This window comes from Astatotilapia calliptera, chromosome 12, assembly GCF_964374335.1.
Source record: "Astatotilapia calliptera chromosome 12, fAstCal68.1, whole genome shotgun sequence".
Lineage (NCBI taxonomy): Eukaryota > Metazoa > Chordata > Actinopteri > Cichliformes > Cichlidae > Astatotilapia > Astatotilapia calliptera.
In genome coordinates this window covers 15,492,444-15,723,709 of record NC_137433.1, presented here as the reverse complement: position 1 = coordinate 15,723,709, position 231,266 = coordinate 15,492,444, and the positions used below count along the sequence as shown (strand labels likewise).

Here is a 231,266-nt window from a genome sequence, read left to right as displayed (position 1 = left end):
TGAGGATTAACAGTCTTTACATATAACACGTAATGTGTAATTCGAGTTTTGCAAATGTGCTGAGAATATTTCATCTATTCAGAGAAAATGCCAAGTTGCTAATAAAACTTTTTATGGAGTTTGTTCATAATTTGGTGGACACAGATTCTCCCAGTATGCGGACTGAACATCTGTGTAACACATTATTCTGGGAGCATCCGCTTATGTAAATGTAGTAATAGTATATTCCTCCTAGGGGTGCCACAGACTTTTGGTAACCTGGGTCAAACAGTGCCTGGTCCCTTTGATAAGGGAAGGACCTCTCGGCAAATACTTGAATGAGTCTAGAATAAATTTACAATATTTGTTTTAAAAACACAACTCAAATATGCCAATTTGTAACCATAACATGGGGCCAGATTCTGCTTTCTCTACACGCACACCTACTGCTCTCCTAAAAAACTGGTTATTCCCATTTCTGAAGCAGGGAAGGTTATTTGGACAGAGGCTGTCATGGCATGACTAATGATGGATGATTGCAGTTTAATTATACTCTAGGGGTATCACTTATCTGTGGCTGTCTGGAAATAAATGAAGCTTTTCAATATGCCACACAGTGTGTGGAATTAAGGCACTATATCTTTGTCATTTTTTTCGAAATAAAACACAGTGAAAGGACTTCACTAGCACTATGAATTCATCCCTTTGTTATCTCTCTTTAGCCTACACTCATGTCTATTGTTTTAGTAGCAGATTATATGCATTAATCTGGGGAGGGTCTCTTTAATCTCTGATGCAATCCTAAATTAAATTGTCCAGTGAGGTCGAACAAGCACAAAAAAAACAACAAAAACATCCCACAGAAAATGAATGCAAGTGGAAATCTGATTACTCAGGACTTAGATAGTGGCATCCCCCACCTCCGAATAGGCCAGAAGGAGATGCCCTGTGGAGTTGGTCCATATGGCATGACAGTTGGCACATGTATGTTTTTTGAGGTCTTGACAGGACTCTGTGTAATTTTATGGGCCACCACTCACAGTGTAATTTGTTTAGAATAATGTGTGGCAAGTTGAGTGCGCAAAAAGCAGTTATTCTTTCTACCTTCAGACTCCCAGAGCCCAGACTTTCTCCATATCTGAGAGGTGACATTTATGTTGGCAGTTCAGTGTTCAGATTAGAGTATATTTGGATTTTGTGCTTCGGGGCAGATTTACAAGCGAGTGATGTGATGTGCTGTGCACGGTTGGCTGGCGAGAGCTCCGATGCTGCCGAGGTACACTGAGTGTCTCGCTGCGGTCACACTGCAACTGGAAAAATCTTCTCTTTTTTTAAATCCCCCCTTTCCTTCTTTCAGCTTTTAATTCATCCTTTATGGGTGCAGAGGAGTCAAGTTATCATCGTGCAGCGCCCAGAGCGAAAAATGAGATTGGGAGGGGGGGGGAGAGAGGGAGGCAGGAAGTGGGAGGTGGGGGGTTAGAGTGTTTGTGTGACACAGAGAGAGAGAAACAGACGGAGAAAGAGGAAGAGAGGAGGCTGTGTGTTCGTTTCACCTCCTAATCAGTTTTCCTGGAGGATCTATCATCGGCTGAACGATAGCAGGCAATTAGAAAGCGAAATAAGACGACCTTCTACCATCTCAAATTTGAGCCTCATACAAGTAAGGAATTTTTTTACATTATTCTTCACATTACATTATTCTGAGTCCCAGAAAATGAATCAATTTATTAAACGAGTCTATTTACAAGTTGTTGACATCAAATGATCTTATCCTGGGTGTGTGTGTGTGTGTGTGTGTGTGTGTGTGTGTGTGTGTGTGTGTGTGTGTGTGTGTGTTTTCTCCAAATATATTTGACATGAAGTCAGATGAATGCAGCAGATGCTGGAGTTTTATTTACAGATTGTTATTCTTTTGGTGTCAACATGCATTTTTCCCCCCTGCCAACTTTGGGTATTTATTAAATCCCACCAATGACATTTTGCGTGCGACTGCGAGGACATTTCACATGGCAGCCCTGACTGATTCGTGTAAAGAGATTGGGCGTCATTCTGGTAAATGTCAGTGCCAACTGTGCATCGCTTCAAACTACTTTAACGAAGAGATAATATTTCCATTTTCATACCCGGCGACTGCCTTTTCAGCATCCCAGTTTAAGAACTAAAGCGAGAAGGTTGCGCCTTTTCCTCCCCTCTCGCCTAGCTATGTAAATGTCTTTTAAACTATTCTCCTCAAAGAAGAAGAAGAAGAAACGTAGCTTTGAACCAGAGAGCTGCTTTCTATGCCCTGCTCCATATGCATGATTACAGCACAACATCTGCGTGTGTGTTATGTACTTCAGCCAGAGATGTGAACTGTAGCCTAATTATGCACTTCTAGATGAATTATGAGTTATGATGTGTACTCATAATAATTATTAGTTAGACCACATTGCCTTATGTGGAGCAGCTGTCTGTTAAAGCTGGTAATGTGGTGGAGATAATTGGCTCACACTGGTGTGTTTTTTTCTAAGTGAGAGAAATGTAATTGTGTGAATGGTATAACAACCTGAATTTGAACTGTGTTCACATCTCTGCCATCCAAAAGTGGAGCATATGCAGACGCACGGGGAGCTTTGATGACTTGTCCTGAGAGAATCTTCTGTTGCCCCAGTTTCTATCTCTGAAAAAAAAGGCACACTATGGCAAGAAAAGAGAACAGCAGCTGGAAAACAGACGCGTGGAACTGCACGTGCACGGTGCGGCTCCCTGCCCCGGTTGCCCGTGTGAACGAGCCATCGCACAAATTTCACAGTTCACAGGTTTTAATGAGCTACCGCAGCCTGTCCATCACACTGACGGGTGGGGCGCACCTTAGCAGACCCGGCAATCAGACAATGACTCTAAACCAGGCAATTTGTAGGATCACAGGGAGCACAACGGGGGGAGTTATTTTTGAACACATATTTGCCACGTGCTCACTGTGCCAGGGCTAATAAGAGAAATATGCAAAATGCTGCTTTTGGTGTTGAAAATACTGCAAGAGATCAGTAAATATACTGTAGCTGTGGAGGAGACTATTGCAGTAACACTAGACTGATGAAAACTGCAAGCAAGCTGGGATAAACAGGAGCACTGTGGACACACTGAAGAGAGTTACCATCATTTAAGAGGAGGGTAGGTGACAGTTAATGGGACAAACACAGGCTGGCCAACAGATTGCTCCCAGCCTGACACTCAAGGCTATGTGCAGCAGCCTAGATCGAACTGCTGATGGGCAGCTCAGGAAATATGATCATACATCACCTGCTACAGATGCTTAAACCTCCCTGCTTTCCTTGAGCTGAAAGGAGTCGCGTCGCTTGCAGTTTTGAAAAGGAGCAGATATCAGCAAGGAGACAGAAATGTTTAGAAAGTTTTCCCTTTTACGTTTGGATGCCTGCTGACGGGTGCGGAAAGGTTTTTGTTTGTGACCCCTTCCTTGCGAATTACAGGAGAAGATTGAGGGAGGCAGCGAGACGTGTGGTTGCTGAGAGACTGCTGTAGGTGGATTATGAAATGCAGGAGGGGGGGAACAGGGGCCAGTCACTCAGCTGGGAGCGTATCGAGTTGTGCAATGATGGGAAATGTCAGTTAAGGGTGGGGGGGGGGGGGGGGGGGGGGCAGTGAAGAAGGAGCTTGGACACAGATCTCTAAATGAAAGGTTAATTTCATTCAGCTGAGGTGTTTTGTTTTGAACTGTTGTACAGTGGCACGGTTTAATCTCTTAGCAGATATCCCCCACCCCCACCCCTATCTGGGGCACCAGTATTACATCCCCTTATTACAATCTAACTCAGTGCTTTTATCTCTAATTCTAATGGCAGATTACAGACATGGATGCTCCCCTTTCGACCCCCTGTAATATCCAGATTTGTGAGGTGACCTGCGACTCCTTCCGGATCATGTGGGATATGACCCCCGAGGACACGGCCAGAGCCACACACTTCTTCATCGACTTAAGCCGCAAGGCCAACAGGGACCCCAACCGCTTCAAACACAGGGTCTGATCATTCTGTAATTCCAGCATGACCTCACATACCTTTCCCCCACCTTCTCCCCGAAGGCAGCCTGCTCCGTATTGGTGTCATCTAGACTCATGCTCCAGATTCACACCGGTCACAGTGCTCGTTTTCATCATCCGTTTACTGTGCGTCATTTCCTAATTAACAGCGGGCAGCACGAACGAGGCAGGAAATCATTTGATTTTCATCGAAGTCTGCTTTGCTGAGCAGATGACTGCCTTACACGTTGTTACTCGGAACACAGAAAACTGTGGTTGTGCCCTTTCAGTCACTTCCAATACAAGCGAAAAGGAAAATGTGTGCAGTCAACAGCTTCGGGCCAGTGACTCACTTGCACATTGTTTCTTTTATTATATATTTTTTTGAAAGTGGACAAAACCTGACAAATTCAGCTGCAGCATGGAGACGTATTTTCATGTTAATTCCTTCCCGTGTGCATGGTTAAATTCATTAATTTAAAAGATTTCATGAAACGCAGATATAATGTGACAACAAATCTTTTTTTAGTTTTATCTTTAATGTTGGTCAGAGTCACTTTAAGTTAATCTAAACATTATTCCAGCTATGCAGACTTTTCAGTGTGAGCAAGATAGATTGCTGACTTGGATGAATTTTAGAAATACTCATGCAGTGTGCAGTTCCACAGAAGCTGGTGAACTCCTTTGTGGTTACCAGAACCTCTATGTTACTCATACAGCCCGGTCTGATTTTCATTCAGCACTGACGTCCCAATTAAAGACAAACATAACATGACTCAACACAACAGCAGTTCATATCTGTACCTGAAGTGTTGAGTCACATCTTACAGTGCAAGGCGGAAAAAGTTGTGAACTCTTCACTTCATGAACTTGTTTTATCTCCTTTACCAGCGAAAACTTCATCGCTCATTTCCTGTAGCTGCTTGTGAGGCCTTTGTGGACTCTGAGATTTCATGATTGTGCATCTTCTATTCAGGTCACAGTCACATCTCAAGTGGGCTAAAGTCATGATTTGGCCATTCTGAAACCTGCAGCTTTTCTGTGGTTCATTAACTTGCTGTTGATCATCATCTTGTTAAGTCCGCTCTCATATTGACTTCTGTCCTGAAATTCAAATGGAAATTTTCTTGGTCCGCTTTCAAATTAATATTTTTTCCCTCAGTGTCTGCAAGCTGACAGGCACTGTGGTAACAAAGCAGCCCCAAATGATGATGAACTTCTACCAGCACTTCCAGCACGTTTGACCCCAGATGGCTTTTAGAGAAGTCATTATCACATAGGGTCACTTCTGTGCCCCCGCCAGCACTATGAGCTATTACTCAGACATTAAAAATAAACTGTGGCATAATTAAACTTAAACTTAATGATGAAACCCTACTAACTCCAAAGACTTCAACAGCTATGCATTCCCTCTTGCCTGCTCCACACATCCAAAGCCACCACAAGCCTTATTCTCTATTTATACATTTCAAAACGTATTTTTCCCTTCCAATCATTTTTTAAATTTTCTTCCCTTTTTTTCTCGTGTTCTTTTTAATAGTTATACTGATGGCATGCCTGTAGCCTGAAATAATGATAATGAAAAGAAACAGTTGCTATCTCCGCAGATGCAAAATGCCGACTGTAATTATGGCATATTATTGAAGCACGCATTCACAAACTAAAAAGTGCTTTTGTGAAATCAAGGCAGGCTGAGCGAGCTCTTCTTAGATGGAGGATATGATTTCTCTCTGATACACGAAGAGGCACAAACAAACTTGCATCAGAGATGTTGCTATGGATATATGGACCTCTGAGCCTGTAGTAATTAGCTGTGCTGCTTAGAGGCCTTGGTCAAAACGAAGCTGCTGTTTTGATTAGATGTATCCTAGTTACAGCAGCTGGGGCTTAAAAATGGAATCTCACACTAATAAAGGCAAAGTTTATGGAAGGAAATGCTTGACTAACAATTGCATCTGCATCGGCTTTGAAATGTAAATGATGCATGCGGCAGACCGTTAAAGGCTTGCATCCTGTACTCTGGTGTCACCTGCTTCCTGCTTCATCCTGCAGGACGTGCCGACCAAGCTGGTGGCCAAAGCCGTGCCTCTCCCCATGGCAGTGAGGGGACACTGGTTCCTCAGCCCGCGGACAGAATATTGTGTTGCTGTTCAAACTGCTGTCCGACAGCCAGATGGTGATTACTTGGTCTCAGAGTGGAGCCAGGTGGTGGAGTTTTGCACTGGGGGTAAGACATGCACTCGTGTGTTGTGACTAAAATAACAGTGATTATGCATGCAGTCACACATCAGAGATCTGACCAAAGTGATACAAGAGAGGAACAAAAAAGTGCAGCGCACAAAAATGGCAAGACAACAACCCACAATTCTGTCTCAGCACCAGATAGTCATTAACCTTTGAAAGTAGTGTAGACTTCAAGTAGTTTCACAGCTTCAAAACTTAAACTTTGCAGACTACGCAATGGAGCACCTACAGCAGCTTCTCGACAAGGCCAAGGGCTCAGCGGGGAGGCTGCTGAAATTCTCTGTCTTTTATCGCAACCAGCACCCAGACTACTTTGATTATGTCAGGTAGGCACTTCACTTTTTCTCTTTATTATACATTCCCATATGAATGGAGTGCAATAACTCATTTTCCTTTTTTAATGTATGGAATTAGAAAGGAGTGTGGAGGTCTGATGCGTCCAGCCCTCAAAGACACCAGTGGGAGTCACGGCTCACCCATCAGCGGCAAACTGCATGGAGTCTTCTTCAGCTGCAACACAGAGTTTGATACAGGGCTCCCTCCCAAAGACTCCCCATACGGACCCCTGCGGTTTCAGATCCCGGCTGGACACCTGCTGAACCCCAACATCTGCCTGTATTTTGCAGACTTCTACTGCATGTACACGGCCTACCACTATGTGGTGCTGGTGCTTGCCCCTGTTGGCTCAGAGGGAGATGCCTTCTGCCGCACCCGCCTCCCTATGCTGGACTTGGCTTCCAACCCCTTTTTGACTTACACTGCCTCTCAGAGACCCGGGGAGGAGCCCTTGTACTGCCACGCCAGCGACGTCATCCTCGAGGTGCTGTTCACCGAGCCGGTTCACTTGGATCAGGGCGGCGTGGAGCAAATCAGCGGGCACCAGCTTATGAGTCTGACCACCGCCAATGCCAAGAAAGACCCGAGCTGCAAAGTGTGCAACATCAGCGTGGGACGCTGAGGGAAGCGCTGGCGCAGAACTTGAAGTGTGCAAGTCTGCAGCCAAGACAGACGCTGTGATGCAAAAAGATGGTTGAGCCCATCATGTGTAGGTCAGAACACTGTGGAAAGAGTCACCTCTCAGGGTGCACTCGTGCTGCTTTCCCTCCTCCCTCCTGCCTGGACCAGATAGTGTATTTAAACTAGAAGACTTATAAAAGTGTGTATAGCATTACTCCATCCTAATCACAGCTGGAAATACAATGAACATGCATCCATGACAAAAAAAAAATGCACTGAAAACACAGCAGGCTTAAGAAGACTGTTTTTTCTGGCATCATCATGGTGATGTTCTTTTTGTTTTTGCCCATTTTCCCTTTGATGTGTTTTTTTCACAACTGACATTTTGACTTGTTGCAGTAGGGAAATAATAGTCAAGATGACGTTTTTCTAATATGGACACTTGCTCACTTTCATAGCTTACTCAGCCATCATCAGTCCTCCTGCTCTTTCTTTGCTGTGACAAGTCAAAGCTGGTGTGACGGCATGTAAACTTCTTCTTTTTTTTCCTGTGGAGATTATTTCAGTTTATTGTGATCACCTCTCAAACAACATACACTGCCATGTTTCTCCTACAAAATGAAGTCTAATCACTTATACTACACTGAAACATGAACGTTAGTTTCCAGCATCCTCACTGAATACTTTCCTGCTTCACTTTAAATGTAAGGTTATGACTAAGAAATTGTCATACTGCAGAACAGTAGGATACTTTGTAACAGTAAAAGCCATTAGGAGGAGGTTCAGTGTTTGAACATAAGAGAAAGGTAATGAGGAAGCTCTCAAAGCTCCCTGCAGTCGCTCTTTGGCAGCTGTGCTAAGATTAGCGGCTTCTGCTATTGGCCTCCTGTTTGTCCCTGCCCAGTAATCTCTGACCTATATGGGAATCCCAGAAATGCCTAAAGTGAAAGGGATCCCCTCCCTGTCGCACAACAATAATTCATCCTGTGGTGACGGGCCAAAATGCAGGACACAGTGTGTGATGCTTAACGTGAAAGGAACTGACACCAAAACTGATCTGTTTTAAAGACATTTTTAAAATATAGAACTGTTACTAAGCAGTATAAACATGATCAAAAATAAAAGAAGTAACATTTCACAGAAAAACACAAAAATGTACAGGAAACCTTCACCCAGGACTGATACAGTATACACGAAGGTGGGAAAAAAACAGGATCACTTCTAGGTTTAGTGAGTCATGACCTTTCACTTAGATTCTTCCCATGGCACAGATGTGAGTTCACGCTCACTGTAATGCTGTAATTCTGTCCATCGTTATTGTCCCAAAAAGGCTCGCTGTGCCCTCCTGGCAAATAACTTAAACAGAACTCAATCTTCCTTTTGGCATCTAGCACTTTAGGAATAGTAATGTCAAATTCAAAGATGTCCGTCTGAGGTCCTCCGAAGCGTTTCTGCAGGTACGTGCAGGGCACGTCTCTGTAGCTCTGCCACGAGTCAAAGGTGATGCGCACACGCACATCCTTCTGGTAGCTGACATTCTTAACCCTTACGGTACCCCGGAGGGCCTTCTCGCTGATACTGCAGTTCTCCAAGATGACCATGCTCTCTGCCAGCTTGGCACGAAAGGCCTGGAAATTTGCAGATGGCTGCGGGAAGCCCAGTTTGAGCTGTGTTCCTGGGCAGCAGGTGCTGACTGTGCAGCTGTAGCCATCCTCTGTCATGCTGCCCAGAGACTGCAGTGATGGCAGCAGGTCGAGGTCAGACTGCTCTTCTTTGTCGGAAAACACTCGCACGGCTGTTAGAGACAATCCCCGCGAGTCGGCAAAAACAACACGTTTGCTCTTGATTGGGAACAACACATCATCATCGCCGTCGTCCAAGTCATCGAGGAAAGGTGAGGAAGGATGGGGCGGAAAGACTTGGCTCAAGATGTCAGAGGATAAGTGCTCTGAAGCTGGAGGACGGATGCAGGATCGCTGGGGTTTCAGGATGGGAACCCAGACATGAGGACACAGTTGTTTACGCTGGTTTAAGCACAGCCTGACAGCAATCTCCAGCAGTCCGGCTGTCCGAGCCATCGACCCAAAGCCAACCACTGGCAGGACACTAACAAGAAACACACGTGGACCTCAGTACTGACTGGAAATGTGAATATATCTTTGTATATATCGCAGTTGTGTCATTACATGTTTATGCAGGGCTTTTAAGGAAGGCATCACAACGTGAAAGGGATCTGATAAAAAATATTATGGTAATTTTAATTTAACCCCTAAAGAAGTTGTGCAAGCTAATCTGCACAGTTTGTGTGTGTGTTGTGTCTGCTTACGATGTACTGGACATCTCCATGCTGGTATTCCTATGCTGAGTGATGGGAATATTGTCCTCAATGTTTGGAGTTCTGGAAAAAAGAAAAAAATCTGTCACAATTACAAGAAAATCTGTATTTAAAAAAGAAAAAAAAGTTGCACACAAAGATTGGTGTGTGACAACATGCAACAATCTTTGTGTGTAATTCTGACATTTAAAAATGTACTTACAATCTCCCATGAGTAGCGTGTTGCAGTTGTGTTGTCAGTTGTTCCCCACAGGAGAATCTGGCACAACACATTTATATCACCTCAGTTTAGATGTCATATTGTAAACTCCACCCTCTTCGCTGTCCTGACCAATCAGCTTGTGACTATTTTTCTCTTTATGTCTCCCTGTGGTACTGCATTTCAGTAAGTTTTATGTTTTCATAGGTTGCCATTACTTTGCATAAATAAATAATTTAATTATGGGAAAGAAACATATGAACACACCTAAATGTTAACCATGTGAAGTTAAATATTTGTATCGTCACCTTGCACATTCATTGTCCAGTGTTGACGATCTGCGTTACGTACATCAAAGTCTTCTTTGTGTAATTCCACTCTGCATTATGGAAACTATCCAGGTTATCCTGCCCTTTATTCTCACACCTGTTAGTGGACACAGATCCCACAGAGGCCTGGGCATGGCTCCAAACCTTTGCTATCTAGCGCCTGCTCTAAAGGAATCACTGCCCCACAGTCCATCAGCATGTGCAAACCTGAGGAGGGCCGGATTACAAACAACTCTCAGCAGGCTGGTCACTTAGCCGAAGAAGCTATTCAGGAATCAGTCCATGTGCGTATGCGAGTATATCAAGTTCCATACATATCCACACATGGAAGACCTATCTTTACTGAGACTGTTGCCACCAAACTACAGGACATTTTTATGACTTTACAATTAGTGTGAAATGATAAAAACTGTTACAAATGTCAAGATTTTACAAAGCCTAAAAAAATGGTGTAGTGTTTAATAAATGCAATTTTTTTTCACAATCATTTAATTTTTTTCTCCAACTCACATTTCAAACTATCTTCGATGCCTGAGGGAATATTTACTTTATTTTCCAACATTTTAATAGGAATAATAACAGGCCCGTTCCCCACACTGTATGCTATCAGACATCTAAATCAACTTGATTTGTTCCTGGTTTTACCAGGTCAAGGCCCACACTATATGACAGCAGTGTGATAATCAGAACATCAAGTAACATTTCTTCTCCAGGTCTTCTATGAATGCAGTTTAAGAGTTAGCAACAGAGAGTAATCAAGACGACTGTCTAAGCCCACTCTTTCAATCCCTTATTAGTTCTAATTACTGGTGAATTTATGTGAAGGCAAACAATAAGCACTGATTGCTCGCGCTGAAACACTTACATAACAATGTTCTCATAACATCTTTTAGGTTAAAGTTTAAAGCAAAGTCAAAAAGGAAACTTTCAACATGTGAAAAAGAGTAATGTTACGATGTACAACAGCTACGTGAGCATTAACAGGATAATCAATGACATTAAAGCATGTTAATTCAAGTGTGAATGTCCTTAAATCACAGCAAACAAACCCTGATCTTGCAAAGAGGCATGCACATGTAGCATGAGCACAGGATGGAAGGCATTATGATGCCAAGTGAACTGATGAAATTTCACCGTCGGGTCATCTGATGCATCCGGTTATGGAGCAGCTGAGAAATCATCCAATAACATGAATCATTTGGATGAAGCAACATGAAGAGTAATGAATAAACAGATTAGACAGAGCTGTCTTTATCAGTCACACGCACACCAACGTACTACACAACAAAGCATATGTCATGGCATGATTAAAAAGATCCAAAAATACAAACTCAGCGCTGCAAAAAACCTAGTTTAGTAAACAGGGTTCATCCACAGCTTTTAGTTTCCGCTGGCAGTGACCTCGATTGTGTGTCCCCCGCCCCCACAGAATTAAATTCTGGTCCCATGGTGCTGCAAACATCTCTATATTTACATCCCAAAAGTCAGTCCTTATTCTGGATGAAAGATGAAGATGAAGGGCATGCTTCCTGATGTGATCTCTGTGCAGTCTTTATTTCAGGAATGTCTCCTGGATCCAAAGTAACAAGCAACCTGCAACATATAAAAGACCACTATTAATTGCCCTTGACTGTTAACAGTAGTTTAGTTTAGAGATGGCAACTAAAATTTGTTGTAAACACATCATGGTGCTTTAAAATTTCAATGCTGTTTTTTATTATCTGTTGCCAAGAGACAATGAACACTCAAGAAGGGAAAAAAGGGAAAGAGAAAAAAGTAAGCACTAAAAATAAATCCAGATGTCAACGCAAAGCCATGGCTTATGTAAGAGCTGCAGAAATGAATTTTTAGATGCCTGTAGAAGAGGGTGTGAGGGCAGTATTGAGTTAATGACAAAGATGCCTCAGTCAAGGCTCACTGGTACTGACCTTTGCATTCATATCAACTGCACAGCTCCACTTGACACAAGTGGAGCTATAGTTCGATAACGCATTAGGTGTTGAGAGCCCTCTTCGAGATCCACGACATACTCTCTGATAGAAGAGACACAGTGGAGATTTTATCAGTTTAGTATCTATACAGAAAAAGGTTAGCGAATGCAAGAAGGCAACACTGTCACCTACTGGATGCCTAAATAATAGCACATCCAGAGAAATATTGGCAAACAAACCTCTGATCCTCCGTTTCAGGCTCTACCAGGATGTTTTCCTGTCTCTCTTTCACTCGCAGAAACACAAAGGAGTCCAGGCAGGGCTCAGGCACTAACATTAGGATACACAGTGGTGAATCCAGTGCAATGGTCAGTAAAAATGTCACAGCAAATGTCACCATTTGTCTGCATGGGCTAATAGTATCACCATTTTAGACACAGAACGACACCTTACCTGCTTTGAGCATATCCATAGTCTGTACATTGGCTGGCATGCGCTTCAGTGCTACAGCCTTCAGGTAGCTTTCTGTGTTGGCATAATACCTGCAAGCCAGATGTGTTGGCATGTGATTTAAAAAAAATTCCCAAGTGTTGCAAGAACCGCAGCGATTTAAACGACTTTATTCCAGTACACTCACTCTTTGGCAAAAGCAAACTCCTCAGGCGACAGCAGAGATGGCTCGCCCTCACCCCGAGACTTCTCTCTCTCCAAGACATGTGGGAAATACTTTTCAATCTAGACATGAACAGCACAAAAGGTCAGGCAGATGTCACCAACTTAGCGAAAACTCAGTTTTGTGGCGCCGACCCAACCGACCTTCTGCAGACGAGAGCGCAGGTAGCTGCTGAGAACGTAGCGGATCCTGTCTATTTCCATACGATGGATGCTGGCCTTTGCATCGCCTTTCTTCACCCGCTGCAAGTTGGACTCCTGTTGGTGACAAAACTGTCAGAAATTAAAGGGTCCTTTTATTCAGGGCTACTCAGAATGACCAGAAAAGCAACAGCCCTGGGATATGTTTGAATATCAGTGTTAATACCATCCTAATCATCTGAAATGAATGACTCTCCACATCTGGATGTATAGTAATGTAATCAAGGTCCTACTGACAGGCAGCAGCTTTAGTTAGTAGTTTGTCACAGAGCAAACCACATTGCCCTGAATTGTTTGAGATTTTATTTTGAAACCACCACATTACACATTTGACATTACCATCAAAGTCTTGATATCAATTGCAGGGCTTCCTATAGATCAATTTATCCATACTAATGAAACTAAATAGTAAGAAAACCAGCAATGAAGTGCTGATCTGTCAGGTGACAGAAGAAATTAAAACATTTTTGTAATAATTCAAGTAAACGAACAAAAAGAAGAAATCTCAGATATTCCTGAATTCAACTTCTATATTTTGAACATTTGATGTTTTTTGACCCACTGAAGAGGAAATTACTTTCTTTAAACTCACACTGAAAAATAAATTAATTTGTGTGTATAAAGTGGCATTTTGAGCTCTAGTGAATTGTAATGGGTCTTTTTCTACAATCTTTTGCTTCTTATGGGTTAAAAAAAAATTCACAGTTTAGAAGAGGTGGAATGCACCTATTTTTGTTTGTTAAGCCACTTAACACTGACCTATGAATCATCCGAGCACGAAAAGGCACCGAATTCGAAGGAAAAGCCAGTAACGCGTCTGCAAAAACAACAGACAACTTAACAAAGAAGCTATTTTAACGTGCTACTTTAGGCACTTTGCTATTGGGAGCCTGTAGCAAAAAACACATTCTTTCTTTTCACTCCTTTAGTTGAATCTATTAAAAATGCCAAAGAAAAAAAACATTTTACAGGTATGAAATTATATTTCTACACCAACAAGATGATTCTCACTGAGAATCAGCTTGGTATATCTCAGCATGTGTGCCATTAAATAAAATTGTGCAAACTAGACAAGTTTTTTTTTCCAAACAAGTCATTTTTAAGCATGGCAATGATCCCTAACACACTGCCAATGCAGTAAAAGCATACCTGGATGGGAAAAACAACAACAACAAAAAAAAAAACCCCAAACATAAAAAACAAAAACAAAAAAACCCCACACAGCGGAACACTATCAGTCATGGATTGGCCTCGACATTATTGAAGCAGTGTGGGATCATCTTGACAGAGAACAGAACAAAAGGCAGCTGACATCAAAGAGCTTTTAATGTCCTTTAAGAAGTCTGGAGAACAATTCCTAAAGATTACTTAAAGAAATTACAAGAAAGCTTGCCCAAGAGAGTTCAGGCTGTGTATAACATAAAGGTGGTCATACGGAATATGGACTTTCAAGCTCATTAGACTTGTACTAACTTTGCTTTTGCCTTATATTCTGCATCAATTTCACTACATAACATAAAAAACATAAAAAAGTGAGAGGTGGCTCGAGACTTTTGCACAGTACTGAATATAGTTTTCCCTCTGCTGCATTTGAATCAGTCATGCACATTGTCATAGGTTGCAGTCCTTCGCGTTTCAGTTGCTGTTTTGCAATTCAGAAACTCAACTATAACCATGCATGCCACTGAACATTAGAAACCCACAGCAGGAGGTATTCCCCGGGTAGTTTACCATATGAGTCAGCTGCTCCATCACACACTCCACCACCTCTGATTTGTTCTCCAGCAACTCCGGTGAGAACTTCTCATTTAGCCAAGCCTGTGGGCGACACACACGGACACAACAGTGAAGACGGTGCTGAATATCTAATAGAGGTGAAGAGTCTGCACGTCAGGGGAATAATCTGGCCTACTTCTTCCAGTTTAGCGATCAGCTCGGCCGGGGTCATAACATCCTCCTGGGTGTCATCCTGGTTGAAGTCGCTGCCGTCGTCAGACAAAGCGTCCGACATGGTTTTCAGTAAAAATACAAAATTTCACCAAAACGCAGAATATCTGTTGAATTAAAAATAAATTAATAATAAAAATAGAGCAATTAAAACTGAATAATATGAGAAAAAATGTACTAATGCGACTACTACTGTCACAGCAGCCACAAGTTAGCGGAAAAACTCGTTGTTTATTCGCGCCACTGGGATTCTTCTCGCGAGATTTACATTGTGCTCGTTTCCCCGAGTTTAGCTTGTCAGGCAAGCCTTCTCGTAGGCTTAGTATAGTTTTTATTAATAATTGGACGGAGCATTCAATAAAATACAGTAAATTCGTTTCTAGACATTCAGGAAGAATATTGATCGGGGATGTTGAGGATTTTCTGCTACAGGAGCGCAAACTTTAAAAGTTCAATGAGCCCGGTTTTTCCTGAAATGCACCACTGAGGGAATCTTCTCTACATAGCACGTGCTGTGAATACAAGCAATACACTCAAAATATTGCATGTTGCTGAAGATTGTTGTAAGTAATGCTAGAGTGGTAGAAAGTGGTGGGAGAAGCATTTCTATTGTGTTTTCACGGATCATAATTAGTAGTTATGTTATTGTGCTTATATTGCGAGAGATATCTTTATATATATATTTATTATATATTTTATATATTTACAGATAATTACTGCTAATACTATCAAATATATAACACAAGCATTACTTATGATCTAGAAAAACCCTCATAGAAATGCTTCCCATACCACTAATAGACATAATATAATAGACACTGTATAAAAGACAGTGACAGGACAGGGTACTGCATATTCACTCAAGAAATACCAAAAGATTGTGATTATTACAAACACACAAAGACATAACTGATGCCGTAGAAGTCAATTTGATTTCCTAAATCAGCATGTCATTGAATTTGATAAAATTTAATTGCCAGTAAACAGTAAAGGTGCTTTGTGTTGTAAAGTAAAGACTCCAAAACCAATAAAAATAAACTTCAACAATCAGATTAATCATTATGAGGAAGCGGCTCCCTTTTAATGGGAAGAAACCCCTCAGGGAGGCTGTGCCATGAGTGGTCGTGGATGAGTGGGGAGGGAGGAAGCAAAAACGACACTCTGCGGAAAAGAGCCGGAGATTAAAAATAACTAATGATTAAATACAAAGCAGCATATAAACACACAGAGTGTGAATAGAGTTGAATTAAGAAGAAATGCTCATTGCATCATGGGAAGTCCCCCAGCAGCTTGGGCCTATTGAAGTTTAACTAAGGGAGGGTTCAGTGTCACCTGATCCAGCCCTAACTATATACTTTATCAAAGGTTTTAAAGCTAATCTTAAAAGTAGAGATGGTTTCTGTCTCACAAATCCAAACTGGGAGCTAGATCTACACGTTATCTGGGCTCTTAGCCTGCAGTTTCATTCGTGTGAATTCAGAGATCATCTGCTTCGCTCGTTGCAGCTCTTTCAGACAACCTTACTGCAGTATCTCATTTGTCCTATTTGCTCCTTCTCATCACTCCTCATTGCACTTGCTTCATAGTTCTTTCATATTTTTTGCCTGCACTGCGGCCACCATAGTGATGTTCAGTGTTGCACGCTATCAGCATCCTCTGAACTTATCTGGACTACATCAGACCTGCAAGGTTGCAGCTCTCACCACATGCCTCAGACAGCTGCAGTTTCCTTAATGCACATCAGCAAACACAAATAACAGAAAAACTATATTGAGAAGAATTTGTCACTGCTCACTGACAAAAATACTTATGAGGCTCTGAATCGAGACACAGGTAGTGGTTACAGGAAAAGGGTCATAGAATGTGTCAAGCACTTAGATTAAGACAATGCTGCTGACCAGACCTCATACCACAGGCTACACCCAGGGGAAGCTACACCAAGTCTGTATGGTTTACCTAAGATACAAAAACAGGGTGTACCTTTAAGACCAATTGTCTGCATGATCAACTCAGAGTTTCTGGCTTTGATCCTCAACCCGTTAATAGGCAGCTCTAAACACTATATCCAGAACACTTTGAATTTTGTTGAGAAGCTTAGAGATGTCATAATGGAGGCAGATGAAACAATGGTCTCATATGATGTTACGTTTCTCTTCACTTGTGTTCCAGTCACTGAAGCAGTGAAGGTAGTTCATAAGAGATTACAGGATGACCCCAACCTCAGCAGCAGGACCACTCTCAGCACCGACCAAGTGTGTTTGTTTGTGGAACTGTGTCTTCATTCCACCTATTTCAAATACAAGTGTCAGTACTACAAGCAGAAACATGGGTGTGCCATAGGTTCCCCAGTTTCACCCACTGTGACCAACTTGTACATGGAAGAAGTGGAAAACGGGGCTCTGTTATCCTACCCTGGAACACCCCCAAGTCGTTGGTACAGGTATGTGGATGACACCTGGTTGAAAATCAAACCTCAGGATGTACCACAATTCACTGATCAGATTAACTTGGTGGAGAAACACATCAAGATCACCATGGAGGTTATGAAAAATGACTGCCTTCTTAGACTGTGAGATTTCCATTAGTAATGGGGGACATTTAAAAGTTGATGGGTAACGTAAAATATTGTGATCCTGTTTCTCTTTATTCTTTGATCCTTTATTATTCTACTTGCTCCGTTTCTTTGCCGCTTAACTCCTCCCTCAGTTTTCAACTGATTTTCACCATTCGAACTTTAAACTGTTCTGCTCCTTCTGCAGATGTGTGCTATATCTTTTGGTGCTCATAACTGCTATACTTTTTGAAATATTAAACTTTTTGTGCCATTTTTTGGCCCATTAAAATGAATGGACCACACTACAATTTTCTGCCAATTTATTACATATCTGCAATGTTTTTATGATTTCAGCAAATTTTCTAATATCCATTTCAGCATTTTCATGTCTTTTCAGCAAAAAGTTTTTTCACCTGTTTTGAGCACAACTTTTCAGCAGAATTTTCAGTTTCTTCATCTATTTTCAGCAGAAAGTTCAAAAAGTTCACCTCTTTTCAGCAGAATTTTCAGCTTTTCACCTCTTATAAACACAAATCTCAGCCTCTTCTGCTCAGTGAGATGAGCAGCTGCTTTGAGAGCAGTTGGCACAGGTTCAAATCTGACCTGTGGCAATTTTTGCTTTTTTACTTCTTTTCAGCTGAAACTTCTGCTTTTTCAGCTGTTTTCAGCAGATTCCACTACAAGGCATTCACACTGCATTTTCTCAGGAAATGCAACTTTTTCTAATTAAGGTTTGACTGCCATCACCCCCTGGAGCACAAACTGTGTGTCATCAGGACGCTACGAAAAAGAGCTAACAGCATCGCCGAAGATACAGCGGGCAGGAAAGCAGAAGAACATCATATCAAGAAGGCGGAGGAGAGAGCCTAGTGCTAAAGCTTTCATCTTTCACAATCTTACAGTGCTGTGATTGAACTGAACAAAAAGAACAAATATGTTTTCATGTTTTCTCTTTATTTGTTGGCTGGTTTAGTCTTTCGTTTAAATAGACTTGAATAACATGAGAACAATATAGATATTTTTTTATATCAAACACTGACCAACATTCATTCAAAATAATAATAATCTTCAGACATAACTACAGTACATCAGGGAACATTAGACAGTTTTTTGTTTCCAAAAACAAAATACTGAAACTGTGCAATTGACGATATTCAATTTTGACCTGAATTGAATATAAAATTCATTTTAATAATCATAGCAACATATCATTAAAATTTACTAGATAAAATCTAAAGAAATTAAAACTGAAAATAACTGACCTTAATCTGTTTTTCCAAAATTTATATTAGACAGATTACATTATTTGATCCTAGTGTAGCAGCTAAAGAAATATTGCATATTGTAATTTTTTTTTAAGTAGTGCACCTTTCAGGTGCACTTGGACAGCAAGTCTTCAACATGATTCACTGGCTCCTATAAATATTTGCAGCTGTCACTGCTCGGTGTTAATCCCCAGGATCCATACAGTCACTCAACTGGAATAACTTGAAAATATTTAATGTTTAAAACATGTCAGGAGGCCTCAACAATACTCAACTGGGCAACAACCCACTGTCTTGTTTTGTGATTATCATTGTGATTTTGTCACAACTTTTGAGGGTAAATGGGACTGATGGCAGGAATGGCATATGCAGTTTGGGGATTTAACAGCGGAATGGGGTAGGGGTAGGAGTAAAAAGCAGACCCGATGAGAGCAGAGGGAGGTGGACCCATTGGTACATTGCGATACATTAGCTGAGAGGGAGGTAGTCTCATTCTGCTGGGGATAAATGAAGGGGGCAGGGGAGGTTGGAGCCTGGAGTCTCTGGCTGTTTTCTCGTAGCCTGACAGGACACACGGCAACGGCATGCTGGCGGCGGAATAGGACAGGCTCTGCTGAGCGGGAGAAACTTTCTGTTGCATTGTCCTGGATTTCTCTCTCTTCTCTGTCTGACAGGGCCACAGAGACATCCTCTTTGCACAAGTCAGAGAGTCGTCCTGCTGAAGCAACCTACCCGTTTGGCCTTTGGTACTTGGCCGAACTGGAGTGGGTCGTAGAACATTGCCAGATTTTGGAATAACTCTGGTGAAGCTAGAGGTAGATGTTGGAGAAAAGCCAGGTTTCACAGAGTATGTGGTGGGTAGCTGGAAAGGATAAAGGTAATGTTTGCTTGCTCCTTTGTAGGACTTCCAGTCTTTAACTTGGTTTTTAATCGAGTCAGAGACGATTTGAGAAACATCCTTATTCTGTCCTTTAGGTTCTTTGTGTGTCTTACTAACAGTCTTGCTATCGTCACTGCGGCCCGATGGATTTTTGACAGAAGCGTTTTGGGACATTTCTGAGCTTGATGCAGTTTTATCTTCACCTCCTGCTGGACCTTCCTCTGATGAAACAGAGTAAGGGGAGGGGCTGCGGGAAGAGGAGGAGGATAAAGGGAGTGGGGAGCCATCAGAGGAGTTGCAGTTTCTGCTGGAAGAAGCCCTGGCTGGAGACTGGGAACAGTGGATGACGGAGGGCCTTTCTTTATCCTCGCTCTGAGAACTGGGCGGCAAATTGAGGCTAGCCTGAGCCATTCTCTTTTTTTTCTCCAGAGGAGAGATGACCTCTCCGGCTGCAGTCGATAACTGAGCAATCCACGAGTTGGATGCGGGGAGAAGGTAAACAGAAGGGCAGACATTATTGGTGGCTCTGTTTGGCTCAGTGTGGTGTCTGTCAGCCCAGAGAGCAGAGTGAGGATGAATTACTGCTTCACTTTGACAGGAAGATTCTGGACTTCTCTGGGTGAGTAACTGAAAGACATAGAGGAGGAGGGATTTTAGAACACAATATAAACAAACACTTCTCTTTTAGGTGTTTTGTCAGAGTTATAATTTGTTACCTCTGAATCAATGTCTCTATCTGAATGAGTTCTTTTCCTCTTCCCTTCTGCCTTAGTCATCTTGCCATCCAAATTTCTCTTGTATGGCTTTCGTGGTTTGCTTGGAGGCAGGGGTTTGTCTTCCTCTCCTTTTATATGCCTCTCAAAGGGAAGCACCAGCCTGTCACATAAGCAGCACAGTTTAAATTGAGTCTCAGCTGATCTTATAGTGTTTGAACCAAAAAAGGTTCTTGAGAAACAGAGTCATCCTCACCTCTCATAATGTCTGCGAGTGCAAGTAGCTGCACTGGTGCTACCGGGGCTTCCTCCCAGCTCATCGTAGACTTTCTTCCAAAGGCGTCGTGCTGTCACCTGTTGACAAAAATGAACGTGTACAACAGTTAAAAATCATTACACTATTTAAACAGTTCCCACTAGGATGGCAGTATCTGGTATCCTAATCTTATGCTGTTTCTATCATGAAACCATAGACTGTATATAAAAGATGGATGTAACCACCTACTGGTCCATTCAAACCACAAATCCTCAATTTTGTATTTATTTATTTTTGGAGACAAAATTAAAATCAGAATTGGGCAAGAGGATTGACAGTTAACAACGTGCTTGCAGGTATGGGTGCACTGCCACTTGTTAGTGCACAGGCAATTCATTTTCCCAAGGGGGTACATTAGAAACTGAGAAACAAGGAAATTCACCAATAAGGTGGAGTCAGTTCTGCTCGATATTAATTCTTTGAAAGGGCAGGCTAAAAATAGGACTCCGGTGAGGGTGTGGCCCTCCACGGAAGTCCCAGTTTATCATGGAGCCCCTTGGAAAAGTTAATTGTCCACCCCTGTATTAGTTCTGTGTAACATACCAAGGCAGCAACAGTGTGATTAAAAGGTCCAAGTCAGAGACTAGACCTGGACTAACACCTAGCAGACTGCGCTTGTGTGAATTAATTTATTCATTTTTGTACCTCAGGTGCTTGGACCCTAAAATATTTACTTATAGATCTATTTGTAAAAATGTTTTTGAGGAAGGGCAGTGGTTGCTTACCCTTTAAATGCCATGTCTGCTGGTTTTCGGTATTGAAATTACACTTTCAATTTTAAACCTGTGCTAACGTAGGTGGCTCATATTGGTGTATTTACAACCTGGGACAAAGCAACGGTGGTCAACACGAGCCTCGATCTAGTTCCATTTCATTATGAGTTTCACTCTCACAACTTATGCCACAGTGTCAACATCAAAGAAAACAGAGCATGGGGAGCGATGTGTTGACAGCACCGCTGTCTGCATCTCTAGCACCTAAACCTACAGCTCATTTCCACTTAAAAGCCCGCCAGCAGTGAAGCCTTTTTTTGCATCTGTTACATAAGCTAAATAAAGTACTTACTGAATCATAGCCTCCAAGTTTATCAACAGCTTTGTAGATCTTCCAGAGATTAACTGAGAGTGGGGGGGAGACACACACACATGAATAATCTACTTCTTTTTCTAATTTCATTTTACTAATGTGTTTATATAAAAGCAATAATAGAGTAAACTCACTTTGTTTAAAGCCCAGGTGAGGAATCCTTTCAATGGGTGTACCTTTCTCCTTCATAAAAGAGTGCAAACTTGAGACAAATGCCTTCTCCTCCATCTGCACCACACTGGCCCTTCCTTCATCTTCACATTCAGTTGTAGAGTCGTGAATCTCAATAACAGCAGGAGAAGCCTACAGTAAGAGGAAACAGATGCATGAAAGGACTACATTAGTATGCTTTGTAAATGTGTCACAGTCCACTGTTTTACAGCTGAAGGTACTGTGAGAGAAATGGGAAAAACGACATGCAGAGTTGTCTCATGAGACACAAATGTTGAAATGAAACGTCAAAATCAGAGAGTAGGGTTTTACCGCTACTTTCAATAGATAACCGCTATACATCCTGTCTGGAGAGAACGCAGCAGACTTGTGGGGTTTTTGGTCTGGAGCTGTCAGTCACTGGTACAAATGTCACTCAGTAAAATGAGCTTGAGCCAAGAAGAGAAGAGTCGTTGCAAGTCAGTAGGTGAATAAATATGTTGTTTTGCAAGAGCTCCAAAAATCGCATACGTTTCTGCAAAAGTAGTGTCAGTGACACTAACGAGGAATTTAAGATACCAAGAAATTTGGCGTCAAGTTCACATTACTCAGAAGTCCAGCAGAGGAAATTCACAATGTCACTATTTGTGGTTTGCAAGAAAACAGAAATGAAACAGAAAAGGCATGCAGAATTAAAACCGTCGCTTCAAAAGATTTCAAAAAGCTGAGACTCAAGAAGAGAAACTGTTGCTTAATTTTAGCTCAGATGATATTTCTATTGTTGAAGTAAAAAAAAAGAAGAACAAAAAAAAAGGGCAGCTAAAAACGAACCCTTGGGTGTGATAGTCTTCCGTTGTTCACAGTGTCGCTCACGCTGTGTAAACACTGGTTCATACATCACAAACGCTGATATAGTCACTTCTCGTAGTGAAAACAAAGAGTTTGGAATTTACAGCATCTATTTAAATGTGAGATCTCACATCACAGCTGCATTTGATCAATTTCGGTAGATTGGATGTCAAGGGATACCGCAGTGGACGCTGTCAATATTTTACTTTGAATCACCACATATAGAAGCTGCTATTTCTGTGGCACTCATTGTACAACAAAACAGCTAGAGGCGGTTTCATATTGAATCAAGTTCCTCTATGTGGTTCCTGGTTCCGAGAAGTAAACCCCTAGAGTGAGTAATAGTGAAGGTGCAGGCCTCTAACCAAGATAGCCCAACTGAGTCACAGTTCAGTGGCTTTACACTCCTGTTCCCAGCCAGCAGCAAACAGCTCTGACTTTCCACTGTTTTCTACAGGTTTTCTCATAGGCAATATTTTCTGCACCACCTAAAAGAGCACCCCGGGCGACCTGCTTTTCTCGCCACATTTGTACAAATCAGGGGATTTTGATTGAATATGCGGCAGAATGCGCGCGCGCAATGATATTCATCTAAAAATGTGAGAAAGTGGTGATTGGAATCTTGCACAGAATTCAGCTCGGCTGTTTTCAGTCATCGTATTTTAGATCTGATTCACAAAACTTTCAGGTTTACGCATCAATGATCGCCTACAGGAAATGTCTTCACTGTAAGCCACATAATGAAGCCCCTGCGCTGAAGATCGCACTCAAGACCAGAGAACAAATATCATCGTGAAACTTTCGGTTGATTTTCACAGATGAATTTTCTTTTCTTTCTCTTTTTTCTGTCTTTTTTCTTTTTTTTTTTTTTTTTTGGAAAACTGTGTGGGTGATGTTGATGTCAATGTGTTGATACACAATTCTCACAATGATTGTCAGCGGCGTTCTGGATTGATGCTATCGTCAGGCCAGAAGTCACCACATTAACCACCATGCTTTCAACTAACATCAGCTTTGGAAATTTCATGAGCTAATTTGTGTTTCTCATATTGTTCCTCTCATTTCACTTACCAGAACAGCGGCTGTGAGTGGCAGTGCTCCCGCAGTTTCTTTATGTGCAACGAAATATTGTGGCGTGTGAGGTGTGTGCGTGTGTGTGTGCGCCTTTTCGAGGCCTCTCAGAAAACAAAGCAGAATCACTTATTCCTCCTTACTCATTTCATAATCGACCATAGAGATGAAACGACTGTACGCACATAATCAGCACTTCAAAAAATCGCCACTCAAATCCACTGAAAAGGGGAAATGAAAACACAACACATAACTCATTCTGAGTAGTCATGTCTGTAGTCACTGATTAACTGTAACTGATGGAAATTGCCCAGACGGCTGCCAGAAGACCAACTGTCATTTTTTTTTTTTGTCATTTTATCAGCAGTGACAGAGTTTAGTACCTGCTTTGCGGTCCCCTTCTCTTCGTCACTGGCTGCCGTTTGTTGTGACGTTTCATTCTGGTCCTCTTGAGCTTCAAAGAGACAGAGACGGTAAACTCAACAAAAATCGAGTCATTTGGGTATGTGAATTTACCCGAGCCACCTTGGATTTTTTTTTTTTTAATTCAAGACATATCTTGGGTAGAAGTGCGCAATCTGATCAAAATTTAAAAGCATCCCTCATAAATAATATTAAAGGTGATTTTCATCACTGTTCTTGTAATTTGGTCAACAGTTATAATGTTTGATAAGTTCAGGGGGAAAAAAAGAAAAACAGTAATCTGTAGAACATATTGTCAACTGGGTGTGATATAAAACCACAGGTTGCAAAACCACTTCCTGCTCATGAACACAACCACTTGTACGCTGCACTGTATGATATTGTGACACAAGAACGACAGTATTTTGGCAAGATAATCTCAAGCAAGATGAGAATCCACTGAGGCACTTTCATTCATTTGCCTGCCCTGCATTAACGTGAACGTTAGTGGTTTGTGATATTTCGCCTGGCAACAGTTTAACTTTTACTTTAGTGCTTCCACGTTCAGGACTGCAAAATATAGGAATTTATGAATGTAGCTGGAAATAATATGAATGTTAAAAAAGCCAAACAAACAAGAAGAAAATACCAAGGCTGGGAACGAAATGCAATTCTGAGAATGACATGTCATTCTTCACAAACTGTCAGCTCAATACCATGAAGCCCTCCACCCACAGTGATATCATTTGTGTGCAAAACCAATATGCTTCTCTTTTGAGATCATTTATTTCCTGTGCTGCGGCTTGAACCTTTAATTCTGCTTTCAGTAGCCCTGAACTTCTCCATTTTGAGTGTTGGAGAAATATTTTTGACATATTGTTTTTAAAAAACGTTCCTTTGCCTCTCAGAGGTTACTTAGCTTCACATAAAACACGCGCTTGTTGTTTGAAGCAGATATCGATCGGAGTCACATTATTGTGACAGATTAACTGCGGCACTTTAAAAGCCAGCGAGAACTCCTGTGACACTTTGTGACGTTTTGGGTCTAACAGTCGCTTCTGTCACAGATGAATGTCATGAACATGAATTTACTTTTGCAAAAATCTTCAAAGTGTCTTTATAAAAAACTTCAGAAGAACTAAAATCATCCCTAAAATGATGTGTTTAACTCGTTTCTATACGTTCATAAAGCAACACATGTAAACAGCATCTACTTTTGAGTACAAAATCAAGATCGTTCTTACCCATTTCCAGATGTTGCCTTCTAGTCTCCGGCTTAACTGTGACAGTAATTCATGCAGCACTCACGTCAACTTGACACCACAAAATAGGAAGGTGTCTCCACAGGACAGTTTCATTGGTTGACTGATGTAACACCGCAAATGAGTCTGGGAAACTGAGTCCTTTTTTTCTTCTTCCATCAGCTGTGTTTGAATAGTCAGCTTAAAACTTTATTAAAATCTGCATTTGGGTATCTTACAGTCTGACAGCTGTAGCTCACAGTGTGCTGTTTCTCATCTGTTTTTTTCCTGAGGACATGCTATTGTCTATACTTGTGGTGTCATCAGCACATGAACACATATTTCTGATTTTGTAGAGATTACTACAAGTGATTCTATTGAAGATTTCTTATACAGCTTTCATTTTAAACAAACATACCGACTCACAAATACCTCCAGTCACATGTAAGTTCAAATATAGTTTAAATGGGGGCGTAACATTTCCTGAACATGTACACTAATGACTATTCTCAGGTAAACATAGGAAGCTATCACTTATTAACATCAGTGCTTAAGTAGGTAAAAAATATTTCTTTAAAGCAGACGGTGTCAAACATAGGGCCCCGGGACCAGATTCGGCCTGCCGAACACTCCAATCTGGCCCAATGGAAAATGTGAGGGAGGGCATAGATTTTGAAGTAGCTGTAAGTTCCTGCTGATAAGGGCCTCCCCCATGACCACTCATAGTGCACTAAAATAACTAGATAAACATTTAAATGACTAACAAGTTCCTGTTTTTTCATTCCATACCATAGAAATATCTATTTTTTTATAACAAAGATACAAAAATACATTTTCTGTGAATAAAAAACCTTACAAACTTTCTTTTTTAATTACTGTTCATTCTGGACAATGTGCTACCAGAACCTTTCCCGTAATTTTACACTTTTATTTCTTACTATTTAAGCCCAAAGAGTCATGCTAAAAGGTTTCCTGCATTCCCTGCAGCAGCATTTCATTGCACTTCTTATTTCATTCAGTGTGTAGCTAAATTAGACTGTTAGAAAAGCCAGTTTCAATGGTCTGGCCTGCTTAAGATTAAAGTGGGCTGTACGTGGCCAACAATGTAAACTGAATCACAGAGGAATGCTTGTTTACTTCATGAGCAAGGGAAGATATGGGGACTATTTTTCACATAGAGGTCTTATACTCTGACCACATGATGTGCGTTCTGACTCGTAAGATTTGAAGGTTTCTATAATAAAGCTAATAGGATCTTTATGCATATATATACATATATCTATAAAGACTTTTATATGTAAGCTATTGCATCTTTTGCTCGTTGCGTACTGTCCCTTAAAAAAGGTCACACCTGGCACATTTACTTCAATCAAGCTGCTGAACCACAGACTGTGTATCTTTGTGTGTAATCAATGCTTGCCCTATATATAACGGTGAGGCTAGGCTAACTGTGCAGTCAAGTTTCTTATTATTTTAAAAGGTCAGCTTTATCTGCTTGTTGCATGTACTGAATACAGGTTTTCAAATTTGCCAGCCTTACAGCAGATGTAAGGTGAATCATCATTACACCCGTAAGGCTGTCCAGCGTTAAAAAATCCCTGTCACGCATCAAGTGACAGCACACTTATTCACATGTGTGACGGAGGAAACATAGGGCCAAACAAAGTATAGGTAACATAAAACACAGCAAAGATAGGAGTCATCCAAAATCCATGCAGGCTACAGGAGTGTTATTATGCAAGTAGGAGTGTCTGTTTTATTGACATCATTCGAGTATATTCAGAATGTTCGTTTTTCAGTGCATCATGTCTAAAAGGTTAAACTTTCCACTGTTACTAGAGTGGGATGTATGCAAACCTGAAATGGCATTTTAAAATTGCACCATTTGGGTGAAGGTGTTTTAGACTGGATTCACTCATGTATGCGCCTTTGACTCATAGCAACTTATAGAAATTAAAGACATACTCTAAGTAGTAACATGTAGGTAAATGAAAGCTTTGAAATTTCCTGGCAGCTGCAGGGATTTAAGCCCGTAGGTTGTATTTTAAGGAAGTGTGAATGTTCTACTTCTTTAAAACGGTTTCTACTGACCATTGCAGAAAGATATCACGTTTAAAAATAAAATGCCAGGATATGGCAGAAACAGAATTTTCCACTAGAGATGAGTGCCCCCCCCCCCCCCAAAAAAAGGAAAAAAAAGTGCGTGAAAGAAAAACGGTCATCTGTCTCCTTATTACCAGTTATGAGTCAGAGTCTTGAGATTTCCTGCAACTCGGGATGCACTGGAGTGACTTTTCAACACAAGTTGTTTTTCTTATTTGAGTAATATATATATTTTGTTGCTCTTAATTTTTTTCACCTGAATCTCATTTTAAAAGTGTATTTTCCCCTTAATTTTCCTTTTGCTATGTCACACACAGCAAACCTATATAGATCTCGTGATAAAGCACCCGAGTCAAGAGATGCTGCACTTGACGTGATCCACATTTCCTCCGCATGTTTTTGATCTGTTTGAAAGGGGGATGCCCTATTCCTCCATCTGTTGCGGATAGAGTGTGACATTTCAAAATGATTAACACTTCAAATGTCAAAATAACCAAATATCTACAAACTGCCCAAATTTCAAAGGGCTTTTTTTTCACGACTGATAGTCATGTTCTTGTTTTGGTTTTTTGAGAACACGAGCAAAGCTGCTCAAAAAACAGTGGAAGACGTGATCGTAGCCGTTAAGACAAGCTGAGAAAAAATGAACTTAGAAATATCAGGTGTGAGAAAATGTTTGCGCCCTCCCCTTGAGGATTTATAGGAAATGTATCTTAATTCCAAGTAACTGTGACAATGAATTTTGCAGAAATCTTGTGAGCTTTTGTATCTCCTGCCGCTGAAAACAAACGCACAGACCTGATGTGCAGATGAGCAAAAACATCATTCGTAAGAATGAGAAAATCCCCAGCTTTTCATTTGTGACTTTCACTGACATAAACACTGTGAGGTTGAGAGGAGGGCAGCTCAATGTAAATGAGATGGAGAGAATATTGTGATTTCAAAACACTGATTTCCTGTCTGAAGTGACTCACTATCCTGGGAACAATCTGCAGAGTGTGTAACTGGCACATAACGATTCCAGTCACGGTGACAAATGGTTATTAAGGAGGCTGCAAAAAAATCCTGCGTTTGCTTTTTTGTTTTTGTAGATTAGGGATTTTAAAAAGATCTGCACCTCTCCCCGGTTGTTTTAGGGATCGGCACGGATCTTCAGAAGTGAACTCGCAATAATTTAAAGCAGAGGTTTAAAATTTAGTTTCTAGATTGTGTAGGCGTATGTGGAACTTGTCCTGAAACTAAACTGGCTGATTAATTTCTTGACAAGCCAATATTAATTTACATTAGAAAAAAGAGTTTCAGTTAAAATTTTGAATTTAAACAAGCTCAGACAAAATATTCATGTATTTAAAGCGAAGCAGGAGGAAGAAGCGCGCTCTTCAGACCGTTATTAAAGTGCCATCTCATTGTGGGAAGTTCTTTAACTGCATTTAAACTCAAGATACGAATGATAAAGGCTCATAAAAGGTGAGAAGATATAAGGCACTTATGTGACACATGCAACGAAGAGGCCTTGTGACAATGTGACATTGCTAAAACAACAACAGAACTGCTCTTCTCTGGAAATCAAGTTTGCAATATTATAAAGCAGGTAATTTCTTCACTTGAACACAAGATTTAACTGAAGGATGTGGGAGAAGCAAAATCTGATTTTCGTGTGAAAATGAAACCTATGCATTAGAGGTGAATTCCCCAGCTGTTGTCTCATTCCAGGAAACTGACGTTAAAGCTTGTGTATACATCTGAGTTCCTGTTACACCTCTTAAAATCCCTGAAGGTTTTCTATGTTATTTCAATGTGTTTCTAATGTACGCCTGTTTAAAAAAAAAAATAACAACATGACAACACAGATTGCCTATTTATTTTTATTATGAAGGACGTTTGTGCATTACAATAGACTCTGGAAAAAGAAACCTCAAACATGAAACATTGGAATGGATAAACAATGCCCTTTGCTATTTGCGATCAACTCATTTCTTTCCTTTTGTTAACTGACCTCAAAGTTCAAAAGAGCAAAACATTTTGTTCCATGATAAAAAATAGTGGTCTTGCATAAAATGTGCCGACAAGCTGCTTAAACGTGTCAATAAAATGTTATCACTGCATTAACGCCCCGTCATAATGGCACCATAATATCGTCACTTATCGTCAGACATCTATTATACACTCAGTCAACCTCAGTCCAGCGAGATCCAAATATAACAGAACAGAAATAATGCTGATTACGCCTTCTTCTTTTCAACTTCTCCCTGAAAAGTTCAATATGTTCAAATGGTGAAATGATGCGGCCCATATGAGGAAGGAATTGAAATGAAATGAAAGCAAAAACGTTTGCTCACAGTTAAAAAGGAACCACTTTATGCATTTCCTACTACAGAGCCTACCACTCAGAGCACAGCAAACAAGTTTTGTTTTTTTTAAATATGTAATTAACCACAGTCGTATCAGTAAAGGTTTCAAATTCACACAGGATGCAAATTCAGTCACATAACAATAATAATAATAAAAAATTATTCAGTCTGCCGGTACAGAAAGGCAAAAATCAAGGCAAAAGTTTATTCTGTAGCTGGTACCACCACCTTTGATTTTTTTTCTTTCCTGAAATGGAGAGGAGCAATTGCTACAAAGTAACGACGAAATTATACCTGAAATCAAACTGAAGCCACTTTGGAAGAAACGTGAAATAGAAATGCTCACAACAAAATTAAAGAGGCTGACACTGCATCACATTTACAGGACTTAATTTTGGAATGACAAAGGGAGGTGTTTGGTTGGCCTGTAGGTCTTCACAAATCCCTACACTATGCCATCACTTGCTTATAACATCAACGATTTAATGGAAATACTTTCTTGAAATCAAAAGCTTCAGGCCCGCGATGACCATTCATGTTATTTTTATCCAGGAAGTGGAGGCTCATTTGCTTCACTTCAGCCTGATATCTAGTGTGTGAGGACTGACGTTGCTGTGTGTCGTGTTTACTGCAGAGGTCCTACGGGCCTGCCGCTCCGATCGATGATCGGTGGGGAAAGCGGCGCGCCGGGCTTACATGACCTCCACGTAATTGGCCGGGAACATTCCAAAATGGCCATCTGGGCCGTAGCCTCGCCACCAGCCCTCGTCTATCATCTCAATCCCGGTAATGATGTCGTCGGGGTCGAAAGAGATCTCTGTGTCATCAGCTAAAAGAAAAGAAGTTTGGGTTTATTTTAAGAAATTTCTCAACACATACTTCAGTCAAACTTCCTAAACACTAAAACCATCAAAGGTGTCACTGAAAGTGCTCTGGCACTAAAATAAAACCCCATGATCTCAGATTTCAGGACTTTTCCTAAAATGGGTTTATTAATCATACAGTGAATTCTAGGGTGTGTGGGTAAAAAGAAAAAACACACCTCTACCTAGAAGCACCAAAAGAGTCATTGTGACCCTGATAGGCATCAGTATGAAATACACACATTTTAACATAAAGGCTGAATTAAAATGAGTCAGAGCCAGTGAGGTGCGCTTGACTTAGATAAAAGATGAATAGCTGAAGGGCTGAATAGGTTGGATATCTGGGATGTTGAGCCAGGGCAGCGTGGATGCTGCAACTTCTATTTTCATTCTCCCTAATCTTTGTTCACGTCCCCCTTTTCTGTCACTCTTTACTGTCTTTTACCCGTTTATTTTTTTTACAAAACATACTGCTACTTTTAGGGTGACTTTTCAGCGTCATTTTCAACTTAACTGAGATACTGAAGCTAACTGGAAACAACAAGCACAGCGAGATAAAGCAATTCTGAACTCTGCATTACTTAGTAGCTACTGTGTGAGAGCTGCTGATGACTGTCATGTGTAGTAGGGATAATTAGGTTTTCCACAAAAAAAATTAATATACACCCATATTCCTTCTATCAAGAATGTGTCCCATAGATAAATGGCCATGTGTTGGAATTTGGTCAAATATCTAAGAACTTTAACCCGAGACTGACCAGCTTGGTAGTCGTATAAAGCTCTCGCACAGATGCCTCTGTCTGATGTCTCCTCAGCAGTCACTTCATAGGTGTTAGTCTCCTCTGCCTAGGAGAGAACAGAGAAATTGGTTTTAATAGTGGCTGCTTATGTCTATCACTGTCCAGCCAAAGGTAAGTAAACACTCACTTGAGGAGGGTCTTCATAAACTGGCTCTGTGACGCACGAGTTAGCAGTCGGTGCTTCTTCTGGAATAGAGAGAGAACTGTAAGAATGAGTGTGTGGGGGGCCTGGGCTGTCAGCCTTACCAGCAGGTTTCAGGAACAGCCTTTTATCAAGATGCAAGTTTAGTTATTTTATCACAGCAAATCACGACAATGTGTTTATACTGAAGCAGATGGAAGGGTTGGGAAAATGATATAAAGGATAACACTGCCCGTGAAATGAACCCCACCTTGCTGCTCCTGAGGGGCTGCGTCCTGCTCATCATACTCACACCGGGACGGCCCATCATCATCATCATCACCACCACCATCAGGCTCTTATCACCCAAAACACCAGCACAGACATGCATGTGGAAGACATTCACAAGAGCACACAAGCTTAAATTCCACCACCAGGCTCAGACATAAGGGCGTTCTTGGTCTGCTTAACTTAAGGAGTATCAAAACAAGTCTTAAGAAAACAGAATGGAAGCATGACTCATGATGAAATGGCAGATTACAAGAAATGTGAAAGATGAGACACCAGAACAACGAGACACGAAGCGATTCGCTGTTGTTAAGTGTCAGTCTGACACCCAACTTGTTGTTTGTGTGTGTGTGCGCGTGTGTGTGTTTAAAGCTCACACCTGTGGCATGGACAGGAGAGGCAGAGCCTGCAGGTACAGGAGAAGCTTGGCGCTGAGGTGAGCTGGCTCGCTCAGATTCATACACTTGCTTAGACAGAAAGGGGCTTTGAAGACGCCCTGAGCAGAGATGCACATTGAGCCCCCAGAACCCCCCAAAAAACAAAACAAAAATTGAAGAGACAGAAAACAAAGACCAGACAGGTTGAGCAGAGGAAGAGACAGCGTTATGGCGACAGAGTTAAGTATGAACTACGAGACAACTAGACAGTCTGATGGAACATTTCAACTATGGAAAAGGACAGTGATGGGGAAATAATCACTTACAGAATTTATACCTACCACTACCTGAAAAAGATGCTGACATTCAATGATTTACATGACCAAGTCGTTGTTTACAGTGCGAAAATACCTGGCTGAGGGCTTGCAGGAGCAGCAGGAGGTACATCTGAGTCACTGGGAGTTATTCCTCTCTCTCTCTGCTTGAACATTTCTCTGGGGTTCACAGCACGCTGAGAGATGAGAGAAGCAGCCTCCTGAGAGGAAGAAAACCAATAATATGTACAAAAAGCATTAGACCGAGGTCGTCGGTAATGTGGTGGAAAGCGTTTGTCAAACGACACAAAAATAACAAATCAATCTGAAGATTGACGTCATACGAGACAGAAGCTGGAAGAGAGGTGCGTTCCCCTGAGCATCAAAGGGCTTACACTGGATTAGAGATTTTGATTTAGGCAAAAGAAAAGAGTAAATTAGCCAGAAGAAGAGCACTTGGGTGAAGGGGAACTCACATTGGCCTTCTCCACAGATTCACCTCTCTTGACTGCTCTCGTCTGGGCTGCCTGGTTCTCCTCCTGCTCCTCCTGATAATGTTAATATCAATATTGGCACTGCTGACTTTGCTACCTTCCTGACTTGCGTTTAGAAGGTGTAAGAACCACCAAAAAGTACTCAAAAATGAACACGGTTAATTAAATGTAGTCGTGTCAGTGGCCCAGTGAGGCACTCACCCAACGGGGTTTTTCCTGCTCTCTACTCTCAGCTTCCTGCTGCTGCTGGTACTTCCTAATTAATAATGAGAAAACAGAGAAAATGTCATTTGAACCTTTGTTTAAAAAAGAAAAGATAAAAAGAAACAATTGCAAACTGGCCTCATTATTAGACAAGCCTACTTTTGTTGGTCAATTTGAGAGGACCTCTCCTTGTCCCTTTTTTCCCTCATCGCTGCCTCCTTGGCCTCTCTGTCTTTCCTCTCCCTTTCCAGGTGCTTGCGCTCCTCCTCTGCCTTGCGCCGCTCCTCCAGTCGACGCTTCTCCTCTTCTTTCTAAAAGCCAATCACAGCAACAAGGTCAAACGTCACAGTCGTTGAAAAGCTTGATTTTACAATGATTAACAAAAGAAAACTGCTGGGAAATTAGCACCACCAAAAAGTTGTAACTAAGCGGTTACTCATCACAGTTACATTTGTGATGGAAAAGGCTATGTGCCATGTATTTTTTATAGAGTGAAAAATACATGGCACTAAGGAGCTTAACAGAAAAGGCAGGATGTGTAATATGTTAAAATATTTGAGGCATTTCTTGCATTTTCACAGAGATAAGAGACAAGTACATATTGTTTAATGAGTGTACCTCTGCCTGGGCCCAGAAGTTGTCTTTGTTGGTCTTTCTGATTTCTGACATGGCGTTGGTTTTCTGGTAGACTGAGCCCTGTATGACAAGGAAACAAACATCGATATGCCGTCCAGTGTTGGAAGAATTGCCAGACTAAATTAAAATACAAAAAAAGTATTTTATTTCACAGGTTACTTGTGGACAAACTTCATAAACACATCATATATGACACAAAATCTAAAAATCTGCTCAGCTTTTAATCAGTGCTGTGTCATCACTTTGTCATCATTCCCAACACAGAGCGCAGTGGAAAGGGCGAGACTGTACGCTGCTGACACCGGCGGTCAGCAGCACACAGCAGCTGAAATGCAGAATGAGGCCAGGATGTGACAGGATGCATGAAGGCCTGGCTCGCCTTTCCTCAATATGAAGCAGCTTTCACATCACATTAACAAGGCTAACTGATAAACCAAAAAAAAAAAAAAATCTGATACATCAAAGAGCGCTGAAGAAAATCAGAACAGAGGATGACTCATTTTATAATATGTGCACAAGTGACCAAGAACAATGTTGCCTTTGTTTATTTTCTGTGTGAACGTGACTGCATTTCCACACCAGGGTGGCTTGAATACACTCTTCCTTCTGCATTCTCACTTGGCACACACGCACTGTGCAAAAACAGTGAGAGATCTCACACAATCACTGCATGGCACATTTTCAATATAATGCAGATTGAGTTCACCGTGAAAATGCTCATACAGCAGTACAAGTGCCAATATTTGGATGTCTGGATCAGCAGCTTCATTTCTGTGACTGTTTATGACTGAATGCAGATGTTTGGGCAGGGAAATGATGCTGAAACATGTGTGCAGAGGTAGACTGTGATTTGTAAAAGGAATAATGACTATTTTTAATATGGATCCAATTAACTCTTATAAATCAGATTGCAGATGACCATTAAACAAAAAAAAAAAAAAAAAAAAACCATTTAAGATGTGTGCATGATCTGAGATAAAGGAGTCTAGTTAAGATCTAGTTCACTGCTTATCTTGTTCTATTGTTGACAGGCAAGTGGAAGTGCATACCACGGGACCCTGCGGACCGCTGTCCTGGAAGCGGCTGGAAGCTTCTTTGTGGAAGCTGTAGTTGGCTCCTGAGGCTTTAGCCACCTTTTGCATAATCGACTCGGGCTCCACATCCTCCTCTGCTCTAGCATTTATTGTGACATGGGCCCCCTGAAACAGCAAAGAAGAACAGTTCCTTTTAAAACACAAAGGAGGACACCCTTCTAGTTTCATCTTGGTTCCGACACACAAACCAGCCACAGCAATGAACTCCTTGCAAGTGTGGCATTAATAACACTGACATCATTCCAGCAAAGCTATTACATTAATGACAATTCTAGGAGCAGGAATGTGTATCCATTTACTGAATGTCATGCGGTAAAGTCAGCATTAAGGTGCATGCAGTTAGGCCTCCTCTGCAAACACAAGCAGACAGCAGTACAAATTCCAATGTGTATTTGAACTAGACTCAAAGGTTTCACACTACCTTCAGAAAATTGGACATGGCACTGACATGATTTGCACATATTCCCTTCCTGGCATCCTTAACTCCCTCTCCAGTCTGAAATGCAACAACATTTAGAGGGTTAGTGACCATAACAGAGACGGCAAACACATGTTTAATAGCTGAGTGTCGCTCTGACCCAGTTGATGAGGACATATTTGGGCAGGCCGGAATTTGGATCCTGGACCCGGCAGAAAGCATACATCACTTTTCCACTGTTGAGTTCTTCAACCAGCTCTTCCAGTCCTCCATCTGATGCATAAACATCGTGGAAAAGTCAAATGGTTATTGTGGTTCATTGTGTAACTGTTGGCATTTTTCCCCATTGCAAATCATGGGGTGAGAAAGCAGAGGCAAGCAGTCCTTTTGTGCTGATATTCCAGTACCGCTATGCTGACGGTGGCATTCCTGCACACATTTGCTAATATCGTGTCGAGATCATAAAAACTTGATTAAAATATCCACATGGTTACTCACCCCCTTTTTCTGCCAGTCGGATGTCATCGCTGTTTCCCTCATAGGTGAACAAGGCCCTGTATAAAGCACCAGATTACACCTAATTACACCACTGGCTGAAAACAGATCCCACAGACAGAAAAGTGGATACGCATCATTTCACAGTAAACAAGAGTTGTTTTGCAAACCTATTCAAAGTATCACTTAAGCCCCATTTACACACGATACAGGGGAAACAGGTGTAGTGTAAACACTGCTGCAGTTTCTAATCCTCATTTCTAGCAGCCTTTTGAGTAATCTTTACAGGCCGCAGGCCCAAGAAGAAAAGTTCCACTGAAATTTCTTTGCTGTGAAAATCCTAGTAAAAATAAAGACTAGCAGACCTAAACAAACAAGCTTTAGTTAATACATAGCTCCATTTTCTGTGTGTAAATACATTAAAAATGGAGGCATTTGAAGAAGCCTTTCATAGAGTCTGGTTTTTCGTGTCGGGGTCAGTCTAAACGAGTTTTTGTGGGTTATTTGTATGCAACAAAATATTTATTTAGGTGATGAATAGCAGGGGAGTTCCACATGAAGTTAACAGAGATTTGGCTGATATGAACTCATAACTGCGTCAGTTTTTAGTAAGTTGTAGGTAGGTGTATGGTGTAATTCAGGGACGTGTTGTGACATTCTTATTTCACTTGGCTTGGAGATCTCCTTCCAGAGACAACCCAGGATGCATTTATGATTTATGAACTGATCTGTTCCTCCACAGAATTCATAAAAAGCAGCCACATGTTATAATGCTAATTATAGCTCAACACAGGCTGCTAATTTAAGCCCAACAATAACGCTTACAAAGTAAAAATCCAGTGTGCTGTGGATTTTAAAGGGCATTTGCTTGTTATCAGGACACAGCACGTAGCAGTTCATATCAGAGGAACTTGCTCACTCCGAAAGTTCACTTCTTTATTCTACATTTACTTAATCCTGTTAGCAGCACCATTTAAAAAAAAAAAAAAAAGCAAATTGCTGAGCTGGTAGGCGGTGGCTGTCGACTGCTTAAAATGAGGGAAGAAAGGCAAACATTGGTTTGATGAGAGACATTTTCAGAGTCCACACAGAGCCAGTAGTCCTCTCTCTGAACACGTCCTCTCGGGGATTATCTAATTCGGGTCATCATTAAGCACGGCGGCTGAACTTCAACAGGTTTAAATTTCAAACCACAAACACTTTCTGTAACGTTGGGTAAAACAAAGAGGAAGTTCTAGTATCACTTACTGGTTATAAATTACTTCTGATATGTTACCAGGAAGTGGGCAAGGACGCTAGCGACTTACCTCACGCCCTTTCATGATTTCATTTAATTTGAGCTAAAAATACAGTCAGAGCATCTTAGTTGGCTCAGTATAGCCGTCAACTGACAACACTGTAACTAGCTATCTCGTTAGCACATCTTTAAGGTTATTAATCAACAGATCACCAATAAATGTCAGAAACTAAACTCCTACATTATACAAAGATGACTCTTAATAAACGTTATCGGTTATATAAAAACTACAAACTCTAATGTGGTTCCCAAACTACCATTATTTCTAGGTAACTGGCTAAGTTTATTTTACGATAGGTTAAGTTACTTGTCGACTCGCTCAAAGCTAGCCAACAATGTAGCTAACAACCTCCCTCGTACAAACAGCTAATACTGCTATGAAAATGTTTCTCCTTACCAGTTGGTATTGGATTTTTCATCTACCACTTCTTTATATGCAGCTGTTAATGCAGGGCCATTTTTGCTGAGGTTAACTGCCATCGTTATTCTGAGTACAGCTAGCCAGCTAGCTACCGGGATGCGCCCTTCCTATTGGGAGGAGTGGCAATGATGCTGCTGACTTTCAGCCGGAGGAGGGGGGGCTAGTTTAGCCTAGAGGCTAGATGTCAGCCATGGTAATGATAACAGTGTTGTGTGCGTTGTTTCTAATAATTTACCGGGTCGACTATAATTAGTTGCAGCGATGTTTCCGAAAAATCATGATGCAAATATCAAAGGTTTAGTGAGATCAGACGAAACTGACCTTTACGCAATCACTGCTGTCTGCACCGCAAAAATCTCCCATAATGTTACGTATCAAACGTCCACAGGACCAGTAAAGGCCTCACCTTTTACTGGGAACTCATTGAAATAAATTAGAAATTCAAAATTTTAACCCTACAGTTATTAGAGCATATTACATGATTTTTTTTTTTAACTTGTGTAACTTTAAAACAAACAAACCAACAAAAAAAATGGTGCAAAATATATGGTTTCTCTCCCGTTTAAGATATACATTTCCCCCAAAAGTGTCTATATAGGAAGTATAGGAAACAACTATAGGGATCAAATGTAAAGGAAAATTATGAACATTTGTCTTGATTCACACTGGGAATTTTGATAAATATATCACACAGGCATCTGCTTCTCAATACCTGGCAAAGCTGCTGTAATATGGTGATAATGTGCTTAAAGTTAATTCACTGAACTGTGCATGTGCCCACACCCTAAACTAGGTTGTGATACTCTATGGCAGGGTTACTTGATGTTCTGGCATCCACAAAAGAGCCGAGTAGACAGCTCCAAAAGAAAAGTAAGACACATTTTAGTCAATATCCAACCACAGTGGAAGGAATCGTAACAGTGAATAAATTTTAGCAGTAATAGGACTCACAGTAAAAATAAACACCAGTGTATGTAATTTAGGTATAATAAAACCCGCTTTAAGGCCCTAAAACAAACCAGATCACACATTTCTCTATTTCTACCCTGAAAATGTCTTCATAGCAACATTTAAAGGACTGAGACATGAATCACTGCTGTGACTATAGTACATATTTCTCTCTCTCTCTCCAGAGATGAACCTAAACTTTTATTATAAAATAAAGGAACCATTTACCATTTGTCTTTAAGAAGTATTTTTTTAAAAAAAATGTCTGCAAAATGTTAATTGAATGTCTTTTAATGTCAAGTCAATGCCAACTCAAAAAAAAAAAAATCATAAATACCCAATTTAAAATCCCCCGTGATGAGGAACAAATGCAAACAGGTGCTGCAGTGGTTGCCAAAAGCATTGTAAATGAGTCAGAGAGCACTCTGCTGGACAAGCTGTGAGGTGACACCATTTCTAAATGACCCCAAACATATTTTTTCTGATTATGTTGGGTACAGAAACATTGTGTGATACGCTGAGAAATCAGTCAGGCTCTCCATGAAATGACTGCAAACAACAAGAAATCAAGATGAACTTTATTCATGTTATAACAAGGTCATAATTATCTTGTGTAGGTTACGCGAAGACGTGACTGTTCATGATGGCAGTTCAAGCACACATATATTCCAGATTTTAAGATGCGTGAAGGCTGGTCCTGCATTCAGTAAAAGCTAAGCTGATTTTTTTTTTCTTTAAACAAAACATTGTGAACTCTTTATGCAGGCTTCCAGTTCTACTGATATAATGAATCACCCATTTTGGGAATACAGCCCTGATAGCAAATTTACAGTTTATATGACACATTCTCTCTCTCTCCATATATATATATATATATATATACACAAAAATGAGGGTTAAGGAGGGTTAAGGCTAAACTTTTAGTCAGAGGTGTTAGGCAGATGAAATTCAACGAAATCCCTGATATTCTGCAAAATGGCTGAGAAGGATCACCAGAGTGCAAAGCATGCCAAGCTGCCTATATGAAACCGTAATGAACACGTGGGTTAAAGGAAGTCAATGTAGCATTACTCATATTATGAACTGAGGCTCTTGCTGAATAGTTGGAAGATACCCAGCTTTCTAATAAATAAATAGCTAGATGAATAAACACCAATGCACACAAAGACTGGACTTGTAGTATTACAGCGGAGGTGTCGGAGCATTCGGTGGGTACATTTTCAAAACATTTTAGTATATACGGTATACTTTTAGGACAACTTGTTTTGACATGTTTTTATTTTTACAGTAGAATATTAAAAATCTATAGTCAGCATCTAAACAATGGTGTTAATTCTACAATCAAAGCTTCTTAAATAATCATGCTTAGCTATTTACCTTTCTGTATGAATCTATTAAATAATAGCTCAATAGCAGAAATTTCTTGCTCCTAATATCCAATAATTCCCTTTATACTGGCAGCGTCGACGCACTGAATTGTGATTTTTGACAACTTTTCCAACTACTTTGTCCAACAGTTACAATGGATTATCTTACTATTACATTATGACACATCAAAATCGTGCTCAATATTCATGACACAAACGAGAAAAAAAAAATCTAAACAAAACAAAAAAACCCCACACTTTCAAAGATACAATTTAAAAAGAAGAAGAAAAAAAAAAGCCAAACATTATACCCTAAAAAAAAAAAAAAAAAAAAGGAAAAAGTTTACTGTCAGTGTTGCTTATTAATGGAGGAGGAAAAAAAAAAAAAAAAAAAAGCAGAACAATGATGAAAATGAACATAAATCCTGATATTTAAAGCATACCAAACTGTAATGTTATGACTGTAAGTGACAGAGAGCTGCAAAACATCAAGTCTGTTCAAAAACAGCATCATTTGCAAGCTGTTCACAACCACACAACAAGTCGCTTTAAAAACACTGAAATAAGTGGAGAGAAATAATGAGAGTAACAGTATGTTTCGGACAGCATATATTTCTGTGCAGCACAGACCCATTGTGGTATGTCTTTGATCACACTGCAGTAAGTTGCAGTCAGTGATGGGTCGTTATTTGAACAGAACCGCAAAATTAGGCAAGTGCTATTTTTAGAAGTCGGACTGTGTTAACCCTGATCATTTTTCTCACCATGGGTCACCGCATGTAAAAGGCTGATGATCTTCTTAAAGATACCTGAGTAACTGTACTGAGGAAGTGGCGCACAGCTATGACTGCACGACAAAGAGTAGCCACATTCATAGCTACACAGCATAACATGTTAAACAGCAGTAGTTTTTGAGCACTATGGACACCAGCCGTCATTTATTATTCAAGACAGAAGAACGATGGCATGTGTGAGAAAGATGGAGGTGGACGTTAACCTACCCGCTAACTTATAAACAGCAGCTCCCCAGTGTTTTCAAAACAACTCAATACTGTTACAACTCCAATTGCAGTGGATGATGGAGACAAATCCTTCTTAACACCTTTCACATTGTTTCAGGGCAGAGACAGTTACGTGCCAACAGATCAGCTGCTGGTAATGGCACTGCACACTTTTGTGTTCAACAGGAAACATTCTGTCTAAATTGCACATCAACATAACACAGAAAGGCCACCAGAAAACATGAAATACAGTAACAAGACATCCAGTGGGGTGCAGATAGTACCTCTGAAATGAAGGGAGAAATAATCTCCTAAATCAAACATTTTGTTTCTGAGTAGCACGACGATATGACTCAATGATGGTAAAAATGATGCTTATAGAAAGCAACAATTATAATGATCATCACAATAGCAAGAGTAACAGTTTAAAGTCTGAGTACGGTGGTAGGGATTGTAAAGAGTTTTCTGGTATTCCATGTGGGAGTGCTTTAAGGAGTCCATTAGGTCCTGCTCAGCAGATCCATACAAGTCATGAAGCAGAGCACACTGTATCAGCTCAACACACACAAAGCCAAGTGGCACTGTACCTCATAGTACCGCTTCCTTCTCCAAAAAGTGGGCTGTTGTTTAGTTTACCCCCCTCCCCCAAAGTCCCCCAACTACTTTGATGCTCATTTACTTCAAGTTACAAATCATCTGTGTTTCTTTTGTTCTTGTAGTTCTGATCTCGTTCTGATCTCCTTGGTGTTCTCACATTGCATACTTCTGTGTCCATTCTCTTGCTAGTTTGTTGTACCTGTAAAACACATGCAATGTGAAAAGTTTAACTTAACCTCAAACTCAGAAGTTAATCTTGCAGCATGAGTGTACCTGGCTGTGAGCTCAACTGTGGCAAAAGCAGTCATGTTTTACACTTACTTTTCCCTGTCAGCCTTGTACGTGTGGGCGATCTCTGGTACCAGCGGATCATCTGGGTTTGGATCGCACAGAAGAGAGCAGATGGACAATAATACTGTGGAAGAAAGAATCAAAGTTAAAAATCTTTGAGAGGGGATTTATTATAGACATAACTGTGTTCTACTCCTACCATCAGCACAGCAAGATGTCATTTTAACTTCTTAAATAATCAAAATCACATCTAGAAGCACTCCAATCATTTCATATGTGCCATTACAAATAAGTTCAATAATAATTTGTTAATCAATCACTACATCGACGCACTAGCCCAAAATTAGCAGATGAATTGGACCCATCTACAGTACAATCCAAAGAAACGGAAGGTATAATTTTACGTAGAGTGTAATTTTATGTTATGGCTTTGGCATCATTTCAATTCTCTCAACAAGCAGGCAACAATCTGTTTATCATAAATCTGTTGGCTAAATCTTTTTTTCCCCAAACACTTTTTGGCTCATGTACTGGGTATATGTACACCCACACCACACATTTTAATTTATTTTTTTACCTTTCGAAACTGTAAGTGCAGGTGACCACTGTGACCTCAGAATGTCCAGACAAATACTTCCATTGCTGTTGATATTTGGGTGGTAAATTTTTGTTGTGAATGCAACCTGTTCCAAAACATAGAAAAAAAATGATGTAAGGCCAATTATATGACAGAATAAATTTAAAAAATAAGAAGCATTGTGCCTCACTGTTTTACTCACTTTTGGTGGTTTAAAGGGGTAATCCGTTGGGAAGTGAATGGTGAGGAAGAACACTCCACTCTGATATGGACTGTCACTCTGTTTAAATAGGAAGAGAAATAAAGTAAGGGGTCATGATTTTCATTTATAAGCGCACTTTAACTGTATTGGGTGTGATAAGTGTTTCACTTACTGGACCCATTATTGTTGCCTGCCAATGAAACACTGAGAGGAGGAAAAACAAAATTATGTAAATCACACATAAATCTTCAAAGATTACTCAACAACTGTTAAACTACTTACAATCCTCTCCAACTGGTCCAGCAGAGCACTGGGCAGGAGGATCCCTCTGCAGGTCCGACAGTTCCTAAAAGTCAGGGTAATTACAAAGTGAATCAGAACGTTTGAAGTTCAAAGAAAACACAAATTAACTCTTGATGTGATGCTATCACAATCCATGTACCAGCATACTGGCACCATCAACAGTTCTTGATAGACTACACAACAGTCTACAAAACACTGCAGTCTCTGTGTACATAAATAAGAGATGAATTCAATCGTTAAGCATAACCTGGAGGTCTTATGAGCCACTAACGCTGGTAAGTGAAACTGGTGTGGGAACGCTTTTAGAGTGCCTGCACTCTAAAAGGAACAATATTATAACACAAGATGCTGCACTGCAATATATATGTCATAAATATTTTGTCCCACCCATATGTTCCATCTGACAGGCTGTTTTATATAGAAATAACACATCTGTAGCAGGAGAAAATAGGCCAAAACTGAAGCCTCATCAGTAGTTTGATGAACTACATACCCACGGATTAAAAACATTTATTTTAAATTAAAATCTAATTCTCCTCCCCCCCAAGAGGCATGCTGTGATATGTAATTAACTCAAATCAAAGCTTGGTTGAACACAGAAAGATATTCAGCAGATATTCAAACAGAAATAAGGCCCGTTATTAAACATCTCTTGAATGAAAGCCTATCTATTCTGTTATATAAATATACACAGTGCCCTGCTCCAGTGCCCCATTTGCCATTCCATATATGGCAACACTGACACTAGGGTTCAATTTTGGCAACCAACAAGCAGCTGTCATTCAGCAACATCATCAGCGACAGTTACTGATACAACGATAAAGACAACTGTCCGCCCACTGATTTATCAACAGGTCATCTACATACCCAACAATAATAAAAACAAAGAGCACACACTCAATAATGTCAAAGCCGAGCTTTACGTTGCACTGTGAAACACAACTAGAAACACTAACAAGAGTGCTTAGTAACCTTTCAGGAGAAAAAGGCATAATTTCACACAAAGAAACATTTAAAATAAACAGCGTGTTTGTTAACTGCGACCGTTACTGTAGCAGTGCACCAATGGGGCCACCGGTGGGTTAGCCATTCTTTGTCTATAAATTATTTTAAACAGGAGCAGAAAAATCAAGCTAGCACTGCTAATTCGACCCAAAGAAAAGTTTAGACACAGGCAACATCGTTACAGAGGGGACTCAAGCTTAAAAAATGTATATATTGAAGATATGGCTAGCACTTGTAAGCAAATATACACTCACCTTCTGAATTCTTTTCAACGCCATTGCTTCAATGGCTATGCTAGGTAGCCTGTCAGCTAACAGTTAGCACTTCACACATAAAATTTGGCTTCTGAGGCCGCGTACTTTCAAATCTCAGTGTGCGTATAAACGACAAATGCCGTCTAAGTCTGAACGTTTGGTTTCTAGTATAAGCAATGTGACCAACAATGAGTTATATGTTGATCTTTCTTAGGAACAACTGAGCTATTTTGCTGCTGTCTCCTTCTCATTACTGCTCTTCTTTGGGTGCCTGGCAGCCAGTTTAAATATCGCGAGACTTTACTTAAAATTCACGAATTGACCGACCTACAACTTCCATTGTTGTAGTTCAAACTGTAATTTAACCAGTTTCGAGTCACGATAAAAGTAAAAAATCTGTATAAATAAAAAAGAAAACTAGAGAAAGAAATCTGATTTCGATTTGTTTAAAAACAAAAACTATTAAATTAACGTATTTACTTTTTTGTTTAAAAAATGTATTCATATTTTAATGATTTCATGATTTTTGCTTGCTTGTTTGTTTTAAAAGCACCCAGACAAAATGAAGCGTGATCCCTCAATGCGCATCCTTCAAGTTTAAATAGACAGACAGTGGCAAGCGACATGTCTTCAAGCATTATTACACACAAAGGCTTCAACAATAATTGAGCAGAGGTGTCCACAAGATGTCACTGTTTGAAAACAGCTAATGCACAAGGAAACCACATGGTCAGAATAGATTATGCTGTTCAACTTTTACTTTAAATAGTTTTTCGGGGTTTAAAGCACAATTTTTCTAACCAAACACTGCACTTCCCAGAATCAAAGGATTGTATTTTACAATGTTGTTTCAAATTATTTATTTCAAGTGCATAACAATCGATGAGTAAAGTACAATGAGGTCAAACACGTCTATTATTTACACGCACATAAAGAATAGAGAAAAAGACTAAAGAATTGTTCATTCAATACCCAATCACTGTAAAGTCATATTCATTTGAGTCAGCTGCATGCTCCAGTTTCTGCATGGCCTTGTCTTGCAAAGCCTCATGAGCTTCTCTTTATATGTCTTAAACAAGAGTGAAAAAAGAGCTCTCATTATTTTAGTGAGTATGCATGAATGGCTCGCAGTGTTCATTCTTCTTAAATGGCTGATTCAGTGTCAGGTTGAGGATCCTATCGTCAATGTGACACTGAGAGGGACCATTTTCCTTTGGAAAACTGAAGATTCCTTCAGATAATATCTTATTGTTTGCTCATCTCTGTGCTCTCAATGACCTGCCTGTCCTCGGGGCTTGCCTGTAATCAGATTCAGCAAGCAGCAGAGGTAGCTGAAGTTTTGAGTCTTGTGCAGCAGGGGCCTGAGTTTGTCTTCTTGGAGAGGCTGTTTATCAGCATGAGGTTTTCAGACAAAGCCAAGCCTACACTGTTGGCTTAAGGCCTCAGTTCACAGAGCTCGCCTTGCTGTACAGTTTCCTGTGAAATCTCAAATCACAATGATTTGTTTGCTACTGTGTCCTTCAAATCTATAGGGATTTTGTAGTTGACATAGGGATAAGTGCAATTAAAGGGGGTGGAGGGGATGCTTAGGGGATGAAGGCAATAAGTAAAATGTCTCTGTTTCAATAAGGTAACAGATCATTGACCTGTATGGGGAATTTCCCACCTATACCCAGAGGTTGAGTTTTTAGTTACATGACCGGTGCCCCAAGTTCCAGTGATGTATGACTCAAAGTGTGAATGTGTCAGAACTGGGATGATATGGGTGGGGGTAGGAGCTTAGCTGACCTGTCTCATGTGGGATATAGCCTATAGTGCTGTTATTTGAAACCACGGGCTCAGCAGACTCCAGTGATCTGTCTTTTTGGTCACATGAATCATCATTAGTCGAAGTTCAATTATATAACAGAAAGCATTCCACTTATTTTAGCAATCATGCAAAAGCTGCGTCTGTGCCCATGCTCCTTTCAATGGCCCTTTTCCCATGGCTGCTGTGACAAAGCACATATATTCCATGTCATTTTCAAAATTAACTTAAATGGGTCTTACTAATGTCTAAATTATCCAATAAAAGCGCAACCAATTAATGCTGAGCACAAGCTTTGCTCACAATCCCCAGAGGTGTTCTACCTTCAGGTCAGCCTGTTAGCTTTCTGAGGGCTCTCTTATGGAACAAAGATCTATTGTTCATGCATACTAAGAGATATTTGTTCGCCCCTTGTATCAATGGTCTAGATTTGATTATATACTCAGGCAATATGTGCAAGTAGTACTCATGTTTGCAGTGAAGTCAGCACTCTGCACAATCAAATAATTCTTGAGCTAAGAAACTGGAAAAAGGGTCATTATGTATGAAGCAATCACTGTTTCATGGTTCATTTCCTCAGCTGTGATTTGATTTTGCTTGTCAGTGTTAAGTTGGCCTTTGACCTAGAAAAATCTCCAAATTGCTCCTCAAATCTTCCTTTTTTTTTTTTTTTGCTTCTGTGGGTATCTGTGAATTTTACAGCTCGCATCAATAAGTAAACAGGCATGATAAGAGCTTTCCCTTTTGTGCTCCCTTGGACATAAAAACAAGCTGGTACATGACTGTGTGCTCCTTTGGCTCGCAGAGTTTACATGATGCAATGATGTAAACTTTTATAGCTTCGAGGATGTTATTATTAAATGACATTAAATGCTATAATTGCGGACATAGAGAGCTCTGCAGGTTTCATTTGTGGAATTTCACTTTTACAAGCAGCAGGGGGCCTAGAAGAAAAACGTTACAACATTTTAGTGTTTTTGAGAGGCCGTGCAGTGTTTACAGTCACAGGGCAACTAATGACCTGTTTTCTGAATCACAGTCTTTTGTACAATTTGTTCTATATATTATTTCCAGCAAATCTAAAAAAAAAAAAGCCCCCCGAATAACAATTGAAGAGTAGAAACACTGTTGTTTAAGAAACAAACACTGTATTAGATTTAAAGCTTTAACACATGTTTCGCAAGTATGGGAGGTTCAGTAATATTGATATTAAAACAATGTTGCTATTAAAACAGCCATATTTGCCTTTTAAGAGGCTCTGCACAATCCTTATTTGTGGATTCATATTCTTAATGGCTTTATTTCAATTGATCTCTGATTATCATGATTTAATGTCTCTCCGGAGACAGCAGATCCAGGCCTCCTGCGCCTATCCCGTCTGATCCACCCTTATCAGATGTGCATCATGTGGAGCACAGACCCAAACCACACATGTAGTCATAAAGAACCAGTAATCCATCGGGGTTTAGCACTTACAGAAGAATCCCCAGAGGCCTCTGTGACTCTGCGTTGCGCCACACTTGTGGAAAGGTGATTGACAGCTCTGGAAACCGTTTTACTGTGCTGCTCTTGAAATGACTAGTCTCCTGAGTCTTGGTAATAACTAATCTTTAGTGTTGACTATTGCATTCAGTGGTGACTCTCCCTAATCAAATGCGTTCCAGCTGTTTGAGTTCTGATGACAAATTCAGGTTTTCCCAGTTTGTTGAGCTTCCTTGAGAGACAAAGGAGGGATTTCCTCTGAAACAGACAGGCAGTGGCAGCACCAACAAATGGCCTGGTACTGTTATCAAATAGAAAGTCTCACTAAATATAAACTTATCATCTGTAGTCCAAACCAGTACAGAATTTAAAAAAAAGCAGCTGAAACACGTTTTTTGTAGGCTGCACACAGGGACACAGATTGCATATTTGTGTAACAACTGAATGATAAAAGAAGAAAAGAGTATATATGGAGTTGCAACACATGCTAATATTTTGTGACTTAGGTGAAAGGGACGTGTTCTTATCTCTGGGCTTTTGTCACTGCCAAGCACACACACACACACACACACACACACACACACACACACACACACACCCCTTTCCTCGGAAGATACGGGACGTTTGAGCATTGCTGCTGGTGCGTACATCGGCCTTTAAAGCAGCCACCTGTTGTTTGACAGGATTTTACTGTGCAGAGGTGCGTAGTGAGTGCCGCTGATTGTGTGTGAAAGTAAGTGACTGGGACATGGGGGGCTGTCCATCCTGCTGCACAATAAACAGTTTGTTTCCCAGGAGCACCCCTCATGTTCCTGTTGTTGGCTCCATCGGCGCTCACTGGGAAACGTCCCGGCCTCTATTGTCTGCAAGGTCAGAGGTCACAGGATGCTCCTAAAGGCCCCAAAAGGGAGGTAAGAGGTTGGATAGTGAGGCGCCAGCACAAACGCACACACACACACACACACACGCACACACACTTCTTAAAACAAAAAAAAATGTCAAAATCGCCTCTCTTTTGCCTCCCTCCCCTCTCTTGTCAATTCTGAGTCATTATCAAGAGTTTCAGGAAATGAAATCAGGACAATGCTCCAACTCACTATTTCATATTGAACATCCTGATTAGTTTGAGCGCAGCGCTCTCTGTTTTCTGTTTCTCATGTGCATTCTTCGCATATCTTCAATGGACAGTCAACACACCTTCTCGTGCAAAACCTGGAAATCGAATCTTAGCAGCGAACGCAGGATAGTCGTATCAAGGAAGAAAAAGAGTCCAGACAGGGATTGTTGTACTGTTTTCATTCCTTTACATACGTTAACCTCAGATGGATCTTAAACAATGGCTGTGACATGGGGCAGATGCGTGCCCCCTGATTGCATTAACCTTTTAAGCAGAACTTCATGTCAGATGCAGGTTTTTTGCTGCTCAATTAAACACGTCAGCTCAGAAAAGGAGACAGTTTTTGACAATACGATGCCCGTGAGGAAACATCTTATATGTCTCTTGACACTCGGTACTGAGCGATAGCGGAGGCTGAGGTTTGTGTCCGTTTGAGTTCCTCCATTTATGCAGCAGCGTTGCTGTAATGTCGTCTGTGAAGTTTAGTTTTAAAATGTTTTGAGCAGTAGTCTTTTATTGCACATTAACCAAAGAATTTCTGGGGCCTGTCCTGTGCCTCAGTGCACTGGTGGAGTCGATTGATTAGACATGCTATTCTCTGGACATTTATCTTCTTTATGAAGCTGAGCAAACCAGAATTTTGAGCTTTATTCCAGATGATTGTTGCAAAGCTTTTTTTTTCTTTTAAATTTGTTGTACTGTATTTATTACTTTTTCCTATTTGTGTTATTTCAGTCTCTGACATACTGACACCGTGACGTGCTGTAATGTTTGGATGGTAGGGCCAGAATTTTGCACAAAGAAAACGAAAGCGTGGATCCATCCTGCCTTGTATCAACGGTTCAGACTGCTGCTGGTGTAATCGTGCAAGGATTATTTTCTTGGCATGCTTCAGTTACCCAGATATGGGCACATTAATATTAACTGAGCAATGTTCAAATGCCACCACAGCTCAGCTTAGTACTGATGCTGACCATGTCCTTGGTGTACCCATCACCTGATGGCTGCTTCCAGTAGGGTGCACAGTGTCACAAAGCTCAGATCATCTCAAATTGGTTTCCTGAACATGAAAATGAGTTCACTGAACTCAAATGGCCTCTACAGTCATCAGATCACAATCTGATAGTGGAGCAGGAGGTTCACATCGTGGCTTTATTTAAGCTTTTGTAAAGCATCCTTGGGTTCCTTGAAAGGTGCTATTCAAATCTCAGTTATTATTATTTATTATCAGGGCTGTGCAGCCAACAAATCTGCAGCAACTGTATGATGTCATCATGTCAATATGAACCAAAATCTCTCAAGAACGTTCCAGCAACTTGTTGAGTCTAATAAAGAGGCTTGTGAGAGAATGTAGCAATATTACATTATTGTTACATCCTAACCCATGCATTGTAGAAGTAGGTCTTTATAGTTACATGATTAAATTACAGGCAATTATATACTGTGTAGCAGCTTAGTATTAAAAAAAGGAGTCATGGTGTAAGTTTCCGTTGCCCCTAAAACGTTCATCAGCAGTGCGTGTTTGTGTGTGTCAGTGTAGCATACTTAAAAGGAGCTAGCTCTGGTGTATTATCATATAATATTACAAATTTGTTCTATACGTTCTTCCTTGCCGTGTTATTGTTTGTGGGAAGGCTCGCGCTGTGTGATGTAAGATGAGAAGGTGCTAAAGGTAACATGAGAGACAACAAGCATCTTCATTTTTCAACCACGGGCAATTATGAATATAATGCTCATAGTTTGAGTTACATGTTTTGAATCTTCGTCCAAGCCCGAAGCCTGACCCTTACCTCGCCTTGCCCTGTCATATCAAGTTAGGCCTTATACTGGAGCTGGGACGTGACAGCTGGAAATGGTTTGAGGCTCTCCGGATAGTTTGTTTTCAGAGCAGACTGCGGGACTGGATGAGAGACACGTGTAGGTTAGCCTTTCCTTGTAGTTCTTTTGTATCTCAGAGATAGTGTCGCTGCAAAAAACCCGCATTGTAGCATATTTGGTTGCTAGGGGGCATATGATAAACTGATTTGCGCTGTCCCAGCATCCCAGTAACATGTCACTATAGTTAAATGACCTCTTCTGTGTTTTTTGAGCTCTTTGACCTGTTGGGGATTCATTTCCTGGTCTGTTGTTCTTCTCAGTCTGCAACTGGGGTTCTGGCATAATTTGCGTTCTCACCTCCCAATCCTTCTCAGATGGTGGGGTGCTTTTCCTTTCTTTATGACCAAATAAATCAGACTGGTGCCAAAGAAAAAAAAAAGGGATTAAAATTCCCCTTTTGCTGTCTTGAGAAGCCCAGCTGCACTGCACTGTTTGTTTTCCACAGCTCACAGTGCAGCTGCAGAGTTAAGCATTACAGAGAGGTGGGCCAAAGCAAAACAGAAATGACTTATTTTTATTGCCACGTACCTTTCCATTCACTGAGTGATAATTGTATGGTGGAATTAGAACGAAACAAGAGCAGCAGTCTGGTTGAGATAATTTTAATATGGTTAAAGTTGCTCTCTGTTTACAGGTAATAACTTCAAGGTGGTTTTGTTCACTCTGAGGACTTTTTTTTTTACAGTAGGCTTTCGCTGTGCTGCTAAACCCTCTTTTCTGACCACAGTCTATTTCAGAAGACACACTGCACCAGCCACACTTAACTGTATTATGTAAAAAGCGCAAGAAGCAAAGAACACAAATAGTCACTGTCGCCAGACACAAAGAATGACAATAACCTTGACTTTATGTAAATATGATATTAACTCTTACAGTGGTCTATTCTGGAAGGACTCAGCGAACGTACAGCAGCTATTTTAACAGCTGCAGATGAGCGCCTCACCGTTCATAATGCAGAAAGATAGCGGCGCAGATGCATCAGGAGATAACTCAGGAAGAAATGTGGTGTAGCAGGTAAGACGTGTCTGTGATTCTTTGTAAATGCTGCCTGAATCTGCCAAGCATGACTGTCCAGCAGGTTTTATAGAAGCTTGCTCTCTCAGGTGTACGTGATCGCTCAATACCCACCTTGACGTCAGAGCAAGTTTTGCCCAAAAAGATATGGGGTGGTGCTCTTTACTTACCCAGCCCACTTTGTGCAATTTCTCCCTCTCAAGCTTTTTTTTTTTTTTAAATAGTCCTATTTCAGAGTTCGGATGCATCTAATAAACATGACTCATTTCCCCTTAAACAGTACACTGCTAGAGCATCTGCTGCATTTACTAATAGCAAAACATAGCACCTATTTACCCTCTGTGTTCATAACAGCATTAAAGTACCTGAAAATTATATCCGTACTTTCCACAGATAGCATCTATCCTCCCGCAGCTCACAAACAAGAACATTTTATCCCAAATAACACAATTTAACTCTTTTTATGTCGAATTTGTGACATAACTTGTTGTTGGACACAGCATTTCTCTGGCTTGTGAATGCGACTTTATTAATTAATGTAAAATGCAAAAATTCACATCTACAAGATCCAGCAGAGGGTTGTGCAGGAATACTGTGGAAGAGAGATTCAGATGATGGTTTCCAGATCCTGTGCATTATTCTGACTGATCTTGTCCTGGATATGGTCATCCTATAAGTAGTTGAAAAAAAGGAGCCATAGAGAATACACTAATAATGAGCAATCCATGTGAAAAACAGAACTTCACGAGGACTGGGAATAACTTATCTTCTCCTCTGGATACTTGCAGACAAAAACCAGCAAGGACGCTAAAAATATGCAAAAGACTTGTGGTGCAGTTTCCCAAGGCCAGAGAAAGGAAATAGACTGACAGTTTCTCCCTGACCCCTTTACTACCCCCGTGTAACCTCCTAACAACCCCCACGGGGGATCCTGTCTCTATGTGTAAAACAGACAGTCAAAAAAGCATCCTGGAAATTCTAGAGCCACAAAAACAAGGGGACATGAGGAAGTCCAATAAGCTTGTATGTTGAGGGCTCAGTCGGGAGATAATCTCGAGGCCACACAGAGCAGGCGCCAAGTCTATAGAGCCTAAAAGCTCCACTGCGCAGCACAGCAGCGTGGTCATTGTTGTCTTTGGAAAGTAAGCAGCTCTAGTAAAGGCCGGTGGTGTGAAAGCCACCTCTCTTCTTGAGTGTCTCCTTCAGACCCTGTTGTTGACATACAGGGCAGGTGCAGCTACTCTCTACAACTGCATCGACTAGAAGCCCCCACCACACACACACACACACACACAGCGCACACAAACACTCATGCACTCACATACACATAGGGGACTTGGTATCACAAGACAGGGTTATACGGACAAAGACAAATCTACCATTTTCTTTAATATCTCTGCAACAATCAGCAAGGGGCTGCTGAGTTAACACAGGGCCCACAGAGATGAAAACAATGGCTGGATTCTTCTGGCTTGAAGATGGCTATGGGAAATGGCAGGGATGCCAAGGCTGATAAGTGACCGAGGGGCTCAAGTTACTTCCAGCTGTCTGCTGCCATGCATGCCTCTGTGGAACGTATGGTTCACACATAATGCAGACCATTTCATTTGCGTAATGCTCATAAAAATCTGGCGGATGTATTAAATAAAGTCAACAGGCTTTTACTCAGGCAGGGCTTACATCACGGGAACTATTCCCCATTCCCCCCCGAGGAGCCGTGCAGTGTGTCCCAAGCTAAGAAAACAGCGGCCTTGCATGCAGCAATGTTAACTGAATCAATAAAAGGAGGGAATATCAAGCAACCTGAATGCAGCATCTGGAAAGAATCTGACTCAGATTATAGTAGCTAGATTGTAGGACTGTACACGTAAACAGTGTATCTGTAGGCATTGTTGGATATGCGTTTGTGTAGACTAAGCAAAAAATACATAAATGTGTATCTGTCTTCAAGCTGTTAAAATTTATATATAATCAGTCGTGTAAAACAATATTATTATTTTAAATATGGGGCTATATTTTTGTGTTACACTTAAAAAAAAAGCAAAGAAGAAAAAAAAAACTAGAGCCACACTGCATTAGCATCACCTCAATACCAGTGAGGGCCTCTTCCTGTCCATTTGGAAAATATAAGTACATTTTCAAGCTGCTGCACACTCCAAAAGGAGAGTGCTTTTGGCAGGCTTTGAAGTTCTCAGAAATAATGCTCCTTAAAAGCATCCTCCACAATACAGAAAAACATGAACATGGATTTTCAGACAAGAGGTGCGAGCGAGCACTTCTTAGCAACCATGTAAATCTCAGCTGGAGGACTTGGACATGTTTGATGTTTTTTAAAGTCTGATCATCTTTTATACTTCTTGAGAATATCTCATTATAAAGTTAATTTAGTCGCACGTTTATTATCTTTGCTAGAAAAATATGTTAATTTGGCCTGCGCCTCATTGCCGTCATCTTTTATAGCTCGATCATATAGAAATGAACAGAGTCAGCAGTTGTTTCATTAGGGTAGGATTGATTGCTTTTTCTTTTTTCTTTTTTTTTGGCAGGAAACTCTGTCTCATCTTGAAAACAGGACTCTGCTTGAAAAGGATACTAAAAATGCAACAAAGCGCCAGAGAGAAGGAGAAGGGCAGGAATAAAACTTTGCAACACAGTCTTTTATTTTCCCCTCTCTGCACAGTTTAGTGTTTCAGTTACACCCTTTAGGCAGTAAAAACTGTCATCTAATCATATCCTCACACAGTCTTAAATGCCATATACGCCCATACCAGCCTGGAAAGGGGACCTTTCTCTGGATTAAAACGGATATGAGGTTATTTTTGTGAGATCCATGATTGCACGAGGCACTCCCATCTAGACTTAGCGTGATGACTGAGGAGGTGAGCTAATATAGCATAGTGGTGATGCAAAAGAGTTGTGCAAGTTCATCTGCTTTTGGATCCTGCCCTTTGAAAAAAAGGAGAAAAAAATCCTGAAGTGCTTAGTGTTTTTTTTTTGTTTTTTTTAAGTCTGTTGATCCTTCTGCAATGTGCAACTGTTGGTGCATGCTTAATTTTTGCACACTGCGGTTCGAGTGAGTGACACTCGCTGAGTGATTTGTAAGCTTTCTCTTCGTGGGTGAAAATGCTCGGCAGCAGATGGGCAGCGGCATGTTTTTACGCAGCGTAAACAAAGCATCTTCTTTGGATTTCGGAATCACAAATATTAAGATACAACATCACATCTATTATAACTGTTCCAGATTCCTGTTGGACAGTTTTCTGTGCTCCAGTTTCAATCTGTAAGAGACACACACACAGACATGGATGGAGACATTGGGGAGGGTTGAACTGATTAATGGAAGAACATGACTTGGGTACGCTTCAGAGACAATCAAATGAGCCCTAAATCTCCTGAAGTGAGATAGATAGAAGCACTGGTAGCACATTGTGTGATCTGACATGTCCTCCACACACTTTAACTGGTATTATTAAAGAACTTGACAGCGCGGGTTTGGCCTGGCAGGGCATGTTGGACACACTGCAGCAGATCAGATAGAAGACAGGGGAAATGCTTTAGCACCTCTGAAACAGTGAGGGGGGTGCGGTGGTGGTGGTGAAACAAAAACGTAATAAGGAGATGGGAATTACTGCTGAATTAAGCACCACTTTGATTGGGAACTGATTGACCGATGGTTGGCAAAACATGAAAGAATGACCTTGAATTCTCCAGCGCGAGTATGGATTGGCACACAGCATCTCTCCATCTCTCTCCCGCCTCCCCTGCTTTCCTCTCTCCACTCTCATGTCTGTCAAATACACACACACACGCACACGAACTACCACAAGTATAAGCCTACTCTGACAGAAGCGCATACATGTGTACACTACTGCTCCCTCTCGGCTTTTTCACACTCTCTTTAGTGAGAGTGGGGAGGGGGGGTTAAAAAAAATGAACACGCAGTCACGTACGACATGCCAGAGTCGAGAGAGCAACTTCAAAGTAAGGCAGATGCAGGGACAGCACCCTCTGAATAAATTTTCTGGCCACCAGTTGATCTGCCCCCGGGCTAAGATTGTGGCTGTTCGCATCTCTCCTGACCCCTCATCAGCTCTCAGTTAAAACCGATCCCGCTCCAACGAGGCAGTCGTACGGAGAAACGGGGATCCGTAGGTTAAAGTCAGAGAGATTAAATCTGCTTTCAGGTGCTGAGGGTGTGAAGAAATTAATTTTTATCAAAGCTGGATTGTTAGAATTTCGCAAAAAGGAAAAGAACAAAAAGAGAGATAGTGGTGAACAAATCAGCATGAAGGCCTTGGCACTATCACAAAACATATTAAAGATAGCTGACGTTTATCATCTTGCAAATATACTCGATGCTGTCCACAGTTTGACCGAGTGTGCTTTATTATCATGCTTGCTTCAACTATTGTGTGTGTCTGTGTGTGTGTGTGTGTGTGTGTGTGTGTGTGTGTGTGTGTGTGTGTGTGTGTGTGTGTAAGGTTGTCATTATTTAAGAGCTACTCCTGTTGGGCAACTGCTTATGCATGTCATTATTATTTTTCTGTGTTGACTTGTTTTAATATTTGATTTCTTTATTAATCATTCATAAGGCTATGGGGCACAAGTGTTGAATTATTGTAATTACACCTGCTGGGACATGCATAGTCTATTGCATCTTTGACACGTAATATCTTTAAGGGGGAGAAATCTGTATTTTTCCTCCACTTTAGGTTTTTTTTTTTGAGAAGGGGTATAGAAATATGCACACCAGAAACAAAGGGTGTGACTAAAAGGCTGCGAAACAGACTTCGGATAAACAAAATCATCAACTAACCGAAGCACAATTTGGAAAATTCACTCATACTTTTTTTCTGCATACTGTAGCCTCCTACATTTTCCACCCCTTTAAAAAAAAGCAAGGATCTGTAGCCCTGAGGGCAAATACTCACCTGTGTGTGTGTGTGTGTGTGTGTGTGTGTGTGTGTGTGTGTGTGTGTGTGTGTGTGTGTGTGTGTGTGCAAGTGCACTAGGTGCAGTATGCAACTACAGTATATGTTGCTTTTAACCGAATACAAATACACACACACACACACACACACACACACACACACACACACACACACTGACAAGCACATACACAAACACTCAGTAGGAATCTGGGGATCTAATGAGGCCCGTGGAGACAACACTGCTGAATTGTCAGTCAGCCTTCAGCTTGCTGACACACAGTCAACAACATCAGTGACTGCTTTTCACAAGCAAGCGAAGAATGTCGAATTGCATCAGAAGTCAGGAAAAGTCTGAGGTCCGCTGGACTTGGAATAAGAAATGCCAAGATAACGTGAGGCATAAAGAAAGAAAAAGCTCCTGAAGAATGAAACCACTTTCCTAAGTGTGTTGCACCTCTGGATAACTTTAGCAACTCTCCATACTTTGCGAGAAAAACAAAACAAACTCAGCTCATTTCATTTGTCGTGGATTTAAAATTCATCCCCGTGTTTAAGATTTGTGAGGAGGTTACTTCATATCTTTTAAAAAAATGTAACCACTTCCCTTGTTCTTCCAAAGCTTGCAAAACCAGGCTCCAGTCCTGTTCCTCAAATCAACAATGGGGCAATGTGCTTGAGAGAGAGAGAGAGAGAGAGAGAGGGAGAGAGAGAGAGAGAGAGAGAGAGAAGTGAGCCAGGCATGTCACAGGAGGCCTGGATGTTCAGAGCCTTGTTGCCTCACTGTCATGCCTGGTAGCTGTGCCGTAATAGGCCGTGCTTTATCCCGGGTGTTATTGCGCTTTATTGTTTCAGGGCAGCGCAGACGTGCAATTTAAATAGAAGCGTGTAATTACGAGTTTGTCACTAAAAGCTGGCCTGTTATTTCCTCCTTCCCTGATGGAGGCGGCGTGGTCTCTGCTGCTTACCTGAACAATACTGGGAATATCATCTGGTCGCGTCACACGATAGACTGCTGCTGGTGTTTACTTAAACTATTAAAAGGCGATTAGGGTGACGCGCTGTTTGTGCTTTATTCGCATGTTTAAAACAAAGCGAGTCCACCTCGTAATTTGTCTATAATAATAATAATAATAATAATAATAATAATAATAATAATAATAATAATAATATATTGGGGTGGTGATTTATTTGTGGTCACGCAGCCCTCCAGTTAAAATGCCCCCCCTCATCACTTCATGGTCTGTATGGAGACTGCGCATTGGTGGCTTTAGGGTTAAGAATAGCTGATGTAGCCTACACGGCGGTGAATGAAGTGTCGGTTTTCAGCGCAAACTCCTCCTCTACGGACGGGCTTGCGCTTTTCTTCCACTTGAACAACCAAGTAGTTTTCAGAGCGCATTCCCCGGCAGCAATGTGGAGGGAAAGGGCGAGCACGTCCAGCTGAACCTTTTGTTTTTTTATACTTTTGCACGTCTTTTGTTATTTCTCTTTTTCTAGTTATGAACTTTGTTTACGTTGGGGGCCCACATAACAAATTGTCGGTTCTCGGGGAAAGCAAGCGAGTCCGAAGTGGAGAAAACTGCAGCCCGTGTCGTTGTTGTTTTTTTCCCCTTTTCTTTCCTCATTTTTTTCTTCTTTTTAAAAAAAAACTTGAGCAGTTCTCTTACGCATGGATATTAGGAGATGAAATCGGACGTGTTGCTCGTTCTTGAATAACCTCGCTGTCGCGCGTGCTGTAGTTTATGTGGTCTCCGGACTCTTGTAGGAGGAAAGAAAGTCCCATTCCTCAGCGGCACAAAAAGTAGAGACACACAGGGACCGTAAGTTGTCCACAACCTGCGAAGGAGACGAAACTTTGCCAAGTTTGCGGCGCATCCGGCCACCGACGCCAAGCTTTCATCGATTTTTTCTGTCGCTGTTGCAAACTTTTAATTGTGGATTATTAACTCAAGGCTCGACATGGCGCACGGGATCAAGTTCAGAGGATGAAAAAGGAGTTTTAAAATATGAACATTTTCTTGTAGTTTACTGCTCCAGTGGTTCGCTTGGACTACGCTGATCAGATAAAGAAAGAAAAAAAAAAGAAGAAAAGGTCAATTGTTGCGTTTGTTTTTCGTCCTCCTTGATACTCTCCACTCGTCTGCGAAAATGCCACAGTTAAACGGAGGTGGTGGGGACGATTTGGGGGCCAACGATGAAATGATATCGTTTAAAGACGAAGGGGAGCAGGAGGAAAAGATCTCCGAAAATGTGTCAGCGGAAAGGGATTTGGATGATGTGAAATCCTCCTTAGTGAACGAGTCGGAAAACAATAGCAGCTCATCAGACTCGGAGGTAAGTGCAGAGCACATTTTAAGTGCTCTCCGCGGGGCTCAGCATTAAAAGAAATGGGATTTAATAGCGCTGAAAGTTTCACTAGTTTCCCCCCTCCTCCTCCGTCTGTGTCTAATGTCCGTTGTAGCAAGCAGAGAGGCGCCCCCAAACCAGACCCGACTCAGAAAGTTATGAGAAAACAAGAGACTACTTCAGCGAAGGTAATGATAACAGTAATAATAATAATGATGATAATAATAAAAAGGAACTCTGGGTCTTTTGCATAGTGCAACTGGTAATTGTTGTGTCTTGCTTAACCATTTTCTTTATCCCTGCAGCACTGAGAAGACAGCAAGATGGTGGCTTTTTTAAGAGTCCACACTATCCTGGCTACCCGTTTCTCATGATCCCAGACCTCACCAATCCATACCTTTCTAATGGTTCGCTGTCTCCCAGTGCAAGAACAGTAAGTGTCTCTGCGGATGTGTTTCCCTCCCCTTGCTCTCTTTTCTTTGTTCCCTCTTACTCTGCAAAAAACTTTGGCCGTGCGTAAAAGTTCCTTGTGCACAACTCAGACCGCCATATTCCCTCCGAGTGGCCTCTCAAGGAGTACTAACTACTTCTTTGTTCTTTTTGGGGATATAAAATTCTCCCTACCACCCACCCCTCGCAAAGGCTCGCATATGAGAACTTCTTATTCAGATGGAAACCTCAGACACGTTGCTCAGTCTTTTTGAAAATAAGGAGCAACTTTGACAGTCCCTTACAAAAACTGTGCTGCAGCTTCACACTGGGTCTTCATTATATACTTAATAGTGGCCTCGCCTTACTAAAGCTGATGTTATCTAAAGTGCTGTTATTCCAGGGACTTGTATTTTGCAGTGCAGAGGCTAAAATGCCATTTTAGAATCGCAAGATATTCTCGTGTTGTTTTTACTTGCACCACATTTCTTTCTAATGTTTTTAGCTTCAGTGGCATTTCTTTTGATAGGCAGGCTAACTTCTTCTGTTGGCCTGCATATTAAAAGCTACTCTGCAAAAGGGGGGAAAAGGCTGTTGGTCAGGTCATATCCTACAGTAACAACAATGTAATACCTCACTCTGACACACACGGGAGGCATTTCACTGCACTGTGTCCCCCGACAGACGCTGTCCAGAGACTTTAAATGTCCAGATAAGGTTGACAGTCTTAAGCAAGTGTTGCTGATGCAGAGTTTGGAGTGTGTCATTTAACCTGTTGCATTGAGGCATTCCCAGCTTGTGAAGTTGTAAACATTTTATAGTGTTTAATACTGATTATTGGTTTGGTTGCTGCTTTTTTGTTGTTGTTGCAATTTTTCTTTTTTTGCAGTGCTTGGCTTCAAACATGACATTTTCACACAGCAGTGGGTAGCCAGTTAGTAATGCTGTGGACACTTAAGGTCAAACAGACACACATTTTAGGTAGTTTAATATTTGGAATCGGGAGACTGTTAAATGCAATGTAATTGGTGCTGCACAAACTTCCTTGAAATAATCTCTGCTTGTGAGCTCTGTTTTTCTTGAGATTGTCCATCCCCCAAGCCATGTCACCCCCCACCCCAAAAAAAGGAAAAAAAAAACAAAACAAGTACTTTCGTTAAGGCCTGGCAGGCATCTGACTGAAAAGACCCAGCCCCCCTTCCCTCCCCCTTTATCCTTTTCACTGTTCCTTGCCCACTCCCCTTGCCTCCCTGTACCTTCCATTCAATTAGAAAGGCGTTAGTTGACCATTGTTATTCTGAGCAGTCTTGATGGCTTCATTGGAGGTCTCCATTGGGGCCCATTAACTAAATGGCTACTCTCCTCACTCCATGTGATGCACGCTATCTTGTAGTTTGTCTATGTTGTTGGTTTTGGCCACCAGACTTTCCGAGGAGTGACGTCACAACCCAAGAGATAAACGTGCTCGAATAGAAGTGCATTAGAATACGTTTATTCCCCCCAAAGGAAACTGTGGTAGATGTATTTGGTGTAATTAAGAAACAAACCTAACGGCTTCAACTCTGTTATCTCGTCCCTTGCTTTGTTTTGTCATGCGTGTCTGGTATGAATGCCTCTCTCTTCCTGGTATTTTCTCTAGGAAAACAAGAGCGGAAAATTAATACAGCTTATTGCTTGTGGCAAAGTAACAAATAATTACAGGGGATTTTAAATTCTGAGGTATAATCCTCTATATTTGAAGAAAAAAAAAGAATGGGGTCAATAGGACAAAGTGGGCTGACTGTGTCAATCATCACTGTGGCAGAAAACAAGCAGGCAGACAATAGCTGGCATACTTAGCGGTCGTCTTAAGGTCTCCATATTGTACTGGGCTTTGGACTGGCTTCGTGGCTTAAATGTCGTGAATGTGATTGGGGAAAGGCTCAACATTTTTCTTTTTTTTTCACCTCTCATCGCGAGAGTCTGATTTATTTACACCTGTGGATCAAGTTTAGTGCAGATAGGTTTACAGAATAATATTTATCACACATGATGAGCTCTGCAGTAAAGCTTATCACGAATAATCATTCTGTGGAATATGCAGATAGGCTAGTGAGATTAAATTTCTTCCTACAGGGCAAATGAATTTGTTTTGTCACCTCTCCCGTCTTGACATAAAAACCATCCTGGTGCCCGCAAATACTTTTATGATCTTGTGCAGCTTGGAACGCCCTGCTGCTGGAACTGCCACATTTGTTTTACAAGCGCCCAGCAGTACGCGGTTGTACTTGTGCTGCATGAGACGCATTAAAGTTGCGTCTCTCACACAGATCGTGTGATTAGTGCCAGGCAACAAAATCCACCGTTTCCATTTCCTGGTGCAGACTAGGCAGCTTGATACCTTTGAGCGTAATGTAAATGTTTTTTTTTTTTAGTTTTGTATGTATGCAAGACATTCATTTTCACATTTGCATGAAACTATTTATAACTCCTACTTGTGCTCTCCCAACCAGCTGCTTTTGTGTAGTAATGCTGCATGTGCATTCAGTGCATATAATAGACGTGAGGTGTTGCTCAAGAGTTGTCATGCAGTAATTTTACTCTGCAGTCTTGAAGGTTTTGAGCCCCTAACTTAAAAAAAAAAAAAAAATTGGGATGTGGCAACCCTATCATGAGCAATGAGAGACAGGCCTACATGGGATCAGCACAGAGTTCCCCTGAGGGCCAAGCATAACTGATTTAAAGCCTGCTCTGAGCTGACATTCCGCTGTAATCCACTGAGAGCTGAGGAGGAGGTTTTATGTTTGCAGAGATGTTCCACCAGACCTCTGCCTGCTGTGGGGCGCAGGACCGGAGCATTTGTTTTTTTAAATTTTTGTTTTGTTTTTTTACCCCTCTTTATCAAAGTTATCAGCACAAATCCAGCTAAATGTTTGCCAATTCACTGATTTGCATTGTGATCGAAGACTGTCAGATTTAACTTGGCGAAACACGCACTCCGCTCCACGCCACCGCCCCTTGTTGCCTTCATCAGCACTTTTAGATAACTCGGCCACTACATCACCATCATCCTCGCCGACGAGCGAAATGCCTCTTGTGTGTGAGAGGTGGCGAGAGAGTGTGAGCGAGGTTAGCCGCTCAAACATATCTTCATCAAATACACGGTGGGACACTCGAACTCCCGAGCATGATTGTTGAATAGAAAATGGTTTGAGATCGAGATATGAATGGAGAGCTTGTATAAGTCTGGACATGTCAGTGGCTACGATTGCATGCCGCATTGGCTCTCACCACCACCGCCACCCCCCCTCAATTCTTTCTGGTGCTTTTGGTGCTTAAAATGTGCAGACAAAGAAAAGTCAACACAGACATTGTCCCGCTGAATAAAAGGGCCTCTCCCTGCATAAGCAAAGCCTGTTTGTGTGGAGATGTCTTTTCATCAGGTGGCTCACTTGGCATTTCACTCACCTTGCTGCATGTGTGTGTGTGTGAATGAGCAAACATGCAACCATGCGTGCTGCACGTTTGTCTGTGCAGAGCCTGTGAGCGTCAGGAGGGTTGGGGGAGTGGGGGCGTTCAGGTGATGCTGTGTGGATATTTTGCAACAGAGGGAACAGTGTACGGGGCGCTCACATTCTCACAACGCTCAGTGTTGTATTCCTGAATGTTGGCGTGCAAATATTTTTATACCCAAGCGCTGTGTCAACACAGCTAACATTTTTGACTAGGTTTATAGTTTTTAAAGGATTTTTTTCCCTTCAAAGGCAAACACATCTACATCAATTTGGTGGCACTATCCAATTAGAAGGAGATCTCGATCGCCCGCAGAAATGCCATCACTGGCTGGGAGCTCTCGCCTGCAGTCATTTTGATAATGAACCCTCTGCTCGGACTTAAAGGAATTGAAAAACAATCATGATTTAGTTGCAGAAGAAGGGGAGAGATGTTTACATTCTCAGTTTCCACATAATGTGTGAATTGGTACATATGTCACGGCTGTATTTCTCAGCAATTAGCTTTTATATTGCACAGGGGTAATCAAGGTCAGTTCTAATTAGTGCAACACAAACCAGTGCAGCTAATAATATGTTGCAAATGTTCCAATTTACACAGAAACTAACCAACAAATCAGTAGATGTTATAACTTTATACCATCTCCAGCAGTGTCACATGCAAATCTTTTTTTTTGGGGGGGGGGATGCATGCATCTGGCATTTGATTTTCAGCCCACGGATGCTTTCTTCCTACCATCCCTCACACACAACTGTGTGAAATGGTGTCAGTCCTGGTCTCTATCCTTCTCTCTCTAATCTCTGTGGAAAGCATGAGCTGGCGTCAATTCCTCCCGCTACCCCATAGCCTGCTGGTTCACTACCTAACCCACCCACTCGCCCGCCTGACATTAGAAATTCTGTTTATAGCGTTCTCTGGCTTCTCGAGCGCGGGGCCCATCAGGAGCATCTCAGCACCCTTTGAGGAAAGGATAACCAACATCTCCCCTCTCCAGCCGCAGACTCCCCATGTTCAGTGACATCAATGAATCCCTTTGATGTGCCAAGATGAATATGTGTGCGAGTGTTTTTTTTTTTTTAAAAATCAATTTATGTGTTTTTCTCGTTTGCTGCGTTTGGCCAGAACTGCTGCTCAGTTTGGTACACTGCTTTTTCTCCTTTAAAAAGACCAAACAAAAAATGGGAGAACTTGTGTTTAAGTCGAGATACATTTGGCCAAACAGGTGAACACGTCTAGCGCTTCGGAGCGCACGCCGATGTCTCCGAAGCTCTAGTCTCGGAACACAAAACTCTTGTTGAAGAGTTAAATATAGGCGATAGGCGTTCCGGTGAACAAATAGAGAGTCATGTCTACACATGTCCTTACTTTGCGCTCAAACAATTGCAATGCTTAGCGGATAATCTCTGCATCATGAATCTATTGTGAGACTCAAATATAGTTTAGTTAGAAGCAATGGAAAACCAAAGCTTGCGTTCTTTGTCACTCATTTTTTTGGTTAAACTGTTACATATTAAAAAAAGCTGTTCTTAGTGCAAATTAAAGCTCGCATGAATCGTGTGCGTGTCTCTGTCCTCATAGAAACGGAGAAGGAGTTTTATTCTTAATACAGTTTGTCAGAGTTGGAGTCGGAGCAACTCTGTCGGATACCATTTTTAAATGACTAAATTACCTGTGCTAGACAAATGTCGGATGATATATCGGTCGGGCCTTAATTATGCCTGCATCTAACCATAATTATGTTTATGATCCAGCCAGTTGAATGAAGGTGGATTAACTGTGTAATCGCTTGTGTAATACGACAAAGAAAGGAGATGAACTTGTGATTTTTTTGTCTGGATTGGTTAAATTAGTCTTATCGGTTAACACCTCCAGTACACTGCTTCTCAGTGAAAACTGCAGATAAAATCATAATGATCCCTACCACAGCAGTCTAACTGGTAGATTAGGGTAGAGTGACTGTTTCTTTATATAAGTGTTTGTATGCCCATGCATACCCATAACCACTACTGTTTAGGTCGCATAAAGAAATGTTTTCCCTCTATAATTGTACCTTAAACTCCTCGCTAGTAAAATGTGATTGTACAGCAGGAAGACAAAAAAAAAAAGCTCTAAACAGGGTTTCATCAGTCTGGTATTCCAAGCAGCTGTTTTCAGTTTAAGCACTGCAGGCAGCAGCAGAGGGAGAGGGAGCAGGCATGAGGAGAGATTGTTGATGAGATGTGGTGGTAGAAGCATAAACTGGGGCAGATACGGGTGCTGCTATTCCTTTGCCTGTTATCCTGTGGTGGGCTGCCTTCCAGACCTTGAGGCACTCACTTATCTGAGGGATTCTGTCTCCCACAGAGCACAGCTTCTTCTTCGTAGACCACAATGCCTTACCATTACCTTACAGTCACAAGCCAGTCAACAACAGCAGGAGGATATCAGATCATGTGCATGTAGCATCAGTACTACTGAGATTTACACCAGGCCTCGCTTCGGTTCATATGCTGGGCACGGAAGTGCTCTGTGCGGCCCAATAAAGGCATGCGTATGCGTTGTACCAGTGAGGCTGTAGTGTCATACTAAATTAAGAAGTGGATGGACATCCTTCCAGAATGAGGTTAGTTGACTGCAAGCAGAGCAGCTGTTCTTCTGGTTGAGGTTATAAATCAGCAATGCCGCTTCCCACCGAGTTAAATGGTGGAGCAGGTTTAGGAGTGCTGTTGGAGCTCGTAGCCCACTGACAGATACATGTCACACATCCGCACGTTGCACCCGTACACAACCCGTGACCTGTTCCGCACTGACATTTTAAGAGTTGCTTTAACCCGTGCAGATTTTCACTTTACCCATAAAGCAAATGCATCTCTCACTTTGTCACGCATTTTAAGTTGCCGCATGATGATTTCTTGCACGTTGTTGTATTGAAATAGACCAAAACTTGCACGCGCTTGACTATAGAGCCATCGCTGTAACCGATAAGACTGACGCGCCATCTGCAAACTGAATTTAGCTCTGGTAGCTCGTAAGTAATGGATCGTATATGTAACTGTATAAATAAAGACGGAGAGCTAGTGTCACGTGTTTAATACATTTATTTAGACACACGCATATTAGCCTGGGGTAAATGTATGTCACAGAAGCATTATTTCACTCTGTTGTTTAAGCCATTATTGGAACGTGTCCGTGTAAGCGTTAGTGGTTTACATTTTACCATTAAAAACTGTCTGCAACAGTACTTGTAAAAGAATTTATGCATTGCCACTTTATTGCAACAGTGTTTTTTAAGTGAAGTTCATAAAATGTTCATGAGAGCACGCCGATCTTAGATATCTAAAAAACAACAACCAGGAAACCCCATAAAGTTTGAATTTGAATTTGAATTTGTTTGTTAAATATCACACATTGACACTTTTCCCATGAGATCAGGCTGCCTGTCCTGATATTGGTATTACCGTAACTTAACCTTTGGGTGCCCCTCTCTTTCCCCGTTAGCCTCATAAACCAATTGTACTTGTTAAGAAGTCACAATGTTCTGCGGAGCAGCAAATTAGATTAAAGCCGAGCAAAGGCACAAGTCATCGAAAATGTGTAGCCTCCTTATCTCGGTCCAGACTTGTGGATCCTGTTAGAATAAACAGCAGGAGCAGCAGAAGCGTCTGATGGCCTGAGCTGTTTGCATCGCTCTCAGCCACAGGATATCCCTCTTCCCTGACCTTATCTGCTCAATTTAAAATTATGAGGTAATGTTCTTGATTAGTTATGAGTAAGGGATGTGATTGAGGGCCTTGTGCTCAGCAGACATAAGACACTCTTTACAGATAGCGGGATTCCCCTAACGCCTGCCCTCAGATAATCAGCATGATTAGGTTGCTTTGTGTTGAGAGTTTATCATTTGATATACTCAGCTTGGGTGCTTCTTTAAAGAAGTAAGTGTTGGCATGAGGTTGATCTTGTATCAGATGATAATCATGGATGTGGGGTAGGGTCAGGATCTCCATCGGAACAATTCACTACATATTTGACTGACTTATTTGCTTCAAATGTAGAGTAGCTACATTAGAAAAAAAAAAAAGATCTAATCAAGCCTATATGACATGGAATAGGCCAAGGAGCCCTTTTGTTTGATTTGTACATGGGTTAGAGGAGCTGGCTATTGGAAATCCCTGAAGCAGGCTTTAGGGGCAGGTCTGATTCTCGTGTGAAATGGGAAGGCTCTATAGCTCTCGGCTGACTTGACTGGGGCTGTATGGGTGTGTTGGCAGGGGGAGCGCCGGTCATGAATAGGGTCTTTGACTACCTCAGACTTGCCCTGAAAGGCAGGACAAAGACCCTAGGGCAACGGCTTAGAGCCTCACAGCTGAGCTACAGAATGCTTGGCCCAGTCTTCCTCCCTCCTTGCCTGATTTAAATACTACAGTGGCTTTCAGCATTCTGGCGACGGAGCGATCGCATTCACCGCAGCACATTTACCATCAACTTTTCCCTCTGTTTTTGTTTACAGTAAACCAATGCCAGAGTTGTTTACGTAATCCATTGTACAGAAATCCATCAGAGGTGCGGGTGAATATGCATCAGTGACTCTCTTTAAAACTGCCTGAAGACGGACTCATGCAGAATTTATTTTGCTGCAGACTAACTGTTGGCATATGTGTGTACCACTGCTAATCACAGCTCCACTCAGAGTTGTTAATTATGGCGCATTTTTGCCTATCCTCATGCAAGATGGAGATATTGGCAAGTAAACGGGATAAAACTCGCTGCGCACCTCTTAATCGCTCGATTATTTTTGACAGATCTGTGTGACTCTTCAGCTTTCGAAATTTGCAGATGGAGAATAAATAGCCATAAATCTTTTCTGCAGAGTTAATGGGGTTATTTGAGTCCTGTCCAGACACTCTCTCCCCACAGAGTGTCTAGTTTCAGATGTCACTCAGAGCTTTGTTTGCCCCCCTGGGTGAAGGGTTAGAGGTCAAGGTTCAGGGCCAGTTGGCTGAGTGGCCGCGAAAGCTCAGGCTTCCCCTCGGCATATCCGATCCCCTCCTCTACATCAGCCCAGCAGCCACAATGAAGGGATCAGTTTGCAGCATTTGTCTTTCCTTTTCATTACCCGAATGATTTTCGACTCATGTCAGAAGTGTAATTAAAAGAGTGCCTTTCACGGTTTTTGCAGTGAGTGGAAAACCATTCACTGCAATGTTACTGCGCTTGTTGTGAAGTTTCACTGCTTTTCCTGTTTTGTCCATTATTACCCCCCAAACCTCCCACCAATCTTTAACTGGGATTATTTGCATAATTTGAACATTTCTGTTAAGACCTTCTTAGCCTTTCTCAATTAAGAATCACACCTCAGCACAATCTCACCCGGCCTCAAATAATATTAATAATAATAATAATAAAAAAAACCTTCTCAGTTTCTTTGTTCAAAACACCTCAAAACTTTCAGCCTCCACCCACAATCTCAACTTTTCTCCCTGCCCCACCACCGCCACCACCCAAACATGTCCTCCAGCCAGGTTTATTATGCCGTTTCACGCAGACCAAAATTGCAGCTGCATGGAGAACAATCTGGAGCACATTAGCTCAGGCGCTGTGATTTATAAATTGTTTCTCAGGCCATAAATCCCTGCTGTAATTGTGCACAAGCACCCCCCCTCCCTCTCTCTCTCTCTCCAGTCACCCCCTCCTATTCTCTCCCTCTCTCTCTCTCTCTGAGCAGCTTACAGTCCTTGGGTTAACATTTAATTGTTTGCAGACGTGTGCAGCTTGGATTGAGTGGAAGCTTGTTGCATTGTGGCACAGTATCGCAGAAACAGTTCTCCATGAAAGATAAACTTTCCTACTTTTTTAAAGGCTGTTTGTAAAACCCCCTTTTTTTCCCTGTCGCATGGTGTGAGCTAAACGTTCAGAATGGGATGTGAGCGTTTTTGTCTTCAGCTCCCTGTTACCGTGGTTCATGCTCTGCATTCCTGAATACTATGTAATTGTAAGGGGGCCTCTCCTCAACCCTGTCCCAGGGAATCTGATATTTACAGCAGCCCCTGATCATAATCACCTTGCCCCTCTCATTAGATTGCATTGAAAGTGAAAGATAGCAGCAGCTGTATTGTTTTAAGTAGCATGTCCAGCCTCGAGGTCTCAGTGGTCTGGTTAATGCCATGAAGATTTTTTTTCTACAAAAAGTTGTGACAGCCTGTATGAATTAATATTAGTTGCTCAAAACTGGACATGTTTTCCCAAAATATGTAAAAAGTGATTTAGTCAATATTAAAATAAACTGATATTGGTTCTCTGCTCATGTTCCTGCTTCATTGTTTTGCTTTCAAGAGACCTGGTGAACCTTGAAGAGGTAAAGGACCTAATGACCCATCCTGCCTTGTGGTTCCTCTATAGGCTTTTCTTTACACCGTGAACGTGTAGGTTTTGTCTGACGGGTTTCAAGCTTTTCAGAGTTTCAGAGATGTAAGAAGAGCCCTGCATGGGGACAAAGTTATAGACAAGCCTATTGCTAAATCGTGATTTAGCACTCAATATCAGCACGATGAAAATGAAGCTTGCAGACTGTAAGGAAATGACTTCTACAAATGTTTCAGGTATTAAAAAAAACAAAAAAAACCCCGCTGGCAGTCTTCCAGACCTCCCTGCAGTCTGCTGACAGTACGCATAACTAATCCCGGGGAATGTCATGGCAATTTTGTGCTGTGTCACACATTGTGGAGGTTTGAGATTGCTTTTACTGTTCGATTCAAAAGCTACATTGTAGCACATGTAGCAAATTTCTTTCTTTTGTGCCAAATGATTTTTGAATATAGTTTGCATGACTGTTAGAGCTTAAAAACAGCGACATATAGATGGAAATGAATTGATTCCACGTCAAAGCGACTGATTCCACAGCTTTGCCACCTTAAATTATATGGCCTCAGTCCCTCTCTGAGTCCCCTGTGTTTGAGGACTGACTGTGGCTGAAACATACCTGTGGCATTTGAACGTGTGTGTGTGTGTGTGTGTGTGTGTGTGTGTGTGTGTGAGTAGGAGAGAGCCGGAGGAGAGTGGAGGGAGTGGAGTTTGCAGTGGGGTGATAGGGATGTCAGGTAGTAAAAACTGAGATGAGGCAGGGCCCAGAAGTCTGCGGGGCCTGGAGATTTGCGCTTTAGCACTCAAGAGAGCAAACACAGGAGGCATCTGCAGGCAGCTGTGTGTGTGTGTGTGTGTGTGTGTGTGTGTGTGTGTGTGTGTGTGTGTGTGTGTGTGTGTGTGTGTGTGTGTGTGTGTGTGCGTGTGTGTTTGGGGGGGTGGTTAGGGGCTGCTGCTGCTCAGGACAGGGGTTGGGGGAGTGGAGCTGGGTGGTGGTGAAGAGACAGAGGGGAGGGGGGTAGGACTTGCAGAGTGAACACAATCAGCCCTCTGTTTTCATAAGACTTGTGGTATGTGAGAGCAGAAACAAATGTGTTTAATTTAGGCTCCTTTTTTCCCTCCTTCTCTCTCTCGCTCTCTCTCGCTTGCTTTCTCCACTACACCCACTTATGCCCACCTCAGTTTTTCAAAACTGACTGCCCCCCTTCACGACGCTTTGCTGCCTCTCCTCTAGCCCTGTCAGCTACTCTTGGGAAGTTAAAAAAAAAGAGAGAGAAAAACAATTGTGCTCTGTCAGTGAGAAAAAAAAGGTGCACTTTTAGACGTACGTGTGTTTACTCTCGGAGGCTGGGGGTAAATATTTATTTGCAATTTCTGGAAAAAGAAGAGAGGGGTTATTTTTATGTCTTCCCTGTGTATTTGGGAGTGATTACCACGCTGTGGTATTTGCCCCGTTCAGCGCGAGTGGGTGGGGGTGCATGCAGAACTTATTATTGCCTCCTAAACGCCTTGGCAAGAAAACGCAGCATTATATTGGTAACCCACGCTGTCTCCGGTCAATTTGTGTTTGGTCATAAATGAAAAATTCAGGTCTCACTTGTGTGTCATTGGCGTAGTGTTGACACACACACACACCTAGATTTGATTTCTAAGTCGAGCTTTACTGTAAACAACCAGCCGACTGCTGGTAACCACGTCGTGTTCTGGAGTTAATTATACAGACGTTTACAGCTGTGAATTTCAATGAAACGAGGCTACTCCCCAAACAATAAAAACGTTGCGTTCCTGCGCGACTGGACAAACAATGCCGCGGGTCGTTGAGCAGAAAGCATATCTTGGACATTAGAGGGCTAGCCTGTCTTGACATCGGATCATTGTGACATTAGCAGGGAGCCGTTTGTGACAATCGAAAGCAGATCTCCAAAGGTGCAGAAAACCACATAACTGACTTCACATAATTAACTTTGAATAGCTTTGCACCCTACTCTCTGTCTTTATGAGATGGCCTTGCTCTTACCAGATGTATAATTATTTTCTCCTGCGTCTAATTACACAGTGAGTTTTTATGTGACCTGCTGTTGTGCTCTGTAACAAAATTACTCACTTATTCCTGACTGTACCCTCACTTTAGCTTTAAACGGCTGATTAAAATTAGCTGAAATCCAAGGAGGAGAACAATGGCGGCTTCATTCTAACACACACATTGCAGTTAACGTTGGTTACACTCTAGATGCAGGAAGTAATAACTCAGGACCATGTCATGCTCAAGGAAGACAAAAAAAAAAAAAAAGAGTAGCCTCATGAAACAAATAATTGCTTGAGTTGCAAAAATGCAAACGCCTGCTTAAGTTGCAGCTCACTCACTGAGACAGAATGTTAAAGAAGCTTTTTATGGGGGTTTGTCTTGGCCTTGTATTCTGTTAATGCTGTTTTATTACTGAAACAGCAGTAAATTCACTCCAAGGACTTTTCAAATAAACCCGGTTTGCTGGTGAGTTTGGCCTTGTGCAGAATACACATGAGGTAGTCATATGACGGCATCGCTCATTGAGTAATTTAAAGCTGAGACCTTTTGAGAAAAGCGCAAACCCACGTATCTTGCCTGTTTTCGGAAGAGCACGTCATCGCTGCGTACGTCTGACATACAGTGCGTATCCTGCACGAACCGTCTTGGAAATGTCGGAAGAAGCTTGACGCTGCGCTGTCAGGACCTCCCCGGCGCTGCCTCCCTTCATCGCTTCTCGCTCCCCTTTTTTTGCACTAATAGTTCTTTTGTGTACAAGAGCATGTTAAGAGGCCAATGAGCCTGGCCTTAATAGGCCACGTCGTCATAGAAACCACAGCACTCTGGATGTCTGACCTTTGACCCAGTTTTTCTACTGGCTGTGAATAAGAGTGCAGGACGACCAACCGGGTCACAATAGAAGCCTGGCAAACTGAGGGAGTGCCCCTGTCATAGTCACTTAACTTCATTCCTCTGTGGGCTAATGGACACTTCAAATGTGGTAGCCATTAGCAGCATGCTATTTCCAGTGCAGCAACACGGGCTTCTCACGGTTAATGTAGTATAAACCAAGACGACAGGCTTCAACCCCAAAAGTTTTTTATGGGTGCCTAATGTAACTGTATTTATACTCCATGTATTCTGCAATAGAAATATCACCATAACTTACACTCTCACCAAACTAGGTTTTTTAAATCTTCCTCTAATTAACAACCTCCCTACCACCGCTACTAATGCATACTTACCTCATAGTGGACCAGTTGAAAAGTCCACATTCAGTGCAGGCAGTAGCCTCATTCGCAGACGGTATTGCGGGTATTACCAGCTGAGCCGCTTGTCATTTCCCCATCAATTACACGCTAATTAGCACAATGACTTCCAAGGTTTGCTTAACAATTGTCTGCGTAATTGTCCTTAATGTCGACAAACAATGGCGCTTAATGCAAACTCTGAGACAAAGGCGGGTGCTACCTATCACACTTTCCTTTGTGCCTTAAAGTCTTTAATTGTGTTTCATGCATAGATCAGGTTTAGGTGTCAATAGCCCCGCGTGGAGCAGGTGATATCAGCAGAGAAAACCTGGGAGGGACTGTTCCTGCTGGGAGCCTGACAGGGTTATTGTCTGAAGTTGCTGTTCATATGGGCCGGGGGGACGGTAATTAACACCTCAGCCAAACAGCAAGCTGTGTGGCCCATTTGTTTTCTGTTGGGGAGGAGGGTTAAAAGAAAACAATGGGGAGGAGTTCTCCACACAGTAGGTGATTGACATTATCTGCCGGGGTGATCCATGGAGGCATTCCTGCTGCTCGGCTATTCACCGCAAGTTGGGCGAAGTCGCTTTTACAAGCACCAGGCCGCGTCTGAGCTGCCACTTTATGCATATTCGCTCCTTTATTTGTTGCCTGTCTGACTGTTTTTCTGTTGATTTGAGTGAGTTAATCCAATTGAGCATATCATGCTAAATGGTAAATGGAATTGTGCTCATATAATTCTTTCCTACTCCAGCTGACCACTCAAAGCGCTTTTTGCCACAAGCCACATTTGCCCATTCGCGCACATTCAAACAGCGCTTCATTTTATGCCCTTTATAACTAAGTAACATTTGGTGGGGGCGGGGGTCCATGTATTGAGCCACTTCCTGATCCACCGCCACCAATACATATGCAAAATCCTGCAATCCGTTTTAGATAATATAGCAAAATTAACATTACCTAGATTTACGCTTAACACGACTCCTCAGTGCGACCTTTAAGTTAACAGATAGTTGTTAGCAAAAGTTTGGATTTTTTTTTCTGTCCCTTTGGCAGACTCTCTGACTTAGTTTGACAGCAAATGTCCAGACATCTGTCTCTTCTCCGTGCTCCGCTGTTGGCCTGGAGTATGGCAGCGCACACTTCAGAGATGACAAAGACTCTTGGCTGTGTTTTCCTCTGCTCTGTGAGAGCAATGTAACAATTAGAACCCAGCTCTGGCAGGCCACATGCCCCCGAGCATATGTTGTATTCTCTGTGTTCAAAAACCCAAACGCCTCCAGTGCAGCTTTTTTGGAAAATTTCAGTGGCATCACTGCCACCTTTGTTGCATCTGGGTCCTGTAAAAGTAGCACATTCTACTGATGTCTATTCTGAGTGTTGGAGGCAGCAGGGAAGGCTGGAAGACAATTAGAGAGTTACGAAAATGGATCAGCTAAACTTCACTTTAGTTACACACTTCTTTCAGTACTCTGTCCGAGTGTGCTTACCAGAGCTTCCAGCCCCCATGCTGAAATAGGCATTGCTATGAGACCTCAACCATATGGCTGCGTTTGTTTCTAATAAAATAAGGGCGCGTGTAAAGCATTTCCAAATGTCTTGCAGTTTAATTTATATTAGGTTATCTCCTGTTTCACTGTTTTACAAACATCTAGTACCGCTTAAGCCACGGCATTTGAATCAGCCACTTAAAAAAATGCTGGCTCCTATTCTGCAGTGCAAACTTTCTTCTGACACTTTACCTGTTTTTTTTTTCTCTTTCCTTCTGCACTGCAACACAGAGAAAGTTTTTGCTAAGCAGCATGGCCCCCAATTCCTCACCTTTTGTTTCCAGAAGCAACTCACAGACTCGAGCACCCTCCCTCTCTCCCTCTCATGTATGAGTGAGCGGTGTGTAGCTCAAAGTGTGGACTGGAGCTAATGTGACAGTGTGCGGCTGGCATTACCTGGCTGGATGTTTCGGGGAGTGTGTGAACAGTTGCTACATAGGGCACACTGGCAATTAAAAGAAAAGTAGGTGCTCAGAAAAAAGTGCCCGGGGGCATGTTCCTCAGTCCTGGCAGAAGCTGTCAAATAAGGGATGGATTGGGTGGGAGAGCTGGAGTGGGCACGGCCGGGCCAGACCAAACGCTCACAATAGCGCTCGTTTCATTTGTGGAAGGATTCATGATTGACATAGATTAGACAGAGAAAACTGCATTGTTTTGGATTTTCTCTCCGGAGAGTAGCATTCATTAGGCACTATGCACACAGCAGAGTAAAGTTTCAATAGGGAGCTAGCAGCCTTTAAAAGCAACTGCCTCCTGACAGTTGTATGGACTTGGGCCCATTAGTTGGAACCTACGATTCAGCCTTGAGCAGTATAGTGAAAATGAAGAGGGCTGATGTCAACTCCAAGAATTTCCCCCCTTTTCGAAGGGGAAAAAAAAGGTCCCCTCCCCCTACCTTAGTGCTCTGTTGGACCCCAGCTGTCAGGAAACAATACCCTCTGCCTGCTCCGACAAACTAATTCCTGAAAATGTTTTTTTTTTCTTCCCTCCTCTCCCTTTTCCCTCTCTTGCCATAATGTCTTTTCCATTTTTAACCCACAGCCATCCAAGCTTCCTTCCTCCTTACAAACCCGGAGTGATGAATGGAGTTTTAAAAATCAAAACCTGAATGCATGACTCCTCTAGTTTGCCTCTTTGTCATCATTTATCCTGCACCGACTTTCAGAAAATGGACAAAGCTTTGCATATAGTCTTTAGCTGATTTTGTCCAGCTTTAAAAAATTTATTTTTTAAATGTTTTTAAGCGACGGGTACTATTAATGACCTTCTTTATTAGCAAGATGTTTCCAGTGGGCGGACTTTTTTTTGCACTGGAAGTCATACATGGAGTCTTATTTATAAAACAATGCTAGTTCACTGCAGACTGATAACAGTGGATGCATGGGGAAATTGCGCAACAACATGTGACAGAATTTATAACGCTACCGAAACAATGACTTGCGAAGGCTTTATGTGTCAACTCGACATGGGCATGAATGAAAAACAAACAACACTACCTATAAAATAAAACTCTTGATTATTTTTAAATTGTACCAGGGAGAAAATCCACATGCATGACAAGCTGCTGTATCCGGTATTTAAGCTGATTCATAAACCAGATGGTTGGAGCTCTCGGGCTTCATGCTATCTTCATTGCTGTGGGACAAAAACAAAATGCTCAGTTTGTTGCATCGAGCAGTAAAACCTCTTCTTGAGCGCATTTCTCACAAAGGGAGAGAAGAACAGTAATAATCTGACAAGCAGTTGCAGATTTCTGTCTAGCAAATGCCAGAAAAAAAGAGTATGATTACTTTCATATTTGAAAAAAGTGTGGAGAAGAAAGAAACGAGCAGGGGCTGCGATCAGGTCAAAGGGCCATACGGATTGAGGTGGGTAGTCAGGAGTCTTTTGCTGATCTTTAGATGGTTCTTCCTCTTCCTTCCAGCTGTCTCTTCCCACCCGCTCAGCGATGGGCGCCCACAGCTGGCCTCTTGTTTTTCCCTGACAAACGGCAATTTCACAGTCCTCCACCAGTCCGTTGTGTTCACATCGCTCTTCCTACTCTCCGCTGTGCCAGAACTCACTGTCAGACTCCAGCAGCACTGCGGGTCTCGTACAGGTGTCTGCTGGAGATCTCTGTGGGTTTGACACCATTTTATGCCACTTTTGCACTGTGCGGAAAAAAAGATTGGTCTGCCTACACTCACATTAGAGAGTGACTTTTGCACACGAGACTCTATTTTTGAATGCGTTTTGTTAAATCCATATATTTTATTTTCAGTTTTTTGGTTGTTTTTTGTAACCCCCTTTCCCTGTAGTGTGTACTTGCTGTGGTTCAACGCTGCTTCTTTTTTTTTTCTCACTTGCAGTACTTGCAGATGAAATGGCCACTTCTAGATGTCCCCGGATCTGCAGGACTAAAGGATTCTCGCTCTCCGACACCTGGCCATTTAGTAAGTAAATCTCAAAACAGAACAAAATTCAACCCAAACAACGATAAGATGTGCAAGCGGGGTTCGACTCCGAATTCTTGGCATTACCGATCACTGACAAACACTTTGGATTGCTGCACGTGCACGCTGCAAGTGTCGGACGTCTTCCGCAGGTTTGCTTCAGTGCGTGCGTCAGAAAGATTGTGGAATAAGTTAAGTGCTTGCTTGACAAGCAGCAGAACAGCTTGCATGAGGGAAGAAATAAACACGGAGTAGAATTTCACACACTGCACAACTCAGCTCAGCAAATCCATTAATGTGCACACCAGCAGAGTCCCACTATTTACCCTCCCTTATTTTTGTGGCGCTAATAAGATGCTTCCTCCCGGCTGCATCCTACAAGACATTAACCCAATTATCAGACAAATCATATAAATGTATTGAGGGAATCAATTTACTGCAAGCCGTATAAATGCTTTAATCAGACCATGAGCGTAATGCGATTATTCACGATAATGAAGTTATCGTGTGCATGCAAATCTGCCGGTTCCCACCCATCCATGTGCAGCTTCCCACCACAGCCTGCAACACCCGCAGTCCAGCTGCTCAGCAGCCTGTCTGTCTTTACCACAATAACTCAGTCTGCAGCATAAATCTCTCAAGTTTGATCCTCCCTGCCATTCCTCAACTTTCCCACACAGGTGTGAGCTAATCATGATGGTGTCTCACTCGGGTTAGACAATGCGGGGTCTCAGCAGACCTGTTTGGTTTGTGGCTTCACTGAGGGATGTGTGTGTTTTTTCAGATGGAAAACACAAGATAACGTGGAGCCTGAAGTTTACTATCTAGCATCTCACCTGCATGATTGTATCAGGGCGTTTTCTGGTTCAGGAAGCCAATTTTTAAACAGTGCAGAGAGTAGGAAGCCATTGTCACTGCTCTGTAGTCGAAAACAGTCGCCGTGACTCAGCCCCCTTGACCTTAAATCCTGACTAGACATGCTTGCTGTGTTTGCGGTTGATCCTCTGAATCCTGTAATTGCACTGATGCATTTGACAAAGTCCTCATTGAGAGCAATTAATGGGAAATTGTGAAGAAAACAGAGTTTGCTCATGGGACTGCAGTCCTGACTTTATGTCTCAATTAAAGATATTCTATTAGGAAAAATGCTGACCTATCAGTGACCCTTTTTGGTTTTCTTTTAGACTCTAAGCAGCTGCTTGGTGAAGTTTTGCTGTTTAGCCAGTACTGAACACTATAAAATTGTCTGAATCCCCATTGTAGTGAGCAATAATTCACAGAAATGAATGCGATGATGGCAGTTGGATTAAAGGAAATTAAAGAACGTTGACTGAGGTTTAGTTCTGCGGTTGGATTGTTTCTGTTCTGTCCTTCAGTAGCTGTTGCTACTTTTTATGTGACTCTATTGTGTCTTGTGGCCTTCATGTCTTTGAATGTCATTAAACCAGAAAAGCTAGTACAGAAAGAAACAATGTAGAAGTCTGAGAATGCGAGGGATCGTTTTCTGGCAAAAACTGTCTGAATACAAAGTATCATTTGTTTTTGTGTATTTCTCTTTGGAAGTTTGGAACATGTGTTCTCTTTTCTTATGTATTTAAATGTTTAAAAAATGTTTCTGTATATGCACAGCAGAACTTGGAAATTGCCTTTAAATTCAACATCTGTACAAGCTCTGTACTGGTGTTGGCGTTGTTAATGCTAATACTGTTAAGACGGCTGTAATGCACGGGCGGTGCGCTGTCAAATGTCACGTATGAAACACTTGTGGAAAAAATAATTATGCTTTTTTTTGCGCTAAATCAGTGTCAGTGATGGGGAAGTTCACTGAAAGTGTAACTGCTTTCATTTTGTCATCTAGATGAGCAAGTCGCTACGCTCTATCTTGTGACCTGGGACCACAGGGTTATTTGATGTGGGGTGGGTAGATCGAACGCTGGGTACGGCGCACTGTGGGCACTGAGGATAAAAAGTGAAACACCCCGCTGTGCCCTTACCCCCCCCCCCCCCCCCCCCTTCTGGGCCAGGTGCCCACATACTCCTCTGGTGTGCTGCTGCTGACAGGGAGCCAGGCTGATTATGTGCTCATTACTCCAGCCGAGGAGAGAGAAGGAGAGTGGGAGGGGAGCAGCAGGCTGGCTCCCCAGGCCTGCAGGCTCCCTAGGCCCCAACACTGCACTAATGAGAGCAGGGGGAGCGGATGGGCACACACGGGGGGCCAGGGATTACTGCCCAGGGCCAAGAGGAGCCAGAGAGAGAGACCCAAGGAGACGCTGAGGAGACCCCAGCAGGGACTCCTGAAGTGGACCTGTTCCCTGCGTGTGTTAGATTTGCTTCTTTTTTTATGTGAAGATGGACCGCCACAGTTTGGATTATCTGCTGGGGCCTGCTTATAGGGATATGCGTATTCATGCATTTTAAAAGCATGTCGACAACTGGGTTCACTGATAAGGTTTTTGCAGTCTGTTATGGAGAGGCCTGCTCAGTCAGGCTCTTCTGCACATTAATAACTTTTAGCCAGTTGCCACATGTTGATATGTGAAACTTTTTTTGGGGGGGGGGGGGGGGGGGGGGGACAATGCACTTTCAAATTTCTACCAATCGGTGTTGCCAGAGCAAAATTGCTTTGACATTTCTGACGATTCTGTTGGCGTGAATGAAACAAGAAAAGATGTTGGTGAATAGAAATTGTGTTCGGTGGGTCCGGGGAAAGACCATCTTGCCACAGATTGGGTCCATAAGGCCTGTATGCTAATCGGAAGCCTGCTCTTGCCCGAGATCCTCAATTATTCAACAGACAGGTTTGTTTAGCATTCAGTTGGTATTGCTTTTGGTAGTAATGATGATGGTGGGGTTGGAGGACTGGGAAGAAGGGAACAAGCTTTTTTTTCATGAACATACCACAGCGTGTCTTTCGCGCACACACACACACATGCACACTCGAGTGAACCCCAAAAACCCCCATTTCAGCTCCTGTGTTCAGAGGCTTGCCTCATGAATAACGCATCAAAGGCGCTGCAGGGCCAGGTGATGCAGTATGGAGAACTTGTCAGCCCATCAGTAGTGACCCAGCTGGAGGAGAGGAGAGGAATCTTCTATAATATATCGATTCCCACTTTGCTAATAGTGATCACAAGCCTTGCCGTACTTACTTGCAGTAATTCATTCATTAGACCTGTTGTCTGTCTCATTACTGAATAGTTTTGTTAATCTGTTTTACAGAGAAGCTGTGACTCGTTAATCAGACAGAACTGGCTGTCTGTCCCTCAGATGCTTACTGGATTACAGCACACTCAGTCGTCAAATATGGGCCGATCTGCGCTTGACAGAATCGCCCTCTTTGTTTCAACATGGTATGGAGTAATCACGGCACCAAGGGGCCTGATCCTGTCAGCGTATCACAAGCTACTTAGTCACCGAATTGTTTAAATGAATCAAAGTGGCATGGTAGAGAGCAAGATTCCAGAGATGCCTTTTTGTCTTCCCACATGCGTCTGGTGTAATTTCTACATCTATGGGCTCTTAAAACATTTTAAGAAGAAATATTAAATAAAAACGATACATTTTTTTCCCTCCCCAAAGCGATACACATATTTGCCTTCGACCTATATTCCTTTAACAGACCTTTCACTGGGAGTCCGGTGAGATTTTCTCGTTTTGCATTAGGCAGCGAACAACCGAGATCCATGAAATCAAAGGCTTTGGGAGGACTGTACTGAATACTGATCTAAGGTCTGCAGTCCTGCTGGGCCACTGCAGAGACAGGATCCTCTTCAGAAATGTGATGAGGAACCAGTGCTTTGATTCCAGTCGAACTCTTTAGAGGAGCGTACTCAGATCGAGTGCGGCAGACTGAGTGAAAAGATACTGTTTATTAGTGGCCGATTCACCAGAAAGTAATGTTACTGTCTGATAATTTACAAATATTTATCGCTGGTTAGGCTCCAGAGAGATCTGTCCGTGTTTACAGCCATATTTATGGTGCTGACTTTGCTAGCTCTCTTCATTTATTTAATGACTGCTGAGGATGTTCACTCCAGTAATCTGATGCCGTATTATTCTAACCTAGAATTATAATGCCGTTGACCTTGTCAGAGGCGATGACCAGTCGCAAAGGCGCGCACTGCCTGTGATGAATGGCATACTTTTTGGAGTGGCTGATTTTAAAGACACACAACCGTACGACACGGTCAGTCCCCTTTCACGTCCGCTTCCTGTTGGCGTTGACAAACAAGGCTCGGATTTCTCAGCATGCCAGGCATTCTTTTCACGCCGTCTTTCCTCGAGTTTTGAAAGGCCTCTGAGCCTCCCACCCAGAATCGCCGAGCATAAAGACACACAAAGCTGCGGGGTTATTCAGTTTGTTCTAAGCTCTCTTCCCCATCGGCTGTTTGCCTAGTAATTCAATTCAGATGTGCAGGATCCAAAAACATGTTTGCTTGAATGAAATCCACTCCTCCACCCACACTGACCAAGGACTGTGCTTTTCTTAGCACCGTTCCAAGTTGGACAGCCAGGCTAGGTGCTGCCACCTCGGCCTTTTTAGCTTTAAGCCCTCTTCAGAGACAGACATCTTTTCTCTGCACCGGCTTTTTTGTTTTTTGTTTTCCCCCCATCTCTCTCTCTCTTAAACCTTCCTGTTGCTATTTCAGATGAGCAGCTCCGAGTGTTTTTACTTGGATAGATGAGGGTTATGCACCATTGCAGGCATGTTTGGAACAAGCACATCGATGTAAAGATTTGTATCTTTCTGGCGTAGACAGCGTCTGTATGTGTTGTTTGTATTTAAAACGTGGCTCATGACTCCTGCGGTTTTCCTCTTACACTTGGCTTGTGGATAATAATACTACGCCTATGATGGTTTTCACGGGCTTGAGGAATATTACCCCGGACATAAAGCGAGCCAAAAAAGGCACTGATAAACAAGTTGTTTGGTTTTGAGTTATGATGTCTGAGTTCTGGGGAATTTAATTAATTTAAACTAGCTTACAATTATGCTGATTTCTATTCATTTAATTAAAAATATATGTCGAAATAAAAAAGGAATTTGCTAGCTCAAGTATCCATTTTCATCTCTAACAGAGAAGCTCTAACAGGTAGCATGTAGGTCAGAATAGTTTTGCGTCCATGGAAGCTGCACACGGCATTTCTCTCTGCATTTTGTCAGGCTGGAAGCAGCCTGGATTTGAAACTAGTGCCTTCAAACTTAGAAATATGTTTGGAGCGCCCGATTCATGTATTCCAAGATATGAATTATTAATGTGTATCATTTCAAATTCTCACTGAACTGCTTCCCAAAATGTGTTGGCACCCAGGTCTAGAGGTCTCAAACAGCTCTCACAATATAGGGAAATTCATAAGTCGGCATATTGTACATGAAGTGGAACAACAAAGCACAACTCAAATATACATGACATGTGGGACCGAGGATTTTAACCTACTAAGTCAACACCATCTCTACCACGATCCAAAGCCCTCCGTTCTCCGTATGCATTTACCTCGCGTCCTCCAAGTCTGGAGACATTTTAAAAAAAGAGAACTCTTGTGGAAAGTGATCTTAATATAGCCATGTTTAACACCAGTAAATATTTTCCCCACTCCATCTGGCATTACCTGAATCAAAGCCTGCTTTAAACAGGAGAAACCACTTTGCTAAAGACTTTTTTTTTTTAAAGAGGAAAAGGTTGGACCTTCCTTTTTCTTAAAAAAAAAAGATGCAGAGAAAAAGCTAACATTTGGAACAATTCTTAGCAGCGTGAAGCAAGAGAGCATACAGGACTCTCAATGCAAACCTTGTTCCCTGGCAGACCACGTTAGAGAGAGAGACAGAGGTTGGGAAGGGGGTGGGGAGGGATATTGAAGAAAGGTTAGCCTGGAGGAACAAGACTTCTTTCTCCCCTCCCACCCCTTGACCCTCCCTTGTGACAAGTTGAGCCAACAAGTGCTCTATTCAGCCCTGCAGCCAGGGGAAATGACTGCTAGGCTGAGTGCTGCCTAATGAAAGTAGAGACGCTGGTTATTATTATTGTCTTCATCATCCCTTTCTTAATGCTGGTCAGATCTCACAGAGGATGTGTGCTTTCTTGTTTTTTCACAGTGTGTGAAGCATTGTGGAAATAAGGGAAAGACATACTCTGCGTGTTGCTGGCCTTTCTGCTCGTCACCACTTATCTGAAGTTATACAGAATTTTAAGTGGTTTTCCAACATTAGCAGCATTTGTAATCCGCCCGTGGTGGTTGCTGTCAGACGGAGTGGGAGATGATGGCTCCACATGTTTATGGTCGTTTCGTTTACCTTAGCCCCATTGTGTTTATTTGCGGCTTGCTGGTGCGACTTTTGGACTCGGTGGCACCGTTGTTTTTTCTTCTTGGACTGAACAAACAGTTCTCTCCTCAGCTAAATGGCCGTAATGATCTTGGCATGTGTCCGCGAGGCCTTTTTACTGCTTCTTGGTGCCGGTCCAGATTGCATCACAGGGCCAGTCACACGCATAAACTGTGATGTTTACCATGGAGGGCATTCACAAATTATGGCCTATTTATGGCGTGCATTTCTGTTGTACAATAGCCAGCGTGAATCATGCACTTATGGGAGACAAAATGTTTGCTTCAGATACAAATATAAATAATTCTTTGATGTGTAAATAAAACACTAGTACAGAAAAACACATTAGTGTCACTCTCTTCAATCATGATGTCAGGCACTTGTTGCTCACCTTCAGCTCTCTGTGTCTCCTTCAGTCCAATAAAGTCCCAGTGGTACAGCATGCTCACCATGTCCACCCGCTGACGCCCCTCATCACCTACAGCAATGAACACTTCTCCCCTGGCACGCCGCCATCGCACCTCTCCCCAGAGATCCTTGACCCAAAGACAGGTAAAGCATCTGATGGATGGACTAACCTTCACATGGAATCTTTTTGCAAGGAAAAGTGGCGATAAAACTACAGTTGTTGTGTTATAATAATATGAAATTAAGCACTGAAATGTGCACGGATAAGTGCACATCTTATTGGCTTGAAAGTTTCGCGCCTTAAAAACAATTTGGCATATATTGTGGAAGTTTGATAGACTTTTTTTTTTTCTATTAAACTGATCTTTCTGTGGCCTCCGTAGGTATTCCTCGGACACCTCACCCATCAGAACTGTCTCCATACTACCCCCTGTCTCCTGGTGCAGTCGGTTCCATTGCACACCCTCTCAGCTGGCTCATGCCACAGTACGTTCCTTTCATTGTGATCTGTTTGCATAGCCAGATGTATTACTTAGTTATTTATACATATCATTTCTCTTTTAACTGGCTGCAGTTACATGTGCTCGCCTAAAAAATAGATTTTTTTTTGACGACCATCTTGCGTCACGTTCTTGGAATGACTTCGCTTTGTGGGCGCGTCCACCTGCTGTGATGATGCATATTAACAGACCACCAGAGATGTTAGCTAATTAGCTGCGCTGGCTTAGTGGCCAACTTTCGACCGCTTCTCCCTGATCTAAAATTTAAAAAAGCGCAATAAATGATTTATAAAATTCAAGTCAAGCAAGGAAAAAAATTGTATGTCCAGAAAGTTTTTGATTGCTACACCCAGGTTTTAATGCAGCATAGAACTATATCATGACAGTATCACGACAAGAGGAATTTATGAGCATTTATTGGTTTTGCCATGGGTCCTGTAATCAATTGCAGCGGTGCTGTTCCACAAGCAGGGGATTTGAGTTGATGAGGGGAGGATTAGTGCTGATGGGTTAGCTGTCAGCTGTGTTTGATCCACCTCACTTTGCAGCCTTCGCTCACTCCGTGTACCTCTGTCTCCCAGGCAGGGCCAGCACATGTACTCCATCCCTCCAGGGGGATTCCGTCACCCCTATCCAGCGCTAGCAATGAATCCATCCATGTCCAGGTGAGTGGATCACGTTCAGTAACACCCCAGCCCTCCCGAAGGGAGACATCTAATATCTGTTGCCTCTGTGGCATGCTCTGTTCACATTTTTCCTGCAGTATTAACTTCAGTGGTTAATACTGTAAATGTTATTTGGAGTGGATGTTGCTTTATTTATAGGAATGTAAAGAAAAAATGCAGTATATCCGCTTGGAGAAAACACTGTGAGACGGTGGACAGGCAGTGGTGTCAGGACTACAAAGGGATGTAAGGTCTAAGTCTATTGGAGACAGGTTCAGCTTCTTAAATAGAGCAAATGCATTATTGGCATTCAGGGCTTCTCTCCTGTCTTTTCTTTGAGAGCTAAACTTCTGTGGTCAGGCCAGTGTTTTGAGCCACTCCACATGTGTGCGCACACACACACACACACACACACACACACACACACACACACACAACACACACACTGAAGAGATGAAAGGGCTGAGAATCGATTAGGACAAATCAAAGCTCATCTGAGCCAACACGTCCCTTCAGACTAAACTCTCTGACCCTCTGTCAAAATTGGAAAGATTTGTAGGGAGCCTTCCGGTGTTAGTATGAGATGAAATATTCAGAGGGTTCTCTGTGATCAATAGCATGTGTAACTCCATCCTGAAATGAACTCGCAACAATCAAAGCACGCCTCACACAAGGTTATTTAATGCACCAGACGCACTGTGTGCCAAATATTGTGCCAAAATTTCTGCTATCATGGAGATTTGAAATAAACTCGCGGTGAGGCTCTCTGACCCAGGAAGAAACCCGCTGAAACGAAGACGTTACACGAAACACTTTCGTCAGTATCAGTAAGATATAAGTTTAAAGCGTAAGTGTAAAGCGTGAATAAAAATTTATGGCAACAATGATGAACACTAATGGAAGCAATATCTTCAAAATACGGAGCTTGACTGCATGCCATCACTCGGAGCAGCTTGAGTTATTCACTGGGGAATAAGTAGGATGTTTACAAGGATAGCTGGTAAAGGTTTATTACCAGGGGAGTCATAAGGGTCCTGTTTGTTTATGCAGTATAAATTATTAAGAATATCAAAGACGAGGGGGAAAAAAAGGAAAATAACACATGAACTGAGAATTAGCTCCTGTTTACTGAGTTGTTTTTAGACTTTTTATAAGACAAGAAGTTTGGTTTGAACACATGTCGCTGAGTGTGACGGTTAGAAATCATCACACATGTAGGTTAATAAGGCACATATATAATACATATGTGTGGTGTCACTAACGACAGCCTGTGTAACATGCTAAAACACTTAAAAGAGGTGAATGTTCCAGTCTTAACATTAACTAGAGTGACTGATCCTGGCCTGTGGAGCTTAATTCCCCCTCTTGTCTGTTACAATGCTCCTTTGTATTAACTACTGGAAATTGAGAGAAACACTTTGTAAAGGTGTTCTGTGTGGACGGCTGTCAGAGCGCTCTCCGCGGTCTGGGACGTGGTAAGGAAAGAGGTTTCAGGTGTCACAGCCCTGCCGTTGCCATGGTAACAACACACTCCACTTTTCTTCAGCCTTTGGTGAATAAAAGGCCTTTTGAAAACGTCTTTATTTGAACAAAAAAGAAAGCATGTTACTCATTGTGTGTATGAATTTAGTCTAGACGGAGGCAGTAGGCACAGTGAATTTCACCCCGAGGGTGAGGCAGGGCGGTTATGTGCCAGGTTAGCTGAACTTTTTTTTTTATGCCATGTCAAGCTGACAGAGGTACGCTGTTACATCCCGCTGTTAAAACGTTGCCCCCTTTTTGCCCTCCCAGCTTGGTGTCCAGCCGTTTCTCCCCTCACATGGTCACCCCACCTCCGCACAGCCTCCACCAGACCGGCATTCCTCATCCGGCCATAGTTTCCCCGGCCATCAAGCAGGAGCCCAGCGGTGACATCAGCCCCTCGATGCACGCGTAAGACGATTCAGCAAAACCTGCCTTCATTGCTGCTCCTCGTTATGCTAAAATCTACTCGTGCTTACTCGGTCATTCACACGGCTACTTTCATTCTTGTTTTGGATTAGCAGAAAGTCCCCCGTTCCTGCCAAGAAAGAAGAGGACAAGAAGCCTCATATCAAGAAGCCTCTGAATGCTTTTATGCTGTATATGAAGGAGATGAGAGCCAAAGTGGTGGCAGAGTGCACTCTGAAAGAGAGCGCGGCCATCAACCAGATCCTTGGAAGACGGGTAAGCAGTGCAGACAAAGGCGTTGGAGTTTACACATACATATATGTGTGTGTGTGTGTGTGAGAGTGTTTAAATGTCCTTTGATATACTCTGTCCACAGTGGCATTCCCTGTCAAGAGAGGAGCAAGCCAAATACTATGAGCTGGCCAGGAAAGAGAGGCAACTTCACTCCCAGCTCTATCCGGGATGGTCAGCACGAGATAACTATGTGAGTGGCACATTTCTGTTCTCAGGTTTCATATCGTGACTGGATGATGTTTAAATTCATTTCCCTTTAAAGTTCAGTCCAGCTATGACTATAGAAACTGCCCTTTTAATCTTTGAAGTGAAGTCGGTGAATTTTGTTTGCTTTCACTATGAAAAAAACTGTTTTTAACAGCATTGTTTCATGTGTGCAGGGAAAGCGGAAAAAGAGGAAGAGAGAGAATAAACCAGACTCAAAACCAGAGGGTAAGGGGCCATTTTCTTCCTGACTGGCTTTATTTGGTTTTTTTTCCCCTCTCACATTAGAGAAGAAAGAAAAATTGTAGGAACTAACAGCGAGGGCTTTATTTTTCTTGCAGAGCTCAAGCCCAACCTGACACTGCACATTTCTTCTGTTATTTTCTTTCCCCCTTTTTTTTATTTCTGCGTGAATTTTGTCCTTCGCTGGCTCTAACTAACTCCTTTCCCTGCTTTTATACTTTGACAAGCAGCTTATGAGGTTCATTGCTAATAGTGGTAGGTATGTCTGCTATTGTGCAATCAAGTTACCACGGCAAATTGGCCAAAAAAGGGAGCTTTTCACTCTTTAGTGCACATTTTGTGTACATTTTGTGTTGTTCCTCTTTTGATCCATGCACACATACCATTCGTATTATGCTATGAACATCCTGTTTCAGTCTTCTTGTTGTCAGTTTAAAAAAAGGTCTTGTTTCTAACTTTAACATCGTGCTTCATTGCTTAAATAATCACTCATTCACTTCTGTCGGACGTGGCATAAAGGGACTTGCACCAGATTTGAAGTCAGCGGCGGATCCATAATTCAGTTTGCTCACTTTTCCTCGTTTCCCCGCAGACTTCTCGATAAGAAGCAAGAAGCAGTGCGTGCAGTACCTGACCTCGGAGAAGATGTGCGACAGCCCCGCGTCGTCACACGGAAGCATGCTGGACTCACCGGCCACTCCCTCCGCAGCCTTGGCCTCCCCCGCCGCCCCCGCTGCCACTCACTCTGAACAGGCCCAGCCGCTATCGCTCACCACCAAACCGGAGGGGCGCATGCAACACCACTTCTCGATACCCGGGAAAGCTTCCGGGTCCACATCCTCCTCTTCCTCATCCTCCTCTTCCTCCACCCCTTCCTCTTCCTCCTCCCAACCCACCATGTCCATCCCCGTTGGTACTTCAGGTAGCCAGTCAAACACACCCATCCTCACCCGGCCAATCCCCTTCACCTCTCTGCACCCCTCCATGCTGTCTCCCCCTTCGCCCTTCCACCAGGCCCTTCATTCCCATCATGCCCTGTTCCAGTCGCAGCCCCTCTCCTTGGTTACCAAACCAACTGAATGAATTCACAAAGGCAATTTTTCTTTCCTCCCCATTTATTGTGCTGTATATTGATTGCTTTTCTTTTAAAAAAAAATAGTTATTAGAACAACTTTTTTTTCTAAATAATGAAAAGGATGAAATATTATTGGTCAATATTTGACCGTCTCCTTTTCTACATCTCTCAATGAAAACAAAAATGTATTTTTTGTAAAGTTTACTGCAGAACTGGTTTCTTTTTTTTGTTTTGGTTTGTTTTTTTGTTTTTGTTTTTGATGCATTTATCCAATGAACCTCTTGTATAAATGAACCTATGTACATAGTTTCTTTTATAAAAGCAAAAAAGAAACAAAAAACACACTTTTACTTTAGCCAAAACCTGATTAATGTTAGTATGAAGTTTAAGTCTTAGTACTGGCCAATAATTGCAACCCCCTTCTCCCCCCAACCCCTCTTTTTTTTTTTTAATTCACGAGTGTGTGCCCCTTCTCTGACATGTTAAATAAACATTTGAAATTGTTTCTTAAAAGAAATATCTCAAGTCTGTCTTTTCAATGCTGTTTCTGTTCGTTTAACAAGGAGAAATTGCTTTAACGAGGTGATGTGGTTTGGATTAGCGTTCCTATAAAAAGTGACCACAGGGCATGACACTGTAGGTGTAGAAAATCACATTTAAAGACAAGTATGATTTTATCAGGGCTGCATTTAAACTGGAGGGGGGCAGCCAAACAAAAAACAAACACAGCTGTCATTTTTTTATGCCTGCATTATCCTTCAGCGCTAACGTGAGAACGTCTTCAGCAAAACCCTCCTGACGGTGGCAAAGACTTTAATGTTTAATAAAGCAGAATTAGGCTAACCACACTGGAAAATGAGTGCCTGAGCCAGGGTAATGGAAATTTCAAGCCCGGTATAGACGCAAATAAAAAAATAATAGACATCTGCTCATTCTTGGAATGTGGCATCCCTCAACAATGACTAAAAAAAAAAAAAGCAGGTCAACCCTCCATCCCATTGCACCGTACCCTACTCGGGCTCCCCTTTTTTCCTTTTGCACTTTTGCTGCATCTTTATTCACCGTTTGGCACACTGCTCAGGCTTTAATTAACTCAGAGGTAATGGGATGGAGCCCTTGGGACCTCATTAGGAATTTCAATTAGTGAAAAAATACACAAGGTAGGTTACAGTTTTTGGTGGCTTTGGAGATGAGTAGTAGTGCCAGGGATGGACCAATTATGTGGGAGCAGAGGGGGGGAGGCCGGCCAGGACGAGATAACTTGCAACCCCTCTATCTACCAATTTAACTTAAGCAAGATGTTACCTGCTGCAGGGAGCTGGGAAATGTTACTTTTTCACATGCATTTACATATAAAGAAGACTTAACGATAACACAGAGAACGATCTGTCTGTCTTAGCTGATTTTCTACATTCAGATGAAACATAAATAATCAATGACATTGTCACAGAAGCATCATCCATTTGCCGCCAGCAAAAAAAAAGGTGACCTGTGTCATATATATTTTTAAAATTCACTTTAAACATTGTTGTAAAACTGCAGAGCGGCGGGACTGAGGATGCGTTTCTGTTTGGGGCCTTATATAGTAGAGGCACCAAACTGTCAAGTGTGCCCTGCTGTTTTAAGCAATCATTAGGCACAATAAGCATTTGCTTGTTTGCCATTCTATCTTACATCATTCCAGACACAAACTGCTCGTGCTCTGATGCCACGGCTGCCTGCTCTGAGCCACCTCACCAATCCATCAGTGAAATTACAGGTAATGAGTTGTCAAAACAGTCAGCAAATCTGTCTCCTCGAGGCCATGCATGCAGCCCGGCGTTCAATTCTCCAAAGACAGTACCCCTATTATGAAGCCCAGTCTCTAAGTGAATAAGTTCATATGTGCAGGTAAATACATTTCCATACCCGTGCCTGCTTATTATTGTTATTTTTTAAATGTTAAATTGGTCTTGCTATATTGAAAGAAATATTTTTATTTAATCACACCATCCACTTGAAACCAAACAGAGGCTATCTTGCAGTCAGCATGTAACACACGGCTGTTTATCTCGAGTAACGTGTCTGGATGCTGCTCTGCTCAACATCTGCCATGTAAAGCACGAGGTCAGATTTAATACATGTTAATTTTTGCTCATTAAATTCCTCCAATCTCTTGCCAAGGTTCCTTTTTTGGGCCTTCCTTTGATCTTAAATTTATTCCAGGTTAACCGTTTGATACTTTACTTGCGTAATGCTGCCTCTAGATCTCTTATCTGAGAAGTCACTTAAACTGTGAGCTGCAGCACATTTAAGGCAAGGCCAGTGTTTATGCATGAGCATAATCAGGAAAAAAAAGCTGAACCTATATCTGCCATTGACTCTGTGACCTTATATTCCTACTAATTACAGGATGCTTCACATGCGGTTTCCCAAAGTGATATTAATTGATTGTTTCTGTAGCATTCACTGAGCTGAGCAAGCCTCAGCTGGCTCGTTTGTGAAGACAGGTATGGCTGGCTGTGAGCTTAAGAACCTCCGTAATGTATTATTCATACCCATTTGACCTTAAAGATGGAAATGCAAATGGATGTCAAGAATGAGAGGGATCATCGGACTTTTCAAATGTCAAATAGCCTGCCACAATTAAGACAAATTCATTACAAGAGCCTGAAGGTCTCCTGCACCCAACTGAGATGTAAAACACCTCTAATTAACATTTATATCATTATCTCAGAAACTGCTGAACATGTTCAGCTCCAAGGCCAGCGATATTGGTATTGTCATGGCTTTGTTTTGTGGTGTTTTATTTTGGCCATTGCTTACTAGAAGAAATGCTTTTCAATACCCTTTAAGCAAAGTTAACCTACATAGATAATGGCACAAGTAAAGTGTTTGTTTTTTTTAAATTGCACTACATGCCAATACTGCCATCTGCTGATAAGGTGAAATGACACGCATGAAGGAAAAATATCAACAATGCCTACACTTAACCCGTGTGTGGCAGTATAACACAAACGAGACCCCCATCTCTTCTTCTATGGTGGATAAAAGACATTGAGAATAATAAACACAACTTTTTTTTCATGAGGTCAAATAGGCGTGCCCTAAATTTGTGTAATGTGTGTAATTTTAGTGGTTTCCACATAGCTTTTAAATTAAACCAAGTCGAGTAAAGACAGAGCTGCCTCGAACATCCCTGTCTTTATACATATATGGAATTAAATACAGTAATACCTGCAGGCATATTTGGAGGAAACGGGGGGATTTTCCTTTTCTCTGTTACAACAATGGTGAGACACTATGACTGGGAGCAGAACATGAAAAACTGTCCCTTAACCTATAGTGACACGTCTTTATCATAATTTAAGCACCAAAGATATTATAATTGATTATAAGTAAGCTGAAAAAAAAAGCTATAAGTAAATAAAAATAAGAAATATAAAATAACTGTATCTTGTATGGTCACCACTGTTAGCCACAGGTCCTGTGAAGCCTTTCTTTACAGAGTTTGCACGTTATCTACATCCCGGTACTCTGGCTTCCCCTAACAGTCTAAAGACATGCATGTGATTAGGTTAATTGGTCATTTAAAATTGCCCATAGGTGTGAATGTGAATGCTTTTCTGTGCCTGTGTTAGCCATACAAAAGATTGGCCCCGCCCACCCTGCGACCCTGAACTCGATAAGTGGAAGAAAATAGACGGATTGACTTAAAAAAGAGAGAGAAATACAGATTAGTGTTAGTGTCTGTTAATATGGCTTTCCAACAAAAGAAGCAAGGCGAGGTGCACATGTTTGATGACACTGAAAGGTTTTTCTATTGTAACACCTCATTTGAACGTGTCAAATCTCGCCCCACAACTACCCCACCCCCGCAAAAACAAACAAACAAAAAACAAAACAAAAGCAAACCCAACTTAAACAAGCAGATCCACTTTGGTAGTGAGCTGAGACGAAATAAAATCATAATATTGAATCAAAAAATACAAAAGTATAATGATTTCGTGCCGTATACTACCATAGATGGGCTCTAGAGATTCAGCGGTGTCACAGGCTGAGCTGGGCAGCTGAAATGATAAAACTGCACAATAAGAAGGACGTGAAAGTAATGAAACCACAATCGCCACGCTTTCTCCGTCAGCACGTTCTTGTTATAAAAGCATGTAGCCTCTAGGTGGCACTAAACTTCACTCACGTGTTTACAATCGCAGAAGAAGAGAAATGCCAGCTCGTACACGGAAGCAGGCCGGATCTGTCAAACCTCTTGAATCTGTCGGCCTGCGTTTGTCAGCTCGGATTGCGTCGTGAGCTCTGAGAAGACGCAGCTGAAATTAGACGGATTCGGGTCGCGTTTCTTTGGCGTGTGGACACAGCCGACACGATGAGGACGGCTTTGCTGCTGCTCACTATATCTGCAATATTCCTGTGTTTCAGCTCCATCGGAGGTGAGTCGAGTTTTGTTTTTGCGTTTTTATTTGGCTTTAGGCCTGCGTTGGTTGAGCACTTATGGAATTCCCCACAATCCCTGATAAAGATGATAGGCGATATATGTCAAAACAGTCCTTTTTTTTAAATGGAGAAAGGAGAATAGACTGATTTACACCACTGTCGAAATAAATAAATAAAAAGAATAATAAAACAATAAAATGAGTAATAAAAACTCGTATATATTGCCACGTTAATGTGTTGACATTTTTTAAAACTGTAAATTTTAATGTTTTATTTTTATTTTTAATTGCATAATAGGTGCTATTTATTCTGTTTAGTTTTTTATTTGAGCTTTTTCTGTTATTTTAATAATCTTGACTTTTTCCTCATCCTCCTTGAGCAGTCGGTCCGGTTTAACAGGTTGGCTCACAGGTGTTACGTGAATAGGATATCCTTCTGCTTCTTAAGAGCTTGGGAGGGATTGCGCTCATCCAGTCTCCTTTTCCTTCACCGCTTCACTTTTGCGATATAATTAACTTATTGTGATCTCTTGCAGGGGAATGTGTACTTGTGCTGTACTCTACTATACACATCTGTGCATAATATTCCCTGTCTTTACAGTGAATATAGCAAAATATGGATTCACATACAAGGTTTTCACCGTAATCTGGCGTAATTCCTCCCAACTGGAGGCCAACTGACACAGGCGATATATCCATACCAATATTTGGTTATGATTCAAAAACCCCGACAATATTCGGATATATTGGCCAATATATATAGTTTATTTTTCAGACACATGAAACTTAAAGAGATTTCCCTGACATTTGTTATGCACTTATTTGGTATTAGTATTTATTTATTTATTGTCATTGTCAAGAACAATGAAATTGCGTTTGGGGCTTCCATACAACCCAAAAAAAAGAAGAAAATAATAAATACCCCTTTGTTTACTCGCCTAAGCTCTGCCTGACGTTGCTTGTTGATTTTGTGGTACCTGTTGCCAACAGGGAAGTTGTAGACTGCCCTTTAGTTGGCAAACAATGCAACATTAAGACTCCTAACACGATTAAAGGGTGTTTCTACCTTTTTCTTCTTTACTTTCTTTAATCAACCTTTATAACAGGATAGGTGGAGTGCCAGTATCGGCTGATAATATTGACCCACCAATAAATCAGTTGGTCTCTACTACATATATTTCCAAACCCGCTGGATAAAACTGTGGACACTGTTGGATCATTTTGTCCGTAGCATAATGTTAAGAAAATTACTCATGAATTATAACTTATTGTACAGATCTACATTCTTTTAGTAAAAAAAATCTCAGCATTATTTATCTGTTAATCATGGTCTGCACCACTGATCCACACAAGTCATGTGACCAAATACTAATGGCATATAGTGTTCACTCTGCTGATTATTGGCCCAGTTGAAAATCAGGATGATAAAAAATACTGGATTCCTAGTGCGTGTTGCTTATATCTTTGTGTTTTTGTATGATTTTGTAGTCAACCTAACAAATTAATGAGGTCAGCTGACATATTGTAGCCCACTGACCTTTTGCTTTGCATAGTGGGTAATCCAGCCTTGATAACTGGTGTATTAGTCCTATAGTAGTAGGTCTACGCAGTATGTCACATATGTAAGCAAATGTACTCAAAGTGTCAGTGGTCACTGTCACAGTCTAGTATTATCCACGTCTGCTATATTGTCCTTTGATTTCTGGAATGTTTTGCTGCCAATCTTTTTCATGGCAGACATGATTCAATTATGTAATTGAGTAATCCCATTTAATGTAATCACTTGGAGGAAGCTGACAAGAAAAATGTTACGAAGATATCGGGAGAGAAGAGAAAAATAGATTAAATAATATTTCAGAGGTTTGCACTGGAAGAAATAAGTAGTGAGGATAAACAAGCAGATGTGCATGTAATGTAATAAATAGTTAATTCAAAATCCCAGTTAACACATTTAACATTCCATTAATACTGAGGCTCTTGTTTTTGTATTCAGCACAGGGTGAAGTCTCCCCAGATGCAAAAAGCCCACCAGTAAAAGATACAAATGGAACAGATCAATCTCAGTCAAGCGTGTCTGGTAACCACACCGAAAAGGCGGCTAACGTATCAAAACCTGAAGAGTCACTAAGCTCACCTACGAAGGGTGTGAGTACATCAGCTGAACAGCCCAAGCCGGTCGAGAAAAATCCGGAAAGCGCAGGAATTGAAACAGATACACAGAATCAAACTGAAAAACAACAGGAGGATGGAAATGATGAGCACGATGGAAAACAGGATTCTGGTCTGCAAACCCAAGGGAAAAACAAGCTGCCCAATAAGACAGATGGGCAAACCAACCAAGCGGAGCCTGAAACCAAAGACAAAGAAGAAGTAAGTCCACAAGCCCAAGCTCCTACAGAAAACGATTCTAAAAAAAAGCCAATTGAAAGCACATCCACAGAGAAACTTAAAGATGAATTGAGCACCATGGAGGAATTCCAAGGAGGTGATGTAGACGAGGACGATGGGATAGATGACAATGAGGAAACACCAAACCATGCTAATGGCGAAGAGCAAGGAAAGGATGGTGTGGAGCAGACTAAAAGAAAAGAGGTGAAAGTTCCATACGACCCATCCAAAACGATGGAAAACGGGGAAAGCAGCCATTTCTTTGCCTACCTCGTTTCTGCAGCTGTGCTGGTGGCAGTGCTCTACATCACTTACCACAACAAGCGCAAGGTACTTTTGCTGTTAGACCGGCTTGATGTCCCAAGTCTTGTACCCAAATACACACATAGAAAAAGATTTTTTTTTTAAATTTAACTTTAAAGTTTGACTCTGGTGTTTAAACTAACATAAACTGCACCTTGAACCTTGAACTTTGAGCCTAAAATATATTTGGCACCTGTGGTTGCCTTTTGAGGCGCAGGTCATTTCCTGTGTAGAACACACACAACAATTACATTGAGAGTTGTGTAAATTTCTCCACTGAGCTTAAGGAAAGAAACACATTTCCCAGCTGTTCTGGTTTAATGCTGAAAACCACTTTTACATTAGCTAAAGCTTTTTTTTTTTTTTTTTTCCATTAATGTGTAGCACACTCAGTTCTAACATTGGCTAGCTTAACTATCCTTATTTTGAAAATCAGACATCTTACAGCAGTCCAAACCAGACTTGCCTGATCTTTTTTTTCGCCACCAGATAATCGCCTTTGTTTTGGAAGGAAAGCAATCCAGAGCCGCACGTCGACCTAAGTCCACAGAATACCAAAAATTGCAACAGCAGGTGAGTGACTTTTATAAAGAAATACATTTCTCTGCGGCTCTTTTCAAGAAATGTTGTAACTTTTCGATTCTTTCTTTTCTTTCAGATTTGATCTCAAGCCAGCTGTTGGCTGTTTGAAATGAAGGAGTGCAGATACCGGTGTTCGATATATTACTGAAGTACTCTGGGTTACACCTCGGGTTAAATGAACATTCTTCTATTTTGGACCTTTTTAGATGTTTATTGCATGACTATGCAGGTGACACGATTTGCCTTATTGAGGGAATGGGGGAAGTGCAATGAAGGTAAAATAGGCATGCCGTTTTTGCACTTGTGTCATTATTTCACTTGTAGTTTGGCCTGACAAAGGTCCTTGCTCAGGATGTTGAAGTAGCAAATTCCAGCCTTACTCCTAAATAAGCCATCTGAATCGTTGTAAAATACTGTAATGTGCTTTTTATTTGCGGTTGTTAAAAATGTCTTTTAGAGTTTAAAAAATACATCAAGATTTCATTAAGATGTAAAAGTGTCATATTGGAGGTCAGACTCTGCAGTGTAGGCCATGTGAATGTTGTAACAACCGTAATCCAGAAGGAGGTAATGGCTTAAATATAACCATGGAAGAAGGAAAAGTCACTGCTCTCATATCTGCATGCTAAATACAGCCACAGCCTGGCACAAATATCGGAAAGCACATCTTTGCTTTTAAGGTGGAATGTAGAATCAATGAGGACTACAAAGTTAGTGTGTGGTGATTGTGTAAACAGTGTTTTATAGCAGTTTCCCAAATATAACTTCATTACCAGACTTGTTATTAGAGGTTGCTCCTTATTAAACTGTTCTACCTACGCTAAATCACCCTATGTGGGCAGCAGCTCATTGATGCACCGGTACAATATTACAATGTTTACGATAAACTGATTGCAGAACAGAATCTGACATTTGAAAGTTAAAAAAGACACTTTGATGGTTAATTTAAAAAATAAATAAATAAATAAATTAAAACCATCTTTTTTTTTTCGTTTTTGTTTGTAAGACTTTCTAAGCGGGCGTTCGCGTGAACTTTTTTCCATTTGTTCAAGACTACTTAAGTGCACGATTAGCGATGCGCTGCTTAAGGCTGGAATCTATATTTATTAACACTAAGCTGGCTGTAGGTTTGTGTTGGATGCAGAGATGAACGTACTGTCAATGCTGTGATGCAAACTCGTGGCATAAAGGGAGCAACCGTATGATGGCCGACTACTCCTTTTTAAAAATTGAGACTTGTCTTAGGTTTACTGGGTGCGCATGCTAATCTCTTATTTCAGACAGTATGTCGAGACGACCAGTCTTTTTCAAAGTGGTGTTTAAAGATCTGAAATCTATCCATCATGTCTGTGGTTTAGAAGAATATTTTTACGTTGTACCACTACATGTGTGTCTCGGGGATGACCACTTAAATATAAAGATTTCACATTTACTCTGTAACAGATGTGTGTTTATGTTTAAAAGAAATGACAGACTTGTGCCAAGTTGTGAATGAGTTTTACTGTGATCCGTGGCGTCGCTCAGATATTGTACCCGTTTTCCTCAGTTTCCTCGCTGTTCGTTGCAGGTGGCGGGCACGTAAAGCTAATTGTGTAAGAAATAGAGCTGTTTTCTTTTGACTTAAGGAATCCCATATTATGGTATGAAAATGTATATTTTTATTAAAGAATTAAGTGAAATTATCTTTTTTTGTTTTGTTTAATGAAGCACTGTAATTAGCTAGAAAACATCATGGCCATGTAGACTTTATTTCTCTGTTGTAAGGAGTGACTGTCCATTTAAAAAATAAAAACACAAAGAACAATAAAAAGAAGCTTTCTTGCTCATTAGGGTGAGAGGTGAGCCAGCTCAGTTGTATGCTTATTGGAAAAGAAATGCTTTTTCTACTGTCTTGTCTCAGTTGAGTCGGACTTGTTAACAGCCTTCAGTGTCACAGCTCTTATTTTGACTTTGAGAGTAAAAAGTATCAAAGCATTAATGTTAAATAGTTCAGTTAGCAACGCTGTGAATGCAGGACTTTAACTTTTATCTAAATGTACAATTGATCCACATAAAAAGTATACAAAGAGTTTATTGGAGTTTCTGAACATTTTTAAAAGCAAAGTGAGTGTTGAATCAGAGCTTCCACCTGAGCCCTCAGAGTCAGCTGACTTTGTTTTTCATGCATAAACTTTCTAGATTATTATTATTATTGTTATTATGAACATTCTGAGTTACAGGGTCTCAAAGTACATAATCTGATATCTGACATGAGTCTCCCAGCACTTTTGATCCCTCCCCTTTACATACATGAGATGGCCACATTAAACTTTCAGAGTTGAAAAACGTATTTAAGCTCAGATCCAAGACCACAAACAAACTATTTTCAAATCAGTGACGCAGAATAACAGAAACAAGAACCGATAACCTGGATGTTTTTCTGATGACTCATCTCCCCCCCCCAAAAGTACAATGTGTAAACTTTACATTTTAATAATAATAATAATGCATTTATATAGCGCTTTTCGGGGCCCTCAAAGCGCTTTACAATACCACTATTCATTCACTCACTGGTGGAGGCAAGCTACAGTTGTAGCCACAGCTGCCCTGGGGCAGACTGACAAGCGAGGCTGCCATATCGCGCCATCGGCCCCTCTGGCCAACACCAGTAGGCGGTAGGTGAAGTGTCTTGCCCAAGGACACAACGACCGAGACAGTCTGAGCTGGGACTCGAACCGGCAACCTTCCGGTTACAAGACAAACTGCCAACTCTTTGAGCCACGATTTTGATACTAGGATCATCTTCCAGCAATGATTCCTTATGACTCAAGAGAATTTCATGGCTGCCATTTTTCTTCGATCAGTATCATCTGAACTTAAGATGATACTATTTGCCTTATTGAGGGATTTGGTTAATTTTATGTGGAATAACTCAATGAGAATTGCAATCACTCATTTATTCTGTTGTATTTTATAAGCTTTGAATCCTTTAATATGACATCCTGTAATTTTTCAGATAAATGTTGTGGTAAAACAACATACCACAACATTTATCATTAACAGACAGTGGAGCAGCATTTAGTCACATTGAGTAGAAGCCTACTACAAGCCTATCTTTAGAGCTCCCATTCATGACAAACGTGTTGTGGTAAATCTCACTCTCACTGGATGTTTGAGCATTTTGCAGAATGATGGAGGGTTTATATCTGCAAGCAGTTCCTGAGCTCACCAAAAATCTCACATAATCAAGCAAGAGGTGGCCAAATGCACCATGGGAAAACCACGGCAGGCATAAATTATACAGTAGCTCACTGTTACTCTGCACAACTGCCCATTATTATGAGGGCCTGGAGGGAACGCATTCACTGTTTATGCTTCCTTTCAAGGCTGCACAGGATTTTACAGTTAAGGCCAGCACACTGCAGATCATTGTGAAATTATGTCCCACTTTCCCACCACACACAAAGAAGCGTGCTTCCCTCACAGTGGCATCATATTCCTGGCCTCCTCTTCATAAATGTCAGGTATCTCTCCCATGGATGAGGACACCATGCGGACAGAGTTGCAACCACGAAGCCCGCCCTCATACTGGATGAGCTGTTTCCAGAACCCGTTATTGGGTCTCACGACAGGGCGACAGGTCCTGACCCAGCCGTGGGCCTCTAGGAGGCTCACGCCGCGGTGCTTCATTAGGTAAGCCATGCACAGGGCTGCGGAGCGGCTCACCCCGGCGTTGCAGTGCACCAGCGTGCGGCCGCTGCTCTCCGCTGTAACCTGGATTTTATCCGCCACCTCGTCAAAGTGATCGCTGAGTCGAGAGACCGGGGTATCAGAGACCGGGATGTGGAAGTACTCCACCCCTGGAGGGGGCGAGACGCTGCCCTTTTTCTCAGTGACGTTGATGATGCAGGTTATCCCGCAGCCAGACACCTGGCGGGGATCACCGGCCGCTCGGGCATTACTCAGGTAAAGACAGTCGGTGACTCGGCACAGACCCGAGAGAGCCGACGGAGCTGGCTGATGCATGGATAACGTCACATTCAGCGATGCTTCACAGTTTGTTCCTTTCCATGATACTAATCGCGCCAGCGCGCGCACGGCTGGGGCAGCGAGGTACATGCAGTGGTACGGCGACTCAGGAAGGCCAAACATCTGTGAGCGCGCAAGCTGGCGCCTCCAGCTGGATGGGGGTTTTATCAAGTGGATACCAAGGTCGAATTAATGAAATGTAAATACCCTTTCTTAGTGACGTACTAGGCAGCTTTATACTGACAGCTATGCAGTGGGTTTAAAGTGAGATCACAATTCAAATAACCTACACTGTGAAAACAAACAAACAAACGTTAAACATCCCAGTTTTAATGAATCATCAACGTTATGATTATCATGTAAATGACTTTTTAAAAAAATCAAGATTTGCTGTGTGGCCTCAGTAATTGAACCCAAAGTGCAGGACTGGGAACAAAAGGCATAAAACTGAAAAAACAGCTTTATTGCTACACTCCAACAAAAGCACAAAGATAAGCAGGCACCCAGGACACAGCTCAGAGAGGACTGAGACAACATATGCTCACAAAGGATAACAAGGGTACAAGCAACAGGTAAGAGGACAGCTCAAACTAATAACAGATAATAAGTGTGTGGGAGTAGAATCAAAGCGAAAGCACACGACGAGAGACTATCAAAATAAGACAGGAAATAACCAGCACTGAGACCAGGACTGAGACATGAATTTGACAAAGAGATAGAAGATAAACGAGAATGGGAATGCAAAATGGAGATTAATAAACCTTTCACCAACTAAAGCAATCAGGGAACTAAAGGCACAGAAAACAACTGGACTTTAAGTTTCATGAAGATGTTTCCTTCATGAAACTTAAAGTCCAAGAAGCTCTTGGATGAGAGATGAAACATTTTCACGAAACGTAAAGAAGTCCAGTGAGTTCCCCCCCCCCCCCCCCCCCCCCCCAAGCTCCTTAGCCTACCATGACCTGGAAAACTGAGACATACAGAGCAGAAAACAGGTGTGGGGGGGGGCCCACACACACACACACACACACACAAAGCAAACATGAAAACTCTAAATTTAAAGATAATGTAATTTTAAGTTTATTTAAATGCTTAAGTGACTGCTGTGGTTTTGAAAGCAACTCATTCTTGCTTCTTGTCAGGTCTCTCAGACTAATCTTCCTCCTCAGTAAGTGGAATGCAGCCCAGTTGAACTGAGATCAGCTGATTAACTCAGCCAGTCAAGAATGTTCCAGGTCCTGATCCAGAAAAGCAGCATTTTATTTAGTTGGCAGGAAAATCAAGAGTAAAAGCCAGTGTCCCGCTTCCACCGGCAGCCCAGGAGATCCAACCCCTGGCAGAACCACATTCTTTGGGTCAGGATCTTTGTCCCCGTCTACATATGTTCCTCTTTCTAAAGCTTTTCTCTTTGATAGACACTATTTGTTTCATCCGTTTACCACTTCACCGGTTTTGTTCTTCTTGTTTTATGGAAACTTTTCATTTCTTTTTCTGAGAATTATCGGAGGTTAACAGCTTGTATCGGATTCTCTTTTATGCTCATGATTGATAACACACAGCCTAATGTTGTTCCAGTTTGAGATTTTTACAACTTGTTTCCATTTTTCCCATTGATTTGCTCTGAAATAATTAAGCCCTTTAATTAATAATACCTGAAAATTAAGGCTAAATTAAACTACGTTTGTGGCAATTTCTCGCTTAAATCTGATTAATGTGAGCTCTTTTGCTCATGAACTAAAATCAAGATAATAGCTAGGTGTCTGAAAAAGTATTTAGTTGGCAATTGTCCAGTTTTTTTTAAGAGCTTTTATTATTTGCTGAGATTTACTGGTAAACTTGGCATTTTTAGTCGAGTACCCGCTATTTGAAATTGAATGTGTTGAATCACAGCACAGAGAAGATAAGAAATATTGTTCAAACACCAGTTTGGATGAGTGAATGAAAAGCAGGCGAAAGAAGAGGTGTGAGATTATGCGTGTGTACGTGTAGAAAGCACCTAACAATGAAGAAACATCAACCACTGGTTATGTTACAGTAAGCAGAATCACAGCACTGTAGTGTGCCTTGATTTGAGGTGGTTGCATGCAGGCCTTGCTGGTGGTGCCTGCAGGCAGTCCTCTCGTTGCCCGGGAAACACAGATGGTGGATGAAGGGGGCGCATACAAAAGACCATAAACCTGTGGCAGCAGCTGGAGACCGAGACCAGCGATTAATTCAGGTCTGCGCGCTGAGTGAAAGAAGTTACTGTTCTCATTAATACCCTCCGCTCATGTTCTTTGTCCCGAGGCTTCCGACTCCACTTTATCCTATTTTCCGTGGACTGGACTCCCGTCAGTGCGCAGCTGTTGTTGGCACTCCCACATCTGCTTCTCTCCGCTCGGCAGCCATATAGAGAGGACGCACAGCCGCGGTTCGTGTTAGTAGCGTGCTGCCACTCGATCCAACCAGCCTTTCAGTGCGGGCGTAATCACTGCGCACACACACGACGCCTGTTTTCCCGTCTGATCGGCTTGCGGTCAGCCTGGTAGAGGAAGACGAAGAAAGCAGAAAAAAAGGCGAAGAAGGAGCGATCTTTTCTTATCGTTTGGTGACAGGTGGACGTGGATCCCGGAGATCACTGGTAGGAAAAAAAAAATAGATAATTTATTTCCAATTATTCTGCTCTTCCGTTGCATTCAACTTTTACCCCCCTCTATCCCTCCCAATCCTTTAATAAGATCTATGTTTTTAGGCAAACACTAACTCCTTTAATCCCTCCAGTTGAGGGCCTAGATTATAGAGAATATGTCTTGTAGGTTGTAGGGTGTATACTCGTTTACCATAGAATATGAAAAATAATCTTGTAGTTATTTTTAATCTCAATACATCTCTCAATACAGCAGGATGCAACCTACCCTATATGTCTTTAATCTGCAGAGAACAAGCTGTAGTCATTATTTTTGCACTGATTTGCCAAGAGCAATGTCAAATAGTCCCAGCCTTAACTTAGATCTTCTAATATTAGAGTCACATCTAATATGAAGTATATATGAAGTATATACATAGTATATAGTATATAGACAAGTCCATTTGACTCAGTATTTTGCCTTTTAGGTACTCCCTGTGGATTCATCCACAGCGCTGCAGACAGAGACACACAGGATGCTGGGAGGATCCAGAAGGGAACCAACAGCAGGACAGGTTATGTGTACAGACTGGATTGTCGTCATTATCATCTCTAGGGAGGTCACACGGAAATTTAATAGCATTACTCAGTCATTTAGATAACTGATATTACTGACTCCTATCCTAAGTGACTCATATGTTTTTACAGTGGGTGTTTTTCAGTCCACCGTGTCTGATACTAAATATAAAGCAGTAAAAAGAAACAAAAAAAAAAAGATGAAAGAACAACCAGTACCTGGGGGATCTTGTGAGGACAGTTGGGTTGTGTCCCACTTTTTTCTGCTGCTTTGTGTTGTGTGCTCTTCTCCAGTTACATCGATGGAAAAAGCAGATTGTTGGGGGGGCTCGACAGGACTTCATTGTACTCCCGGTGGCTTCGCTCCATTGCCCTCTACTGTGCTGCGTATGGACTGGTACAGGATCTAGCCACAGATTTATACCACTGACTTTTATTCCTCCACATTCACTTTTATGTTGTACACAGTGACTTCTTATATTAGTGCCGATGAATATAAAATACAGAGCCAGTTTTTTATGGACTCAGTCATGCTTTTGTGTGAGTGTGTGTCTCTGTGTGTTTGTGTTAAGCCTCTATGCTGGCACAGAGGACAGATAAATGAAGACCAGATAGAACGTGGGAGATCAGTTATGTGCTTAATCACTGACATTTATTATTATTATTATTATTATTATGCTTGCTATATGGTACTTTTCTCATGATTATGGTTAAGAGGTGAGATAAACCACAAATTGGATCATGTGACCAAATCATATTAGCATAATCTGCCCCTCGGGTGATTTTATTCAAGATTTTTGTAGAAAAGGAAATATTTGTCAATATTTTTCAAACCAGTACAAAACTATATCTTTGTAATCATGCCATCATTCGCTATATCTATATTATTTTATACTACACTATACCATCCTAATTCCCTTTATTGTGACTTGTCTTGCAGCGATGACCACATGGTGCCATTTTCCCTGCCCTGCACCTTCAGAAGAGCGAGTCCGTGTTCCAGTGTTTCCCTACTGAGAGATGACTTCTGCTTTTGCAAATCAGTGAAAACAGTAGTTCACTTGTTGCTTCGTGGTCAACATCAGTGTGCTCAGATTTAGCAGGGAGATATTTCATGGGTGTTGTACAGAATAATTTGATACAGTTTTTTTTTCTTTTGTAAGTAATAAGCGCGTCCTGGCCCGTTCTCTGACTTTATTTTGCTGTTCAAAAACAGTGACGCGTGCGGTGACCTCTACTCTTTCTAACCCTCTGATGGTTTCTTCCTATATAAGATACTTCAGTCAAAGCGAGCAGTGTTTCACCAAGACTCTATTTTGTGTCTTTTCATAGCTGGAGTTTACTCTGACAGATTTGTGCAAAGCTCTGATATTTGAAAAAAAAAAAAAAAAAGCTGCTAAATTGTGTGAAAATGACAAGTTCCCAATGTGCCATTCACACAGTATGTTTTTGTTTGTGTGGAAACCTCTAAAGTTGATCACACTTGTGTGTGTGTGTGTGTGTTACGGGAGTGTCTACGTGAGTGCACGTGTTTCTTTGCATGTACCCTGTACGTATGTCTGCATGTGTCTCTTATCAGTCAGATGAAATGTATTTGTAACGGGCCTGAAGCTAAAAGCTGCTTTACTGTGGTTTTTGTTTTCACAGCTGCACACTCAATAACAGGCCTATATTCTTTTAGCCACTGGATGTACCAGATAAGGGATAAAACAACATTTACAAATGGTTCTTAGCATTTGTTACAACCTCACTGAAGTAGCAGTTATTATGCTGATTTAGATCACAAGGATGCCATTGGAAATTAATGGTCTGTAGTTTTCTAAACGATGCCCGCTGGCATTAATTAAGTTGTCCCGATGCCTGCAGTCCTATCATTTCACACTGAAGCCAATTTCAGCAAATGCTAATAATTATGCGTAAATAGATTTTTACCCACATCTGGGTTGTACTAACAGTATCTCACTAATCTCTAACAGTACTAATATATGTGCTAACAGTTGGAGGATTACTAACCTGTATTGAGAATGCTGTTGGCTGGCATTTCTAACCCTAACTTGACTAACCCTCTGCTTTCTGCCCGCGGTCTGCAGCGCATATACTTCCTTTGCATGATTTTGCATCCCTTCTTTTAGAAGTTTAAATAAATCGTTAAAGTCGGGAAAAATGTTGCACTGAGCATGTCAAGAAGGGTTTCGGGACTTGGAAAGGGAAAGAAAGCGATTAAGCTCAAGGTGAAAAGACAAGCGGGAACAGCTGCTGACATCAAACTGGGTTGACCACACACTTACGAGCAATCATCGCAAAAACGATTGTGATCAGATTCAGAGAGGTCAGCCTTTACATTTGTACGTGCTCAGTGCGGTCAACCTGCAGGTGAGTGCCTGGCTTGTTGTCAGCTCGGGCGGTGATGTCAGACAGAAACTGAGCACACCTCAGTGCTAACTCCTGATTGGTGCTGATACTAACAGTCCTGATCCTGTAAATGTCCATCTTACTAATGTCTTTGTTTGCTGTTCTTTGCTAAACTTTGAGTAAATCAAAGCATGCCCAGCAATACCACTGGACAGACCTACTATGAACAACAGTCATCAAAACAATTCACTAACCCAAAAGAAGAGTGTTGAACAGCTCTCCACAAACTAACAAACTAACCTACTAATGAACACATAACCTAACAAAAATTAACTAGAATCAATAACTCTCTGCTCAGAATTGTTGAAGCGCCCCAGCATCGAGGGGATGCGTCACTTACTAACAGAATGAAATTCAACAACGTGCTTGAATGTGTGTGAGAGGGAGAGAGAAGAGCGAGTGTGTACAAGAGGTGTATTTGTGTGGAAATGCAAACAAGTTGCAAACTGGCAGTGAGCACTGCGAAAACCTCCAAATACTCTTGCAGCCTAAATCTAATCCTTGAACCTCTCAGTTTATGTATTATGTGGAAGCAGCATGTTAATTAATGTTTACACTGACATAAATCATGTTTTGAAAAGAACAAAAAAGCAATACAAGCAAAATGTCCATAAGAACAGCAGGAGGTCTAAGAAAATGTGTTAATAAAGTTTAAAAACAATAATTTGATAGTGATTGTATCGTTTACTGTTTCATGAACAATTTCTGAATATTTTTGTAATGTTGTAACTTTTGTTTCTAAAACTTTGTATCCAGTTAATAAATTTTTTTTGCAACATAGCGTTTCGTCATAAGTCTGTGGGCCCGTGTTTCCTGTCCTGTTTCGGTCACAGACGGCGTGGAGTTAGTTTTAAGCAACAAGCGCAGATTAGCAATGACACTCAAGGTTACACATTGCTTTAAAATGTGAAGACAATGGCCATCAGAACACAATTGGTATTGCATCTTATAAGCTCCAATTCAATATAAAATACTATGTATAAACCATAAAGTAGACAATATTGCATCAAAAATAATGAAAATAATATTGCTAGTGATTTGTAACATTATTTATTATTAATTCACAACCAGCAATAAATATATATGCATAATATATGTATATGTGCATGTATATTCTGTAAATACGTACATAAATAATATTAGCAATGAGTATAGAAAAAAATGACCAGATTGCTTCATATTTTGCATAAAGTAAATAGCTACTAGTTCATTTTGTTGGGAGCTGAAGGAGTGTTAGTGTAACGATATGTGTTTACGACCCATAAACACTGCAACACACTCATTGTGTCAGTGCCTCAACAACCTTTAAGAATTCAAGAACCTTTTTTTAACCTGATAACAGGGATGACATCATTCAACATTTATCTTTTGTATTTGTTTCTGACAGCTGCTCAGGTATAAAAAAAGGATCTGGTTAAGGTCAAATGATGAAGCTCTGGTTATCTTGAAATGCTTACATACCTGTAGTACTTTATCTCTCAAAGAAATGTCATGGATCCTTAAATCATCATTAATGGCAGAGAAGCGCTGGCATCAAAGTGGGAAGTGGTTGTATTACTAAACTAACTTAAATATTATGCATGTGTCTGGCTGATCAGTCAGATCACCATGTTCCTCCTGTGAATTCATACATACAAACTGTCTAAAATAACTGCATTGTTTTCATGGATGCAAACTTCCAGCAGGGGGCAGCAACTCATCATGTTGGGAGATAAAAACGATGTAAATTCTAGCACAGGTTTCTTCTTATATTTAAGTCAAGCGGACACATATTTGTGATGGGGCAATGTTTCAAACTATTCTGTTGATACTCCTTCACATTTACATCAGGCCTGCTTCAAACACTGCATTTAAGATTCCTTTTAAACCACATTTTCAGCAATGTTGATTTTACAAATACACAAAGTGTGTTACAACTCAAAGGTGAAACAAAAGTGGTTAGTAATGTTAGTAGGATATGAGTGTATTGCTTTAAAACTCGCTTGTAATGTGTGCATTAGATCCATCACGTCATACAGGTTTGTGTGTCTGCGCCAGAGACAGAAAGAGCGAAACACACACCGCAGTGGACCTTCATTCCAGCATCCTCCTGATCTGCATGGGTCAGACACACTGGGTTCTGCTCTGCCCCCCATTTGAGCCCAATGTGATCCAGATGACAGGGGGGTTTCCACAGGCAGAAGCTGGGGGGCCCGGGGTCTTCATGGGTCAGCGGTAATTCACCGCAGAGCTCTGAAAGCAGAGTCTTAACACACACAAAACCCCGCGCAGAAAAGTGAGGCTCCACTTAAAGTCTTAAATATCACACAAACCTCAGTTCAAAGGCAGGTATGTTTGCATGAAAAGCCTTAATCGGCTTAATGATGTCCTCTAGCGCATGGTTAGTTTTGAAAACACACTAATGCTCAAGTTTATACAGGCTTGGATACCACAGAGACATTTATGTCCCAAAGACAGAGAGAGGCAGAGACCGAGAGCTTGTGTGCATGTGTGTGTTGATGTAAGCAATCAGTAATTTCCACAATTATCTAATTGTGTCAGAATTTCTGCAAGTTTTTACCAATTATCCATTTCCGTTTTCTTCTTTGTTTGAATAAAATAAGGAATGTCTTAGCACACTGCTCATGTGTGCGTGCGTAATTATGTGTGCGATCCAGAAGCAGCCCTCTGTAACCAGAGCCTCCATCATATGGAGGATGCCTGCTGAAATAACAGCTCCGCTACTTCCAGCGGAATGTGTGTGTAGGCTGTAAAAGATGGCGAGGAAGAAGAAGAAGAAAACCTAAGCCCGGGAAGTATTTCTCTTTGTGGCACTGTAATCAGCAGTGCTCTGCCCTGTAGAGCTTAAAATAGTAAAACCACTGAAAGACAGTTCAAGGACTGAAAAGAGATCGCTCTCGCTGCAAGTGTGTATTTTTACGTGTCGCTGCTTCCTGAATGAAGACGTGAATCTAGTTACAATATTCTTCAGGTTTTCTATTTTTTAGGGGGAAAAGTGATTTCCAGGCCTGCTGTATGTGCGCTGTTGTCGTGTTGTAGAACCTTTACAACCTGTGTCCTGTTTCCACATACATTTGCAAAAATGTATGTGGAAATTAATGGAGACTTCCTATTCAGTTCAGTCTGGATAAGAAGCAGACAAGTTACACATGTAAAGAAGAGGAACAAGCAGAAGGAAGAGGGAGTTCCTTTTCCATCGGGTAGAGAGCAGCTAAAAAAAAGGAGTGCTCGTAGCAGTAAAGCAAACCCAGGGCATTAAAGAAACAACGAGAACTAAAACTGAAACCAGGCTAGAAGTCCAACTTATACATTATATGTACAGGTGCAACAGTCTTGAATCAAATGGTCTCGCACCAACCATCAGAAATCAGTCTTTTCAGCGGTTGTGTCTTGCTGGGAAACGCTGAGTCCAATTCTTCCACCATATCCGGCAACAGTTCCACAGACAATTCCAAGGCCACTCTCCTTGGCATCTGTCTGCACTAGTCATCCTGTTGCTTCCCTGCTGGAGCAATACAGCAGAGCAAGTACAAGTGCTGAAGACAGGGGTACTAAATTGTGGCTCTGGGGTTGTTGGTCTTTCAGCGCACAACATAGGTTTTGACACATGAACTGGGGGGAGTTCATAAAATATTTTTGTGCTGGAACGTTTATGATCTAGCTGATCTCTATTAAGCTTCACTTTAAACTAGAATGCAGGTTGTTCAAAAGTGTCGGTAGACTGGCATTTCTGATAACCAGCGCCAACTATTTTCAGATTTTTGGAAAGCAGAGATTGTTTTGTTTTGATGCTAAAATGATTGCACATTTTCTGCAAAATGTTTGCACATTATACAGTGCCATCACAGCATCACAGTCACCTTCCATTGAGCAACTCACCTTATGGACAGCTTCTATTAAACCCTATGACACATGATCTACTTGGTCTCCTCGCTTCTGTGTCTTCCTTCCAAACACTAAGTCTAGTTAATAATGTAAAAAAAAAAAATGGTGATATTAAGTGGAAGACCTGGTGCTTCCTAAACGTCTTTCTTTTCCACACCTCCACCCAACTCGGAGACCAGATAAGCGGACAGCTGGAGAAGACCAATCTGTCCTGCTGCCTGGTGAATGATGGACAGTAATTAAAAGTTAGCTAATAACCTCTTCACACCTGACATTTCAACAGGGAGGTCCTGGACACCATTATCTACATATAGATTAAACAGCGTAATTGGCAGAGAGATAGGGTTAGGGGGATCGTGAAAGAAAAAGGAGGGGGAAAAAAAGAAAAGGGGCCAGGCCATCGCCAAACCATTAAGCAGAATATCTGAGTGACACTCTGATTTTGCTCCTCTTGCTAATGCGACAGGAATTGAGCTGAACTAAAACGCTAAATGAATGAAGCCTATCTCGGTGTGGTTATTACCGGGGCAAACATCGGCCGTGGAAAATAGCTTTAATTTCATAATAATTGCTAGAAGGACGTGACTCGTTAGAGACACAATATGAGAGTGAAAGGAGAGAGGGAGGGGACGAAGGAAGGAAGGAAGGACAGGAGAAACTCCTTTGAGGAGGAATGCTGTTAGTTGAGCTGCAGCACTTGTTCTCCCACACACTGCCATTTACACAAACTCACTGATAAGTGATACTGTGGACTGATAAGATGAATTGATAGTGGGGAGGGGGTGATGGTGGGGTAGCTGGACTGTCATTAGCGCTGGAATAGGAAATATTTCATTTTAAAGCTAAAATATTCCTGAATGATTTTCCTCGCAGGTCACAGGTTCCCACAGTATCCGCTGCTTTGTAATCAACTCTAATAGGCTATTACACATTCACTGCACCATAAAATAAAAAATAATAACAATAATTCTAATAGCTTTATAAATGAATGTGATATTTAGCTTAAAAGCACCCCACTTTCACTACCTGTGCAAACTGTTAAGCTTTTAGTCCACCAGTTTTGTAATTTGACATGTTGAAAAGCACAATTTGACTGTTTTTTGTTTGTTTGCAAAATAGATAAAATTGGACTTAAATCAATTCAGGTTTTCAATTCAAACTACAAGAAAAAAATAGTCCAAGGTGCTTTGTACTGTGAACACGCTACAGTATTTTAAAGAAAACCCCAACCATCCGACAACCCCAATGAGTAAGCACAAACTCATTTTTACCAGGAAGAAACCACTATCAGGTATCTGATGGTGACGAGATAGTGAAGACTAACACCACTCATTTATCTTTACGCTAAATATAAACCTAAAAACAGCAGCTGGTAAGCTTGAGGAAAAAAAATCTTGGCTGGCCTCTAAAGCTCACGAGACCCTTATTTACTCATTATATCCTGTTTGTGCATACAAAAAAGCCAGGTGTGAAGGCAGTAGGCAGCAGGACTCGATGCTGAAGCCAAAGAGGAATCACCTTTAAGCACAATGTTGCACACAGCGGCGAGCTCTACACTCACATTTCATCTTCTCTATCAACTTTCTTCAGCTTTTCATTTTTGTCTTAGATGCAAAATTTGGGCCCTCTGCAAAGAGCTGATGGTCATTTTGGAAATGTGTGTTACATTTATACTTATTCGAATTCTTACTGGAGACTTTTTATATCTTCTGCGTGGGGAGTGATTGAACGCCTGCTCTCCCGCTGGTTTCCCACTCCTTAATTCTCCCTGTCTCTGATTTTTTGGAGCTTCTATTTAAAGAACAAGTCACAGTTTGACTCCAGACAATTGCGCTGGGTTTGTTGTTAAGAAGTTACCCCAAAGACGCACACAATTCAAATTTAAGCTTTTGTGCAAGCGCACACTCTGCTGAAAGTTTTACGACACATGATGATGTAGAAGTTCACAGGCCGAATAATGACTTAGTCTTAGCCCACTTTGGCCATTTCTTTATAAAACTCCCCAAAGACCCAAAGATATAATCGACTCTTCAACAGATTCCTTGAAATGCATTTTTATAAATTTTGGCATGTTTGGGCATGTCAGTGCAGCTGCTGCATTATTATTTTGAACTGTACATTTACCCTGTGAAGGAATCTGAATAAGGCTTTGTGCTGCTGATAAGTATTCCAAAATAAAAGTATCACAAGCCAAACAGGGAATAGATTTTGCATAAAAGGATGAGTGTGACAGACAATGCCACAGACACCTACATTTCCCGAAACACTGAAAGCGAGCCTGTCCACACCTCAGTCCTGAAGCCCTGATGTGCTGTTTGCAGCTCGCCTCATCTGTGTCAGTGGTGTAAAACTGTAGCCGAGAAGAACTAGCTGAAAAACAGCCATCTGCCATGAAAAGAGCTTTATTTCCTTCTCCAGAAAAGGAAAAAAGAAAAGAAAAGCGAGCGAGCCGACAGTGAACAAGAATGACAAAAGCATGCAGCTACACGTGGGTCGATACTCGACTGCCCTGAAGCTATCAAACTGCTAATGGTTACCTTCTAATCTGCCAGGTCACAGCGCTGTGTTTTTCTGACTATTATTATCATTCTGACTATAAATACCTTCCCAAGCTATAGGAGGGTAATTTAGTAAAAATTTGGATGGCTCTTTATTTTTTTGCCCATTATTTTCACTGCCTGAAAATGGGCAATTAGCCGACCGCTTGAGTCAATAGCTTTTACCTAAAAGTTACTTTTTCAGGGTTTTTTTCACATGAGCCATCCATTCAGGAACAATAAAATAAACACACATAAAAGTTGCCTTTCAGAGGAAGACTGTGGCAACTTGGTGGCTTTAACAATTCTTCTCTGTATCTCATTAAATGTCTCTTTGCTGAGGGATCGTCTCTGTGGCAAAGGTAGGTGAGGAATGTGGTTGACTTGTGCCGTAACCGAATGTAAAAACTTAAGAAAGAAATGAACACAGCAGCTGTTTTCATTCATAAATAAACCTGTTTTTTTAATATATCGTCCTTTGCTATGACAAAACTGACATCTACTCCTTTAATCAACAATAAAATGTAGACAAAATACTCAGATATGCAGCCTACTTAATGTTGTGTACACATTTTAAACAATTTCAAGGGTTATGTTTATAAATGAAGATTTTAATTTTGATTTGTTGCCTCTAACTTTTTAATTGCACCTGTCACATATCAATGAAAACAGACAGATGCCTTTCAAAGATGTTTCAAGCTAAAGCTGCTTTGATAAAATCAGTGCACGTTCCAAATGCACGTTGAGAGCGTTGGGGAAGTTACACTCTGTGCCACTAGATGTCCCTGTTGCTTTACTGTAAAGGCTGCTGCAGTGCTGTTGGAGTTTGCATCTGAGCCATCTGTCCATGACTTGTCTCTCCAGACCCTGGGTTCATCCATCATGTCCAGAGGTGCTAGTCTCTTTAAAATCAAACAAGAAAACATTTCTTTATCCCCACTGCTTCATCTGCTCTTTCCTCTTTTTCCTGTCCCATTCTCTGCATTCTCTTCCTACCTCAATCCCACCGTCTGTCTCTTTCTGTCCCTCTGCCTTCAATGAGTGGATCACTTTACTGTTTATACAAGGGGATTGGTGTTGTTAACAGGTGTAGGGTAATGGGATACCGTTACTGGCAGGCGAGCGCAGGAAAGGGTCGCACCCCTCCTCTTCCTCCTTGCGCTCATACTAACTCTAGCTATACTCTGATTCTGATGGATTGCACCCACCATTCATCTAAATTATGCCACTGGCAATGAGCTATCAGCTCAGTCTGGCTCAAACGAAGCACAGGGTTTGTTTCTGTTGACACTTCCTCAGCACTCACTTCTTCTCCTGATTACTGTCAGGCCCTGTAGAGCCGGGCTTGGGGCTTTGCTACACTCTGTTGGTGTTTGTGGTCTGTGCTCTTTGCCATTTTATAGCTGTTAGGAAGCGGCTATCAAGCGGGTAGTTTGGCATTTGTCACCAGCTGCATATGACACGAACCCCCCGATTTGCCGTAAACGTGGTACTTATTATGTTAAACTTTGCTCAAGGTGCAAATGACCTCATTTTTCCAGAGAAGGTCAGCATGTGAAGTCTAATTCTCCACTAGATTCCAGTTAATCATGGCAGAGACATCAGAGCTGTATGACATGCAAGTTCAAACTGGGTAAATAGAAAGGTGTTCTTTACTCCAGCCATTTTAATCCAGTCCAGCCATGTTGGATCCCGTGTTTGTCTTCTCTTCCAGCTTTCCCAGAGATCCCCCCACCTCCCCCTTTCTTGTGTTTAATTCCTTTTTCTCCCGGTGTCCCTTAGAAATACTCCCAGCTGCAAAACAGATGTTGAATACGTTCCTACTTTCCTTGTTTCTTTTTTGCTTTCTTTCTTGATGATGACTACATTTGTAATTCTCTTCACGTAGTAATAATAGCCACAGTAATAGCCACACATAATCCCCACAACAGGTAAGGCAACATCATTTACATTTGATACAGCTGTTTTTTTTAAATAATTTTTTCTGTCTTCAAACCTTCCCAATTGGCAGTAAGTCTTGAGGAATTCCACCCTCCTCCAGCCATTGCTTTTGGCGAGACTAGTGATGGGGGGGCCGCAGCGAAAGTGAGCGGGTGCAAACTGTGAAAGTCTCCCCTTCCTCCCTTCATTGACTAAAATTATTCCAGGGATAAAGTTGGACTGGTTAAGCATCCTCCCGAAGCTGATTATTTGACCATTGCACTCATGTGGGTAAATTCATTCAACCGTGACGGTGTGAGGTAAAAATCTTCCTCTTTTCCTGATGGCTAACAAACAGCTATTGGTTGAGCCTTTTTAATAGCTGAGCTGGGGGGGAGGGGGGGGGGGGCAGCGAATAAGCAGAAACTGAGATAAGAGAAAAAGAGTGCACCAGCATTACGTTGCTTTCATGATTCGCTGCTTAATTGAGCCTATCTAACATGTTTTTAGCTTGTTATTTCAGATAAATAACCCAATAAATGTTCCCCAGATTATATTATTACAGTTATAAAATGTACCCAGGGAATCAGTTCCTCCCCCATGCTCATTGTTTTTTATTGAGTTCCTCACCCACAGGAGCCAAATATAGAGCTGAAGATGTGATAGAAATAATGTGCAATACTCGGTTTGAGTCTACCCTTCCAAACATTTTAAAATGCACATTTTACCCATGCCTGACAGCGAGTTCACAAGACTTACAAAAGAAAGCCCTTTCATAACATTTGCGTCATTCCTTTGATGTCTAGACATTATATGTTTTTCTTTTCTTCTTCTTCTTCTTCTTCTTTTTTTCTGAGAAACTAAAAACCCTACATCTGACGGACTAGTATGTCATCTCCTAAGAGAGAGGTACTTGACTGAAGTCACTGTGTAGACAGTACAAAGCTTCCACATTGGTCCATATTCATGAAGGTGGAGCTATTACTGACATATTTTCTTATGGGAACAAATCACCAGTTGGGTGTAAAGATGCAGCAGCGTAGACTACAATCTCCGGAGCTTTGTCGCATTCAGCTGATCTCAGTCCAGTGTGTGGTGCCTGTTGTCAGGGAAAGTTCTCATGGATGGGACAGTTTCTGGGCCCACTCCCCAATATCAGAATCTGTGGGTGGATGGTAAGACGGAGGGCTGGCAGGAGATGAGATGTGCAGTGGAGATCAAGGTTTTAAAAGCAAAGTTAAAGGGAGCTAAAAGAGACAGAATGTGAGAGCATCTGTTGTGCCTGGTGTGCTCATTTGGTTTCAGCCTCCACTTTTTCAGGATTCAATCAGAAGCTGATTATCTATTTCTGAGAAGGGTGGAAAAGTCAAATTATGGTATGTGATAAGCAGACAGACCTCCTCTTTGCACTAAACGAAGCTAAATTGTCCTCGCTCAAGCAGCTGTAAAAACTAAAATGGTCACAGCATCAGGACAAATATGTTACATCAGAAAACCTCCAGAGAGGGAGAGCAGATCTGCACTACAGAGCTGCTGTGCACATGCAGGATTTGCTTTGGACCAAGTTGTTCACACTTTGCATTCCAGCTGAAAACAAAAGGGCAGAAAGTTTCTTTCTTATGACAACAATTACTAAAAAGGTCTGTTTCACTTTTAAGTGTTTTATATTTGAAGCCAACTCACAAACGCAAAGAACGAATGCCATTTTTTCTCCTGTGTGTTCTTATGACAACATTTCTGTCTCTCTGCTTGCGTTCCTCCTCCTTTTGATAGCGCTGGAGTGAGGGTTAGCAACAAGTCAATAACCACAACACAGCAGAGCAATGAAGGTTATGGGTGATCGTATGCATGTAGACTGCTAAATGTGTGTCTACCTGTGTGCGTTAGTGCGTTTGCATGGAAAAAATAGAAGCTTCTGTAGTGTGTTACGAGGCCTCGGTATTCCTCCTCTACCTCATTAGTGCTGATTTACGCCACAGCTAGGTGAAAGAAGGCAGCGTGGACCTCCCTCCCCCCACCCTTGCCTCCACCCTCTCCATTTACACACACACACACACTGCCCTGCAATCCCACCTATCTCTTCTCTCCCTCTTCTCCTATCTCTCTCCTTCTCATTCTCCTGCCGCGCGCAGACAATGGGGCCCTGGAGAATACCGGCTTGTGCTGAATTATTCAAATCAGCAGTGGCAGCAAGCCGGAGAGCAAAGGAGAGGCAAGGAAGTAGTGGAGAGAGAGGGTGAGAGAGCTAAAACAGTAAGAGAATGCAGGATGATGGGAGGAGGATTTGGAGGGAGAGAGAAGCAGACAGAGACAGAGGAGAGAGAGAGAGAGAGAGAGAGAGAGAGAGAGGCATTGTAGAAGCGGTGAATCTCGTCTCTGCATGCAAATCGCCTCTTGCTCCTCTTTCACTCCCTCGCTCTCTCCCTCTCTATGAGTCACCCCCTGCCCTTCACTGCTTCATTAATATACATCTGTAACCTGGCCCTCCCCTCCGCCTCCTTCCTCCGCTCACTCCTAAAGAGGAGGAAGAGAGAAACAGAGGAGTGGGGGTGGAGGTGGTGGTAGAAGTGATGGTGTGTGTGTGTGTGTGTGGGGGGGGGTTTCGACAGCAGCAGCACGCTGCTGGCAGGAGGAGAATGTGCCGGTAATTAGCCAGCACCAGTACAAACGAAAAACCCAAGAAGGAGAAAGGAGAGAAGTAAAAAAAAAAAAAAGAGCAAAGCTCTAAAAACAAGCCTCCTGCCAGGCTGAACTCCCCAGAGGCAAGACCTGGACATGACGGTGTGCAGTCTGGGAACAAAGGAAGGAGAGGCGAGCTGGGAGGAAAGATGGGAGGCTGAAGAGTGGGCCCATGACAGCACCTGCAGAGATGGAGAATCTGATTTTGTGTGTGTGTGTGTGTGTGTGTGTGTGCATGTGCATGTGCTTACGTGTGTGTGTGCGTGCGGGCATGTAGGCATTATTTTCTTGTGATTGTGTGCGCCTCTCAGTGAAGGATGCCTTTAGATGTACAGATACGAGATTCATCACCAGTGTCTGCCTCAGACTGCAGAACAGCTATGTTTATTTGCATTATATTCAAAATAATCTTCTTCAAAGTTACAAGACTTCTGCCAAGACAAAGTTCCTGTAACGCTGATTGGCTGTCTAAATCCACTTTCATACTTATTGCTTTGAGGCTGCACAGCATTAGATATTTGGACAAAAACGCTAACAACGAGCCAATGTTTCCAGGCAGATCACGAAGCATAATAGCAACAAGAGTAATTGATAATAACAACAGAGGTTTGTTAAAATGACGGGGATATTTTTTATAGCAGCCTCGAACATCAAAACATGTAACAATCCATTTTTATACTTGATGGGATTATAAAAAAAGCAGATGGAGTCGTCTATGATTTCCTTCAACAATATCATAAAAGTGGCTCCTCATCATTCAGGTGTCATTGAAGGTTAATGAACTTGAGTCAAATGAACACACTCTGACCTGTCCTTGCTAATTAACTAAGAGCCTTTAAATTTTGTATCCCCACATTTTTAATAGAGCTTCAAAAGAGAGTGTAAATGGGAACTGTGTGCGTGTCTGTGTGTGTGTGTGTGTATGTGTGTGTGTGTGTGTGAGAGAGAGAGAGACAGAAAACTTGACCCTTGAGTCCTTTACTAGCCTCATTAGTGAGAGGACTGGGTTCATTAAATGATGTGAGTGAGTGGCGTGGGCTAAGCGCAGCTCACACACTGAGAAGCGGCCCAAATGCTGGTCTCACACACCTCGGCATGGAATATGACATTGCAAACTGGGTTCATTTTTCACACCTGAGTAAAAAATATATTTGCAGGTATGCAATGAAGGGTATTTTAGCGAGTCACCATGTGGATGTATGTTTTGCATTGCCATAAGTGGGACTAAACATTCGGTTTTATGCATGTAATACAAAAAAAGGTGGAATTTCTTCTCTGTTGCAAGGTTGGACCAAACGCAGGATATTGATTTTTAGCTAAAATACATTTATATTTTAGCTGAACTTTAAAGATACAACCAGCATCTTCAACCTCTGAGTTCTTTAGAAAATAAAAGTATGAAGCACGTATGGAATTTAAAAACTGACACCTTAAAGGCAGCAAGCACACTGGGCTATTCTCCTTTCTTTCTCCCTATCATTGACGCTGGATAGCCTCTCATGACTTGGCTGTGGATCGATGCATCCCCCTGTGTCTGAAAACGTCAGGCCTGTCCAGCCGTGCAGAACCCCCGGAGAGACTGGCTGTGGTTTGACATGCTCCATGCTTTCTTCCAGCACAGCAGCAGCAGCCAGCCAGGCTGCCCAGCTTCCCCGCACACCTTTTGGCGTGTCAGCCCCGGTGTGCTCTGTGGGAGCTGGGCTTGGCAGTCCTAGTTACAGGACTCAGATGGACTGCTGATGGTGCCTTCTGCCCATCAGCCCCACGAGGGCAGGTAGAAAGGGTGAGGGAGACAGGTGTTTTTATGTTCCACTTGTTGCCCCCACCTCCTCACCCGCCTCTGCACACACACATGCCCTGGCATTGATTTCTGCAGAAAACTGGAGAAAATCAGAAAAGGGGAAAGAAAAACAAACCACGGAGGGTATGGCTTGGAGGGCAATAAAGGGCCATGATGATGTGATGGAATGAAAACTAGTTTAATAAAATCTGCTCAATAAAAATCGATAGGAGAGTCCTGTAGGATGCAGTTTGTGACAGAGGCTTTCCTTTTGTGTATATGCCTGTGCATACGGTTTCCTATGCTAACATATTCCCACCCTGAGGCAAGAAACACACTTCCAGGAAATCTATTTTTCTCAAAACTCCCCGGGCAGTCTTGAGTAGTCCCTTCACAGTCATCAGAGCCTTTTTGCAAAATTATATGAATATTACACTAGGAGCAGGCATTATGCAGGGTGTCTAGGTTGACGACTGAAGCGGAGTCAGGTCGTTTGGCCCAGCAGGTTGCAAGGCTCTGAGTAATCAGGGTTTGGGGATTCTAATTAGGACAATTAAGTCCTAATTACAATGTAAACACATACTGCTGCCAAAACCCTAGACCCCTAGAGTGAGGCCTTTGTACCGTAACCTCCCATTCTGCTCTGCTGTCTAAAGAACAGCATGGACCCCATATTGTACAGTTTTAACATGGATAGATTAAAACTGCTTTAAGTGGCAGTAGAATATTACTTTTAAAAAATGCCATTTTTTAACCTTTGACCATTAACAGCAAGCTCACCTATCAGGTAATGTTTTAATCATTTATTTTCCATGTTTTATCCACATATTCATTTTCTTTGTTGCTTGTTGAAATATGGCTACAGCAAAGTCAGTGGAGGCTTTTGAAATGTATAACATCTGAGACATCTTTCATGTGCTAGATTTCCACTGCAATCACAGTTTATGTTAAAAGAGCAGGCCATCGCTGAACTGCAGCACTGGATTCCTTCTAGACTTCCTGCAACATGACTTTATGCGAGTAGCAGCCAATGTAGCCTCAAGCCACTTGCCTCAAGCAGCGACGAGTAGGGGAGGCTAAACTGGTCTAGTATGCTTGCTTGTTACCAACTCCACTACTACTACTTTTCTCTTCATAATGGGTTTGTGCTCCACAGAGGCTGTAAAAAGACTTTACTGTTTCATCTCACCAGATTTCCATAAAGTTATTAATTTAAATGAAATAAACTAAGATATTTAAAGCACCTCTTTAAAAAAACAAAAAAACAACAACAATGGGAAGAAACAGCACAGCAATAATTGGGTTATTAGTTCTTTTTGATTAATTCTAATATAACTTTAATAATATTTCTTTTTTTCTGATATTAAGAATAACAACATGAATGATTCATACACGTCTGTGCCATACATAAGTAAATCAGGTTTTTGCTAGTAGCTAAAATGGTGGCTACTCATTAGTTACAGTTTCTACTCAGGGGAGCCACTGTGAGATGAACTTTGGTGTAAGGAGGAAGAAGAATTACCCTTCTGGTCACAAAACAGGTAAAATACAACGAGGTTGGCTCACAGGAACAGCAGTCTGGTAAACGTATCCTTCTAGTTTGATGTCATCAAATGTTAGCTTAATGTGCTATTCTTGCACTCTTTGCCTAGCTTACTTAGTGGGTAAGCGGCGTGCAACACTCAGTGTGTCATTTTGCTTGCAGCCACTTCCAGGTATTTATTGTTTAGAGACTTTAGTTATGAATTAATCACAAATTATTAGGAATTAATACAATTATTAGAAGTATTTTCAAACTGAAGCTAGAAAACTTGTTCATGCTCTCCAGCTAGCTCCCCAGCAGCTATATGGAGACCAGTCCAGAGACTTTATTAACTGTAATCTGCTGTTTCTTTCGACTAAATTATACATGATTCATTTTATTTTTAATATTTTTTTCTTTCTTTACTTTTCAGTTTCTTCTGATTCCCACAGATTCAAAACATGGATTGATATTATGGCTGTATTATTCTGAGACTCACCCATAGAGGAGACGGTTTTACAGTAGTGAGGATTACAGTGAGACGACTGGGCTATCATGTGTAACTGTGAGGCAGCGGCAAATGGTTTACATGGCTCACAGGTCAGGTAGGAGGGCCCCTTAGGAGGGTCAGGACCAGCTCTGGAACTAGTTAATTCAATCTCTTTTTAAAGAAACTGGCTGCTTGGTGCTGATTTTCAGATTTATTGAGTGTACCACTGGTAGAGTGGTGGGATGGCCACAGGGTAAGGCACTAGAAATTTTCTCATATTTTCTAATCTCGGTGTTGACAGATATACTTCAGTTATACTTATAATGTAGATATATGCATATGACTATACTTTCAGACCATTTTAGTGGAGCTGACTGTGGACAGAAATTCAGTGAAATGATGCAGGACAGCATGTAGCAAAAAATACGTTGTATGCAGATGATGGTTTAGAGTAGTACTGTGACTGTTTAAGTAATTATGGATGGTAAGATGTGGGTCTAAGTTATCGATGACTAAATAGCAAAGTCAAGTGAAACTTAACTGAGACTGAAGGAGGTACACATGCAATCGATCCTTACTTGCTGAAGCAGAAAAAGAATAGCACTTTGTTTGGTGATTGTTAAGGTTGTAGAAAGACTTCTGGTCCTATAGAAATATACAGAAAAACAGTTTTCTGTCCTGACTTCTGTAACCAGTTTCCATATTAATGATCAAAGAACTGACCTCACAGCCCATTGTTCATTCAGTGGGCTAGGTTCAGTTACTGTGCGAATGAACCTTTTATAAGGTTGGGGAAACCTGCCTGCCAGCTGAGACTGAAGAAGTCACTTGGATGAGTGACGAAGCGTTTCTCCCACTTAAAACGCTACATCTAGATGAACAGAATCAACCTTTTGGGACCTCTGTAACCACTTTTCTGCTGAGTTTATGGGCTTAATCGCTGGTTTTGGTCATGACAAATAGTAAAATTAAGTCTATTTTGTACATCTTTATCACACCATGTTCCCAAAGGAAGGATTATCTGTGGATGCAGCAGAACTTTTTGAAAGCAAGGAGCAGGTTTAGATGGGCCACAGCTGTGTGGTATTGGTTTCTAAGGCAAACAGAGATTTGCAAGGAAGCAGATGTTATCTGTCCAAGCCGCTGTACGTGATGTCAAGTAGTTTACCTTGTTCAAAAACAGCTATTTGCACATTAAGTGAAACAAAAGTTTACTTGATAAAATAAACTTGGAGAATACTTAATGCAAAAGTACATCTATCTCCTTTAATAAATTAAATTAGTATCTGTAAAAGCACTAAAGGATACTGTAAAAGGATGTGACGCTAGAGAGGATCTCGTCATCATTCTTTATTTTATTCTGGATTTACTGAGACATTGCCTGGAGTTTGGTAAATGTTATTTGCTTTCATCTGATCATGTTTGAACTATTGTAATTGGGTCCCAGTCACAAGTCTATCTCATGCCTCCAACTCATTCAAAACTTAGCTACTATAGCAAGCAAAACCACATCACCCCCAGCCTCACTACACTGCACTGGCTATTTGTCAAATCGAATCAGAATTGATTTTCAACTTTTATTCATTAATTCTAAAGCCTTAATAGATTTGCTTGTACCTACATTATAGATTTAGTCATGGCTAATGAATGAAGGTGATGCCTGCGCTCCACAGGTCAGAAGCTCATAATTGTTCCCACAGTTTGCTTCATTACAAAAGGAAATCTGGAATTTATTTTTCAATCTTTTAACATAGAAAGGCAAATAAAGATTAACACATATGAAATGTTCCAGTGAACAATCAAGAAGAGAGAAACTGTGTTAAAACTAATTCCAACTTTTGCAAGGCTGCAAATTTTGTAGTCATTCAGATTTATTGTAGGCATCTCTCTGAGCAAAAGGACAGATTTTCCTGATGAATGGCTAATGTCCAGTTTTTCACTTGGTTTCACTTGGAGGTGAGTCTTGGGCCATTCTGGTAGAACGTTTGTTGTAAAATGAAGTTTTTTCTCTGAATAATCACTTATTTCAGTGAATAATTTGGTTCTTCACAATTGGAATAGCATGGAAATATTAGAGCCGAAGCAGAATTAATGAAACTGAATAAATGAAATTAATTAAATGAGTCAACACTCATTTTTAAATAACCATCTAATCTGTTCAAAGCAGTAATACCAGAACAGACACGTTGGTTGTTTTCTCAAGAGCTCTAGATGTTGAACCTACGAGACCAAATTTGTACCGCAGAATTTGAATTTTAATGGAATCATGAAGAGATTATGTAAAAATAAATCACAGAACCAGTAACATTACCAAAGCAAAAACCTCATCTGCTGTAGTGTGTTTCATAAGTTTGGTCTGCAGACAGATCTTTTACTCTAAAAATTGACTGGATTCTGTGCCAGTCCTCCATCTGACTTCCTGACCTTCTCATATACTATCTCATGTACATCTTATTCCCTTTGTAAAAAAAAAGGCTTAATTTTAAGGGATGATTCCTTGGAAGCGTTGCTCAAGTGATCATGTTGGAACCAGTGATTTTTCCACAGCAGATGTGAATAATCTGGCTTTGACAAAAACTCCATGTTGACACATTCTTAAGTTTATCGCACAAATAATTTCTGCAAGGAATAGAGGGGGAAAATTGTTAACCTTGATCAACATTATCCATGAATCTCCTAGTCCCCTAAAACAGAAACATTGGTAATGCTTCTGACCCTGTTCGAGTTTGGATGAGCTGAAACAGAACTGTTTGGAAACAAATACCAAGAAACCCATCAGTCATCAGTCACAGTAAATAAAACTAAAGGTGTAAAGCCTAAAGGTGTAGACTCACATACCTTTATTAGAAGAGTCTTAATCTCAGTAACAGTTTAACTCTATTGTCTGTTCAGACAAACAAGAAACTACTTACATTCTTATTCAGCTATTTTTTTTGCCTTGAAATAAATACATATTCTTACTTGTCTGCCATCGTCTGATAGGACGGTGGTGGTAATACACCTACAGACTGTTTGCCAACCAGTATTGAAAAACAAAATTAGAAAAAGGTTTTAATAATAACCGGGCACTGGGCTGCTAAAATGTAGAGTGGTAAAGTTCAGATGTCTCCATGCAAACATGAAAACCATGCAAGTGCCAAGAACTACCTGCATAGGAGAAATTTAGTAAAACTACAAATTTAAATGAAGCCAGGGCAAAGCTAGCAAGTTGTAAGTTTACATTTGACTGAAGTTCAGATTTTTTTAAACAGAAGCAACTTTTATGTAACATTTTAATCTAGATAAACAACCTTTTTGAGATTTTCTACTTTAGACTGAGCCGTTAGTGATGGAGTTTATTCATTTGCTATTTTAAGCAATTTGTTCCAAATGTTGTTAGTTACCCATCATAGCAGTCTGTAGTACAGCAGACTGCATTTCCACACCCAGCCCACCTTCAGTACCACATAAGCTTCCTAATTGTCACGCCACTTCCCATTACACATGTCATTCCTCATGCCATGCTCCCATGCCCATGTGCTGCACACAAGGAAGGGAACGTGAAGCAAGGGCAAGTGTTTATATTGGTGTCACTCAAACTTTAGCCATTAAAAAAATAAAATAAAAATAATTTGATGAACTATTCTTCCTCACCAGACTAAAAACATAAAGAAAATCTCTGGAGAAACGAGCAAACATTGTAAATAATCATTTTAATGATAATAATTTTATCACTCTATCCACTCTCTGTTTAATAAAGCAAGTATTTGTCTGTCCAGATGCATTAAAAATGTTATTTTTAAGTTACAGTTTGCGGTATTCTAGCCATGTTAGTATAAGTGTCCTTATATTTTATAAAGGAGGGTGTTGTCATTTTAATGCAACTTCACAAACAGCAAAATTGCCAACGTTACTCAGAGAAGAAAACTATAATCACTGTGAGTTTTCATGCAGCCTCTGGGCAGGAACATCTGGAAAAAGCAGTGTTAAGTACACGAGGAATGCATTAGAACAGCTTGATATTACACAGCTTTTGTTCTGTCTCATTACCTCAGCAAATGTAATCTAGGACTGAGAAAAATATTCTTCTGAGCACATCACATAGTATTTCCCAGGTACACTCTTTCCTTTTTTAGAGCTGTTGCACCTGACAACTCCTCCACCCCAACCTGCCACCATTTGAACAAAAGCAGAAACTATATTTAGCGACTGAGTCAGGGAGCTGAGGCCACATGGTTGACTGGTCCTAAGGTGAAGGCTTTGTCCAGGGGAGTAGGGAGGAGGAACCTGAAGCATTTGAAGCAAATGAGACAGTTTCACAGTAGTGATGATCTCACTTCCTGCATGGCAGGTCTTGTGGAGCGACCTGTGATGGTGTTGCTGAGAGGCTGGCCTGAAGCCACTGTAGGAGGAGGGCTGTGCACTGAAATGTGGGGGCAGAAATTCATACAGGCACACATGACACACATTAATCACCGTGAGAAGGAAAGGGAGAGTGAGAAATAATAGAATTCCTCAAACCTTTTTATTTCCACGAGCCATTTTCAATATCCTTCATGGGAAACATACAGTGGGGAGGGGGGCATTTAACCTGACCAACAAGTCAGCATCCTAAATCATTTTCACAATGAGTATTTGTGCGCGCGTGCTTCTGCTTTGGTTTAATGCAACAATTGTTTTCTAGCAGCTTCGAAACTAGTGAGACAGTTTAATGAAAAAAAGAGCAGTTAACAGCGACAGTTACAATTATAACAGCGCCTGTTTAATTCAAGCTCGTTCAGTAATAACTGACAAACATTAGAAAATAATGAACAGTAGGAGTTTACTGGCTTTTTTCAGGGGGATAAAATCTTAAATTGGATGGGAGCAAACTGATCATTTTATCTTGCAGATTTTCTTGTTTTTAAAAATTTCTGAACTTATGTTAAACAGCTGCTAATGATTATTTCAGAAATCCAGCTCTTTAATTTGGCTTTTGGAAAAGTTATGTGATTTGTTCTTACTGCTTTCATGAGCACTGCTTTAGCTGCAGAAGGCAGTTCCTTAAAGTGCAAACTGCAATACTTAGCATCAAATAGCAGATGGGTGAAGTTGGCACCTAGCTACTAAGCGTAACAGAAAAATGCTACACGTATTCACAATGTGTTTACATGAAATGACTTAACAGTAACAAGTCCTCCAATCACAGTTCCAGAAATCTGCAGCTATAGTTTACATCAAAGGTAAAGCTCTTTAGCTCACACTTAAAAACAAATGTACTGGACCATTACCCAATGTAAGGTTTATGCCACAGCTGAGCTAAATAAACCTAAATAAGTAATAATTACCACAATCCTTGTTTCTGTAATGGTTAATCCACCTGCATGCACAAACTGTTTAATCAGAGTTATATCACTGATGCTAAAAAACACAGGGTTTGTCAAAAAGAATCATCAGATTTAAAATTACTATACTATTTAAAAAAAAAAGGGCATTGGAGTTTGCATCACATTTAAAAATAAATGGCTGATTTGGCCATATAAAAAAATAAAACTGAAATGAATATAATGTTTTACAATAAAAACTTACAGTGTTCACGAGTGCTCAGTGTGTCCCCCTCTGGACACGTGGCATATGTCTACACTTGTCCCATAGTTTTTCAAGCATGTCTTGAGTCACTGCAGCCACTGTTGTTGCTATGCTACGATTTTAACAACCTTGTATTTACTGTATTAAAGATGAATTTTCAAATTTACTGTTTTGCAAAAAATGAACGAAAAAAATAGTAAAGCACACCTTTACTATTGTAATTTGAAATGACAGTTATTTACTTGTATTCTTGATCAGAAAAATCAGTTTTAGTGGTTGAATGTTATGCTTGATCGTATAGGTTCTCAGTCATCCAGGTTATAGTAATCTAAGGCGCTTGGAAGCAAAAGCAACAGGACTTCTTTAGTTAAGTTACTTTAGTTATTGTTAAATTAATACTTTTACTTCAGAGAAACACTACGTAGGCTACTTTTGTCCTTACATTTGACTTATGCTGTGTCACTACTATTGCACTATAATGCTGCTACTGCTGGCACCTTGGATCAGTAGATTCACACTTCAGATTAGGAAGTGTGTCATCAGTGACTGCAGCTCATTTGAAAAGACGGATGGAAAATGCCCTTTATTTACTCAGAGCTACGGATTCTGCCGCCTGCAAGCATCAATAAAACATTCAATTTTTCTTTTTTGTCACAAATATTTTTATTGCAAATTCTCTTAAAATATTGCAATATCATTTAAATGCTATATCGCCCATTCCAATTTTCCATAAACTGTGTTGTTTAAGTTGCTTTCAAGGTGCCAAAAAGTCTACTTATTTTTCATCTTGTGAAAAAAATGATTATTGTCAGTTACTGCACGTCTTTTTCCATTTTTATCATTATAATTTACCATGTAAGTTCTATAGCAGTGGTTTATTTACCAAAAAATACCAAAGAGTTAACATTCAGTTTAAAACAAGCCAGTCTGAAATCATCATAATGCATGATGAGAACTGTTAACTTATATTTTGTCTTTTTCATTTTTGTGCATATCAATAAGTCATGTGACTATGGTAAAGATTCTCACCTTAGGAAGGATTCTTAGTATCTGTAAAATTATGATTTTATTCAAACAAAAGAGAGAAATCTATAAGTAATTTGTCAGAAACTGAAAGGTTATATTGGCTTTATATTTCTTATGTCTGTAAGACTGCAGACATTTAAAGAGAGGAGATTATCATCAGTAATGTTAGTTTGGTTTAGCATCTTAGAACATCCTCAGGGTTTCACATCTTTTGTGTAAAGCGTGTTGATTTAAGCTTTTCATTACATACAGTAATGCTTAAACATGACGGATCATTTGAATACCCTGCAGCTGGTGATAAACTTTTTTTCTGTCTGAAACATGGTTCATAAAACAAATTGTTATTATGAAAGACATAAAGACATTTTGCGAGCAGCAGGTAGACTGTGGATCCAGAGATAGCTGAAAAGGACATGTTGTGTGCAGAACCTTTCCTGTGCTTCTTCCTCTTTTATGGTTTGACCTTTCTCTTAATTGGCTGCCATGTCTTTACGCTAAGATTCTGTTGGTCTCCTAGCCAATTTTTTCTCTTTTTTTCCTCAGCTAAAGCGTCTCCTTATGACCTATAAATTGGAAGTACTTTAACCTTTCCTGAGTGTTCACTTTATAGTGCTCGCTTTATTCTTTTATTATGCAGATGAGATGATTTTTTTCCCCCTGAGATTTGAAATTCCCACTTATGTCAGCCACACCTGTTGTCTATTATTTTTATTTTTTATTTTTTAACATTTTATTGTGAAATCACGTTTTAAAGACTGCACTCATAGCAAAATATATGTAAATCCATTAGCAGGTATTCACTTGAGTGTAAAGAAATACATTCAAATTCATTTTTCCAGATTGCTCAAAGATTATATTATTGTCAACAATTTCTAGCTTAACTAAACGTATACTATCCCTCACAAAATAATCATGGCATCTTATTTTGAATGTATTATCCAGTTTTGGATCAAAACCATTACATGTGCATGAATCAACCGTCTATTAGGCTAAACAAGGTTCATAATATATCTGTGAGAGTGTATGTGTGCACTCATAGTGTAATATACTTGATGTATTGATATGTTTATTTCAATTTATTTCAAGACCTCATCCTGTGGCTCTGACCCTGAAATCAATACCTTCATTTATGGTCCACCACCTTCAATCAATTGTGCCCCTGTCTCCTCCCCACAATGCACTGCCTGTGACTGGACACATGTAAGCAGAGCTCCAGCTCTCTGTCTCTCTCTTTTCTTGCCCTCTGTGTCGCTTTGCTGTGGGAGGTAACTGGGCACTCGAGTCTTAGATTGGCTACTGGTCACCATCCTACAGCTTTCACTTTGGTCTTGTGACCCCCTTTCATTGGTGTCCGCCCCCAGCTTTCACCTTCCTGCTCATGCCCGCGACAAGCAGCTATATGGCTGAGCTTCATGAAAAACAAAGTGCACAGCTGGAGGAGGAGAAACGAGAGAAGCACGTGCAAAACAAATGCAAAGGCTGCCTAGTTCTGTCATGAACCTCTTCTCTCTAACCGCTGAGCTTTTTCGTCTCACTGTTTCTGGCGCTATCAGCAGAAATGCATAATCTTATTCCTTTGAAATATTGATGCTGTGTACATGGAGATATGGTGTGCCATCCTTTTGACCACAATTCAAAATTCTATAAGCAGTGCTGTTAGGACCATCGCCGCAATTTAGGCGAGGTCACCTCCTTTTAGAACAGCATAAGGTCGAAGAAAGCCAGGAGGTTTTATTCTTCTTAAAAAGCATGCATGAGCTGGTAGTATTGCTCAAACAGCCCTTTGCCTTCTCTGGATTTATTAGCCAATTTCCACTACCATTGTCTTTCACTTCAATCTCAGAAGTGAGGGTGCAGCGGGCAGAATATAGGGCTGCAATCATCCAAGTGTGTGGCGACAAAACCTCCAGCGCTTGCACCTGGAACTCAATAGATATTCATGAACATTCTCGTATTTAGAGAAGGAAATAACTTAATACCGACAGTGTCGATGGAATAATAGCCATTTCCTGCCTGACTTGCAGCCCCTCAGAAAATGAGATTGCGCTGGCCGTCATTTTTCTTGTCTGCTGGGTGTTTCCACGCTGAAGTCTATGGCCGCCGCTATGCTCCCTGCATTGGCAATGAGGTACAGATAGAGAGAGGGCGAAGAAAGAGCGAGGATGAGTGAGAGAAAGGGTGACTTTAACAGTAAACAGAGGATTTGTTGTCAGATTCACAGTGAATAAAAATGAAGGTTAAAGAGAAAATAAAAACATAAAATGTAGCAGAATCATAATATGTATAATTTTGTGAAACACTAGTACGGTGTATCACATCCCACCCCGGTTTCCTGTGGTAAAAGACCTTCTAGGCTTTAGTGTAAACAGGAGAAAACCTGATCCAGCCCAGAGAGTGCCGTTCCCTCCGTGAGCCAAGGCAAATATTGCATTCGAACCATGATTAAGATTGATTACTTCTGTAAGAGATGGGGAAACGAGCATATACACTAAGGGAAAGAGACAGAAAAAAAAGGAGAGTGAGAAAAAGAAGATAGAAGAGGAAGCTGAGTGACATGAATGGATGCCTGACCTGAGAGACAAAGGAATCTCTCCAACTATTCCCTACCATTACTTGGCCTGTCACGTTACCCCCACCACTGCTCTTATAAATTAACCAGCTCACAGAGGACTTCAATTCTGCAATCCTCTCTCTCTCCTACACAATTAGGTTTCTCTCTTTGTAAGCTTTCCCCGACTCTTTCTTTTACCAAGGCCTTCATCAGCATGGACATACATCACAATTTTCCCTTTCTTACCATTTTTCAGTCCTTTATCCTCTCCATTCATCATGGTTTTTGTGAAGCAAGGGTTATAAATACTAGGACAATCAAAAATCTTCCACAAACATAAATTTGGACCTATAAGAAGCAAACACAGGCACAATTTTCTCACCAAGCGATGCATACAATGCCAAAACATATCTTTAGTAAGTTCAACAAAGTTTTTCATGTTAAATTGTAGCTTATACTGAAAGCTCAAGGGCTATTTCTGAATATAAGCCACTCAAATACTCAAAGTTAATAAATTAAAGGTAGAGTGTGTAACATCTCATCACTAAATGTCAGTAGATTGCAGTCAGCTGAATTCTGTGTTCTTACCACTCCCAATTCAAGTACGTAATCCTAGCTACGTTGGCCGCTGTAGGGCAAACAACTGTGTCTGCTGTTCATCTTTGTAGGTTGTCATCCATTGTTTATCTCAGCTGTCAATATGTGTCCATGCCTATTTACTCTCGAGGAGGCAGTAAAACTTCGTGAAAGGAGCCCGATATGAGTCGGTGAGTCAGTGAGGCTATCTTCTGTCCGATGACAGTGAAACTAAGGCGAGCTGTTGAGGACATCCTAAACTTTTTGCTCAGGAAGCATTGCAGTTTTTACAATATATTGTAAAATATTACAACATTTCTTTGACGTGGATCTAACATTGTTGGACTCAATAAACTCATACGATGTGAGAATATAATCACACTGTTCATCAGAGGGAAAGTGTGTCAGCTGCCCAGAGACAATATTGGGGATAAATAAGCACTTTTATGCATGTTTTCATGTGTTAGAGCCCTGACTTCAGTTCAGGACATAAGTCTTGAGGTGAGGAGAAAGAGAATGAGGTGGAAATGATGAAGGAGGAAGAGCAGCGCTGGAGGAGGAAAAAGGCATCATGAGAAAGAAATTATGAAAATATGCATGTTGAAATCTTAAATAGTGATATGTAGTTTGAAAGAGCTATTTGTGATCTTTAAATTAAAGAGAACTTGTATGTGGCCGGCCTCTAGCCACATACCTAAAATGCAGTTAGGTGGATGTCATACTAGCCACTGCTTTCAAGATGGCGGTCGACGTGGAGGCTTTTTTTTACGTTTAATGGATTAATTCTAACTTTCTGATAACACAGCAAGTTGTTAGAAGACATATTTACACATTTATCGATGTATATTTATGAATCCAAAATATTTTTTCAATTATACAACCTAAAAGATTCTTTACTATAGATTTGAGAACTGAAAAAAACAACTACACTAGCAAATATTTGGACCTCCTGAAAGAGTTATTTGATTATTGTTGATTAAAATAAATGTCTTTACAGAACAAGTTACCGTAAAAAAATTACAGTTCCAATTTACTCATTTCTGTTGTCTTAATGCAAATGTATGTGTCTGAAGTCATCGTGTGTGGAGTAAAGGGTGAGAAACCCATCATTATCATTATTAATCGTAGATAGAGTGTAAGTATTATCAAGAAAGGCAAGAGGACATCTAATGAAAACAAAGACCAAGCGATTCCTGTTTTTAGCTTTCATCTGATTTTGTCTGTTTATAATGTCCAGAAATAAAGTGTTTGGAAAGTTCCAGGTTTTCAGTAGTCTGTGGATATTAGCTAAAATATTATGGGTGTTGCCTTACACCAAGCAATTCTGTGTTTAAAATATGCTGCAAAACTGTACTTGTGACAGGATTAACGTTAGCAAACATTTTGACTGACTGTAGTTCTTACAGTTTCTCAACTCTGTAACCACTGCATGCTTAGGATCCTTTCACAGTGTCATTGCATTGTGTTTTTTTTTAGCTATTCATTCATTACTGTCCATAATATATTCTATTGTTTGGTTGTAATGCATATCTTCAGATTAGAGCACTTGTTTGCAAAACCCAATTATCCGTTTTCTCACCTCTGCCATGCCCCCAAGCTCAAGTATACTCTTTGTAACAAAAAAAAAAACTTTGACGATAACCTGTTTTTCTAATTCATACTTGAAATAAGTATGTGGCCAACTGTCTTCTTTTCTTGACAGTGATTACCTAAAAAAATCCTATTGATTCCACCATTTAAAAAAAAGAAAATTATTTTCATACTTACTTCATTTATTTGTTTTCTTCACATTGCAGCTTCATATGCTTTTGTCTTCTGCTCGAGGCTGCACTGAAAAACGTACACTTTTTGTAGTTGTTACGTAAGGCCCAAAATGGCCTCCGTACAAGAAAGTAGTAGCTCTAATATTGACCAGTAACGAACCACCACACGCACACTGTAATGGGTTACACAAGATTTATTTGTTCTTTCTCCGGGTAAAACTACTGGCTGAAGACACAATTCTGGCCAGGAATCCAAGGCCCAAAGCCACCGCGGTCAGGGTTGTTAGCCTTTTCAGGCCTGACTTCGTTCGAGGCTGGGTCTCCACATCACATCCTGGGAGCTGGAACTTCCCCAAAACTGGTCCAGTTTCCTTGTCAGGGGCACAGAGAGTCTCCAGTCCAGTGTTTGTTTTCCTGCCTTCCAGCACATCCACTCACATCCCAATAAGAATGAGTCCTCCCTCCAACATCCTCAGTTTATTTTAAAAGCAAAACCAGGCCAGGTTAAAAATCTTTTCCATTAAAATGTGCACACTTCATCCTGGATCTTCGAGGCTTCCCTGCTTCACCAGTGTCCTACTAAAAAACAACGACAACCCCTACTTCCTGTTTCCTCTCCCCTTTATAGAGAAGGGCTCCAATCCTCCCCAATCAGCTGCTCCCTGTATTCAACTCCAAATAGCTGGCAGCTGGACTAGAGTAGAATCTCCACTCCCACATGGGTGTGGCCCACACCTCACATCAAACACAAAAAAAAAACACCAAAGCATGCAATTAATACAAAACAAAATCTAAAGAAATGCCAACCCAAAAGCTTAGTGGGGGATTCTCTCCATCCTTTTCCACCATGCTATACTCTGTAACACAGTAGTACAGTCACTAAAGACCTACCTTCACCTTTAGGACAACTTTAATCTCTTTTCATTATTTATTTTAAACCCTTTTCCCAGTTGGTCCAGACAAGGTGCACTGTGACTGCATGAGCTTTGGCCATTTCTGTGTGCCTCTCTGCTGGGTACATAGAGAATAATCTGGAGAGGAAAGTCCTGCTATTTGTGGCTACATTGAAAGGTACCGCTTAGTCTGTGTATGTGCATGCACATGTGTGTGTGCGTGTGTTGTTACTTTTTGTGCAGTAATAAAATAAGTTTGCACTGTAGGAGTAATTGCTTTTTTAGAGTTCAGAACAACAATAAAGAACATATGGACAGTGAATGAGTGTGCGTTAGAGGTGGCAGTCGTATCTAGGGAGTCAGGGGTTGTGAAGGAAGTGTGTTTAAATAAATTTGATCTTCGAGGCCTTTGAGACAGGACTGCTGTGAGCTCGCCGTGCGTACAGACAGTCTGAGCAGATTGCACCACTGTTTTGTATTCCAAATTAATTGGCCTCTGAAGATTGCCCGCCGCCCCTCACTGCACTATGATGCTCATTTTCCTCCCTTCAATTAAACGTGTGTACCCCACATGCAGCCCTCTTACCTTGTTTCCAATGACTTCTCTCTCCCCTTGTTACCAAGAACAAACTGGATCATCACATCTGAGCTCAGCACCAGTGTGGGGAAAAGGACAATGTAAAAGTAAGAAGCTCAAGAACTTATACAGTCTATTAGATTATGCAGTGATTGTCACTAACTGTAAACAAATGATAAAGCGGTTTTTGCCTTTTGAAAAGAAATAGCTTGCCTGTTAATAAATGAATTCATATATGTTACTTACCCCTGCCATTGCTCTTTACTATTAGTATTAAACCCCCCAGTGATCCTTTACACAAGGGAACTTATCTTCTTTATGATCAACAGAGGTACTGCCTTAAAAAAAATCAATCCCACAGCTGCTGTATTGAAGTGTCACTGAAAACACTAGAGTGTATAAATCCCCTGCCTAATTAATCTCATAAAAGTATCCAACAATGAACTGACCGGTTGTGTTCTGACATTACCAAGAATTTTTTTTTTTAATGAAACTGTGATCTTCCATTAGTTGGAACTGTCAGACTTACAAATGCCACAGAGTGAGGCTGATGAAACAGTAAACTGTTGAATGACAGAACATTTAGCTGGGCTTTAGGCCTGGTTTCTGGATCTTTATACAGGGTTTAATGAAATGAAAGAAAATGACATTATAATCTGTATATGATTCAGCCAGTCTTTAATTTTACTAACATGTTCATATCATTACATGCATAAAAAAATTATGCAACTAATGTAAATATTATCTTTATTAAAATGTTATTCATTTTTGGTCCTTTGGTATGTATTATTTAAGTAGAAAGTAGTAGTTTGGTAAATGCATGTTTTTAGATGTATTAATTGTATTTTACAAAATACTACTCAGGGATCAGCGATTGTTCCCGATGGCCATCAAAAGAATGCAGCTTTGGAGCACTTTACAGCACAGATGTTAATAAGGAATTTTAAGTGGTAAGTAATTCTCCTTTTTCGTTAAAGTGTTAAAAATGTTAACATAGATGTGTTATTATAGATGTTAGCACACATTAACGTTAGCATACTATTAGCAGTTACTTAAAAACGTCATAAAAATAGACAGTTAAAGCAACAGTATTGTTGCATCAATCACAAAAAATAAGATTGCAATGATATTTTAACAGATATTCGTGAGCTGCTTTATGTGTATAACAGCTGTTATAAGCAATGGTGCAAAGATTCAGTTACTCAGCGTCAGCAGAAAATTGTCCTAACTGCTTATTTTCTGACAACATACACAGGACATATAAACATGTTTTGAACAAGGTTGTAACTGAAAGACAAAATCACCATCATGTTCCACAGTAATAAGTTAATGAACATTAAATATCTCAAACAGAGAAATCATTGCTGTTGAGGCTTTAGGCAACAATGTGTTCGGATGGATCTGAGAAGTTGCAATGTCCAGCAAAGAACCAATAATCATGTTGTTAGTAAGTGTACAGGTTGGTGTCAGAACCCGCGCCCTGGCATGCAGAGAAGAAAATACCCACAAGCACCAGACTGTGATAAGCAGGGGGGCAGTTTACAGCTCCACCTGCAATGCACACAAGAGCATGCTACTTATCCGGTCGTTAAGTCTGATGTCACTAGCCGTGTCTGGGCCTAAACTCCGCTGCAGGTCCATATATCAAATGATCACTATGGCAGAGAGTTGAAAAACTGTCTAAAGTCTTTCATCTTTAATAAAATGATCAGCGTTCTGCTCTACCAGGTGTAACAATTGAGTTTAACACCCAGGCATCCATGAAAACGGAATTTATGACATTTAATGGAGTTAGAAGTTAGCAGGACGTTAGCTCGCTAGCTTCTATCTAAATACAATATAGCATGTCCTGACTGCGGGGTTTTGGAAACAAATTAAAACGTACAGCTCTGTTATCACTTCCAACGTAAATGAAGACAGAAAACTAAACAGCAGTGACGTTTGTAGGGTTACTGAAGTTGGGCTAGCTTGTATATAATGATGACCGCTACGTGACTGCTAGCGACACAGCTATGTTAGCATAATATAAACAGGCTAACTTTTTTTCCACTCGATAAAAGTTAACGTGAGTGTTCTCGGTGGTCAGGAACAAATGTAATCGCATGGCAGGATGCTGTAAAAGGACCAAACTTCAGCCAGGAGAACAACTGAAATAATCCATCCACAATACGAGGTTAGTCATTCATATACTGCTGCATGGGCTGGGCTGTAGTTACATCCTAAGGTTTTAAAAACTGAGCTTAAATAAATGATTAGCGGCAATAAAAGCCAAGGGAGGTCAACAGTGATCACTGACTGTTTTAGGAGCTTTTTGAGATTAAATAGAAGAAAATACAAAACATTAAACATGTTAACAACACAAAAGCCATATTAAACGCAGACTACTTTAGGCCCGGAAGTAGGATTCGTCACGTCATCACTTAACGACCGGATAACTGAAAGCCGTATCTGCTATCCTCACAGCAACAATACCATGAATAAAAATACGCACATGTGAGGTCCTGTGTTTGATCCTTTGTACCACAAACTTATCTGTACAGGCAACAAAGTGGAGAGGTGGTCTGTCTTCAAAGTAAAAATAGTAGAAAAGTTCAACTGACATATTTGTTTATGAGAGTTCAGAAGTTTTGAGGGGATGGGAAAAAAATGTAGGATAAATCTATTTATTGAACAAAGGACAGCAAAACACCACAACAAACATCGGGTGAAAACACTCAAGATCCAAGATATTTCAGTCGGGAGAGATGTGAAAACGTTCTCAGAGGAGAAATGCCCCCGCGGACGACAAATGCCAAAACAACTCTGACAAAGAAAGAAAGGAGGAAAATATGAGTGAACAGAAGGAACAACAATTATTTATGTAAATAATGTGCCATTGCTGCTTATAATTAGTGGGAAAATTAAGCAGAAAAGAAAGAAAAAAAGGGGGGGAAGGGGGGGAGGGAAACATCACGCATGTCACCCAACTAATTTTTCTCATGCAAATTAACAATCGAAATTATAAATGGAAATGGTGTTGTTGTGATCGAGAGAGAAAGGGAGAGACCATTGAGAGATGCCCTGCTTTTTCTCTCCCCCCCCCCTCTCTTTTCTTCACTCTGTTTGGAATTCATTAGCTGGTGAAGCAAGCACAGGCAGATGTAGTTTGACACAAAGGGTGAAGTCAATAGCAGAAGCAGGAGGAGAGAAGTTAGCATTATTGTTTTGGACAGAATGGCTGTATATAAATACGGCTACTGTATTCCAACCAAGAGGAAAGCTAAACGTTGCAGTGATTTGATAGACGTAAAATAAAATCTCTGCTTCTCATTTGTTATTGTCATGTTGATTATTACACCTTTAACACCTCTTTTGAGCAAATTAAATCTACACACCTGGACTTATATATAAAACAGAAACAAGCCAATTAAGCAGGAGTGTCTTTTTTTTCTTCCTTGATATATTTCTTCTGCTTTGGTCCACCTATACTGGCCCTTAAGAGTCCTATTAGTCCCTGTCCTAACACCCACTGCATCAGTAGGTGCTGATCTGCTGTGCTGAGGTGCTGACACAGTTATCAGACACAAAATCCCTGCCGCTCTCCCAGTGAGAAGCGCTGGTTGCAGGGACTATAAAGGCAGTGTCATTGAGGGTGTGATAACTGTGAGAGTCTGTCTACATGTGTCTCCTGTCGGCTCGTCTCTCCTGTTCCTCCAGCTCACCACCAGCACCTCACACACACACATACAACTGCGACCTGCTTTCTGCCTCCCCTCTGTCATTGGGAAGTGTTTTTAAAAGAAGGAGCTGGGATCAAACGAAGTCGGAAAATGCCTGTCTGGCGTTCATCTGACAGCCCTGCATCCTGAACCCTTTTAAAAGAGGGTGCAGAGGAAAAAAGAGAAAGGAAAATAGGACATATTTTGCACAATTTATGCAGCGTTAATTTTCCAGCCCCCGCGTCGACTGTTTACAGAGTCCTGTGCATCTCAAACCTCCCTCTCTTCTTAACTCCCCCCCATCTTGCTCAAACCACAATCCCTCCTTTACTTTATCCTTCCACCCCTCACTTTTTTGTGGTTTATGTTATTCTGATTTTTTTTTCTTCCAGTCGTCTTTTTTTTTTTCATGCCACTAGTGAGGATGCTCTCCCTTGGGGTGGCTAAATTTACATCTCTCCATATGACAAACACAAACAAAGAAGCAAAATAAATCAAGTGCGAGGAAAAGAGAGAAAGAAAAAAGGGCAAAGAGAAGCTTTGGATGTCAGTCTCAGAACATATATATAAATAACCATCACATTGTTGATAATCTATGAATAGATTATAGTTGTGCAACGCTGCTTGATTTCGTGATGATTGAAATTGAAGCCTCTGTATCAACCAATATTTTGCTTTGTTTTAGTGCAAGTATAGAACCATTATGGCACAAACAGGCGTGAGTCCTCTCATCCTTGTTGCTTAGAGGCTTATGGATGATAACATGTTAAAAATCGAAGCACAAATAGACATGTGGTTGATTTTAAGGCCTACCACTAAGAGACTCAACTGGACAAGAGAGGCCATTACTTGTTATTATTTGTGTGTTTAAACTAGTCTCATAGAGGTCATGAGAACCTAACCTCATCGCCGCTCCCACTCCTCCCAACAACAGCTCTTTTTACTATAAAATTTCACTTATGTAAATTCATACGTCAGAAACAAAGCCCTAAAGAATAAAGTTCCTCCTTTCCTGTTGTCTCTGCGAGTTTTTGCAGTAAGTATGTACATGCATGTACGTACAGGGCTTCAGCAGGATGAGGGATTCATCAACAATGGACTGACACGTGTATTCAGAGGCTGGTGTCTATTTCCTCCTGCTGCTTCTGTGTCTGAGGAGAGATTTGGGTGGAGGCTTCTGTAGAAGGAGGGCGGGGGGTTGATCAGTCTCTTCTCGAACGCGTATGTGTGTGCGTGCATGCGGCAGTGCTTATGACAAGCCGAGGAGCCCTGCTGTGTCTCAGCGCGTCCTCTCTGATACATTATTAATTAGGCAGCGTTTAGAGTAACGAACAGAGCATTTGAGCCCCGTCTCCCACCCGCCCTCGGTGACACGCTCCCTGGGAATCCGCTGTGTGACTGCAGATCAGAGGAAGCGACAATCCGACACTGCATCACCACCTTCCAGGAGTACCAGAGAGCCGGGCTCTCGGGGAGATGGAAGACAGGAAATATCACAGTACTTCCATCGTCTGCTCGCACACATTTTTCGTGGTTTGGAGGGATTTGTCCACTAACAACATGCAAACTTTTTTGTATCAGACTGCAACTAAGAACTTTATCTTAACTACAAAGTATTTAAATATTACAGTGTAGTCAAGCAATTTCTATGTTAAACTCTCTAAGGGTAAGTAAGCATTTTGGAGTATTACTACTCAAGTTCAAGGTTGGGAATCAAATGGACTCCAGCCCATAAGTATTTGGACAGTTGTGCAATATATTATGTTGAAAGCTATATAGTACTACAGTGTATTTTAAACAATCAATACATGACAGACTTAGCTTCAATTCAAGGAGTTTTTACAAAACATTGACATTAACTATTAAGGAATTACAGCCATTTTATACACAGTCCCTTGTTTTCAGAGGTTCAAACTTAATTGGACAATTGACTGACAAGCAGTTTCAGGGCCAGGTGAGACCTGTTCCCTAGTTATTTCACTACAAAAGAAGCAGACATAATATCTAAAGTTGAATCAAAGTGTTGAATTTGTATTTTATAGGTTCTCATGGTAATTTTAAATATGAGATTCAAAGAGATTTCAGTGCAAGTTAAGGAGGGCCTCATTAGGCTAAAAAAATCGAAATAGTGTGAGAGCGAAAACCAAAAACCAGTGTTCAAATCATCTAGTACAAGCTTAAAAATAATGGTTTTAGCAATACCAAAGAGCCCAAAGACCACACAACTAAAATACTAAAAACAACTTCAAAACTAAAAACAACTTCAAAACATCTAACCAAGACAATAACCCTCTTGATGATTACGGTGTATCCCTTTCAAGGTCTACAGTTAAGAAACGCCTTCATGGAAATAGAAATGCAGAGGCTTTACAAGAAAGTGCACTTATTACACTTAAACAAAAGGGTCAGGCTAGACAGTGCTAGAAAACACCTGAAAGAGCTTACATAGTGCTGATAAAAATCTTTAGGTAGATGAAACCAAAATTAACTTGGACCAGAATGATGGGAAGAAAAACTAGAGGGAAGAGAAGCAATTCATGATTCAGAATCATATGATGTTGTCTGTCAAACATGGTGGAGACAGTGTTATGTCACGAGCATATATGGCTGCCAGTGGACAATGTAACTTGTGTTTATGAAGTAGTAAGATAAATTTTGAAGTGTACAGGGCTAAACTCTACACTTTCATTTTGGAATTTCTTTCAAATATTAAAAACCGTTCGTGTATTTAAAAATGTTAGTTTGTCCAATTAATTTGGGGCCTCTGAACGAGGAGTACTATGTAGAAAAATGTCTGTAACTCCTGAAAAGTTAATTGAAATATTTTGTAAAACCCCTTAAAGCTGAAATACTGCACTTCAATTACATCTTTATTCTTAAAAGCCACTGTATGGAGTACAGAGGCAAAACTACAAAATATCTGCTATTGTCCAAATACTTAATGCATACAACGGTTTTCTAGTCTTACTGACCACTTAAAATGCAGAAGCATAGAGACAAATTTCACTCATACCTTGATGCAGCACTTTATTCACTTTATTCGTGTCCATGGGAACTTTAAAATAACCAATCAACCTAATGTGCACATCTGTGGCTTGGACACTGGACACTATGTGGAATGACTAGAGATACTAGATATTTTATTTTCCATTAGCTCACTGTGAAAACCCCAACCAGTTGCATGAAGTTTCTTCATGTTTTTCCAGTGTCACCAAGTGCTTGTTCATAGGGGGTCATGTGATTGTTATTTCTAATACTGTAAGGCAGGGGTGCTCACACTTTTTCCGCATGTGAGCTACTTATAAAATGACCAAGTCAAAATGATCTACCCACTACAAAAATCCAAAACATATACTTATTTATAAATATATTGAGGATTCTTTATATCTACAATGTATACATGCATAACCGCAATATCCAATATTTCACAACACAATTAACTATGTAAATTTTTTGTCATTACCTGAGTTTACTCTGATGACTTGCACTGAATTGAATCAGCCAGGGATGCATAGTCCGGACAGTAGCTGCTGACGGCCAGGTTTAAGAGAAAAAACCGAGAGCTAAAAATTGGAGTTAACTCGCTGACTAGCTTGTCAGTTTTACTACACTTCGCGCCGCTGTTTGCGCATGCACAGCGACCTAAGCGTCAGAAAAAATCTGATGTCATCTGACTGGCTTCCCTGTATCAATCAAGTGACGGGATGGATGATAGGCTGGCATCTATTTTTTTAATGCCATGCGATCTACCAATACTACCTTTGCGATCGACTGGTCGATCGCGATCGACGTATTGAGCACCCCTGCTGTAAGGTCTTTAACATATAATACAAAGCACCTTGAGGTGGCTGTTGTTGTGAATTGGCACTGTACACCCATCAGACAGAACATTATGACCACTGACAGGTGAAGTAAATAACACTAATTATCTCTTCATCATGGCACCTGTCAGTGGGTGGCTATATTAGGAAGCTATATTTTGTCCGCAAAGTTGATGTGTTAGAAGCAGGAAAAATGGGCAAGGATTTGAGTGAGTTTCATGATGTTAGATGACTGGGCCACAGCATCTCCAAATCTCCAGATCTTGTGAGGTGTTCCCGGTCTGCACTGGTCAATATCTATCAAAAGTGGTCCAACAGTGGTGAACCAGTGACAGGGTCCTGGACAGCCAGGGCTCGGTGATGCAAGGCTGTTATACCACACAGGACAGCCACCAGAGAAGACTTTCTGTTCATATTGCTGAGAAAGTTAATGCTGGTTCTGATAGAAAGGTGTCAGGATACAATGCGTTGCAGTTTGTTGCGTATGGGGCTGCATAGCCACAGACCAGTCAGGGTGCCCATGCTGACCCTTGTCCACTGCTGAAAGTCTCAACAAATGAGTATCAGAACTGGACCATGAAGCAATGTAAGTGTCCTTGTCTGAAGAATCACATTTTTTTTTAACTTCGTCTGGGTGGGCAGGTGTGTGCTTACCTGGGGAACAGCTGGCAGCAGAATGCAACAATGGGAAGAAGGCACACTGACAGAGGACAATATTCTGCTGCAGTGTTGGTCAAGTTACTTGAAAAAAGTAACCAGTAACTAATTACTGATTACTTACCCCAAAAAGTAATCCCATTACTTTACTGTTTACTTATTTTCAAAAGTAATTAATTACTTAGTTACTTAGTTACTTTTTAAAAACATGATTTACAACCTGAATAGGTAACAAAGCGATAGATCTTTCAGCCTAATTCTACTTTTTCTGCATAATCCATCATACAAAATCGAAAAGTCTCTTTTTAAAACTTGTTTTATTAGTTTTAATCTTTTAACTTTATGCATGAAGCAAAGAATTTAATTATATGCAACATTCTCTGACTGGAAGAAATTTGTTTAACATTTAAACCTATTTTCTGCACATTCCAGCACATAACATAAAATATTTTTTGTGTTTACACTCAGTCTTTCAAATAGATGCAAGTGAAACACAGCAGAAAATAAATAAAGTCAAAGACTAACGGTCCTTTTGCTCTATTTTCACCTGTAAAGCAGGAGTAGGGTAGGCGGAGGTTTACCCTGGTGCAGGTGTGCCGCAGCGGTCAGTTGAAGAATCCGCGAGTTTCTCTGTGGGTTTCCCATTACGTCGTAGCGCACTCGGTGCTTGCTTGGAAGTTTAGGGTTTTCTTCTTTTTCGCTGTAAAAAGACGTTTTCTTCCCACGCACAACGGACACTAATGTTTTTGTCACTTTTTACGGAATCAAACTCAAAGTACGGTCAGTACTTCCACGCTTTAAACGCTGCACGGTCATTCTCTCTCCCCGCTCGATATATTATCCATTGTTGATCTGCACACAGCTGTTGTCACGAACGTCGCACTCGCTTACGTCACTGTCATGAGACATTCTCGCAAAAAAATCACGGTTTTAGTAACGCAGTAACGCAGCGTTCCTACGGGTAAGTAACGGTAATCTAATTACCATTTTTGCAATAGTAATCCCTTACTTTACTCGTTACTTGAAAAAAGTAATCGCTACAAAATACAAACAAAATGAAAATATTCAGTCCGCGTATTGGCCAGATGTGTCTTGGACAATAACACATCTGGCCAACACATAGTCCTGTGTTCTGGACTAATTCAGAAGATGGAGTTTGCGTCCAGTTCATGGCTAGTTGTTAGCCAGCACAGACCTTTGGCATTAAAATTTGTATAATAATGCAATACATGTACCAATGTATAGTTGTTATTCTCACTGCTTTATATATAATTGATATAATATAATTTCATTATTTTCATACATTTAATTGGTATTTTTTCATTAAAAGGGCTGTGCTTTTTTGTCTAGTAGCAGCAGGATCAACCAAGTAGCAACAATTTCATTACTAAGACTAATTAAAAAAACAACAACGCTGCAGACTATATTAAACATTATTTAGTCAGTGAAAACTTCGGTGGCTTTGCAAGTGTGACAGTGTGTGTATGAAGGTGGAAAGATGGTGGGCGAGTTGTGGCACTTTGAGGATCAACAGCATGTTAATGACTCACAAATCCTCCTCTCTCCTCTCCTCTCCCGATGCTAATGCAAATCAACCTACCAATTCAATTATCACCATCATTTCTATTTGCTCTTAGTTCTCCTTTTGTTTTGCACAATTTTATATTTCAGGTCATACCCCCCCCCCCCCCCCCCCCCCCCCAAGTGCAAGTATGCATACACTCATCTCTCTCTGCTATTACTGTCTGACTAATTCCACATTTTTCTTCCCCCCTTTATACACACACACACACACACACACACACACACACACAGATCCACCGCACCTCCTGCCCGTCTGCCCTTCAAATCTTTTGGGTCTGGCTGAGTCTCTGTTGTCTGCCTCATTACTGACTGCTCAGCCATTTGATTCTCTGAAACGGCTGTTGTGCAGCCACGCCGAGACCTTCTCATCCCTATTATTCTCCACCAGACATACAATCACACACACACACACACACACACACGCACGCACGCACGCACGCACACACGCACACACACACACACACACACGCACGCATGCAAAAGCACAGACCTTTAAAGGCACAAACAGCCTTCCCATGTTTTTTCATGATGCATGCTGTTATCAGCGAATATGTGGAATTTCTGTGTTTCTGTTTGCCTCATGCGGAGTGCCCAGACGCCGGACAGTGTTATAGTGCAGCAGAGCGTGATGGTGACAGCTAAGATTTAGCTTTTATTTTTCCAGGGCTACTCAGCAGAATGTAAAAAGTGCCTCCATAAAGAAGTGTATCTTAGAGCGACTGCGTGTGATTCCACACCACAGTTGGTGATGACACGACCATTCCTCTTGGTGACGGATGCACTGTTGCATCCTCCCAACTCTCTGCCCTGCTCTGTTTATGAATGTTGCTGGCATAGCATAGACACACTGGGGCAAGTCTTTTTCTCCTTCTTTTGAAAGCCGAAATCCACAACAAATAGAGTAAAATAATCAAAGGCGTCAATGCTTTGATCATTAAATATCTTAATAATCCAAACATATGCAAAAACAGCACCTTTAGAAGCTTCTGTATCATTTACCTAGGCATCGTTATCGCAGAAGTCTCAGCTTGGAAATTCCCAGATTGGTTTTCCCTTACAACACGCTGGGCGTCTCATCACGACCACCATCTACCATAATTTCACCAGCAGCAGCAGGTAACACTGAGTAACTGTGTGAATTTGCTGGGGTGTGCTTGAAGAATTGCCAGTCCTTCCTTCCTTTGCTTTCTGATCGATTGGCTGTCATTTTTTCCCGCACCTTGCTTTGTTTTCCTTTTCTGTGATTGAATCAGCATACAAATTAAGCTCAAGTGATTGAGCAGTGAACTACGGGTTTGGAGGCCTCTTGTCTTTCCCGGTGACAGATGTGACCGCAGGAATATTTTATTATTGTCAAACAGTCCACGTGAAATTCTGTTATGAGAGTTAAACAAATGAATCATAACCATCATAGTTAAAGAAAGCATGTGAAAGTAGTTTTGCCTCTACATAAAATATTAATATTTCTACATGCATTATCTGTCTGTGTTCACGCACACTCACGCGTGCACTTGCACACACACACAATTTCACACACGCTTGCACCTGGACACACCTGCATTCAGACTATTCATTATCTAGGCGCCTAGAGCAGTCCAGAGGGGCAAACTGTGTGGCCACTGCAAGCCAAACGTGCTTGGAGGCTGCAGGCCACAGCCAAATGGGCCAAGCACCTGCCCTAGGTGTCAACAGGCCTCCTTGGCCCTGAGTGCCAGGCTTCCTCCTGAAAGAGAGAGGAGATGGAGAGCCAGATAGAGAGCCATCTCATTACCTACTCCCTGGGGCTGCAACTAAGCAGGGGATGGAGAGTGTGAGGACCATGTCACCTCTGTGGACGGCCCTCATGAACTGTGGTTAATTGAAATCTGATATATCTGAGTCCCTACTTGGCACACTACCAGTCAAACAGCAGGCTGAGCTTCATCCTGCCAAGTGAGGCTAAAAAAAATGGAAAGAGCACCATCTTTCATTTTTTTCTCCACATCTTTCCCAGGTCCAGTCATGCAATCCACAGAGTTATTGATTTGTTTGTGAGCTGTAAACATGGTCCATCATTGACACTGCTCTAGGATGGTAAGAGCTGATCACAGAGCACAGTTTGATACTAACTTGGTGTACTGTGTGCTGACCTTGGCTGAAGTACACAATGCTGAAATCCCAGCCTCTCACAGAGGTGGATGCCAGGTGGGGATACAGGCAGTGAAGACACCTCCACACAAAGAGCTGTTTAACTGTCCAAAGGCCCTCTGGGTACTCCACCTTTCACTTTATCCTTTTAATATTTCATGTCCTGGCCCCAGCCATGCTCTGGCCAAATGCCTCTGCCTGGGTTACTGGAATATGGATGAGAGTACACATTTACCCATTTACCTGGATGTCAGTGGGAAGCGACTCTAAACAATACCTCCCCCCATACACACACACAACCTACCCCGCACCCATAACTTCACCTCTGCTCACCTCACTGGGTCCAGAGCTAGCTTGTTAGAGAGAGAAGGAGAGATCGAAGGCAAAGGAAAATGGGGGGAAGAACTACAAACAGGAGCCCTGGGATGGCAAATACACAACACTTATGTGGAGAAGATGTTGAACTGAACAGGAGGAACATTGTTTTTGCACCTAAAGGTGACTGGCAATATGGACATACTATCTAATACTTTTAACTTGAAGGAAAGACAAATATGTGGTGGGTAATTAGCAATGGTGGATAGGGTTGAAAGTATATTTACATGAGTAAGTCTTGCAGTTTATTTGACAGTGTTTTCTTTTGTAAAACTTTATACTTCAACTGAATTTGATTTCACGTTTTACTCCCCTTACTACAGTTTTTCTTATTGCTGTAGAGCTGAATTCACACAAAACACGTATCCCAATCTTTTGCAGTTTGAATCCTTGCAAAAAACAGACAATTAAATAATTGGAAATTGCATTTTCTACTAGTGCATTTACTTTTAATGCACTATCTAGCTGAAGAGAAGCTGACCTGTTTGCTTAAAGTACACCTAAACTTGCATAATTTAGCGTTAACTATGTTGATACTGTTTTTCCTGGAGCAGCTTCTCAATCCAAAAAAAAAAAAAAAAAAAGAAAACGCCACCAGTTGAATGCTGGTAGTGCGACTCCATAGCCGTAGGAAATGCTCTTTTTGTGTTAGCAGTAAGTGATGTGGCAGGAGAGTGAACGGTAAACATTGGAAACTGTGCAGGACTGCATGGTTCATTTCCTGCAGTAAATGTGAGTGCAGCACTGTAAAAATATAATGATGAGATGGTGAAATCATTGGTTTTAAATACAGCGATACAAAAAACCGGAAACCTAAAAAAATAAAATAGTATGGGAAATTGAGGTTTTATTTTATTTGCCTTTTTTCAAAATCTCATCGTTAACGTCATTCATTTTTCTGCTGAGTCCTTTGTACATCTGCTGAAGTATTTTTTAATATGGAAGTCTTTAAAAATGAACTTATCATTCACTGGTAATGAAGTTTCCTTCCACCACGCATTTTCCTTCTTTCTTTACGTACCTGCCTAGTTGGTTAGTTCAGTATACTCTTACATCTCTTGCGCACTAATTGCATAGAATTTAAGATTGGGCAGCCTCTACACAAGACTCCATTTAATGCAATTAGGCTGTGGTTTAATTGTTCTTTAATATCTATGGATAGAGCCAGTGCGGTACATAGAGTAATTATGGCTAATGACTGCAGTGGGAGAGAGGAGTAGAAAGTGGGGTGTGCGTGTTGAAAGAAACCAGTGAATTCATTTTTGTCTAATAGACCTTTTGTTGAATTGGTCCGTCCGCATGTGATAAGGGTGTTAAAAATTAATGATTTATAACTATTGAGCCAGCAATCACATTTTAATTAGGCTGTAATTTATGATAATTTGTCTTCTTTCACAGCAGAACAGTTAATAATGGTTAATTAGCCGCTGATGATTTGTCCCTTTGAACATATACACTAATGGCCAATTTTAAGCCTATGAGCAAAGACCCCTGTGAGAACCATCCGAGTACGGGTTTAAACACATGTGAGAAGACAGACGTGGAAAGAATATAGAAATATTAAACAAAAACAGAAAACAGCAACATGTCACGTCCATCTGTACCATCTCTGTATTGGCAAAAGATTTTCTCGCATCACCAGGCTGGCTATGCGCGCCTGCCAAGTCCATCCATCTATCGCTGCCTTGGTGTGCCAAGACAGAAGAGAGAGAAAGAAGACAGGAACATACTCCAGGAGAAGTTATGCCAAGTGGAGAAAAGTGGAGAAAATGTATAGAATCAGAGAGAAGGAATGCAAAGAAAAGGAGGGAATTATACCTTCGCCAATCTGTTATTTGTTTTACAATTTCAAGTGGCTGAAATTGTCTGTGCGTCCAAGTCTTTGGCTTTAGATATTGACCCCAGGCTGCTTTCGCTCTAAGTGCTAGCAGATTGCTGCTGGGGCTTTCCATTCCATACTGCGCTCTCCACTAACCAGTGCTGTTTTTTATTTGCTGTCTCCATTCCCTCACTTTCCTCCTCTCTCTGAGAACCGCAGACTCTTTGTGTTTACTTTAATGTGCACTCCACTTTCCTCTTGCATGTGGTGATTCACGCCGCACGATTTTTGAAATTAGGTGAATCAGGTAGATGGGAATAAGAAAGGAACCGTGTGAGGATACTACAGGTTCTTTGTGAAGCATCCAACAATGGGGCAAGTTAGAGAGGTTAGAGGGGCGAAGCATACAGGAGGTACCACAGCATTTTCTTTTTTGTGTGTGTGTGTGTGAGCCAATAGAGGACAGAGCTGTCAAAAGACTGCATATCAGTTGGATGAAAAGCAATGAGGTGAAGTCAAGCTAACCCCTTTTAAACCCTATGACTGATTTGAACTTTTCATTCATTCTGCCAGCGTATTCCAGTCTTCAAAGGGTCTGTGTCAAAGAGGCAGGGAGGAGGGTGTTCAAAAAGGCTGTGACAATCAGGGAAGTCTGTGGATATGAAATAAATTTGGGTTCCTTTGTAAGATCTGGCCTCTGTTGGCTGCTCTGTTTGATAAGTCAAATACATCTTTAAGATATTTAACAGGTATAAAAATTAATAACAGAGTCTTCCAAGTTTTAGATATATAAAACATATTTTAACTTCTCCTCTAGGACATCTTCTTTTGATTAAAATAGCTCTCTGCAGTTGTTGCCTGTCATACGGTACAGATTGTCGTAATGGGAGGGAGTGGGCTGGGAAAGAATATAGTAAATTTTATTACAAGGATGATTGTATCCAGAGCCACCTTGGATCGTTAAAGACAAACATCCTAACTGTCTCTGTAGGCTTTTTGTCCCTATTCACTGTGAACTTCCTCTTCCACTATTAGAAGTGCTCAACTCAAAAAGAATTATCTGTTTCTTCAGCAGCGCCTGCTTAGCTGCCCTCCACGTTTCTTTCCCTTCACTTATGCAGAACTCTTGTCTTTCTATATAGATCAATAGTAAAACTGTTCCACCTGCAAAACTCAACTCGAGGGTCATCCTTTTAGCATGCTGTGTAGCCGATTGGCTGCCTTAATAGCGCTCTTTGTGTCTCTGTTTTTAAACTGTGGACTAAACACTGAAGTCACTATAGCGCCCATTATTGTAATATATTTACCTTCTGACGTTAGAGAGTATTTTAGTTGATGTATATTTGTGCCCGGGCAGCTTCGTTTGACAGCTCTGCACTTAGCGTGTATTAGCACATACCACATAATTACATATTTAAAGGCTTTATGACGTTGATCCTGCAGCTACTGCATGAAAAACAGAAAGCGTCCTTTCACATATTTCCTATTTAAATATCGCGTACGTCAGAGCAGTTCTAAAGAAAGAGCAAACAGGAAGCTTGAGTCCAGGTTTGCCCAGCGTGCGTTTCAACTCTGTGACCTGCTGTTCTTCAAGACCGGCTCTGTGGCCTGTGGTCGAAACACATATTTATCCGTGTCGGTACGAGCGGGATCGCACGAGGGTAATTATGGTGACTCAGCTAAGTATTGTCATATGACGGGCTTTATTGAGGAGGCTCCCATACAGCAGAGTACATGCATCTTTTGGCCCCCTTTTGTTTGAAGGCATACCATAACCCTGTGCACAGAAGGCAATGCAGCTGCTAATTAAATCAATATGAGATAATGAAGTGCAATTAGAGGCACTGGCTGAGCAGATCCATTGCTGTAAGCACTGCTTCCCCTCCCTCTGGGCTCACACCTCTTTAGAACCTGTTAGTTTTTCCACTTCCAGGAGCCACAATCCCCACAGCAACCGTTTGGAGGAGTGATCGCTGAGCTCCCGAGGCTGCCGACGCATTCTGACACTCAAACGGGAGCTCTGCTCTCCATTTATCCTCACCTACCGCTCTCCGAGCACGGCACACACGCATGCCTTTCGTGCCCTCTCCACCCAGACTTCCACACCTCGATCGCTTTTGCTTCGCTCTTTTCACATTTTCACCTCCGCTTATTATTTGCTATTTTTTTCTCCTTCAAGTTAACTTTTTAATAAACTGTTTTTGGGAGTAAAACTATTTGAAGTGCTTTTTAATTATAGACAGCACTGATTTGAGCTGAAATGTTAGATTTGTCCAAAAACACGTTACGGAGTCTCTCAGAAATGTTTTCATCATTACCTTAAATGATCACATAAATTAATTTTTTTTATAGTTTGTCATCACATTCCTTAAAGTCACCAGATGGCACTATTTAGCTTTCACACACTGTAAAAAGAGCTCAACAAGTACGTGTTAATGGCTCTTTCCTCTGATGCAGAACCAGCTTCCTCGTTAAGTTAGTGGTCATGCGTGACCTCTACAATTACGGGATAATACTCGGTCCTGCAGTGTTACACTCTGAAATGGTAATAGGAAGCCAAAAGTAAAACGCTCTTGAGAAGTCAGCTGTCACAAGCTAAATATCTGTGTCACAAGATGAATATGGAAAAATGTCACATCCTGATCTGAGGTTTGCTGCAACTCTCTTAGATGTTTACCGCATAAAATGAGCTGAAAAGTCAACAAACACATTCAGATGGAATTGTTCTGCATCAGGTCTGTCTTCATGCCTTTCCTTTGGCATCAGGAGCAGTTAAGACTGGCGTCTTCGGCACGGCGCGTGGTGATGTCTAATGGGCTTTTAAGAGCGTCGTAAGAGGACTATTTGTGTACCATCAGCGGATGCCTGTGATCGCTATGTGACAACAGTATTTTGAGCGAGCTCCACAGCAGCACAGGATGTATACCCTGAGCTGTGGCTTTCCCCAGGGGAACGTATGCCACTGAGATCTAACAGCTCAACTTCTCTCCCACTTTCCAACTCGGGTGTCTGTTTCCAGCGAGACAACTGAAAACTCTTGATTTCTCCTTTTCACCTAAAAATGTGTGTTTGTGAAGAAATAGAACAAGACTAAACAGGGCGTTTTCGGCACGCTCACCGCAGTAGAGAGGGAAAAGTTTTGATTTGTTGCAGGAGATGTTTGGTTTTCCCCAGAGACATATGAGTCACCCTTTTTTTTATTATTTTCAATTGACTCTCCCACATTAAAACAGCTCCCTTTCTGCAAGTAGGTAAGTGCTTCTCAAGGACTTTATACTGCTGCCATTTTTATCAAGCAGGCAACACACAATGCAACCTTCAGAAGTTCAACATGCATAGGATGCAATTTACTAGACTGTTAACAGTTTGCACCTAAAATAATTGTCCCATTTGTCTTGTACTATATTTGACATGTACAAAATGTGGCATCATTGATGCACGAAAGACTTTTTTTAAAATTCATTTTATTTGACAAACAAATATATTCCAGGTAAGCTCAATATAATTAGCAAAATGTATATAAAAAAAAAAGCAATTAAGCCAAAACGAAAGAGAATAAGATGATCAGTTTAATAATAAACACTTAGAATTTTGCTTGTGTGCTGCTTATTTTTCACTCATATACAGACCTTCGAGATACTTTTTCCCTTTTTTAAAGATACTTTTTACGTTCATATGAACAATTAATTAACTAGTAATGAATCAGCAGTACAAGTGTACAGACACGTAGAAGCTCAGACTGTTTGTGAGTAAAGGACCGAGTGAAAATTCAACGTATCTTTTAAAAAGCATGATGTCACAAAGAACACAAATAACCTCAAGTAAATGTTACTTTACTACTAATTTCTGAAAACTGGGATGGAAGTCTCAGAAAGTTATCTTCTGAGTAGTTAAGAGTGGACATCTCACTGTATACGATGCATAACCATGTAAGAACACAACAACCAGAACTGTAATTTTCAATGCTTCTGTGTACGGTAATATGTTGAACAACTACTATGTTGCACTAATTTCAGTAATAATGCTAAATCCCCCAATAAACTTGCAGACTTTTGGTTGCAAATGTCGTTTTATAAACCCATTCCCAGCAACGGCATAGCGTTTCCCTCTAATTACTTCTAATATCTCTCACTGGGGAACATGCAAGCACCGTCAGTGGACACTATACAGTAACTAGATGGTAATTAGTCGCGTGTATCCAAATTGTCTTCATGCATATGTGTTTATGTTGAGTGCGTACTGTGCATGCGAAATAAAACAATTATGAGGAGTGGGAGTATAAATGGTGCAGTCTAATTGTTTACTCTCCTGTTGGTTATAATAAAGTAAAATATTCCATCGCTCACCACTGCTCTCTTTGCATAATGAATTCCTGGAGAATAGAAGTGAGGAGGGGACCTGGGCTTGATCTGTGATGAGGGGCCAATCATCCCCAGCATCACTTCATCAAAGGAGAGGTGCAGGCAAGGGGGGTGGGGGGGGCACAGAGATTGAATCTGACGCGTTATAGAAGTCTAAATTACTCATCTGTGGTAAGAAAAATATCCATCCGAGCAACTTGTGTTGATGCGATCCGTGATCTGATTTTTTTGTCTTTTTTACAGAAAGACTGCAAATTTGTAAAAATATTTGATAAAATAAAGCATCAAACTGAGACTCCAGCTATCTTTTTTCCCCAACACTTTATTTGTTGAAAAAGATGTTTGGCACTATTTTTATTTCTATGGCGGAAATTAAAGACTTACCTATTTTTGGCCTTTGCTAGCTTTTCTTTTGGTGAAAAAAAGAACATGCAAATCTGCCTTTTTGTGATATTTTTTTTCTTAGTGTCTGGTGTAAAGTTTGTGATAGCGACAAGACAGCAAGGGAGCCAAAAGAAAGAAAAGTGAGAGATGGGAGGGAGATTAGGATTGCAGAGTGTGGGATGTTATCTCAGCTGTGAATGAGACAGTATAATTATGATATGGGAATGATGCTGAAAGAGGAAAGTTGGGCAGACTGGAGCTTATCTTGTTAGGATGGCACTTTGCCTACCATCTCCAATATCAATTACTAATGTCTCAATAACAATTACAAAATAATTTATATATGTGGGATTCTATTCTGTTCTTTGGTAATATGTTATATAGCCTACTTGAAATCAATTTGCTGTGCTTCTTGAAACAGATAAATGAGTTTGATGCTATTCATGCATTGTTTACTTCGGTGACAGCCAATAGTGCTGAGTGTGATTGGCAAAACATTAGTGAGATAGAAACAACTAATCAGGGAGAACTTTTGGCAAGTGTGTGCACGGAATACACAAATAGTCTCTCCTCAATCTTTCATTGGAGAGAGAATTCAAAGTCTTTTCACCCTGAATTTTAACACATGCACACGTTTGCAGGAGTAGACTCACACACTCTCTGTCTCTCTCTCTGACACACACACACACACGCGCGCAGAGTGAATCTGCCATTTAATAATTATGAAGCGTAAAATCCTTGCCAACGGCGAGCATACTGAAGGATGTAATTATGACCTCTTTCAGAGAGCCCACGCTCAGTGGCAATGCCTACATTTCCACCCAGAGAGAGAAAAACACTCCCAAGGAATGACGGGAAGACGTGCCCTTCATTGCAATTAAGGACAATAATTTTCTGCAAGAAAATTGTTTCAATTGCTTTTCAGCCCAGGAGCAAAATGGCATTGATGGGGGTGATGGTTTGAAATGGGGGTGACAGTGGGATGAGGACTGACATTTTAGATGGTGGAATTGTTGGTTGAGCGTGTGTTAGGAATTTAACTGTATGAGGGGTTGGAGCCAAATCAGGAGGTGTGAAGTAGAAACAGAAAAAGGAAAAAAGAAAAAAGCCCAGGCAAAAATGAGTATCAACATAATACATGTATCCTTCAGGCAGGGATCAGGCTACGTCAGGATGTGTCATACAGTTTGTTCTTGTGTTTCATTAATCTGAAATAAATCTGTGCATTTTGAAGGGAGGTACTGTGTTGGCCCTCAGCTCACTTTTAGCTGTATTTTGTTCTTTGAGGAGTTGAAAGTGTAACAAATCTTCCTTAATTTATTACTTTTTTTAAACATATTTGGTGAAAAAAATAATAATATTAATATAAAATTCACATTTTCCCCATTGAACATAGAGCTGAACGCTCGGAACAAAATGCACAATTTTAGGATGTTTGACTCCTTATGATGCTCATTTTTTGACAGCAGATGTCTGGCTGGCGTATCCTCTGTGCTGTACTTTCTTTAGAATATGTTTTTTTTAACTGTGCACGAGAAGTTGATGTGAAATCCCTTCATTTTTCTTGTGCTGCATAGCAACCAGCACAAGTTTTGTTTTGTAAAAGCTCCAGTGTGGGCTCGACATCTATCCCTGTGAGAAGAACAAGTATTGCATATACAATCACTGATAGATGATAGATGATGGGGCAGCAGCATGGAATTGTGTCTATGAAGACACTTACTTAATGAAGAAAAAGCGCACAAAAGCACTGAGCATCTGAACCCCTGAAAATGCTGTTCAATCCCCGTAGACTCCAGAGCCAAAGTGTTGTGACTGACCCTGACCTTTGCCCCTAGTGCACCAGCAAAAGGAGAATTTCCTTCAGAGATCAATACCGTATTGCATATTTATTCTTGTACAAAGGCCTTTAAATTCAATCTGGAAATTATTAGATTACAGATATGAATAAAACCAATTTTATTGCCTTTTTGTTATGCCTGAGCTCTTATGTGATTTACTCTAATCAAATAATGTCCAACTGGCTGACAACAGAGCCGGCAACAGCTACTTTTATCCTTTTAGTTTCTAGCCAGCCTAGCAGCTCTTGTAAGCAAGCAACATTAAACAACTGGATTCTGAAACTGTGAGATTAAAACAAAAGAATGCTTGCAAAAAAAAAAAAAAAAGTCTGTGGATTATGAAGACTTTTGTTGTTTGGAAAATTTGAAAATGAGATCCTGAAGCGTGACAGCATACAGCATGAATCTGATGCACTTTCTTGTATGAGTGTAAAATCTGCCTAAAGCCACGGCGGCATTCTTTACAGCGTAATGGTCAGGACAGCTGGACTGTGAGAGGGGCGGGTTGAAGGCGGGCGGCGATCCGGATGCTGTGTTTGTGTATGAAATCCTGCGGTGGGATTTCATCTGTGGTAGCTGGTGGAACAAAGGTCTGAATGAGGAGAAATGGGCACCAGAGGGAAATGGAAAGCAGCTTTAGTGGAGGGAGGCATGCACACACGTGCGCTGGCTGTTTACATTGGGACGGGACGCTACACGCTGATGCATTCCAGCACTCACGGTGGGCTCACCAGATCCGGATCCTCGTTTTCATGCTTGACTTTTCATTGACTAAACATGTGCATAAAAGTGTGCCCGCGTCTACATCGTAATATGTAAAAAAGCAGAAAATTGATTCTTTGCAGTTAATATGTGAAAATCAGGTTCTCCTGTTGGCATGTCTTTACAACAGTTTTTTTCTTTGTCTGGGGTCATTTTCATACATCATACGTGTGACACGGCAGTCTGGTCGTTTGGCAGCTTGACAGGGAAACAGGCGTCTTTGAGGTCACTTGCATCCCACATCCATTTTCTGTCTCTAAACAGTTAACACGGCTCTTGTCCTCCCCACAGCAAGCAGAGGGTCTGCCGCTTTTACTGCAATCAAAATTCACAAGAAAATGGAATCCTTTATATGCAAAACAAACAATGCGGAGGAAATAAAACATTCAGGCGAGCTGTCAGGTCCTTTCAAGAATCAATACGAGGCTTTTCATCTGCGTCCCAACCTCTTCCTGGTAATTATCCTGCATATTTTATGCCCCCCTCTATGCCTGCTTACACACAAACTTATAACTTACCACACATAAACACACACACTCACACACACACACTTTGCCAGAGTCACGAATGACTTCACGTACACATATACAGAAACTGAGTGAAAACATATACAAGCACAGTTTAAATACTGGTTTGCATGAATCTTTCTATTGTGATTGTTTTGTAAGACTGATGCATTTTAATGTCAGAATTTTTCCAGTTTATTCTAACAAAAAAAAAATTCTTGAAATTTCTCACTCATTTCGACAAGGTGCTTCTTGTGCCTTTGTGTGTTTGTATATACAGCACACACTACAGTGACAGGGCAGAGAGAAAGTAGCGGCCACAGAGACACCTCGATCAGTATTAAAATATTGTCAGTGACAGAGTGACACGCCCTTGAACAGAATCACCTCTAAAGTGTACTGTCATCACATTCCTGCCTCCCTAGGACCGGAGCACCTTTGGGACTACACTGCGTGATCGGGCAAAGCCTTCCCTTTCCTAACCAGGCTTGAACAGCCCGCTCCCTGAAGTCAGGAGAGGGATTAAAGAAAGGGGAGGTAACAGGTGGGATCCTTTTGTCTCCATTTGGGGAAAAAAAATATTAAACTGCAAACAGTTAGGGTGCAATCAAGTCCTTATTGGTTGTCTTAAACACATATTTTGAGACCATGTAATATTATCCTATATACTTTGACTATTGGTTGGATAGTAAGTCTTACTATGAGCATATAGTAAGAACAAATGAGAATTCAACACTTTTACACTGAGATCTTCTTTTTCTCCTTTCTTGGACTTTCTTAGAGAAAAACTCTGGAAATTTTGTGATAATACAACTGTAAAGACGTACACAAAGAAAGTGAAGCAAACAATCACTTGCATCCTTTGCACAAATTTGAGCAGGGGACCGTTTGTTTACCTCAAACACTGAATGTACCAACAATGTGTTGGCTGGTGAGTATGGTAGCGAAAGTTTGTGTTAGTGTTCAGCTCAGTGTCTGACTGAACTCAGAACACCCTGTTTAAAAGGGTGTAAAATACTGAATGTTTATTAAAAGCTTCTTTAAATAAGATTTAAAGATTTACTTACTTTAACATAATGAAAGAACCTAAGTGGGTAGGTGAAAAGTAGCCTACTAACACATCTTGCTCTATTTATCTGTCTCATTATGACCATTGCATTGTAATAGCTCGTCTAAATTCTCTCATCTTACCGTCTCCACTTTCATCTAAAGGAAAAAGAATTTTGCAAAATGGCACGAGCGTGATCGCATACTTTTCTTTTTACCCTTTTATATTTCTAATGAGTGCACATGCTGATGTAACCCATTCAGCACTTGTGAAAATCAGTTTGGTATAATACAAAAGCGTTTAGTGACTGACAAAGTGTGAAGCATAAAGTTTTTTTTCTCCCCCCTTTTTCTTTTTAGCTTTATTTCAGTGCTGAAACAGAAAACCTGGCAAATGAGAATCCTCTGAGACAGAAAGACTGTGTGCTAGTGCTCATGGGCCTGGGAGGGTATGATGGAAGGGCTCTAATGAGCCATAGCAGAGAATGAAATATTAAAGTTTCTAATTAAATAGATAGACCTCTTCCACTCTCGTCAAGGTTGTTTGGACCATTATCTCTGCCATGTGATCAGGAGTGACCCGATCCGTTTAGGAGTTCCCTTGTGCTGGAACTGACAGAGTGCGCGCGCACACACACACACACAGTCAGTCGGCAAGTGTACTGTACACACACACACCTATCACAATTCTCCAACAACTTGCTGAAGAGATATCTCCCAATTCAGTGCCCTTCAGACTGTCTACACTTTATGAAACCGATAGCCAAGCAAAGAGTTAGAATGTTTCTAGCAGCTATTGCTCCTTATATTGAAAAGAAACATAACAAGGGACCAAGTGCAAGAAAGAAAGAAAGAAAGAAAGAAAGAGGGAGAGAAGGAGAAGCTTCTGATGATTCAGATTTTGTGCTAGAGCTAAGGCAACCCTTCATCCAAAAGTCTTCTCCGCGGTGGAGCATGAATGTGTGAGCAGCTTGTTTTCTCACAACTGTTGAAAATGTAGAAAGACCTTGCTCTTTACAAGCACTGAGGCCTGGGACAAAGAGACCTGGGGCCTGCATACTGCTGTATATTAAGCAGACAGCCATTGTGTGTGGAATAACTACCATCCTTGCTTGAATTTTAATCATGCTGTTTTATTAAGCTCGCTGGGATTTTTCCTCGACATAGTTCTAATGATTTGCCCACCATGCCCGGTCTGTTGTATCCACATTCCGAGTGGGTCAAAGTCGCAGCATAAAGAAATACATTTCTCATACAAAATACATTTGATTTATCCTTTTATTGACATGTTTGGCCTTCACTGCATATAGCATAGATTTTTATGTAAGAGTTAACATTAAACCCTCCACTTTTTATTAATATTTGATCCTACTTATGTAGATGTTTATATCTGAAGATCTAATTAACCTGACAATATACAGTAATGTCTGGGTCGTCGAATCAACCTTCACCTACTGTAAGTGTATTAGGCTTCATACAATCACAGTAAATGTATTTACATTGGTATATTGGTTTTTTTCACACTGAATTATAACCTTTGGCTTCATACACAGCAGAGTATATACTCTATGTGTATCTTGTAGCCAACTGGGCACCAATAGGTGGCACTCTGTCCCATGCGGGAGTAGGTGCTCACTGGACTCACTGAACAAGCCTGTGTGCCCAACAGCACAACACTTTGTCCAAGTTTCACTGAAAAAAAGATGGGCCACCCCTCCCCTGTCGCACTAAAACGATAAGATGTCCTCTTGGATGATTTCTTGTAAAAAGATCAGCATTTTGTTGAGACGGTGTGTTACATGGACAGCACTGTGAGATAAGAGGGAAACGTAAAGACACATTGTACACGAGACATTGTTCTGATATCTGACTATAAAAGTGATTTTCTATAATGTGTGTGTATTAGTGGAGTGTAAAGTACTGAAAGCTACGTATTACTTTACCCTTTGATATGATTTTAATTTATTTATGTTGCTGAAGTTGGAAAAGAGCTTTTAATGCTAAGGTGCATTTAGACGAAGAGCAGTGGATGCAGATTAGACTAAATATCCATTGTGACTTTGGGAGCCCTGGTTGATCAAGGCCTGTAGTAACAGAAGAAGTCTCGGACTGATCTCAACAGAAAATTGAAAGGCTGGGAAAATGAACAACTTCTCTGTTTACTTCTTGCAATCCATCCACCCACCCTTTCATCTTCATTCATAAATTGTAGACTTTAGCCAGAGTCTTTCTTCTCATGCACAAAGTAGCATAAAGAAAACAAATCAGATCAGGTCTAAACACAACCCTCCACACATACACACACAGAGAGAGAAAACTTCACATCCCTTTCACATTAACTGCCTCGATTCTGGCAGTGCGCAGGAACATCAAGTATGCCGTACTTGACACCCCCTGCTCCCGAACGCACCTCTAATGGCATGCATGGGCAGAATATAGCATAGCATACACAGATAGTTCCTGTTGTTCTGTGTTGTGCTCTTAACTTCCTTCCTTCTCTTTCTCTATTCTGTTTTCCCTCTCGAGACTTCAATTCTAAAAGAGAAATCGAACATAGAGGTCAAAGAAAGCCTTCAGGAGGTCCTGTGTGCGTGTGCATGTGTACATGTGTGTGTGGGTGTGCTGCCGTGAGCCTCTGGTCGATTCATGTGCGCTCTGGTAGTTATAAAAACACACGGTTCCGTATGGTAACAGAGATTGCCATCTTGCGAGTGAGCGTCTTATGAACTAGAAAGCCCACTGATTGCAGTTTATGCTGGAATTTATTGACATATAGTTAGCTGCACCATAATGGGCTCAAATAATAAGCGGTGCCGTGTACATTATTAACCTTTCGTTTACAATGTATCATTGAGGGGCTTTATCACCATGTGATCACCTTATTAATCATACTATATGGGACACCGGGACTCGTTTTTTGCTGACTTTACCGCTGCTGTGTCCCACCAATTTCGCAGCTCTAGGAACATGCAGTACAATAGTAATAGAGGCTGCCATGCCAGGGTTAACCCCACGCTCAGCCATATAAGCACCGTGAAGTCAATTAATTTCTAGCTGCTTAATGACTTGGAACTGTGGTGATGCCGACACCCCTCCCCTCTCCCACATCTCTAGATTGATTGAGTGGATTTCTTGGACATGGTGCAGAATCCACAGATACGCTGTGAAGAACGATCATATTCAATTTTCATATTACTTCCATGTTTAAATGCCAGCAGGATCCTATACCAGCCTCTAAAAAATAGATAGAGAGAATTAAACTGTTAATGTCAAAATGTGACTTTCCATATAAGTATTTTTGTGCATAGAAGCCCATCATATTGTACATGAAATAACTATCCTCATGATGTGTTTGCCATAACCTATAAACTATAATGCACATGACACGCGTGTAGTATAATGTGAAGGTCACTGTGTGCTCTGTCTGCATGTGTGCACATGCCAGACTTTTTTTCTTTTTTTCTCTCAGGATATCATCATTCTAACTGCTCAATGCAAGGAGGCGAATAATTACGTCACTCAGAAAGCCATCAGTTCTCCACGCTTGGGTCACTTACTTGTCCTCCCTCTTCCCCCCCCCCCCCCCCCGCCCCCCCTGTGTCCTGTTCTTCTGCCCCTTTGCCACATACAGTAAATGTTTCCTTGACAGGGTGGAAAAGTGCCCCGTCCACAGACTGTCCTCTTATTTATTTCCCGTTATTCCTCTGAGAAGCAAAGAATGCACTGATCACTATACCTGCTGTTCAAGGCTACCTGAAGGTTCTCTGTCTCTCCTGGGTGGGGGAGGATGTGGGGAGGGGAGATATAGAAGAGAGAGAGAGAGTGAGAGAAAGAGAGAACAAAAATGATGTGCGATAAAGAGAGAGGGGAAAGGGAGATAAGGCAGATGTGGGGAAGCAGGTGATCTCAGGAAGTGAATAAAAGTGTCTTGGTGAAGGAAGGTGGGGTGGGCAAGCCGTGAAATTGCTCCAACAGTGGCGACACTGTTGTGTACACTGTTCCCACCAAGGCCTAAGCCAGTCTCCTGCAATTGGTCCCCCCCTACCGCCCCCAAACCTTCAGCTCCCAAACCCCAGCCGCCCTCCCCTCTGTCTATCTTTCTTTTTTTTTTCAGGTCTGTTGCACACGGGGCGGAAAAGATCGTATTTATCACCTGTCAGCATTTGGCAGCCCTGAGTTACGCGACGCAGGACAGCATAAAATTATCATACACAGGCATGAAATTACAAAACCGCCCGGGGACCCCACAACAAAATAATTTCATTTTTCCCCCTCCCAAAAAAAGGATGGAGGGTATTTGGTTGGGAGGTGAGGGGGTGACAGGTGAGAAGTGGAGGTGATAGACAAGGGGTGCAGCAGAGAGATGTGGGAAGTGATGTGATGGAGAGAGAGAGAGAAACTCCACGAGGACGTGTTGGGGAAACTGTCCTTCATACTCTGTGCGTGACAAAATAAAGGCATAGCTCAGGCTTGGTGGTGATGACGCCGCCACCTTTGGTCAAAACAAACTTCTGTAGAGGGTCACTTGTCGGCTCTTCACCTTTATTGTACGTCAGCTTTTAACGCTCAATATTTATGTGGTCATCAAGTCACAGTCAGAACTCCTCACCTGCATCTTGGTTCTTTAACAGCCTGCTACAAGTCATGAGGAAATACTCTGGCTGAACGGTTGGACTGTGCACAAAAACTAAGGCTACGTTCACACTGCAGGTCTTAATGCTCAATTCCGATTTTTTGATCAAATCTGATTTTTTTGTCTGCTTGTTCACACTACAAATAAAATGTGACAGCAAACGCTCTCTAGTGTGAACCCTCAAAGCGGCCCGCATCTGCAAAAGAAGACGTCACTCACAACGTGCTCTGTTTAGACCCAGAGCAAACAGTATTGTTTGAATGATGGCCGTTAATATAAAGACTTGGGATCTACATGGGATGGTCAGGAAGCGTTCACGGTGTCTTCACGGGCGCTGATAATTGGCGTCTGTCTTGTGTCAGTGATGTAAAAGATGGACTTAATGTGACATGACCGTTCAAACAGCAGTCGCTTTCTAAAACATCAGATATCTATCGGATTCAGTACCACATACGAAAGTGACCCAGATTGGATTTGAAAATATCGGATTTGTGCCGTTCACACTGTCATAGCATGATCGGATATGGGTCGCATAGGGTCAAAAAAGTCGGATTTGATGCGCTTTCGCCTGCAGTGTGAACGTAGCCTAAGGCAAGGTTTTGGGTCTAAAACAATGATTTCTAGTACTAGGGATGGGTATCGAAAACCGGTTCTTGTTGAGAAGCGGATCCCACTGTTTCAATTCCTTGGAATTGTTTGCCATTTTTGCAAACGATTGGAAAACTTCCAAGATGGCGCGGCCACGTCCAGACGCCTTCCTGACCACTCCGCTCCACCCCCCCCCCCCCCCCCCCCAATTTTTTTGCACATGTCGAGGAGCGTGTCAGGCTACATTTCACTGTGTGTTATACTTGTATAACTATGCATGTGACAAATAAAGAACCTTGAACCTTGAACCTTGAAGAATATTTATTTTATTATTTTACATTTACAATTGTTTTTTTCCTGGGGACCCTGTGACACCCCATTGAAGAGCCGTAGGCTGTGGATCTCTTAAGATCTCACTGTTAGGTTTGTAAGGCCATGTTACTCCTAAATTTCTATCTTGTTCAAAGAGAAGATATAAAACAAAGTTCTAAGCTAATCGACCTGTGTGTTCTCCTTTTTAAAAAGAATCGATAAAGAATCGAATCGTTAAACAGAATCGAAAATGGAATCGGAATCGTGAAAATCTTATCAATACCCATGCCTATCTAGTACTAGACTGTACTACAGCAGCCATCTTTAGTTAGGTCTTAGTTTGTCAGCCATTTCTTGTTTGCAAATGCTGCAGCACACAATTGCATACTATTTGTATATAAGTAGTTTTAATGGGCAAGCTTCATCTCCCCAAACTTTTGCACTCCATATTCTGACCATACCACATAAATTATCTCAGCACAGGTTTCTTATGTTTCTCTAAGCCTTGGAACAGACTGCTTCTTCAAATCTGGTCTGACACTAGGGCTACTAGTGGGCTACTTTTAAATCCTTGCTTAAGACCTGCTTTGACAAACAATGTAATCCAGTTTGAGCAGAGAAGTGATGTTTACAGTACCTACATAACAAATAAACAGAGAATTTTCTTATGATTTACTTTATGCATTTACTTCTGCTGCATTTTGAAAGCTCTAGAAATAAACCAAAGATAGAATATAAAGAGTGGGAAAAATAGTATTTTAAGTTAGCAAGAAAAGGCAGCTGTTCAGGGGGACAACCCACCCCCAGAACAAAACAAAAAACAGCCGTTAAGTCAGCTGTAAGTAGATGTGTTCACATTCTGCTTTGCTCTGGGAAATAGTTTTCACAGTTCACTCTTATAGTTCGTTTAGAAGAAAAAGATTCTTATTTATTTTTTGTACTACTGCTAAAATAGCAATTTAAAGTGACCTTTCCCCACCTTTGGGAAAGCTCCTGGCACCTATTGCGTGTGTGTGTCTTTGTGTGTAGGAGGGACTGGCATTGACAAAGGGAGAGGTGGCTTTACATAGGTCCTCCATAATGCTGTGGGTATACTAAATGCTTCATTAACGCCAAACACAGGAAATGGAGGGTCAATATTTATAGACCCTGCTCAGAGCACTATGTAGATACGGGATCTATTGGCCTGCATTCTAGGGAGGGGAATCAAATTAAGTCAACCAGGGACTGGAGTTTTACTCTCAGCCGCTCCTCTTCTATGAGACTGTCAATTTCCCAATGATCGCTGCTGGTGGCCGGTTGCCACAAGCTTGACCCCAAACGTGTGAAGAAAAAGATGAAGAAGAGGCGAGGTTGGAGTAATGCAGAAGCCAGTGAAGGTGGCACTCAGAATAACCTTTGGATGGTGTTAATGGGGTATCGTATAATTTCATAATAAAAAAAAACACCTTTTAAACCTCCATTATATTAGTTTCTCTACTTACTTTGCTTACATTTATCAATGTATTATATTTTCACAACTTCACATTTAACATTGCATTTCACAGAGTGAAAAAAAAGAAGGAAAATAACTCTCAGACTTGGACTTCAGGGGGTAAAAATGCCCAAATTAAAAGAAAAAGATGAAGAAGAGAAGGTGAGACTTTGTGTTACACTAGGACAAAGCGAGGGATGAGGGAAAAGAGACGAGAAGAGAAACAGAGAAAGAGCGTGTGCGTTTGAGAGCCGGAGAAAAGAGTGAAGGTATTGCTATAATTCCTGTGCGCCGGCATGGCTGTTAGGAGCTCAGGTGGTTGAGCGTTTGCCCCGGCCAGGCCTCATCAACGTGAAGGGCGATCTCATCCTTTCTGCATCTCTCCTCTCCTCTGCTTGATTAATTGGGTTCCAAATACGCCCGTGGAATACATAATGTGCCCCCCACACCTTCAAACCCCCCCGCCCCCCACCCCACCACCTCTCCCGCCCGTCTTCCTTCACCATCGACACCCCCCCCCCCCCCACCCACACCTGCTTCCCAACCTCATTGCTCTCCTTTTACTCTTTCCACCCCCCACCCCACCCCCTTCTCTCTGTCTCACCTCCATCTCCCACCCTCTCCTCATCTCAGACCCTCTCTCATTCTCATTCCTCTCTACCTCTCTCCGTCTCTGTGTGCGCTGGCAATCTCCAAAACACATTAGCATACACTTGGCATTCCAGGCAGTCAAGGAAGGAGGGGCGTGAGGTGGGAGAAAAAAAAAAAGAAGAAATATGAAAAACAATTTAACAATAATAATGACGCTGATGATAAAATTAATTATGCCCAGGGATGGTGGATGAGAAAAAAAGAGGAGGAGGCCTTTTCAGCAGTCGCTCACTTAATTTGATTCCCAGACGCTGGTGGATATCAGGTGCCAATTGACAAGCAGACACAATGAGTGTGTACTGCAAAATCTCTACATGGCCATGGTGTACGAGTGCGTGCGCGCGTGTGTGTGTGTATAAGCACCAGCGTGTTATCCTCAAGAAAAGTGCCTGCTACAAGTCTCTAAAACAACACACGGGGTAGTTCTTTTTCTTTTTCACAGTATGTGTTCACAGTGACATTGTGTATGACGGCACACCCTGCAGACAACACAGTAAAATGTACATGTGGGCATGCGTACATGCCAGCCCACCCACATCTCTGCCTGCACATCCCTGCTGGAGAAGGCTGAGAAAAGGAAAACACATCCTGCTTTTCAACTGCAAACCACATCTGTAGCCTGCACAAGCACACAACTCTGCAAACATGTTGCAGTGAGTGATGTCGCCTCCATCTAACAAATGTAGATTTTCCACAACATGTTTTTATTTCCTTAGTCTTCTGAAACATGCAGCTTCTCCCCAGGGACATTGATTGACACACACAGGCTTTGGGGATAGGAGTCAAGCATGACTGGCTCTCCTGGGGTGGTGGTGGCGGTGGTGGTGGGGTGTTAGCATTTAGAGTATTTTTCCCATAACTGCTGCTGTAGTGATACTCTCTTCAGAACACCTACAGTAACTCATCTCATTAGGAGAAATGGTGAGATCATCCTGGGTGGGGTTTGTTTCAGTCTCTTTACATCTCATGTTGCATTATGACGCCTGTCAACGTTCATGTGCTGTGCTGTGTCCTTAGCACTTCTATTTTTTCCCTCCGCTATAATCCCCAAAGTGTGTAGTAGCAGAGTAATAAAAATGTCCTTATCTACCTTATCCAGAAAATCTTTAAGGTTCAAGCTCCCAGTCTCTCTTCTTCTGTAGGTATCTTTTTGTGTGTGTGCGCACACCCATCTTTTTTTTGTGTCCACGCACGAGAAGAAAAATGAGAGTGAGAGAGAAGGAGAGGGGGGGGGGGGGGGGGGTGATGGAAGTGAAAGGGGGCAGAGACCAGTGGCTGCATTGATTTAATTTGCAGAGGTTTGCACGACGGCGAGGCATCCCTTTTAACGATCACTAAATTGTTTTCTGACAGAACCCCACCAAGCAATTTCTACCCCCCACCCCCACCCCGACATTTGATTTACATATGATCTTTAAACACCAGTGAGACCGCGCTAGCTATTTGGTTATCATTCAAATCACTCTCCTCTGTGTCACACTCTGGGATAGGTCACTCTCCTCATGCCGGCTCTGAGACAAGACAGCGGAGAAGGAGGCGAGAGGGAAAAGAGGAATGTATAACTAATGAAATAAATTGATTAAGGGGCGAAATCAATTGGTTTGCAGCCCGCAATGAAGATCTAGTGTTTAATTTAGCATGGTCCCTGCGAGTCTGGGCATTAGCAGCAGAAAGGGAAATGAAAATCTAATTGGCGCTAAATGAAGTATACAGTAATGGACGCGGGGACACTAAGAGAGGTTCCCATTTTCTGCCTTCTATCACCACCCTGTTTGAGCGCACTCAAAGTGCACCTTAACTTTGGTCATCCTTAACTGTTAATAACCCTTGTTTGTGGGAATGAATGTAAGACACACAGAGTGAAGTCTGGGCATGGGTTGAAGTAGATTCTCCTGCTTTTGTGTTTTGACACATGTGGTTAAATGTTATTTGGATGCCTTTCTGAGCAGCGCAAAGTTTGTGACACAGATGCATATTACATTTGCATGCTTCTGTCTTTCCACTCTGTTGCAGTAATTGACAGGACTTGGCAGCAATTTCTAATACCATGTTGCTCTACAAAAGGTACATTTATAATGTCCTTTCACTGGCGTTTGCACAATAAACTGCAGAAAGGTTAAATTTAAGCCAATTAGAGCCTTGCTGAGGATGACAGGGTCTTCCTGCACACTGGCACAATTAAGGCTGATCTTTAAGATGAGAGGCATCGCTGGCCAAATCTCTCCCCCCAGTCAAAATGGAGTGACTGCAAAGCACAGTGGCAAAATGACATTATCTGGGTGCTTGTTCTACACCTCAGCTAATGTAAAGTGAGGTTCTGACATTAAGAGGAGTCATTTTGAATGTGGTGCTAAATGTTCCAGAGAGGCCCTTTCATATTGACTAAATCCAGTCATGCTAAATGTTAGCACAGATAGGGCAAAAGAACTACAAGTATACAAATTGGATATGATAAATGTTTTTTTTTTTCAACATTCAGAAAGACACGAACCAATTGGAATGAAAAGGGAACATAGAGTACTTACAGCAATTTGCTCGTTTTGAAGAGAGTTTGAAAAATATTCGGGGATTGACCCAAAAGATGAAGTGCGAACAAGAGGATTTTGTTGGAAAAAAAAAGCATCGAAGCATGGTTCATTATATTGTGACGATCCATCCTCGAAAGCATCGCCAGATATATTGAAATATAACACATCATTTTGTGATTTTTTTGCGGTTCACTAGACAAAGTGCACACGGTAACTTCAGTCCAAAACGGGCAAAATTTGTGACCGAATAACATCAGGGCCAGCTTCAATAAAATTCATAGGTGCTGAAGAAATGGGCATTGATTTTTTCCCCTACTCTTTCTCTGTCTTTTATAAATGTGTTCCACCTCCCCCCCCCCTTTTTTTTTTTTTTTTACCTTCCTTGGACTGCTTTTTACAAGACAGGTTTTAGTGAGTCGCCATAAAAGCAATGAGGAGCTACTTAAGTGCACAACAGGGACAGGCCCCTGTAAAGATCATCAACCACCTTTCTCAGCCTTCAGTTCCTTTAGAAGAGAGAGTGTGGGAGGGAAGATATAGGAGTTCCAAAGAATGCTAGTAAATAAAACTGAAAGTAATTGTGAAAAGCCGTTTTCTTAAACCTGTTTTTTTAGAGGCATGTTAAGCAGCAGGAATGATAGGGAGACTTTACATGTGTGTTTAACCACAAACAGAAGCAATAAACCACCTGGATGTAATCTAAAGGAGAACACATGGAGCCTGATTAAAGCCGGAGTTTGCTTCCATCTTTCCTGATTACAAACACAGTTGTAACTTTTGAATTTCTTCTCTTTATTGCCGGACAGTCGTTTAAGTTGCTTTTCTTTCGTCCTCAAAAAAATGACGTCTCAATCCAGATGCCTTAAGAGAAACCAAATAATCATAGATCTGGTGCTGTGGAAATGGAAGATCAGTTCTGCTTTAACCCACCAGCCACCTAATAAACATTTGGTGGGTTTTTTTTCCATCAGGAGCGTCTGTGCCTTTGATAGCATGCACATCATTTGTTGGCTGTGCGTGAGAATGAATGCTAAAGCGGGCCACCTCGTATCTCACTCAAAGTAAGCAGATCTAGACTGAGTATTAACACCAAGAGTGGAAGCTGCAGGTCATCCGTGATTACAGTGATTTAGTTCGATTATGGATTGGGATATACTGTCTGCCTATTAAGCAGTGTCTGGATCTTGTTGTATGTTCACGTTCATATTTTTCTAAAAGGAAGAATAATGAATTATGAGGAACAACATGTGAAACTATTGAGATGGAGAGAGAACGAGAGAGGGAGAAGGATGTTACTGCGAGCGGTTCGGGGGAAGGAGAGTTATCAAAGTGGCTCTATGCATGTGAATGAGTCTATTGATCGCCGGGTGGATCGATGCTGTATTTATAACACACGGGAAGGCTGAATCAATGCATACTTAATGTGTATAGAGGCGGGGACGCTGGGGCAGGGGTGCAAGATGAGGGCAGGAGGTGGGGAGGAGATGAGGGGGGGGTGTGACGATGGAGAGGCCGGGGCTCGCCTTTGCATTTTCTGTTTACTCAGCACTAGCGGGGGTCTGTGCGTTTGTAATGTTGCGGCACAGGAATTTAAGCTTCCCTCATATCAGAGCCTGTTGTTCTGATGAGCTGTCAATCAAATTTCCATGTAGTGTTCTGCACATCCGCCCTTAAAGGGGCAGTTCGCATTAAGTTCCAAGCTTTACAGCATGCTGTGACGCACGCTACAAAATAAATCCTTTAAAAAGGCCCCAAATCCCTGGCTTTTTTCGCTTCCTTTCAGTGAGCTGCACTACAGCATTCCTCTAGCTGTCACACAGCAGATGCAATAGGAGTGCTCGTTGGAGGAGGCTCTCAAGGAAGGCCTCCAGACTCCCCTCTCCACATGTTGGTAGCACACAAAACAATTAGCATTTTAATTGTTTTGTGTTTTCTTTCATTTGTTCCTCTTTGTTTTCTCTTCTCCTGCATGGGTGTATGCCTGCAAGGGTGCATAATTACTATAATATCCTCTGGTTTGACAAACATTTCCTTTAAATGGATCAGTAAGGTTTCCACAGTCAGTTTGGTTTATCTGAAAAATGTAATTTCAGCTCAGAAGAAATGACACCAGGGCGTGAACGAGCAGAGCCGCCTAGGAAAACCACGTCACGTGTTCTGAGTACGTTTTAAGCCACACACAGACGCACACAGTCAAATAAAACACAATTAACCCAATTCAACATGTAAAATCGGGCCAATTCCTTAGTCAGCCTTAGTTTTGATGTCAGATGACAGGAAGTGGCAAATGTCACAAGCTGTTGCTTCCCCCGTGGGCACGTCACGTGTTGACGGCCAGAGTGGAGCTCAGGCATCATGTCATGTTAAGGTTCTTCCGTTCAAAGTGCTCCCACAGAGCACATAACATTTTACTGCTTTCTCCTGGCTGGGAATTTTTTGGTAAAAATACTCCTGTGGGTCTGATTTGGTTTTTGACTTTTATAGCATCTTACTGAACACTCAAGCGAACTCACTCACTGCCTGCTGTAAACACATATGCAGGTGGACACACATGCACACACACACACACACACACACACACAGATGCTGATATTCATGGTAGTAAAGGAATATATAGACTGTTTCCAATATCCTTGCCTGAAATGTCATCTTTATTATCAGTAGAGGGATACCACAAGAGTTAAAGGCTGTGGTGTTTTCTACATTGACCATGACCTGAGGCACAGCATCATTAAACTAGCTGTGCATCCTGGCTAATTAAAGGTTAAGTCAATACAAGAAAGAGGCCTTGAAGCTTTCCAAACAACTCCTGAGAGCTAGGACTGGATAGAAGGGAAAGACACCAAATAGGACCAACATTAATATCTAAATTGCATATATTTACAGTATTTGGTATTAGTGCTCACCATAACAGCAACATGGCTGAAGCCTTGAATGTATGTGTAACACATCCAGTGCTGGGAGAGCTATAAGTGTGTTTTAGTTTGACCTGGAAGGAAAGTCCTGCCTTGAAAAGTCGTCTCAGCTGTCGTTAAAGCGTTCTTGTTGCGGTGAGCTGTCTGGCCATCTAGCAGGTGCTGCGGAGGACAAATATTTCCCAGAGATTTATGTCCCTGAAAACCCTACTGGGAGGAGGTCATTAAAAGCTTACAGAGGTCAGGGAGCTGATTCAATTTCAAGTTCTGTGTTAATTTTTTCCAGCTGGATCCAATCAAATTCTACAAAAGAAATAAGAGTAGAAAGTTTGGAGTTTTTATCATTTCAGGTTTGAGTTCAGTCGTGTTTTGTACATGAAACACATGACGTAAAAGACAAGGCCATTGTAGTGTCATTACACGTGGCTGATATTTAGAATTTGGAAAATGTACTCCTCTGTTTTCTTGTGTTATCAGTATGAAGCTAAAGCCGGGAGCCAGTTAGCTAACTTTAGCGCAAAGGCTGAAAAAGAATACACTAACCAGGCTCTGTCCAGAGATAACCAGCTTAAAACTATTCTTGTTGGTTTTGTGTTTTTCTCCTGATTTGGTTTGGGTAAACGGTGCACAGCTTTAGGTTTGGACACATTTCTCCAGAGTCTCTTTTCAATGAGAAGTTTAAAAAAGGGTTTTAGGTTTTAGAACAGTTACAGTTTTAGAAAAGTAAGGGAAAAGAGAATCGCATTTTAACATCGCTTTACCTGGTGATGACATTTGATGTGTCAAAACAGTCATACATCCTTTCTCTTACGCTTATCTAATTCAGGGTTACAGGGTGGCTACAGGGGGGCTGAGGCGGGGTACATGCCAGACAGGTTGCCAGCCTCATGCAGGGCTAACAGAGAGACATACAACCATTCACCTTCACATTCACACCTATGGGCAATTTAGACTCACCAGTTAACCTAACCCTACTTCCTGCATATCTTTGGAGTGGAAGCACCCGGAGAGCACCCACACAGCCATGGGCAGAACATGCAAACTTACAGAAAGGCTAGTCCAGCCAGAGGGTGGACCAGTGCTAACCACCTCCCCATCGTGCATTATGTTAAAACACTGGAAACCATTAACATTACAGGCTGAAAATGTTAAAATTTTATGTGCACTTTTTACATGATCATAAAAGGTGGTCTCTTTCCTGGAATGGGATCTTTTACAGAAGGACCAGGGAGTGTTGGTGACAAAACATAACCAACGCTACCTCAAGTGAATGACGGTATTTGTGTGACCAGCATGATGAAGTTCAGTAACTGACTTTTCAGTGACAATGCTTCCATCCCGCTGTCATGTAATTTCAACGTATTATGTTAAAATGCTGTGCAAGATAGTTGTTTGAGAAACATGTTACACACTGTGAACTAACACGCTCTGTGCAATAGCTTCAAAGAACTTAGACACAGTTGCAGAAAGAGGAGGAGGTGTACAGATACAATGTCTCCAGTGAGCAGCGCTGCAAATGTGCCTGTCTGACAGGCCTTTGGCCTTGACTTTGAGTTCTGGATATATGCTTTTTATAGTTTTCCCCCCATTTGAAATTCACATCTAAAAAGTAAACATTTCTCTCTCTTTGTTCATGTGCACAATCCGGGTCCTTGGTCTCCTGCACATGTTGGCAGAAGTCCAACACTAGCATCTGCTTTCTGTGTCCGAAGCTCCATCCAGTACCAGGAATCCCTCCTCTGGATGGAATGCTTGTGTTGATGGGAAAATAGATCCTTGCAAACTACTGAAACGGTATTCAGCCGGTTTACCACCTTAGCGGCTGTGAGCTGTTCATGACAATAAGACCTTTCACAACAAAGAGGGCTTTCGCACACTCAGCTGAATGTGAATTGGCAGGTTCAATAAGCCATTAGTGCAGTACTTCAAAACAATAGCACAAAACATGACATAAAAAGTCATAACAATTCAATAATACTCCCTGTTATCATGATACAGTACAAGCAGTTGATACCTTCAGTCGGTGCTCTTATAGACTGTGCTTCCTGCTCTAGATTACTGTACAACATGTCATGTCCCACATTAAGTACACTCAATATTCATTTACATTGTCATGCTGAGTATTGATACTGCATATGTGGTTACAGTATGTCATTTGGCTGGCTGTCATTCTACTTCTCGCAAAGAGCCTTTGAATGTCAAGCAGAGGTAAACTCAAATTAGCATTTGCAGGAAAGCACAAGTGTATACACCTACCTACAGCGCATGCATCCGTGCACATACCCACACACACTGAGCGCAAAGGGAAACATATCTATAGCTCAATTTAGAGTGGAATGTTAAAGTGAATACACAATGTGAAAAATGAGAATGCAGTTACGCAGCTGAAATATGGATGTTCACAGGTACATATATTTGTCTGCACCCTGAATCATTTTATCTCACCTCTCAGAGACTAGAAAATCCTTTCACAAGTAAATTTATTCTGTGATTAATCCTGGAACTGTAGGAAAAATATTATTCATGATATTTTTTTCAGATGTTCTGCACTTTCAATTCGGCGCAAGAAGAAGAAACCTCAGATGTGCTTGGTAGCAGTACTGAAGAATATTCATGTAGACTAACATTAACAAACACTGTATCTACCTCTGAATATATTAGTATTAATCAGTGCAACGGCTGATCTCACAGGCTAGTGGTGAAATCTACAGACTGTCCAAAAAATCTATCAAATACTTTCCTTTAATCCATAAATTTTAAAAGAAAGTTAAGCCAATTTAAGGGGTAACATAAAAAATACAGAAACCCGCAAGAGCGCAGACTACTGAGATGTGTATTTCGTGTGGAAATAATTATCAGTATAAAGCATATTAAAACAGTGGGGGGAAACAGGAAGATCTGAAGAGCTATGCGTGGCTGACAACAGACTGCTGATATATGGCTTAGCAAATTTCATTAAGTGTAAGAATGGCCCATGCTAAAGCCCAGAAATATCACTGGTGTTTTTTTAATTTGTCAGGTAATTTGTTACAGTGTGATTGAAGAAACGGCTCATGTAATTGGAAAGAGTCAATCTACGAGTGAAGAAGGGGCGAGGACAGATGAGGGAAGAGAGAGACAGAGAGAGAGAGAGGGATGAAGGTGGAAGGGTTGGGTGGAGAGGGGGGAGAAGGTGGGACAGATAAATTGGAGGCAAAGAGCATGTTTAGCCCAGACAGAGACTAAACAGCAGCAGCAGAAGCAGCAGCAGCAGCAGCAGACTGAGATATAAGAGGAAGGGCGAAAGAGGGAGAAGAGATAAATAGAAATGCATTAGACAAAGTGAAAGTGAATAAAAGCAGAGCATGGATAAACAGTAACTCATTTTAATTTGTAACTGCAGAGAGCATCCGAGGGAGACTTGCTCCCTTTTTGATACATTACATTAGATATGTGTGAAAGTGCATGCCGGTGCTCCACAGAGGAACGTGGGCTGCATGGATGTGGCCACTCACAAGAGTCTGATGGCTAACAGTTTCCCAGGCTTGCCACAATTACATGAAAGCTCATGTCACCATGGACAAGTGACCCTGATGAATCAATTTCAACCTTTTACTAAGCATCCAGGTCTCTGGGCCAGGTGCAGTGGTGATTGGACCAACATGAAATATATAGAGGTTCACGTCACACAAACTGTTGCTACTACAAAATTACAAACTACAGAAACTCAGAGTTGAACTGCAGTTGGAAAGTTAAGATGTGGGAAATTAAAATGATTTCTATGACCGACTCCAGCTCTTCCAAAGTCTCACTTTTGTTGTTTTGCTGAATTCCCGAGGTAAAATGACAGGTGTTTTGCATCTAATTCTTTCCAAATGCTGTTGTCTGGATGCCACTGATTGTAATCAGAAGGACTGACGATGCTGGAGGCCTTTTCCTTTCAGTAACTTCGGGGGTCTTTCAACCAGCAGGAAGCTTAAATTGTGAAGTGCTTTAACCAACAATCAGACACCAAACATACACAAACTGACACGGTTCATTTGAAATTTATGATCAAAAAACAGCTGTTGAATAGTCAGTATGAAGCAGCATCACGCTTTCTCACAGTAAACAAAAACATGTTTATTTCACAATAAACATTAATTTGAATCACCGGGAGAAATATTTTTTATTCTATAATATTTTATTCTTTTCGATGAACTACAGAATACCCATTTAAGAAAAACTAATTGCAGTAAACAATAAGCCAGAAGTTAGTTAGATAGGAATCATGCGTGTTAACAGGTGAGACTGTGTGTGCATCCCGTAGGAGAGATGAAAACTTAAGCATTCAAGGATTTTACAAGCATGCGATGGCACATATTGCAAACCATTTTGTGCTTTTCTGCTTACTTGTAACTTAGTGACATCTTACAAATGTGTCTGGTTCTTATTTTTGAGATACAAATGTGTATTTGCTGGAAGCAAAAAAGAAAAAAGAAAGAAAAAATGGAGTTTTGCAAAAATGGAGTTACGGGTGGTAGTGACAGCTTCGAATCTGTGCTGTCTTAGCTAATGCTCGACCAGATAGATTGGCATTAAAGAACGGATTGTTGCACAAGCCTCAAATTTATTATGTTTACCCAATGCTATAAAAATGCAACTTCTCTATTTCTGTTGCATCATGTTTGCTCACCCAGTTTGATACAGATAATATTTGTTTGGAACTCAGGCGACGGGCCTGTGACAAAAACATATCTGGTTATTTTTCCCTTAGCATAACAACTCTGAGAGAGCAAACATCAGTCTCGAAATCAATTAGACAGAGTCTGGATGGTTTAGACTTGCTTCACGATAAGTGCTCTATAGCATAATCGCACACTGAATGTGTTGTGTTTGACTCTACACCAGATGTACAAACGTATCAGGACTTCCGAGCCTCCAGGAGCAGTTGACGCTACACATCTGGGACTTTATGTTAGTTCCTTTCTGACCAATATGCCCCCTTTTTAGTGATAAGATGTTTGTATTGAAGTGAAGACGCACAAAAAAAAATCTACTCATGAAATATGCCAGATTTTTCTGTGATCTGCATTTTCACAGTAAATTCCACTAAAATTAATTACATCTTCTGCAGACTCGAGTGGCATTCTCTTGTTATATTCCAGCTGAGGTTTTGTTACTCTGGCATGAAAATGGGAAGTTAAAGCGTGTGCATAATGATGGGGGTGCACGCTGACGAACGGAGACTCACAGTCACACGCACGCAGACAGTGTTCATATATCTCAGCAGGCTTAATAGGTTGTGTCTGTCATTTACGTGTTTAATGCACTGGTGGCGGTGTGATACTGTATGTTGCTATGGAAACATAGTAGCATATCTCTTGCTATGGCTCTCTGTGCATTTCATCACATTCATTACAATAATAAGCATAATAAGGTGGGTGGCGAGAGAGTATTTTTAAAGGAACACTTCACCCCGAAATTAAAGTCACTTCGTTCAGAATGACAGCGCGCTGCATCCAGATTTGAATAAATGCCACTGACAGCGAGGAATAAAGACCTAATGCGTGGTAAGAAAAAAAAAGACATTCCAGGCGTCAGGAGAAGTCTGTGTGTAGAAGCTGTTATTTAGCTCCAATTTTGTCCTTCTCCTTCTCCCTTCCACAGCTTATTGGCCTTGGCCACCCTGTAATGTGTGGTGCCTACACTGCCACAATTCCTCCTGGCTCTCGGCTGAGTACGTATCGATTGCTTGCTGGTGTGTATTACGCTGAGGGAAGGTGTCAGGGAGAGGGAGAGGGGGAGAGGTAAAAGACAGAGAGGGGGTTAGGTGGAGGAAATATCCTGACAGCTCACTCATATGTACGACAATAACACCTTCAGAACTTCTCTGGAAATGCTTTGGAACAGAGCTTATCAGTGCTGGGTGTTACAATCTACCTGCACCTGCGTCTTCACCTTTCACTGCGGTTAATACTTCATTAAAGGAGAAACCTCATAATTAGCGCTATAAATCTGTCACTTGGTAAACTACACAGCCGTGAGCAAGGTTCACATTCGGAATTCCTCCCGTTCTCCGCTCTCTCTGTCCTTCTCTGAGGTCCAAACACAGAGACGAGTTTCCCATTTATAATTCAGTGATGCGATGTCAGGCTCTATCCCCACACTGCCTGTCTACTTTCCACTGGTCTATGATTACAACAGGCTATATATAGGATAATCAGCGTATGGGACTTCCCTCATTCTCATAAAGGGAAATGAGGCATACGAGTGGTGCAGCGTAGCTTGGCTCAGCATGGTGTAACGCAGCCTCGCGTGCACGCACACAAAGACGGGATAAAGAGTGCAGATGTGGGTGAAAAGTGGGCAGGAATAAAGCATTTTTTGGATGAAGAGACAAGTATGTAGCAATACGGTAGGGCTGTAACTAGCATAAAAACTATTCAGCACTTAGTCGCACTAGCAGGTGAATAGCTGCTAATGAATATTTGCTCATCTATCTGAATTGACAGAACTGATTAGCTGTTTCAGCATTTCTATACTCCACCACTGTAACAGGTCAGTTTACCCACCGGGATTATTCAAGTTCCATCTGATCTGATTCAATCTAACTGAATTAATTATGCATAAATAGACTTATACGTATTAACAGAGAAAGGCTCCCCTTTCCTCCCTCCTTTCCTTTCACCTGACACTCGCGGACTCTCCCCCGGCAACCTTGGCTGCTCTGGCAAGATACAAAAGCATCACCGCAATCAAGTGAAGACAGTATCTGGCCATGAGTATCCCGATGCAGCACAGCAGACAGGGGAGTCTGATTCATAGTGGGCCACTCTGCTCTTCATCACTTTAATAAATGGCCCAGGGCACTGGGGAACATTTTTGCCTGCTACAGAGGTACTGATCAGAATGGGGACTTTAAAGCTCTCTGTCTCTGCCATTCCTTTTTACCTTGCCTACTTCCTTTTGTGTCGCCGTCTCCCTGCTCTCCCTCTCTCACGCTCTCTCTCTCCTTTACCATCTTCTGTGGCCATGTCTGTCTGGGTGTCTGCCTTAAATAGGATAGATTCTCTCTGTGCTTTAAAGGATGGCTACATCAGAGGGCCAGTTGGCCTCGCTCCTTCATCAACGACACTGACCTTCTGCTTGTCACCACTTAAGCGGCCGTCACATCCACTCCACAGTCTCATCGGCCACTGCCACAGGGAAAAAAAACGCTAAAGAGCCACCTTAATCTAAAACGCCCGAGAGCCACATAAACAGCCAGTGCTTTATGTACTGGGGTGGATGCAAGGTGCAGCACACAGGTGTGAAGGACCAGAGATGATAGTTTGCCTTCGAACCGTCTCTCTGCATTGAGGTTAAAATGTATGATTGAACTAACCTGTAAGTTTAATGGCTTTGTCACGGCATGCAGGTGCATAATCAGCTGGCAGTGCCAGATCTGAGATCAAATTAAAAACAACCAATTTAACAAATAATAATCACATCATTTAAAGATCTTTTTACTCTGGGAAAGTTTATCACACTCAAATCATGCTGATAGACCACTGCACTTTCATGTAACTTTAGCCACATGCAAGGTGGGGTAAAAAAAAAGAAAAAAGATACTCGTTCTTTAACGACTCCTTCACTTACAGTGCCTGGGCGACCCTCGCTCCTGAAAACTTACTGACCTAAAGATGCAGTGACACAAAAAGCTCAAAGATAATTAAATATTGATTTTTGTTTTCTAATCCTATATAAAAATTGTCCTGAGACTCCCAGCGGTAGTTTTCACCCTCAGTAAAAGACGGGAAAAAAGTCTGGATTGGCGGTTAACCTCTATTTCACGTAGGGGGGTGTTGGCGAGGGGGTGAGGGGAGGCGCGGGTGGTGGTTGGGGGGTGGGAGTGGGTGATGGGAAGGGGATGGCTGCTACGCCGATATGTTCTTGGCTCCAGCCTTGAACCTGGCCCGCACCATTACTCTCCTGCTGCTGATGACACTGATCCCTTCTCTAATCTTTCTCCTGAAGCAGACTGTGGCAGGCTGCCTCTACGCCGCATGCCCGATTGATATTCTCCTCATCCAGCTCCCCCCATGTTGAATTTACACCACCCCCACCTCGTCCCCAATCCACTCCCTTTTTTTTTTTCACTACCCAACCTTGATACCTCGCTCCATCTCTTCCTGCACACAGAGGAAGAACTTTGAGATGACATGGAGCTTTCTCAAAAAATGAAAAATCTCTTTCAAGTGTTCTCTGCTTCTCTGTCACTCACACCAGCAAACTCCACCACAAACAAGTGCCATTGGTAGGCACAGTCCGAACAATTTTTAAAAAATAGCTACCGGTGATCATTAAAGTAAATACAACTGTAATAAAATTAACCAACAGTCTGAGTTGGGGACATGAAAGCATGAAAGCTTGTGGAAATTCTCATTCAAAGACACAATAGTGGAAAGCAGTGCTAAATGAAATACGCAGTGTGCAATATGGTCAAACTGCCTCCTATTGTCTGTGTGTGTTTCAAGTTAGCAAATCATAAAGTAGCAGCACTCAGTCAGCATAAAGATGTCCTCAGTTTATGCTGTGAAATTTGTCTGTCAGGAAACACATACACACCCACACACAGACGCGCGCGCACACACACAGACACACAGAGATTGGGCATGCCCTGCAGGGGGCAGCAGTGACCAGCCCAGGCTCCTGCTCAGCAGTGCCTATGCATTAACTTTTTATCCCCTCCATCATGCATGCAGACAAACAAACACTCCTCTGGGGTTGTGGGCCAATAAAAAGAGATCTTATTAGCCCCCCCTGGCTCACTGCACCATCAACCTCACCCCCCTCCCTCCCTCATCCTGTGCCTCTGTGGAACATACAACAACCTGCTGTCATCTCAGCCGCCAACACCACCACCCACAAACACACACGCACACACACTCTTAACTCCTGTAGCACCACCTACACTAACCCATGTGTTTAGGGTTGTGCATCCGGATCCTCTACTTCATTAAATAACACTCCAGCACTGCCACTATGGCCTTCACTTGCTAAGTGCTCGCCCATCACAACTCTGCTCGCCTCCTGCGTGGAGCTGAATGGATAACCATGTAGGTAAAGGAAGAAAAAAAAGAAAAAACAGCGAGAAGGGCAGATCTAATCCAGAGATTGAAGTTGCACTTGCACAGTAGTTAGTCCCACGTGTGTCTGTCAGAATGGACAATCATGTTGCACGTGTGGTTTAACAGATTATGGTGAACAGTCTGTAGGGTAACAGAGAAATAAGTTGAGACATCACATAATTATTTGCAGTGGCTTTTTTTTTTAACTTCAGCAGATGTTTGTTGATTCTAGGCAGCATGCGAAAGCACCCTCATGTTTTATTTACAAAGCTGCTGAAGTCGCAATTAACTTATGTGAAAAAAACAAACAAACAGCGCTCTGACCAGCACCAAGGTGATTGGGGATAAGATTGTTCCCTTCAAACTTCTAATGCAGCTCTTATGGTGAGACCGCTGCAGAGAACCATTCATCACGATTTGTTTCATAAAGTTTATATAACAATGTTTACCCATTTGCATTTAATGAGCTATCTCAGTAACTGCTCCTTAGTTTTGAGAGCTGAAAAACAATGGAATTAATTATCATATTAATGTGTGTTGTATGCACATGTGTTTGTTTTGGTCATTAATAATTATAAAATACATTGTTTTTTCTTAACTGGTCCTTCATTTCAATATAGTGCACGCTCAGATTTGCAGGCAACCAGATGCACAAGAGTGGCATGTTGCAGGGATTTAATATGCATCGCTTCACCTCTACGGCTGCAGGCAGCACGTTGGTTCTATGTGCATGCAGGCCTACTGTGGTGAGGTAATTCTGTTTGTTACCTGCCTCTGTTTCTCATACCTAAGCTGTCATTATGCCTCAGTTACACAATATGTGGCGATGTGATCACTGTATCAAAGCCCCAGGTAATATTGTATGGCAGTAAAGTAAGAGATTATTCAGGTCACTGTGTGAAACACTGTTCAGCACTGGAAACAGATGATAGAGTAGGTGAAAATAGTATGTTATCTCTGTAAGAGCTTGGCAATAAGAAACTCACAACAAATAGACTGTTCAGATTAGGCTTTTTTATTAACCTCCTACTTGGACATTTTTGTGGCCGTTGCTGTTAAACAGTTATGCCTACATACCTACATCATCTGACTATAAATTCTAATATAATACAATATAATTCTAATATAATTAACACTGCAACTTAAGAAAACACCAGGAAACAGAAAAATGCTGAAAAAGTGCACAAAACACAGCACAGAAAGAAAAGAAACTTACAAAATACAACAGAAGTGTTTTTGGGAGACAATTACGTGGAACAGCTGCAGAACAGACAAGCTAACAGTAGCTTATGAATTGTGATTAAAAAACACATTACCTGCATCTTTTTTCTCTCCCTCACAACAGCAATGAATCTGTTGTGTTCGGTGTGATTTTGCAGCATTTTTCTGTTTGCTGGTGTTTCCTTGTGTTTCTATGTATTCTAATATTAAAACATTTTAACGCTGTGGACATCGGGTCTCTTTAGATTATGTAATGAAGTGATGAAGTGATTCCACAATATTCATTTTTGTGTGACTTTCTCGTTAAAAATCTGTTCTGTGAGAGATTAAAATAGGATAGGAAAAAAATGTGAGCACTAAAAATTTTTAAGAAACATCATCTCAATGTGGAGCTTTTTGATTTAGCCTAATTATGCTAACCAATCCCCAAGCTTCAAACACTTTTGAGATACGCACTGTGTGTGCATCAAGGTATCAGTGCACAGGCCATTACAGGGTGCTAAAAAGGAGGCTTCTCCTTTAAAAAACAGCTGGTGTTCATACAGAAGGCCAGAGTTTATGACCCAAACTTTGTTTTCATTTCACTAAAAGATAATCGTTAGGATTAAAGAGCCCCATTCACAATGTTGATGCTTCATGTTAAAAGACGTCATGGTGTACTAATGTAAGTTGAGGTGGGAAGGAGAGCATGATCATTCTGCTTTACCTCAAGCTAGATTGTTACGTCTGTCACACACAGTACTACAGACGACACAACATCAAGAAGAACATTTTTTGTTGCCTAAAAATATTCACATAAATACAGATCACTAAAGAAGATCTGGTCTTCTTTCCTCTTGGCTCTCTTTTCTTCTATAAACACCACTTTGCTTATTTTTTTTACTAGAAATGACCTCATTCAAAATCACTTCTCCTGTCCACTAATCTATTTGCTCTCGTTCTCCAAACCAGTCTCCCCCAGTGCTCTTTCTTTATATTTACTGTAATCTCTTACTCAGGCTTCAAGCCTCTCTATCCCTCATTTCTCCTCCTCCTCACCACCTCGGGTGTCCCGAAGTCACCACCAGCCATCTGCTCGTTCTGTTTCACCACCACTTGCATCTCGACCCTAGAGGTTTCAGTCATGATCTTCATCTCGAAATCTATCCCTCCAAAACACTGAAATTTTACACATTTTTAATCCATTCTTTTTTGCAGTATATATACTCTTCCCCTCCAAATGAACTCTCCTTATCGAATTTCAATCAATATGCTTGAAAAATGTTTTGTCTTTGCCGTCTTCTCTGCTCTCCCTCCTGTGATACATTGCCTCCTCCATCTCTGGCAAATGGAGCACCGCTTTTCTGACATTGTCAATGCACCATGTTTCAACAGGCCTCCTGTTCTTCTTGAAAATACTTAACATTATTGCTCATCACATCATCGTCATCATCACTGGCTACTATTCAGCTCTGTGACCTCAGCGACCCTGTGTCTGAGTGATCACCTCTTCAACTGGCAGCAGCTTGAATTCAAAATACTGTGCTCACTTTCTCTGTTCTCTTAGTGGTCTGACCTGTATCTCACTCAGCTGTTTATTCTGTAGTCAGCCGAAAGTCACAACAGTGAGTCAAGGCACTTCATGTGGATGCCCCGGGCCTCTGTTTTCATGGACACTGAGGGCCATCACAGCTGCCTTATTGTCCTTACACTTCATCGCTCCAACCTTTGATGGCTTTATGACAGACATTTTGGATGTACCTCTCCCCTTTTTTTGTAGCTTGGTGTTATCTGACATCTTTGACTTGCACGGCACAGGGATTCTATTTTTCATAATGATCCCCGTTCCCTGGTGACCATTTGCTTTCAACATATCCTGTGCTTTGACAGGAGTGAAATACCTGTCAAAGCACAGGTGTGTTCCTCGGAAGAGACCACGCCATCCCGAGTGTGGATTCACGGTGATTCAGCTGCTGGTCTGCCCCTCTGAAACTTCAAAATCCAGCCACTGACCTGATCACCTGACAGCTTTGAACGCCCTTCCACAGTTTGAATAAAATCTACTTTGCCTCACTTGCCCCTCTGCTTTCTGAAGTTTGGAAATCAAAATTTGTAAGTCCTGCCAAATAAATAAAGATGCTTGAAAAGGATTAAGAGGACTCTATGTACCTGAAGTATTGTCATTACTAAACTGGAGTTAGGATTGAAGAAAAAATTCAGTAACTCAACTGTTTTCTAAACTTAAAATGTGAAAGCTGTAATTCCAGAGGTGTTGTAGGTCTTATCGCCACAACTGTGGAATTTTTAGAAACTCAGGACATTTCCAGGACATTGACTTCATAGCAGGACTCAAATAGATTTACCCCAAAGATCAAACTTGTCTGGACTCAGGCTCAAAAACATGTTCTTCCATTTTATTTAATTTTTTTACATATATATTTTTTTCACAAAGTGGCAAATCTGTAGAAAATTGCTGCTTTTTTCTGAAACCTTTCTTTTTGAAATTGTCCACTGAATTGAAGTTCAAGTATTCAACTACCTTCTGTGACTCACCGCACTCACGCATTCGGCATTTTTTCCCATCAGTCATTGGTTAGTAAATGTCACTGTGGTTAATTTTGCACACTGTCCTAGAAGACTACTGAAAACACGAAGAAACATTAAAAAAAATGTGTAAGCAAAGTTCATAACTGTATCCGTGAAATTTACCAGTGCTACTTTTCTAAGCTCCCCCCAGCACGCACACACAAACACATGCACGCATTTCTTGGCTGCAACTTCTGCTTTCTAAAAACGGCTGTCATCCATCTTTTTCTGGTCTTACAGACACGTTAACCACAGACTCCTAGCTCATCCATGTACTTACCTCCTATGTTTCATCCTAATGTTTAACCACAGTGGTCTGCGGCTGCCTGTTTTATAGCATGTGATGTTGTTTTTACCTGTCCGATCTCATTTGATGTCACTGAAGATATGAACTGACGTAGACAAAAAGAAGGAAAAGCGTCTTTTGTATTCTCACAAAAATGATGATGATATCACATTGTTACCACGGGCAACAAAATTACTACAAATTTGTCTTAACAGTATGAATGTTTGCACACATTTCTCACATTTGGAAGCTTTTCAGTATTGCACCAAGGCATCTTTCTGCTCCTCTGTTTCAGCATGACCGTAAAGACCTTGAGTGTGCGTGTGTGCTTGTTAGAGCAAAAGTCTGGCTTGGTCTAAAATGAATTTGTACATGATGGCTCTGTCAGACATCCATACACCTCCCGCTACCACACCCAGCAGCTAACCCAAACCTCTCAGACAGGCAGACAGGTGGACGGCACGCGCGGGGGCAGCATGGTTCTGGAGGGGGTGGGTGGGCGATATTGATTCAGTGTCTACTGTACTTGCAGAGAGAACAGAGAGGGGGCCAACGGCGCTTTTCTTACAAGGCTAACTCTGGACCAATCTCATCACACGTTCTCTCAGGGGACAATTTTTTTTAACCTTCTCCCCGTTTTCTTTTCCTTTCACTCTCTGCATTGCATTCATTCTCTCTTTCATTTTTATTCTGTTAAGGCAAAAAAAAAAAAAGGCAAAAAAAAACAAAAAAACAAGGTCGACAAAGGTTGTCCTCCCAGCAGTCAACAGAGAGAGGAGGGGGTACAGATAGCTCTCCAGAAGACAGGCCTGAGAGCTGAGATATCCCACAATGCAGCTGATAAGAAAGTGGGCCATATAACCTTTGCTGGGCACGTGACAGGAATGCAGACGGCGGACAGCGTTGGGAAGAGGATGGGGATGTGGAGGAAAGATGCTGCTTCTGCGGCTCTCGCTCTTGAAAGATGAAGTCAAAGTCGGGAAGGGGAAGAGGAAGGGGGGGAGGATGAAGAGGAATGGCCGTGATAAGCAAAAGAAGATGTTAGCTGCCAGAGAGACAAGGAGGATGAAAGAGAGGAAAAGTGAATGAAGAGAAGAATAGAGGGGACGAAGAGGAAGCGCTGCGTGTCATATCTCACTCGCTAAATAAACTTTATTGACTTTATTCCCAAAACCAAAATCTCACCTGGTCGGTTTCTGAAGGGGGTTAAAATGTCATAATTGCAGTCACCTGAGTAGTCACCAAGCAGGAGGTGAGACTTTTTGCCAGAGGTTTGACACAAGTGGGAGATGTTGGGCTTTAACATGTGGATAGTGTTATGATCAAAATCATTACATTTCCTAAGCATAATCAAAAAGCAGTAGAAAAAGAAAGCAATATTACAAAAAACAAAAAGAGTATGTCAACTTTGTCACCCTCCTCTGCTGACTCACTTGTTGCTGCACACTTTCTGAAACCTACAGTTATAGTAATGAGACAAGAGCAATGTTCAGTTTGGTTGCCCAAAACCTGTATCTGCAGCAGTCGAAGTGGACAGAAACCTGGAACACATAAAGACCTGGGAACACAAATCTTGAAGTATTACGTTACAGCATTCTATTTATTTTTTGATAAAGTGTAGTATTTGAATCCCCTGTTCATAATTAGCCTGTCTGAATGAAATCAATTCGCACTGTTGCTTTTTTGCTCAGGCATCGCAGGGGACCATATCCATGGCAATGCTACATTCAGCAGCTCTCTTCCCAGCCATGTGCTAACACATATCAGCTTGATTTGCTCCAACGTGGGAATAATTGACCCTGAACAATTATTACTCTGAGTGCTCTCATTTTTCTTCTCCTCAGCTTCCCGCGGCCGTGCCTAGCGGAAGGCTCCCCTCGGTCTCTAAACCGAGGACTCGCTGCGGCGCGGCAGAATCCCCGCGAAGGCGCTTCACAAATGAAGTTCTCCTCTCCATCTCAGGAGACTCCGTCGCCATTTGTTTTCATTATTTTGACAACCCCTTTTTAAGGAGCGCTCCTCTTCAGCCTCCTCTTTGCCTCTCTTTCCAACGCTCCCTCTGTGCCCCCCCCCCATTTATTTGGAGCTCATCCCGAGTGAGGTGCAACGATGTGTTTCAGTCACAGCTCTCTGCCTCAGAAGACATGGGGGGAGTGTGGGAGGGCAGCAGAGAAGCACTTCCTCATCTAGATAAATAGACACCTCCCAGCTCTATCTCTTTCTTTCACTTTCTCAGTTTTTTGTAGTGAATCTTGAAAGGTTCTGAATTTTCGTAGACCCGACTCAGTCTAAACTGGCTGGGTCAGATCGGCTTTTTCTGCAGCTTTAGCAGCAAGACGATATCGAACCACAAAAGCGAAGGGCTGAAGAATAAACTACCAGTTCCCTCTGGTTCCACGTTCATTATTTACTTTTCAGAAAATGTCTCCATCCTGCTGGAGGTCATACCATTATACCGATAAATTGAGGGTATGCTAATCACCATTTTTTCCCCTCCATGAATATTCATCACAAATCATATTATTCAGTATCACCATTACCTTAATTGTACTGTAATCAATGCTTAAACTGACATTCTCTTTGTGCCTGTTCGCACACTGAGAAAAATCAGCTGAAAGGGTGGAAAATATAAGAGCCCAAATGCGCGACTGAAACAAAGCACATTCCCAGACATGTTCTTGTTCAAGCCAGCGTTTTCTTCTCAGTCCCTAAAGTGAGGTACCAAAGATTCTTAAACAGACTGATTTGTATATTCCTGAAACAAAGACCTCCAACATCAACACTTCATCAAGGGTAAACAAATCGCCCTTTCTCTCTTCTGATTTCACCTCCGCTGCCTCGTGCGTCCTGTTTCAAAGCTGGTCTTGATTTGTATTTGGTTTCACTTCTGCCTCACGACCGCAATAACAGGGCGATACATGAACTCAAAAGGAAAAGTTAAAATCTTGCGGCAGAACAGGCTGATCACACATCTGGCTGATTGCTATACAACCCAGCGTGCATATGGGTGGAGCTGTGCACACAGTACTATGCAGTGAGTGTTCAGACAAAGGGAAAGCAGTTGCTGTAATAATACTTTTAGTTGTATTTCTTTTTTAACATCTTTCCTGACCTTTTTACGAATTACCGTGACACTATCTAATTTGCTAAAAGGGCCTCCTTTCTTATGAAATGTCAAAATCATCTCAGTTTTACAGATTTAGAAAGTTAGCAGTTCTGCTGTCGGACAAAGATGGAAACATGCCATCCTGTACATTTCCAGGCTAGTTCCACAAAACAGGAAAGCTGTCTTCGCTCTGAAAAATCAACATTAATTAGCGAACGATCTCTCAGCTGGGTCAGGCTGTGTTACTTTGCAGATTGGACCTCGGTTCATTCACAGCTCTGCCACGCTGTCAGCGTATTCTGGAACCATTTCAGGTGTGGAGCCACAGTTTTGATACAGATCAGAACTGTCTGGGCAGCGTTTTTGTGTTTCATTCATTTTGAATATAACAGTTTGCGGCTTATTAAAAAGCTTTGAGACTGTTCATGAATATGACAATCTTTTGTGTCACTAACCCTACGCCTGCATTAATTAAACAAATATTTCAGCTGTCTGCAATAGATTGGCGACTTGTCCAGGGCGCATCCTGCCTCAGTGACAGCTGAGATAGATGACCTTGAATTGGAAAAGTCAGAGAAAATGGATGGATGGATATTTCAGCTATTGTTGCATACAGTATCATATAATATTGTGATTTTGTCTTCAAAAACAGAATGAGAGAGCAAGCAGGGCAAGAATGACGTCATGTGTCTGGGTTTTTGTGAGTCCTTATTTTATATTCTCTTTGTGTCTTTTGTCCTGGCTTCCTCCGCTCACCTCCAACCCAAGCAGCAGAAAGCTGCCTCTCCCTAAACCTGGTTGTGTTGGAGGTGTCTTCCTGTTAAAAGGGAGTTTTTCCTTCCTACTGTTGCCGCGTGATTGCTCATAGGGGGTTGTTTGATTAGTAATTTCCTTCCTGAAAATGATCAAACGGGTTTTCACCCTGATGTAAATTTATGCACAACAGGGCAATTTGTTTATTTTGACAGAGACCCCTTTGCCCTCCCATGGTCAGTGGCAGCAGCCCTGGCCCTCTTTGCACAAGTTTATCCCAACACATCTTGGGCTCCAGGTGGGCCAAGATGCTGTCTGCTCGGCAATGCGTGCAATTTTGTCAAGGACATGCCGTCGAGCAGCCTCATTCCCAGGGTGTCAGATGCTGCTGTTTTGTCACAACTGGGTTTATGGCAATGTGTGGGGATTCAATCCATTCTTTTCACACATGGGTACTTGTAAAGAATCCCCTGGCACTGCATTCATTTGGTAAGCATAATTTTTCAATGTGCAAATGTTAATGTGGTGAAGGAGTGTGTTTTACAATCCAAATTGAAATCTTTTTCTGAACCGAGCCAGCGAATGAAGAAAAAATAGTTCATAGTTTTTGGCATCTAAGGGTTGGCAACCAGTGATCTCATTATTTTTCCCACAACATTAGGAGACAATCAAAAACTACAACTACAAACTGAAAAGAACTAAAAATGGGATTTGCTAAGTGAGCAGGGAAACCACTTCATCATTCCTGAAGTTTTCTGAAATGACAGGCTCTTAGAGGCCAACTTGCTTCCTTTCATTAAATCCTGTAAAGTAAGTAAATCCTCTTCTGTAAACTTCCCTGTCTGTCTTCCACATTTTGCCTGTCTGCAACCTGTATGTGTCAAATCTGTAGGTCATCACAATGTCAATAAATTTATTTAGACAAGCTTATACATGTCTGTGTTTGGAGTTTAGAAAGTCATTTGTTCCTACATCCTATATCTAGAAAGCTGTGCCCAAAGAAAGTAAAGGATGAATAATGATAAATATAAAATAAATTTATTGATACATAAACAAATTAATTATATGCATTGCTGACATAAGTCAGTCTGAACCCGGTACATAAAAAATAGCAGAGTCCAAAAAAATTGACTCATGAGATGAATCTCTTGACCTAGATGGTATTTTTTATTTTTATATTTAGGATTTCTACACAGCTAAAGTTGTAACATAACTAGTTCTTAATCACAAAATTTGTCCAAGAACCCACAGCATGTTTATAATATCCAACATTGTGTCTATATAGATGTGATTCCCTAGAGGATATAAATTTCGTGAAATGGTTCAGTAAATAATAGGATTACATACTAAAAATGTATATAATCACAACAGGGCAGCAGGGTTACAGTAAGGAATGAGCAGAAAATGACAAAAATGGGAAGGAGAAAGAAAGAGCGAGGCCGAAGGTGACAAAAGGGACAGTTTACCACCAGCGTTCTTTTGCTTGGCAGCGAAGCAGAAAAGTGAATTACCCTTCTACTCCAGCACTTCTTAATCTAATATATCCGATGAGCAGCTTCAGCCCCGGATTGGGCTGGGGTGTGCACATTCGTGCTGTGTCACAAAACATTAGACACTATCGCTGCTATTCATTTCTTTATGGTAATTCTGAGGCACACCTCTTACTATAGGCACTGAGGGACATCACTCTCCAGTTTTTCGATTTTGGATACTTTATTGGGAGAATTATCATCCATTGATGTATATTTAGCTGCCCTTTGTCGAACCTCGGAGGAATTTGCAGTGACTGATTGAATAAAAGGGCATACGTTTCTGTTACTCATATATTTTGCCTTCATTTTTGTTTCCCCAGGAAGGAACTTATACTCAGGGGTAATAAAGCAATATAACTGTGAACTAAACTAAATGGATTTCAATGTTAGTTACTGCTGTCCTAGCCCAGAGTCCATAAAGCAGCACAATTTGTATCTTTTCTTATGTAAGGTTATACTGGCCAGTTTTCCATCCAGACTTAGAAAGTCAAAACAGTGGCAAACTGCCAAATATTTACATGGCCTAATGGCTGTGTGAAAGTGAAAAGGTTACTTGGTCTTTACCCTTTAGAGATATGATAGAGCAAGCTTTATGATTTTCACTTATCAGCAGGTAGTTCAACCATGAGATGCTTATCCACGGGTTTAAGGCTGCCACTGAGATCGTTGTGGGTGGTGACTTTCTTGTTGCCAAGTGTTAAGAGTTGCTGTATGTGCAATGGGTGATGGGACACCCTATAACCTGACCCCCACCACCCCCCACCCATTTCCTCATAGCGAGGCAATTGGCAGGCAAACAGCTGCTTGGTCGAAGCGGGCTGCATATCAATGGCTCTAATTAATTGGATTAATGGAGAGGGTTCTGGGATTTGGGGAGAGGCTGGAGGAAGCATTTCAGTGGAAACAGAATTGCCGTCCCCGAGGGCAGGGGGGTCGTGAGGGAGCTAGGAGGGGGCACACGACTGAATATGGATGAGGAAAAATTGAGTTAAAACAGAGGAGACTGCGGCATTCATTAGACCGCCCACCCTCTGAAGTAGCTGCTTAATATGCACGCTATTACTATGCAAATCAGTGATAATGAAACGCAGAGGATTTTTTTAATCAGAGGAAGAACAAGCAGATGTTGGGAGGGCTTGGAAAGAAGTGCCATGAGTCTTGCTGCATGATCTTGTGTGCGCGCATGTGTGTGTGTTATTGTCTGTGTGAATATGTGAGCGTATGTACATACCAGAGCTGGAAGGTGTTGAGTAGTTCACTGAAAAGGAAAAAAATAATGTAATCAGTCCTTTAAAGCAGTTATACTTTGTGCAAACTATGTGTGAACAAGTTATCTGGCAGCTTCAATAAAACTGATTAGTCTTCTCTGCGGGAGTTACATTAAGAAATCAGAATTAAGAACAGGTTATTTATAGGAGAGATTTGCGTGGGTACCTTGGGGAGAGATAAAGCTTGATGGACTCATACCGAAACAATCTCTGCACTGCCTACAGTGATATGGTAAATCCCTGCAGTAGTCCTCCCCAACTGAAGAGTCAACATTGGGATACACCAGCTGTGCTGGATGGTCTGGTCCTGCTGGCAACAGAGTTGAGTGGTGTGTGTGCATGCTTACTGAGCTGCACAATGAAGTGAGAATGATGTTGTGTGTTAGTGGCATCACATACGTCACTAAGTGTATGTATGGTCTGGTAAAGACTGCTGTACGGAAAGCTTCTCCCTTTAAGTGGCTCCCTGTGGCTCTTTGCTCTCACAACCTAATCAAGGCATTTCTCTGTGGGCCTGTTACATTAAGTGTTCACTCAGCACAAGTGGAGGAATCAGGCAGACTAGATGAAGTCATCGATCATCAGGCAGCTGCCTTTTAAGCACTGGGTGCCTCGCAGCGCTGTTGGAGCATGGTGGTGGACAGGCTCCATGGACAAGCCTGGTTGCTATCCATTGGTATGTTTTCCATTTCCTTTGTGCTTCAAATAGATGCATGCTAACAATATGGTGAATAGAGGCATGTTCATTCAATCTATTAGACATCAATGATAAGGGCTATTTAGCATTTATATTTCATTGATCAACTTTTGTTGATCAAGTTTTTGTAGCAGCATAGTTTGCTTTGTATATATATGTGTGAAATAAATAGAAAAGAAACCGAAAGAGGAAAGATGGAAGTAAACAAATTAGTGTCTCAGCTCTTTCCGTCAATATATTGTTGCCATTAGGTGGAGAATGTCAAGTGGGTCCTCCCTACTAGGCTGTATAGAATATTACAAGACTGAATCTCCATCCTGTTTGACTCCCCATGGCACAGTAATAACAACAATCTAATGATGCACAATACATCAGGTGAACTGAAGTCCCACTATCCCGGAGCCAGGCTGGAATTTGATCTTCAGCTTGATAATGAGAATGGTGATGATGATGAGGTAGCTGAGTGATGATGATGGTTGTCTCCCTTGTTAGTGTGTCTCCGTCCTAATTACAGAGGGTTATTACAAGGCTGGATTTAAGAGTTACTGTAGGTAGATCAGGCAGACTTAGATGGACCTGACTGATTAACGCCTTCTAAATAAAATTAGTTTCTGCCATAGAGATCACAGCTATTATGGGGAATTATTTTGCAGCCCAAAAGTTCTGTGTGAAATACATTAAATTAAATGTCTTATTCAACTTTCAACAATTTTAACAATGTAAAGAAATAGTCATCATAGATTGTTTGGTCTAGGAGAAAAGTAGTAACAAGAAAGGACATCTAGAACAGCACCAGTCACTTTTTATGCTAATAACTCAGAAATTGTTCATATTAGAGTGTACTGTATTAGTTGGAAAAGGGTATAGCAGAATTCTAGACCAAAATGAAGCAGGACGCATCACCATGCTGTAGTATTGGTGATGCGTCCAAACCCTAATGACATAATCTACCTTCGTAGTGTCCCCATCAGAAAAACCACATATCTTTGTTTTAACAGTTACTCGTCATGATCAATAAACTTCATTTAAGTGCATTTAAGTATATTTAAGTTAACTTCAGTCCCGCAGATCTACAGACCAGTCAGCGACTATCTGGAAGCCACTTGTCACTACTCCTGCAGCACCCTCTGTGTGACAGATTTCACCTAGCAAATACAAGCAACTGCTTGCCAACCAGTTGAAGAATTCAGATTTTTCCCTAGTGACCAGAGGCTGCCAACTGGCCTCTAGGCCTGTAACTCTGAGGCCTTACTCATGTAGGCAAAAAATCCCCAGTATTCAGAGCCCTTGACTTACTTTTAAATAAAGAGAAAGTGCCCGCAAGATAATTGGCAAGACAGTCTAAGAAATACTGTGCTTTCTACTAATACCATAATGTTATTTTTCATCTACATAATGGGTTAATGTGCTTAAAATTGTGAAATGTATCCATTTGACCCGATATAAGTGTTGATATTCTGTGATTTCAGTTCATACATGATCAGTGAATTTTCTGGGTTTATGACTGACATGACAGGGTGCGTAGGCTAAAAGTCTGCATTGGGAAGCAGTGGTGCGCTGCACTTATTACACTCAGAAAAGGAGCCACTGAGCCACAACACTGATAAGTAGGGCTTTTGGCTGCCCCTCGCAACACTGAGACCACTTCAACCAGCCGAGCCCTACATTGGACTCAAACAGTGAAGGTCAAAGAGGATAAACCCAGCTATGGTCTGTCGCTCCATCGGGATGTCTCAGCATGTGTGTGCTTATGTGTCGGGCATGAAAAGGGGCACATAAAATTGTCACATAGCTCAACACACAGACATAATATTGAGCTGCTCTTGCTCACAGTTTCCACTGTCACTGCCTCCAGTGCTCACAAGCTGATTGCCTTGAAAAATAATGCCCCTGTCAAAGGTCTTCAGCACCATTTAGTTGAGCTAAATGCCACCTTTCTGCCTTTTTTTCTGTTATCAGCTATGAACTCAGATGGAGCTGCAAAGCCAAAATTAAGATTTCTTTTAAAATGTATAAATCACTGCTTTAGTCTGTACATTTACATCGACTCTCTAAGGGAATAAACTGGATGGAGTAATCAACATCGATGCTGTGAATGAACCACATTGCCTGATTTATATAACCACAGCTGCTGATACAGCACTTGACGTTTGCTAGCATGGTGGCTAAATAGATATGAAGTCACTTAACTATGTCAGAAGTTTATGTGATATTGTTCTCTGTAGTACAATCTGTGTGAAGTTTCGGTGTTCTTTGATTTTTGTTTATTTTGTTTATTTATTTATTTTTTTTAGAAAGGGGTGGATGATGGGCATGGACATAAAATCTATTTGGATGTGTGTTGGTGTGTGCATGCCTTGGTTTTTCTTTGTTTGCATCTGGCCTTGGCATGAAGGGGTCGGGAGGTTTGGTCAGTGAGGCGCTAGCTGATGTCAGCTGGCCAGTGGGCACATGGTTCAGTCGCATCAGATTGCCATCACTGGACAGTTTTGGCTCTACACTGATGTGCTCACGCTCAGTCTACTGTCTCCCTCCATCCCCCTTTTTTCCATAATAAATCCAGCCTCTTTGTCTGCTTCACTATGCCTAGATGTGGATTTCTGTAGTGGCAACACTTTGGAACTAATTCATCACTCATTTTAAAATTACCTAACCAATTATTGCCAATGTAATACCCAACTAATTCCAAACAGTTACACACAAAGCCTTGGATTGAGAGGATCAGTCTGTACAATATGCAGGTGGTTCACAGTTCTAATTTCACACAAGCCAAAATCTATTTACTTCCAGATGAGCATGTTTTTTTCTGCTTGGACCTCCTTGATATCTATTCTGCTTCAATTAGCAACAGATGCCTCCTTGCAGAGCGCTAACCCTAATCGTACGTGATGAGCAATGCACATCGCCCTGGTGCTGCATGACCCTCCTTCAGCTGTAATGGGGAATTTTTCCCAAAGCCCTTTTCTGACACCATCCAAACGTACACACATACATCCCGTGCTCCCCGATATTCGAAATAAAGGGGTGGCTGGGGGCACCGCAAATGGGGCTAGTTTTGTGACCGCAAATTAGCTGCTATAATTGCATATCCCTCCCCGTTCCCATAATTTTTCAGGCCTGCTTGGTGCGCTGAGGAGAGTTTGTTTGTTTTGGTGTCAAGGCCATTTAGAATCAAAATGAGGACCTCCAGTGCACATGTGGACCCCCAAGCCAAATGGCAGTGCCATAGCCTTAAATAGTCCTGCCTCAGCCACAGCACAGTCTGGTCCAGAGGGAGACAGCGAAAGAGAGCCGAAGTGCAAACTGAATGAAAGACTTGGTGTTAAGCATTTCCCTGATTTTCGTGGTTTCTCCTGCTTGCTAGCATAAATAACCAGGGGTGCAGCAAGAAATTTGTGGGCCCTGTGAGGCAATAAATACCTGAGAATCCCTGACATATTTGAATCATCATTCGTTTAAAGAGTCACTCAGCATCACCCTTTCCCAAAGTAACTTTTTTAGAGTGCTGTTATCCATGTCAAGGTTTTGTGGAAATACAGCATTTGAGTTCATCAAGACGATTTTAGTTCTAGTTGCCTGCACCACGCCTGCGAGTGAAATCAGCTGCTTTTACTGTGAGGGTGCTGTGTCATGCAGATATTTTTTAATACCATTTATTTTTATAACAAACAAATTCATATTATTACTGGTGGTCCTTGTTTCAAACACTAATATCACTGCCATCTGACTCTGATATAGAAACAAATTCCATCATTGCCATCTTAAGATTTCAAGAAGTGTGGAGCTTATTGTTTTACAATAAAATGTGTAACTCTTCAAAACCCTCAAGCTTATTGCGGAGGCTTAAGCAGAGCTTACATGTGTGTGAGGCTGCGTAAAAAAAAAAAAAAGAAGCTTTGCGTGCTTCCAGACCACCAGGCAAAGGAGTAACCCAGTGTTAGACTTACTGAAAAGCCAATTTTTTCTTATTTACCAAAGACAATGACTTGCAGATGATGTTGCTCCCCTCAAAAATGTGCAAGCTAGCAAGCAACCAAACAAGCATAAATCACATTAATTAGCTTTACAGCTGTAGTGCGGTCCTGTTGATGCCTCAGTGGCTTCAGCAAGATAAGAAATCCTTATGCTATAGTGTAAATACAAACAGCAAATCAAGATTGAACAACAAAGACCAATTAGTGCTTTGGGTTGATAATTTAGGCACACGTTTAGATTAATTTACTCTTGAGGATCTGGAAATAAACATCTGATTCAGTCCTATCTTAATCTAAGTCCCTAAATTACCTGAGTAAATCTTCTTTATCCTGGGCTTTAACTGTGATTTCATTTTGCTCATTTTGCCGTAATTGTGAACTAAGATTTGACTGATAAATATTTAAAGAGGGTAACTTTAAGCAGGATTTAAACTTGCAAACATGTACAAAACAAATATTTCATATCAATGCCAGCTTTGTTCCGTATCAATTTGACCGAGCCTTATTCTCTTTCATTTAGATTATACTGCCTGCAGAGTGACTTGCAGGCATTTGCATAATGCAAACAGCGCATTCGCAAATTCGTCAAGACGCTTTCAACAAACCTTTTTGTTTCTGTTCATCGCTCTGCACACAGTGACTTAACAAAAGTATTGTAAATTTATTAAAAATAAAAGACTGAGTGACCCTATTTCAAAGTTGGTATTCTTCACTTTGTACATGGTTGAAGCACCTTAGACAGAAATGCCAGCCTCAAGTCTTCCAAAAAAAAAAAAAAAACCTTCTGTGTTGAATCTTCGAACTCACCCGAGCTGAACTGGGAGTGTCAGTGCACAGCAATTTTTATTGTAGGTCTCCACGGAGATGCTTCTATTGAGTAGGATCCACATTTTTGCTGGGCCACTCCAGGACCTTCACAGAGCTTTCCTGAAGCCACTCCTGTGTTTTCTTGGCAGCACATTGAAACAGAAACCTTTGCCACAGCCTGAAACCTGGGGCATGTTTGAAAAGGTTTTCACTGAAGCCCCCCTCTATATTTTTTGGTAGTCCCTGTCACAGGAATAGAATCCCTATGCTGGGAATGATGCTACTGTGTTTGAATGTAAAGGTGATATTATTGTGGTGATGCTCAGTCCCTGGTTTCCACAAAAAGCATCTCCAGTGCTACTGATAAAACTACACCAGGGCATAGCAGTAAGGGCAAAAAAACAAAGGATATGAATGCTAATGTAAGTGAGATATTATGGGGTCAGGAAAACAATTATTACATAAATTTAAAGATGACTCTGAAAGATAAAATGTGAAAGCTGTATAAGCTGTATAAGATGCCCTGAGACCTCAACCACCTACAAAAAACCCCAAGCAATCAAAAAAAATTAGATACAATACAAGCAGACAAGAAATACGCCTTTTTTAAACACGAATTTACAAAACTGGTGAAACACAATTAAATCATCCTGCAGCAGATATAATAATATCAGAATCATGTGATTTGCATGTTTAGTAACTCCTCTGATGGATTCTCGGCTTTTTGAAAAGTCACTATGGCAACCATGTCCTGTGGACATTTCCATTGTGGCATTTATTGAACTTGAAGCATTGCTGTTTATCAGATTTCATACAAATGTAAGTTTATGCTATAGACAGAAAGATAGATAAATAGATAGATATATACAAAATAGATCGATAGACACAACAATCTCATCAAAGCATTGCAGCATGGTTTCAGAGTCAAAAACCAAAGCAGTGAGCGTTTGCCACTAAAGCTGTTGACAAAACCAGAAAAGCATTAATTATGAAAAATTATGGACCTAATTTATCACTTTAAATAAGTCAGTACCACCCACATGACAGCTTGTTTCCCTTAAGTAAATGTTTTTTTGTTGTTGTTGTTGATGATATCTGGCCCTCCCTGGCAGGTTGTGTGACTGAGCTTTGGTTTAAAAAAAAGAGGAGGATTTACAAAAAAAGAAGAACTGGAAGTTCTTCACTGAAGTGTTCTTCCTAACATTGCAGTCTTGCACCTCTTTGCACGTATCGTATGACTCATTTACATAAATGGACCATTTCAGCTGAAGGCTTTCTTGCTAATGCTTGTCTCTGGGACTAAATAAAGACTGGGCACACACTGTTCATGACTGCATCCTTTGTCCACCACAATTAAAGACCACATTGACCACTGCTGGTCAGGTCCCTAAGAGCTATGGTCACAGAAAATTCCCAGTGGTCAAAATGTTCTCTCTTTTTCCAATTCACTGTGCATCAAAAGAGGTTTGACTGTTTAGATTATGAAAATAATAGAAGACGCTTGTGTAGTATAATAGTTTATTATAAGTGCTTTTGGTTGTTTATGCTGCTTTTTTTCCATTTAAATAGCTGAATTTTTAAAAGGGCCTCAACCTCAGCTATAGTTGTGGAAGGATGAATCTTTTATTCCTAATTTTAAACATAAACCTGTTTTTTATTTGATGGCTAACTGACATCTAGTAAAGATAGAAAAAGCCAGGGTTGTAACGTTGTGTTGATATGGCGTGTGCTCTCACCATGTGCTGATATTACAATTATCTGGTTGTATCCCTGATCAGCTCCATGTGTTTTCAGGAATGCTGTTTATCTGCAAAATAGAGAAGCTTTGTTGCTTCCATGAAGAACATCCAAACTTAAGCAAACTTTGTAATCGTTCTGAAATGAAATACTCGAGTGCATGTGTCTCTTTTGAACTCATGCTTTAGTAATCACTCGTTTTCACGAACAGTTTGCGAACAGTTGTAAAACAAATGCAACGTTCACCTATAGTATACATGACAGTCAAGTTTTGTCTGTCTGCAACTCATTTACAGTCAACAGCCGTTTTGTTAGGCACACCTAATTATATCTAATCAGCCGGTCACAGGCATTTAGGCAAGTAGAAATGGTCAAGACTACTTACTGAAGTTCAAATTGAACATTGGAATTGGGAATAAAGGTGATTTAACCGACTTTGAACGTGGCATGGTTGTTAGTGCCAGATGGGCTGGTCTGAGTATTTCAGAAACTGCTGATCTCCTGGGATTTTCCAGCACAACCATCTTTAGGGTTTACAGGGAATGGTCCAAAAAACAGAGAGAAAGTATCCAGTGAGCTGCAATTGTCTGAGTAAAAATACCTTGTTGATGTCAAAGCTGAGAGACAAATGGGCAGACTTCTTCGAGCTGATAGGAACACAACAGTAACTCAGATAACCACTCATTACAACGACAGTATGCACATGAGCGTTTCTGAAGCAGATGGACCACAGCAAAAGAAGACAACACTGGTTCCCACTGTGTTCAACTAAGAATAGGAAACTAACTATTTCACCCAGAGTTGAACAACAGAAGATTAAGAAAACACTGCCTGAGCTGATGAGTCTCGGTTTCTGCTGCAACAGTCAGGATCAGAATTAGGTGTAAATAACATGAAAACATGGATCCATCCTGGATTGTATCAACAGCTCAGGCTGGTGTGACATGGTATGGAACATATTGTCTTGGCACACTTTGGTCCTCTTAGTACAAACTGAGCATTGGCCAGTGAGTGTATATGATACTGTATTGGCAAATATGTTTGTTTACCATACAAGTTGCATTCATGGGAGGCCAGGATAGACACAGTCTATGATTTATTGATAAATTCCACAAGAGTCACTATAATTTGAGACTGTTGAATATTAGGTGTTTATTTGTGGAAGTAGTTCGTTATGAGTTTGGATTGCACTTTTGCCAGTAATGTGTTTGAGGGTGCTTGTGGGTGTGTGTGTGTCCCATGTTCATGCTGCTCTAGATGATGTAGATTGATGTATTTTTCCTAACCAGCATGCCATGAATCAGTCGTGAAAGGGTTGCTTTGCACCATAATGGAGAAAGGGCTACAGATATAATTAATACAGTTCTTAATGATGTTAAGTGTAGCAAAGCCTCTAACAACCTTTGTATAATTCATGACCCCTGTGTCACCATTCTTCTTCTTTTCCAGGGAACATTCCCTCCAGTGTTTTTTTGTTTTTTGTTTTTTTTCTGTGCCGGGAAAGTTGCTGTTGCCGCAGAGATGAAGCAGAAAAACATCTTTCTTTGGAAGCAGCAGAGAAACAGATGAATGTTAAAGACCGTTCGCCAGAGCCAGTCGTCTTCTCGTGTTTAAGGCTCTTCATCTTTTTTGTTATTCCACACATTTTTTAAAAAATTTTTTTTTTTTTTACTGAAAATTGCAGCAGCGGGAGAATAATAAATATGTTCTTAGAATTCTACTTGTTTTCCACTTTGTCTTCGAGGTACAAGCGGCAACATGTGCTTCGGGGTATAAATACCCAGACAGATGTTGAATTAGTAAAGATTTTGAGCAAATGGCCTGCTAATTCACAGACTTACAAAACCACAGTGATAATCACATAGCAGTTTGTTCATCTCCAAAGCCTACAGTAAATGCTAATCTGTGCCTGAACTCGCTTTAAAAAAGTGATCTCATCGCGGCAATGATGGCTGTAATATTTTTCTAAAAGTCCCTTTGAGTTCTGCCAGTGGTGCTGCCTGTGCTCCAAAAATGTCAGTCACGCTGAAGAGGTTAACCCTGGCCCTGTAAGAGAGCTGATGGAATATTACACAAATAGATGGACTGTATCTGATCCCAGCTCAGCATGTTGTAAGACCATCCTATTCCAATCTTTCCTCTCTCTGTCACCTCATTAAAAATACAAAGAGGGTAAAGAAGGGCCAGTCCTGAGCAATCTCCATTAAAGCTGCCAGTGAATGCAGTGGCGTTAATGTCATTTAATGCTGTTTCATCTGAAAAGCCACATTAGACTCAGATTTAGTAATCTGGGTTTGCCCATGCTCGTTTCTGTGATGTCATTATGCTAAACTGACCTTTATAGCCAGATTAGGAGTGGTGGAGGGAATAGAGGGAGGTATTGGAAAGGGAATTAACAAGAAATGAAAAATGGTGTATTTAGCATATGGATGATGAAGTATTCGGCAGCATTTTCGAGCGACATCGACTATGACTCAAAGGGAGGAAGACAAAATGCCCGTCTTTGATCAGAGTCTTTAAATTAATGTTTAGCTCTTTCAGGAATTCCTGGTGCCAAATATTTACTTTTTTCTTACTATAATAAGTCTGAACCCCCCCCCCCCCAAACACACACGCATAGGAACACACAAAGAAAAAATCCGATATATACAGTACAAAACCGCTGGGTTGCTCTAAATCCACTGCACTTTTTAAGTTCATTTGTTCCACTAAAAGGTTTTCAGATTCTTTTCAGGCTCCCTGCACTCCCTGCAGAATGGTTCCTGTTCTCTTTACATTTGGACAACATCCATCAATATGAGCGGGCTGTGCATATCGCTCTTGAGACAAGGACGTGCAGCACACTCAGCAATCCCTTACTTCCAAACTTGTGGAGCAGAATAAGCACTTAGTTCTCTTTACCTTATACACTAAATCCCAAGAGACAGACACAAACATTACAAGAGTGGCAAAAAGGTTCACCAAAAGGATGATCAAACCCAGACTTAATCTTCAAGTTGTGCTCATATTGATCATCTTGGCATGATTAGAGAAGAAGGATAGAGCTGTTGGCTGCTGTTACAGCTTGGATACATGACTATCAGTTCATAAACCGACCTTACACACTCGGACCTCCAAACACTGGTTGAGACTCACATAGAGGCGGAGGTAATATGTAAACAATGGACAAAAGTGTAGAAATTCCAAATTCTAGCCGGGCTTTTACAGATAATAATAACAGCATTCAACCATCCCTGATAAATTATAGCTGCAGTAAAGTAAAAAGATGTTGCATGTAGGATACGAGTGGAAGAGGACAAAAAGTCGCTGAACATAAAAAACAAACAAACTCACCTATAGATTAAACAAATCTAAAGAAAGGCAAAAGTGTGGCACTGTCAGGAGTGGCGGAGAAATGTGTGAGGCTGGTGCAGGACATGTATGAAGACAGCAAGACTGTGGTGAAGCGTGCCGTAGGACTGATGGTTTGGAGGTGAGGATGACATGAAGGATCGGCTCTGAGCCCCTTCTTGTTTGCAGCGGTGATGGAGAGGTTGACTAATGAGGTCTGGCAGGAGTCTTCGTGGACTCTGATTTTTGCAGATGGCATTGTGATCTGTGTAGAGTTGAGAGAGCAGGTGGGGGGGGGGGGGGGAAGCCAGGAGAGGTGGAGGTATGTATCGGAGAAAATAGGAATGAAAGTCAGTAGAAGCAAGATAGAAAACGTGTGTGAATGAGAGAGAGAGAGAGAGAGATATGTGTAACAGGGATCTGCAAGGAGTAGAGATAGTGAAGATAGATGAGTTTAAATACCTGGGGTCAACCGTCCAGAGCAACAGAGAAGAGACAAGAGAGGTGAAGAAGAGAGCGCAGGCAGGGTGGAGAGGGTGGAAATGAGGGTCAGGGGTGGTTTTTGACAGATGGACAGAACCGAGAGTGAAATGTTAGTAAAGGTGTACGATTTGGAGATGGTGGTAGGTCTTAAGCTTCCTCTTAAAGTATCGACAGTATCCATAGATCTTAAATCCAGCGGAAGCAAATTTGAGCCACAACATCAGACCTTTAATGGCGACCTAGGTGAAGCTAGCAAGCACTGATCAGCTGACCTCAGAGACTGTTAGACATACAGTTGAAGTAGTTCACTAATATACTGTAAGCAAGCAAGCATGGTCTGACCATGAAGAGCACTGAAAGCGACCAACAGAATTGTAAATTGAACCCTAAACTTTATGGTGAAAAGTTGAACAGCTACCCACTGTGACAAGGGAGCAGCCGAAAATAGCTTTGCAGGGACAGCTTGGATCGAGTACCTCACAGACAAAGATTACAAGGTTGAGATAGTTTGGACATGTGCAGAGGAGGGATAGATGCTGAAAATGGAGCTGCCAGGCAGGTGGAAAAGGGGAAAATCACAAGATTCATGAAGGACAGACATGCAAAGGGTTGGTGTGACAGGAGGATGCAAAGCATTGGGGGAGATGGACCCAAGTGGTCAGCTATGGCGACCCCTAAAAGGAGGAGCCAAAAGAAGAAAAAGGCAGACAAACCATTTGGTCATAAAAATACATAAACTGAAACTGACTGACTTACATAAAAGAAGCAAACGTGACTCTTCATGAGCACTGCATACACCTGACGCATACCGAAGCCCTTCTTTACACACACACACACACACACACACACACACACACACACTAAAAGCAGCTCTTGTCAGGTCTCGTTCCTCCTCTGCGAAGATGATAAGCGCTTACTGCACAGTGGGCAGATTCATCTTACACTTCCTTATCATGTCATTATCACAATGTCATGTCATTATCATAATTATCATCATGTTATGTTCTTCCAGGGGGAATGTAATTGATGGGTCAGCTAAATTCATGTCTAAGGAGAAGGCATCCCCTTGTTAGTGATCTCTGTGAAATTGCCGAGTGCGCATGTTTGAGGCTCGCGTGTGACCAAGGTGAGGCTGTCAACAGTAAGCTGAGCACTATGCTGAGACCACCAGGTGGTGGTGTTGGTGGTGGTAGGTGGGGGGCACCTTTGATTGCAGAGTAAAACTGCAAAACACACTCAGCGCTTCAAACAAGACAGCAAAACAATTTCCCTCAGACAGGCAAAAAGAGATCCAGCCGAGTCTGTCTTCCTTTCCTTCACCCTGTGGGACACTGCTAAAAATGAGCGCAGAGCTCTTTCAGTGCTGGTAAATGGACCGCCTCCATCCCCCAGCAGAGCCACCATGCCTCACTATAACGGTCAATCTCCTCTTCAATTGGGCCTGTCTTCCCCGAAGCTGGACCAAGATTCAGAAACTATTTATCTCTGAGTTAGTTTGCATGTATCAGTGTGTTTCTATAGCACACTTCAGTGCCAATACATTTGGTATGTGTAGAAAACGGTAAAGACAGGCAGGTATGAGATGTGTTGTCATACTAAGTCACAATATTGTCTTTCAGTCTGTCAGTCAAAACAAACTGTAAAAACGCTGTAAAACAACCACTTTTCTCCAGCTAGTGACGTCGTCTTTGAAGTCAGCAAGTAGTCAAGGTTTTCTTGCACGGAGGAATTTTTGGCACCCCTCCAGGGAGGTTTAAGCCAAATGAAAAATTATAAGAACTGAGAAAAAAATGTAATTCTCTCCAAATGTGTGTATGAGAAATTCATCAAATTAGAGTGGAAAAGCGGAGTATGAACTTAAATCCAACATCTTTGACTTCAGCCGTCAACCTAGGCTAGCACCAGGTAAGCTAGCTAAATATATTTGTTTACTGAACCTAAAGGCTCCTTTTACGAGTACTGCCATTTGCACATCCAGAATAGGGCTGGACTCTTCCTGAGGTTTCAGGTGTAGTATTTAATCACAGTGCCTCAGTCCACAACTACATTTTGTTTTCTGACCCCTCCCATATCAAGTTATGGTGGCCACTGTAGGACAAATCATAAGTAGGCTGTTACTGTGCTGTGTCCATGTGTATTTACTCTGGATAGAAGTATGATACGAGTTGATGTGTCAGATGTGTCACTTCTGCTCACAGTAATTGTGAGATGAATTGTTGAGGATATTCTGAACTTTTCTGTTGTGAAGAGCTGCTGTTTTGGTGGTGTTAGCTGCTATTAATCGGCATTAGTGAAACATCTTTGAAGTGGACATGGCAACTAAACTGTCATTTGATGTGAGATTATAATCAAACTGTTTACCAGAGGGAACATGTGATTTTTAGGACACTTGAGCCTAACATTAGCTGCCATAATGTTAGCTTGATGTTAGCCAGCTGTTTTTGTTGCTTAAGTGACACTCAGTCTGCTCTCCTGAGACGCAAGTGTAACCCAGTAGAGAAAACTACCTTTTGTTATTTTTTTTTCTTGTTTTCGTTTTGATTGTATAAATGTATTTTCATTATTTTATTTTGAAAAGAAACATTTATTTTGAAAAAAGGAAGTGTGATCCTCTAGCAAACTTTATTTTCTGTTGCTGGATCACAAGGGATAAATGCCTTTTTCATTGGTTGAAGGTGGTTTTAGCCTCGTCTTCCGAAACACCAGACCATCATTTCACATGAGCTAGATCTTTTCGCACGTGGAAATAGATGAGACAGGTCACGGATAGCTCGTGCGGAATTTTCTAACATTTTGGTGAGTTTAGCCCATGGGTTTGAAAAGTTAATAATGTGTTAGTCTGTTGCTAAAAGTTGTTTCTTCTGTTCATACCGATTCGCGAGTGGTAATTTGCTGTTTAAAAACGGTTGAAATGCGGTTGTGGTAGGATTTGTTTAGCATACTCGAAGGATGATTGGAAAAATGTATTATCTTGCTGGTTATACCTATTAATCATAATTTCATGGTTAAAAGAGAACAAGAAATTCATTTGTTGTTTACATGGTTAAAATAATTTCATGTATAACGAGAGATATATTCAAAGCATGCATGTAATGTATTACTGTGGTAATGTGAAAGAAATGTGAAAAGAGATAAAGAACTAAAGCTATAGCTGTGATACAAGAGAAGAAACGGAGCTGGCTGTGTACAATAATGTTAATATTGTTGTGCAGGCTAGGTTTTTTTCCCTTGTCCGTGTGGAAGGAACTAAGATTTTGGATTCCAATGGATTCTCTCCGGATGGAGATGGCGAGCCTGAGCCCAGACTGAACTTTGCAGAGGAACTTACTCTTCTTCCTCGATGGAGACTTCCAAGTGGTAACACACAAACCACAAACGAAAGAGAACAAGAACTAGACTAAGAATTTTTGACTCGACAAATGACCAAAGACAAAAAGACAATTGAATATTGAGCTCAAACGACTATTTTTGGGGTTATTTTTGTTTTGCCGGCTTATTCTTATTATTGTTATTGTTACTATCACTACTACTGTCAATGTGGAATTTGTGTCTTGTTTATTTCATTTTTGTGCAAAATAATAACTGTTGCTGCTCAAATTCCGGTCTCCAGCCATTTCATTCTGCATTCGCCTTGCTTTCTATTGTAGCCCTGCCGAACCTAGCAACTGGTCCCTAGTTTGGCTGTCCTAAACTATTTAAGATGAGTCAGTGGTTACAGTAAGTCTTGGCGAGCCAGCCAGGAGGCTTTGTCTCATGTGATTACAAGTATATAACGCACCCCAAATGGACCGTCTTGTTGAACGTGAATCTGTTAAAGTCCCAAATTCGGTGATCGTGAGCGAAATAGCTGGAGATGAGCAAATTGATGAGGTGACTGAATTCCTAAAACAGTATGGGTCAATCTCAAGAGTCTTAAAGGTAGATGATGGTAAATCTGAGTTTATCTCGAGTGTTGTTGTTGAGTACAATTCAGGTACTGCTGTTGATGCTCTTGAGCCGTTACCTTACAACCACATATCCGATAGCGGGGTTAAGTATAGAATACAGTCTCTTGCAAGCGTATACACGCGATGTGTGGGGAATGATACAACCAAGTCATATCTCACTGAGTTAAAAAACCTAGCCAAGATGAGCGGCCGAGGGTTTGCAGATGTTCTGAAAGACATGATGTCACAGATAGCTGAATCAATCAAAGAGCCTGAACATGATCAATCAGAGCAAATTGACTTACCTGAATCTCCCTTGGCTGAGTTTCAGCCTTTAGCTGTTGAACCCAGTGTTGATGGTGCACAGCAATCGAACCAGTCAAATCACACTGCAAGAAACCCAGCTCATAGTGTACCCACCATACCTGCACCTGATTTAAACCCTCCTGAGGTGCAGCGTGTAGTAGTTGAGCACATTGTGAGAAGAGATGATCATTCAGTGCAACATTTTTCACAAAAACTCAGAGCTTTTTCTGGCAAGGACCCCCGGCCAACCTATGAGCCAGATTATGATACTTGGCGTTCCAGTGCTGAACTAATCTTGAGTGACACTTCCATGTCGCAACTGCAACAATCGCGAAAGATTCTTGAGTCTCTCTTACCCCCGGCAGCTGACGTAGTTAAGCACTTGAACCCAGACAGCTCACCTGCAGACTACCTTCAAATGTTGGATTCTGCCTATGGGACAGTTCAAGATGGTGGAGAGCTTTACGCCAAATTTCTTGACACCTTCCAAAATCCAGGTGAGAAACCGTCGTCATACGTACAACGCCTTCAGGTAGCTTTAACTCACACTGTAAAACGGGGTGGTGCTTTAAGCAATGATGTTGACAGACTCCTTGTCACGCAGTTCTGTCGTGGTTGCTGGGATGATTCCCTTTTAAACGCACTTCAACTAAAACAAAAACGGATAAACCCCCCATCTTTTCCTGAGTTGCTTCTCTTATTACGCACAGAAGAAGACCAAAATGCTACCAAAACAATGCGAATGAAGCAACATTTGAACATCACGAAACAAAAAGCGACATACCACCTCCAAACAGTCAAAGGCTGCTTAGACGAAAATGAAGACACAACCACCTTAAGCTCAATTAAAGAACTCTCAAAGCAAGTTGCAGAGCTCCAGGCCCAACTGGTGCAGCTGACCGCGAAATCAAAAGCGCAGAATTCCAGATATGCCTCCCATACCAAGTCTAAAGAAAACCGAAAGCCAGACAAAGTGAGCAAGGAGCGCTCAGAACGAACAGTTAAAACTCAAAGTATCCCACCCAAACCGTGGTACTGTTTCCAATGTGGAGAAGATGGCCACATCAAGCCAAACTGTGAAAATGAACCAAACCCAGCCCTAGTTGCTGAAAAGCGCAAACTGTTTAAAGAGAAACAGAGGAAATGGGAGGTTGAGAACCCTCCAGCCACTAAGGAACAGTTAAACTGAAAACAGTCTCTATTGCGGGGCAAATGGAGACTGCAGCCAGGCGATCATGTCCCACTAAGTACATGCAACATGCTAACTGTAAGCAATCTGTCACTAAGCCACAGAAGTATAGTCTGCCAAAAGGGTTGGTTGGCTCTAAATGCACAGCAGTAGTTAGCATTTCTGGCGTTAATGTAAATTGTCTCCTGGACTCAGGGTCACAAGTGACCACAGTCGCTGAGTCGTTCTACAAACAGAACTTTCCAGATCAAAATCTTAACCCACTCTATGATCTTTTGGAAGTGGAGGGTGCTGCAGGTCAGCCCGTCCCCTATTTGGGTTATATAGAGACATGCATTACTTTTCCAAAAGACTTCTTAGATGCAGAGATGGACATACCAACCTTAGCTCTTGTTGTTCCAGACACTCATCCAAACAGTCAGACCCCAGTGTTGGTGGGAACAAACACGCTTGATGTCCTTTATGAAAAATTTTTGGACCTTAAGACTTCTGACTACTTACCTAGTCCTTGCGGGTTTAGAGCCCTGTTGAAAACTCTAGAACTAAGACATACACAGAACAAAGATGGGAGCATTGGGTTAGTTACCCTGTCAGGCAAGGCTACAGTTGTAGTTCCAGCAGGCCAAACAGTAGTTTTAGAGGGATCTGCTAACGTTCATTGTACTGCAGCAGACACGTGTGCCATAGTTGAACACCCCTCTCAGTCTTCCTTGCCTGGTGGCCTTTGTGTTAAAACTTGCTTGATAACACTTCCTTCCCGAGCTCCACACAAAGTGCCTGTTATGATTACAAATGAAACAGAACAAGATGTTACTATCCCGTCTACTTGTGTCATTGCAGAGCTGGGAGCTTTCCATTGTATCATGTCCCAGCATAATGTCACCAGTGTTAATGAGTCAGCCACAAGTAAGACACCGCTGAATTTCAATTTTGGTGACTCTCCGATTCCACATGAATGGAAAGAGAGGATAACCAAGCAACTCAATGACATTCCGGAAGTATTCGCTTTTCATGATCTTGACTTTGGGTGTACGAACAAGGTGAAACATTCCATCAAGCTTAATGATCCGACTCCCTTCAAGCACCGTGCACGCCCTATACACCCTCAAGATCTTGAGGCTGTCCGGAAACACCTGCAGGAGCTGCTTGCTGCAGGTGTGATAAGAGAGTCTCAATCACCTTTCTCGTCTCCCATTGTTGTGGTGAGAAAGCGGAACAATGATGTGCGTCTATGTATAGACTTTCGCAAGCTGAACTTGCAAACAATAAAAGACTCTTACGCACTTCCAAATCTGGAAGAGACATTCTCTGCCCTTTCAGGATCCAGGTGGTTCACGGTCCTCGATCTGAAATCTGGGTATTACCAGATAGAAGTTGAGGAGGCAGACAAAGAAAAGACCGCGTTTGTGACACCGCTTGGGTTCTGGGAGTTTAACCGCATGCCGCAGGGCATAACCAACGCCCCAAGCACCTTCCAGCGGCTGATGGAGCGCTGTGTTGGTGATATGAACTTACATGAAGTGCTCGTCTTTTTAGATGATCTCATCATCTTCTCAGATAGTTTGGAAGAACACGAACGCCGACTTATGCGGGTACTCCATCGCCTTAAAGAGTATGGCCTGAAGTTATCGCTGGAAAAATGTAAATTTTTCCAAACCACAGTTCGGTATCTTGGGCATGTAATCTCTGAAAGCGGAGTTGAGACAGATCCCGAAAAGATTCAGGCCCTAAAGACCTGGCCACGGCCCAAGAATCTCAAAGAACTAAGATCTTTCCTGGGGTTCTCGGGGTACTACAGACGTTTTGTAAAAGGGTACTCGTCCATAGTACGCCCACTCAATGACCTCACTCGTGGTTACCCACCACTACGTAAGAAATCAAAGTCCAAAGAACCCAACCAGACCTACTTTGATCCCAAACTGCCATTTGAGGACCGATGGACCGCAGAGTGTCAAAAAGCTTTTGACTCCATCATTGAAAAGCTAACGTCAGCCCCCGTCTTAGGCTTTGCAGACTCGAAGCTGCCTTATGTGCTCCATACCGATGCCAGTACTACTGGCTTAGGTGCAGCACTCTACCAGGAGCAGGAGGGTCAGCTCAGAGCCATAGCTTTTGCCAGTCGTGGGTTATCAAGAAGTGAAGCACGATATCCAGCCCACAAGTTGGAATTTTTAGCACTCAAATGGGCAGTGACTGAAAAGTTTCACGATTATTTGTATGGTGGTCAGTTCACTGTGGTTACAGATAGTAACCCACTCACATACATATTGACCTCTGCTAAGTTAGATGCCACTGGCTATAGGTGGCTTGCCGCTTTATCTAACTACAACTTTAAGTTACAGTATAGAGCGGGCAAGCACAACCTAGACGCAGATGGGTTGTCTAGACGTCCTCATGGAGAACTCGTAAATGATGTCCAGTCCAGGAAAGAGCAGGAGCGTGTAAGCCAATTTGTAGAGCGTCACCTAGCTGACACTGACACCACTGACACCATAAAGCTTGTAGATAGTGATGTTGTCCAAGCAATCTGTCAAAATCACCTTGTAAAAGTCAGTGATGATTGTCAGGATAGTGGTGTTACACTTGTAGAATCGCTTACCCTCTCAGCTGATGCGATTCCAGACATCTATGTTTCAGAAGAACATCATGGCTTACCAACCATCCCTGCCTTGTCCCAATCAGAAATTAAGGATAAGCAGAGAGCAGACTCGACAATCAGCCAAGTTATCAAACAAATCGAACATGGTCAGACACCTCCACCGACTGTTAGAAAAGAACTCCCAGATCTCCCTCTTTTGCTTAGGGAACTCAATCGGTTGGAAATGCACAATGAGGTGTTATACAGAAAAAGACAAGATGGAGACCAGGTGACCCACCAGCTTGTTCTTCCTGAGGAGCTCAGAGCTTCAGTGCTCCAAAGTTTGCATGATGACATGGGCCACTTAGGTATCGACAGAACCCTTGATCTGGTCAGAACCCGATTCTATTGGCCACGCATGGCGACACAGGTTGAGCAGAAAGTGAAAACATGTGATCGTTGTATACGGAGAAAGAGTCCCCCTGAAAAAGCAGCTAGACTGGTCAACATAACAACAACCAGACCTTTAGAACTCGTCTGTATGGATTTTCTCAGTCTAGAACCAGACAGTAGCAACACACGGGATATCCTTGTGATAACCGATCATTTCACTAAGTTTGCCCTCGCGTTGCCCACCTCTAATCAAAAGTCACGAACGGTCGCCAGGTGCCTGTGGGACCAGTTCATTGTCCACTACGGCATACCTGAGCGCCTGCACAGCGATCAGGGTCCTGATTTCGAGGCAAAACTGATAAAAGATCTGTGTGAGATCTCTGGGATAAAGAAAATAAGAACTACCCCGTACCACCCACGTGGTAACCCTACTGAACGATTTAATAGAACACTACTTAGTATGTTAGGAACACTGGAATCCAAACAAAAGTCTCACTGGAAAGACTATGTTATGCCATTAGTACATGCGTACAATTGCACCCGTAGTGATGCAACAGGGTTTACACCCTACGAGTTGATGTTTGGCAGAAAACCCAGATTAGCTGTTGATCTTGCATATGGACTTCCTCTCAGCAAAGATCAAAAAGTGACACATTCGCAATATGTTGAAAGTCTCAAGAAACGGCTAGAGGAAAGCTATAGGTTAGCTTCTCAAACCGCACAAAAAGTGGCAGACAAGAATAAGGCCAGATTTGATCGCAAAATAACTGTTTCAGAACTTGAACCTGGGGACCGGGTTTTAGTTAGAAACGTGCGGCTGCGTGGCAAGCATAAACTTGCTGATAAATGGGAGGCAGACATCCATGTGGTAGTCAAACGTGCAGGCGACCTACCCGTTTATACTGTTAAACCCGAGTCCAAGCAAGGTCCCTCCCGAACTTTACACAGAGACCTGTTGCTTCCCTGCAGTTTCCTCCCGGTTGCCACCGCAGACACATCTGAGCCACAGCAGGTTCACCGTCCTAAAACGCGTCAAACCGTTGTCACAGAAAGCAATGAGGATGAAGAATCAATGGAACTTGACAATGAACTTTTCATTCAATGGGTTGATGATTCCCCATGTGAAGAAATAACCAGATTTACTACTGTACATGAATATCCAAAACCTTCTCATGAACCAGACATTACAAACTTACCTGATTGTGACCTTTCTGAAATTGCTAGCAACAAGGAGCTGAATATGGATAAAGATGCAAGCAAAGACGAACTTACCAATCATGTGCTTGTTGAAAACTTACCAGATGGAGATGAGATTGGAATTGACGATCCTGTGGACAATGGAACGGGAACCGTATTGGATGAATCACCTGAGGATTTGGTTAAAGAACCAGGAAACCAGCCTGTTAACTCACCTGATGAGATGGACAGTTGTGATCCCATTACAACTCAACCAGTAAGACAGTCAACAAGAATCAGACATCCACCTAAAAGACTTGATTATCCTGATTTAGGAAACCCTCTAGTTACTGTTGTGAAATCACTTTTCCAGGGTTTGAGCATAGCCTTTTCTGAGTCCCTAAACAGTACAGAGGGACAGTACTGGCTACACATGCAACGAGACGTGCATGACATTTAGCTGGGGAGAGTGTAACCCAGTAGAGAAAACTACCTTTTGTTATTTTTTTTTCTTGTTTTCGTTTTGATTGTATAAATGTATTTTCATTATTTTATTTTGAAAAGAAACATTTATTTTGAAAAAAGGAAGTGTGATCCTCTAGCAAACTTTATTTTCTGTTGCTGGATCACAAGGGATAAATGCCTTTTTCATTGGTTGAAGGTGGTTTTAGCCTCGTCTTCCGAAACACCAGACCATCATTTCACATGAGCTAGATCTTTTCGCACGTGGAAATAGATGAGACAGGTCACGGATAGCTCGTGCGGAATTTTCTAACATTTTGGTGAGTTTAGCCCATGGGTTTGAAAAGTTAATAATGTGTTAGTCTGTTGCTAAAAGTTGTTTCTTCTGTTCATACCGATTCGCGAGTGGTAATTTGCTGTTTAAAAACGGTTGAAATGCGGTTGTGGTAGGATTTGTTTAGCATACTCGAAGGATGATTGGAAAAATGTATTATCTTGCTGGTTATACCTATTAATCATAATTTCATGGTTAAAAGAGAACAAGAAATTCATTTGTTGTTTACATGGTTAAAATAATTTCATGTATAACGAGAGATATATTCAAAGCATGCATGTAATGTATTACTGTGGTAATGTGAAAGAAATGTGAAAAGAGATAAAGAACTAAAGCTATAGCTGTGATACAAGAGAAGAAACGGAGCTGGCTGTGTACAATAATGTTAATATTGTTGTGCAGGCTAGGTTTTTTTCCCTTGTCCGTGTGGAAGGAACTAAGATTTTGGATTCCAATGGATTCTCTCCGGATGGAGATGGCGAGCCTGAGCCCAGACTGAACTTTGCAGAGGAACTTACTCTTCTTCCTCGATGGAGACTTCCAAGTGGTAACACACAAACCACAAACGAAAGAGAACAAGAACTAGACTAAGAATTTTTGACTCGACAAATGACCAAAGACAAAAAGACAATTGAATATTGAGCTCAAACGACTATTTTTGGGGTTATTTTTGTTTTGCCGGCTTATTCTTATTATTGTTATTGTTACTATCACTACTACTGTCAATGTGGAATTTGTGTCTTGTTTATTTCATTTTTGTGCAAAATAATAACTGTTGCTGCTCAAATTCCGGTCTCCAGCCATTTCATTCTGCATTCGCCTTGCTTTCTATTGTAGCCCTGCCGAACCTAGCAACTGGTCCCTAGTTTGGCTGTCCTAAACTATTTAAGATGAGTCAGTGGTTACACAAGGGTAGCAGGTCTAATCTGCTGACAACAAGTATTACTACAGTATCGGGAATGAGAAATAGTAATAATAAAAAATGAAATAGAATAAACATGTTTATGCATGGTTTCATGTTTTAGAGTCCTGATTTCAGCTTCACATAAGGCAAAGTGGATGAGGTGGAAATGAGGGAGGAGAAGGAATACTACGTATGTAGCTGGTTTCTACAAAAACACAATTAGGTGAAAAGGTGATGTCCACTTTGTGCCGTGACTGTATTCAAGATGGGGGGGGGGGGGGGGGCAGCATGGCAGCTTCCTCAAACCAGTGCTTCTCTTTTGTATTTTACATTGATTACTTTTAAGTTTATGAAAATAAATGGAGTGCATTATTTTTTAAGTTACTGCATGTGCTGAAATGTCAGAGTATAGCCTGAGACAAAGCATTGCCCCAGTTTACCGATGTGAGCTCTTTGCTCCTGAGATGTTGAACTTAAAAAGCTAATAGTTCATACTTTAAAACCATCATTATTATGATTCTCTGTGAGGCCAAAACATCTCTTCTTCTTCCTAGCAGTTTATATCCCGCGATGCAGGGTCCGCTATTTTGCATGCCTTCCTCCACTTCTTCCTATCCAGGGCGTCTTCTGGTGTAACATTGGCAGCCTTCATAGGCAGGCCAAAACATCTAATTGTTTAAATGATATTTGACCAACCACATGAGCATTTTTTTAACCAACAGAAGATGATAACCATCTCAAATCTTCATTTAAGTCATATGACATTAGACACGTGACTCGTGTGGAATAATGACTGTGTCTAATGTGACTGCTGTCTAATGTTATAATTTGGGACATTCCAGCCCTGAAGATCTAGTATTCTATCTTTTTAAAAGTTAGATTTTTCTCATTATTACAGACACTTATGGACCACAAGCCAAATACTACAATCCATATACTAATGTGAAGAAATAACAGAACAATAGATTTCCGTCAAATAAGTGAATCCACTAATTACCTTTACTGAGCGTGGACTAATTATACTCATGCATAGTCATCCTAAAGGCCCACTGTGAGCAAGAAAAAATCTCTGGGCAGCGTCTCAGCAAAGATCAGAGTGACAAAGACAACGGCAGCAGAGGGAGTGACAGTTATGGGTACAGGAACACTCCCTATGCTCAGTGTTCATGCACTATTCCATCATTAGCCAATGAGGCTCTCATAAAAGTGAGTTATGTGCCACAAGAGGGGAGGTTCCATATGGCACAAGTGATCCAGAAAGGCAACGTGTCACAAAAGACCCCTAGAGCCCAACAAGTCAGCTTTTACAGGGGCCTCCCTCCCCGTCATTAATTGATTTTAATAACAGGCTGCAAGGGGGCAGAATGCTCTCATTCACTGGGCTGATGGGGCTTTTCCCAGGTCCCTCAGCGAACACTGCAGCACTTAGAGCTGTTTGTTTGGATTGCCTCTAGTGTGTGTGGCTTTCAGACCAGTTCGGTTACTCAGTCAGACACATACTCAATGTCCCAGCCATTCACTCGCTCGCTCACTCACTCAAACATTTGTTCATTTACCAGCTCAATAATTTCTTCACTCAATCACTGGCCTAGTCATTTACGTGCACATTTATTCATTCCTCCCTGTGCACTCACCAAGGGCCATCGTTCCTTAAATCAAGGTTTATAGGAATATGATCAGTGTCTCATAACAGGTCATGTAACCTCACAGTCAGACACTCTGTGTTATTTTTTTGGTGGAAAAAAACAACTAAAAAATAAAAATAAAAGAATAGAAGAACAATGCTCGTTCTTTCTTCTCAGTCTGAGAACTCCACGCTGAGTTCGACTGTCTCTTCTTAGAGAGGTGGCTGCTTCTTTTACCCGCCTCCCATCACGTCTTTGTCCCAGTCATTTCACAGACTCAAAGTGAAAATCCCTCATTTTGCATGTTTTTGCTGTTTGCTTTGATTGTTCAGCAGTCTGAGTGAAGGGTAAAGGGGTGGGGGTGGGGGGGGGGGTATTCTTGTTGATGGGGAGGGGTTGGGGAGGGAGCTAGGCCTGTCATAACTGCATAATATATCCATTACTTCTGTGCAGCAGAATTACCGCTGATGAAAATGGGATTTTGGAAGATATATGGAATGTAATTATGATATACATATATGCATGGCCTTTTTTACTCTGAAAAGAAGCTTTGGTGTGGCATTTTCAGCCACAACTGCCTCATATGTGTGGAACTCTAAGTGTGCACCTGTCTTTATCCGAGCGAACGGATTTTCTTTTAAGCATAAATGATTTAAAACGGTTTTGTTTTGTTGTTTTTTGATGCTGCTGTTGTTGCGTAAAATGTGACATAGTGCTTTCCCGTCCCATCATTTCTGTGACCACTTGGTGCAAGCTTTTTGCCTCTGCATATCCGTGGCCTCACTCCCCAGGTAAACCCAGTGCAGAACATCTCTCTGAATATCCGAAGGCTAAGGTCTAACACTCCTAAACAGACAAAGAGGGCCATGCCGACTCATTCCAGCAGTGGAGCAGTCTGAAGAGTTATCAGCCTTTAGAATACCAATTTTTCAAACTCCCTCAACCAAATAACACACACAGAGCAACCAAATTCCCCCGCAGTGAGTAATGCCAAGATAAGATGCAGAGAATATGTATTTGCTATTATATCCTCGCTATCCATGTGAGGGGTAAAAATATTACTTTTAGGCTGAGTACAAATACCATGCAGTGCTTTTTCCATTATGTCTTATGTGACATTCTGTATTATTATAATAAGCGTGCAGCTGAAGCGTGCAGCACGACAGCAGGAACTCAAGGCAGTATGTATGTATGGTTCTCAGTGTGCTGTACCTTAGACAAGGGGCCTCTGCAGGAGGTTTTCTTTGGAAAGCACCTGGGTGTGAAAATAGGGCCTCCCAGTCTGGCCCGAGAGGCTGTGTAAACAGAGGTTCCAGTCGGGCCAGCCGGCACTGAATTGGACCTCTCCAAACAGAAACCATGAGTCAGCCTCAGGAACCCATCCACATTCCTCCTTCAGGGATAATCAGCCAAACGCAGCCTGGAAAATGTACATGCTATAGGCGTGATGGTAGTGCTAGACTATATAATAGCATATAATGTAAGAAAATATACAAGTCTTATCCCTACAGGCTTTTCACAGAAGATTATGAAGAAATGTAGGATAGTGAGGTGATTTTAGACTCGATTTCATCACAGGAGGCAATAACCTTTTTTTTTTTTAAAAAGAAAAAAAATCTAAGCCAACTTTGCTTTTATTCTTAAAAAAATGCCTTATGTGACTTCACGCGTGATAGCTATTGCATAAATTGAGTCAAGTGAACGAAAAGATTGAACTCTTTTAGAATAAGAGGAGAAAGCCCATATGAAGTGTTAGGATCTTTGCAGTCATGTCAGCGTCTGGTTGAGTGGAAGACTTTATTAAGGCATCTGAGCTCGGCAGAGAGGCAGAATTTCTCCTCATCTCCGGTCTGCGTGAGTGGAGAGGCAGGGGCCTCACACTCCACTAAGGAATATTTATCTTTCCAGCTGGTTAGATGGATTAAATGACCATAGCGCAAAAGGAGGGAGAGAGAACGTGGAGGGGAAAGAGGGTTTGAAAGAAAGAGGTTTAAAAGGGGATTGAGAAAGTTTTGTTGCTTAAATGCGCTAAAGGGAAAAGGAGAGCAGAGGGCGAGGAGCGGAATGATGCTTTAAGTCTTCATCTAGAAGAAACGAAAACAATAAGAATGACTTAGCAAGACACATTTACCACCAGCTGTGACAAATATGATTGTGACTTTGTCGTCTCTCACTGGTGGGGGGTGAAACATGCAAAAAAAAAAAAAAGAAAAGGAAAGACTCTGACGCACATACACATGCAATTACAAATGCACGTGCACACTCAACGGCATGCAAAAACACAGAGCTAATTAACTTCCTGACACATTTGCAGAAATTCATTTTAAAGACAGAACGCATATGTTCATGCAAATGTGATGAGAAACCGTTAAGTGCTGAAATATCTGAAGCAAGTGGGGAAATATTCCTCACTCGCTCACCCTTTTGTCACTTTCGGTTTCGAGTTCACTTTTTTTTAATTCATTTTATTCATTTGCTTCAGTTTTTACACAAACAAGTCACCTGCTGCTCCTCGAGGTTGCTTTAAAGTCAACTTCTCTGATGTCAGCTGATTAAAATGGGCACGATTTACGGACCCAGACGTCACAATTATCTCTCTGCTTACTTGTTTCTAATGCAAAGGAACAAAAGCCTCATTACCCGGGGTTTCATGTTTCTTTTCAGTGACTCGCTACTATTTAGTGAACTAGGAATTACACGTAATCAGCCCAGTCATATAAGGATGTAAACGATGAATAAAAGGAGGAGTGTATCATCAAAGACATGTCCTGTGAAATGCGACGCTAAGGGTATTGAGGCAGCAATGCTGAATGGGCAGCGGCTATGTGTACGTGTGTGTGTGTGTGATTGTGGTTATGTGCAGTGCAATCTAAGTGGGGAGCTGAAGTCATGGAAATTTCCCCTTATAAAAAGTGAAGCATGACAATGGATTTGAGCATCAAGGCCTACAGGATTATGGGGATCACATAAATCCCCCCGTGCCATAATTTTAGGAAACCACATCAAGCTCCGTGTTAAGGGTTAATAATCCGATTCCCCACCTATTCTCGCTTCCCCTTCCACCCCGCCTGTAATACTTTACGTTGCATGTGTGAGGTCTATACCGGTTTCCCTACTCTTGACTGCGCACCTGGCACACATGCACGGGATTATGCACACATGAACCCACACAGAGACAGACTCTGTTCTCAAACCTGCCATCTCCCTCTACGTCTGACATCATGGGATTGTCATAACTGTTGGCAGGGCACCGTGCAACCAGAGGAGCTGCTAACCACCCTAACCCAACCCTTGTCCCACTTCCAGCAGTGCATCATCTGGAACTGTGAGTTATAAGCGCAGAGGATCTTGTTGGAGTAGCCTGAAATCGATCAGTGTGATACAACAAGTTGAGCTTTTCTCCGCCCAATCCACCCCACAACCACCACTTCAGTTAACTGTGTGTACGGGCGTATGTGTGTTTCTGAGTCTCAGTTTGTGTCTCCTTTAACATCTGTACTCGTAGTAATCAAGAGTTTACACACACACACACACACACACACACACACACACACACACACACACACACACACACACACACACACACACATCAACTCTTCTATCTATTTGGAGAGAGGAGTGTGCTACGAGGAGTGCTCCAGCTCCTTTCCTCTATTAGCCTGCTGTCGGAGGGAAGGCAGGGATAATATATAAGCCAAAAGGATTAGGGGGCAACAAAGCATCAGGCTGAATAAATCCCTCCCAGCCTTGGGGTCCAACTGAGGCCTTCACTACTCTTAGGCGGCGTGGAAGCTAGAAGAGCCAACCAACACCACATTCATGCTGCGTTGTCAGCTAGTCTGGCAATTGTGCGCATGGCTATCGCCATCAATATTCATTTTCAACCCCTGCCTCTTTAATAATGATTGCTGAATACTGTACATACAGCTAAGAGGTCAAACCCTCTATAGCCAGCTTTATCATCTGTTTGACAGTCATGATTATAGCTTTGGGTTTGCTACCTGCGAGAATCGCTTCTATCTGACAGTCTAACCTGCTTTAACCACGTACTGTGTATCTTGTCCAGCATTTGCATTTCAAAGAAGGCGTAAGCACCTACATCATGAGCTTGATGGCTGCCTAACAGCAGCATGGCTCTCTGTATAAAGCGTTGAGCTGGAAGTAAATCCATGTGATTAATCAGGTCTGAAGCTAAAACATAATAATAACCCCCTTTATATTAATGTGCAGCTCATGGCTTGAACAGCTCTGCAGAAAGGCCATTAGTCACCAGCTCCCTGCAAAGCCACAATTAAGCAGTCACATATTACTCTCTCTTGCGCTCCCTGTGTTTCCAACTTTAATCACAGCGCTGTCTCCTTCGTTATGTATTCTGTTCCTGGGTGATCGTGTCTTTAGGCCCTGACTTGGACAAGGAAATCATTTTATTTTCCTATTTGTTAAACTGCAGACTAACGGAGGTAGTGCTTTTCCTGAACTAAGGACTGAACAGGCTTAAATATGAGAATGAGCGTTGTAAAGAGTGTGCTCCTTCCAAGTTCGACATTATATCTGCTGGAACACTGTGCAGCTTTTTGGAGAGAGTTGAAAAAATACATCATTTCAGATATAGATAGTATTTTAGAATGTTTTAGAAGTACATTTTGCCCTTCATCACCCACTGTTCTTTCAACTGAGGAAGTGGGTGTATGAAAAGGCGGAACTGACAGATTTTATAATTGTTATAGAAATCTTATTTGAATTCAGGAGCTTACTGTTTTTTTTTGTTTTCAATGTGAGGGACACTTAAAAAGCTGTCATGCACACCAACCAGGCATTTCCTTTCCCCCCTCACTCCCCTCCCTCCACTCACTTCTTCCCAGTTCTCCTTTTTTGTGATATCCTCTAATTTTGCCCATGCCTAGGCAAATTTGTCGCGGAGCGTGGGCCCGTTTGATTTCATTAAACAGAATATTTAAGCATAAAAATTGTTTAATCGTCTCATGTCATTAGGAGATGGATTTCATTTTGCATATATTTGCATACTTCCCCCTCAAATTAAACCAGGCAAATATGCAAATGCGGAGGCCCAGGTTATGGCGGAGGTGTTTATTGTCATCACTTCAGGCAGTTCCACACTGCAGCGCCTCCGCAGAACAGGGGTGACAGCAACATCTGGAGGCCTCGGGGTTGGGAGGGAGGAAAGGGTAGAGGCATAAGGTGTAGGTGTGGGGATGAAAAGTGTGTGATAGGGCTGCTGCTCAGTCGTGGTATTTGCGCAAACATAGTCGCCACCGCAACTATTGCAGAATCTAGTGCACCGAAAGCCTGACTATCCGTCATCGCACCATAGTTACCGCTTTAATTACCAGCTTCATCCCCAGTGCTTTGCACGTCCCCGTGCTAAAATGTATAGTGAGCCAATAAAGACATAAAACAGAGCACTGTTCTTTCAACTGTAGCCTCTGCATGTGTTTTTATCAGCTGTTCTGCTGCTATTGTCCACATGGCTAAGCACTGTTGCTAATGAGGCAGTAATTAGCAACAGTGTAATGCTTCTTCACCCGTGCTTAAGTCCTCGCTCATTTCCCCCCCCCCCGCTCTGTAATTTTCTCATGCTGCAATTTTAGGCAACGCAGCAGAATTTGTTCGAGCACAATAAAAGTTTGAACTGCAAAAATGAACAGGGCGGCGTGTAAGCGATTAGAAATTTACGGCCCAAAGCTAACCTCGTTTAAAATCAGAGAAAAGCAGCGTAGATGATCCACTTGAGAGTACATGTCTACATTTCACATTATGATTAGTTCTCACTACACATCACTTGAAATGAAACAAAAGTTTGTATTTGTTATATATAACACGCAAAATTAAATAGCATTGAGTGAAAAAAAAGAGCAAAGAAGGCTGTGACCTACCATAAGAGACTAAAAAAAGCACAAGGAGGAAAGGAGTGTGAGGCGCTTTGGTACAAAAAGACCAAACATAACCTTGTCTGAGTGGACAGATTAGGGCCTGGTTGTGTTGTATTTGTGTTCAGAGACTCTTACTGTATAAGTCTGTTATAGCTGGGGGGGAAAAAAAGAAACAATGAAGGATCCTGACAAGTCATTATGTTTCTGTCTGACCAGAATTACCTTGTTGTATCAGGTAACCCTGCTGCAGACAGCTGGAGCCCAACAACGGGTCTAGGTGAGAAACAAGGGCCTTGTAGTGACTTTGCAGGATGGCAGTGGCCCGATGACACTCAACCCCAGTGGCAGGGACTGGGGCAATAAATCATGGGCAGTGGCAGTCAGATAAATGGTGCCGCGAAGCTGATTGGGAGGAGAAACTATTGTGACGAGCGTACGATGGTGCGGAGGCATTGACGACCTGTGTGAATAAGGGTCACCACTCCAAAGAGGCAGACCCAAACAGCTCCCTGCTTCTTAATTTACACTGAAAAGCCATTACAGCCACTCGGTGTGCTTCTTCCTGACCCCTCCTCTTCTTCTCCTCTGTCCTTCTCCCCTCGTTTGCAGCGGCGCAGTCTTTCTCCAAGACCTTGATGGCCCTTAAGAACACACTCTGAAATGAGCTCTCCTATCTGGGAGCAGGCGTTGTGCAGAACGAGGAGTGGTGGACCCTCTGCTGGTCACTCAGGTACCTCTGGAATAATTCACAGTGCCAGAAAAGAAGTTGATTTTTCTTTTTTCATTTGTTTAACTCAAATGTTAAATAGCAAAAATTTGAATTATTTCGACAGTTGCCAAAAATAAAATGCAATATTTTTTTTGTATGCATTTTTAAAAAGAGGAAAGTAACTAAGTACATCTGTTTAACATGATGCAAATTTTAAATACTTGTAATTTACCTTAATTGAGTAATTACAGTGATGCTGATGCTCAGATTACTGAAACTTAAATAAGCTCAAAATTTGCTTGTTCGTTTAAATATTCTGATTGCGTGAATTAATTTTTTCCACCTGCCGTTAACACTGAATCACTTTAGTATTTGATTGTGTTTTCTAAAATGACAGTATTTTATTAATTTTTTTGTTCTGTTGGCACTGCTGTTGCCAGATAAAAAGTGTTTCCAGCGTCTTAATATCTCTCAGGGGAAACATAGATCTGTCTCATGCCACCTGATACGTCTCTATTCTATTCAGAGGTGTGGACTCGAGTCACATGACTTGGACTCGAGTCAGACTCGAGTCATTAATTTTATGACTTTAGACTTGACTTGAAAAAATGTTCTAAGACTTGTGACTTGACTTGGACTTTTACACCAATGACTTGGGACTTGAATTGGACTTGAACCGGTTTACTTGAAAAGACTTGATATTTTACCCCAAATATAAAATTTAACATGCATATTATATAGAGATTGAAAATGTGACGTCATTCACGGGTAGAACCGCAAAGGATTCTGGGAACTCGTGGCAAGCGGTACTAGCGCACGCAGGCTTTCAATTAAAATCAGTTATACAGCGATAAAAAGAAACACAAGAAGCTGTTGTATTATTAACTGCAATAGCCGGTCGCATGACAGCCACGGGAAGCCGACGGGTAAAGAGATCGGTTGTTATCGGATTACGTCGTTGAAGAGAAATTGTTCGAGCCATGTTTCCGAAGTAACAAAGAGGCGACGGGTGGCCTGGATTGCAGCCATTCAAAGGTCAAATATAACGTCCCAGAACCCTCCAGCTCACAGGTTAGTCTGCTCCAAGCATTTACACGAAGGTCAGTGTTTTTTAGTAGTTAATACGTCACTTTCATAACATAATTGGTGATATAGGTTACAAGCAAGTCTGGCGCTGAACAGAAATTGTCGCGCTATGCTCCTTTATTTATTGTGCATAAATAGTGAATTGTCCTGACACAATATTGCGTTTCGCCTCTGTTATTATGGTACATTGACAAAAACATATACTTTTATTCACAGGATAAAACAGGTTTTTTGTATCACTAATTGTCCAGTATGATTACAGCATACAGTATTATTGTCACTGCTACATTTCTGTGATGCTACCAGAAATTATTTCCACTACTAATTAATTACCGTTGAGCTCAAAGGTCCTATTAATAAACGGTTATGTGTATTTATGACGACGATTTGTGAGACTGGTAAACTTATGATACGTACGATGGTCTTTCGTTCTACACGGTGCATTTCAAGGTCCTGCACCCATCCGTCGGTAAACTGTACCTGGGCTTGTTGCAGTGACCTGAAGTTACTAAACTTCATGAGTGTATGCGCTCACTCCAAGAACCGTATGATTATAAATATGCATATAAATATGCTACGATGAGATAGCTGACTTCATCTAACTAGCAAATGTTGTCCAGGCTACGTTGGTGATGCAGTTTTTTTTTTAATGTGTATGATATTTTTGTCATGCGATTTTAAAGCCGGTCCTACAACCGCATCCAAGAATGACATGCAGCTTATCTCAGAACTGTCGGTGAAAACTATTCTTGGAGCTAGGTTTAATTGAGCTGCATTTTAAAGAGGTGCAATTTCACAATTTGTGTATATTTTCTAAGTTCACTATTTTGTCATGTGTTGAGAAAAACACAGATTTTAAAATTACATGGTCTAACATTTACATTTAGCATAACTGCAACATGCTTTTTTTCGTTTTTTTTTTTTTTTAAAGACTCGAAAGGACTTGAAATTCAAAGTTTCAGACTTGTGACTTGACTCGGACTTTTACACCAGTGACTTGAGACTCGACTCTGACTTGCCTGACATTACTTGAGACTTGACTTGAGACTTGAGGATAAAGACTTGAGACTTACTTGAGACTTGCAAAACAATGACTTGGTCCCACCTCTGATTCTATTCAAGTCCATACTGAAGTCAAATATAATTAGATAACCACATCTTTAGTCCACTGAAATGATCTAACAGATTAACAGTTAATTTGTAACATAAGATTTTTATATGAGCTTTTAAAATGGGATGCACGATTGTAGATCATATCCAAGAGTACATAACTGGCAAATTTATATATATAAAACAGTGGTCACGATGTGGAATTCTTAATTTTCAGCATTATGGGTGCTCACAATACTGGAGATAGTTAATTACTTATTTAAAAGAGAAAGGTAATTTGTTTGATTCATAGTATTCAGTGCAGGTCGTTTGCACTTTGGTGTTTTAAAGAATAGGAAATACTTTCTTCCACTGGTTGATTGTTAGAATAATTAAAAAAAATTCTACATATAAACTAAAATATTTCTTCTTACTTTCATATGCTTGTCCACCCAAGCTACTGAAGGCCGTATTAGGACATATGACTCAATAAAAAATGATCTTGGTTCGTCTGCAGCAGATTTTGTTTCTGTTCCACCTCCCCAGATCCACACAGTTCATATTAATTATATTCCACAAACAGATACATTTGGTCTTTGTGACAGTAAACTTTTTGATTATCTGTTCTGAAGACGGGAAAAAAAAAATCAAAAAATCAGCATCTTGCTTTAAAGGGCAGTAGAGCAAAGAAAAGAAAAAAAATCTATTCCCTTATTTCTATAGCAGCGCCGTTTTGTAAGGACAGCTTGTGATGCTTTTGAAAATGCCCTGCGCTTCATTTTTGGAGCAGACTTCTTGCTGTTAAATCATTAGTTCGACTATGACTAAAACAGGTTAAAGTGAGGCTCCACTGGCAAGTGTAGGAATTATAAAGCACCATTTATGAGTCACAGCATTTATCGGAGCCAGCACAAACACTGGTGTTGGACTAAGTGTGCTGTTGTGCTACTTGGCAGAGTTAATAACTACTCTTTTAAAGAGGAAAAACAGTCATCCCTCTTGATCACGACAAAAGTTGTTCAGAACTACTAAATTGCTCTCAAACTTCCCTTCACCAGTAAATCAGGTGTGACACTTATTTTTCTTCTTCTTCTTTTTTTTAAATGGCCAAAGTCTAACGAATATTTATTGGCTGCATGTGCAGCATCTCAAAAACCTTAAAAACCTTTTGTGTTAGTATGAAGTAATTGATGCATTTATGTAAATATTAAGCCCACAGTGATGAGAAAAGCTGAAGGATGCTGCTGATTTTAGAGGAAACAGGCTGCACATCCAGTTCATCCACATAAAATCCTGGGGCAGAAGCGCTACACCTGCTTTCTAAGAGCTGAACATTCTGGTAATATCATCTTTGACTTGGACACGTCACTATATTCTTCTTCTTCTGAAGACTTTTTTTCTTACAAAGCGAAACCATGATATGAGTAAAGCCAAATAAGGAAAAAAAGGCTTTGATGTTTTACGTCATCCAGTCGGGGTTACAGAGTTGGTACATTCGGTTCATCATTGTTTTAAAACAATATGGTGGCTGAGGCTTGTTTTGTACAGCACTGCAAAGTGCTGCATTGTTTGCAGTGGCTCATCTAACCAGCACTCTGGCGACTCTCTCCCCTGAGTGATGCCTGTCAGTGACACACTATCAGCTGCCTACATGCCACCAACAGCCCCTTTGCTTCCCCACTCTTTGTATGCTTTCTCTCTATTCTTACTCCTATGTGCTATCTTGCTGCCTCTTCTCTCTTAGGATTGTTTCTGTCCTTTTCTGCTCTCTCTCTCCCTCGCTGACTCTCCTGGCCCCTTCTCTTTTTCTTTCTATGTCAACCCTCTTACCCCCACCTCCACTGCACCCCCCACCCATCTATTCCAACTGGTTCTCTTTAAAAAATCTTCTCTTCCTCCTACCATATCCTCCTCTCCCCACCTTACTCCTTATCCTAGCTTTTCCTTCCTATTCCCTGTCTTATGATTAGATAGCATTGGTGTTTGTGGACTGGCTCCCACTGGACAATCACACTGCCAGGGTGGAGGGTGTGTGTGTGTGTGTGGGTGGGGGGGGGGTTAAGGTTCCATTTTCTATTAGAACAAAACATGCCTGTGGGGCCAGCAGGCGTCAACTGGAAATGCAATCTGGGCCTTTGAGTTGACACCCAGGGTGTGTGGGTAGGTGTGTGGTGGTGGTGGGACTCCAGTGTGAATGTTATCATTCTCTGGAGATCCCAGCCTGCCTCCACAGGCCCTCTTCTTCCTCCCTTAGACACCTCAGGGAAAACTTGTCCCAGTGGGCTGCAAAGAGGAGGGCCAATTCTGAGCAGAGTGTCCCCTTAGCCTTTCCCCTTCATCATACAGTAGCCAGTTGCATTGCTGAAAAGTATTTATCGATTAAGGGGGGGTTTTGTGTTAATATTCCACTTCCACTCTCTAACACTGGAGATAAATGAGTGGAAATGTGTAGGAAGAGGAAAGAGAAGGACAGGCGAAGGGAACATATAGGTGGTTGGTCTCTGCAGGGCTGGTGTGAATGCAGACTGGGAGATCCTGGACATGCATAATTCACCACAGGAGGTGGGTAGGAAGAAAGGGAATAGGAGGGTGGGTGAGATAGAGCGGAGGGAGGGAAGGAAAGATGGAGGAAGGAGAAAGAGGAAAATGAGCAGTGCGTCTCAGGCAGCGTCAGCGTCTACAGTGAGGAGGTAATTAGGGAGCTGTCACTTGTTCCTGTCAGGCACCACTCCCGCTGAAACATCGAGAGTGTGTGTGTGTGTGTGTGTGTTAGCTTGTTCGTGTGGGGGAGGGCTGAGCTTGTGTATAACTGTGTGCGTGCACATGTATGTTTGCGAATGCATGCAGGGCTGCATGTGTATATAAATTGTGTGGAAGCGAGTTGGGAGGGTGCGGTGCGAGTTGAATTCAAATGAGACAGAAAAACCAGGCGAAAAACAGAATAAAGTAAGAGACTCACTGCAAGGGAATTGTAATAATGGTGGATAAATATGACTCAGAAGTACACAGCTCAAAGTATTAGAAGAGAAGAGATGGAAAGAAGAAAACTATCACTCAAAGAATTTGGACAGGGAAAGGGATTGAAAAAGATAAGGATGAATTACATTAGATCAATTACATTTATAGCCACTAGGGACTCTTATAGTACTCAAACACACACTGTGGACACACACACGCACAGACACACACACACACGCAAGACAAACCTGGCGCAACAGTCAAGTCATTTTTTGTGGTAAACATATTTGTATGCATGCATTATTGACACAAGACTCACACGTAGCATCCAGTGTCACCCCTCTGCATGCTGATTGTAATCTCAAGTCAAAATAACAATGCACCACTGTTTAAACAGGATGCTTGTCATCTCAGAAAGGCTATGAAAATACATTTGACAGATACTTAAGGGAGAAAAACAGACATTTAGACGTAGGTACCTAAATACTGACATACGTGACACACACACGCGTGCGCAGACAAATACGCTTACAGTCTCAGTCAGGGGATGTGATCCACGGGTATTTAAAATTGTGAATGCCTTTATAATCTGCAGCCCCATAGGAGACAGTAGCTCACCATATGAGTGAACCAGTGTGGGTCTGTCTGTGGAGTTTTCAGTGTGACACCAGCACTCATACCACTCACTGGGTGTTCCAATTAAAACCCACCCTGCCAGGAGAGCAACAGCTCTCCAACAATACTCCGATTTCCCATATGCGTGTGCACCATGCATGTGCACACATACACACTTCGCTGACAGACCACAAACACAGTCAGGCTGACAATGATGGATGACAAGCATAACCTGGCTGGTGATATAGACTTTGGCTAAACAGCTAAGGCCTTCACCAGGGTTTTGTCCTTAGGCAGGTGGTGCACTTCCCCACAGGTGGTTTACCAGTGATGTGGAGGGTATTTATTTTGCAGGGAAAATTTTCCACAGCATTAGGAATTTTTAAAGACTTGGAACGCACAACAATAATATGCTGTATCACTATTAAACTGTCAAATTTACTGCAAAACGGTTGGTTTTTGCGCTGCTTGTCTTTACACTGATAAATAATACTGATTACTGCACTTGGTAACTTACTGGCAAGTACGAGGAGTACAGAAGTTATCAGTTAAAGCCCGTCAGCACAGGGAAAACAAGTTGATGAGACAAGGCAAAAACACGAATACCAGCTCTTTCCACTGGGCACGAGGAGATGAGCATAATAACCACAATAACGATTTGTAAGAACTTCTGTGCATTGTTTTTCTGACTTGCCAGTTCAGTGTAAACAAGACCGAATGTGCAGTAATGTCACAGAGTGAGATGTGCCATTTTCCCTGGGCTGGCCCATAAAAGACTCATTAGGGCACTTCAGACGTATTTGCACTGCAAGGGGCTGCCATTAAACACATCACAAGGCCTAATATATGCATTATTTAAAAGCTGTGCTCCAATTACTAATTGATTAGAGTCGAGCGCCTCATCAATAACACAGAAGCGGCCCCTTCAAATCAAAATACACATGATTTATACATGAAAGGCTTTAAAAGGGATAAGTTCTCTGCTAATGAGTCATAAATGTTTTAAACACCCAAATTTTTACTCATGATGTGAAAAAAAAAATGAGGGCCTGTCAAAATGCTGCATGTGTGTGTGTGAGTGGGTGGAGAGAGGTTCAGAGTATGAAGTGCTCGCTCTACAGACTCAGAAACACACATCTCTCCCAGTGGGAATCAGTATCAATGAGACAGACACGTAGCATGAAGCAACCCTTCAGTCAAACACGACAAGTTTATAGGAGGCGGATTTTAGTTCACAAATAAGTGAAATGGCGATAATTTACTTTGCATTTAACTGTATTAAAATAATTGTCCCTAGAGGCAGAGCGCTCTTGTCACCGAGTGCAATGGGGCCATTTGCAAACCAATGCAATATTAATTGCACAATTATTTAATTAAAATGTACTCTTAAATGTGTCATGTACAATTAAATTGAATAAATTAATAATAGCCATTTCACAATGGAATATACTTATCTTAATGTGGCAGACCAACTGCAGCGGGCCATAAAAAATTGCTATAAATTGTGTTTTTGGAGATATTCACATATTGAATAGTGAGAACTTTGGTGATGTTTTTTATCTGCCTTCATAGCGTGGGGCAAAACAGTATCGACATTAGTTAATAATGCCAATGATTATCAAAGCACTGTGGGAGGTCTCACCACTTCAGTCTGCGCGAGGAAAGGCTGGCCAGCCGTACAAAGTATGAAACACAAAGACCGCAGCAAACTAGTAAATCAGCCAAAGAGCGCAGGCTTTCTTGTGTTTCTTCTTGTAAAGAGAACTTGCAGGATATTCTTCCAGGCATCTGAAGCTGATTTGCGCATGCTGCTGGTTCCACACATGATCGCAGTAAACTAGCGTACCTAGAGAAACAAAAAGAGGGTGAGAAATGGTGTAATGAAAAACAATGCAATAATCAAAGCCTAGAAACCCACACGAGGCCATGGAAATGAGCAAGAAAATCTCACAACAGATTAAAAAAAAACAGGGTTTAACATGATTATGTCACCTGCGCTATTCTTGTATATATATGTACGTCTATACTGAATGTATAATACAGAATCAATTGTAGCTGACTCTGATTTCCATTGTAATATCTCAGCCAGATAATCTACGCAACAAACCAAGTCAAGTTAAGTTCGTTTGTATAGAATAATATCACATACAGTGTGTTAAAGATGTAACACAATTTCAGAAAACAAGGAAAAACGCAACAGAGAAGACTTACCCTGCTGGGAAAGCTGAGACCTTTTATCTATCTATCTATCTATCTATCTATCTATCTATCTATCTATCTATCTATCTATCTATCTATCTATCTATCTATCTATCTATCTATCTATCTATCTATCTATCTATCTATCTATCTATCTATCTATCATAATGAATTTTGCTGAATTGTAATTGTAGAGGAAGTAATTTTATACGACACTTTCATCAAACTTATTCCAGTAGTCTTTTTAAAAATGAAACACAAAGGGAAAACCTCTACTGAAGCCTGTTTTACAGTAATAATTGAATAACTCTTTAAACAGCTTTACATTCTACCCTCAACATAAATCACAGTAGCTTTATATTGATGAAAAGATAAGTCATTTAATGCAAATTTATTTTAAAAGATGATTTTCCTGTATTTTAAAATAAAAATGATCTGAAAAAAAAGTGTTAATTTATAGTAGAAGTCAGTTGTTGTTTGTCACTAAAGAGCAATGAGATGATTATGTATGTCGACAGCACTATTACACATGAATAGGATTGTTTAGAAAGTGTGATCGTTCCATATTTGGTGAAATAACTTGAGACTGCAACACACTCACTTTACAACTAATAGCCACCTGTGGTTTAAATAGAAATATCCCAATGATCTGGCTTATGTCAGACCACCCTGTTGCTTTGACAGACTGGAAGAGAAAAGAGGGAGAGCGAGGAGAAGATTTGAAGCATTGGAGACCGACAGAGTGTAGTCAGAACATTTAAATGTAAATTTCTCCGTATCAACCAACCTGAAAACATACAGTCAGATCTGAACAAGCTTTATATTAAGCTGCACCTGTCAATCAGTGCATTCAGACACGTATGTCGTCAAGTTTTACCACTGAACAGTGAATCTGCAGATCAATGAATGTGCAGTTGAAGTCCATAGGAAGCATGGTTTAGAAGCATGCAGCAGCTATAGCAGCTAACTTCTAGAATCCGAGTACTAATAAAAATGAGCATTGTCTTAGTGTAAGCTCATGGTGAAGCTATCCTGTGCAGCACTGTCAACACTGTCAACAAAACACTAAAAATGACAATGTGAGGCAAACCAAAAATGTGCCAATCAATAATAAGGATAAAGAAGAAGATATAAGGAACATTGTGATTATGTTGATGATGGCGATGAAGGTAAGAAAGAGCATATGTACCCTGGAGATTTGGATGCAGCTGGTTCTTAGAATCGACTAAGTGCATCATGCCATAGGGGGTTGTCATTTTCTGATGAAGAGACAGGTCCGCATCGACGATGGAATCTCCCAGCAGCCATTGCGGCACCCCATGGAAACTCATGCTAATCGCTAGCTCTGTCCTCCCCCCCCACTGACAGCTCACTGAGCTGGCTCCGCATCACCAGGGAGCTCCATACGCAGACACACATGCTGCCAAACTCCCCGACAGCAAGCATAGCACAGGGACACAAAAAGAGGCGTGATGGAGGATGATCTTCTGGAGTTAAGAAACATACGCTCACTCACAAAATCTTGCGAGGGTGCGGATGTGTGTGCGTGGTATGCACTCACATTTCATGATGACACTAATGTGTGATAGTTCTTTAAATATAGGCATATCATTTATCTGCTAATGAACAGAGGGAGATGAGCCTGTTGAATATGGTAATTTGCTGCTGCATTAGCCTTCGGAGGATAGCTTAGAAAGTGTGAGCGTGTGCGTATTTATTTACTCTGGGCCTTGTTGCTCTTTGGGTCTCGCTGCTTGGGCTGCACTGCTCGTCTTTCTCTGGTACAGGAGCTGTCGACATGACTATCTGCTATCTACCTCTGCCTGTGTTTGCTTATTTGGGATGAGAAGCAGTGCTTGTGAATGTGTCCAAGGATGTCCCAGGATGTTAACATTGCCATGTTTGCATGTCTGCAGCACAGTATATTTATCTATGTGTGCGCTAGATTTGTCTTGTAGACTGTTTGTGTAGTTTTTAACTGGTTTATTTTGGTTCCAGCTATGCCTGCATGTTTTAATGTGAGAGTATGGCCCTGCTCCAACAAGTTTCTTTAAAAAAAAAAAATTTTTTTCTTGGTCTAGTGTCAGCCATTTCCTTTCTATAAGATTTTACTGAGCTTGTGTTGGAGTATGTGACAGTTTTATGAATTGTAACTCTCTGTTGTCAGTTATAGCAGTGCTAGAATATTTTTTTTAATCATCATCTAAGGATTACAGGTTAAAGGCTGGCGAGCTGTTTAAAAGGATGCATTAGCTGTTACGGGAATTGTTAACTCTCCATTGCATATTAATTCAACAGTTTTTTAGCCTCTGTTACTAAACAGCTTTTTCTTTGCAAAGGACCTTGTGTAGAGGCTGTCACCCTGGAGGATGAATTCTGCGGATGATATAGTTGAGTAGCATAGTGTCCTTGTCTGAAACAAGGAGCCAATGGTGGTGGTTTATATGGATGAGAAGTGACAGAGGTCAGTAAGTGAAGAGGTGTCTGTCATATGCGACTGTGCCTTTGACCTCATGTTCTCATAATAAGGGGTAAGGACTCTGCTTTGTCACTCCTAGGGCAGGTGATAGCACAGCTGTCTCAGCACAGGAAAAAGTAGACTGCGTTGGCTCTAAACAGCTATTTGGAGGCAGACACAAAACCACAAGGGTAGTAAGACATGCAGTATCCTGCACTGCACACAAACATCCACAGCGAAGGAGAGAGCAAAACATATATTTTGCAAGTTGCTTTCCTTAATCCTCTCCCTCAAGACCCCAAAGCCATACTTAACTCTCTTTGCTCCTTTCTTCTTTGCCTAAGTCTTCCTAATATTACAACCAGCAAAAAGCTAAGGCCCACAAGTGGAGGGATGCCAAGCAGCCAAAAGGAGCATTACTCATCAGGGTCATGCTCCACTGCGCAAAACACAATCCCTCATACATCATCATAACTGCCACCCAATGACAATTAAAATTGAGATGGCAAGAACTAGGAGAGAGCTCTTTAATTTAACATCCAATTATTACAAGTTATCACCCCTTGATCAATGTAATGTAACAGACAAGCAATGTTGCATGTGACACAAGAAGCGTGGGCCTTTCGTGGGGTGGGAAGGAGGGTGGTGGCGAGTTCTCTACTTTGATTGTCAAGTTAAGGGAGGCATTAGTTGGTGGGTCTGGAGATATACCAGCACCTCTGCGATAAATAACCTTTCCTGAATTTCTGCTTAAGAGCCACTCAACATCCTCCCTGTGTGTCATGTCATGCATGAGTGCAGGACACCATAAAATGGCTAAAAGCCATTTGCATAAATGCTATAGACTAAATGAAAGTAAATAACAAAATAATATCAAATAGAAAATATTACTAAACTAAAATGTTCTCCTTTCCTTTTTTTTATTCCATGTGGCTAAAACATGTTGAAACACTAAAAAACTGATTGCTGGGGAAATTTCTGAATAACATCCAAAGATCAATATACAAAGACCTGCAATTAGCTTTTCAGCATCGATGCCATTGATTAGATTGTGCCACAACAATAAACCAATATGACCTGTGGCAGAGTTGCCCGGCCACGTGAGATTAAGTCATAAAGGCAGCCACCAATGCTGATAAACTGCACTGTTTACTGGGCTGATCTATTTAACAGATACAGATATTATTTGTCTGTTTCTAATAGGCCTTGACATAGACATGTATAGTTCCTCTGGATTACACATAAAGGCCGTTGACATATTAAAGGAGGATCATCGTTACCCTAACTACTGTAACTAATGAGGCAAATTAGAGCGATGATGTAGATGATTCTCGGGACGGCAATAATCATAAAGATGAAGAGGAAGTGTAGGATGAGGTTTTACTGTTTCAAAGAAATGGGAAACTGGCCAGAATTCTGCAAAGTTTATCCTCCATTAATTGGAGGATGTGAGTTCCTGTAAGCCTCTTTTAACATAAACTAAAACAAACATACTTGACTCTGTGGTAAAGCATGGCAAAGCAGGGTAAAATCCAT

The 231,266-nt window shown here is 41.4% G+C and overlaps 9 protein-coding genes and 2 long non-coding RNA genes across 19 annotated transcripts; 5 read left to right on the top strand and 6 right to left on the bottom strand.

Moving 5' to 3' along the window:
• Nucleotides 1-1,466: 1,466 nt before the first annotated feature.
• Nucleotides 1,467-7,484, top strand: phyhip (phytanoyl-CoA 2-hydroxylase interacting protein). Its single transcript, XM_026187966.2, has 5 exons — nucleotides 1,467-1,639; nucleotides 3,822-3,998; nucleotides 6,050-6,224; nucleotides 6,450-6,567; nucleotides 6,656-7,484. The coding sequence occupies exons 2-5, from the start codon at nucleotides 3,831-3,833 to the stop codon at nucleotides 7,197-7,199; spliced, it is 1,005 nt and encodes a 334-aa protein (XP_026043751.1). The 5' UTR covers nucleotides 1,467-1,639; nucleotides 3,822-3,830; the 3' UTR covers nucleotides 7,200-7,484.
• A 770-nt stretch (nucleotides 7,485-8,254) lies between these two features.
• On the bottom strand, nucleotides 8,255-10,539 carry ppp1r3c2b (protein phosphatase 1 regulatory subunit 3C2, duplicate b). Of its 2 annotated transcripts, XM_026187964.2 has the most exons (3): nucleotides 9,736-10,534; nucleotides 9,525-9,596; nucleotides 8,255-9,304 (listed from the first exon to the last, which is right to left on the bottom strand). In XM_026187964.2, the coding sequence occupies exons 1-3, from the start codon at nucleotides 9,804-9,806 to the stop codon at nucleotides 8,434-8,436; spliced, it is 1,014 nt and encodes a 337-aa protein (XP_026043749.2). In that variant the 5' UTR covers nucleotides 9,807-10,534; the 3' UTR covers nucleotides 8,255-8,433. The 2 variants fall into 2 exon arrangements, with proteins under 2 accessions (XP_026043749.2, XP_080165189.1); XM_080309063.1 differs by having other exon boundaries at nucleotides 9,525-10,539.
• Nucleotides 10,540-10,584: 45 nt separating this feature from the next.
• On the bottom strand, nucleotides 10,585-15,055 carry gins4 (GINS complex subunit 4 (Sld5 homolog)). Its single transcript, XM_026187965.2, has 8 exons — nucleotides 14,778-15,055; nucleotides 14,597-14,683; nucleotides 12,809-12,922; nucleotides 12,630-12,727; nucleotides 12,446-12,534; nucleotides 12,232-12,322; nucleotides 11,990-12,094; nucleotides 10,585-11,654 (listed from the first exon to the last, which is right to left on the bottom strand). Exons 1-7 carry the CDS (start codon nucleotides 14,874-14,876, stop codon nucleotides 11,998-12,000), a joined length of 675 nt encoding a protein of 224 aa, XP_026043750.1. The 5' UTR covers nucleotides 14,877-15,055; the 3' UTR covers nucleotides 10,585-11,654; nucleotides 11,990-11,997.
• Nucleotides 15,056-18,299: 3,244 nt separating this feature from the next.
• arid5a (AT-rich interactive domain 5A) lies at nucleotides 18,300-25,429 on the bottom strand. Its single transcript, XM_026188883.2, has 7 exons — nucleotides 25,343-25,429; nucleotides 24,080-24,150; nucleotides 21,761-21,929; nucleotides 21,606-21,658; nucleotides 20,481-20,578; nucleotides 20,228-20,387; nucleotides 18,300-20,138 (listed from the first exon to the last, which is right to left on the bottom strand). Exons 1-7 carry the CDS (start codon nucleotides 25,344-25,346, stop codon nucleotides 18,954-18,956), a joined length of 1,740 nt encoding a protein of 579 aa, XP_026044668.1. The 5' UTR covers nucleotides 25,347-25,429; the 3' UTR covers nucleotides 18,300-18,953.
• A 3,862-nt stretch (nucleotides 25,430-29,291) lies between these two features.
• On the bottom strand, nucleotides 29,292-37,751 carry dbnlb (drebrin-like b). Of its 7 annotated transcripts, XM_026188074.2 has the most exons (15): nucleotides 37,592-37,751; nucleotides 35,901-35,956; nucleotides 35,563-35,675; nucleotides 35,406-35,480; nucleotides 34,940-35,089; nucleotides 33,873-33,950; nucleotides 33,414-33,565; nucleotides 33,252-33,306; nucleotides 33,033-33,104; nucleotides 32,654-32,777; nucleotides 32,245-32,361; nucleotides 31,849-31,935; nucleotides 31,584-31,642; nucleotides 31,415-31,502; nucleotides 29,292-30,622 (listed from the first exon to the last, which is right to left on the bottom strand). In XM_026188074.2, exons 1-15 carry the CDS (start codon nucleotides 37,672-37,674, stop codon nucleotides 30,486-30,488), a joined length of 1,446 nt encoding a protein of 481 aa, XP_026043859.1. In that variant the 5' UTR covers nucleotides 37,675-37,751; the 3' UTR covers nucleotides 29,292-30,485. The 7 variants fall into 7 exon arrangements, with proteins under 7 accessions (XP_026043859.1, XP_026043861.1, XP_026043862.1 ...); XM_026188076.2 differs by lacking the exon at nucleotides 31,849-31,935; XM_026188077.2 differs by lacking the exon at nucleotides 32,245-32,361.
• Nucleotides 37,752-39,823: 2,072 nt separating this feature from the next.
• ube2d4 (ubiquitin conjugating enzyme E2 D4) lies at nucleotides 39,824-44,440 on the bottom strand. Its single transcript, XM_026188390.2, has 7 exons — nucleotides 44,161-44,440; nucleotides 42,881-42,944; nucleotides 42,771-42,802; nucleotides 42,599-42,676; nucleotides 42,397-42,502; nucleotides 41,850-41,943; nucleotides 39,824-41,727 (listed from the first exon to the last, which is right to left on the bottom strand). Exons 1-7 carry the CDS (start codon nucleotides 44,182-44,184, stop codon nucleotides 41,682-41,684), a joined length of 444 nt encoding a protein of 147 aa, XP_026044175.1. The 5' UTR covers nucleotides 44,185-44,440; the 3' UTR covers nucleotides 39,824-41,681.
• A 13,307-nt stretch (nucleotides 44,441-57,747) lies between these two features.
• tcf7l1b (transcription factor 7 like 1b) lies at nucleotides 57,748-88,386 on the top strand. Of its 2 annotated transcripts, none has more exons than XM_026187231.2 (12): nucleotides 57,748-58,723; nucleotides 58,851-58,923; nucleotides 59,041-59,168; nucleotides 76,146-76,229; nucleotides 82,968-83,103; nucleotides 83,343-83,445; nucleotides 84,041-84,124; nucleotides 85,916-86,056; nucleotides 86,170-86,329; nucleotides 86,430-86,537; nucleotides 86,728-86,779; nucleotides 87,387-88,386. In XM_026187231.2, the coding sequence occupies exons 1-12, from the start codon at nucleotides 58,538-58,540 to the stop codon at nucleotides 87,875-87,877; spliced, it is 1,746 nt and encodes a 581-aa protein (XP_026043016.1). In that variant the 5' UTR covers nucleotides 57,748-58,537; the 3' UTR covers nucleotides 87,878-88,386. The 2 variants fall into 2 exon arrangements, with proteins under 2 accessions (XP_026043016.1, XP_026043015.1); XM_026187230.2 differs by having other exon boundaries at nucleotides 86,167-86,329.
• Nucleotides 88,387-92,087: 3,701 nt separating this feature from the next.
• tgoln2 (trans-golgi network protein 2) lies at nucleotides 92,088-97,254 on the top strand. The gene is made up of 4 exons (XM_026188198.2): nucleotides 92,088-92,296; nucleotides 94,293-95,017; nucleotides 95,480-95,563; nucleotides 95,649-97,254. The coding sequence occupies exons 1-4, from the start codon at nucleotides 92,233-92,235 to the stop codon at nucleotides 95,652-95,654; spliced, it is 879 nt and encodes a 292-aa protein (XP_026043983.2). The 5' UTR covers nucleotides 92,088-92,232; the 3' UTR covers nucleotides 95,655-97,254.
• Nucleotides 97,255-98,495: 1,241 nt separating this feature from the next.
• LOC113034051 (dual specificity protein phosphatase 18-like) lies at nucleotides 98,496-99,725 on the bottom strand. The gene has a single exon (XM_026188339.2). It carries the CDS (start codon nucleotides 99,701-99,703, stop codon nucleotides 99,032-99,034), a length of 672 nt encoding a protein of 223 aa, XP_026044124.2. The 5' UTR covers nucleotides 99,704-99,725; the 3' UTR covers nucleotides 98,496-99,031.
• Nucleotides 99,726-101,636: 1,911 nt separating this feature from the next.
• LOC145432314 (uncharacterized) lies at nucleotides 101,637-105,953 on the top strand. The gene is made up of 3 exons (XR_013912602.1): nucleotides 101,637-102,200; nucleotides 102,674-103,158; nucleotides 103,702-105,953. It is a non-coding gene; the product is annotated as an uncharacterized LOC145432314 (long non-coding RNA).
• Nucleotides 105,954-202,505: 96,552 nt separating this feature from the next.
• On the top strand, nucleotides 202,506-210,983 carry LOC113008210 (uncharacterized). Its single transcript, XR_013912599.1, has 4 exons — nucleotides 202,506-202,628; nucleotides 203,045-203,189; nucleotides 209,526-209,677; nucleotides 210,599-210,983. It is a non-coding gene; the product is annotated as an uncharacterized LOC113008210 (long non-coding RNA).
• Nucleotides 210,984-231,266: the final 20,283 nt, after the last annotated feature.

Coding starts and splice junctions, on each gene's coding strand:
- dbnlb (XM_026188074.2), bottom strand. CDS start 37,674: ATGGCAGTTAACCTCAGCAAAAATGGCCCTGCATTAACAGCTGCATAT. Junction 31,643..31,848: donor AGCCCCTCAGGAGCAGCAAG/GTGGGGTTCATT, acceptor TCTCTATTCCAG/AAGAAGCACCGACTGCTAAC. Junction 30,623..31,414: donor TTTATACGACTACCAAGCTG/GTCAGTCTCGGG, acceptor CTTTTCTTTTAG/CTGATGACACAGAGATCTCT.
- ppp1r3c2b (XM_080309063.1), bottom strand. CDS start 9,745: ATGGGAGATTGTAAGTACATTTTTAAATGTCAGAATTACACACAAAGA. Junction 9,305..9,524: donor ATGGAGATGTCCAGTACATC/GTAAGCAGACAC, acceptor GTTTCTTGTTAG/TGTCCTGCCAGTGGTTGGCT.
- arid5a (XM_026188883.2), bottom strand. Junction 21,930..24,079: donor AGAAGGGGACCGCAAAGCAG/GTACTAAACTCT, acceptor CTCTTACTGTAG/GCTTCTCCTGCTGTTATTGA. Junction 20,388..20,480: donor ACTCGCAGACATTATGAGAG/GTGAGGATGACT, acceptor CTTATGTGACAG/GCTGGTGCTTCCCTTTGAGA.
- gins4 (XM_026187965.2), bottom strand. CDS start 14,876: ATGTCGGACGCTTTGTCTGACGACGGCAGCGACTTCAACCAGGATGAC. Junction 12,535..12,629: donor GAGTTTGCTTTTGCCAAAGA/GTGAGTGTACTG, acceptor TCTGGCTTGCAG/GTATTATGCCAACACAGAAA. Junction 12,323..12,445: donor TATGGATATGCTCAAAGCAG/GTAAGGTGTCGT, acceptor TCCTAATGTTAG/TGCCTGAGCCCTGCCTGGAC.
- tgoln2 (XM_026188198.2), top strand. CDS start 92,233: ATGAGGACGGCTTTGCTGCTGCTCACTATATCTGCAATATTCCTGTGT. Junction 92,297..94,292: donor GTGTTTCAGCTCCATCGGAG/GTGAGTCGAGTT, acceptor TTTTGTATTCAG/CACAGGGTGAAGTCTCCCCA. Junction 95,018..95,479: donor CTTACCACAACAAGCGCAAG/GTACTTTTGCTG, acceptor TTTCGCCACCAG/ATAATCGCCTTTGTTTTGGA.
- LOC113034051 (XM_026188339.2), bottom strand. CDS start 99,703: ATGTTTGGCCTTCCTGAGTCGCCGTACCACTGCATGTACCTCGCTGCC.
- phyhip (XM_026187966.2), top strand. CDS start 3,831: ATGGATGCTCCCCTTTCGACCCCCTGTAATATCCAGATTTGTGAGGTG. Junction 3,999..6,049: donor CCAACCGCTTCAAACACAGG/GTCTGATCATTC, acceptor TTCATCCTGCAG/GACGTGCCGACCAAGCTGGT. Junction 6,568..6,655: donor GACTACTTTGATTATGTCAG/GTAGGCACTTCA, acceptor GTATGGAATTAG/AAAGGAGTGTGGAGGTCTGA.
- tcf7l1b (XM_026187230.2), top strand. CDS start 58,538: ATGCCACAGTTAAACGGAGGTGGTGGGGACGATTTGGGGGCCAACGAT. Junction 76,230..82,967: donor CTCCGACACCTGGCCATTTA/GTAAGTAAATCT, acceptor TGTCTCCTTCAG/TCCAATAAAGTCCCAGTGGT. Junction 86,330..86,429: donor ACCAGATCCTTGGAAGACGG/GTAAGCAGTGCA, acceptor CTCTGTCCACAG/TGGCATTCCCTGTCAAGAGA.
- ube2d4 (XM_026188390.2), bottom strand. CDS start 44,184: ATGGCGTTGAAAAGAATTCAGAAG. Junction 42,945..44,160: donor CGTTGAAAAGAATTCAGAAG/GTGAGTGTATAT, acceptor CCTGACTTTTAG/GAACTGTCGGACCTGCAGAG. Junction 42,503..42,598: donor ACCCCTTTAAACCACCAAAA/GTGAGTAAAACA, acceptor GTTTTGGAACAG/GTTGCATTCACAACAAAAAT.